The sequence below is a fragment of the Choloepus didactylus genome, chromosome 27 (assembly GCF_015220235.1).
Source record: "Choloepus didactylus isolate mChoDid1 chromosome 27, mChoDid1.pri, whole genome shotgun sequence".
NCBI lineage: Eukaryota > Metazoa > Chordata > Mammalia > Pilosa > Megalonychidae > Choloepus > Choloepus didactylus.
In genome coordinates, this window is record NC_051333.1 from 13,597,472 (window position 1) to 13,872,661 (window position 275,190).

Below are 275,190 nucleotides of genomic sequence, written 5' to 3' on the forward strand. Positions count from 1 at the left end.
GCAGGTGTCATTTTCTGGCTTGTTTGCCGTAGATATTCCAATATCTTCAGCAGTGCCTGGCACATGACAGGTGCTTGGACCAGACGTGTCGAGTGAGTCAGTCACCCCTCCACCCACCCAGGCTCCCCTGGCCTGCAGAATGAAGTCCAAGGCTGGCTCTCCAAGCCCAAGTCTGGCCCCTGCCAGCCTCTTCAGCAACCTTTGCCCTCAGAGCTCACCTGCTGCTCAAGAACTCACCTGCTGCTCAACAGTTCCCCCACATGCTCTGTCCTTCATGCCTCCTTCATCTGCTGCACAAATTCCACTCACCAGCCTCTGCTCAGATCTCCCCTTTATGGGAGCCTTCCCTGACCCTACTTGGAGCCCAATTAATAGCAATGACCTCAGTCTTCCCACAGCTCCAGGCAGCATGTCTGGACCTAATCATACTGCCTGATAATGATTTCTCAATGATCTGACCCATGGGCCATGAGCTGTACAGGTAGAACCCAGCACTGAACCTGAACATAGCCAAGGCTCCAGGAATGTTTTTTGAATGAAGACTCCTGCTCCACAGACTGTAACTATCTGTACTGGTGAATATCGGTGCTGTTTGTGGAGTTGGACAGATGAGGGTTTAGAAACTGGTTTCTTCATTCACTTGCTATGTGATCTCCCCACTCTGAGCTCAGGTTCTTATCTGTGAAATGGGGGCAGGAATGTGGGGTGATGGGAACTGTGTTAATATTAATGAAATATGCACTGCCATGCACATGGAGGTTAGTTCAATAGTGTTCGCTGCATCAACGCTTGAAATGGAGAAAAATCAGAAACCACCTAAGTGCCCCAATAGGGCAGTGGCTAAGTAACTTACAGTATATTCATACTGGAGAATACTACGTGGTTGTGAAAGAGAATGAAACGGATCTTCAGATATGGACACGGCAAGTTCTCCAAGACACTGCTGAGTGAAAAAGCAAGTTGCAGTGTGAGCTATACAACTTGATATCATTTGTGGAAAGCACATACAAAAACAATATATATTTGCTGCAGGTGTACATGCATTGAGAAAATGCAGAGAAAAAGGGCTAGAAGGGTAAATAACGAATTGACTAAAGGCAGCTTCCTTTGGTGAGGGGACCAGGACTGGGGAAGCAGAGGGGACATGGGATTTTAGCCTTTTCTGTAATGCTTTTTGGGTTTCATAATGGGATTGTGTTCATTGTTAAATAAAAGTTGGAATATGTTAAATGAGACACAGCCGATGACTCTATAAAGAAAAGCAAAGAAGTAATGGTCATGAAGTGAGGGTAGTGGCTGTGCCCACAGGGAGGGACGCTCAGTGCTGGGTGGGAGGGTCCTCTGGGCACTGGGCACCTGTTTCCTTCCCCACCTGGGAGGGGGTTTACACAGATGTTGGCCGACAATGATTCAATCAGCTGTACATTTACGTCTCATCCACATGACCGTGTGCTTCCTGCGGGCAGGGGCCAATCCGTGCTCATTTCGGTATCACTGCGCCCTACCCATCCCGCGCCCCAATTTCCTGCACAGGAACAGACCTTCCTATAAGCCCGGGTTCCGTAGGGCGCGCCGCCTCGCGCAAGCGCTCCAAGGCGCCCGGGCGGCTGTCCACGGTCCTGACGCACCGAGGCTGGGCGCCGCAGGGGAAGCAGACCAAGTGAGCGTCCTTCCAAGCCGACTTCACGACTCCCCATCCTCAACCGCTACCCAGTGCCTTATGACCCGGTCCCTGCCCGCCTGTGCCACGTCCTCTCCCACCATTGCCCCCCCACTCCGTCATGCTCACTTCCTCCGTGCTGACCTGCCTGCTGTTCCTGCAATCTGCCAAGCTCCTCCTTGCTCTTCCCTCTGCCCGGAGAGCTGTTTGCCCAGATGTCCCCGTGGCTTCTTCCTTCGCTGATCCCAAGATTACACTTAGACCACCCCTTGGCAGAGGGGTCTTTCCAATCAGTGCATCTGACCAGCTCCCCTCCCCCATCACTAACTTTACCATGCTGTTTCCTTCCTGGCCCTTTTCACCACCTGACATCCAAGTTTCCATTTGTTATGTGCTTATTATCTGTCTGCCCCACCCCCACCCCCCCCCCCACACTCCAGTGTAGATGCCAGAGGGACAAGGGCATGTCTGTCCAGGAGAATGAGGAGCATGTCTGTCCTGTTAGGTTTCATTCCCCTTTTGAAAAGGACCTCAGGTGCACAAAATTACACTAATCATAATCCCTAGTTCACGACACACTCCCATCATCAGGCTGTGCAGAGCCCTCTTTTATTATTCATTAGCTTATTTGTTTTATTTATTTTTAATAACGTATTTATGTGAACCCACCACTCAACATTAAAATTAGAGCCATGACAGTAATTGCAGCAACCCATGTCTGTCCTGTTCAGAACTGTGTCCCCAGCGCCTGCAACCCAGGAGGCAATCAACGCTTAATTGTTGAGGAAGAAGCTAAGGGACGATGACCTCTACCTTGTGCAGAAGGGAGCTGATGGAAGCTCCCACCTGGCCTCACAGGACAGAGGGAGGTGGAGAAGAAACCAAAAGCCCACATCCTCCACAAAGCTCCCCTCGTCCTTCCCTGAGGGTGGCTTCAGCCAGCCCTGCTCTCATTCTCTGCTTGCCTTGGTCCAAAGCCTCTTCAATATACTTCAGATCTACACCCTGTGGAGGGCCCACTGTGCCAGACCCTGTGCTGAGAGCCGGGGACAAGGGGTGGGTCAGCCTGGGGCCCTGTACCCCAGCCTCTTGGCCATCCCACGATCACAGCTCTTGGTAATAAGAATTGCTATGCTGCAGCTGCACCTGGTAGTGTGCTTTTTGTGCTTTTCTTGCACCCTCTCTTGGCATCTTCACACCAATCTGCTAAATCAGGTGCCAATATTATCTTACTTTTCAGGGAAATACACTGTGGTGGGTCCAAGTGGGCAGAGACTTGCTCCAGGGACAGTTGCGGCAGGTTGATCCCAGAGCCTGGGTGCTCCTCAAGATGAGGCCGTGCTGTCTGGGTTGCACCAACTGCACACACACTCATCTCCCTCAAAAGTCCTGATGTCCTGTACCCCTTGCATTTCCACAAAAGCAACTGGGACAGTGGAAAAAGTGTCAACTTTGGAGTCACATAAACAGGTGGTTAGGTCCCAGCTGCGGGGTGAGGTTGTCACTTGACCTTGGTATCACTTTCGTGAAGGCCCACGATTACAAGCTGGGTGCCATTGCCAGACCATACCACCTGTAGGACACCATGAATTCATTTTTAATGAACGACCAAAATGACTTTGTAAACATCAGTTATGGGCTTTTCCCACGTTGTTAAAAGCATAAGTCTCTAACCCCATTCTGATGTTTCTTCATTCTTGGCATACTGGAAGGCTCACTGGAAGTGGCCTGGGCCTCTCTCAAACTCCACAAAGCCTGCTGAACCCTCACTGTGTGACTTCAACTGAGTTACTCAACCTCTCTGTGCCTCTGCAGGAATTGTGTGGACTTTAAGCTGGCATCTGCAGAGGGCCCTGCCTGCAGCAAGTGCCCCACAAATGTTCAACTTAATGCATTTGGATTAGTCTAGCTCATATAAAACATCGCTCCTGGCATCATGGGAATAAATCTGAGCTCCGGGCACTTGGAGGAAAGTCAAGGTCTTTGGTGGGATGACTGTTCACTGAGATGGGGAGGCCAGAGGAATTTGGTTTCTGCTTTGGGCAAGTTAAAGAGAAACCCTCCTATCAGGCACACCCACTCTTCAGAAGCTTTTCATGCTTTTCCTCATTGAGTCTTCTCAACAGCCTATGAGAGAAGCATTGTTAACATCACCATTTTACAGATGGAGACACTGAAGCTCAGCAAGGTTCAGTCATCTGCCTGCAGTCATACAGATGGAACCAGGACTCACACATAGGAAGATGGGCTCCAAAGTCCATGCCCCTTTCCGTTGCTTTCTTTTTCTCCCTCCAACCCTTTCCCATCTTTTCCCTCTGGCTTGGCAGGAAATACTGAACACTGGCCTGGGCTTTGCCATCAGAGACACCCACGAGTCCCCATTCCTGTCCCCAACTGTGGCCTCCTGCCAGTAAGAGCCACTCACTAGGAGCTTTCACATGCGTCACCCACCTTGAGTAGCAGTAACTCCAGGAGGTGGCCTGAAGAGGACTTGCCACCTCCTCTCCCACCCCCAACCCCCCCCCGACCTCATGGGACCCTCATAGGCTCCCCCAGCAATCCAGCTGCAATAGGAGCCAACACCTGCAGATGCACCCACATCTTACGTTACCTTGCTCAGAGCTCACCTCCTGCACAGTCTCCTAAGGAAGGACTCCCACCCACCTCTGTGCAGACTCTTTGCCAATGAAACTCTCATCCATGCCAAAGACACCAGGAGACTTGGAGTTTTGAATCAAGAACCAAGCTAAAAGTAACACAGGCCCCAGCCTCCCAGAGAGAACGCAGTGCCCTTTCCTGTTGAGAGAGAAAGCTCAGGTGTGTGTGGGTTCAGACTCTCTGCCTGATGTTGGATAGGCAGTTCTACTTCTTTGAACCTCACTATCTTCACCAATTCCAAAAGAACTCTCAGATTCCTCCCCTTTTCCCCGCCACCTTCGAGGTCATCACCATCCCTGCCTGAATGACTTCAGCCCCCTTCTCCCTGCAGGTCTCCACTGGCATCTAAAGAGAAGATGGTCTTTCAAAACCAAATCAGATGGGGCCACTCCCATACTTACCATTACGTTTGGGAATAAAACCCAAACCTTCCTTGACACAGCCTCCAAAGTCCTATATGATCTGACCCCTGCCCACATGTTTCATCTCATCCCCCATCACTCTTCCCTTCACTTACTCTGCTCCAAGCCACACTGCCTCCCATACTCTTTGTCTGATTAAATCCTACTCATCTTTCAAGGCTCAGCTCAAATGCCTCATCCTCCTTCTCCTGGCTCCTTATTCTAATTTATTTTTTGGGAGGATTTATCAACATTTCTGATTAAGTATTCCATTGATATTTACACATGAATACCTGTATCCTCTCTAGTAGTTTGCCAGCGCAGTGAAAGCTATGCCAGTTTTGTTCACTTGTATATCTCCAGGGCCCAGCGCAAAGCCCAGCACTGAGCAAGTTCTCTACAAATGTGTGGAATGCATGAGTTAAATTCATGGGACAAGCACCTGAGGAAAAGTACTTGAGTTTTCTGAGCCTCAGTTTTCACTTCTGTCAAATCAAGATAATAATTCTGTGGCCATTTGTTAGAGCCTACCTGGCCAGGCACTTTACATCTTTTTCATTGACTCCCACAAGGAGGTGGTTATGACCTAGAGGCTCAAAGAGCAGAGGCCACCTGCCCATGGTGTCATGGTTAGCATGCGGCAGAGCTGGGCCTGGAACCCATCACACTAGGGCACTTGTGCTTCCCAAGCCCCTCCAACAAAGCTTGACGCCCTGGTGGTGGGAACCCGACAAACATGGATGGGCCAAGCCAATGAAGAGAACCAGTAGGACCAACCAGACTCGCACAGGCCTGAATGGCAGATCTGGCCCCCACTCACTGGCTGGGGACCTTGGACAAACCGCTTGGCTTCCCTGAGCCTCAATGTTTCCGTCTGTAAAGAGGGAGCAAGGATAATGCCACTATCTGGGGAGCTCTGGAGGATTCAGCTGGAGCAGGGGAAGGGCTCAGCACAGGGTTGAGTAGTCAACAAGCAGCTGCTGTGGTTGGTGCTCGTCCACAATCGGGGACAGCTGGAGCAAAGGCCCGGGGGCAGGTTTGGGAGATTAAGAGGCCAGTGGAGTGAGGGTTAATCAGGGAGGACTTCTCAAAGGAGAAGCACCTGGAAGCCAAGCAGAAGGAGAAACCTGCACCCAGCTGCAGAGGCAGGAAGTGGGAAGAAGCTCGACATGTCCTGAACTCCAAAGAGCAGCCTTTGTCCAGGGACAGTACTCAGGTAGCCACCACAGCCAAAGAGTCCCCTAATCTCCTGCCTCTCTCTCCACCCTCTGCCCAGACCCCTCACTTCCACCCAGGTTTCCTAGGCCTCGGCCAGGACCCCATACCCCTCAATCACCCATTAACCTCCTCTCCCTTCCTCGACCCAGCTCTGTCCCAGATCAGAGCTGAGCCCCTCTCCCGTGCCCTGGGCTCCCCCACATGGCCACAGAGACTTTCTCTCTTTTGTTAAGAAGACAGCCTTTTTATTTATTGAAAAACTATTATCTGAAGGTGGTACGAAAACTTCACAACCAGTGAAAAGTATGAACTGTTTCAGACATAAGCAAACACATGGCATGTGGCTGGGGGCGGGTGTGTATCCAAACTTTTGAACACAAATGGCACCTTGCCGTGCGTCAGGGGATCCTTCTAGCACAGGGTTCCTCATGCCCTTGTGTAAGGCCACCCGAGGCCCCTGGTTTTTAAACCAAGGAGGGAAGGGATGAAAGCTGTACTCATGTAAAGATTGATGGATGTGGAGGAGTGCCGGTCCCATCACTGCATCCCAGTGAAGGGTGGTGGGTGACAGCAGATCAGGGGTCCTCTTGGAATCCTCCTTCTCCCGAATGCCCTCATCTGTCAGTCTCCCATCAGATCAACCCAGAGATGCCTGAGTTGCTCTGCTCCTTCCCAGCCCCCGGCTCTACTCCTGCTCCACCCCAGGCCATCTCTCTCTCTCTCCTCCAGCACAGGCTCTTTGTCCCTCCCTCGCCCTCTCCAGGGGTATTTCCTGATCCCCTCCCATGTAGCAGACACTGAGCTCGGGACGGGCGGCCTGATCCCTGCCCTCGGGAGCTGACCCTGGTGGCGTGGCCCAAAGGGCTCTGGAATCCATTCCCTAGACACCTCCGCTGCCCAGACAGGCCAGCCTCACCCACTTGTGCTTCACCTGCCACAGCCTCCAGGCTGTGAGGTGCTGGGGGGCACCTAGGAGGAGGGACGACCGCGGTCCCTGGTGCCAGGCTCCTGCTAAGAGCCGCCTCCACCCCCTCCCTTTGAGGCACTAGTGCTGCCCGGGAGGGGGTCGTCCGCAGCTCATCTGTCAGGGGGCAACTGAGGCTCAGGGCAAACGACTTGAGCAAAGACACACAAGAGGAAGAGAAAAGAGGGGCCTGAGACCCTTCTTCCTGCTTTCTGCAGATTTCCAAGGCCCTGGCCTGTGTTTATTCTGATGGTGGTGCCGGGGGGGGGGAAGCGTCAAGAGAGACGTGGGGTGAGACGTGGGGTGGGACGAGGGGTGGGGGGTGTTGAAAGGACAGAGGGGAAAGCCTGCGGTGCGACAGAGCAAAAAGAGGGGTGGAGAGAAAGAATAAACGGGGACTCTGCAGGTAGAACAGAGAAGGAGATGGAGGTTTCTAAATCCCTGGAGGGAGAGGCAGCAATAAAGGAGAGTCGAGTGAAACGGGGAGAAAGCGAGACAGAGAGATGCATAGAAAGAGAAACAGGGAAAAGCAGAGAGAGAGAGACAAAGAGAAAAAAAGAGAAAAAGAAAGCAAGAGGGAGGGAGAACCAGCCAAGGAGGGGCTACGGGGCCCTTCTGTAAATTGCTTCCCTGACACCCCGTCCTCTGCCCCTCACACCAGTGGCCCTCGTGGACTGCCCTGGGCTAAGCTGAGACGGATATGTGGGAGGGGTGTCCATCTCAGCCCCCCTCTCTCCCCTTTGCCAGCTGCCTCTGGGAGAGAAGGGCCAACATTCAGGGCAGAGGGGCAGGGACAGACGCTGGAGGATGGAGGGGTAGAGGAGCAGTGGCCAGGCTCTGGGGTGGTGGCCGGGCCGTGGTGGCCCCACCTGTCCTCGTTCCCCACACATCTGCTCTCCTAACTTCTGCCAACGCCTCCCACATCCTGTGGTCATTGTCGCCTGGCCTGTCACCCCAACTCCCTCCATACCTCCTCCTGCCCATCCCTGTGCCCCCCAAGACCACTTGTCCAGAATCCACCTTCCTGCTCCCCTACAGGCTTGGGGTTAGGGAGGGGAGCACAGCAGCTTAGATGGGGTGGGGGGCTTGGTGGGTTATTGAGGATATGGACAAGGACTGTGGCGGACAGGGTGGAGGAGGAAGAGGAGGGGGTCTTGGTGATGGACGATGCTGATTCTGCGGTGGGGGAGAGATGGCGTGGAGGGGATGGAGGAGGCTGGGGGAGGGGTGGTTGGGAAGCGGGTTGTTGTGGGGGGGGCAGAGCAGGACCAGGCTCACATTTGGCATTCAGGGCAGCTGACAATAAAAATGCTTTATTGCCAAGAAACTGGATCGATCGGGGCTGGAGGGGGCCGGCAGGGGGGACGCGGAGGGCTCAGCACAGAGGCCGGCGGCCGGGCTCCGCAGCGACCAGGGCCCAGCCGCCCTCCCCCCTGCACCCCCCTTCCCGCCTCCTGCCCTTTCTCTCTCCTGCAGCCACCGCTTAGTTCTTATTATATTTTTTCTTATATATTTTTTCCCCCAGCTTCTCCTGCTCCTGCTTTTTTTTTTTTTTTAATTTTTTTTTAAAACTCACTGCACTCCCAATGCCGCAGGCCAGGTGGGGGTGGGGAGGGGACATTTGCCCAGACCAGGCCCCAACCCACAGGGTGTCCAGAGCTGCTGGCTCTGGGCCCCACTTTGCTCCCACATCCCCAGTTCAGCCGGGCTCCCCTGCGGGTTCCATCTCCCCCCCACCCATGGAGCTCACCCCCTTCCCCCTCACCCCCACCCCCGGGCTGGCTAGTCCTCCCTCCCCTCCCCCTACCTGGCCCCCTGCTCACTCCCAGAGCCATTTGGCTGATGGTCAGAACTGTCCGTCAAGGGGGCTCTGAGCCCCTGGGGACCCAGATGGGAGGGGGGAGAGGGAGAGGTCGGGGGTCAGGCCACGTCCCCTCAGCTCGGCTCTTTCCCTTCCCCCTTCCTAACAAAGGCCACAGCGGGCCCTGACGCTGGGGGGTGCGGCCTGGTACTCAGGGAAGCGGGGAGCAGAGGGGCTGTCGGATGGCCATGGGCAGGAGGCAGGGTGGGGGCCCCCTCTGCCCTCCCCCTCGGGTCACTGGCGAAGGTGATTCCTCAACCTCTCGGAGCCTCGGCCGGGAGGGGAGGAGGATCTGGACAGACAAAGAACCGGAGCCCCAGGGAGCTGGGGGCTGGGGGAGCGCACCTGGGGCCTGGGGCAGCCCCAGGCTGAGGGAGGGGCGGCAGGCACCCCTAGAGCCCTGGTCTCGCCCTCCGGACAGCCCTGCCTCCCAAAGGCACCAATCCCCGTGGATCCCAGAGCCACACAGAACCTCTGAACTTGGGCAGGGTTGAATGGGTGTGGGGAGGGTGAGGGGAAACTGAGGCCCGGAGAGGGGCGACGTGGCAAGGACTGGGATTCAGGATGGAGGCAGCCCCAAGTTCTAAGCTCTGTCTAGGAATGTCTCTCCTCACTCCCCTTCTTGTCAAAGAAAGCCATCTTCCCTGTCCTTTCCCACCCAGGTCAGGGAAGGTCCAGACAGGAAGCCAGGGCTGGAAGGTTCTATGGAGAGAGATGAGGAGGCTGAGCAGAGGGAGAGGCCGAGCTTTCTCCTTCCCCAGGCCAACGGAAAGGATGGGGGGACGAGGAGAAAGATGTTATGGATGGGCTCTGTCTCCAGCACCGGGCTGGCACAGCTGCAGGGGGATAGCCAAGTTGGAAAGAGCAGGAAATGATGTCGACGGGGCCTCCTGCAGGACGGCTGGAGAAGATGTTCAGAGACGTCCCTTCCCTCGCCCGCAGTCACACAGGGCAAAGGGAGGGTGCCAACTCCCGTCGGACCTAAAGCCAGCAGAACCCCTGCCCAGGCCGACTTTGGGGGGAGAAGGGGGGTCAAGGCAGTGAACCACCAGGTGTCCCCCCAAACCCACGAGGAATCAGGAGCAGCCAGAGACAGCCAGAAATGGACATATCTTCTGCACTTACACTCTAGCACCGAGCCCGAGGCAGGAGAGGGCCACGGCCAGAAGGAAGAGGGGGAGGACAAGGCAGGCCTCTTCTGGGGGAGGGGGTCTCGAACATGCCCCCACAGCCTGCCAGGAGGCCCCAGATGGGCCGAGGACTATAGGGGTCCCGGCTGCCCTCCCCCAAACCTCCCCTCCCTTCTCTCCCTCTGTTTCTCGGCTGGCTATCGACCGGGGCTGTGACATGGTAGATCAATACGGCAGGGATATAAAGCCGGCTGGCTGCCTGCCTGCCTCTGCCTCTCTCTCTCCCTCCGCTTGCCCTGCTTCCCTTTCCCAGGGCCGTGCCCAGGACCCCCACCCCCATGTACCCCTCGCCCGAGCCTCTCAGGGGCCAGGGGTCCCCCATCACTCCCCTACCGTGGGGCAGCTTAGAGAGGCTGAGAGCTTGGACAGCCAGGAGAGGGGGTGAGTATGGGAGTGGGCAGGGAAGCAGATGGGGATGGGGGTCACACTTGCAGGTAAGGGGCTGGGATGAGTCGAGGGACAGTCCCTGGGAGAAAGCAGACATCCCTGCGGTTGGGGCGAGCTCAGGGAGATGGGGCCCTTTGGAGGTGTGAGAGGGAGGGACCTCTGAGGGGTGGGCATGGGGCATCTGGGGTGGAGCTGGGGAGACACTGTCCTGAGCCCACGGGGAAGGGGAAGTCCTGGGTGGGGGGTGCTGGAGTAAGCTGGGGTGACCGGAGGCAAGGAGCAGTGTAGCAACCCCCACCCACAGAGCCCCCATGGCCCCATTCTGGGGGTGTCTGTGGATAGAAGCTGCCTTGGTCTCCCCCTAAGGCCTGGCTTGCACATGTGTGATGGGAGGAGGGGCCTTGGGCTCTGGACAGGGGCTCGGGGTGAAGGGCTGTTACCACATGTGTGAGGGACGCGTGTTTCCCCCATGCTCCTGGGTGGCCAGGTGCCTTTAAGTTCTCAAGCTATGGGACCCCGGGACTGTGTGTCCCCGAGTGTCTCAGCTACTGGGTCACGTCTGCATGTGCCCATGAGTCTGGGGGTGTGCCCCTGGTGGCTGTGCATGTATAGCCAACCCTGGGTGTCCCCAAACACTGAGTGTGTAAATGTCTATACGTGTGTGTCCCTCAGGGAAGGGTGTGGACGTATTCCCGTGAGCATGCAGTGGCTGTGTGTTCCTATGTGTGCCAGGAAACCATCTTGCTATAACTGTGTGTGTGTCGGCGTGTGCATAGCCTCACCCGAGTGTGTCTGAGCATGCGGGTTTCTGTGAGCGTCTGGGGGGTGGTAGCACTGCATCTCAGGGTCCCTCTGCATGGCTTCTGTGGCTGTGTGTGTAACTGTCTCCATGTGGCTCTTTCTCTCCACGAGTGTCCGATATTCCGTGTGGGTGCTTCGTGTCTACGTCTGTCCCTGAGTGCTGATGGCTGAGCGTTTCCGCGAGCGGGTCCGTGGTTCCGCGTGTGTCCCTGCGTGTGTGACGGTGACTCCGTGTGCACAAGGCCACTGCGGGGGTGTCGGTGTGGGGGAGGGTGGCCAGGCAGCACAGACTGCCATGGCAATACTATCGCCAGCCCGTTTCAGGCGACATTGTCTCCAAATATGTCAGGGGCTGCCTGCCCACTCCCCCTGCCCCACCAGCGGCCCCAGACTGCTGCCGGGATGGGCCCAGCTCCGCCTGCCTCCTCCCACCTCGGGCTGGCCACACTTCTGTTCCTTGCACCCCCTGCTTTGGCAGACGCCACCTCGACTCCACCAAGCGACCTCCGTCCCTCCCAACCCCCCCAGCGCCGCCCACTCCCCCCGCCCTCCCCCCACCACAAGTCCAGTCCAACCCAGACAAAAGCAATTACTCCTGAGGTAGGATGTGAGTGTGGGTGTTAGAAACAGAAAAAAAGGGGGGTGGGGGGAGGGGCAGCGGGAGAGACACACGCGGAGGTGGGGACGCTGGCCAGAGACCCAACAGACAAGGAATGAGGAAAGGACCAACAGCCAGTGTGAGGGACAGAGGGACGGACGCAGACAGGGAGGGACAGAGGACGAAAGAGTCCAGGAGGGAAAGAACAGGGAAGGGTGAAGAGAGAGAACGCGGAGGAGAGGGACACGCAGGGACCCAGGGACCAGAGAGGCGGCGAGAGGGAGAATAGGACAGTGAGAGACGCGGCAGAGCAGGGGCCCAGGATGGAGACCCAGAGGGTGCGGGCCGGCGGCGGGAGCCTAGAGCACCAAGGCGGGGAGAGCAGGGACAGCCACAGGGGGTGCAGAAGGGAGAGCCAGAGAGTCCGATGCCAGGGATGAAATTCAGGGAGAGCTGGACAAGTGGGACAAGGGGGAGACAGGACCAGGAGGGGCAGAAAGAGGTGGGGTGTGCACGAGAGAGTCCAGGCAGCAAAGCCACACACACGCACACACTTACACACACTCAGCTTCACCCCAAAGTCAGGGCCACCCCGCCCTTTCCACCGTTCTTCGGGGCCCCTGGGAGCCCAGGCAGGCAGGGGACAGGACGGACAGGGACAGGGATCACCTCGAACGGAGCAGACTGGCTTCAGGGTCACAGGAGCAAGTGGGGAGCCATATACCACCTCCCTCCCACACACCTGTCACCCTCACCCCCCACCCCCACCCCCACCCTGGGGCCCAGGCGGAGTTCCTTAGGGCCTGCCAGGTGAGGGGTGTGGGGACCCCCAGAGGCCAGGCTTCCTTCCTGCCCGCAGCCACGCCCGCTTCCTTGGCTGTCCTCGGCCCTGGTCTCCCCCCCCCCCACACCACCCAGGCCCCCAAGACCTTCGACCTCCTCTCCCGTGACTCCCAGGCTCACTCACGCTGGCTGTCTCTCTCCCTCTCCCTCTCTCTCTCTCTCTCTCTCTCTGTTTATTTCTAACTGTCTCTGAGTCCCTTATGCTCTGACTTTCCCGCTGAGCTCTGTTTCTTTGTCTGCCGTTCTTTGAATGCATTTCCCTGTTCTGGAGCACCCTCTGCACGTCCCCCGCCCCCCAATCTCTCCCCCTTTCTACTCCTTCCCCCTGTCTGGCATTTTTCTGGACTCCCCGTTCCCAGCTGAGCCCTCTGGCCTTCCTGTCCACCATGTCCCCCAAGACGGGAGAGGGCAGACGCTCCACGGGGGCCTCGGCAGCCATCCTGGAGTGGTGGGGAGGGGGGAGGACCACGGTGGGGGGGACAAGGAGGGGGACAGATGTGGAGGAGACCACCTCCCTTCTGGTTTTCCCTGGGAACTCCCTTCTTCCTTATCTTTCCTCCTCCCCCTCTCCCTGCCCCCTCCAGGTCCCACATCTTGGTGGCTCTCTCCGGAGACAGAGACGGAAAGGTAGCCACGTATCTACACACCCTACCCTCATGGGACACCCCACCCTTCCAGGGCTGCAAACAGAGATGGAGGCACAGAGAAAAAGTAGGCAGCCGGGGAGAAACAGAGGCCAAGACACAGATGAAGACCAAGCAAAGGGGGAGAGAAGAGGATAGGGACGGAGAGGAAGGAAAGCAAGTAGAGATCCACAGGGCCATGGGCTTATGATTATTTCCAACAAACGTGGAAATTTTGCTGGGAGGAGACCCAAGGAGTCGCAGCCAAGAGCCCGCCCTCTGCCCCCAGCTCCACACTTGGATTTGCTGCCGGACTGTCAAGACTGCCAGGGACCTGCGGGTCCCCAAACCCGCCGAGAGCTGTGAGCCATTTTACATCCTCCGCATCGGCAAACCCCACCCCGTGGCTGATGGACGGGCTCGGTCCGCCGTCTCCACCCACCCAGCGGAGAAGCCAGGGCCGCCAGACGGCTCCCGCGATCTCCTGCCCTTCCCAACACCCTGCAAGTGCCAACAGTCCCCTGCGGTGGGACTCCACCCCGGTGCACACCGCTGCACCGGCACAGCCCCCGCCCTGCCCGGCCGTGGGTCCCACCCCACACGGTCAGCAACACACATCACAGGGAGCTGCCCTGCACGGAAGCCACACCCCCCCCACACCCCCAGCCACCTCTGTAGCCACACACTCTATTCCTGTAGCCAAAGCCCCTGCCCCAGGGCACAATTCAAAAGGAAGCCGACAGGGCCGGGGAGCTGGCCAAATCCTGGACCCTGCAGACTGGGCTCTTGGCTCCTGACTGTCGCGGCCCCGCAGCCCCGGAGCATCGCAGGCCACACCACACCCTTGCCTCAGCGAGAAGCCACCGCTTTGTGGCTCAACGTCCCTCCTTCGTGCAGACAGTGAAGCGCCTGGTTTCTCTCCAAGTCCCCTAAGCACATCCAGCAGCAGAAGCCTCTCACCCACAGCTGAGCTCCAAGTTCCCAAGCACCCAGGAGTTCTGGGAGCGTCGGGATGCTTGGGTCGCAGTTTCCCTCTGTGAGCTGGGACAGCACGGGGCCTGGCCCACAAGGAAGGCCACCGTGCCTTTCTGCGGAAGGACGGAAGGGTAGAAGGGACGAGAGGCAGAGTGGGCACACAGCCCTCCTCCTGCCTGGGCCCATGGGAGGGTGGCGGGTGCCCCTGGACTGCAGCTGTCTGTGGGGGGACGGAGGCCAGGCCGGCACCCACGGCCCTCAATGCTGAAAAAGAACCTGGGTCTGCCGGCCACCACTTCCCACCCACGTGAACCGTTACTTGCTCCTTGGCTTCCATGAAGGCCTTCCCAGCCCCTTGGGAGACCCCTCGCCACCTCTCCAATCACACTCCTCTTTCTCCTAACCCAGAGCTTTGCAGTCCCCCAGGTCTGGGTTAGCAGTGCCCCACCCCCCCTCAACAGCCTGGGGGTTCCCCAGATGCCACATCGGGCCTGTTCCCCTCTGTGTTTGCAGACTGCAGCACAGGGCACTTAGAAACCCCAGAAAATGTTGGCGGAGGGAATAAATGGATGGATGTAGGTTTATGTGTCTGTTTGCTCACTTATTTATTCATTCAGCAAATACTTATGAGCATTTACACCGGGCCAGGGCCTGAGTGTAGAAGAGCTGGACAGCATAGAGAAGTCCCCCCACGATGAAGTTTATGGGGTGCCCTAAATGCATCATATATAATCAGATGTGGTGTCAGTGCTCGGGAGGGGTGAAAGGGGTAGGGGGTGGGAGATTGAGGGAGGCCTTGTCAGGGTGAGAAGGCCCTGGCAGGAGTGGGAGGAGAGCTCAGCAAAGGAGGGGGCCAGACGGGAGCGTGAGCTGCAGGGGTAGACGTCCCAAGCAGGGCAGGGAGAGGGTCTTGCCTATCTTAGGGGCTCCAGCTTTGGCACGGGGCATCGAGGAGGCCTCCAAACACATTTGGGGAATCATTCATGTTCCGAGTGTGGCTATAAAGGAGAGACAGTGGTGGGGGTTGGGGGTATTGTGTGTTGCGGTTGTTGTTGTTTTGTAACAAAATTACACACGGAAGAGTGTGGCCTCCTTCAGAGACGTCACCCTGGGCGGCTCAACTCGTCTTTGAGTGAATGAGCCCACTGCCGCTCAGATATTCTGGCAATAGTCTTCGAGGCCAGTTTGCAAACGCCATCAGCAAAACATCGCATTCCTGTATAATTGTCTGTAGGTTCCTTCGAAAAACCAACAAGTAGCCCCAGTATTATCCAACCCTGTCATTGCTAAATGCATCAGAATGAGTGCTAAGCATGACTTCAGGTGTTCCCCAAATCAAAGTCATTCCTGGAACCCAAAGATTTGCCCCCCCATCCCAAGAAGACTCCAAAAACTGTTGGGTTTGGAAAGGTGGAAGAATGAGAACTTTGAGTTCAAGTGGACCCGAGTTCAAATCCTGGCTCTCCCACTTTGTCGGGTGATCTTAGATGAGCTACCTTCCCTCTCTGGCCTCAGTTTCCCTCTCTTGTAACAGGTGACTAATCCCCATCTCACACAGGGTTGCAGTGAGAATCAAATGCCAAATGCTCGGGCGGGCACTAAGAGATATCAGTTTCTTCCTTGGGACATTAACAGTTCTCTGGCATGTGTTCCCGAATCTGTCAGGCATCAACGTCTGTGGAATCTTGGTTACTTAGCTGAAACCTATTTGAATCCAAAGAACTAAAATTGTAGACCCAACCGTAGCCACCACCACTCCAAAACACCACCACCACTCCAAAACATAATTCCTTTAAACCCCTCTTGTTACTTTAGCCCAACTTTCAGGCATTGCACAAAGCCAACCTCTAAGCCCCCAAACTGATTCTGCAACCTGGAAGCTCCCTGACCCTCTTTTCGACCTTAAGAGCATCAGCGGATATGAGGATTCCTGGGAAACCTACAACCCTGGTTCCCTGAAGGAAGTTCACTACAGAAAGGACATATCCTGGGACTTCCACTCCTGTATTCCTCACCAGTGAGAACATGGGCCCATGGAGGAGCTGGTGAACAGCCTGAAACCATAGGCACAATTGGGTAGATGTAAGTTTGTGTTTTCCTGGGAGAGGGTCTCTAGTAAATGGAAAACTAGAAATCTATAGGCCAAAAGTTGCCTGAAATGTGTGGTTTGGACCCCAAGGGGAATTTTGAAATTTTGCATTAGTTGCCAACATTTAAAATTTGGGAGATTTCACATACAAGTGGATTTCTGGCTTCTCTTGAAAAATTGGAAAAACCGGCAACTCTGGGTTGCATCTGTGCGTGGGATGGCAGCTTCCCGCCACTGCCATCCCCACCCGACACACAAACACACACATTTTCCAGTCCACAGTCCGTTTCACACCAGTTTGCAAACCCTGGGCTCCTCCTTTTCATCTGCTTCTTAAAGTGAACCTGTGATCCCTGGTCAAGTAGAGGACTCCTGGGTGGGAGGCCTAGCAGGGCACCCTGAGGTCTAGCCAGGGCCCTGAGGCATGAGGATTAAGCTGCTTGGTAGGAAGGAAGGGGGAGCACAGGATGGGGGTCCCACCCCAGAGGCCCGGAACCCACCCCTCCCCCAGATTCTCACTGCTGGGGCCTCACCCAGCTGAGGATGCAAACACCAGCACCCAAGCCCAGAGCCCTGCTTCCTCCAGAGCCCGGGGGCTGGAGAACTCCAGCTTCCCGTTGAGGGTCTCAGCGACCTCCAAGGAAGGGCTTTGCAAGTCCTCACTTGTTGGGGGAAGCAGCTGCAGCTGTGTTTAGAGCTCCCTCCTTATGAGGCTACCCGCTATCACGGAGTAACTTATTCTACTCTGTGAAACACACCTGTATGGAGGGTGCCGTCATTACCCTCCTTTGACAGATGGGGAAACAGCCAGGCCCAGGCTTACTCGGCGGGCAAGGGGCAAAGCCAGTGCCATCGGGCTCTGGGGCCGGGCTCTGAACCACCCCACTATCCTTCCGCCCCTCCTCTGTCCTCGGGACAGGCCTTAAGGTGGGGTGCCACTATTACTCCCATCGTGTGGGGGAGGAAAAGGAGGCCCGAGAGCATCTTTCCTGGGTCAGGAAGGGACAGAAAACAGAATCCAACATAGGTCTGCCAACCCCCAAATCTGTGATCTGCACCACTGAGTTACCCCAATTCTCTGCCACCAAGCCCTAACTCATCAGCAGGAACCCCCGCAGGCACTGACAGCCAGAGCCACGGGCCACACAGAGGATGAAACCACCAAGCAGTCGGCCTCTCGCCTCGAGGCAGGCAGCAGCCCCCAGGGGTGGCGCTGGGAGTGGAGATGGCCATGCTGGAGTTTCCCGGAGAAAACGGGAGCCCGATCCTGGCACTAAGCCTACCCCTGAGGCCGTGGCCCTTACCTCTTGGGCAGACGCAGCGAAGCTAATACATTCAGGCCGCCAACCCGGTCCAGTCGAGAACCTAGAGAGAGAGAAGAACGGAGTCAACATCCCGGGGAATTAATGAAGCATCTCAACCTCTTGCAGTAAGATGCACGAGGAGGGGGGGACCCTGCTCCTGTCAAACCACCGAGAACTGCAGGGAGGTGAACTGTGCAGTCAGGTGCCTGGGACTAAGGTCCTGCCGGCCACTTACTGCCTTTCGGTGGCCATTTCCCGGCTCTGAGCCTCGGTGTCTCCATCTTTTAAAAGGGCAGCCTGATGCCTGTCCTTGTTTAACACCTACTCTTCCCACCAGACTGAAAGCTCCTTGAAGGGCAGGGGCCTTTGGCAGAGGGCCCAGAAGCGCCAGATGCTCAGTAAGTACACAAGGGATGGAATGAGTGAATGGTTGGGTGGATGGATGAATTAACTAATTAATTAATCAAATTCAAAGGCCTGCTGGGAGGGTCAAAAGAGAAAGACATTTGAAAGGGTCACTCATTATTAGTTGCCAGTGTGTCGTGGGGAGATGAAAATAAAAAGTCATGATGATATTTCTGGCTTGATATTTGTTCATTCATTTATTTAGTTAATCAACAAATACTGAGGCTTCTCTGAGCAAATGTGAGGACACAGAAATGGATGAGGCAAGATCCGTGTCCTGTCTCCTGAATGGGGGAGACGGAAAAAAGGAGTTGAGCCCAACACACTGGGTTGGCAGAGGATGCTGGGGAATCCCAGGGCGGCCGGGGAAGGCTTAGGGGTGTGTGACCTTGGGGGAAAGAGAAGGTCGGGCCTTTGCCTGCCCGGGGCTCCACCGAGAAGTCAGAGGAGGAAGCTGCAGAGGTCACAGGGCCTGGACTGTGGGGCCTCTAGCGCCTGGTCCTGCATCCAGCGCTTCACCTGCTTCACCGGGGAAGGGGCAGGACCTTTGGAAAGATGGAGAGGACACAGAGGAGACGGGAGGCAGGGAGACCCAGCCCCAAAGAGAGCCTGCTGGGCCTCCGTGCAGCCCCGAAGGAAGGAAGAGGGAGGGTGGCATCACCCCACTTCACAGATGCAGCAGGCAAGGGTGTGGGGAGAGCCCTAAGACAGCGTACAGCCCGCGAGGAGCTGGGTCCCCGCACCTCCTGTGAAATTCCGGTTTCCTGCCTTCCCGGAACCTAGCCTCCTCGGGAAAGCTGCTTGAGCCCTCACGAGGGCCACGCTTGCCCCTGCTTGGGGGGGGGGATGCATTCAGAGAAGAGGCCCGGGGCCTAGGGACAGGGAGAGACTCTCTGCAGGGAGAGCAGGATTTCAGGGAGGTGGGCACTGTGAGGGGGTCGTGAGGGCCGTGGGGAACGGAGGCTCAGGGAGGGAGAGCCACGTGAACAGGGTCACGCCGGAGCACCCACGTCTGTCTGACTCTCCCCCATGTGTACCCCAGGATGTTCAGGAAGGGGGGGGCTGGTCATGAACTTTGAAATGTGGTGGCTTTTCTATCTCACAGCACATCTGCCAGCACAGAGGAGGAGCCTGAGGCCCAGGACCAGCGAGGACCCAGGGAATTAGTGGAGGTGGGATTGGAGTTTGGGAGGAGGAAAGAGACAGAAAGAGGAGATGGTAGGGAGAGAGAAGGAAGGAGATAGAGAGGGAGAGAGGGAGAAGAGATGGGGAAATAGACAGGAGAAACAGGAGTGGAGGAAGCCACAGACAGACAGCAGAGAAAAGCCCAAATAGAAAGAAATGGGGCTGTGGGGGCAAAGGGCCTGCCCCACACACACACACTCCCCAACTCTCCGCCTCTCTACCTGGGCCTCACACCTGGTATCCATCTTCAGAGGCCGAAGGGGACCTGCGCCCCTTGTCCCTGAGGGGAAGGAGGAGCTGGGGATCCCCTCCCTTGGGGCTGCTCCCCCCGCCCCCGCCCCACCCCGGAGCTAATCAGCGGCTGTCATCTCCACGGTGAGGTCTTGGTTAAGGAGATTTAGGGCCGGGATCAATAGGAAATTTAAAAATCGATGCAGCGCGCAGGGCAAAATCGATGGCGTTTAATCGCCTTGCCGATTCCCAGTCAAAACAATTAGCCGCGCTGAGTGTTGAACACGGTGGCGACACGGCATTAACCGTCAATATTGGTGTAAGTGATGGCGGGGCGGGCAGGGGAATCCCTAGGCCTCCGAGGACCCCGAATCAGACGGCGCCTTCCGACTGGGGTCTCCCCCACTAGGCAGAGCCCCCGCCCCAGGCCTCCCTCCAGCAGGGGCCCACGCTTCAGTCTTTCCCTCCGCCCTTGGCCCCCTCAACTGGGGAACTCAGGGGCAGTGCCACCCCCAGCCCACCTGCCTCCAATTCTCCACCTCCTCCCAGCTCCCCAGCACCCCCACCCCCTCTGATGGAGGAAACACTGTGCCCCGTCAGCAGGGAGCCCTCTCCCAAGCAGGCAGCGTCTCCTCTGCCCCCTATCCCCAACAGTGCCTTAAAGGCTGGGGGGCTATTTATAAGACACCTGCTCCCCATTTTTCAGATGGGGACCCTGAAGAACAGAGAGGGAAGGCAGCCAGCCCATAATTACCCAGTACAGGAAGGGAAGGAGTGGGGATTTGAACCCCTGATCTGTTTAACTCCAAAGCCTATGCTTTTGGCAGCTGTGAAGGAGAAGATGCTGACATTCACGGGAGAAGGAAAGAAAGCCCAGGAGTTGCTCCTGGCCCATCCTTGCTGGCATGGTGATTTGCTGCATCCCAGGGTCACTCTGCCACCTGCCTGCTGGGGACTGTGAGCTCTTGGAGGGTAGGTTGGGCCTTGCTCCCCGGGGGTCCTCAGCAGGGCCCAGCACAGGTATGGCCCCGAGCTGAGGCTCAGGTGTGGCTTGAGGATGACCACATCCCTGCTCCCACTGAGCCAGATGGCCCACCTACACCCCCCAGGGGACAACACACGGCCCGCCCGGGCACCCACAAACCCGGCAACAGAGCAGCCCTCAGTGAGAGAGGCTGGTGCCCCTTGAGCGCTAGCTTGGTGCCAGGCACAGTTAGTCACTCTGCAGGTGGGCATTACAGAACCCCCTCAGCCCTCTAGGGTGGCACCATCCCCATGAGACAGGTGTCGGAATGGAGGCCCACAGGGGACACAGCCGAGAGGGGAAGCTCAGAATGACTCAGGAGCACAGGGCATGGAGCAAACAGGATCTAGGGCCTGTAAGGAAGAGATGAGGTGCAAGGGGTGCACTAACCTGACAACTAGAGGAAGAAGTTGGAGTGGCCCCCCCCCAGAGGCAGGGGCAGGGGGGATGGGGAACCGAGGCTGGAGCACACCTGGAGGACTCACTCTGGGCTCCTGACCTGGCAAAACTAGGATGGAGACGGTGAGGCCGAAGGGGTTCTCACCTTCCCTGAACTTCCCAGTTCTGGGGTGCTGAGTGGGGAGGCCAGAGGCTGCTGTGGCCACCTGCTCCCTGGCGCAGAGGAGCAGGAGGGGTGATGGGAAGGGAGGGGAGGCCCATAAGATGAGCTGGGGATTGATCTGACAAGGTCCTAATCAAATGGTCAATATCGCTGACCTGACCACTTAACCTATTGATAAGCTGGCAAAGATGGAGCAGACAGCAAGTGGGCTCCAGGAGGGGCAGCGAGAGGGAGGGAGTGGGCCTGACTGGGGTAGGGACGGGACCACACGGGCTGGCGTCAGGCCTGGGACTGGGGTCCTGGAGGAGCGGGGGTCTTTCCCTCAAGTTCTCTCCACCCCCTGTCTTCCCTTCTGACAGGCCACATGTCCCCTGTTTGGGCCTCTTCCTCCTCTTGCAGCGCCCAAAGCCCCTCCCTGAGTGAGGCTGGAACCTTCCACAGCACCCAAGCCACCCCCAGCTCCCTCAGACTGTGCCTCAGCTTTTCACACATGTGAGGGCCTTGTCCTCTGAGCCTCGATGTCCTCATCCATCAAATGGGGACAATTATAATAGAGAGAGTCTGAAAACAACCCAGATATCCTACTACTGGGGATCCAGACAGTAAAGGATGACACAGAGCCACACGCAAGGGGACTAAGGAGTGCCAGCAAATATGCTTGGAAAAAATTAATTGACAAGGGGGAGATGTCATGATCCATGGTTAGAAAGGAAAAGACGGCAGGTTATAAACCGGTATGTAGCAAATGATTCCATTTTTATAAATCACACACACACACATTTTCTCAACAAGCAGAGATCAGAATTCTGAGCTTGGGTTCCAGGCACCTGAATCTTAACTAGTTCCTTGGGTAAACTTGCAGGCATCCTCCTGTTTGAGAAAATGTTGTCTAGAAGGATAGATGTCAAGGCATTAACCATTTTGTTTGTTTAACTAGATTATCATGATTTTTTTTCACATTTGAATATCTGTATTCTCTAATTTTTCTACAATGAACATGTGTTACATCCATTGTTTATAAGTTAAAAAAACGGGTCAAAGGACACCTATGTCCTGGGACATTGACGTGTGGCTCAGCATGTGGCAGACGTGCAAAAGACAGTGTCTCTGCCCCTCCTCCCGTTCCCAGATGGGCTGGTCTCATGCCCCCTCGTATGCCCAAGCCCAGCCGAGTTCAACACCTCCATGGCTGTGAAAGATTTTTGAGCCTGCTGGCTGGAGAGGAGCTCGTTCCTCTGCTCTGGTTTCCCCTCTCAGTGGAGAGGGCAGGGTGGCTGAATTCCTCAAGAAACTGGCTGAAGGCGAAACCAGATGCAGAAGGAGGAAAGAGAATCCCCCAAAGTCACACTGCTGGTTTTGACAAAACCAGGACCAGAAGCTCCTGGCTCCTGGGTGGTGCCATCCGATTGCTGGGAGGGGAAATCTGAGTGAGCAATGGTACACGCAGGTGAGAGGGCAGCTGAGAGAGAGTGTGCCTCCATGAGGCAGAAGAGCCTGGCGGTTAAAATCCAGACTGTCGCTTCCTTGCTGTGTGACCCTGGGCAAGTCACTCTGCCTCTCTGAGCCTCCTTATATCTCACATACAGGGAGATAATGATAACACCACCCTCATAGTGCTGGCATGAGGAGTCAACGAGGCCAGGCGTATAACAAACTTAGCACAGGGCCCAACACAAAGAAAGGGGTAAGTGGTAGGAATGATCTTATGATTATCAGCCACGAGCACTGTGTGTGAGTAGGATGCTAGTGGGATGAGGGAAGAAGGTGTGTCCTGGTAACCTGCTTTGGGGGGAGCAAATGCAATGAAGCTTGGCTAAACATGTTCTTTCATTTCATTCATTCATTCATCCATCCAACCATCCATCAAGCATTTCCTGAGATCAACTCTAAACCAGACCCCGGGCTGGGCCCTGCAATCCAGATTTGGACAACAAAAGTGCCCACAGGGTTAGTAAAGGGGAGTTAGGGATGGTTGGCATGGGCCCCTCATCTCTGAGAGTTGCTGCCTCAGTGGCCCCCAAATAAACCCTGGGTGTTTCTGCTGGAAGAGGCCGAGTACTGGAGCACGAGCCCCCACCCTCTGACTGGTGTGATGCTCAGGTGTGCGTGTGTGCGATCGCAGGCAATGCAATAGTAAGCTCTGTGCAGGCGGGAGACGTCACCTTTGTGTTTCACAGCACCCAGCACAGGGCCTGACACTCTGGGGAAGCTCCGTGTTTATTTGGTGTTTTTTTTCCCTCCATTTTTTTTTTAATAAATAAAAAAAAAAAAAGTTAAAAGCCCTTGGCACAATGCCTACCACCTGGCAGGTACTCCATAAATAGCAGCTATTATTAGTATCATCACCAGACAGGCCATCACTCTTCCTCCCCACAAAAACCTTATTTTACTGCCGAGGAAACCGGAGGCTTGAAGAAGTGATGGGATTTAGCCAAGGCCACTCCAAGCCAGGACTGGAAGCCAGTGTGTCTGCCCCCACAGTCTGTGGCCTTCCCCTCCGCCTGGCAGGGGTGGGGTTGTCAGGGTGTGTGTTGGGGGTGAGTAGACACGAGGGTGAGGGATAAGGATGCGAGTGGCTGGGGTGGTGGGTGGAGGGAGGGCTGAGTGGGAGACGATGGTGTGCCGGCCCAGGATGGTGGTTCTGGGTTCTGGCTGCTTCGAGGCTCAGGCAGGAGGGAGCCAGACTTGCCAGTGACCCCGTACAGCACTGGCAGGTGAGACCCCCCCAACCTTGTCCCACTCAGCAGACATCCACCTCCACCATTATATTGTGCAAGTAGGATGACCTGGGACCCAGCGCCTGCCCATTCGGCAAATACTCTGGGCACTCGTTGGGCGCTGAGAACTTTCTAGACCCTGGGGATGCAGCTGTGAACAAAATGAAGTTTCTGCCCTCAGAGAGTTGACCTTCTAGTGGAGGAACAGAGTTAATAAGTGAGGAAACCTCCTGAGGAGCTAAGGAGGAAAATAAAGCAGGTTGGGGGTGGAGAGTTACAAGATGATGCTGTTTTCCATGGAGTGGTCAGGAAAGAGCCATCTGGGGAGGAGGCTTTGGAGCAGGGGCCTGGCCGAGTTGGGGGTAAGACCTTTCCTGGCAAAGGAATCAGCAAGTGCCTAGACCCCAAGGCAGGAACAGGGATGAAGGCCCAGAAGGGCTGGAGCCTCCTGAGCCAGGAGGAGAGGAGTAAGGGTCAGGCAGGTGGGGGCCAGAGAAGCTTCCGGACCCAGGAAGATGCCGTCTGAGCATGCTGGGGTCCCTGACAGGCTTTCTCCCAGGTGTGGTAGACCCTTCCAGGCCAGGCCAGAGGAGCAGGGCTCTGGACAGAGCTACGGGGAGAAGGGGGAATATGTGTTTGTGCGGATGTGGGTGGAAAGGGTTGGTCTCATCCTCCCAAGCCTGGCTCCATCTTCACTCCTTCCCCCACACATCCTGTGGGGTCTTCTGACCCATTCATTCTCCAAGGATAACTCAAGAGGCCTTTGGTAAACCCTTGAAGTCCTGGACGGGGCTTTACCGGGTTTGACCTCCCCGACCATGGACTCCTCCGGGACAGGGAAGAGTATGACACAGCTCTGAGCCCTGGGCACCCAGCTGAGCCTGGCCAAAGAGGCTTCCAGAAGTGGTCCATCCTCATTGGTGATCACTAAGGAGCACCACAACTCTGAACCCCCAGACTCCAGCAAACAGCAAGGTGGGTGCAAGTCCTAGCTCGTTCAACTCTGCCCAGCAGCCAAGAGATGGAACTGGAAGTGAGGGGGGTGCTCTGTGCTCCCTTCTAGGCCAGGCCTTGGCCAGGGTCCCCCAAGCGGGCAGGCAGGGCAGGAGGCCTCATGCCTGGCAGCCGGCTCACCCGCTCCTGGCCCCCAGGGTCTCCCCAGCCTGTCCATCTCCCACAGCAGACTCCAAGGGACCCCAGATTGAGTACCCAGCTCACACTCTGCCTTTTCTCTCCTCAAACCTTTCCATGGCTGTACCGTGCATCTGGAATAAACCTCAGGCCTCAAGCCCTTCCCCGGCACGTCGAACCTTTCCTCTCTCCACTCCCTGTGCACAACCGACAGTCCAGGAACTCCCAAACCTCTCACAGCTGTTTACGCCTCCAGTGCACTCCTGTTTGGAAAGCCTCCCCTCTTCTGAAAGCACTCGTACTCATCCTCCTCTGCAGCACCTCCTCCATGAAGCCCTCCGACTCTCCCAGGCGGCTCAGCCTCCCCACCCAGTGCTGTCCTGGCCCTTGTGCACCCCCGTGGCAGCCCACACCCCAGGGCCCCAGCCTGGGGGACCCCATCTCCCACCAGCTGAGGTTGGGTGGGTGGGGGAGCATGAGGTCTGTGCTCTGTGTTATGCTCAGTTACGGAAAGGAGTTTAGAGTCTGTGTGCTGTATCTAACACTCAGCTTAACACTCAGGTATACCTGACCCACCAACCAAAACCGAGTTCTCCCAGGATCGCCTGCCACAGCCCCTTGCTCCTTTCCTTACCAGAAGTTGCCACTGTCTGCAATGAACTGTGTACACTAAGGTCCAATCCTGCCAGCCTGCCAGTGCGCAGAAAGCAGGGGCCAGGTGTGTCTGGTAAACCCCAAGCTCCCAGCTTCGAGGGCAGGGCCTGGCACACAGGATCCAGGCCAGGTGTGAGGAATGAATGAGTCCCGTGAACACTTTCAGATGTGAGCATCTGCCCCTCATCCTTTCTCTCTAAGGGGGCAAGTCTGGCTGGGGGGATGTTTGTGTGCTAGAACTTGGGGAGTGGCCGTTCCTGTGGCCATGTGTGACTTCCCTGCGGGGTCTCTGGGCGTGGCCTGTGGGCAGCCGGGATGCCACCATGGCTTAGTTTCTATATTTGCACTTTTCTTATTGGGGGGGATCTCCCCTTGAGGTGCCCCTGGGTGTTTTGGTATTTGTCTTGCCCCGGGATGCCTCTGCGCCTATGTGTGCACCTAGAGATCTGGGTTTTCGTACCTGTAGGTTTGTGCTTGTCCTGGTTTCCACAGCCGGTGTGTCCATTTCAGTGTGTGTAGACAAATGTCCCTGTGTGTCTGGAGGCTTTAGTACCCAAGCATTTGGAGAATCTCTGAGCCACGGGGTGTGTGTCCCTGGGACCCATGGTGGGTACACCAGTCTAACATGTATTTCAGAATTGGGTGTGTGCATTTCAGGATCACTGTATATGTCAGTATCTGTGTGTGCATCTGTTCAAGATCTATGTGGCCTTTTAGTGTGTGTGTGTGTGGGGGGGGTGCGTGTCAGGGTGGAGGTTTATCTGAATACCTGTACACCTGTGTGTCTGTCTGTCTTTCCCTGACAGCTGCCTGCCTGGACTGGCTCAGCATCTATTCTCTGTCTCGGTCTCTCGCTCGTTCTCTCACACACACAACCACGCTACTATGTGCCGTGTGGATGGGGAGGGGGCCAGGGTGTCAGCAAGCTCCTGTGTCACAAGGTTAACTTCTCTGCAGCCAGGAAGGCTGGGCCCTGAGGGGAGGGGTGGGGGAGGGGCTGGTCCCCTCAGCCCCTCTGATAAATATGTATTTGGGGCTGCTGTGTGCAAAGGTCACGGGGGGAGGGGGAAGAAGGAGGAGGGGTGTGGTCTGTGCTGGGCCGGGCTGCTGGGTCCCAGCCGGGCCCAGCATATGTTGTGTGACCCCATCCAGAAGGACGACGAAATTCAAGGCGATACCCTCCTCGTCCGGGTCTGGCCCACACAGATATTCAAACTCTGAAGCAGACAAGCACATAAGCCTACGCCTGCCTGTACCCAGACAGAGGCTCAAAGGATGCACAAAGCCGGCCTCATGGGCCACCAGATGCACCAATGTCTGAGAGTCCAGAGCCAGACCCATCCCTTCTCCCCCACCCCCAACCTTTACCCCAACGCCAAAAAAATAAAAATAAAAATAATACAAGTACACAAGGGTGCATAGCTTCTCACAAAAAGAATGTTCTCTACAAACTCAACACACACACATACACACAAACGCTCAGACACAAAGGTGCAAAGGGTCAAACCAGAGAGATTCCTAAACACTTTGTGGGTGAGCAGGTACACACTCACACACACACACCCAAAGGCACACAACACAGACACACACCAAGAGGCCCAGGGATACGAAGTTCCATGGAGGAAGGTGCCTACCGACAATGGCAGATAAATGCACATGCACATGAACACACACAGACACAAACATGCACACCCACATACACAAAGACCCCTCTCAGACACACACGCCAGGCAGGACGCATGGCGGAGCCAGCCTGGGAGACCCATCCCGCTGCACCACAGCCCGCTCTGGCCCTTTCCCCACCGAGGGGAGAGTGGCTGGCCTGTCTCGGGGTCGTGGCCCCCCCAGCCAGCTCCAGCCAAATGCGCCATCATTTGTCCGGCTGGGAGTCACATCAATTGTCGAGCCTCCCTGCTCATTGACCAGCCATGTCGGCCATCGGCGGCCTCGGCCATTAGTGGGCTCTCGCCTCTAGCCTGCATTTGTTGAATCTACCTTACCTGGCAGAACTGTCCAGACCAAGGGGGCCCTTTTTCAGGGTCTGCCTGACCCTTTCCTCAAGGGAGTCCGATGTGCCCTGTTCTGTGACCTGCAGCCCCTGCCTCAGGGTGACCCCCCTTCGGCACCCTGCTTCCGCGCTCGGGCTGCCTTTCTTCAATGACCGCTAGCCCCCGTGGCTCCAAGGGCTCGTGAGGCTGCGTGCCGGAGGGTGTGCATGTAAGTCTGCTTGTATGGGTGGTGGGGTGATTGAGTCCAAAGGAGTGTGTGTGCATGTGAGTGTGTGTGTGAATAAGGGATTGGGGGTCAGCAGCTGTGCATCAAAGAGTGTCTGAGTGTGTGGTTGTGAATATGGGGAGTTAGGATGTGTTCACGCGTGTGCAGGCGCGTGCGTGTGCACCTGGGCACGTACCCTCAGGCAGGTTGTTATTCAGCGTCTAGGTCTGGGTTGGCTGGGGGCTGTGAGGGGCTGTCTTGAGCATGATGGGGTGTGTGGTACAGGCATCTGGCTCTCAAGCAGTTGTGAGCAAGTGGAGTGTGTCTCTCCCAGACTCCGTTGCCTGTGTGAAAGTGACAGATGCTGCCTCCCTGCCCTCACTGCGGCGGATTAAGTCTGTGAACGCCACATGAGTCCGCACCGCGGGTGGGGGAGGGTCCCCGGTGTGCGCTCCCTCTTGCGGGTGTAGGCCCCAGCCCGGTCTGTGACGGGAGTGATGCTGAGGGCGGGGGAGGCTAAGGTTTCCCCCTCATTGGTGTCTATGAAGGAGACTGTGTCAGAATGGATGACAGGACGAGGTTCCGTACATGTGTGCACATGCAGGCACACACACACAGGCTCACGTACAGGTCCGAGCCGTCCCACGCACACTGTAGCAAGACGCATCTGTGTGCACGTGATCCCATGCATGCTAGCTCTCCGCTGCCAGCCGGATCAAGTGCAAACTTCTCGGAGCAGCATCTGGTCTTCCGAAGGCTGATCCTGACCCTGCAGTACCCTACCAGCCTCTTCCCTGATGACCACGCCCCCAACCTGGGCCGCCTCCTCCCTGCCTCCCTCCGCCATCTTTATGCCACTCCCCGTTTCGCACACCCTTCCCCCTTCCTGGAAGGTGCCTGAACATCCCCAAAGACCCACTCCCTAGTGAAGCCTTCCCTGTTTAAGGCCACACTCTCCTCTTTCTCCCCATCCCTAATGACCCAGAAGCTCCCTTTGTGCTCCCATTCCAAGCACCCAGAATCTGGTCCACTTCCCAGTCCAGGCCCGATTTGGTTGGCAGCCTAACAATTATTTTCTGGTAAGAAATGACCAAGTTACCACTGTCCAGTTACCTCAGGGAACTCACTGTACTTCATTCGTTCACTGATTCATGCCACTCAATAAATGCCTATTGAACACGGGGACCCCCTGCACCACCACCTCCAGCCTCCTTCCCAATGGACGGGAGCCCAAAGAGCTACTTGCCTGGTGGATCGAAATGAAGGGTGGCGGGTGAGTGAGTGGGGAGGTGGCTGTGCAGCAAGGGGCTCAGCAGAAAAGGTTGGAGGGACCCTAAACTCATGCATACCCCTGTCTCTGGACAGGCCCACCCCCCAACCATCACCCACAGAGCAGCCTTGCCCTCACTCATTTGCCGGCTTTCCCTTCGGGACACAAAGCGAGACCCGGGTCCTCGAAGCCCTCGCTGAGCCATGGAAGGCATCCATCCACCTGACAGGGCCTGGGAGAGAGGGCTGTGGATGGACGTCTTGGGGGGCAGGGAGCACGTGGGGAAAGGGGCAGAGCTGGAGAAAAGAGATGATGCTGGGACAGCTAAGGGGAGACGGACAGATCTCTAACCACAGACACAGCTCCATACCAGGGGTCCAGAGACCTTGGTTCTGGCACCAGCGTAGCTGGTCCAGGTTGAGAGAATGGTGGGGGCCCCAGAACCCCCATCTGTGGAAAGACATGACTAGGGCTGTGGGGTGGCCAGAAGAGCTGGGGGAAGGTGAGGGGAGGCCATCATTAGTCTTAATATTACTAGATCAGGAGGTGTTAGGACCGGAAGAAAAACGAGGACTGGTATTTACATAGAAGAAGGAACAGACCCCAGTGGGGAGAGGACCCCACACCTACTCTCTCACTCTCTCCTCTAACAATTCCCCACACCTGAGTTTCTCAACCATTTCTATCCCGGAAATTAACCAATGCATGCCAAAGAAGGAAACTGCTCCCTTGCCCCTTCGACATTCAAGCAGCCCCTGGCGTGGCCATCTGTCCCGGCCATGGGTCACGTTCTGATCATGCTCCAGAGCTCTGACAAGCTCTACCCAGTGGGGTGCTGAGGGTGGGACCCCTTGCTTGGCTGTCACATTGCTGAGGGGAGGGGCTCTGACCCAAGGCCCCCTGCACACAAGGAGGGAGTGTACATGAGCCAAAAGGGGGGAGCCCTGGAACAGCCGCTGATGGACTCACTGGAAAAAAATCTGGCCGGTGTGCTATCTGGGATGTGCAGGCCTACCTCTATCACACACGCTGCACGGGTGTAAGCACACACACAAACACACACACACACTCACACATGCACATACTCACACATCCACTGTGGCCACATTCTTCACTACCACGGCCCCTGCCACCGCCACCCTCCATTTTCCCTGCTAAAGTGGTAAAGGGAAGTGAGAGCAAGCAAGGCCTGTAAGGATGGCTGGGGGGCTGGACAGCAGCCTCAGGGACATGGGGGTCTGGGCTTCTCCAGCAGTGTGGACAGGCCCCTCTGTCCAGCGTTTCCCATAAATCAGGATGTAGACACAGACTTGCATTACCAGCAACTGGAGATGCAGCCCGCAGCCCCTATCAGCTTTCCCCCTGGCCTGCCTGCCACCCCCTGACATGGGGACTGTGGAAAGGCCAGGGAAGGTTTTTGTTGTCCCGCAGACTTTGGGGGAGGGAGGATCTTTCCTTGTTTTGTTCTCTTGAACCCAGCTTTGGGGTTCCTACCGAGGATGCTACCAAGGCCGGACATACGCCTGCAACCTCTGGGTTCCCACTACACACTGACTCTGTTACACAGACCCACCCTCCCTCTTACCCGGGACACTCAGAGACGCCCACAACCACGATGATGGTGACAACAACAGTAATAGTTCCGTGCCAGAAATTGTACCTGGCACTTTTCCACATGTGACTTTATTCAGTGTGCAACCCCTGTGTGCAGAGGCCACATTCAGACCCAGTGCAACACACGCAGAGCCTCTACTCCAAACATGCTACATGTTCAGATCCACACATCCCCACCGACAGCAGACTCGGCCCAGAGACCCGCGCACGCGTGGACGGCTTCCACGCACGACCTGAAGGTCCCTCCTGAGGACACAGGCAGCAGTGTGTACCTAAACAAATGCACACACTGATCCCTCTCACATGCCTGTCGCCCATGATGGGGACCCCCTGTACCCCACCCTCCGCCCATGTCCTGATCCCACACTTCGGTCCTCACCTGACCCAGGCTCCTGCCCCTCTGCCCAGGTGGCCCTTGCAGACCACCCCACAGTGAGCGCAGCCGCCATGGTCTGACTACACACCAGCCCCCCAGGGTGCACTGACTCTGCCCACCCCTCATACCCTGGCTTCGGTGGGGGGTGGGGGTGGAGGGTATACGGGAATTCGCCCGACTGGATGGCAGGAGATGAAAAGGTACTCAGTTAAGTGGCTGTTTGGGTCTTTCTTTAAATCCAAGCTGTGCTCCCCAACTTCCGTGGACCCCAGCATCAAGGGAGAAAGTGGGGGAACAGTCAGCAGGTCAGAGGTTTTTTCTTGGGATCTTTTACCTGGGACTCAAAAGCTCCAAGGACCTTCCCCGAGGGGCCCCCCACCCTAATTTGCTCCCCTCCTCACTCCTGCGAGCCATTTGTGCCATTTCCTTCTCTGTCCACACCCTTATCCCTTAGTGGGGACAAGTCAAGAGCTGGGAGCCCTTATTTAAGAGCTTCCCCTCCCCCCACTGCCCCAGGGAGCATCCAAGCTGACTTTGCCAGGAAGCCAGAAGGAAACAGAGGGTAGCACCGGAACCCCCAGAGCACACCAGGCCCCCAGCAGGGAAAAAAGAGGGTAGAATACGTGGGGGTGTGGAATAGGCTGTGGTGGGAACTTGGGGGACTCCTGTCTTCTTCGCAGTGAGCCCCTCTCCCCAGCATCCTGTTCAAAGCAGACGCAGCAAAAGTGATGAATAAATGAAATTGAAGGAGGGGGAGAAAGGATGGGGAGACAGGGCAACGAATGGCAGGGAGAGAAGAATAAAAGAAAAGGGAAAAGGGGGAAGGGAAAATAGGGAGAAAAAGAAAGGAAGAGGTTGAAGAGCAGGAAAGGAGAAAAAGAAGAGAATCTGAGAGGGAAAGGAGGAAAAAGCTTTTATTGGGAGGAGAAAGAGACAGGGGAACTGGGAGACAGAGAGAAAGAGAAACCAGCAAAGGAGGTGGAGAAAAAGAAGAGAAAGGCTGGGAGAGGGGAAAGAAAAGAGAAGGGAGTGTTCGCTATGAAGGGGCAAAGAGCTAGAGCAGGAGGGGGCAGCCGCAATGGGCTCCCCTAGTTACAGACTTTGTCCAGAGAGTTGAGGGGAGTACCCGCTCCCCAACCTTGCTCCGGAGCCCTGAAGTGCCTGGGATCTCCCGCCTGCCCATGTCCCATCCCGACTGCTCCATCTTCCACCTTCCCTGTGTCCAAGGCACCCCGTTTCTTTCTCTCACCCCTATTCCTAGCCCCCCGCCAGCCCTTTCTCATTCCCTGTGCCCTCTTACCTCTCCCCCCCATGCACCCTGCTTGCTTCCGAGCTTCAGACAGCATCACCGACCAACATGCTCACCGTCATCACACTAAACCGGCCCCCACACCCCCAAGAAAGAAAGAAAGAAAGGGGGGGGGAGCAAAAAAAAAAAAAAACACAGCATCGCCAGCAGCCCTGACCCCCCTCTCGCCTCATTTTCTCCACAGTCGCCCCTTCCCCAAATGCAGGTCAAAAATGGGGATCCCGCCCAGCCCCGGCACCTCTCCAGGGCGCCGCAGCCAGCCCGAGACACCTCGCATCTCTTCTCGGCGCTCACTCCTTTTTGTGTACAGCGGCCCGGCTGCGATGTGTTTTATTTTCATCGTCTTTTTTTGCTATTTTTTTTCTTTTTTCCTTTTCTTTTTCTTTCTTTCTTTTTTTTTTGGCCTGGGGCGGCAGCGACGAAACGCCCACTGCTTGGTCCCCGCGGCCAGCTCCCCGGCCGCCCCGCCGGCTCTTTCTCTCGCCTCCCTTCTTTCTCTTCTCTGTCTCCGCTCTCGCTCCTTGGTCCTTCCAGCTCCGTCCTCAGCCCGCCGGCCCTCTCCTCTCCCTGCTGCCTCCCCCTCCACGCCTCTCCTTTTCCCCATCCTTCTAGCCCCCTTCTCCTCTTTTTCGCTCTCCACCTCCTCCGCGTTCCCATTTCTTCCCAGCCCCCCCCCATCTCCCCATCTCTCCTTTGCTTCCCTCGCTGCCACCGACTGCACGCCGACCCCCCCCCCCGGCCCCCAAATAATAAAAATACCCAGCCAGGGGGCAAAGCCCCGGCCGTCGCCGGAAGGGAGGCGAGAGGGCCGGGGCCGCAGCGGCAGCGGGCAGCTGCGGAGCGCGGTGCGGAGCGAGCGGCGCCCACCCGGCTCCCGCCCGGAGAGCTCTGCAATAGGCCGAGCTGGCTGCATTAAGCTTCTTACAATCAATAAAGCGCGGGTCAGATTATGCAAAGCGCAGATATTAATATGCAAAGTTTTAAAGATTTTTAAATGGAAGGGTGAGCGCGGCGCGGGCAAGCGGGCGGGCAGGGGCTGCGAGGGGAGAGGGAGGAAGGGAGGGCAGGCGGGCGCGCAGGCGAGCTGGGGAGAGGAGGAGGCTGCCCGCCGCCCGCCCGCCCGGCTGCGCCGCGCCGCCTTGCCTTACCGCTGCTCCCATCGGTAGGCGCCGCTGTCTTCGCCATGCGCGTCAGCTGCACGGCTCCGAGGGGATGGCCGAGGAGGAGCCGCCGCCGCCAACGCTACCCCCGCTCCCGCTCCCGCTCCCGCGCCCGCTCGCTGCCTGCTGCTGGTGCTGCTCTGGCCGCTGCTCCTCGCCTGAGCTGCCGGCGCGAGCCCAGGCGCGCGCCATCCCCGGCTCCCACCTTGTCCCCATGGCAACCCCGGGCCCAAGGATGCTCAGAGAGAGAGCGCGAGCGAGAGAGCGAGGGGGGGGGGGGAGAGGGAGAGGGCGGGGAGCGCAGGGGACACGGAGGCAGGGAGAGGCCCGAGACCCACAGAGACAGAGAGACACAGAGAGACGCAGAGACAGAGAGACTCAGAGATCTGCAGAAATACGCTGAAACCAAAAGAAACACAGAGACAGGGAGACTGGGAGAGGGGCAGGAATAGAAGGGGACACAGAGACAAGAAAGAGCCCAGAGACCCACAGAGACATGCAGAGATATCCAGAGACATAGAGGCAACAGACATGGGGTGGGAGGGAGCAGAGGAGGACTGGAAGGCAGGGGGGATCCTGTGCTCAGAGACTCACAGAGACATACAGAGACAGAGAGAAAACAGAGAAGGGAGAGTGCAGTGAGCACAGAGGACACAGAGGCAGGGAGAGATGCCCAGAGACAGCCACAAAGAGACACAGAAACATATAGACATGGGGGCAGCGAGAGAGGAGAGAGAGGGAGAGGGGTAGGGAGGAAACTGGGACATGAAGGCAGGAGAGTCCCTGAGACCCAGAGACTCACAGAGACACCAAGACACCAGAGACCTACAGGCAGAGAGGAAAGGAGGATGGGAGCAGAGCACAGGGACACGGAGGCTGGGAGGGCTTCAAAGAGACAGAGAGACACAGAGACATAGAGACACAAGGAAGAGAGAGGGGGAGAGGGAGATGGGCGGGGAGCAGAGGGGACCCAGAGGCAGAGAGGAGACCCAGGAACTTCAGAGACACCCAGAGACAAAGAGACAAGGAGAAAAGCTCCATGCAGAGAGAGATGCAGAGCTAGACAGCCAGACAGACAGAAGCAGACATACAGAGAAAGAGATACAGACCCACAGAGAGAATGCATAAGAGACAGAAATAAAAGATAGGAGACAGTGCCATCTGAAGAGACAGAGGATGGAGAGGCAAGGCAGAGCTGGAGAGATAAAGAGACAGAGAGATACAGAGAGACACAGATGCAAGAGAGGGTGACATGCAGAACCAGAGACAAGAACTGCTGAGAGAGAAAGGAAAGAGAGAGACGCAAAGTCAGAAAGACGGAGAGACACAGGCAGAGACCGAAAGATACAGAGATTGAGACAGAGAAAAAGGCACAGGGTCTGAGCCAGACAAGGACAGAAGATTAGTGAGAAATAGAAGGAAACACTGAGGAACAGACAGAGATTCTGCGAGAAAACCCAAGAAACAGAGAGAAAGAATTGTGCAGAGAGAGAGACAGAGGCCAAGACAGAAAAAGAGACCCTGGGAGATAAAGCAAAGACAGACTTAGCCAGTGACGCAGAGACATCGAGAGACACCCAGAGACGCAGGCCAGAAGAAAGAGACAGGGAGGGAGAAACCCGAGAGACAGAGCAGAGACACAGAGAGAAGACAGACACTGGAAAGCACTGGACCGACAGAGATCTGCGCGGAGACAGAGAAAACAGAGTCAGCGGGAGAGACAGAGAGAGTCAGAAATAGAGACTGGGATGGAGCCGGGAGCGCGGACAGGGTACAAACAGAGCCTAGGGAGAGCAGGAAGTGGCAGGCTGGGGTGGAACAGAGACCAGGGGTGTCAGGAGGGTCTAAGGGAGACGAGGAGGAGCTCGTGGGGGGGAGGGGGACAGTGCACGGTCACTGAGGCCTCTTCGGTGCCAGGCACAGTACAGCGGCGGGACGGGGAGGAAGGAAAGCGGGGCTGCGGGGAAGGTCCGCGCCCGGTCTGGCTAGGGCACGGAGCTCCCGCCCCCTGCCGGCGGGGCCGCGGCGGTGCGCGGGGAGGGGGAGGATTGGGCGGGTGGGAGAGGGGGCGGCGAATGGTACCCAGACCTGGGAGGGGGTGTCGGGGAAGGAGGGAGAGGAGGGCGCGGGCGCGCGTTGCGCGGCCTCGGCTCCGCAGCCGCAGGCGCCTGCCGCTTTGTTACCCGCCCGGGCTGCCCCGCGCCTACTTGAATGGACACACGAGACCCTCGCGGGGTGTGCGCGAGAGAAACACGCGCATCACCAACTGCCCATGTGTACAGAGCAGACTCGCGGGACCTACACTACAAGTGCATAAAAGATAAACTCAGGACACACCTACCCCGCAGGTGTACAAAGTAAGTACATAGGACCTGCGCAGAGTGTGCATGAGACTGGGAACTACCGACTAGCCCCCCTAGGGAGCATCCTCTTGGGACCCACACTGTGTGCATAACACAAACAAATGCAACAACACCTACCCCATGTGCAAGCCAAGGGACTTACCCTGTATTGGAATAACAAACATGGAGCCACTTAATACCCTCTATACAGAGCAGGCTCCCGGGACCCACCCTGCGAGTGCATAACAGAAGTAATATAGGAAGCACCTACCCACTGGCACACAAACTAGGCACATGGGACCTCCATAGCATGAGCTTATATGGGACATGGAACTCCGTGGTACACACAGACCCAGCAGCTTCCCAGGACCCACACTGTGGGTGCATAACACAAGCAAAGGCAGGAAACCCCAACCCCACACACTTAGAAAGGAGACCCACAAAACAAATGGACCTACCTCTTGTGAACGTCATGCATGTGGAACCACCCACAGGCACATGCCAGACACCCACAGCGGGTGGATGACCCACGTACGTACAGGAGACACCCAGCCTGCTTGCACGCCAAGACACATAGGTCTCCTAGTAGGGAGAGCACTCCAGAAGGGGGGCTGTGATGGCAGCACGGGAACCACCCCCAACCCCGGGGAGGAGCAAGAAGGAAAACTGGGCCCTGCAATGGGTGTACCCCATGGACTCCCAAGCCCCCCCATTCTGTATGTGTGCAATAGACCAAGAGGATCTACAGATACCCTGGGTATCTGCTAGAAGGGAAACTCCAGCACAGGGCAGGGGCCTGGCACGTCCTGTTCTGGTCCTTACTCTACCACTCCCTCACCTAAAAGGACCTGTCACCTGGGAGCCCTCATCCCTTCTAAGAACTACCCAGCACATGATAATTATGTATATGACAAGAACACACTAAGCACTGCCCACCAATATTGAAGATCCAAAGAAGTTGATTCGATTCCGTCCTGCTCATGTGCTTCCTGGGCAGTGTATTCAGTGACTGTGGTAGCTGGCAGCTGTACAGAAGACATTGCGTAAGCACCCAGGATATGCATATCAAGCAGAAGCAGACATCCCTCAAGTACTTATCACAGGCAGATCCAATCAGAGGCTCAAGCGATCCCCAGGTGGCAGGTGGTCCTGATAGATATCGAGGGCCCCACCCAGCCCAGAGAGTCCACAACGCCACGAGGGTTGATCCAACACAGGTATACACATCAGGCACACGCGAAGAGGGATGTGGGACACTGCACATGCCACAGGGAAATTGCCTGTCCTCTCCCTGCTGCTGAAGGAGCCCCACTTCCCAAAGTAATTGATTCCTCTGAGGAGTGGGTATGGTGCATGTCAGATGAGGGGCCATCTGAGTGTGTGTGTGTGTGTGTATGTGTGTGCAAACACTCTTCCTGTGCATGTGAACCTGTGTGCTTGGCCCTCGCTCCCTCCACGTTCTGCCTGCCCCCGTTTCAGAAACATGCGTGATAATAATAGCCCATGGCATACACTGTGCGATATAGCGTAAGCTTGGATGGATGTCCTTAGCTGCATGTGCGCATCCGAACGTACCTCTAGGTGGATGTGCCTGCTCATTAATGCGGTGTGCCTGTTCAAGCATCGTGGCCACCTCTGTGGGAGCATGTCTGGGTCACAAGTCCCTACCTCCTCTTCCTCAGGCCCACATCCAATCAGGCTCCAAATCCCACTCATTTTACTTCCCTCTTTAATATCAAGTTGAACCATATGAAAATGCTTCCTTCACAACCCTGCAGGATAAAAGGGCTGAGATAAGGTAATGAAGGCACACAGAAGGGGGACGGGTACCAGAAGGGAGGATGGGGCAGAGAGAGGGGGAAGAAAGAAGAAAGGGAAGGAGGCTGGTACTGGAGCCAAGGAATGAGGGAAGGAGGCCTGAGGATGAGGCAGGTGGGCAGAGGGTAGATGAGGCAGGAGGACAAGGAGAGGAGGAGGAGAAAGGAGAGGAAGCTGGGAGAAGGAGAAAGGGAGGCGGGTGGAGACTGACTGAAGAGTGGCCAGCAGAGGGCAGGGCAAAGGTGTCCAGAAGAGGGAAGGACACTGGAGGATGGAGGAAAGGGACAGGAGATGGCTGGAGGGAGCCAAGAGGGAGATGCGAGAGAGAGTGGAGGTTTCTCTGGTCTGAACAAACTTTAGGGATTCCCCCAGGACCTCCCAAGGAGAGGTGTCTGGGGAGAGAGGGAAGGCAGGGGATGCAGGAAGGAAGGACGATGCCTGGAAGAGAAATCATAACAGGGCTCTCCCAGGATGGGGTGACTGACTGCCTTGGTGTCATCCAAAGGGGCGCAGAGAGGAGATGGAGAGTAAACAGCACCAGGCCAGGGTAGAGAGGCAGTGGGAGGGGAGCCGTCCTGGAAGGGGGGAGGAGGAGCCCAGCTATGGCCAAAGGATGGAAGGGGCTGGAACGGACAATGGAGGGGCGGTGGAGACCAGGGGTGGGAACCCAGGACCAGGGGGAGGGTCCACGTGGGCACCTGTGGGAGAGGCCCTGCTCTAGGCATAGCCAGGAGGCAGAAACGCTCCCAGTCGACTTGCCCAGGGCATTCGATTCCAACCCTTTCAAAAAACAGAGACTGAGTATTACCGGGTACCATCCCGGGCTGGGAGCTGGAGAAACAAGGCAGGCAAGGTGCACTCTGCCCTTGCAGAAGAAAATGGACAATAAATAAATAAGCACACAGCAACGCTGATGGGCCTCAAGGTCAAAGGGAAAGATGAGGACATACTGTGGGATTCCATTAATATGAAAATCTAAGAGATGTGGTAAAACTATAAGGACAGGAAAGCAGATGAGCGGTTGCCAGGGCCTGGGGTGGGAGCAGGGGACTGACAGCAAGGGAGCAGGAAGGAACTTTTTGGGGAAATGGAAATGGTTTGTATCATGATTGTGGTGGTGTTTACACGACTGTGTGTGTGTGTGTGTGCATCAAAACTCATCTAATTGTACCCTTAAGTCGGGGAATTTTAAATTACACCACAAAAAAGCAGACCAAAATTAAATAAATGAGTGATTACTAGCCAGAACACTAAGACTCAAAGCAGGGAAAATGAAGGCTCTATAGGAGCCAAGAGGAAGTGGAGGGGCAGTGAGGGAGGTCTCCTGGGAGGAGGTGACACCTGAGATGAGGACTGAAGATATGGCGGGGGGAGTTGCCAACAGAAGAAGGAACAGCACATGGAAACAGGAAAAAATTGAAAAAAAAAATTGTAAGTCTTGAACACAGATTGCAAGGTAGGACCATTAAGAAATGCGAGTAGAGGAAAAACAAGGTGCCAAGTACAAATCCCACGGCCATTAGGTGTTCCGGTTGACTAAACTCCACTGGTGCCTCCCCCAAAGGCGCAAGAGACGGCGACTTTGAGATGGGACTGCAGCCCCCCGTGCACCCCCGAGAAAGGGCTTCCTTCCCTCTGCTCCTCCCAGAACTTCTTCCCTGCTCCCTCCGAATGGGGATATCCTTCCTCACTAGAAAACAACCTCTGCAATGGGCCATTTCTGAGAAGCGGCTCCAAACCCCCAATCCCTGCCCACATCTTCCCGCAAGCTTGCTTGGTCCCAGCGAATCCCTCCTGCCTGGATTCCGGGTGGCGGCTGCCCCCTGGTGGCCGGAGTGATGCATTACTGAGGAAGAAGGGACAGCACCAAGGACAGTCCCTTGCCCCTCCTGAGCCCAGTCCAGGCCTCTGTCATCACCACCCTCCCTCCCAGACAGCGTCCTCCTCGCTAAATCCAGCAGGCACTTTTCGGTACTATCTGACTTGCCTTCTCTGCAGCACATGGCCACAACCATATTTTAAAATCTCCTGTGATCCTCCTCCTGCCTTGAATGCCCTCCCAGGGTGAATCACCCCCTCCCTACAATTGCCTTCTTTATGCTGGTAGATCTTGAGTTTATCTCCAGCTTAGGCTTCTCTTCTAAGCTTCAGATTCAGACACCCAGCCTCCCCCCGGAGATCCCAAAGGCACCTCCCAAACAACAAGTCTGATCTGAACACGTCACCTTCCCCCCTGTGCCCCCAGACCGAGGTTCCCTCTCCCCACGGGGACCCCTCCTTCCAGCCAGGCATTCAAATGCATAAAAGGACCCCCACATTCACTGCCTCCTCTTCCTCAGGCCCACATCCAATCAGGCTCCAAATCCCACTAATTTTACTTTCCTCCTTAATATTAAGTTGAACCATATGAAAATGCCTCCATATCTCCTGCTTGGATTGTGGCATCTGCTTCGTGTCTGACAGCCCAGTCTCCAGCTTCCAGTCTTGCCCTTTCTAATCCATCCCCCATGTTGGGCCACTATAATGATGCCTCTACAACATGGCTCTGATCAAATCATTCCCCTATTTCAAACTTTTTCAGGGATGAAATCCAACCTCCTTAGCCAGCTTTTCAGACTTATGCCAGTTTGGATGTATTATGTCCCCCAAAATGCCATGTTCTTTGATGCAATCTTGTGGGGGCAGACGAATTAGTTCGATTAGGTTGCAATCCTTTGATTGAGTGTCTCCATGGAGATGTGACTCAATCAACTGTGGACAAGACCTTTGGTTGGATAATTTCCATGGAGGTGTTACCCCACCCATTCAGGGTAGGTCTTATTTGAATCACTGGAATCCTATAAAACAGTTCACAGACAGAAGGAGGTGCTGCAACTGAGAGATACACTTTGAAGATGGCCGTTGAAAGCTGACACTGACATTTTGGAGAACGCCATTTTGAAACGCAACCTGGGAGCAAGCAGACACCAGCCATGTGCCTTCCCAGCTAACAGAGGTTTTTGGACGCCATCGGCCATCCTTCAGTGAAGGTATCCTATTGTTGATGCCTTACCTTGGACACTTTGTGGCCTTAAGACTGCAACTTTGTAACCAAATAAACCCCCTTTATAAAAGCCAATCCATTTCTAGTATTTTGCATGACAGCAGCATTAACCAAGCAGAAGAAGGCCCTTCACAACACCTGCCTCTCTTCCCCCTCCAGGCCTCCTGTCCTCCAACCATCCCAAATCATCACCCCTTCCTTGAATGTGCCTCCTTGTACTTCCTGGCCTTTGTGCATGCAGTTCCCTATAACTGGAATGCCCTTCCTGCCCTTCTCCCCCTGGTGAACATCTACTCAACTTGAGAACCAGCTTATCCATCATCATATGCTATCGCAAGTCCAGTTTATATAGTTGTCCATTTAATACACAAAGCTTGAGTACCTATACATGTGCCACCTCCACAGGAGGTGCTAGGGATGCAAAGGGAAATAGGATGCTGTTTCTGCCCTCCAGGAGCTCACAGTTCAGTAGAAATTAACAGATAAATGCAAAAATAAATAAAATAAATAAATAGAAACAACAGTGTGTGGCGTTTTTGTGTGTGGGTTACAGGACAGTAAGTTTGAAATTACTTCAAAATAAAAAGTTAAAAAAAAAACCAACAACAGTGTGCTAGAACACAAAACTAGCTAGGGGGAATTTAATAAAGTTTTCTTGCATTTTGAAAAAGAAATAGCTCTGAAAGGGGAGAGGGGGTTGTTATTAAAATCAGAGAGGACAGCATGAACAAAAGCCAAAAGCAAGCACATGAGAAAGAGTATGTTACATGCAGGCAGGCAGTTTGGGGTTGCTGAACAAAAACCATAAGTGAGTGAGGCTGCTGGAGAGGTGGGATAGGGCCAGATCGTTAGCATCTTCTCATCTCAAAGGCCATGGGGAGCCACTGAAGGACTGTAAGCAGGGATAAGGGAAATCAGGAAGCTGTTGCAACAGCCTGGGCACGAGATACTAAAGGTCACCATTAGAACACTGATGGCAGGGACATGAAGCAGGTGACTGATTTGAAAAAGTTTGAGGTAAGCAGACTCAGCAAGGCTTTATGCTTGGATATGAGGATAAGGGAGAGGGAGATATCAGAGATGATGGCCATATTTCTGATGCGGACACCTGGGTGGATGGAGGTGCCGTGCACTGAGATGGGAGAAGAGAGCGGAGGCCCAGAACTTACTCAACCAGGTTCATTTTTGAACCTCTTATGTCCACAGGACCGTCCATCAGGGTGCTCCACAGGCCAAGGGGTGGACACAAGGCTACACCCATCAGCAGCTCTCCCTGGAATGTAAATCGTGAGCTTATGTGACAGGAGGCCCACACCTGGTTGGAATGGATTCATGCCACAGCTAAGGCCCTGAGGAAACCGCCATTCATTCCTGCTACCTCGATCCCCAGTGGTGCCCAGGTGTCCTTTCGGGAGCCTAGTTCTTCAACCTCTCCTTCCACTGTGTGTGACCACCCTCGTTTTCTTCCAATAAACTCCTTTCTTGCTTCAGTTAGCAAGAGTCAGTCTCTTGTTGCTTGCAACCCAAGAACCCTAACTCATACTAGTTCTTTCAAGTGTTGGGGATGAGGTAAGTAGAACAAGCAAAAGGCAGACACTAGAGGGAGCACAAAACATAGGGAGGTAGAGATTTTTTGTGAGTTAGTTTTTAAGGTGGTAGAAATTTAGATATATTTATAAGCTGAGGAGGAGAAGAGAGATGAGAGGAGGATTGTTGAAACAGAGGAGAGAAGAATGATGGAGGAATATTCTGGGGAGTCACAATGGGATGGGTGAGGCAGGGGTGGAGGGGTTGGACTACACCAGAGCCCAGAGAAGTGAGATAAATACAGGTGTGGAAATATGTAGGTTTAAATAGGAAGCTGAAGGAAATCATCAGGCCTCAGTTTGATTGGCTCAGACCACAGGGGTAGGGTTGGGGGGATACTAGAGGAGAGGGGTGACTGGAGGGGGGTGGTAACCAAGAAGATGAAGTGGCATCCTTCTGCTCCACTTCCCCATTATTTTTCTCTGAGCCAAGTTCAGCCACCTGGACCAGGGTGAGGAATATACTGGTAGACGAGGCAGAAAATGAGGGGTGGCAGGGAATAGAGTGTGTGCTGGTTATTTTTCATTTGCCCTTCCAGATCCCCTCTCCACCCTCTCTATCCCTATAGAATGGACATCAGAGAACTGACCCACATGGACAGCATCAGGGGGCTCCCTCACCCTTGGACTTCTAATTAGGTTCGCCGTAAGGGAGGCACCAGTGGAACACTAGAGAGGGAGTGAAGACAATGTTCTGGATCCCTTCTCCTGTTCTCAGCTGTCTCAGTATCTTGGTTCTGGCAGTGAATGTGCCCCTCTACAACTCCAGACCCTCACAGGTATGATCCACGGCTCTCACTGGGCCTAAGGGGGATCACAGCTTTCTGCTGCCTTAACCTCCCCTGCCAGATCCCCTAACCTTGCCTGCATGTTGCTTCATTAAATTATCCTCCTAATTCCAACTGTGGCCCCTTCTGTTTCCTGCTGAGACCCTGACTATCAGAGAGCAAGAGTGAGAGATCAGATGGTCCAGTGGGAGCCTCTGGCTGGGCACGGAAGGGAGAGAAGCCAGGAGAGGTCTGGCAGACTGGCAGAAAACAGAGGGATCAAGGGTGTGTAGCCCTTTATGAGTTGATGCTACAAAGTGACAGCCTGCTAGACCCAGAAGACAGGTGCTGGGATCAGAGGGCAGGAAACTGGATTTTGAACGCTGAAGACAGCTCTGCACTGTGGTTAAAACCAGGGATTTTAACTTTGGGACTCAGAAAGTCCTGTGTTTGTTGGATGGCTCTGCCCACTTTACTCTATGTGTCAGCCACGTAGTCTCGAGACTTTGCCTTCCCCAGAGGGTGCATCATCATCCGTAAAACGAGGACACCAGAGTACCAGCCTTGCAGGTTTGTGTGACAGGTAAACACAGGTAAAGCATTTGACAGTGCCTGGCATGTGGTGTAAGTGCTCAATAACTGTGCGCTCCCTATGCTACACTTCCAGGTGGTGACTAAGTCCAAGGAGTGGTCAAGGGAGGGGATGAAGGTCACCAGAGAGGAAATGAAAAGAAGGGGTGAGGCTAAATAATTGGAAGGATGGCTCATCAGGTGGCAGCTAAGTATCCCAGCAGAACAGAGGGCATGGGGTGAAGAGGAAGTCCATGGCCAGTGGTAGGGTCTTCTGGAATGGAGAGAATTGACCAGGTAGTCAACAGATGTCAATGAGGAAGTGGGATAGAGGGTGGGAGAACCTGAGGACATGAGTCTCAGGGGAGTCTGGGTTCTGCAGACAGGTTAGAGTTGGTGTCTGCCTCGCCTGAGCTCCACAGCCCCTTGAACATCCCTTTGAGATGCTCCCCCCACTCCACAGTGATCAGCTCCCCACTAAGCCAGAGCTCACCAAGGGAGGAAATGGGCCTGACCCATTTTGCAGTGCCTAGAATACAAGCATGTGTTGGCAAACGCTTGTTGAATGACTTCTGTGTCAGGAGGAGGAAGGAGAGGAGTCTACCTCTCCATCTTGCTTTACCATGAGCTTTGTTCCATTTATGTCTGCATTCTCTCTATTTTTAATGACCTCATAATATTTTTTTAAAAAACTCGTTCAATTAAACATTTTCAGAGGTTGTCACCTGGAATATCCTTGCCCACTCTACCCACCTGAGGACTTCCTGTCCCTCACTCAAGAATGAACAGGAATTAATCATCAGGGAGATGAAAAATAAAACACAGCATTATACCACTGCACAGCCATGAGGCTGACAAAATTAAAGAGGCTGACAACACCAAGTGTTGGTGGCGACAGGAAGCAAAAAGAACTCTTGTTCAGTGCTGGTGGTAGAGTAAATCGGAATAACCACACTTTAAATAGTTGGGCAGTTATCTACTAAAGCTGAACATATCCATACTCACGCCCAGCATTTTCATTTCTATGTATGTCCTAACAAACATGTATTTTGTTCACCAAAAAACATACACAAGAATGTTCACAACAGCAGATCTGTGATGGCCCGAAACTGGAAACGACCTAAATTCCCTCGACGACACAATGCATAAACTCATTGAAGTAGACTCACCTGATGGAACGCCAGACAGCAATGACAACAAGTCAACTACAGATAAATACAACAGGGAAGAATCTCACAAACACAATATGAAGTGCAAGAAGCCAGATGCAACAGAAAACATGTTGTATGACCTCATTTATCTCAAGTTCAAAAAGAGACAAAGTTCATGATATCCTTGAGTGTTGTGCAACTAGAAAGTTAAAGAAAAGCATAGAATCAATTACTTTAAAAGTCTGGATAGTGGTCCCAGCTAGGGGATGAGGGGATCTGTGATCAGGAAGGAGCTCAGGACAGAAGCACAGCTGGGGGGCTTCTTGGGCGCTGGAAATGTATTTCTGACTGCGGGTGGCATAGGTGTTTTACAACTTACTAACTGTACACTTGTGTTATGCCCTTTTCCAAATGTTGTATTTCACAATTAAAATGTAGCTTGGTGGTGGTGGTGGTATTTTTTAACAGAATGGGCAGGGGGTTTCCCAATCCGTGGAGCCTGCCTGGGTCCCTCCACCCAGTGTCCTCTGGACTCCTCCAGCCTCTGCCCCTTTCCCAGTCACAGCTCTGACCGCCCTGGGCCGTGACCCGCCGTGTCCTGGTCTCGCTCACCCCCCAGGACAGGAGCTGGGCAGTGCCCAGGCTAGAGTCACCTCAGGGTCCCAGGAGAGCCCACCTCAGAGCCTGGCACAGGGGCAGTATCATGGAATGTTCTTCGCTGCCATGCCCCGGGCCCACCGGGCCTGCCTCCAGGCTCAGCTTATCACCTTGGTTGTGTCAAGGTCTGAGTCTGCCCCACTCCCTCCAGGGTTCCTGCTCCCCACAGAGAATGTCAGAGCCGACCATTGCTGATCTAATGAAGGGGTGATGTGTTTTGCATTTCCACCTACCTTTCACAGTCCTTCTCTCTCTCTCTACATCCTATTCTGGAATGTTCTCTGAAACCTTCGCAAGGGCTGTTCTCTCTGCCTGGAATACCCCCTCGCTGTCATCTGTTGAACTTCTACGCATCCTTTAAGAGTCAGCTCCAGGCTCCTCTCCTGAGAGGCCCGCCTTGCTCTCAGGAAACCCCGCGAGCCCCTATTTCCTTTGGCCACAGCCTGTCCGTGCCCTGCTCCACAGAATCTTTTTTTTCCCTGGCGTTCTTCGATCTCCCTGGGTTGTGCTCATGGCCTGGGTGTGACTCTCTTCTGGGTCTCGCGAGCCTATGCGTGATCACCGGCGTCCTGCTCCGGCTACGGTAAACCCAGCCCGCTCCAAGGCGCATGCGCTCCAGGCTTTGCTTTGCGTTTTCCCTCCACCGCTGACTTCCCCGGCATGCACTGCGCCTGCACGGGGCTCCTGCGGCACGTGCTAGAAAGGGGCGTGTCGGGGCGGAACAGGACGGGCATACAGGCTAGCGTGGGGGCGTCCGGAGAGTTGTAGGGAGTCCATGGCAGGGTCAGGGCCTCTAACTGGCAACTCGCACTGGGGGACAGAACCTGAAACTTGCACATCAAGGCGTGGAACGGAGAGACAAGGCCCAGGGCACAAGGGGTAGAGGGGAGTTCCTAGAACTTGGTCTGGTTGTGGGGTGCTTGGAGGGAAGACCAGCAGCTGCCCAGCTCCCCTCAACACAGTGAACCCCAAGCACAGGAGAGCCCCAAATCTTGGAAGGTCATGGGAAAAAAGCTTACTCCGGTCCAGGCCAAAGAGTCTTCCAGCTCCAGGGAAGGGAACAGAAGCCTCTCCTCCCTCTGCAAATCAGCAGCTGTCCTTCCTCCCTTAGGTGTGTCACCAGGGAGAAGTGCTCTCCCACTCACTGCTTCTTCCCCATCCCTCAAGCTAGTCATTTCCCCTCTCTGAGCCCATTTCCTGTCAAAGACGGGGAAAAAAATCCCCAAATCCCCACTTCATTCAGGATGCCTGAGTATTAGAGTATTAGATGTTGAATAAGTGCCCAGTAGAATTTAGCCGCTTCCCCAGCGAGGGTACAAGAACAGTTCAGATTTCCACAGCAACTGGATGGACCAGGGTCTGACTCCACACAGGACTCTACTCCAGGCCTGTGTATCAGGACACAGGTCAAGGGGTCATGACAGGTGGGGGCAGGTGCACCCCTCCTTTCAGGAACAGACCAGCAGTTGAGAACCCCTTGCCCACCCCACCCCAAGCTCCCCAGGCCTGACTTCCCTTCCCCTCAAGAAGGCAAACCCTGGGTATTGTGTAAGAAACAAGTTCCAGAGCCCTTCAACAAGGGGTGGGGAAACAGCAGACCACAACCACCTGTGGCCACAGGGCAGCAGGAAAAGCCTTTGGCCTCAGAGAGAGGAAGAAACCAGACCCGGGGTAAGAGAAGGTGAATATCCGGAAAGTGTGAAAAGGAGAGGGGGGAGCCTTGAGGATCCGTCAGCCTATCCTTTCCGTTTCCAACCCTTTGGACTCTTAGCCTTAGAGATAAGTGGCCCACCTCAATGCACTAAACATACTGGGACTGTCAAAAACCTACAGAAACAAGGTTAACAACAGGATTGACAGAGTTTCTGAATCTAAGGCAGTACTTCCTCTTTTGACAGATGAGGAAACAGGCTGAGAGGAGGGCAAGCGTGTCACAGGAGCTGGAACACTGTGACCAGCCTCCTGCCCACCCTCCAGCCCCTAACGCTGGGCCAGTGAAGCTCTGGTGTTGGTACAGGGTCCAGGTTCTCCTCATGTTCCTTCCCACCCCATAAAGAGCCCTACAGAGCATTGGTGCCCACCTGTGCCCCTTCCAGGGGAGTTTTATTGGTGCCATTTGTAAGGGCCGTTCCCATCAGCCCCCAAGCCCTTGCCCTCCCCTGCTGAGAAGGCAGTTTTCTGGTCCTGGCTGGCTATAAAGATGTGTGGGCAAGGTGAACAGGCCCCATGTGCATCCCAGCTCCAGTGGCCACTGGCACTGGGGCTGTAAAATCAGAGATCCTGAGAGAGGCCCTGAGGCCAAGGAAGGGCGTGGAGCAGGCTGGGGCAGGCGCCCAGGGGAGATGGTATATGTGTGCAGACAGCCCAAGGGGGAACACGGCCCAGCAGGAGCCTCTGGTGAGCGTGTGACTATGCCTCCGCCCATGGCCTCCTGAGGCCGAGGGAAGACACGACACACCTCCGGGTGGGGCCCTGAGGGTGGGAAGGAAATGCAGCTGGAAGTGGTTTAGACCTCAGCGCCCACATCCTGCCAGGGGGGCTGCAGGGGCCTGGCTGTCTTGTTGCAGTCCTCCAGGCAGCTGGAGTGACAGTCCTCTAGGGGTGGAGACAGTCCTCCGGGAGAGAGGTGGCAGCCTGGGTGCCCGATCGGGATCAGGAGGCCTCGGAGGGGCGCCGCCCCCCCTCCTCCTCCATCAGCAGCAGGCGCCGCCGCCCCGCCTCATAGTCGGCCTCGTCCACGCTGACCAGCAGGCGGACGGCCTCCCGGCCCACAGCCTCGCGCAGGGCCTCAGTCAGGAACACACCCCGCAGGGCCTGCAGCAGGGCGCCACTCAGGTAGTCACCCCAGAAGGCGTCCAGGTAGGAGAGCTCCGAGAACTTGATGTCGCACACCACGGAGCCCAGGTCCCGCGAGCGCAGCACCGCCGTGGCCTGCCCGAACACGTCCAGCTGTCGCGCCAGTGCCTGGGGCCGCCGGGACGCCACACCCTGCTCCAAGGCCGGCCCGTGCTCGCAGTATTCTGCCCGAACCCGGAGCCGGATGTCTGAGGGCAAAAAGGGGAGGTCAGGCAGGAGCCTACGCCAGACACACTGCGCAGAGGGGCTGCCACCCTTCCCCCCGCAGGCTCCTCCCCTGTCCCCATGGGCTGCGCTGTGCCTGCCCGTCAGCCCCATCCCTCCAGGCCCCGGTGAAGCCCTTGCCGTGGCCTACACAGCCTTCCAGTGATGTGGCCTCTGCTCCCCCTGACCTCGTGTCCTCCCCTCTGGTGCTTCCTCCAGCCTCACTGCCTCCCTGCTGCTCCTCCAACCCCCGGGCAGGTTCCCCCTCAGCCCAGCCTCTCCTCCGCCTCCTCCCCACAGTCGTGTGCCTTCTCCTGGATCTCCATGACACCTGCCCCCTCACTTCCTTCAGATCTCTGCTCAGACGCCACCTTGCCAATAGGACCTACCCCAGACCACCCTACTTGAAACTTGAGCTTCAACCCCAGCATTCCCAATTCCCCATAGCTTGCCCTACTTTTCCCCAAGGCACATATGGCCTTCTAACCTACTCTACAATTTACATTACCATCTAGCTTAGCATCCCTCACCCCAGCGAGAGCTCCTTGAAGGAAGGCATTTTTGTCCATTTTGTTCAAGTGTTTATATAACCCCATGGTACACAGTATAGGCTCAATAAAGATATGTTAGAAGAACCAATTAACGAAGGAAGAAATGAGTGGACTTGCGTTTAGGGGATGAGCCTCACCCCCCACCCCCAACAATGATATCACATGGAGCCAGCCACTTCCCCTTTCCCCTACACACACCCAAACAAGCCCCATGGTGAGCACAGGGTCCTGACCAGGCCTGGAAGACTCAAGGCTGGAATGTGCTGGCTCAACTGGGAATTCCATGAAGACTGCTAAGAGGGTGGGGAGTCAGCCTGGAACTACTGGGGGCCATGGTGCCATCAGGGGAGGACAGAATGAAGCCCACCCAGGGCCAGCCATAGTGAGGAGAAGATTCCCGAGTTCCTTACGTGAGCCTCAGACCACACCAAGCCTGGGTTTTCAGTTACAATCAATTCCCTTTTTGGCTTAAGCTGGTTTGAGTTGGGTTTCTATCACTTGCAACCAGAAGTTCCAGCTAGTATGACCCTGCTGCCCACAAATGCCCAAATGAAGGGACAGAGCTGTGCGGGGCACAGAAGAGACCTCTGAGGTGAACCCTCCCCACTGTCCCTGCAGATCGACCTCGGGCAGATCACCTCCTCACTGGGATGATGCAGTTCCCAGCTTGGAAATGGGGCTGGTGACAGCACCTCCTCTCTACACCACAACAAGGTGTCCTGAGGATCAGCCAGGGCCAACATTTACAGAGCACTGACTATCTACCAGGTGCTACTCTAAGTACTTGACTCCTGGGAGCTTGTGTAACCTGCACAACCCAGTGAGGCAGGCCCTGCCACCCATGTGGACATGAGGGCATGGAGCAGGGCCAAGTTAAGTGGCTTGCCCCAGGCACACAGTCAGGCAGCAGCAGTGCTTGACAAAGGTCATGGACTCTCCTGGGCCCCGGAAAGCAGGCTTCTGGGTCAGACAGAGATGATTCCCACCCACTAGCTACGTGACCTGGGACACGGCCTGATCTGAGCCCGGGTTCCCGCCTAAACCAGGGACAATCCCTGCTGTGGAGAGCTGTGAGGATTAAACAGCGAGCAATGGAGAGATGGGAGCCGGCTGGCACAGGGCCTGGTGCCCAGTGGGTGCTCCAGGAAAGGCGGGAGCCAACAGCTCTGGCTGCCAAGTGCTTTCCTCCTGGAGATTCAGCAGGGTCACCCAACAGCCCCACAGGACAGGGGCTTCACCTCAATCCACAGAGAGGGAAACTGAAGCTCTGGGAAGGGAAGCCACAGGCTGCAGACTCCCTGTGCCTTTTGCAGACCATGTCAGCAGGAGGGCAGAGAGAAGAAAGCAGGGCTCCTGCTCCCCCAGCAGGTCTCAGCACCACCCACTTCCTCCTCCCCACCAAGCCCTTCCCCTTTCTGCCTCCAGGGGAACCCCACCCTCTCCCCTCAAGGCCTTGGCCCCAGGACACTCCACACTCCCGAGGACTGGATAAGCCCTCCCAAGACCTCCCGGCCCACGGCCTGGACTCCTCCTCCGAGTGTCTGGCCACGCCCTCGGTGGGGGGTGGGGGAGCAGGGGGCCGTGAGGAGCAGCACCTGTCCAAGGCCCCACCGGGGCTGGTCAGCGGCAGAGGCACAGAGCCAGGGGGTGGAGTCCGACAGACCTGGGGCCTTGGGCAAGTGACCTCACCTCTCTGAGCCTCAGTTTCCCCACCTGAAAAACATAAACAGACAAAGAAGAGGTCCCTCCTGCGCCGTGGGACACAAGGATTAAGTGAGGTTGCTTGTAGAGCACTGGGCCCAAGGCCTGCAACACAGAAAGCACCAGAAACGGAACTGTGATTGTGACGCCCACCTCCCTATGGCCACGGCCCCTTGCCCTTCCTCTCCTGGAGCCCTGAGCCAGCCTCTACCCTCATGTCCTCCTTCAATTCCTGCTGCCCTCCAGCCACAATGAAAAGTGCCCCCCCGACAGACCTCAGTGGGTCTAGAATGACCTGTCCCACCTCCTCTGCCCTGTGCCCAGAACCCCCCACTCACTCACCAAGGCCCAAGTCACGGGACCCCACTTCCTTGCACAGTTCAGTGTCCTGCCTCACCCCTCTCCTTGGCATGGATTCCTGCTGGGCCTGTGGTTAAACTATTAGTCCACTCACTGGGAGCCCCTGTGGCACTGTGCCCCTGCCTGTTCTTTCATTCAACAGGTATTTACTGAGCACCTCAAGTGGGAGCGCAACAGGGAGCCCACCCAATCTGCAGGGCACTCTCACAGTCCCAGTTTTGTAAGTAAGGGAACCCTTTGCCAGACCACAGTCCAACCTCTGATCCCAAACAGGGCACTGCAGCTCACAGAGGGAGAAGGCAAGGGACAGGAGAAGACACGCATCATCCAAGCCAGGGCTCCACCCTGACCCTGAGCCGCGGGCTCTACACACGTCCTCTCCTTACCTCTCCTTGCTCTTCACCAAAATCGTTAAGCTGCTTACATAGCACCACACAGCTGGCACAAAAACTACACACTTCACGTGCACAGGCCTCTTTGATCATTCCACAACCTATGCCATGACGCTATTATTATCTCCTTTTTGCAGATAAACTGAGGCACAAAGGTTGAGTCACCTGCCCAAGGCCATGCTGGGAGGAAGAGGCGGAGGTGGAATTCCAATCACGGGGCCTCCAGAGGCCAAGTTCCTAACCCCCTGCACGCTGCCTCTCACACAACCCCATACACAAACAGCTCATTAAAAGACATCCTCAGGCCCAGGAGAGAAAATTATAGACAGTGAGTTATAATTTAGATGGAAGGAATCAGAGCTCGCTGAGCAAATGACCCTTGAAGAGAAATGTGAAGGAGGATAAGGTGGTTTAGACAGGAAAACGGAGAGGGAGGAGCAGCGTTCCCGGAAGAGGAACTACTTGGGGTATGAACAGGCTGGGGGGCCAATGGTGCTGGGACGCGGTGGAAGAGAAGAGACCCAAGGGGAGAGGCGGAGGGTGGGGCAAGAGAGTGGGGCCTTGGTCAGCAGCAGAGCTCTGCGGTTTGGGGTTTGGAGCCTGGGGGCCCCCAGAGGTTACCACACCTCCTCGCACCTCCATAAAACGGGTGAACTGAGCATAGCACCTGCTCTCATAGGGCTCTTGTAAGGTTTCTACAACAGACCACAAGTAAAAAGCTTAGCCAGCGCCTGGCATGTACTAGTCCTCAAGGTGTAGCAGTAAGGCCATGACCTCTGACTTTCCAGAAAGACAACTGCAGCTGCTCTGTGGAAGGCCAGGGTGGGAGTCAGGGAGAGCCGGAGGTGGCAGGCGAGATGGGAGATGGGCAGGTCCTGGCAGAGTGGTCGGGGGAGGGCTGGGAGGAGCACCCGGCACCCCCGAGACTGGCTGAATTGTCTTCTTTGGCCAGAACACCAAGCACTTGCCCATGTGCAAATGGCAGTTTTGGGGAGATGCGCCCTGGCTCTTGGGCAGGGAGATGGGGGTTGATGCCTTCCAAGAGAAGAGCTGCCCGTTTTCTGCACTCGGATGGGCCCAGTGGCCTCTTCTTCCCCGAAACCATGCCCTATCGGTCCCTCTTATGGGGTGGAATGGGATGCAGAGGGAGGTGAAAGGGCTTCCCAGCGACGTCTACGAGGGAGCAGGCCCTGGGCCCACTGAGCAGTTTTGGGCCAGCCCCTGTGCCGAGGACCCAGAGACAGCACTCCCTCAGGTCTTCCCCGCAGGAGTTCCTGGCCAGGTGGGCCTGGGACAGAGAGGGACGATGTTCCCTGTGGCACTGTGGGGTAGTGAGAGGCAGTGTGCTTCTGCTGCCACCCCCGGGCCAGCACCATCCTGCCCTTGCACATCTGCAGGAACCCCTCCCTGGCCCCCTGCCTCCATTCTTGCCGTGCTCCAATCTCTTCTCCATGACACAGCCCAAGTTGCTGTCTCAAATATAAAGTTCTTCAACCCCTACTGGAAAAATGGATTGAAGCAATGGAGGAGAAGCTCCCGCAAACGCCAGAGGGATAAGAAGAGAGTGCATGATTCCTGATGGGAGAATACAGTATCACCTGGGAAATGGTCTTGAAAAAAACAAAACACCAAACCTGAGTGCTCTTTAGATAAAACGATCAATTTTCAGGAAATACAGAAGAAGGGGAATACAGTAAATCAACCCTACCACAGGCTGCAACTACCAAGAATCTACTCTTTGCCAAACAGGACAGATGATTTCAACAAATACAATGCAAGGGGTAAAGGGGGAAAAGAGCAATGACAGGGGAATCCTATACATTAGGAGACTTTAGAGAAGCAACACTAGTGAGACAGCTGGAAATGTGAGCACTGATTAGAGAAAGTATCTGATAATGAAAAATTACTGTTCATTTCTGTGTGTGTGTGTGTGATAAAGGTATTATTTTTTAAAAAGGAGTTCCTATCTTTTAGAGATAGACAGTGAAAAATCTACGGATGAAATAATAGGACACCTGGAACAGACTCTAAAATAATTTGACTGGTAAAATAAGATCAGCCATGAGCTGACAACTGCTGAGGCCCGTTGATGGGGACATGGAGGTTCATGTTAGTTTCTTCATTTCTGTGTATTTTCCATAGAAAAACTTGGATGAAAAAAAAAAGGAAAGCTAGACCTGTCATTCAAAGCCCTCCAACTGATTTCCATCATAAAAAAAAAAAAGGCTGAGCCCTCGGCTGGGCTTTCAAGACCAGAAAGGCTCAGCCTCTGGCTCTCCCCCACCCTCCCCTCCTCCCCACCGGCCACTCCCACCTGAGGCCCAGTGCTTGCTGATCCCTCCACCTGGAACAGCCTCTCCTCAGTCAGTTCTCCTCCTCCCAGAGGCCTTCCTAGATCACCCGACACTGAAAATACCCACAGCGTGGCATTCCCAGCCCCTCTCCATCCCCCTGCCCTGGCTTTCTTCACAGCTGACATCTGAGATGCCCCCTTCTCTCAGCTTCCTCCCTGCCTGAGCATGGCTCCCTGAGGGCAGGGGCCTCCCATCCTCAGTGCTGGGCATGCAGCAGGTGCTCTACAATGCACAGGGAATGACCACGTGTGCAAACGTGGGCTCTAGGTAGCCGAAGTCCAGCCCAGCTCTGCCCTGCCACTCGTTACCTGGACTGGTGGCTTCCTTCCTTCCCCTCAGCCTGCCTTCCTCCTTTGCACAACAGGGAGGTCGCCCCTACCTCAATGGCTCTCTGGAGAATTCAAGGGCAGGTGGGGAATGTGCCTGCCTAGTGCCTAGTACCCCATGGATGGCCCAAGGGAGGAGCCCCTGTGTCCTGGCCTGGAAGCACCCAACTCCCCTCCTCTCACTCTCAGGAGTTGGGTCTAGTTCTACCTTCAACAGAGGGAAGCTAGCTGGGGTCCACACAACCAGCTGTCACAGGGGACGGGGGGCAAGAACAGCAGGTCCCTTCCTCAGAGTAAGGTCCCCATTTCTCAAAGGGGAACACCGGGGCCCAAATGGGGAGAGCCTCCACACAGCCCCACCCTGCCTGATGAGTGAGCAGTCAGACCTGCTTACCCGCCCCCCACAAGACCAAGCCGCGCCCCAGTGAACAACCTCCCTGTCACGGCCCTGCCCTCAGAACAAGCCCGAAGGCTCAGCTCAGCCTGGACCCTCCTCAGGCAGTGTGGGCCTCTGGTCGCGGGCCTGGCAGTTCAGCTCTAGGGGTGTCTTACTCCAAGGGCGCCCAGCGCAGCTCCCTGCAGCCTCATCTGTGACCTGGGTGTGGCACCCACCGATGCGGGGCTTCCAGGGACACAGAAGGAGGCATTAACCACTTTCACATGCTGGAGAAGGTGGGATGAAGCACCCCCAGGCCACAGATCTAGCTGCCTGGCCAAGATCTTCCCTGGGGGATTTCTACCCCACCCCCCCACCCCACCCCGGGCCTGAGCATCCTGCCAGCCCCTCAGGTCTCCTGACCTCCAGCTTCTGCAGCAGCCTCTTCCCCAAAGCCCTTTCACCCTGGCACCTGCTGCTCTCCACCGTCACCATGCTCCCTGCTCACATGACCCAGTGGCAGCCCCTCCTCAGAGGGCCTTCCTGGATGTAAGGAAGCCTGCCTGGCTCTGTTCTTCAGGGCTCTCATCACTGACTGACGTCATTTGATGCTCTGGTTTGTCTGCAAGTGACCCGTCTCCCCCACTAGCAGGTAAGGACTTTCTCCACCTGGTCCAATTCTGTGTCCTCAAAGCCTGGTGTAGAGATGATGCTCAGTAATAAACGCTGGGTGAAGGAGTGAACGAGTGAACCCCTCCCTGGCTCCCACCACTCCTAGAATAAGGTGAAAATCCTGCCGCCAGCGTCCAAGGCCCCACCTGCCTCATCTCCCCCACCCCTCCACAAAGCCTCCACTCCAGCCAGACTACACCTGGCTCCATCCCGCTCTTGATATATGCTTTGCTTTGCGTATGCAAGGCATGCTTCCTGTCCTCTGCCAGTTTCTTCCAGTTTGTCCTTGAGGTGGTACCTCCACAGGGAAATCGAGGTGACCACAGGTCTCCCCTGCACACTCAAGAACCCCAGTGCTCCCTCCACTCACAGCACCCAGAACACTGGCCCTGCTGTCACTCTCCGTGACTTTCCCCCCTGCAGCCTGGGAGTTCTGGAAGCATGGGGACCTGATCTGATCCCCTCTGTGTCCCTGGCCTGGCCCAACACAGAGGTGGGTAATGTGGATGTGACAGAGAGCGAGCCCACCCATGCCTATGGCCCCCCCACAGGATCGGGGGAATGTTTTTAAGGTCTGAGGATGAGTCTCCACAGCAGAGCCTCCGCTGCCCTCACCAACCCACCCCGCCTGCAATCAATTCACCCTGTATCCAAGAGAGTTCCTTAGTCTGCCTCCTTCCACCCTCTCTGATGTGACTGCCCCAGGCCAGACCTCTGTCCTCTCTTTCCTATTGGACTGTGCAGCCTCCTCACTCATTTCCCTGCTTCTACTTCACTTAATTTACTTAACGTGCACCTAACAGAAAGTGCCCTATGTGCCAGGCGCTGTTCTACGAGCTTCAAAGCATAACTCTTATTGAATGATTTTCAGACAGGGTATCAGCTCACTCCACTCCCCTGCTTAAAACCCTTTGACAGCACCTCCCACCACTCCTGAAATAAAATCGAAACCCTCACTTGCACCAGGCTGGCCAGGCCCAGCTGCGCAGACCCCTGCCTGGCTCTTCCCCCTGCCCCCGCTCACCAGCCGTCTGGCCCGTCTCCTGTGCCACAGACTTACCCCTTGTCTTTCCCTGGTTCAGTCACAACGTTGCCTCCCCAGAGGGGCCCTCCCTGACCACGCATTTTTGGGGAGCCCCTTATTCACTCCCTCTCCCATCACCCTGCTTTATTTCCTTTGTAGCACTCATTGTCTCCAGGGATCTTCCATTTCCCTGGTCCAGCACCCACCTAGAACGTCAGTTCCCCAGGGGCAGGGACCTCGTCTGTGCCCTCCCTGCCATGCGCCCTCCTGGCTGCATTCCCTGCCCCACGCACACTGCACAGTAACGGTGAGAACAAGGGCAAACCCTTAGGTAGCACGTACCCCGTGCCAGGCACTGATGCAAGGGTTATTACATGGCTTAACTAGTTATTTTCTCACAACCACCCTCCCTAGTTGGGAGGTGCCATTATCAGCCTCACTTTTCAGACGTGGAAACTGAGGCACAGAGAGGTTCAGTCACTTGCCCAAGATCAGACAGCTTGTAAGTGCCAAGGCCCAGTCGTGCACCAGGCAGCCTGGTCCCCTGGTCCTTGTTCTTTACCCCTACGATACTCTGCCACTGCAGAAGTGACTGCTGACTAAGTGAACCCCTGCAGATGTTTGCTGAACAAACCGATGAGACCGGGGGCAGGGGTTTCTCAGGAAAGGCACCCAATTTGATCCTTCGACTATGGGCAGGATGTGGACAAGGAAGGTGGCAAAAAGAGGACAAGAATTCCACTGCGTTGAATGGCTGGATGAGAGCCGCTGCCCACCCCCTGGGCCTGTCACGCCCCAGGTGAACGCCCATTTCTCCTGCCCTCTGGCCCCACAGCCTGCCCCAGGCACGGGGCATGCATTCCCTGGGCCCACAGACACCTACCGCAAGTCACTTTGCCTTCTGAAGCAGGCCTGGCCGGCTCCTGTGGCTGCTGGGGGGCAACTGGCCCCCCCCTCCGCCGCCGCCTGGCGCCTCCACTGGGCCGACCCCGACTCCGGCGCTGCCGCTTGGTTGGGGGGGAGCCTGAGAAGAAAGAGATGGGGCAGGCTGAGGGGCAGGCCAACAGGTGGGCCCTGGGGAGGAGCTCAAGGCTGCTCACAATGCTGCCAGACAGTCCCCCTGCCCCAGTGGCTCTATCGGGAACCAAAGGATGGCAGCCTCAAGAAGGGTGGCTGAGCATGCCCTCCACCTGGCAGTGCCCCTCCCAGGTTCGACCCTGGAGAAATCCTTGCATACTTGCACCTGGAGACCAGCATGACAATGGCCAGTGGGGCATCACTCATAACCATGAGAACTTGAAAATAATGTAAATGTCTGACAAGAAGAAACAGCAAAAGGGGTAAGACTGTTTGGTGAAATAAAGCAAGACATAAAGTATGTATAAGGTGGGTAAATAAGAAATAGCCATATATGTTCTTATTTTACAAAATGAAACACAGGAAGATAAGCAATGAGGGCAAGGAACAACCATGGAAATGACTTCAAAGAACACTTTTTTACATAGTTTAAACTTTTCAATCACGTAACTGTTTTACGTACTCAAAAACTTTAAAAGAAACACTAAAGCAAAGAAACAAACAGTAACAGTAAACACCAATAGAAATAAACAAGCCTAACTATATACTTAACTGGAAACATGAACACACAGAGAACATTATTTCCACTAACCTGGAAGAACATTCTGACAGTGCACTCTCAGACGGTTAGACTCAAAGGACAGAAGAATCACAAATAAATCTTACGTTTCATTCAGTAGACATAGCCAGTAGTATACTAACCTTGTAACATGAAAGCTAAATATCATCACATGATAGAGCAAATACATCCATACAGCAATGTTATGGAGAACCAAGATTTTCAATGTAAGAGAAAAAACTCCCTGTAATGTTAACTTTGAATTGAAAATACTAACATGAACCTTTTCTTTAAGCACAGGTCCCACCTCTGTTCACTGAAAGCGCCTAGAAACAATACACATACTCAACAGAGGAACAGCTGATCCTAGGGCTGGGAGAGGGAAAGTACAAGGGGAGCCCAGGCCATCTTGCAGTGTCACAAAGCAGGAAGGACTCAAAGAATGAAAGAGAAATATCAAAGAACAAAGGAGCTAGCCAATTTAACAACAGAAAAGGTGACTTACTGATTGTAACACAGGAGATAAATAAAAATGCATGAGTCCATAGCACTGCTCAAAAAAAAAGCAGACTCCTTTTGAAAGAAATCTAGAAAAGGAAAAAGAATTAGAAGAATCCCCATTTTGCAAGCACCAACATGATAACTGGTTCAGGCAGGGATCACCAATGAATGCTGAAAACACTGGGTGAACAAGTGTTGGGGAACAGGCTGCACCGAAGTATCACCCCAGAGATTGTTTACTAACCATGAAGAGAAAAAATGTTCCTTTACAATGGACAAATATGGCAGACACCACCAGACAAATATGGCACCCCCCCAGTGGGAAAGCTGGACCTTACATGCCTCCTATGTGCTCCATCCAACACAAGTGCATGACATCACTAACAGAGTACCCCTGCCAAAAAAGGGTCACCTGGATCTAAGCAAGCCTCTAGACCCAATCCCCACCTTACAGGAATACAGGCGACAGAGGAACAAGTTAAGTGCTATTAGGAAACAAATGCACACATCCAGAACAATCAAGATATCCACAAAACAACTGACCTAACTGGGTCAGTAAGTCAATGTCATGGAAAAAAAAAAAAAAAAGAAAAAGGTATGGGAATGGACAAATTTCCATTCTTTATTAAGAAATCAAAGAGACATAACAACTCACTGCAATGTGTGACAATGAGCAAATCCTGAAAGATGAGACTCTTAGGGACATTTGGAAATGGACTATTAAGGACATTAGAGAATTAATATTTATTTTCTGTGATGGTGTAAGAGAATATCCTTATTATCAGGAGATGCCTTCTGATTTAGAAGTAAAGTGTCCTGACATCCATAATTTACATTCAGAGTTCAACAACCACAAAACAAAATTACATCTTATATATACATCTCCATTCAACTTCTCTACATCTGTAAATTTTCGTAATAAAAAAAAAAAAAACTAGGAGGAAAAAGAGACTGGATAAATTAATTGCGGCACAGCAATTAAAAGAAACCAATTAGTTAAGTACCCAGTATGAATCAATCTCAGAACCCTGCCATGCAGAGACAGCCAGCTGCAGAAAACACCCACAATGAGATACCATTTAGGTGGAAGTATAAAACCATGTGAAATAATTCTGTATGTTGCTTCCGGACACGTGTTTCCATAGTAGTAATGTAAATACACACGCAAATACATGCCCAGCTAAAATGAGGCGGAATGACGCAGGTGCCTTCCCCGAGGGACCAGGATGGGGTGCACGGGGGAGGTTCATCGGGCTCAGAGGGAAGAGGTTACTGTCATGTCCAGCCCGCTGGGCTCACCTGTCTCCCACTGACCCTGCTGAGAACTGGAAGAACTGCTTGACTGGTGGCGGCGGCGGCGGCAGCTGCCCTCTGTCATCTTTGAAGAAGGGCTGGAGGGGCTGGAGCTGTAGCGTTCTGGAGACACTGGGGGAAGAAAACTTTCACAGCCTTCGGTTCTCCTTTCAGGCCTAGTCCCCAAATTCCACCCCCTGAAATGAATGCCTGCCCCTGCCCAGCACGGTGCCCAACTTCCTCCAGAAGTCAGAAACCAAGTACCCATCCTGTGTCAGACACTTAGCCTGCCCAGCTGCCATTTAAATGCCTCCTGAGAGAGAGGATTCATCACCTCCTGGGGCCACCTGACACATCCCTACAACAGCTCCACTGTCGGGGCTATTCTGTAAACAGAGTAATGTTCAGGATTCCTGAAATGGCCCCTGTACCCCCTACCCCATCAGCTGCCCCCAGCTCTCCCTAAGTCCTCGAGGAGTGAGCAGACCTCTCTGCAGACTCCCACATTTTCTCTCTAAAGCCTGACCACCAGACATATTTCTCTAAAAACGGTGACAGCCTTCCCTGGTGCTGCCCTTCTCCTGCTTACCCAAATCCCACGGGCTTACTCTGGGTAGGGGAAGTCCATAATCCCCCCTCCCCAGATTGGTCACTGTACCCAACAGAAACCCAGCCAAGAACTCAATAGCTTGGGAGGTCTGTTTGCAAGGGGTTCCTGGCAGCCAAAACCTTCCCACCCCGTCACCCTGATCTCAGCTTGTTTCTACTTCAGGGCATGGGAACTTGCCTTCCCCCTTGCCTGGAATTTCCTCCCCTTCAATTTCTCCAGGGCAGGCCCTACAGCCTCAAATGTCACCTTCTCAGGAAGGTCTTCACTGGTTACCCAAGCCCAAGTGTCCTCCCCTCACCCGACTGCACGTCCCACTCTCTCTCCAGTCCATTACTCTGCGTTAATCTTCCTAAAATCTTATCTAAAAATTTATTGTTTCTCTGATTTACCGTTTGATTCCCCCACTGATTGTTAACTATCATGGAACAAACACCTTGTTGGCCTTGTCACCTTGTATCCCCAGTGCCTGGCATACAGGAAGCATTTGATTCTTATATGCAGACAAGCTGCTTAACTTTTCTGAACCTGCTACTTTCCCTGTAGAGTGGAAACAGTAACAGGACATTCTCATGGGATTAGCGGGAGGATATACAGCGATAATTCACATGAAGAGCTTACTGCTTGTGCCTGGCATGAAATAAGCCCTCCATGAACGGTTGCCATAATCATTATTGAAGGGGCCAAATTCTACAAGCTCATCCCTCCCTCGTGCTTCTCTTTGATATTCTGAGAGGAGGGGGAGTGGGACAGAAACGTCTGACAGGGAACTATCCATACCAGGGGCCATGGGGGAACCCGGCGGAAACAAGGCCCTCTCCTCACTGGAAGCCAGACAGGTCCCCGTCAACCTCCCATTCAACCTACCTGGCCGGCGCCGCTTACGAGCAAGATGAGGCAGCAGGTCGTGGCGGGCCAGCACGCGCAGCAGTTGCCGCAGCAGCCGCAGGTTGCTCTCGTCGCACTGGCCGCGGCGCTCCAGCTCCAGGAGCAGCTCCAGGCCGCTGCGGGCACGAGCCAGGCCGCCGGCGGCGCCGGGGGCCTCATCCAGCAGGAAAGCCAGCAACTCCAGCTCGCACTCGGTCAGCTGCCCGCCCACCACCTCGAACATGCGGTGCAGCGACAGCATCCCGTAGTAGTCCAGGCACTCATCCTCCTCCCAGCTCGGGGCCAGGGTCGACCCGGGCAGCGCCATACTCGGGGGAGGGGAGGGGCGGGAACAAGCTCGGAACCCCGGCCTAAGACCCACACAACGAGGAGGGGGCAACGGTCAGCAGCAGTACGAATGACCAGACCCCACCCTAGGCCGCTGCGCCTCCTCCAGCCCCGCCCAGCGGGGCAAGACCGACCTCCCCAACAGTTTCAGCCTCACCCCTCCCTCGGAAGAGAATGGTATCGCCCGAGGTCCCCTAGTAACAGGTCCAGACGCCGAACCCAGCTCGTCCACCACAAGGCCCAAACGCCCCTTCCCAGGCGGTACGTTCCGAACCAGCCTCCGGACCCCACCAAGTAATTGGGTCCGAGCAAGTCTCCGGGCCCGTGCCGGGGCACCCTGCCCACTGCCCTAGGTCTCGGCTGTCCGGATGCGCCCCTTGGCTCGGTTCCGTGGTATCGTTCAATCATGCCCCACGGCTCCACCCAAGTGGTACCGCCCGAGAGCGACCCCTCTGTCCCCTCCAAGTGGGACCGACGAAAGCAGCTCTTCGCTCCACCCAAGTGGTACCTTCCGAACCCGACCCTCACCCGGTAAGGACGGTACCGCCCTCTCCCCAACGCCCAGGTGGTTCCGTCTGCCCCCTCGCCAGTCTCCCTCGGGCCTCCCTGGATTCTCACCGGACTCCGGCGTCCGATGACTCCTGGGCGACGGCCGCAGACACTTGTTTTGTATCTTTCTGGCACCTTCTCTATTATTACGCCTGCGTCACCTCGCCCCTCCTCCTTCCCCCAACTCGCGCAGGTGCGAGCGCCACGCCCCTTCGGCGCAGGCGCAGAGGCCCCTAAGCCCCACCCCCGTCGGGCCTCCGTCCCGCCCCCAAGTGAAGCAGCTGGATGCGTGAGTTGCGCCTGCGCAGAGCGAGAGCCGAGCCTCACCACAGCTGGGCTGGGTTTGGTGCCTGGTTATAGGGTCTCCGTTACCACCCAGAACTTCAGCCCAGGGTCCCTGTAGCTCCTGTTCATGATCTGTTGGGAATACTCATCTCAGGGACTACAGCCCCCTCCCGACCACGACCTAGACGCCCACATTACCGCTGCGGCAAGTGCCCATGCTAAAGCATCACAGTTACGACCTTCCCGGCTCCCAGTAGCGCCTACAGACCCCTTATGATCGGGACTGGGCAACCCCTCCATTATACAGCCCCCCCCACTCCTAATGACAACCAAGAACCTACATCTCAACCGTGCTTTCTCATGATCACGGCCTGAACCCTCCCTCATTCAACAGAAACCCCCCTATGTGTTCCTTTCCTGATGAACAGCACTCTTCACCCCATCTTATGTTCAGGACCTACACCCACCCCTCTATACCTCCTTCCAGGGCTCAGTAGGCCCTTCCATGCAGATTATGCCCCCTCCTGATAGCGTCCATCACGACCTCGCCAACACAATCAGTCCCCCGAAAGTCCCCAAAGGCCCCTCATAACACCTTCCAATCTCCACCTTCCGGGGTCATGTGGCCACCCATATAAGCCCACCCTAATGTGCACCTCACTCTTGAGGGAAAGGGTCCCTGTCCGGGAATCCGGAGTTGGGGCTGCATGTCTGCACGTCTTCCTGCGGCGCGACAGAGCCTTGGGCGTGGTGCTGCCCCGCCCGCAGTTAGGTGACAGGGTTGGCACGTCTTGAGATAGGATCCCTCCCGAACCAGCTTCTACCCTACCCCCAGTGTTATCTACTCTTGATTGACGGGAGATCTGAGAGTCCTGGCACTGGCTGGCTACACCCTGGCTCAGCCCAGACTGCGGCAGTGACCTTGGGAGAGTCCCTTCCCCTTTCTGGACTTCGGTTTTCCCACCTATAAAACTGTAGGGTGGCAGTGATCACCTATCGAAGCCTAGTCCGGGGTCGGACACACAGTAAGCGCCAGATAAGCGACTGTTACTAAATAGACGGAAGAACGAGAGGAAGAGAGCAGTTTTACAAACTGGGGAAGATTACGCCCATGTTGTATCAGACCCCGTGCCGAGTGTTTTTACAGGTGTGATATCATCCATATCCTCTCAACAGCCTTTGAAGTGGATTCAAGCCCATTTCACAGATGACTAAAACTGAGGCCCAGAGAGGGGAAGAATCCCAAGTGTGTCTGGCTCCAAAACTGTGCTCTCAGAGCATCTCAGTCTCTTCACCTGTGAAACGACACGTCCGGGCAGGTCTCCCGCCGCCCAGTCCACTCTATGGGCCCTCGCACTCTTCATTTTCCTGAACTTTTCATAGTCTTGGCAGGTAGGGAGCGGCCCGGGAAAACTGCGCAGGCGCTTCTCCGCTCCCTGACCCCGCCTCCAGGGCACAGTTGTGTGCGTGGAGGAACTCGCCGAACCCCGCCTGTGCGTCAGTGCGCAGGCTCAAGGGCGCGTGCCCTCCGCTGCCGGCTCTGATTGGCCATCATGGGTAAGGGTGCCGCCCAATGGGAGGCGGGGATAGTAAGGGGTCCGACACGCCTCAGGAAGAGGGTCTGTGTCAAGAGCGGCGGGGTCTGCAGGAGGCCAGAAAGGCGGTTGAGGGCGCCGCGGGGTGGGCGGGGGAAGAGAGCGCTTACGCGGACGGAAAGGACGGAAGAAGGACGAAGAAGGCATCGGGGGTCGAAAAGCCCTGGGGCCTGCGCTGGGGCGGGAGCTGCGCGGTGGGGAAGGAGAGAGCGCCTTCCCGTGTGCTGTGGGCATTGGTGTTCAGGACCCTACGCTCGAGCTGCGGCCCCATCCCCTGCCGGGAGCGCTCAGGCTGCCGAGGAGACAAATCTGGTAGGAAAGAAGGGACGTGTAGCGGGAAAGTTTAACTTCCAGGCCCCTGGTGGGCTATTTCCTGAAAGAACGTTTATTGATCTACTGTATGAAAAACCCACACGCCCCCCAAGCAGTTCCCAAGCCAGTTGGGGTGGCGGTGGTGTGTGTGCGTGTGTCTGTGTGTGTCCAAATTTCAGGTTTCTCCGGCCACCTTGTAGAGGGGGGTTTTTATTGGTTGCCTACTTTGTGCAAGCTCTGCGCTAAGCGCTGCACCTAGCCCCTGGGGAATTCTGTTCAGAGCGGGGCCGTAAACAAGGAAAAAGTGAATTCGGGCCCCTGGTTGGCGACTTCCAGGAAGATCCTTTATTGACTGACTGTTGTGTGCAGAACCCTGGCTATTCCCAAATTAGTGAGGGATTTGAAATAGGTAGAGAAAGAAGGTTTAACTCCTAGGTTTTAGTGAATCATTTACTCAAGGGGCATTTATTGGGCACCTGTTGAAAGCAGGGCACTGTGAGGGGCTATGTATTGTGAGAATTTATTATCTAAGGGAAGAGTTAGCTCTGGTAAGAGAAGTGGGAATGTGCACAAGGACACTTAAACCCCCAGGACCTTGTGGGCTACTTCCTAAAGGAAGCATCATTCATTCGGTAAATATTTACTGAATGCCTACTGTGTGCTGGGCATTGTTCTTGGCAGTGGCACATCAGTAATGAACAGACTAAAATCCCTGCCCTCTGGGAGTTTAATATGAGTAACTCTTGTGTGCAGGTCTGGAAGCTGAACTCCACCTGCCCTCTGGCACTAACAAAGATGAGGAAAAGTTGGAGAAGGTGGGGATTGGATTCTGGAAGGTGGGCAGTCATTTGCTGAAGGGACTTTGAGCTCCTGCTCTGGGAAGGGACCTTGGTTGGGCTGCACCCATATATGTAGAAGGGGAAATGGGGTACATAAAGCAAAACTTGAAAGTTAAAATCCCTGTCCCTAGTCAGTGGTTTTGTTGGTCACCGGGGCTCCTACAGTGAATCACACCAGCCCTGCCTGCAAGCTCTCAGTCCAGTGAGGAGCACAAAGAGAGAACCATCTCAATCCCCTGACAACTGCTATGGTAGAGGTAGCACAGGATACCATAGGAAGCCCAGGGAGAAAGGAGCAGCCACCACCCTGAGGATGTAGAGTTTGTGAGAAAAGGCTTCACAAAGGAGATGCTGGGTAGGAGTTTGCTAGACAAGAAGAGGAAAGAAACTTTGGCAGAGGAAACAGCAGCATCAAAGACTTAGGGTCCCAAAGCTACATATCTGGAGAAGTCTACAAGGAAGGGTTATAGCTAACCTTTATCAAGTGCCAGGGACCTTGTGGTCAGTACTACTTTTAATCCCATTTTACAGTTGAGGATACAGTGTCAGAGAGAGGAGTATATGTTGGCGCTCACATGCAAGCCCAGGACAGTCTGGTCCAGGGGCTGTGCTCTTCAATACTTTGCTTGGCTGCATCTCTGTATATATATAGAAGGAAAAAAGGTGTTGTTGCATAGAGAGGAAATGGTGCAGGCAAAGGCTAAGAGGCCCAAAGAGGCATGGTGTGTTCTAGGAAAGGGTGTGACCGGCATTCTGGGTAAGGAAGACACCATCAGAGGCCAGACTGAGGAGTGTTGTCTCTCTCCTGCAGATGCCTGGCTGACACGGCACATGAAGGCTTCTTAGCCACAGGATCATTGACGACTAAGGCATAATCATTGGCTTCAGACTTACTGACTGATAGAGGCTGGTGAGTGATGGGTAGGGCTAGGCAACTCCTGAGGCCTCCCCTCTTCCCTCTAATTCCTAGTCTCTCACTAGCCTCTGCCCTTCTTTTTCCAGGCCCTGCCTTCCCCCCCAATGGCAGAGGTGGTAGCAGAGATGGCTGAGGTGGCCGAGATGCCAACGCAGATGCTGCCAGAGGCAGAGGAGATGTCAACACACATTTCAGGGGAGATGGCAGAGATGTCAACAGAAGTGACTGAGATGACCCCTGGGGAGGCCCTCGCCTCCTCCCTCTTCTTCCAGCACCACCAGTTCATGTGCTCTGAGTGTGGCAGCCTCTACAACACCCTGGAGGAAGTCCTCTCACACCAGGAGCAGCATGTGCCCACTGTTGCGGAGGAGGAGGCACTGACCACCCAGGATGCAGGCCTGGAGCCAGAGTTAGTGCCAGGTCCTGGGGATGGGCCTTTCCAGTGTGGTGAGTGCAGTCAGCTCATCCTCTCCCCTGGTGAGCTTCTGGCCCACCAGGAAGCCCACCTCCAGGAGTCTGCCAGCCAGATCCAGTACCAGTGTGGGGACTGCCAGGAGCTGTTCCCCTCACCTGAGCTGTGGGTGGCTCATCGCAAGGCCCAGCACCTTTCTGCAGCAGCAGCCGAGCCTCCAGCACCCCCTCCTCTGCCTCCCCCAACACCACCGCCTCCTCCATCCGAAGTCAAGATGGAGCCCTACGAATGCCCTGAATGCTCTACCCTCTGTGCCACCCCTGAGGAGTTCTTGGAGCATCAGGGCACCCACTTTGACTCCTTAGAGAAAGAAGAGCGCAACGGGCTCGAGGAGGAGGAGGACGACGACGAGGAGGAGGAGGGGGAGGAGGAAGACGACGATGAAGAGACAGAGGAGGAGGAGGAGGCAGCAGAGGTCGGTGACAGTGCCATGGGAGGCAGCAAGTCTGCAGCCAGCCAGGCCCAGGGCTGTGGGGATTGTCCCCAGCACTGGACCTCACCAGGGGCACACCGGCAGCACCGGCAGGCGTCCCGTGGCCCAGCATCAGCAGCCCACCCCTTCCACTGCAGCCAGTGCCAGCGCAGCTTCAGCTCAGCCAACCGACTGCTGGCTCACGGGCGGGCCCATGTAGGTGGCACCCACGAGTGTACAGCCTGCTCCAAGGTCTTTAAGAAAGCAGCCTCGCTGGAGCAGCACCTGCAGCTGCACCGTGGCGAAGCCCGCTACCTCTGTGTGGACTGTGGCCGTGGCTTTGGCACAGAACTCACGCTGGTGGCCCACCGGCGGGCCCACACTGCCAACCCGCTGCATCGCTGCCGCTGTGGTAAGACTTTCAGCAACATGACCAAGTTCCTCTACCACCGGCGCACTCACGCCGGCAAGAGTGGGGCTCCTCCTGCTGCAGCAACAGCCTCCCCAGCAGCAGCCGAGCCTGCGCCCCCACCCCCGCCCCCCGCCCCACCGGCCCAGCTGCCCTGCCCGCAGTGCCCCAAGTCCTTTGCTTCGGCTTCCCGGCTCTCCCGGCATCGCCGTGCAGTGCATGGGCCCCCTGAGCGGCGGCACCGCTGCGGTGTTTGCGGCAAGGGCTTCAAGAAGCTGGTTCATGTGCGCAACCACCTGCGGACACACACAGGTGAGAGGCCCTTCCAGTGCCACTCGTGTGGCAAAACCTTTGCCTCTCTGGCCAACCTCAGCCGCCACCAGCTGACCCACACAGGCGTGCGTCCCTACCAGTGCCTGGACTGTGGCAAGCGCTTCACGCAGAGCTCCAACCTGCAGCAGCACCGGCGGCTGCACCTGCGGCCGGTGGCCTTTGCCCGTGCCCCCCGCCTCCCCATCTCCGGCCTCTTCAACAAAAGCCCCTACTATTGCGGGACCTGTGGGCGCTGGTTCCGCGCCATGGCTGGCCTGCGACTACATCAGCGGGTCCACGCCCGAGCCCGGACTATAACACTGCAGCCACCCAGGTCACCACCTCCTGCCCCGCCCCCACCCCCTGAGCCTCAGCAGACCATCATGTGCACCGAACTCGGGGAGACCATCGCCATCATCGAGACATCCCAGCCATTGGCGCTTGAGGACACGCTGCAGCTGTGCCAGGCTGCACTGGGAGCCAGTGAAGCCAGTGGGCTGTTGCAGTTGGACACAACCTTTATGTGACACAGCTGAAGGGCAGCAGTAAGGGGGTTTGGTTGCAACAGCAAGTGTGGGCACCTCTGGTAAGAAAGAGGCTCACCCTGCTGGCAAGCTGACCTGGCAACCACTGGGTGCCAGGAGACACCCTGACTTCTTTACCCACTGAGTCCTTAGGACAGCCCTGCCAGGTGTCTGTTGCTACCTTCCTCCGCTGAGGGGAAACCGGAGCTCTACAACACGATGTGAGCCACCCCAGGTTACACTGCTGAGCTGCAAAGCAGGGTGTGCTAAGGTTCTTTGTGTCACATCACTCCAATGCCGGCATCATCAGATAACCTTTACTGGACCTCCTGGGTGCCGGCTCAGTGCTAGGCACCCCGACATACCTCTCCAGATCCTCTGCCTGTCCTCCCAGCCCTAGCCTTCCTGGACGTTGGGCACCCAGACTTGACCCCACCTGGTGGGAGAAGGTACTTGGCTTCCCCGGGCTTCCTTAATCTCAATTTTGACAACATAGAAAAGCAATCTCTAGGTACCCAGGGACGAGTCCAGCGAGGGCTCTGCCCTCCGGGGGCAGGTGCTGTCTGGTGGGAGGCACGTGCACAAGTACAGGTGGCCTTGGTCTCTGAGTGCATCTCGTGTTCATTCAGCCTGTGCGTCCCGACACTTCCCTTCTTTGTGCTGGGGGCCAGACATGAGTCAGGCCCTAAACCCTGCCCTTGAGCAGACAGATCTCAGACCCCCAGGATCCTCAGGGCTGTGGTGGGCGAGTACAGGGACGGTGGAATCCCAGAGCAGAGGACAAAACTCTGTGGTGAGAGGTTAGGAGTCAGGGAAGCCTTCCTAGGGGAGGTAGTCCTTAAACAACAATAGGAAGCTGCTAGTGGAAGAGGGTGAGTTCTTGGTCTATTTGGAGCCCATCCAATACTTTGCAGCAGTAAGAGCAGCAGAACATGTGACTGCCTAGCTGTGACAGGCCCCACACTTGCACTCTGCAGGAATCAGGACCGTAACAGGCCAGGAGCCAGATCGCAGTATTATCCCTGCTGGATGAAGTAACTGGGACAGAGACTTGCCCAAGGTCTCACACACAGCTAGGCTGAGGCACTGCTGAGATGCAAGCCCAGGTTGTCCCTCCAGTCCATGTTCATAACCAGTTCCATTCCGAGTGATGGAGACCTGAAACCCAGGGCAAGGGTGTCAGAGGATTGTTTCACTCACTGGAGGAAGAGTTGTTATCACAGGGCAGTTGGGATTTAATGGGCTCTTGGTGGATAGAAGGCCTTGGGAGCAGGAAGGGATCCCCAGTTTCCTCATAGGTCACCTGGGAGGGGGTGACAGTCCCTGGCCCCCTAAATGGAAGCAGATGATTTACACCAGGTCCGTGGGGCAGGCTTCTCCCAGGCCTGCAGACCCGGGTGCTCAGGCAGGTGAGGCAGCGTGGGCAGGGCTGGGAGCTGTCTGGGAGGGAGGCCGGGCAGAGGTGGGGTGGTGAGGCAGGAGAGAGAGGGGGCGCCAGGCTGAGTCTGAGGCAGTGGGAGCCTCAAAGATTAGAGCAAGGGGGGCAGGGTCATAACTGGGTGTTCAGGTTTCCCTGGGGTCAAGGTAGGGACTGAAAACAGTCCAGGAGGGAGAAGACAGGGCCAGAGCTGGGGGGTGAGGGGTAGGAGGGCACCCTGGGGGTGGAAGTGGCAGGTCTTAGAGGCCGACTCCATGCGAGTGGAGAAGGGGCCCACTGGAGCCTGAGGTCTCCCCTCACCCAGAGCCAGCCCTCTCTCACCCCAACTACCCGCATGCAGTATTCATTTCACAAAAAGATGAAATCCCGATGGTTTCAGACAGGGAGGAACAGGGTCTGTTCTGGGCAGTAGGATGCCCCTGGGGCTGGTGTAAGCAATTGGAGCCCAGAGGCCCCACAGGAACAGTTGGTGAACTCCCTCGGGTACATGTTGGAGATTCCCTTCCCTTTTTTCTCCCAAGCAATCCAGGGAAGGATGCGTCATTGCCCCTCCCCAAACCCCCTTCCACCAGGCCTACTGCTTGGCACCACGTGGAGAATCCCATTTCCCTCTCCCTGTGGTTCTCACCATCTGGCCCCAGCATGTTCTGAGCGTGAGGGGGAAAAAACAAGCTCTCTGCCTCAACTTCCCCATGGTTGTTGCTTCACACCACCACCAAGGGGTGACCAGGTAGGCTGAAGATAAGGAAACAAAGGCTTGTGGAGCTACTAGGGTTTGGGAATGTCTTTCTGTCCCTGGCTTCCTGGACTGTGGGGAGCAGGACTCCTCTGCCCCCAGGCCATGCCTGTGGAGTCTCCAAGCAGGCTGTTCTAGCCCGAGCCCCCCTCATCATCCTGTGCCCCACTGGGCCCCGAAGAGGCAGGCAGCTTGGGGAAAGCCCTTTGTTCAAGTCTGGACTGTTGCTTAACCTCTGTGGCCCTCACTCTCCGATCCCGTATTCTCTTTGGTCACCTGAGGACGACAATCCTACCCGCCCGAAGCAGAAGCTGATGATTTAAGCCAGGTCTGTGGGGCCGGCTCCCCTTAGCCCCGAGTGCGGGGCCAGGCCCAGCTCATCAACTGCATTTTGCAGAGGAGAGAGCTGAGATGCAAGATGGGTGATGGCCCCGCCTGGCTTCACACAGATGTGGCCCACTTCCTGTCCCAGAACAGACCCTAGGAGCCCCCCTCACCTCTGGGGAAGCAGGCTGCCTGAGAGGAAGCAGGTTTTCATGCCAATAATTTATTGAACGGAGGTCTGTACACAGGCAAACCTTACTGTGGAAACTAAGACGTCGGGGGCTCTCCCCACCCCCTGGCCCCCCAGGGTAGGAGAGGAGGGAGGAGACCTTAGGGCAGAGGGGAGACACAGCTTTGGAGGGGAGGGGCCAGGTTGGATAGGGCGAATCGACGTTTTCTTTAAGAAAAAAATTATAACAATCTATTTACACCCGGGGGCCAGGAAGGGAGGAGGAGGCAGGGGCTGGTCTGGTTCTATTTACAAGGGACACAGGAGGGAAAGGGGGCTGGGGAGTGGAGGCCTGGGTGGGATGGGAGGCAGCCAAGGGGGGCAGAAGGTGCTCATGCCTCCAACCCCAGCTTTCCTTCCTTCTCTTCCCTCCCCACAACCAGTTAAAATCATCTTAAAAAGCCCACCGCAGGGGTGAGGCTGGTGAGGGAGGGTCTGGAGGTGGGGACAGGGACTCGTTTACCCCTGCCCCCTGGTCTAGGGGCCCAGCCAGGGCTGGAGGAGCATGGTGGGCTCTAGCCCCCGTCCCAGCCCTCCTTGGGGCGCCCAAATGGGGGAGTGGTGGACGGGGCCCTCAAGAAGAGTTAGTGAGGGCAGCTGTGGCATCGGTTGACTGCCGGTCCGAGCCCAGCCGAGGCTCCCCTAAAGCTGAAGGGAGGGGAGAGAGGAAGGGTTAGTCGTTACCTTTCAGAACACCTCCCCCACGCCCTGGAGTAGGACTTGGGCATGAAGAGCTACACTAGGGGTTGAAAACTGTCGCTTTTGGTCCAGGGTTGCAAACTCAAAAGCCAGAGGGCCGGGGGGTACTGCAATTGCCTGAGTCACGGCAGACCCACTCAAGCTCGGCTCCAGCTGACCACTGCCGCAAAGAAAGGCTGGCCCTTGATTGCCAAACCTGATTTTCTTTCTTCCTCAAAGGAAACAGGAAATCTAGATTTTTACATGAAATAGTGCCAGTTCTTAAATGCGGGCCACAAATTCAACATTTTACTTTTTGTGCAGGCCAAATATGTATCTCCATGCTTTCCCAGTTAGCATCTTAAATGCAGATGCAGGCAACAATGACCTACAAAGATGGTCTTTCACATCTTCCTAGACCATGAATATGTGAACAATCTTCAAATGCCTGTGGGAAACTCAGGGAACATAAGAAGAGCCCACAGACGCCAGTTGCAGAAAGGTGGCTTTACCCTCAGCCTAAGGATTCTAACTCACCTTGTGAGGACGGAGTGAGGGTGGTGGAGCCTGCCGAGGTCCGCAAGTGAGGAGGGATGAGAATGGCGTTGAGAGATGGTTGAATGGAGAGTTCTAGAGACAGGAATTGACATGCCCAGTCAGGGTGGCGTCAGGGCAAGGCATCCAGAGACCCAATTAGGGTTCGGAAGGGGCACCAAATGGGGACCTGGGTATAGGCCAGTTGGTTGTGAACATTTTTCACCAGAGAACTCTTTAAATGAAGTAGTGGAAAGAGCCCAGGACATGGCAGGTTCAAGGTGAGTGCTGGGGAAGCAGGTTCAGTGCTCCATGAGTCTGGGGACACCTCCCGTGGGCCCAGGCTTTCCTTCTACCCCTCCCCTGACTCCTCTCTTCAACAACGGTCTTTGGCTGCCCCTCCAGCTCCCCGGATCCCAGGCTGTGCCCTCACCGCCAGGACTGAAGTTGAAGAGGGGGGGGGAGTGGGCGGTTGTTGGGAAGCTGGGTTCCAGGACTTCGGAGTTCATCAAAGAAGCTGTGGGCACAGGCTTCCAGCGGGGAGAGCCTTGAGGAGGGGGTGTACTCCAGCAGGCTAGAGCAGAGCGCGATGGCCTCAGGCGGCGTCCGAGATTTGAACACCTGGGGGCAGGGAGGACACAGGCCATGAGGGCGAGAGACGCCACCAACACTGCCCTACCCCCGTGCCCCGCAACACCCACTGCACCTGCCTGCCTGCCGCCCACAAGCCCACTTCCCAAAAGGACAGTCACTGAAGGGAGAGTGTATGTTCAGCGAGCAGCCAGCTCAAGTCCTGCTGTGAACGTTGGTTTCTCCACCACAAAACGGGTCACTGGAGTCTTGAATATACTTGTATGTCGTCAACTTTTAGTGTTGGAAATACCATAAACTTTAAAATCTAATGAAAGTTGTTGAGCTGCTCCCTAGAAAACTGTTCAAGGGGGACCCAGTCCTCACCCAGGCTGTCTGAGCCCCTGGCCCTGCCCCACCTTTGTCCAGGGGTGAGCTTTAATCTGGGGGAACTTGAACTCCGTGTAGTTGGGGTTCATCTCGCGGATCTGCTCCCGGGTGGGTGTCCCCAGCACCTGTAGGGAAAGGGGCAAGTCTGAGAGGCAGCCCCCTCCCTCAGCCCTGCCCCCTGCCCACCCTGGCCAGGCCCTCACCTTGATGATCTCCACCAGCTGGTCCACTCCACTGTCCCCAGGGAAGATGGGCTGGCCCAGGAGGAGTTCGGCCAGGACACAGCCAGCTGACCACACATCTGAAGGTGAATTGGGGGGGAGGGCGTCAGGGCTAGTGCACAGGGCCACCATGCCCAGCCCCTCACAAGCTTTTATTCCTCATGGCTGTCGGGAGAGGTGTCTGCTAGGCTCAGAGAGGAAGCACCTGGCCCCAGGGCCTTCCCAGTTTAGGAATGCTGGATGTTGGGGTTTGCCCTCCTTTGCGGCACGCCAGTCCTGGTGCGTTGCCAGCCCTCGCTTGCTCTCACCACTCGGACCCAAGCAAGCCCTTTCCCTGCCTCTAACGACAGACTGCACTAGGCCCCAAACTGCCGAGTGACCTAGAACAGTGTTCTCTGGGCCAGAGGAAGGTGAATCCTTACGCTGTGGACTACCTTTCTCACCTCACAGCCTGCAGCCTGCCCGCAGGAAGAGCTGTAACCGCACACCTCACCCCTCCCTGGTCTGTAACTTGACCTCCATAGCACAAGTTCACACCTAAGGAACACGCAGTTTCTGCACCACTGCTGATGAACCGTCTCTTGCAACCCCTTTCACGCTCATTCCCTCATTCCAGCCTTCCTCTGAAGCCTGGAAGGTGGCGCTGTCATCCCCACCAACAGGGAAGGAAACAGAGACCCTGTGAGCAGGTCATGAGAAAAGCTGGTGGCAAGGTCTCACCACCCGACTCCCGCCGGGTCATCGTCAGCCTCTCCCCCCGGAGAGCACAGAGGGCTAACTGCGAGGACCCCGAGCCAGGACGGACTCTGGAGCCAGGTCAGCTTTCAGATCCACCCTCCAAGTCCCACCTGTGTGACTACAAGCAGGTGGCCCCACCACCCTAAGCCTTAGACCCCTCCTCTGTAAAATGCACTAACAGCAGCAGCAGCCTCCTAAGTTTGCGAGGACTGAATAAAATGACAGATGTTGAGCCTTGATCGCCGAGCCTGGCATACAGCAAGCACACAGAAAGAACTCAGAATCTGCCAAGACTGTCACCCTCACGCCCACTCTCCTACAGCACTGACCTATGGATGAGGTGTAATCAGTGGCTCCGAAGATGAGTTCAGGGGCCCGGTAGTAGCGAGAACAGATGTAGGAGACGTTAGGCTCCCCCCGGACCAGCTGCTTTGCACTGTGGGAAGAGAAAAGTAAGCACAAGGCAAGGGTTGGGGTTCCCCCACCCCCTCCCTTCAGCCACCCAGCATGCCCCAGGTCAGGCCCACCTGCCAAAATCGCAGAGCTTGAGGACAGCAGTGTCAGGGTCCACCAGCAGGTTCTGGGGCTTGATGTCACGGTGACATACACCCTGGGAGTGGATGTAGGCCAAGCTCCGGAAGAGCTGGTACATGTACACCTGGGGCAGGCAGGGGACAGCAGAACTCCAGCCCAGCTGTCTCCACAGAGCATGACACTGCTCCATCACTTCGGCCCGAGAGGCCCTGCCAAGCCCACTTGCCCTGACACAACCGCAGGGGGCCCCTTGTTTTAAACCCTTGGTTCTCTAACTTCAGTGTGTACCAGAGTCATGTGAAGGGCATGTTAACACAGGGACTGCTGGGCCCACCCCCAGAGTCTCTAAGTCAGTAGGTCCATGGTGGGGCCCGAGAATTTGCATTCACAACAAGTCCTCTGATGCTGATGCTAGTCCCCGGGCCATGCTTTGAGAAGTACTGCTTTAATCAGACACTTCAGTGGAAGCCTGATGAGTGTCGGACAGACACCTCAGGAAGGCCTTGTTGGAAAGTGGGCTGGGAAGTGAGGTACTCAGCTTTCCCCTTGCCAAAAGCTCAGCCTCCTTAATCCGACAGTCGAAACCACCCCCGACCCGACCTCCTCTCCAGCTTGATTTTCCTGCCACTCTCCCTCCCACTGACTAGAACATGAGTTGTCAAGAGAAAGGGCGTCCTTGGGTTTGGATCACTGCTGCATCCCCCAGGACCCAGACCAGTGCCTGGTATGTAATAACTGCCGTTTCTCTGTCACACACTGGCCTGCTTCCTGGGCCCCCCTCCTCCCCTGTTCATGTTCCCTTCAGCCAGAAATGTTGCTCTCTCACCATGCAGCTGGTCTTCTCCCAGAAGCCTCCCCTGTTCCTTCTCACTCCCAACCCTGGCTAAACTGGGTGCCTCCTGTACCCATAATTCCCTGTGCTAGCATGGTAGTTGCTGTGATGATGCCTGGCTACCCTGGCAAACAGAGCTCTTCAAGGGCAAGGCTCAGCTGGGCCCAGCATACAGGCAGCCACAGGACAGATCCACCAAGCCAGAGAACTCCCCTCCCAGGAGGTGAGGCCTCCCAGCAACAAGCCCTGGTGAAACCCACATCTGCTCACCCAGGCCAGAGAGGCGTGAAGCCAGAGGGAGGCATAGTCACACCCCAGGCAGCCTCCAGCAAGCTTGGGCCCACCCACCTCTTCCCAAACCAGCAAGGCAGCTCCAGCCTCTGTTCTCCATCTCCTCCCTGAGCATCATTCATTCCTTCATTTGTTTACTCATTTAAACATGTCCTGAGGATCTGTAACACCCAGGGCATGGTACTGGGGAATGAGCCTGCACAGACGATGGGTAAAGATACATTCATTGGACCTTCCTCCAACCCTAGCTCCATCCCACACCCTTTTGCCAAGGCCCAGAAGGCCTGGACTCTGACTTCAGTGTCTCCAACTCTGCATTTTTGGTCCCCACTGTCCCCTTATTCTGAGCTAACCCCACCACCCACCACCACCGGTGCCACTGAGCTCCCAGTATAGAACTGAGCAAATACCTTGCAATCTCCTCAGCCCCTGGGCAGCCCCCTCCCTGATTTCAAGTTGGATAGCCCTGGATAGGCGAGCTTCATCTCCAGGCAGGTATGGGTGCAGAAGCCAGGGCAGGGTACCCAAGGCCTCCAGAGACCAAAAGAAATCTGGAGGATGAGGGCACCCACAGAGGCCAGGAGGATCTAGAGCTCCTGGCTTTGTAGGTCAGACCCCCAGCCTGCCCGCCTGCCCACCTTGACATAGATGATAGGGATGGTCAACTTGGCCTTGGTGAAATGGCGGGCCACCCGGTACACCGTCTCGGGCACGTATTCCAGCACCAGATTTAGGTAGAGCTCATCTTTCTACAGATAACAAGAGAGAAGTATGAGACAGCACGAGAAGAGAGCAGGGAAGGGGGCAGGGAAGAAGGTTTGCGGGGAACGGGTAGGAGGAGGACTGGTGTTCATGGGAATGGCAGACAGGAAAACAAGGTGGAAGCTACTTCCCCTGACCGCCAAGGTCTCACCTTCTCCCCACTGGAGTAGAAAAAGTATCTCAGCCTCACGATATTGCAGTGGTCCAGTTTACGCATAATCTGCAGCTCTCGGTTCTTGGGGGCAAAGGGAAAGAGCTTCAGAATACCACCAACACTCTCTGCTCCGCTCCCCAGGACCGCCTCCCCACAACCCTCCGCACCCCATTCCAGCTGACAGATCCAGACAGCTACTCCCTATGTCTCAGTTCCAAGGCTCCTCTGGGGTGCCCCCTGACTCCTCATCCTTAGCCTATTCCTCTCCAGCACAAGCTGGAGGCCTTTGGGCCAAACCCATACCACAGATGTTTTCTTTGGTCTACTTTTTGTATTTTTTCAATTTGTTGCTGACATTTAAAAATCAAAAGACTTCACATATAAATCCCGATTCCCAGCTTCTCTTGAAATAATCAGAAGATCTGATCCATGGGGCCTGCCTGCCTGCATGGTCCAAGCAACAGCAGAAGAGCAGTGGCCATCTCGTTCACTCTGGTCTCCACCACTCCCTATGGCTTCCCACAGAGGCTTCTGGGGGCTTTGAATCCTTTGCTTGTTTCCCAGACTCTAGGCTTCCAACCCTTAGCCGCCTCCCAGAAGACCTGGTCTCAGCATCCTCCCACTTTCTCTATTCCCCTCTGGTGCCTAAGAACCCCTGTCCCTCAGGCCCCTCTCATTCTAAGATTCAACTCTAATCAAGTTCTAGCAGACACCCTGGCACTCCTCCTGCCTAAGAATTCTCCTTGCCAAGACCCAGGCCCTGACCTGGTTCCCCTTCCAGTCCGGACTCACTTCTCCTATACCCAGACCAGCCTGGACTCCAAAATGCCAGTTCTCCAGACTCACCCCTGACTTCCATCTCCTCCATGCCTGTCTAGTTCCCTGAACCTCCACTAGCTCATAGAACATTTTTTATGAATGAGAAAAGGGCTCCCTCCCTCTCCATCTCAAGGTAGACAGAGCCAGGCACAAAGGCGCACGGCTGGGTGAACACTGGGCAGGTGGGATTTCAACCTGTACACGCCGACCACCTGGGGCACAGTATGACCTTGGCAGCAGCCAATTTCCTTTCTCTGTTGGAGAAGGAGTGTGATCTAGTGATTAGGATGCTTCAGCATATCACAGGTCAAGTTCTAGTCTTGACATCAGGACCTTGGGCAATTCTCTTACCTGGGTCTCAATTTCCCCCTATTTAGAATGGGAGTAACAATACCTACTCTTAACCCTTAGAGAATTTTTATGTAAATTAAACAAGCCCTTACACAAAGCAATAAATGTCAGCTCTGGGCTCTCCTGGATTCTACATTTTCCATCCTACATGCATCTCATTTCCTTCTTTCTCCCTTTCCCCTCTGGGACATGCGCAGACCCAAGCTCCAGCTACCACGTTGGGGCTCTCTCCCCAGTCATGCCCATTCCCCAAACCTCCTTGTCCCGATTTCCCCCAAGCTACCTTGAACCTCTTGTCCTGGAGAACCTTCTTGATGGCCACCAGCTCCCCGGTCTCAGCCAGCCGTGCCTGGTACACGACCCCAAAGGAGCCATTGCCAATCACCTTGATGTCTGTGTAAGCCACCTCCTGGGAGCGCTCTGGGCCCTGGCCTAGGGTGGCTACCACTGTGGTCACCTTCCCGCTGTCACCTGGGGGACAAAGGGTACACAAAATCCATTGACCTTTCTTTCCCCTCTGGCCATTAACCACCCCCCAGAGCTTTGGGGGCAGGGGGAGAAAGAGGTCTCTGTGGGAACTTTATCCCTTCCCTCTCCTTGAGGATGGTGGATGCTGGAGCCCTCCCAGTGACCTTTCCCCTCTCCTCTCTGTATAACACTAAATTCTGCCTTCTCCTATATGAGAGTATATTAACACCTAAACTCCTTTGGGTTCAAGGACTGGCTAACCCCTGATTTTCAATAAGCCACAAACCACTATTCCCTCTTAATGTGGAAGACATGACACACTCCCACACCACCACCCCCATCCCCACGTTGAATCCATCCACTTTGGACTTACTGACCTTTGGCTCCTCCTGTTTGAGGAAAAGCTTGACCTAACCTCTGCCACTTAAGGGAACAGTAACCTTGAGCCCTGACCTACTCCTACTCTGGGAAACCACTAACCTTTGGTTTCTCAGTTTGGCGGATAGTGACCTTTAAGTCCTTCCACATGGAGCTGATAACTTCACCACTGGTTCTTGGTGACAGCATGAAGGACCTCTCCTGACGTGAGTGGTAGTGCCCTGACCCTTACTTTTTGGGAACAGTTACCCCTTACCCAAATTCTTTCATGTTAGAAAAGCCACTGATCTGACCTCATCTGGGTGGTCCAGAGCCCCCCACCCCTCCCTGTATGGATGGTCCTTAACTAAGAAACACCAAATTGTTAGAATGGTGAGCCTAATCTCTATTCTTAGAAGGGTATTCCTAAACTCTAATTCCCAAATTCCATTCTCTAAAGGCAGCAAACCTTCATGCCATTGTTAGGGGATGGTGACTGCTTTTCTTGGGTGGAGCTGGTGACCCCAATTCATTTTGGGGAGCCAGCAACACCTTCTTTTAGAGGGATATTACCCTACATGGTGACTTATTTCAGAGCCAATGACACATACTCCAGAATAATTACTGAAAGTTATGACCTCTGGACCATAATCTATGGGGAACTGTGACCCTCCCTCCATTCTATTTTTGTGAAAAGAGTCCCACCAATCCTTTTTCTTTTTTTGATAAGCTGTGACTATGGACTTGGAGTGACACTCAATCCCTCTTCTGGGGGACCTGTCCTTATTTCTAAGAAGCAGTAACCATTAATTTCCACCGTTGGAGGTACAGTTTCACAGACTCTTGAGAGGGCAATGACAACAGACCTTGTATTTTAAAAGGGAAGACGATCAGGACACGAAATTTGGAAAGCTATGACCCTGTTCTTTGGGGACACAGTAATCCCAAATCCCTGTTTCTAAATGATGTTGACTCCAGCTCCCCCTTTTCAGAGAAACAGCAAATTCAGAGATCCTTTTGTGGAAGGAGGTGGTGATCTTAATCTTGTTTTTTTAGGAGGACAATATACTGGAGACCCCCATTTGCAAAAAACGATCTTGTTCTCTAAGAGATGGAACGTCAAATTCCTGTCTTTAAGACTCGAGAACTCAAGATCTAAAGACTTAGGTTCTGGAAAAACAAAGACCTGTGACCCTTATTTCTTTGAGGGTTAGTAATTCTGAACTTAACCTCCCAGAGATAGTGCCCCCCACACCCCTTCCTCTGGGAGAGAGAGTTCAGATCCCAGTTTGGGGAGGCACAGTGACCTCGGTTTCCTATCTCGATGAAAAACCCTCATCGACATTTGAGGGGCCTCGGAAACCGGGATCTCCACCCGCCAAGGGCGCCGTCAGTACTCACGGCCCAGCTTCACTCCGGGCGGCGGGAAGCTGGTACCCGCGCCAGGGCCGCTGCTGCTTGTTCCTCCGCTGCCGCTGGGGCCACCCCCGGAACTCGTGGGCCCCACGCCCCCACCCATGGCCCCGACCGACGGCTTCCCGCCGCCACTGCCGCCCGGGCCGGAGGCCGAGCCCCCGGGGCCGCCGCCACCGCCGCCGCCGCCACCACCCGGCTCCGCGAACGAGCTGGTCCGCGCCCGGCCGGAGCCCCCCGGACCGCCCCCCGAAGGCGCGCCGCCGCTCATGGCGCCGAGCGCAAGCCCAGGCTGTGGGGCTCAGGCTGCCCGGGCTGCCCCCGACGCCGCTGCTGCTGCCGCCTCCCCCGGGCTCCGGCCTCCTCCAGGCCGCACCGCTCGGGTCCCGGCTTCAGCCCAGCGCCCGCCGCGGGGCACGCCGGGAACTGCAGTCCGCCTCTCCGGCGCGCCGCCGTCACCGCCCTCGGCCCGCGGGCAGTAGAGCGAGTCGCGTGGCACGCCGGGAAATGGAGTCCTGGGTACTCGGTCTGTCGATTATGACGACGGCAGACCCTAAAGCACTTCGGGAAGTAGAGTCTGAGCAGCAAACTCACTCCACAGCAGCAACGGCGATTCCTGAGATGTGCCTCAGAAATGTAGTCGCAACCACTCCATCAGTGATCTACGTAAGCCTGATGCGGAACCAGAAACGGGCTCCAGTCTCTCAGTCCATTGGGTGAGCATGCCTACCAGCGCCAGGTGCACCCTAGGAAATTGAGTCCGCCCCCGTGGACCGCAGAAATCAGGCCGTGAGGCAAGCTGGGAAATGGAGTCGTTGCCACGCCCTCACCGCATTGCGGATGTAAAGCGGTACCAAAGCACGCCGGGAAATGGAGTCCCACGTGGTCCCTCAGCCTCCAGTGGCTGCTGCAGTTTCGAAGATAGAAAAGGGAGACGGTATCGCGCCTCCCTCCTCCGTACGCAAGGCCGCAGTTCCAGCTGGGAAATGTAATTGACACCAAGGCTTCAGTGATGTTTCTACAGCGAGCCATTGTGGCTTCTGGGAAATGGAGTTCAAGGCAGCCTCCCCTTTGGGGGAGGCATTTACCATGAGCCCGAAACATCCTGGGAATAGTCCAGACCAGATCCTGACCTTCGCTGAGACGAAACTGCCCGGGCTTGCCGGGAAATGGAGTCCAATGAGTACCTCCAGGGGGCATGTGAGCAAAAAAAGAAAAGAAAAATAGCAGTCTTCTGTGGATACAGAAAACTGTTTCAGCGTCTTCTTCCCTGCCTCCAGATCCCGAGAAAGGGGATCCCCAGGAACTACTGGAAAATGGAGTCCAAGCACTCCTTCAACTTCCAGATGTCTAAATACCGGGAAGAAAAAGAAAAATGCAACCCCCCCCCCCCAAAAAAAAAACACAAAATAATTTGGGAAACAAAGTTTCCAACAGCGTCCCAAAACACTACAGTCTCCGCATAGCATTTTCTAGTAACACAGGTCGTACCAGGAGGCTGAACTGAGCGGTAAAAGAGACGGTGTCTTCCGCTTCCTAAATTACGGGAACAGGGAGGGCTCAGAAAAAGGAAGCCGGCTGGAAGAAGCAGCCTCAAGTTTTGTGCGCTCATTAAGTTGCCTGATTTATCGATTAAAACAAGGAAGAAGAGTAGTCCCAAAGGGCGCTGGGAAACAGAGTTCCTGTGTGTCTCCTCCCACCCCCGCCCCGGAAACACTTGTGGCTGGAATGAACGCGCCCTCAGCCTCTCCCGTTTCGTGGAATGCTGGGAAAAGGAGTCTTTGGCTTTCACTCCAGTCTGAGCCTGAGTGCATACTGTCCTGCACTTTATGAAGCCTCAAGAAGGTCCTGTCCACTCGATCTGTTCCTGAGTGCATTTCCCAGCGGCTACGGTTCCCTGGGACGGGACAGAAGACAGCGCTACAGCCGTTTCGGACTACATTATCCTGAAGGCAAAGCGTGGGCGCAGTTCCTCTCCTTTCTCACTGCATGCGTCTGTATCACGAGCAGCTCGGAGCGGGATTTTCTGGGAGTTGTAGTTTCCTAGCCCAGCGGCGCCTGCTGCCCTCTGACGGCAGCTCTGAGTCTAAAAGTAAAAATCTGAGCCAGCCCCAGGGCCTGGGCACCTCGACCCAGGTCGCCCCTGAGGCCGGTGGCCGGAGCGCGGCGGGGTAGAGGCAGTTTACTTCACTATCAGAATCCGCGGGTCGTGGGTAGTGGGCCGCGCGTGGGCCACCACCACAGAAGGGGCTGGGGTCCGTGGGAGTCTCAAGGCGACGGTCCGAAGGAATCTATCAGGCTATTCATAGGGGTTAAGAACATGCATAGAAGGGTGCTAAGACAGGTTTTAAGTGTTTATGAGGAGCCTAAGTGTGCCTGGAGAGGTGACAGGGTCTTTGATGGGCTTTAGTTACCTGGGAGCAATTTTTGGAGACCCCTGGAGAAGTTCTGAGGACACTTGGGCTGTCTGTAAAAGGTCTGTGGAAGACTGAAATTATTGGTGACTGAGATTTTGGGGACCTATAGGGTTGGGGGTGGTTGGAAGAGGTACTGGGGAGCTATAGGTGTGAAGAGGACCTCTGATGGGATGGATGAACGTGTGAAAGATGGTGAGAGGTCTAAAAGGGCTTTCTACCTGGAAGCAGAGATCTCAGGAGATATGGAAAGGACCAAGGGTGTGGTCTCCCAGGAACTTAGCATTTCAGGCCTGCAAATGAATTTAAGTAGGTCATTAAAGATTGGGGCTGCCACTGGAGTTTTCAAGGCCAGGTGCCAGCCCGTGTGGCATCCCACTCAGCCAGAATCTGGGGCAAGAAGTCGGGTTTGACTGTGGCCTGACCAGGAGCAGTTCTGGAGCTAAGGACTTTTGAATCCATGTTAGACTTGATTAGAGTTGCTTGGACAGCACCGGGGTCAGGGACTGAAGTTACTAGTCAGGGTCCTACCCCTTCCTCCCTGGTGATGCCATCTCCCTTTCTCCATCACCCACCAACAATTTCTCAGCTGCATCTGTGTTGCCAGGAGACATGCCTCAGCCCAACTTCCAGAAATAGCCCAGCGTAGCCGCTCCCAGTGGCCCCCACCCCAGGGAGTGACTTACATCACCCAGGAGAGGGAGCAGTTGCCCACAGGCCACCACGGGAGCCTCGATTTCCTACCAATATCCCAGCCCTGGATCCTTGCTTCACTGCCAACCATCATGTGGGACCACCCATCCTGGGCTGCCAGGAGATACTGTTGAAGTAAGAGTGGGTAGCAGTCACCCAGCCAATGTTCTTTCTCCCGCAGGGTTGCACAGGGTGGGATTTCATCTTGAAGCCAGTTCAACAGGCCGAGCCCTAACGTCCCTTAGCAGCTGTGTGGCCTTGGGGAAATCATTTCCCTCTTTCTGGGCCTCAGGCACCTCACCTGCACTGCAGAGGTCAGGCTCCTAAGGGCACTTCCGGCCTGGATTCCTCACTCGCTCATTCTCTTATCCATCATCAGAGCACTCTAATCTCGGTTTCTAGCTTCACTTCTCAGGTCCTGTGATGGAGTGCCTGATCTTGAGCCAACCATCTTGGCTTCAGGGAGGAAAACTCCCGTTGTTAAAAGAACACGGGTTTTGGAAAACATCTCTCATTTAAAGTCCTGGCTCGACTTCCTACAGCCTCATGGCCTGGAGCGAGTCAGTCATTTCACTGTGCCCATTGTCCCTACCTCGCTGGACGGTGAAGAAGCTCCCAGCTAAGCACTTGGCGCAAAGTAGGCCAATCAATGGCCACCACAATTATTGAGCCGGACCTTTGTGAAGTTGCTGGCTTGGGGTGTTCCCATGGTTGGACTCAAAGATCACTAAAGTGGCTGGTGAGATCTAAGTCCCCAAGGACTCCCAAATTAGCTTAGAAACACCCCAAGGAGGGTGCTGTGAGAGAGACGCGAGGGGGTGTAAAAAACCACCCCTGGCTCTCCCGTGGTACCAGGGGTTGTAGAGAAGACTCACAGAACCAGAAAGGAAGGGCATTTCAGGCCAGCAGAAGAGCCCAGGCAACAAGGTAGAGGTAGAGTCAAAGCACTTTCAAAGAAAAGCGGATACCCCACAAAATGAATGGGGCAGTGATCAGCTTTCAAGCCAGCGTGTGCCCTGGGGTTTACCTAGCCATGAGGTCAGGAGATCCTTTCCCAGGCCGGATTTGACCCACTCAGACTTGACCCACTCAGATGGGCTCAGGCCCTCTGGCCACAGATCCCCTGGGGGGCCCAGACCAGACCCGTCCTTCAAAGTCAAGGAGAGGCTGTGCCCCGCACCTAGGACAAATCACTGCATCCAAAAGGTCCAAAGTTTTATTGTTTGGAATACATTGTCCAGCGGTCCCTCCCTCACTCCCTCCCCACCACCCTCTGTGCCCAATACAGAATAAGGCTTGACCACAGCCCCCCCCCATCCCACCCAAGGGGCCCCTGCTGGGAGGCAGAGGGGGCTTCCAGTTTGGTTTCAGGGCACCCCATTCCCACCGTCCCACCCCCCACCCACCTGCCCATGGGCCAATCCTAGGAGCAGCTAGGGGTATAGGTGTTGGGCCGGTGCTGGGGGTGGGGGAAGAGGGACAGCAGGCACTTGTAGATTTGTGGCCCATGAGAGGCACCCCTCACCCTCCTCCACTCCCCACCCCCCCACCACGTGGAATTTTTGGTTCATCATAAAATTGTCCCTCCCTCCCCTGCTGTTACCTTGTGGGGTATGAGAAACCCAGGCACTCACGGCCCCTGGAGGGGCAAGGAAGGCAGGGTTGGGGCTGGGAATGGCTGTGGGGCAAGGGGGCGAGGCCAGGGAGGGAGACAAGGCTTTACTTCCTAAGAGATTGTAATAAAAAAGTTCCTGGGTATTGAGGCCAACACCTCGGTTCAAATAAAAATCCCCCAGAATGGCGGCAGCCCCCTTAACTTCCCCCCTCCCTCCCCCTCCCTCCGCTTTGCCTGGAGCTTAGAAACCCACAGAGACAGGGAGACAGCCCCCAGTCCTGGGCACCCACCCACCCCATTAAAAAAAAAAAAAAAAGGAAATTAAAGTTTTATACAAAATGTGGGAAGGGGAAAGGGAGGAGGCAAGGAAAAGACAGCTGCCCTCACCTCCAGGGCACTGGGTGGGGAGGGGGGGGTTAAGGCAGCAAAAGAAGCCTGGGTGGGGGGCACGTGGGTGCCCTGCCCACAGCCCTCAGGAGTCTCGGTGCTCCAGAGAGAGCTGGGCTGTGGCATGCTGGAGGTCAGAGCTCACCCGCCTTGGGGTGAGGGGCCCCCCGGCCTCCCCGGGCCCCTCCCCGCGCACCTTCTTGTCCTCACCCTCATCCTCCAGGCCCCCAGCAGTGCCCCCACCCCCTTCCAGGCGACAGTCTTCACTCCAGCGCCGCTTGAAGCGCAGCTTGAGGGGCATGCACTGGGCTGCCCCGGGCACCTCGCCGGGCTCGGGCTTGGGGGGTGCAGGGGGGGCCCGGGGCGTCTTGAACACCTCCCCATCTTCCTCGTCCTCATCGCTGATGTCAGTCACCTCCACCTCCTCTGACTCGCCTTCCGAGATGGGCTCCACCTTGATCTGGGGTGGTGGTGGCGGCGGTGGAGCCAGCGCCCCCGCCCCCTCGCCCAGCCCGCCAGTGCCACCGCCGCCGCCACTGCCGATGCCCAGGCCACCTTTTTCAGTGCCCGCCAGAGGCTTCTCCCCAGCTGCCCGCTGCCGACGTCCTAGCGGGGGTGGCTGGAGCTTAAACTTGAATGGGGAGGAGGAGGAGGAGGAGGAGGACGAGGCCGAGGAGGGCACCGGTGGGGTCTCGGGTGCCAGGGGCGGCAGTGGGCACTTGTCAGGGCGCTGGGGCTGGGGCACCACCAGCCCGGGGTAGTGCAGGAAGGCGCGGGGGCTGAGGTGGTAGTTGTAGACGCTTTGGGTGTGGGCCTGCAGGTACCGCTTCATGTCCTCAGGGCTGAAGGAGAAGTGGGAGCCTCCCCCTGAGCCGCTGGGGCCCCCGCCACCGCCAGGGTACATGGGGCTCAGCGTGGGCGAGGGGGTGTAGGCCAGGTGGGTGGGCGTCATGGGCAGAGCCGGTGAGAGCTGAGGGGGCAGCAGGGAGCCAGGCCCAGCCAGGGGCGACACTGGGAAGGGGCTGAGGGGCTCAGGGCCACCCCGGGGACGAGGGTAGACACGGAAGACTCCAGGGTCATGGGGCAGGCGGGCCAGAGGGGGCCCGCGGAAGGCACCCAGCTCCGGGGGGCCGGGCGCTCGGGTCCGGGGGTCATCTCCCAGTGGCTCCTCCAGCTCTGACGTGCCATCGCTACAGTCGCTGACCGAGCCCCGGCCCAGGCGGCGGGCCACCACCGCTGAGAAGAGGGAGGATGAGGACGAGGAGCAGGCAGGTGGTGAGCGGGGGTCCTCGGTGGGCGACAGCACCTCAGAGGGCGTTGAAGGAGGGAAGCGGAAGTGGCTGCCACCCGACGGCACTGGTGGGGCGCTCTGGGGCACCGCACCCCCTGGTGGGAAAGGGGAGGCTGGGTGTCAGTGCGCCTCTGGCCAAATCCTGGTCCTTCTCTGAGCTGGTTTGTCCTACAGGGGTGCCCTGAGGATAGCTGGCAGCCAGGGGTGTCTGGCCTCAGGCCTGAGGGGAGACCCAGCCCCCACCGCCTCTGGGAACTCAATTTCTCCTCCCTCCGAGGCCAAATCCGCCAGCCCCTATACTCACCAGCCAACCCCACGTCGATGAAAGGGTAATTAACCAGCACCAGTTTGTTGAAGTTGAACTTGTAGGTGAACCTCTTCCCCTTGGTCTTGTGCAGAATGCGTTTGTTATAATAATAGCTGCGGGGGCAGAAACACATGATGTCAGTCACCGGGGCCCAAATCTAGACTCCCTCCATGCCTTGGCATTTGCTTAGGTGCTGCCCACAAAGGGTGACCCAGAAAGACAGGCCACATGAGAGAAATAAGTTCCCAGAGTGGGGGACCGTCTGTCCCCCCAGGCTGGGAGCCAGGCACCCCTGACTGTCTGCTATCCTCAGGGCACCCCTATAGGACAAAACGGCTCAAAGAAGGGGCAAAGGCCCCACAGCTAGGATATGGCAGAGCCAGGATTCAACCCCAAGAGCCTGTTCCCATGAGTCAGGGGCTCCCCAACAGGTGGGGGCATCTGCTCAGGGGCCTCCGCCCCTCCTCACCGCAGGGCCCGGCTCAGCTTGTCATAGTTCATCTGGGGCTTGCACTTGCGGACACCCCAGAGCCGAGCCACCTCGTCCGGGTCCTTGATGACGAATTCCCCGTAGTCCCCCTGCCAGGCGATGACACCCTGGTACTCCTCCTTCCGCAGCAGCTCCAGGATAAAGTGCCACAGCTGGATCTGCCGCGAGCCCGGGGACGACTCCGGCTTGTAGGCCCAGTCGGGGAAGGCGAAGCCTGGGGACGGGAGGAGGGAGCGGCCCGGGTCAGGGCGCCACATCCGGGGCTCCGGGCCCAGTCCCACAGTCCACCTCTGACCCCGCCCTCAACGTGAGGAAATCCCGTCTCCCCTCGGCCAAGTCGGGAGCCGGGTTGGAGGGAGACAGTGCGTGTCTGTCCACATGGGAAGAGGGGGCTGGACGGGCGCTGGGGGGAGGGGAAGCTGGAGCCGGCTCCGGCGACACCGGGAGAAACAGGAAACCGTCGGCGGCGGGTCCTGGGGCCAGTGCCAGGGGGCCAGGCACCCAGCCAGGCCGGCGGGCAGGGCTGCCAGTGGGGGAGGGGCAGGAAGGGGCGGCCGACACACACACGTGGCCAGGCGGGTTGGGGCGCCCCCCCCCAGAACACACTGCACTCCCATTCAGTTGTGCCCCCACCCCCCCACCTGCAGCTCCTGGGTCCCCTGCTAGGAACACACAGGGTCTTTTCCCAAGACCTGACGGGGGTGGGGGGGGCTACTCCCACCCCAGGACCCAAGAGGAGGAATTTTTTTTTTTTTTTTCTTAAAAGGACCAGGAGGGGTGGGGTGGCTGGTTGACGATGAGGTCAGCGCTTGCACACACAGAGGCTTCTGTCTTCCCTGGAGAGTGAAACCCAGACTGTCTGAGAGAGGGCCCCCCAAGCCCTGGACCCCCGCTCTGCGGCCCCGCCCTCCCCAGACCCAGGCACACGGGCCCAACCTGCCTGGAGGGTCCCCCAGCCCAGGCCCTGAGATTGAACAGGCACCACTGGAGCCCGTCACCCTCTTCCCGCTTCTGCCTTCTCATCCTCAGCTTTTGCTCAGCCCACCTGCCTGCCCGCCCCCAGCATTAACCTTGGGTAGAGGTTGGTAGTGGGCTGGCTGGTCCCTGGAGGAGGTGGGCAGCCCGGGGTGGGGGGGGGTTGCGGTTGTTGTCATTTCCCAAACCCCCGGGTAATCAGGGGCCATCAATAATTCAGCACTAGGCAGCCGGTAATGGAGGAGTGGGAGGAGGGAAGGGGAGGGAGGGAGGGAGGAAGGCAGGCAGGGCATGGGCCCTGGTGCCACAGAAGGGAGAAGGCCAAGGTGGACAGCTAAAGATGGGTGGGGGGCCCAGGTCCCAGCCAGGCCTCCCCTCCTTTGGCCACCACCCAAGCAGGTCCCAACGAGACCTCCGGACAACACTGAGGCTCCTCCAAAGACTTGCCCCATTCTGGAATCCAAAAGGGGATCAGTAGTTCCTGTTCCCACAGGGATCAGCCCCTCCAAATCTATACCTCACTCTGTCTGCCTCTGGGACCCAGGCCCCTGATCCTTGGCCCTGGGTAGGCTGGGGTGGCCAGTAATGCATTCCTCACCTGGTCCCCAGCCCATCCAGACACCCCAGCTCCAAACCAGCCCCTCAGGGCTAGGAGATACAGGATCTGGCAACAGCAGCCCTTGCTCCATTCCCTGGCAACCCCTTCCAGGCACCCCACCATCCATAGCCCTACACCCACCTTGGGAATCCAGGCTTTCACCCAGCACCCTCCCCCTGCTGGGGAACCCAATCCCCAGGGTCTCCTTCAGGGCTGAGGCCCTTGAGAATCCAGGTGACCAAGCTTCCAGACCCATGGACCCTTCGAACCCCTCCAAAAAGCTCCGGGTGCCCCCCAGGGTCCCGAGCTCCATGCTACTCCCACGTAAGCCCTCAATCTGACTCCCAGACCCAGGAGAGGGGCTGAAGCCCCTGAGACCTCAGTCTGGGGGTGGGGGGGGGTACTGATTTCCACCACCCCCCCCAAATTAAAGCCACCCGCCCCAGCCCACCCGCCCCAGCCTCCGTGTCCCGGTAACCAGGCAACGTGTGTGCAGCGACAGTCCTGGGAGCGGGGGAGCAGGAGGCTAAAAATAAACTTTGCAGAAGAGAGGGAGTGAGAGAGACTACATGCAACACAAAGAGAACTCGGAAAGGAGGTGGGGGGCTCTGGAAAGGCCTCAAACCGCATTCCCGGAACAGTCCCAGGCCCCCTTGCTAACGCCCCTCCCGAACAACTCCCCCAAGGCCGGGACCCTGGTTCCCACTCCTGGCAGGGACCCTCCCCACTCTCAGGCCCACCCCAACGCTGGCTCTCCTCAGCGGACACAGCATACACGAGGGCCTGTTCCCGGCTTTGTGGGGGGAGGGAGAATGGGGGGGGTGACGTCAGGGTGTCTCAATGGGGCTCTGTTCCCCAGGCCTTGGAGCCAGGAGCCAGGCACAGGCAAGGGGAGCATGTGTGAGTGTGTGTTGTATATGGGTCCACGTGCTTCAAACAGGGAAACACCGAGCCTGCATCCAGAAAGCTTGGGGGTACAGGATCTCTAGGGCACTGGGGTACAGTGAGGTTAGGGGGGGAGCGGCTGACATCAAGAGAGGAGTCCAGGAAACTGGGACACAGGGTGCAGGGATGGCAGCAGACAGACAGGAAGGGCTAGGATGGCCCGTCCCAGAAGGCACACCTGGGTTCCACAGAAGCGGGGGCAGGGATTCTCCCAGACTGTGGAAGCCTGGGGGGGGGGGGCAGAACTCCTGAGCAACCCCCCAACTCCACGTGACCGCCTAAACTTTTAATAAGGGACTATGGGGGTTGGAAAGGAGGGGGTGGTGGTAGAGGAAGAACGAGCTGGCCTCCTGGGGGGGGGCACCACCTCCCCCACCCCAGCCAGCCCTGAATGGCGCCAGAGCCGGGAAGAAAACAGGAAGTGGGAAACAGCCGCGGCAGAGGAGAGAGGGGCCGGGATGGAGGCTCGGATGGAGGCGCGTGCGGCGGGTGGCCAGGAGGGAGACAGACAGACGGACCGAGTAGGAGGCCGTTCGGCCCCCACCTCCCCCCAGCCAGGGGGCCCGTACACGGCTCGGTCCCAAGACAGGGTTAGGGGAGCGGCCCAGCGGGTCCCACCAGACGAAGGCCCGTAGCGGGGAGGGAAGACGAGGCGGGGTTGTCTGGGAGCTTCGGCCCCCTCCTTGGACAGGGGGCGCTCCTGCGGCCCCCAGGGCCCAGCGGCCCGGGAGCCTGTGGGAGCCGGGGAGTGTGTGGGACGCACGTGACTGACCCTACCGCACTCAGCACCCCTGCCCAACCCCTGGCCCCCTCCTCCGCCCCAATCCCCAGGCTCTGGAGCCGGGCTCGGAGCCCTTTAAGAGCCGCCCCCACCCTCCCAGCGGAGAGGGGGGCGGGTGGGCCGGTCGGGGCACACACCCGCACACAGGAGCCCCAGCCGCGGCCGCCGCCGGGGGAAGGAAACAAGTTTGAACAGCGGCGCCCAGCCCCTTTCCCCCTCCCCCGTCCCCGCCCCGGGCCGGATTCCGACGGGGTGGATGGGCAGGGGGCGGCTGGGACCCCTCCCCCCTGAGCGTTCCGGCGCAAAGTCCAGCCCGCGCGAGCCCGGGGGCGGCGGGGGAGGGGAAGGGGGGAAGGTCCGAGTGTGTGGGGGTGTTAATCCCGCTGCCCCCCGCCCGCCGGCCGAGGGGGGAAGGGAGCCTTGGCCCCTTAAGGAGGAGCAAGTTGGCGGGGAAGAGGGGGGCGGAGGGAAAAGACGGCCCGCCGAAAGCAAAGGGCTGGGTAAGGAGGGGGGCAAGGGAGGGAGCCTCCGCGCCCCCTCACCCTCCTCCATCCCGGGCCCCGGGTGGCGCGGGAGGAGGGTGCCCAGGTCTCCCCCGGAGCCACCTTAAAGCCGCGCGTTCTAAGGTCGGAAACAAAAAGTTCCTTTTTCGAACGTTCGGGCTGCGCTTTGGAACTTTGCGACTCGGCGCGGGCGGGGGAGCGAGGAGTCGGCGGAGACTGGCGGGGGAGGGGCGGCGCAGCCCGGACCCCGACTCCCGGGCTCCCCACTCACGCCCTCCTGCCTAAAGGCCCCCCCGTATTTCCCCCAACCCAGTGCTGGGCACGCACCGCCGTGAAGGTCACGGACTGGACCGCGTAGCGCGGGACCGGGTATAGCGGACGCCGTGGACAGTAACCACCCCCCCCTCCGCACACGTCCCGGTCCCCAGAGTGCAACGTGACAGAGCGGGGGGGAGGAGGAACCCCGCCACCCCCGTGATCCCAAGAGTGGAGAAGAGCCCAGCTTGCGGGGTCCGGGCAGGGAACAGGACCAGGACATGCAGCACCCACCTCACTCCGCCTGGAGCTGGGAATTGGGGATCCCAGGCAGCACCCCTAGCTCGCGCCACGAGAAGCAACAGGTCTCGTGTGCTGGGGGGGTCCCCCGAAACTGGGGATCACTCGGGCTCCCCCAGACCCCTTCAGTCCCCCCAAAGTTTCTCCGCCCGGTTTCCCGGGGCAACAAGTCTCCCTCACACGTGCTGCCCCCGCCCCCACCTGTGTCCGCCGGGGTCTTCATGCTGGGGGACCCGGGGCGAGGCGCCCCGACTCCCGGCCGCAGCTCCCGGCGCCCGCGCTGCCCCGTCCCGTCCCGCGCCCGTCGGGCCGCCCTCGCCGCCTCACCCGGCCTCGCCTCTCAGAGCCTCTCCCCTCCCCGCCGCCGCCTCCCGGGTTAATATCGCACTCCGGGGCCGGGACGCCCACGCCCCCCGGCCGGCGACGTCACCGCCGCGTCGCCATGGCGACACTGCGCCCGCCCCCTCCCCGCGCGCACTCACACACACACACACACACACACACACACACACACACGCACGCACGCACGCACGCACGCACACTCGCCGGCGCACAGCCACTGAGGACCGACCGGCCCTGAGCTTAAAGGGGCCGCGCGGCGGGGGGGAGGGAAGAAGGAGGGGGCGGGGGTGCGATCGGGTCTCGGGGGTTATGACCCTTCTCGGAGGCTCCAGGTCTACAGATAACTTAAATCCTCGGAATTCGCGACCTGCCACCCCTCCTCCTCTCTCTCCTATTGCGGGATCCGGAGTTTCTTTGGGGACCTGTAAGAGGTGTGATGGGGCCTTCCTAAGGGGCGTCAGAAACTTTTATGGGTAAGGGGTCAAAATGACCTTCTGGGGAAGAGGCAGAACCTTCTCTGCAGGGGTGTGGGGTGAGGACCTTGGAGGATGAGCCAGACCTCTGCATTTCCCAGCCTGGCCATACCCTGCCCCCCCACAACCCTGAGCCCGAATGGGGGCAGCTGTCCTGGGGTGGGGTGGAGTGGGTGGGAAGCATTTCCCAGCATCGGAAATGGGGAGGCGGCTGTGTCGTCTCCTCTTCTCTGAGGTTGGGGTCTTGGCCTTCCTGACAGCCCTGCTCCCAGCTGGGAAGGAAGTGACCGGAGAGAATGCATTCGGAAGGTATCCCACCCCCCCATTCCTCAGGCTGCAGCTGTTCTGGGGGGATGCCTGGCACCGGAGGTACCCCCACCTCCACCACTGGGGCAGGGGGTTCCGGAGGTAGGGCCAGGATGCGAGGGGGCGACCAAAGTCTGAACAAATGTGTTCCCGTGGGGCACTAGGGGTGGGGGTCGCCAGGAGTCAGAAAGGCAGGGCTTAAGGATGGAAGCAGAGCAGAGGGAAATGTTAAGTCTGCTCTCCAGTGGTGGTCAAGGAGGATAGATGGAGCCTGAAGCTCTGGGAAACCGGAAATCAGAGCCCAGATCTGCTGGAGGCAGGGAGCCCGTGGCAGCGGGGTAGAGGGCAAATAGAAGCAAACTCCCAGGATGAGCCTGGAGACAGAGCCTCAAAAAAGACTGAGGTACCAAAGGAGGAAAGTATAGGGGGATGCTCAGAGAGCCTGAACCCCAGATGATGGGTGTGGAGAGACAGTCACCGGGAGGGCAGCCTGCAGAGGCCCGGTGCTGAGTTCTTAGGACCTCAAGCCCAGCCTCCACTGCTGGGTTCCCGGTCCAGCTCCTCACCAGTGCCTCAGAAAAAGGATCAGGCCTCCTCCTTGGGGAGTCCCAGGCCTTCAGGGAAGTGTCACCCCACTGGGGAATTATGTAACCTTGCCTACGGACAATGCAGCTCCCCCACGGGTATTGTAACCCTCTGGGAGCAGTGCAGTCCAGTAATCATCATCATCATCGTTATTATTACAGCTCCTGAATTCCAAGCACTCAGGAGGTGCCGGGCACTGGGCCAAGCATTGTCCGAGGCATCTTCTTATTTCATCCTCACAAAATCCCCAGGAGGAAATTACTATTGTTATCCCCATTTACAGATTAAGAAAGTGAGGCTGTGCAAGCAGAAATCAGTCTGCCAAAGTTACGCGGCCAGGAAGTGTTGGGGGCAACCCAGATCTATTGGATTCCCAACCACCTCTCGTAACCGCTCGGCTTTCCTACCTCCTTTGCCACCCACCCACACACCCCCGCCTCCGGGATGGAAAGCTAAAGTTTCATGGATAATAGATGTGTAATTGCCCCAGTGACCACCCCCACTCCCACCATCGAGCCAGAGAGACCTGGGTTTCAACCCTACGTCTTCTTCCTGCCTATGACAAGAGCCAAGTTGACCTCTTTGAACTCAGCTTCCTCATCTGTAATATGGGGACATTAGTAGTGCCTATATGACAGGGTTATTGTGAGAAATCAGAGTTGTGAAATAAGAAATGCAATAAGCCCCAGTTATAATTATTAGCAGAGCAAACGCTATACCCCTTGGGCTCCTCTCCCCTTCCCCTGCAGACTTCAGCCTACTGTAGACAATCAATGCATGGCACTGTCAGTGAGAAGTTGCCTATTAATGGCATAATCATATCCTGACCCAGAGGGACACTTGATCCCACTGTTTCTACACAACACAACCCTGATGGTGGGCAGGTCTCATGGACGAGTGTGAGTCCCTGGTGAAAATGTCCCCTGGGCAGCATGACCTCCTGTGGGTGCACAAAACTGTCCATGGATACTGTAACCCCTCAAGGGCCAGTGTGACTCCATTACAGAAATGTGGACCCTCTTGAACACTTCACTAGATTCGGGAACACCGAGATCCACCCCCAGGAATAGTGAATCCCCACCATTCCTCTGTGAAACGCCCAGATATTGGGGAATTGTGACAGAAAATATTCATCATCACTGGCCATTCCTTGAAGACCCATGCCATCTACCCATGGCTGTGTGACTCCAGGAAACATGGAGCTACCCCCAGTGCACTGTGCAAAGCCCAGTGAAAAGTGAAGATGCTCACGGACCCAAGACCTGCCTCTGATGAACAGTCACGCTCCACAGAGAAAACAACTCTGTCCAGACAATGAGGACAGTCCCCACTGCCAAGGACCTAGGTTCTCCTTCCAATTTACTGCCCTGACCCAGATAACATATATCCCACTATTTTCAGGCTAAGGCATGGACAGGGTCTGACCCCACAGTAACTACATTTCACAAATTTGTCACCTCCTGGCAAGGAAATTTTGCGGACCATTTAAATCACAGAACCCACCCATAAAACCCATGGGTAATAATAATCCATTAATACTCTATGAACATTGTACTTCCCTTAGAAATACAAACAAACACTCCCCCCCCCATAGAGTATAACCACCATAAACAGGTGCTCCAAACAGAGAATGTAACTCTATTATGGGTTCATCCCCACTGGTCTCCCTTCTGCCACCAGTCCCTATAGTTTGTGCTCTCCCTGGCAGCCAGAGGGGTTCCACCAAATCAGCTCACATCCTTTGGCTGCCCAAAACCCTCCAGCCAACTCCTTGCAGGGGCCTACCAGGCCCCCCTTCACTGACCTCGCCTCCCACCTTTGCCCTTCATTCCCACTCCAGCTATACTCCACCATCTTTGCTATTTCTTGAACATTCCAGGCCTACTCTTGTCTCGGGATGTCAGCATAGCTCCATCTCTCATCCCTTGCAGGATTTTACTCAGAAATCACCTTCACCATAAGGCCCTGCCTGACCACCCTATTTAAAATCACAACCTCCTTCCCAGATTCCCATGTCCATTCTCTGTGTTATTTTTCTCCAGAGCTCTTATTCTCATCTGACATTTCAATAATTTATTTGCTTACTGTCGGATCCCTCCTCAACAACAGCAGCTCCAAGAGGGCAGGGATTTTTTGCCTGTTTTGTTGCCTGCAGTACTCCCCCCCCCCCCCAAGGGCCTTGCACAGAGCCTGGCACAGAGCAAGTGCCCAGTCTATAACGAATGACCTTGCCCATCTGTAGATGGTGACCTTCCAAGTACTCAATGCAACACCGACAAGTGCAGTCCATACACACGGAAAAGCCCTCAGGAGCAGTTACTCCATTGCAGCCCCCTAAGGAGCAGAACACCACAGATAGAAGAAATCCCCACAAAGGGTGCAATTGTCCTTCAGAATGTCAGCACCACAAAAAACAGGCACTTCGGTCTAGGTTGTTCATTGCCTTCTCACCGATGCCTCCGCCCGTGTCTGCCATAGAACCGGCTGGCAACAGGTATTAGCTGATGTGAACTGAATCCAAATCCACAAAGAGCTGGTGTACACCCACCAGTGGTCTGAACCCCATCCAGACAGTACGATGCCTGTAAATGATATGAAGTGTGATTCTCGAATGGGCAGTGTGAACCCCAAATAGTGCAATGCAGAAAAAAACTGTGAACCCAGTAGAGGCAGTGGGACTCTTGCAAACCCCAAATAGACAAGGTGACCCTCATAAATGGTGTGAGCCCTATTTCAACAGTGATCCAATTATAAATGGCGTTTACCCCAAATAGATGGTGAGTGCCTCATAATTAGTGTGAGATCCACATAGAGAGCACAACGCCCATCAACAGTGTAGACAGTGAGACCCTTGTAAATGGCATGAGCCCCATACAGATGGTGAGACAGCATGTAAACAGTGTGGGCCCCACACAACTGATGTCTTCCCTCATTAGTGTGGTCTATCCCAGAGGCAGTATAACTTCCTCAACACTGGGTGAACCCCTCCATCAAGAGGGTCAACTCCCGTGACTTGGGGAAACCCTATATACACTGTGTAGACAACCATATAAATAGGGAAATTTCCCATAAGCAGTGTGAACAGTGCAGCCCCATAATCCATGTGGCCTCGTGCAATGTAACCCATGAACCCTGTGGCCCATATGGACAGTGCCACCTGCCCTGGGGCTGTCCTTGACCAGTGTAGATTCACTGATGGGGGCAATAAACCCCAGTGGCCATACAGCAGTTTCATTACATCATGGATAACACAGCCTTTTCCCACAGACAGGGAGAAACCCTACATCCCATTTAAGCCCTCCGGGACTTGGCAACCTTCATAAAATTATATACCCCCCCCCCTTAATGTCTTAATTCTTCCATAAAAAGTTACCCAATCCCCCTCCAACACACAAGTACTATGGACCCTGGGACTCCCTAAAGGGCAGAATAATCTGTCACCGGCAGTGGGGCCCCAAAGAAAAGACGAAATGGTGAATTCCTGAATGGCAAGAGCTTCCCAGGGCCTAACCCAGGACAGAGAGTATAAAAATCCTAAGTCGCATTTATTGAGCACTTACTACATGCGAAGCCCTGGGGAAACATCTCAATTTTACGAGGTAGGTTCTCTAATTGTTCCCATTTTTCAGATGTGGAGAGTAAGACTGAGAGAGATTATGCACCAAGGTCACACTGCTAGAAATTGTTACGGCTGGAACACAACTGCACTCAAGCACTAGGCTGTAATGCCTCCTGAAGGACTGATAAATGCCCAGCATTATGCTGAACCCTGGGATCCTTCCAAACAGTAATCCCCACCACCATAACACATACCAAATATAAGCCTCATGGACAAGGTTATCAAGAAGACTGGAACAGCATAAGATCTTCAGGGGTGACAAACTCCTTCTGAATAATTATAACCATAGCTCACATTTTTGTGCACTTTTCTCTGCTCCCAACACTGTTCTAAATGATTTGCCCATGTTCACCCATTTCAGCCTCATAACAACCCTAGGCACTAGGCTACTTTTATTATCCCCTTTTAACAGCGGTGGAAACCAAGGAACAAATGAGTTAAGTGACTTGCCCAAGGTCACACCGCTGGGAAGAAGCAGAGCTGGGACTTGAGCCCTGGGCAGCCTGGCTAAGCCTGTGCTACCCTGCCTCGTGCATCATCACTCCCATCCCACATGACAGTGTGATTTCAATGAACTGTGTAACTATGTTTACTATGTTTTATGTAATTCTCCCAGGGCACGGAACAGCCCCTGGTGCGGGCCTTTCCTCGATGACAGGGGAAATGGGCCTTGGACGGTGTGAGCTCCCACGGAAAAGTCTCCTTCAAGCAGGGTATAACCTGCATAAGCAGTGGGGATCCCTGTGTGGACATTGTAAGTGCACCATAGCTAGGAACAATCCTGCAGGGATATTGGAAACCTCCTTCACTGCAGCAGAATGCTCCCTTCATGAAGAGTAAAGACCTCCCCATTATGGTCTCGTTCCCCCACATACTTGATGGACACCGACTGTGGAACTTGAAACCCTATCCTAAACCCAGTGTTAACTCCTGTCCAGTATGAGCCTCCCTAGGTGCACTGTGATCTCCGTATCCATGACAAAGTTAACACAGTGTGCATGTCCATGCACAGGCAACTTTCTGGGGCTACCATGAATCCCCTTTGTGACAACATGAACCACTTTCCGAGGGTCTGCCTAACGTAGACAGTGTGAACTCGCCTGATCCATGTAAATTTTCCTCACACCCAGCATCTACCCAATGTTGAACATACACTGCCCTGAAAGGTATAAATTTTCCCTTAGCCCAGGGCTCATCCAATATGGAAGTGTGAACTCTCTTTTAGCATGAGAGTAAAATATTAACGATGGTATGATGATACTATGAGACAGTATAGTATAGGTAACAATATAATAGCACAAGTAACAGTGTAATAGTCTTTCAGAGTGTGAACTCCTGTAGACAGTAAAATAAATTTCCCCCATTCCCAAGACCACTCCTCTGTGGAGAGAGGGACCTTCCCATGGATGGTGGGAAATTCCTTCATGCTCAGTGAATCCTGTGGACACTGATATTTCTTCCACACCCTGTGTGAACTAGTCACACACGGTGGCCAATTCTCTTTGCATAGTGTGAATGATATGTGGACAGAACGGACTTGCAATAGGCTGGGATGCATTTTCCTTCACACTTGGTGTGAGGCCCCTGTGGCTACCAGGAACTCATCACAGACAGCACAGACCTCCTTTGCGGCCAGCGTCCAAGGCTCTCCATCCCCCAGTGTAAATCCAACACGGAGGGTGTGTGCATCTCCACCACAGACAGGTTCACACCTGCAGACAGGTTCCCACCTTGCATAAACCCCACATCCGGGCAGCAGGAATCTACTTCTGCCAGGGCATAGCTCTCTCCTCCAAACCCAAAGAGTGAACTTCCCCCGGGGACCTTGAAAACTCTCCTTCCTGCCAAGTGTGAACACCCACAAAGTGTGGCTCTCCCCAGAATGCTCTGTGAAGCCCGATGTGGCGCTGCCTTTCCCTTTCTCATGTCAGCCCCCCAGCCCAGGGAGGGGGGCCTAAACGTCAGTCTTGAAGGAGGTTAGTCTGTCCCGAAGACCCCCGAATCCAAGCCGCTCGCATTGCCTACTCTGCAGCGCGCACACCCCCACGCGCGCACTCGCTCGCCTCCCGGTGGCAACAGGGCTTTCCGCGGGGCCGCGCCAGAGTTTCTGAGGCTGTTGATTGGTCGTAGTCCCGGCCACCCGACAACCAATCAAGCGGGGGAAAAGTGACATCACTCGTTCTCCTCCCTTGCCCCCCTCCCCCAAACTTCCCTACTCCCGGCTACCGGCAGCAACAACCACGTGGGGGAGGGGTAAGAGAGTAGAACCGGTGAGGTCATTGCACCGCCCCGGCCGCTGCTGATTGGCTGCGGGGCTCGCGGGTGGCGGTTGGCTGCTCCTCGCACCTCCCCCTCGTGCTGCTCCCACCGCCGCTGAGAGGAGCCACCGGCGACGCTAGAGCCGGGAATACGGGTGAGTCGGGGTCCTGGGTCTAAGATGTTCCTGGTGTCCAGTGAGACTTTCTAGGAACTGTCCTTTCCGACTTTTTCTCCTCGCCTGGGTTCTTCGGAGCTCTAGGCACTCTGTCACATGGGAGTTGTAGTCTGCCTTGTACTATGGCTTATGGGCCGGAACCGTAAGAAGACTACGATTCCCAGCAGGAATTGCGACTAGCAGGTCAACAAACGTTCGGGCCACGCCTCCTCAGGCTGCTCATTGGATCGCTCTTCCCTTAGCCCCTCCTTCTTGCAGTTTATTGGCTACTGTCCCTCCCAGAGGCTGGGTTCCGGCGTAGGGTGCCTTGCGACTGGGTACTGTAGTTGTCACTCGGAACTAAGACGGTCTGCAATTGGTCAAGACTGGTGTCCATTACTTGTTATGGGGCAGGACCCTGGGTAGATCAGGCGGTCGTAGGCTCAGGTTGGTGTCGGTCCCGGGGGAAGGGAGGTCTTGGACATAGGCCCCGCCCCCTAGCGCTGCCGGGTAGGCGCGATTGGTCGTGGCGAGCGTCGCTCGTGGTTGAGAGGCGGAGCCCACCAGGCTGCGAGTTTCGATTGGTCTAGGCCGACGCCGGTCAGCGGGGTTGTGGCCGCTGATTGGCTGGCTGCTCCAGCTGTTGCAGGTCCATTCACCATTTTGTGTGTTGGAGTAAAAAAAAAAGGGAGAATCGAGAGGGAGAGCCGGAGGGGGGGCGGGGAGGGACCGGACCGGACCGAGCCGGAGCTACGGCCCCCCGCCCCGAAACCCCACCAAGCCCAAGGTGAGGGGAGGGGCCAGGGCTGACACGAGCAAGGGGGGTTCGGGGGGCTGGGGGCCGGGAGGGGACAGGTGGCAGGGACGGGGAGGGGGTGCAGGGGGAAGGGGGTGGGCAGAATGGTGGGAAAAGGGGAGACGGAGTGGAGGAAGTGGTAGGGAAGAGCGTGACAGAAAAGGGGTGACTGGAGGAGGGGGTGGTGGGCAGAGAAAGGGTAATAGGAATGGAGGGGTGACAGGACTAGATCAGGGTGACAGGGAGAGGGAGGGGACAGAGTTTGAGGGGTGACAAGAAAGGTGATGGGAAGAGACGGTGGCAGGTCTGGCGAAACTGACAGGAGAGTGACTGGAAGGAAGAGGTGACAGAGATAGATGAGGGTGACAAGGAGGGGGTGAATGGAGGAGGGGGCCTAGGGCCTGTGAGGAGAGAGGTAGAGGTAAAGGTGGTGACAGTGTGGCAGAGAAGCTGGTGCCAGGAGGGATGATGGGTGCAGAGGGCATGGGACCTGGCAGAGCTGGGGCCTTGGCTGGCCTGGGCTTAGGGAGTTACTGCTCAGATTCTGAAGGAGGTGACGGCCCGCAGTGCCCCGGGGCGAGAGTCATCTTGGAAGGGGTGGACAGGAAGGGAACAGGGCCTCAGGGGAAAGGAAGAGGCTCAGCGGATGGGGTGAAGAGGCTGGGCCAGGCAGCAGGGTTCAGGGGTGCCTGAGAGTGTGGTTGTAGGCTCTGGGTGGGGTAGGTGAAGCTTAGTGTTGGGGACTGGGCAGAGCTGGAACCAGACCTCAGTACCCAGGAGAGTGGGCCTGCAGGTCATGGGGAGAAGGTGGCAGCAGTTGCTCAACTCGTGGGCACTTGGGTTCCAGCGCCAGTGTGGGAAAACCAGGACTCTCCAGGCTCTGACTGGGAGGACCCCAAGATTGGCCCAGGGGGAGGGCAGGCCTGGGACTGCAGGGTTCACTGGAGGAGCAGGCCCAAGTGGGAGAGTAGAAGGTCAGGAGTCCTGGGGGAGACTGAAGAATGAGGCAGGGGTGCCTCGGATTGTGTCTGGGCCCCCTGGCCCTCCCAGAGGCACCTCTTGGCCTCTTGGGTCTTCTCAGTCACTTCAGAGTAAAGTTTTTTTCCCCTTTTATTTTCTCAGGGCAGCTTGCAAGGGGGCGGGCAGTAATGACTGTTCAGGAAGTGGGTGAGGTTGGCCTGCTGGGCTTGTCCTGCTTTCTTTGACCTTCTCCCTCTTACCCCCACCTGCAGTCGGAGGGCATATTTGGGGGTCAGGGGAGGCCTGCTGGCTCGGTCGCCCTGCCAGAGCCAACTCAGCCAGGGTGGGGGTGCACGCAGTCCAGAAGGGGAGGCCAGGCTTGCGGGTAGCACTCTGGGTGCTGTGGGGGGAGGGGCAGGCTCCCCTCCAGCGGGACGGCGAAACCCTGGGGTGTAGCTCTGCGTCCCACTGTGTGATGACGTGTGTGTGCCTGTGTGTGTGCGTGCGTGCGCATGTGTGTGCTCATGCACGGCCCCGCGGCAGCCCTGGGTGTGATGAGCTCTTGCCCCAGACGTGCTGCTGCCTGCTCCCTGCCAGGATCTGGGGAGATGGTGTACCCGGCAGGCCCGGGGTGCAGAGCAGAGTGGGCAGCCAAGAGTCCTCAGGGACAGCTGCCCACTCCTGCCCACAGTGCCCAGCCATATCAGCTGCCCAGGGCTCGGCCATCTCCCTTTCTGTGGCTATGCTTGTGCATGGCATGTGTGTGTGTGTGTGTGCACGAGTGTGTACGGTCTCAGGACAGTGACAGTGCAAGTGAGCGTGCCCTCCAGATCAGGTGACAGCCGGCACACGAGATGGTTAGGAGCACAGACTCTGAAGCCAGATTGCCTGGGTTCAGTCCCCAGCTCTGCCGCATCCCATCCCAGCTGGGTGATCACGGACCAGTTGCTTGATCTCTCTCTGCCTCAGCTTCCTCAAGTGTAAAATAGTAGCACCTGCCTCTTAGGGCCGTCGTGAGGATATTGTGGGTTAATAAAGGCATATTTTAGCACAGGGTCCGGCACATGGCGAGTGTTCCGGAGGTGCGAGTCTTACAGCAGCCAGGGCGGGTACGCGTGTGTCTGCCTCACCCTCTGCGGAGGGAGAGGTGCATGTGAGCGTTCCCTGATGAGGCAGAGTGGAAGTGCTCAGGGGCCTGCATGAGTTGGGGGCAGCCAAGGGGGAGACCTTGGGACCCTGGAGTTGAGGCAGTGGCTTTAGTAAGTGGAAGTCTTGGGGGACATTGGGTCTGGGGGGTTCCTGAGTTGCTCCCGATAATCCCTGTCTGCCCTCCACCCCGCAGGTGTGCGAGGGTGTGGCAAAAAGATGAAGCCAATGAAGAAGGCGTGCACCAGCCTCCCGGGTCCTGGTAGTGGCAGCAAGTCGCCCCCAGCCACCAGGGCCAAGGCTCTGAGGCGGCGAGGGGCCGGGGAGAGCGACAAGCCAGAGGAGGAAGACGACGGGGCACAGCAGCAGCAGCAGCCGCAGCCGGGGCCGGAAGAAGCTGAGGAGGGCGAGGAAGAAGAGGCTGAGCAGGGCCCAGGGGCTGAGGAGCCTCCCCCAGAGCTGCACCCTGATGAGCCGGCTCCAGGCCCAGCCGAGGACCCCAAGGGCGAAGGGGAGGCAGGCCGCTGGGAGCCTTCCCTCAGCCGCAAGACGGCCACGTTCAAGTCCAGAGCACCCAAGAAGAAGTACGTGGAAGAGCACGGGGCAGGTGGCAGCGGGGCAGCCGGGGCGCCCGAAGAGCTGGCACGGACCCCCGAGGAGGCCAGCGCCCTGGGTCTGCCTCCCCGGCCGCCTGCCTCCACCCGCTCCTCCTCCACGGACACGGCCAGCGAGCACTCGGCCGACCTGGAGGATGAGCCAGCCGAGGGCTGCGGGCCGGGCCCATGGCCCCCCGTTGGCACCAGTGGCGGCTACGACCTGCGGCAGCTGCGGTCCCAGCGGGTGCTGGCTCGGCGAGGTGATGGCCTCTTTCTGCCAGCCGTGGTCCGCCAAGTGCGCAGAAGCCAGGACCTGGGCGTGCAGTTCCCAGGAGACCGGGCCTTGACTTTCTTCGATGGCGGGCCGGGCGGCGGCGTGGACGTGGTGTTGGATGCCACGCCGCCACCAGGTGCACTGACGGTGGGCACGGCCGTCTGTACCTGCGTGGAGCCCAGCGTGGCGGCCTACCGGGAGGGGGTGGTGGTGGAAGTGGCTGCCAAGCCGGCTGCCTACAAGGTCCGCCTCAGGCCTGGCCCGCTCTCCCAGCCGGGCCTGCCCCCTCCCCTCCCACAGCCCCCGCAGCCCCCACACCGGGAGCCCGAGGAGGCCGTGTGGGTGGCCCGCTCCAGCCTGCGCCTGCTGCGGCCTCTCTGGGAGCCCGAGGCCCTGCCACGGAAGCCCCCCGTGGGCCTCGAGGTGGAGCAGGTGGAGGCAGGGGCCACTCTGCCCCCCTGCCCCACTGCTCTGGACCTCAAGCAGCCCGAGGATGTGGAGGTATCCAAGATCAGCTTTGGCAGCAACCTGGGGGCTTGCGAGGAAGGCGAGGGGAAGCACCTGCCCACCCTGGGCACCCCAGCCCTGCTCCCACTGCCCCCACCCCAGCTCCTGTCGCCACCACCCAAGTCCCCGGCTTTTGCAGGACCCGGCCGCCCTGGCGAGCAGCCCTCGCCCTGCCAGGAGGGCAGCCAGGGTGGCAGCCGCAGCAGCAGCGTGGCCTCTCTGGAGAAGGGCGTGGTGCCGGCGGCTCGGGCTCGCACCCCACTGACAGCCGCCCAGCAGAAGTACAAGAAGGGTGACGTGGTCTGCACGCCCAACGGGATCCGCAAGAAGTTCAACGGCAAGCAGTGGCGCCGGCTGTGCTCGCGGGACGGCTGCATGAAGGAGTCGCAGCGGCGGGGCTACTGCTCGCGCCACCTGTCCATGCGGACCAAGGAGATGGAGGGCCTGGCGGACAGCGGGCCAGGCGGGGCCGGGCGGCCAGCTGGCGTGGCAGCCCGCGAGGGCAGTGCCGAGTTCGACTGGGGTGACGAGACGTCGCGGGACAGTGAGGCCAGCAGCGTGGCAGCCCGGGGAGACTCTCGCCCACGCCTGGTGGCCCCGGCCGACCTGTCCCGCTTTGAGTTCGACGAGTGCGAGGCGGCCGTGATGCTGGTGTCGCTGGGCAGCTCGCGGTCGGGCACACCCTCCTTCTCGCCCGTCTCCACGCAGTCGCCCTTCTCACCAGCTCCATCACCCTCACCCTCGCCACTCTTTGGCTTCCGCCCCGCCAACTTCAGCCCCATCAATGCCTCCCCGGTCATCCAGCGCACCGCTGTCCGCAGCCGCCACCTGAGCGCCAGCACTCCCAAGGCAGGTGTGCTGACACCGCCGGACCTGGGCCCCCATCCGCCGCCGCCGGCCCCCCGAGAGCGCCACTCCTCCGGCATCCTCCCCACCTTCCAGACCAACCTGACCTTCACCGTGCCCATCAGCCCTGGGCGGCGGAAGACAGAGCTGCTGCCCCACCCAGGGGTGTTGGGGGCTCCCGGCACAGGGGCTGGAGGAGCCCCCCCAGACTTCCCCAAGAGTGACAGCCTGGACTCCGGGGTGGACGCAGTGTCTCACACACCTAACCCCTCCACGCCAGCTGGCTTCCGGGCTGTGTCACCCGCCGTGCCCTTCTCCCGTTCCCGCCAGCCCTCGCCACTGCTGCTGTTGCCCCCACCAGCTGGCCTAACCTCAGATCCAGGGCCCTCTGTGCGCAGAGTGCCTGCCGTGCAGCGGGACTCCCCTGTCATTGTCCGCAATCCGGATGTGCCGCTGCCCTCCAAGTTCCCTGGCGAGGTGGGCACTGCCAGTGAGACCCGGGCTGGGGGACCTGGGCGGGGCTGCCGCGAGACCCCGATGCCCCCTGGGGGGTCCAGTGGGAAGCCTGGCCTGCCCCCGCCTCTGCCGGCCCCCGTGCCCATCACCGTGCCTCCAGCCGCGCCGACTGCCGTGGCCCAGCCGATGCCCACCTTTGGCCTGGCTTCTTCGCCCTTCCAGCCTGTGGCCTTCCACCCCTCACCTGCCGCCCTGCTGCCTGTCCTGGTGCCCAGCAGCTACACCAGCCATCCCGCCCCCAAGAAGGAAGTCATCATGGGCCGTCCCGGGACAGGTAAGAAGTGAGGGTGGGTGGGCCGGGAGACGGCTTGCTTCGGAAAGGACCACTTGTCAATTGGGCTCTTGAGTAAGAGAGGGAGGTGAGCTCCCCACCATGCAAGGGCTCCAAGGGGAGGCTGGTCTCCTCTCTGCACAGACGTTAAAGAGGGAATTCACATGTCAGGCTAGGGACGCAACTTCGAAGTTCTAGGCTGTTTTCCGAAGGCTTCCTGGGGGAATGCAGCTCTCTATTCTCGAGGGGCTCGTCAGTTGTGAAAACTTTACCAAGTGCCCAATCTGAGCCACGCCCTTGTGGCCTGATAGGCAACAGAGAATGACGACTAGCGGCAGCTCCGTGTATTGGGGTTGGGTGGCATGTCACTGTGCTTAGCACCGCATGTGGCTTTTCATGCCCAACCCTCCCACCCACCCATCCGCCCAGTAATGGCCCTACTCCAAGCCCTTTGCAAATATTAGCTCATTTCATCTTCACAACAACCCTATGAGGCAGGTGCTGTTATTATGCTCATTTAGGGGAAACCGAGTCCAGGTTAGTAATGTGCCTGGGGTTCCGTGGCTAGTAAACACAGGTGCCAGCTCCCGAGCCCGTGGTCTGACTCTTGACCATGCTGCTGCAAGGCTAGACCGGAGATGGGAAGTCTGGGGCTCCCAGACATCCTTCCACCCAGAGGAGGCGGGACTGGGGCTCAGACCCTTGTCTTCCCCACTGCACCCAATAAACATCACTGGCACAGCCAGTGTCATGAGGGGAGCTGGGGGCTGTGCTGGGCGCACCGCAGGACTTGCTCTTAGCCTGACTGGCTGCCCTGAGGATAGGGTGTGTGACGCTGGAGTTGAAGGATGAGCGAGAAGCCCAGGTGGTTGTGCAAGCCCAGAGAAGGGCACAATCTAGCCAGGAGAGGCTCTTGAAAGAGAAGCCAGAGGCTTATTGACTGACCTGAAGGGTAAGCCAGAGTGAGCCAGGCAGGCAGGGGACCCCCAGGTAGTGGGAGCAGTTTGTGCAAAGGCCTTGAGGCTGAAGCAGGGATTGGAAGGAAGTTGAATGTGCAAAACCAAGGGCTCTAGAGGATGGATGAGGGTTGAGATGTGTGGCTGGTTGGTGAGCAAGGGCAAGGCCACGTAGGGCTCTTTTAAGACACTCAGACTTGATCCTGAGAGTACTAGAGAGCATGGACAGGTCTGAGCAGATCTGAGCACTTCGGCTGCCCTGTGGAGAGTGGGTTCGAGGAGGGAGACCAGTGAGGAAGGGGGCTGGTGTGTGGACTTGGGCAGGAGCTGGGCAGGGCTCAGTCTGGCACAGGAGCCCCAATTCGAGAAAGATCCCAGGCCCTGCCCTCAGGGAGCTCCCAGCACAGCCAGACCCAAGAGAGGACGCAGGGCTCGTGCCTGCCCTTCGTGTTCATATACCGAGGTAGTGAGACGTGCTTTTTGCCCCACAACGTTCTTCGCATCTGTCATTTTAGTTGATGTGAAGTTCCATAGAGGTGGACACAGCAGGGATCTCTGTCCTTAAGTTCTAACCGCCCCCCCCCGCTTGTCCCCCAACCTTGCCCTCATAGCATTTTCTCACATGACCCTGACTGCTGCTGTGGATAGAGGGGTGGCACAGATGCAGGTGACACAGGCCCAAGGGGCAGGTCCAATGGCGGCTCCCACTGCCACTTTTCAGATGAAGAGAAATGAGACCCCGACAGAAGAAGAGTCCTGCTTGGGGTCACCTGGCCAGGGCGGGGCAGAACCAGGCCTCAACCCAGGTGTCCTGACCTCCAGATCACAGGATGCCCTACCAAGAGTTACAGAGAAAAGAGCTGGCATTGTTCAGTAAGTGCTGCCTGAGGATTTACTCAATGAATCCTCATGGCACCCCAGGAAGTCAGTACAGTATGAATACTGGCTCCATTTGATAGCGGAGGAACTAGCCCAGAGAGGTTAAGTGACTTGCCCAAGGCCACCCAGCCAGGAAGAAACAGTGTTGGGATTTGAACCCAGGCCCTCTGGCTCCAGAGCCTAGGTTCTTAACCATTCCCAGTAATAACGATGAGCACTCTTTATTGAGTGTTTATCACGAGCTCAGCCCCAGGCTCGGGGCCATCTCATCAAAGCCTCCTGATGTTGTGAAGCAGGGATTACCAGCCCTGTTGTCTAAGGGGAAACTGAGGTTCCGGGAAGGGAGGCCCCTTGCTGAAGGCTGCCTCAGAACTTGGGCAGTGGTGGCTCTGAGCAGTGCCTCCCTGACGACACCCGTGCTGAAGTACCCCAGTCAGCACGTTCTTTTGGTCTTCTCCCAGAGGCCTCCTTGGACATCCATCCCTATACCCTAGGGAGCTTGGCTTTTTAGGGTCTTCTCCCTGTGACACCCGGATAGGACAGACTGTGCCTGGGGGCATGGTGAAGCCTGGTCCTGGCTCCTCCTGCCCACCCATGCCAGGGTCTGACCCTGGCTCAGAGGGCAGCAGGTGTGAGGGGCGGCCTGGGGCAGCCTGCCTGCTCCTGCCCCCCGCCAGGCATTTGCTTCCGCTGGGGGACGTGCCGGGGCAGGCGGCTGGCATTCTCCACATTCTGCGCAAGGCCAGGCGGGCCAGCTGTTGCTGCCACCTCCCTCTGACTCTTCCTGCCTGCTCCCCAGGAGAGGAACCTTCCCTGGGCCTGCAGCCCCAGCCCAGGAGGCCAGATGTCTCAGCCCTACTCCTGGCACCGTCTTCCTCCTGGCCCCCAGCTTCCCACCTGGCTTCCCCTTATTGACAGGCATTGCCCCTTCTCATGGGCCTCTGTCTGTCTGTCTCTCTTTGGGCCATTTTGAGTTTATCTGTCTCTCCCCCGGGGTCCTATGTCTTTCTCTCTGGGTCTGTATTTCTGGGCCTGTCTCTCTCTGGACCTCTGACTGGCTGGCTGACTCAGAGTCTGACCCTCTATACCTTTCTGGGTTTGCCCCTCCCCAGGCTTCAGTCATTGTCTTGAGTTTTCAGCCCTCCCTTTCTTTTTTTGGCCTCCAGTCTTGGGATCCTGTCTCTGGGCCAGTCTTGTCCTGTCCCCTGGCCTTCCCTCTCCCATTCTTTAGATAGACTTGCTGTCCCCATCTTACCCCCCTTCCCCTTCACCCTGTGCATGTCAGGTGCTCTGTTCCTTTAAGTCAGTGGGCAGTTGACAAACAGCAGATCTCCTGTGCTCCTCTTGGGGAGGTTGTCCAGGTCCTGGGGGACCCCTCTTGCTCCTTGACAAATTAGCTGTCCATTACTGTCCCTGAAACCTACGAAGAGGTGTTGGGAACCATCCTGCAGACCCATCCACCATCCAAGCACCTGTTCTCAAGCAGGGCAGGAAGGCAGGGGCTGAATGGGCCAGGCCAGGAGATCCGCTGTGGGGGAGCAGCAGGAAAGCAGCTCCTGTGCCCACCCACCTGCTAGAGGGCATGACCGAGGTCATCCCACTCCACCTTCCAGGAGACACAGCTGGTGCAGGCTCCATTTAACTGAATCTTGGATGTGGTCCACCCCGGTGGGTAGGGCCTCAGTGATCAAGCAGTACCCACCAGCCAGGCTTGGGCAGGGAGGGGAACTGAGGCCCAGAGAGAGGGGCTGAGGGTGTTGAGCCTGGGTGTCCTGGCTCCTAAATCCAGATTCTGCTACCAACATTTCCATTTTGTCTCAAACAATGAACCCCATCTCCACCACCAGAAGTTGGCTTCTTCTTCAGCCTTTTGAATGTCCCTGAGGCAGGTGGTGGGGAAGGCAGACCTGGATACAGGCACAGGTCACAGTGACCAGAGGGAAGTACTGGGTCTGGGGAAGCCAAAGGACAAGGTCATGGGAGGTGAGGAAGGTTCTGGGGAGGGCAAAGTTGCATCTGGGTGTCAGAAAAGATCCCTCTGGGACTTCTCTGGAGAGGAAGGAGACCCAGGCTAGGAAGAAGAGGCTGAGGATGGGGGACGTTTGTGAGGCTGCAGGAGAGAGTCTTGGTGACTTGGTCGAAGAGCCCCTAGCTCCCCTAACTGCGACGGGGCGCGCTGCCTCCTGGCGGCGGGCGGTGGTGGGGCGGGAGGCGTACGCATGCGCAGCGCGCGGGCGGTGGGGTGGGGCGGTTGTTGCGGCCCGGCGCCCCCGGCGCCCCGACATTAATGGCTCCATTAGCCGCCTAGAGGCGCATTAGCGGCGGCGACGGCGTCTAGCTCCCATTACCACCGGCGGCAGCGACTGCACCGCAGGCGGCTGGACCCTAGCCCGCCGCGCGTCCTCCTCCGCCCGCTCCCCATCCCGGGTTCCCGCTCCCCTTGGGGACTCGGGCCAGAGAACACCCGCACCCTTCCCCGCCACATTTCGGCGGAGGAACTGATTGTCAAGCCAGGTAGACCTGGGTGGAAATCCCGGCCGTGCCACCTGACTGTAAGATCCTACTCCCAAGCTTGTTTTTCCGTAGTAATTTGGGACACTTGAGTGCAGCGGCCCTGGACCCCCTAAAGGCCGTGCCCAACCCCAGCCCGCACTAAGGGGCTTCGGTTCCCGCGCCCCAGGGGTTAGGCCCCCGGAGTCGGGCTTCGGGCCTTCCCATTGGCCGCCGTCGCGCACGCCGGCCGCCGATTGGCCGAGACCCACTCCCCCGCCTCTGCGCAGTTAACCCCTGTGCGGCCGCGCCCTTCGGCTAGGTGGGCCCCCACCTCCCGGCAGGCAGTCTGGGTGCCAGCTGGCCCGCGCCCCGTCGCGGCTCGCGTGGGTGTCAGGCCGGCCCAGCGGCCGCCCGCTCCCCCACACAAAGCGGCTTTATGAGGCCCGCCGGGGACTGGCTGGGGGCCAAGCGGCGAGTGGAAAATCTCGTGAGCGCGGGGAGGGGAGAGGAGCCCAGGGCGGCGCCCCCTCCTGCACCCGGGCCTCGGCGCCTCCCTCAGCCCGCGCCGACCCTCCCTCCCAGCCCCGGCGCCTGTACGTACCTCCCCCCCCTCCCCACCTTCCCACCCCAAGCCCACATCCCGGCCTCTCTATCCTCATCCCGCCCGTCTCCCAATCCTTGGGGACCCTCCACCCCCACCTCTCCCCTGCCTCTCCTTCCCTCCTGGTCCCCCTGCCTACCCCAGCCCCTCACACTGACTCACCCCAGCACTATTTTTAGCTCCCCAGCCCTCCCGATCCGAGCCAGCCCAATCCCGGGCTGGTTCCCCAGGCAACCCTGGCGGTCGCCGACGCCGCCCGGGGTGTGTGTGTGTGTATGTGTGTGTGTGTACGTGGAGAGCGCGTGAGGGGAGCTGGGGACACTGGGGTGGTGAGCCGAGGCGGGGACCGGGCCTGGAGAGCCAGGTGGGGAGCCGCGGGCGGGCGGTGGGGGCGTGGTGCCTCGCGGGCTCAATAAACGGGCCTGGAGTTCGGAGATGTCTGCTTATCCCTCAGCCTGTCAGTCTCCTTGGATGTGAGCCCCGGGCCTCTGGGCACGCCTTGGCCTGCACCTCACCGATGGCTGTCGTGCTTTCGTCTGGACTCCCTGTCCCCAGGTCGGGGTGGTGCCCTAGGAGCTGTTTAGGGCCAGACCTTTTGTGTAGTTGGTGGTGGCTCTGGGAGTGGCCGCTGCTGCAGTCCTGCCTAATGTCCGCAGTGAGTGAAGGACAGCATGTGGGCCCCCCCCCCACTTCCCCTGCAGGCCTGGGCCCTGGTTAGGGAAACCCCCTCGGCGTTTTCCAACTAAGGAAGCCATAGTTAAGGTGGGGGTGGCTGGAGAGAGGGAGCTGTTTAGGAATAGGACCTGTTCCCTCTCCTCCACCCCTAATCACTCCACCCAGGGTTCTTCCATGCAAACAATGGAAGCTAAGTATAGGGCTGGCCCAGTGCCCAGGGCAGGGGGGCCTTTCCTGCCCAGATTCCCACCCCTCTCTGCCAAGCTGGGCCCCCTCTTGGCTGTAACCTGTTCTTCCCATCCCTCTCCATGGGCAGTGTCTTCTAGCAGATGTATAGCCCTTCCAGATGTGTGGGGCCCTCTCTTCTTGCTGTGCCAGGCCTGGCTCTTCTGCTTACCCAACCAAAGCAGGGGAGCTGGGGGTAGGGTTCCACTGAGTTGTCCCTGGGCTGCATTACAGTTGGGAAGGGGTTAAGTTGCTAGTAGGTGACTCACCGGTGGGGAGAGGAGGGGGCAGCTGTGGGGAGATAGCAGGCCACATTGATTTCAGCCTCGATTTCTGCCTCAAGTTGCAGTCCCTGGGGCAGTGAGGTAATGGAGGGTCTGAGTCTGGGGCTGCACAGGGAGGAGGGGGCAGTCACCAAATAGTCCCTTGGGTGGCTCCTTCAGGCTCACAGCCAAGTGTCTGGAGGTCAGAGAGCTACAGGCCTCCCCTTCCTCTCTGGGTCTGGCTCTGATGCCTGGTCTTTGCTCCTTCCTTCCCCATGCCCTCAGCTCTGTCAGTGGATGGGACAGGCTGAGAAAGGGGTTGTCTGCTCCTTCCCCACCTGTGTAGAGCCCAGTCTTGGTCCATCGGAGCCTTTGTGACTTTACCTGGCCAGGTGTGATCCCAGGCCCTTCTTGGGTGCCGCAAGGCTTCTGCATCTCTACTTGGTAGTCTCTGCCCTCATTTGGCATCTGTGTGTGTCCTCTGACTTTTCTGTGATATTCCAGTCTGGCTGTATTCCTGAGCCTCTGTTTCAAAGTGCCTGCCTGTGTCCCCCCTGAGGTTAAGTATTGGGTGGTAGAAAGGGCTCTTGAGTTGGAGCACTAGGCCATCATGTCCTGGCTACAGTTTATTCAGTTTCTCTGAGCTTCATCTTCTCACTGAACAATGGTCATAGTAAAGTGTACTTCTCTAGGTGGCTGTGATGATTCGATGAACATGATCACATACCTAAGCCCCCAGCACATGGCAGCCCCTGTGTTGTTTCCTTTCTTCCTGCTGTCTCTTTCCAGGAGTGGGTGTGGCTCCAAGCCTAGGGTGATGGCATCAGCCTTGGTGGTGCTCTGTGGCCCCTGTCCTGCGCTGCCAGTGTCCAGCTGGGTAGCTGAATCTCAGTGGATGGCCATGGGGCTCTGTATACCTCACTGGCTGGGCACTAAAGTAGTCAGTGCCCATGAAGGTTAAGTTTATATAGTGGGTGAGATCAGTACAATGGTGTGTTTGTGAGGGTGAGTGTGTGTTGGGGGCCGGGGGGTATTATGTGTCAGGAAGGCTGCATGAGAGTGTGTGAAGATGGAAGAGCACATGGTGGTGTGGGAGGGATGTGGGATGTATGTGGGATGGATTGGCAGTGGGTGTGGTGATGCGTGTGAGATCATTCCACCATTTGATAGGCTGTGTGTTTGTATGATGACTTGTGTGGGCTGATGTGGGTGTGATGAGATACGTGTTGGTGTCCATGTATGACAGAGCATGTATGAAGTGGGTAAAGACACTGGAGAGTGTGCATGGTAGTGGGCTCAGGAGTGCTGGGCCGTGTGTGAGGTCGCACATGGATGTGAGCAGGTGTGTGATAATGTGGGTGTAAGACCGAGGGTAAATGTGACCGTGGGGGTGTAGATGAGAGAATGGGTGTGGCGCAAGAGTACGTCTAGGAGGAGTGTGTGATTGTGCTAGTGTGAGAGTTGGTGAGGGCTCAGGGGTGGCTCGCCCAATCCTACCCGCCGTTTGCCTGCCCAGCGGAGCCGTGCGCTCCCCCTTGGGCGCGAGGAAGGCGGGCCGAGCCGCGCGTGAGCGTGTTCCTCGCGCGGGCTGGACACGCACAACGCCACACTCAAACCCGGGACCTCCGCAGCGCGGCGCCCCGAACCGCCCCCCTGGCTCGGTGCCCTTACTGCAGTGCGCCCTCCCTGCCAGCCTCCTCCTGCGGTCCCGCCCCCGGCCGGCTAGGGGCCAACCGGCGCCCGCCCCGCCCTACCCTCATTTGCATATGACTGACGTTCCCCCGGGGCGGCCAATGGAGGCGGGTGCGGCGGCGACAGCCAATGGGCTTTCGCACAGGGGGCCGGGCTTGCGCGGAAAGCCGTGGGGGAAGCGGGGAAGGGGCGGGGGTAGGCGCGGCGGGGGGAGGGGAGCGCGTAGTAGTGGTGGGGCGGGGAGGCGGCGGTGGCTCGGCGCGGGGCTCGCTCGGAGCGCACGGACGCACGCACGCTGGTCCGTCTGCCCGCCAAGGGCCGGAGGTCGACCCGGCGCCGAGCCGCGGGCTCGGGGCCCGGAAAGGCGGGGCGGCGGCGCCGGCAGTCGGGGTGCGCGGGGCCCAAGCCGTTACCCACCGGAGCTGCGAAGGAGGGAGGGAGCCTGCGAGCGGGGAAGGGAGGGGGCCGCCCCCGCGCACGCGCGCCGCGCCCCGCCTGCCCCGCCCGTCGGGCTCCGCGCGGGAGGAGGGTGAAGGAGGGGGCGGTGCCGATGGCCCCCGTGCCTCGCGCCCCGTGACGGCCCCCGCGCGCGCCGGGGGGCGGGGCGGGGCCGGCGCGCGCTGACCTCCCCCGCCCCCCGGGCGGTGGGAGGCAGGCGGCGCTGTGCGCAGGCGCGCCCGGCGGAGACCCCCGCGCGGGGCGGCCGGAGGGGAGCGGCGGGGGGGGGGCATGCGGCGACGGCCTCCCGCTCCCCCCGGGCCCAAGCGGCGACGGCGGCAGCCGCTGAGGAGGCGCGAGCCGCGGCCGGGCCCCCCCCGCGCCGGACCATGTACTCGGCCCACAGGCCCCTGGTGCCCGCGTCCGGCGCGGCCTCCCGTGGCCTCGGGATGTTCGGTCAGTAGCGCCCGGGCTGTGGGACTGCAGGGGTCAAGGGGTTGGGGTGATGAGTGCGGAGTAACGGTGATGGGTACAGGATGAGAAGGGTGGAGGCAGAGTACAGGAGTACAGGGGTGACGGGGAAAGTTACAGCGCTCGGGCGGGCCGAGTGGTTGGTTGGTGACGGCAGGTGGGAGTGTAGCTACGGCAGGTGGGAGTGTAGCGGAGCAGGTGGGAGCGAGGAGCCGGGAGTACCTGGGACAGCCGGGGAGTTCCGATGTGGGCTCTAGCAGGCCATTTGTAATTGGAGGTGAGAGGTGCTGAGCAAGTGGCTTTCGGGGCTTGGGTCGGAGCAGCAGCGGACCAGGGCTCCGGAAGTGAGTGAGGCACTGCTTAGAGCCCAGAGGGGCTGGAGTGTTCGGGGTGCACTTTGCGGAGAGGAGTTCAGGAGGGGGCAGTCCTGGCCCTAGGCAGCTGCGGCCGTGATGGGAGAGATCTTTGTGAAGAGAGGAACAGTTCCTGGACCCTGGAGGGCTGAGCAGAGTTTTGCCTCTGGTGGGGTAGGGTAGGGGATGGTGGTAGTCTTAAGTGCCCCCCCCGGGACTCTATTCTGCTCCCCAGTTTCCTTGCCATGGACTTTTTCCTTTGTCAGCCCCCCACAGAATCAGGTCTGGAGGGCAGCGCCTCTCCCAGGGCTCCCCCAGTACAGGTTTCAGAAGGCTTAGGGGAAAAGTTCACCCTAGGTCGGGTGGGTCTGAATCGGGGAGGCCTGGAGTGATGGAGATCAGGGCTAGGGCATTTCCTTCTTCCCTTCATCGGCTCCCCTGGCACAGGCCTCCTCTGCTGGTTCCACTTCCCCCAAGGAGCCAGGCAGTGAGAGGGGAAGCCCAGGCCTAACTCCGGCCCGCACCAGGAGCCCAGTCTGGGTGAGCCCCAGCCCAGGGCTTGCCCTCCCACCACCCAGCTCGTGGGGCTGAAGGGGGGGACCCCAGGGCTCCTCCCGTTCAGCCTCCCATGAGGGAAATGCCTTCCTGTACTTATTCTCAAGGAAACACCTGGCACTTTTGCCTGCCCGGAGCAGAGACTTGTAACAATTCTCTTCTCTGCCCCATTGTCCGTGCCTTTTCTTCTGAGGAGTTTACCACGCCTTCTCTTTCTGGGCAGGGGGCAGGACATGGTCTGGATGGAAGATAAGCTCTGGGGTTGAGAGGAAGGGAGGCTGGGAGGCCTCTTCTGGGGTAGTGGATTCTCTTTGGGGTGGAAAAGGGGAGTGGTGCTGGAGCCACCTGTGCCTGTCCCGGGAAGGTCAGGTCTGGCTCCCTAAGGTCTGCGGCAGGGGGATGGGAGGCAGGAAGAAAGACCTGAACCCCACATCCCGAGGGTAACGGGTGGGGAGGATCAGGAGGGAAGGGGAGATAGGGCCTTCTGTCTCGGCAAAGGGAAAGGGGTGAGGGGCTGGCAGAGCCTGGGGAGGGAGGCTGTATCAGACGGCAGCATGGGTTTTGGGGATGTGGCACAGCCATTGGTGGGGGGGGTTCCCAGCCCAGCTGAAGTCTTGGGGCCTTGGGAGTGTGGGATGGCAGCTGAGCATGACCTGGTTTGTGGCAGGAGCCAGTCGTTCCTCTGGCCTGGTCTCTGGTGGCAGGGCCTGGGGGGAGGGGGTGCATGGAAATGGGGTGTGAGCACTATTTCTCTTCTTTGCTTCTGTCTTCTTTTTTATAAATCTAGAAGCCTTTCAGGGAGGAGTTTTTCCTGAGTGATGGACGAGCCCAGGCGGCTCTGGGATCAGGGAAGGGGGTGTAAAGGAGTGGAACCACCTCCTCCAGGGTGGGCAAGAACTTGAGGGGGGATCAGGGCTGATCTCTCATGCCGCCCAGCTCACCTGGCTCCTTCCTCAGTGTGGACGAATGTGGAACCTCGTTCTGTGGCCGTGTTTCCCTGGCACTCCTTAGTCCCCTTCCTGGCCCCCAGCCAGCCTGACCCCTCCGTGCAGCCAAGTGAGGCCCAGCAACCTGCCAGCCACCCTGTGGCCTCCAACCAGAGCAAAGGTGAGGAGTGAGTGGGGGCCGTGGGAAGGCTCGGGGATAGGGTCCAGGTGGCCCAGGGGTCCTCTAATCCATTTGTCTACCCCCAGAACCTGCTGAATCAGCAGCTGTTGCTCATGAGCAGCCACTGGGCGGGACAGGGAATGCTGATCCTGGGCGGCCCCCTGGAGCCACATGCCCTGAGAGTCCGGGACCTGGACCCCCTCACACTTTGGGGGTGGTGGAAACTGGCAAGGGTCCCACACCCACTACTGAGGAGGATATCCCCGGACCCCCAGGAGAGCCCCGGCTGGACAGTGAGACAGAGAGTGATCATGATGATGCGTGAGTCCCCTGGGGGCTGGAGGCTGGGGACTGGGGTGGCCAGAGACATGGGCCTCATGGTCCCTGCCTTTCCCACCATAGCTTTCTCTCCGTCCTGTCTCCTGAGATCCAGTTGCCTCTGCCACCTGGAAAACGCCGGACCCAGTCCCTCAGTGCCCTGCCCAAGGAACGGGACTCATCTTCTGAGAAGGATGGACGCAGCCCCAACAAGGTGCCTCATCTCACCCGTCTCCCCTGCCCTCCCTGTGATCCACCCCCCACCCCCCCCCACCCCTGTCTGTCTCTGCAGCCCTAACCAGCCTCGCTCGGGATGTTGTCTCCTGCAGCGGGAGAAAGACCATATCCGGCGACCCATGAACGCCTTCATGATCTTCAGTAAGCGGCACCGTGCCCTGGTCCACCAGCGTCACCCCAACCAGGACAACCGGACCGTCAGCAAGATCCTGGGCGAGTGGTGGTATGCCCTCGGGCCCAAGGAGAAGCAGAAGTACCATGATCTGGCCTTCCAGGTAATCCCCCTCCACCTGGGTCTTCCTGGTACCTCTGGTCAGGCAGGTAAGTGAGCAGTCGGTCGCCCTGCCGCCTCCTGCCAGGTGAAGGAGGCCCACTTCAAGGCCCACCCAGACTGGAAGTGGTGCAACAAGGACCGGAAGAAGTCCAGCTCAGAAGCCAAGCCTCCGAGCCTGGGGCTGGCAGGAGGGCACAAGGAGACGCGGGAGCGGAGCATGTCAGAGACAGGCACGGCTGCCGCCCCTGGAGGTCAGTCAGCCCTTTGACTCTCCTGCTCTGCCCCCCACCCCACATTTTAATCCTGACAGGGTCTGCTCCTCTCTGGCCTATCACTTTTATTTGAAGATTCTCACCCATAAAGGAACTGGCATTTGCTTTATGTGATAGAGCCAGGGTGGTCCAGACAGATGAAATTCTCAAACAGCGGTCTCGTTATTAATTGTCATTTATTGAGGACTTACTATGTACTAGCTGTCAAGGAGCTTTTAGTTTGTACTACTCAAAATCACATCCTGTTTTCCAGTTAAGGCTCAAGGAGGGACGGTCAGTTACTTAAAGCTAGGATGCTAGTAAGTGGATTTAAACTTCAGCTTGTCAGGCTCCCACAGACCATGGGTGGAACCATCACAGCTCATGATGTGGCCTGAGGGGCCACTTCTATTTACCACGGGTGTCTGGCATTCTGGTACACTGTTCTGGGGTGCTTTTTTGGAATGGTCACGGCCCTATAACTTTGTGAGGAGGAGAATGTTACATTATGAGGGAACCGAGGCTCAGGGAGGCCGGCATTAGGCATCCAGTGCTCCACGAACATATTCCTGGGCTCTCTTACTCTCAGAAGGGCTGCCTCCCAGTGCCGAATGGACTTGCTCTTTGTAACCCCAGATGGTAGGAACCAGCGGGAAGGAGATGCTGGGCTGGTGGGTGGATTCCCTTTCCTACCAGGTGGCCCAGGAACTCCAGTCTGCGTCTGCCTAGTATCTCAAAATGTCTCTGGTTGGCTGGTTCAGTCTGGGTGCTGGGGAGAGGTTTCCTGGCTCTGTGACATCCCCCTGACCCCCTGCTCGCTGCACTTGACCAGTGTCCTCAGAGCTCCTGTCCATGGCAGCCCAGACACTCTTGAGCTCGGAACCCAAGGCTCCAGGGAGTGGCTCCTGTGGGGCAGAACGGCTGCACACAGTCGGGGGACCCAGCTCAGCCCGGCCCCGAGCCTTCTCCCACAGTGGGGTGCACAGCTTGGACAGCGGGGAAGCAGACAGCCAAGCACTGCAGGAACTGACTCAGGTCTGGGGTGCAGCCCACATTGGGGTGGGGGGCAGGGAGGGTGTGGGGAGCTCTGGCAGGACTGCTCAAGGCAGTAGCCCCTGCTGAGCCCTCCTGCCACCTGCCCTGCAGATGGTGTCCGGCCCTGCATCCTACTCTGGCCCAAAGCCTTCCACCCAGTATGGGGCTCCAGGCCCCTTTGCAGCCCCCGGCGAGGGGGGTTCCCTGGCGGCCAGTGGGCGGCCCCCACTGCTGCCCACCCGAGCTTCTCGTTCCCAACGCACAGCCAGTGAGGACATGACCAGTGATGAGGAACGCATGGTCATCTGTGAGGAGGAAGGGGACGACGATGTCATTGGTGAGCAGGGCGGGATCTGGAATCCTGCCCAGGGACAGCGTGCTGAGGCTGGTGGTGGTGGGGTTGCTTTGAGCCAAGCCCCTTCTGTGTTTTCTTTTCGTGCTTATTCCCAAGTGTATGCAGGTGCAGTTCAGGTCCTGTTGATTAAACCCAGTCTTGATCTCAGGAAGCCCCCAGCCAGGCAGGAAACTTGGGGGCCTCTGCATACCAGACCATTAGGCAGCATTTGATACTCTTGCTTCTGTGCTCCGAGGCCCCCGTGAGCAGGTGGTCGTGGCCCGATGAGGAATAGGGCTCCCAGACAGCACTCACTGCCTGCTTGAGGCAGAGCTGAGGCCAGGGCCTGGGCTCCAGATTCTTCCTCCTGGGTTATGCTGCACCCAGCCCCTTTGCTGGCTGACACCATTCCCTCCACTCGCAGCTGACGATGGCTTCAGCACCACTGACATTGATCTCAAGTGCAAGGAGAGGGTGACCGACAGCGAGAGTGGCGACAGCTCCGGGGAGGACCCAGAGGGCAGTAAGGTGAGGGCTTGCATGGCGCTCTCCACTCACACTCCTTCCCAGGAGAGGGGAGTATCTGCTCCTCCTGTGGGGTCTTTGGGGGGTGGGGGAGCTTAAGGCTCACAGAGGGCAGACTCCATGTTCTGTGAGGAATTGGGTCACAGCCGGGAGAAATTGAGACCATTACCTGGCCGGGCTGACAGGCTGGATGGCGGCAGCTGGGGCATGGGAACCTAGGTGTCAGCGCCCCCTGATGTGGCGTGTCCCTCTTCGCCTTCCACCCAGGGCTTTGGCTGGAAGGTGTTCTCGCCTGTGATCCGTTCCTCTTTTGCCCACTGTCGTCCGTCACTGGACCCCGAGCCCCCGGGGCCCGCAGATCCACCTGCTGCCTTTGGCAAAGGCTACGGCCCCACTCCACCCCCTTTGTCCTCGTCCTCACCTGCCACTGCCTCACCCTCTGTGGCCACCTCCTTCTCACTGGGCCCAGGAAGCTTCAAGGCCCAGGAGTCAGGTCAGCCCAGCCCAGTGGGCCCATTGCGTCCACCACCCCCTGCAGCTGGAGGCCCAGCGACACCTTCCAAGACCACCCGGTTCCTCCCAGCGGATCCTGCCACCTTCCGGCGCAAGAGACCTGAGAGCATGGGGAGTCTGGAGCCACCAGGCCCCTCAGTCATTGCAGCACCTCCCAGCGGGGGAGGGAGCATCCTGCAGACCCTGGTCCTGCCCTCAAACAAGGAGGAGCGGGAGGGCAGTGGGGCCCGCATGCCCTCGGCCCCATCGCTGGCTTTCGGGGCCCCAGCAGGCCCCCTGTCTCGTCCAGCTGCCACCATGGTCACCAATGTGGTGCGGCCTGTCAGCAGCACTCCTGTGCCCATTGCCTCAAAGCCCTTTCCCACCTCTGGCCGGGCTGAGGCCTCCCCAAATGATGCAGCAGGGGCAAGGACTGAGACGGGCCCAGGGGCCCGGGGAGCTGGGGGCTCTCCGCTGGGCGTCAGCTTAGTGTACTCGGACAAGAAGTCAGCAGCGTCTGCCTCACCAGCCCCACACCTGGTGGCTGGGCCCTTACTGGGCACTGTAGGGAAGGCACCTGCCACCGTCACCAACTTGCTGGTGGGCACCCCAGGCTATGGGCCCTCTGCACCCCCTGCCGTCCAGTTCATTGCCCAGGGAACTCCTGGCAGTGGAGCCACTGCGGGCTCAGGAGCAGGTGCTGGGAGTGGCCCAAATGGGCCAGTGCCTTTGGGCATCCTGCAGCCAGGTGCCCTGGGCAAGGCTGGTGGCATCACCCAGGTGCAGTACATCCTGCCCACGCTGCCCCAGCAGCTTCAGGTGGCACCTGCACCTGCCCCTGGGACCAAGGCAGCGGTTTCCAGCGGCCCTGCACCCACCGCCGGCATCCGTTTCACCCTCCCACCGGGCGCCTCCACCAACGGCAAGGTCCTGGCTGCCACTGCACCCACTCCTGGCATCCCCATCCTGCAGTCTGTGCCCTCCGCCCCACCCTCCAAAGGTGAGGCCTGGGCTGGGCAGCACCAGGTGAGGGGCCACATGCCTGTTTGGCTCTCTGGTAACTGGCTTCTTTCTTGCCTCTTAAATTCTAGCCCAGTCGGTTTCTCCCGTGCAGGCCCCGCCCCCGGGTGGCTCCGCCCAGCTGCTGCCAGGGAAGGTACTAGTGCCTCTGGCGGCCCCTGGCATGTCGGTGCGGGGTGGAGGGGCCGGCCAGCCACTGCCCCTGGTGAGCCCACCCTTCTCAGTACCAGTGCAGAATGGTGCCCAGCCACCCAGCAAGGTGAGGACACCCTGGTTACAGCCCCCACCTTCTCCTCCCCCTTCTAGGGGCATTTGTCTGCAGATTCCATGATTTCCATGCTTTCCACTCTTTGTCTTCATGGACCTGTGTCTGCTTTTCCTTCCTTCTCTTTTACTCCCTTTCTGACAGTCTTTCCGTCTGTCCCTGGGGCTTTTTCTTGCCCCGTTTCTGCTTCCATGCATACCGATTCTGTTTTTCTCTCGATTCTCTTTTCTGTGTCTACATTTTGTTTCTTTCTTGTACACCCCATTTTCCGCCATCGTCTTCTCTCCCTTTGTCTTTCCCATCCTGCCTCGATCCCAAATTCTGAGTTCCCTGCCCCTGCTCAGGCCCACCCTCCTAAGTCTCAGTGCCCCTTCCCAATGCTGGAGCCCCAGCTCACTCGCCCCGTGGCTGCCCTTGCCCACAGATCATCCAGCTGACCCCTGTGCCTGTGAGCACACCCAGCGGCCTGGTGCCGCCCCTCAGCCCAGCCACGCTGCCTGGACCCACCTCTCAGCCCCAGAAGGTCCTGCTGCCTTCCTCCACCAGGTAACTGCAGTTGACCCCTCTCCTTGAAGCCAGACCTGGGAAGGGGTGGGGTGGGGTGGGGTGGGGCCAGCTCACCTCACTCCTGCCCCTCTCTTCTCCCTGTGGCAGAATCACCTATGTGCAGTCAGCAGGCGGGCATGCACTGCCCCTGGGCACCAGCCCTACGTCCAGCCAGGCTGGAACGGTCTCCTCATATGGGCCCACAAGCTCGGTAGCCCTTGGCTTCACCTCACTGGGGCCCAGCGGCCCCGCCTTCGTGCAGCCCCTGCTGTCAGGTGAGGGGCGGCCTGGCAGGCAGGGCTGGGGACCCAGGGTGGGGCTGGGGCAGCCCAGGCCGTAACTTGTGGTCCCCTTCTCTCTCTCTCTCTCTCTCCCGCTTAGCAGGCCAAGCCCCACTGTTGGCTCCTGGCCAGGTGGGCGTGTCACCTGTGCCCAGTCCCCAGCTTCCTCCCACATGTGCAGCCCCTGGAGGTCCCGTCATCACAGCATTTTACCCCGGCAGCCCTGCACCCACCTCCTCAGCACCCCTGGCCCAGCCATCCCAGGCACCCCCAGGCCTGGTCTACACTGTGGCTGCCAGCACCACCTCACCTGCCACCATCCTGCCCAAGGGCCCACCGGCCCCCGCCACTGCCACCGCAGCCCCCACCAGCCCCTTCCCTAGTGCCACAGGTAGGTGTCAGACAGCCCAGGGCAGGGTAGTTGGGGAACCCAGTGGATGGGCTCCAGTCAGGACTGGCTCAGTGCGGTGTCTTCTCTCCACCAGCAGGCTCCATGACCTACAGCTTAGTGGCTCCCAAGGTCCAGCGGCCACCCCCCAAGGCCCCCCAGAAAGTGAAGGCAGCCATTGCCAGCATTCCCGTGGGCTCCTTTGAGGCAGGTGCCCCTGGGCGGCCTGGCCCTGCACCCCGGCAGCCCCTGGAGCCTGGCCCAGCCTGCGAGCCAACAGCCCCAGAGTCTGAGCTGGAGGGGCAGCCTACAACACCAGCCCCCCCACCAGCCTCGGAAACCTGGACTCCTGCGGCCCAGAGCAGCCCACCACCCCCACCTGCGGAGGAGCGGACGGGCTCTAAGGGCCCTGAGACGGCGGTGAGTGCCCCACAGGCAGCAGGGCAGGCGGGGGTTGGGTTCCTCCTGGTGGCCGCCTCTGCCCCCGGGTAGTCTGTCATCCTGGCTTTTCTGTCCTGCTTCTTGCTGTCCCTCTTGGTTGTGTTCCTCCCACCTGAGTGTTTGAGATCTGTGTGACTGGGTCTTTGTGGCCGGCCATCCCAGCATCCGTCTGTGTTTCGGGGCTGTGCTGTCACCCACCTGCCTGCTCCAGTGAATTTGAACCTGGTACCCTCCGTCTCCCTGCCTGTCCCACCCCAGGCCAGCAAATTCCCCAGCTCCTCTTCAGACTGGCGCGTCCCTGGGCTGGGCCTGGAGAGCCGGGGGGAGCCTCCCACCCCTCCCAGCCCAGCCCCAGCTGCAGCCCCAGCCCCTGGCAGCAGCAGCGAGGGCGGCAGCGGGAGGGCAGCTGGGGAGCCCCCTGAGCGCAAGGAGGCTGCTGGTACCGGCAAGAAGCTGAAGGTGCGGCCCCCGCCCCTGAAGAAGACCTTTGACTCTGTGGACAAGTGAGCATGGACCACAGGCCTTGGTGGAGCGCGTGGCTAGCAGGCGGGGGGTGGGGTGGCTGCCCTCGAGGGCAGGGAGGTGACCCTGCAGGCCCTCCAGCAGGGTCCTGTCTGAGGTGGACTTCGAGGAGCGCTTTGCTGAGCTGCCTGAATTTCGGCCTGAGGAGGTGCTGCCCTCGCCCACCCTGCAGTCTTTGGCCACCTCGCCCCGGGCCATCCTGGGCTCCTATCGCAAGAAGCGGAAGAACTCCACTGGTAGGTGGGCGCCGGGCTCCGGGGCAGGCGGGGGCGCAGCCTAGGGCTGCCCCCACTGAGCCTGCCGGCTTGACCAGACCTAGACTCGGCCCCTGAGGACCCCACCTCGCCCAAGCGCAAGATGAGGAGACGCTCCAGCTGCAGCTCGGAGCCCAACACCCCCAAGAGCGCCAAGTGTGAGGGGGACATCTTCACCTTCGACCGGACAGGTGCAGGCACCTGGGCAGGGAGAGCGGTGGGGGGGCCGGCACCTGGCAGAGGGGTGGGATCTTGGGAAGAAGTGGGATGGGGTGTCACTGAGAGGAAGGACAGCAAGTCAAGGGCAGGTTCTGGAGTCCAGCAGGACAGATCCTCACTTGCCATGTGTGTGACCTTGGGCAGGTTCCCTCTTTGAGCCTCCTATAAAGTAGAATTCGGCGAGGGCTTGGGTGCTCGGGACACTCAAGCCCTGACAGTGGCAGGGAGGCCCTGGTGGACATGCTGCTGTAGCCCTGCTCCCCGGGCCCCTCGTTGCTGCCAGGTACAGAAGCGGAGGATGTGCTTGGGGAGCTGGAATACGAGAAGGTGCCATACTCCTCGCTGCGGCGCACCCTGGACCAGCGCCGGGCCCTAGTCATGCAGCTCTTCCAGGACCACGGCTTCTTCCCTTCAGGTGAGCGGATCTCAGAGTCGGGGGCCAGCGAGGCCCGGGCAGAGGGGGCACTCAGCTGGGCCCCGCCTGCACCCTCACTGCTTCCCACCCGGTCTTCTGCCCCCAGCCCAGGCCACGGCAGCCTTCCAGGCCCGCTACGCAGACATCTTCCCCTCCAAGGTTTGTCTGCAGCTGAAGATCCGCGAGGTGCGCCAAAAGATCATGCAGGCGGCCACTCCCACGGAGCAGCCACCCGGAGCTGAGGCCCCCCTCCCCGGACCGCCCCCTACTGGCACCGCTGCTGCCCCTGTCCCGACTCCCAGCCCTGCTGGGGGCCCTGACCCCACTTCACCTGGCTCGGACTCTGGCACGGCCCCAGTCGCCCCGTCACTGCCTCCCCCCCCAGAGCTGGGGTCTGGACAGCCTGGCTGGGAGGGGGCCCCCCAGCCCTCCCCACCACCCGCTGGCCCCTCCACAGCTGCCACAGGCAGGTGAAGGGCCTCTGAGAAGATCCTAGGACCCACAGTGCCCCCCTCAGGACGCGGACAGTATGTAGGTGGCAGGAACTGGGGGGCAGGATGGTTAACTCTCCCCCCCCCAATAAAGCCATTTCGTCCTTCCAGTTTGGGGCGGAATGAGGCCTGCTCCTCTTGTATATACCCCTGCCCTGCACAGCTCCCTCCCTGTGATGGGGGGCAGCTGAGGGGAGGCAGGGGCACCGTCTCCCCCACCGAGCCCCTGTACATAACCTGGAGTGTGTTACCTTCAGACCTTTTCACTTGTACTTTATGCAAAATGGCTCGTGTGAGGGCTGCAGGCTGGAGGGCAGGAGGGCCTCGGGCCACAGGGAGGCGCCGGTGGGGTAGGGGGAGTTCAGGTCCCTGTGTTCCCCAGAGGGGCTGGACTCAGGTTAGTTTGGGGGTGGGGGCTCCCGCACTTTGCCACTGGCATGGGGAGGGCTCTCTCCCACTCCCTCCGCCCTCCCAGCTCGGGTTGTACTTTCTAAGAAGGTGATTCCCTTCCCTTGCCCCCTCTCCCAGAACAAAACATGTTGATCATGTGCAATATTTCTTACTGAGCTGAGAAGCCACGATGACTGAGATTAAAGCTGTTTAACACACCTGTGTGGCTGCCCACTCTGAAGGGGGGTGTGTCGGAGCAGTCCTGTCCCCGGATGTCTGTGGGTTCTCCACAAGGTAGAGGGAAAGTATAGTCGGTGCTGCAATTCCATGACCAGTCTTCCCCCTCCCCATATACACTGTGTGTGTGTGTGTGTGCACACGCACACCAGAGGGACCTTGTGGGCTGAGGTCTGACCCACAGAGGACAGGCAGCTCGACTCCAGCCTGGGCATCCTGGTCCTGAGGTGGTCAAGGAATTCCCACTCTGCCTCTTTCTGAGCCATTCTACCTGCACTAGCCAGAGGCCCAGTGCCACAAGAGGGGAACTCACCTTCATGGACTTGGGAACATTACCCAAGAAGCAGCACCCCCACCCCATGTGCTGTCCTCAAGGGTGACCCCTGCTGCCCCCATGTGGCCTGACCCAGCATTGCAGCCAGGCTAGGAGTTCCTCACACCCAGCTAGTGGAAGCAGTTCCTCCACCCGTCTCCTACCTGGGGACACACTGATATTCATAACCCGGTGTAGTAATGACTTCTGGGCTGGAAGGGTAGGGGTGGCAGCTCAGCTAGGGCCACAGCTCCAACAGGTTTCAGCCAGGGAGAGCAGCACATGCAGATCGCAGGGAGGATTCACAGTGGACTTGGACTGATAGGGCATCATGTTCCCAGAATGCCTGCTTCAACTTTATAGTATGGGGTGGTGCTGGCTAATTGGTTTCAATCAGATTGGTAATGCCTGCCTGAAGCACTACTGTGCAAGTGGAAATCCACCTGACTGCAAGAACCAGAGGGCCTGATGGGTTAGTGATATCTGCTCTGGGCAGAAAGAGAACAACCCCGTAAAGCTGCAGGGTCGCAGAGATCAAGGTGGAAAATCAGGCAGTGGTACCCAGACTGGCTCGGCTGTGAAGTAAGAGGTGAGACTGAGGAGCAAGAATTTAATGTGATGGGAAGGTGGGAGGTTTAGGGTGTGGGCTCTTGCAGGGGGATACCCTGGCCCTGGTCTTGGGCCAGCAGACGCAGCAGCAGGGAGTACAGGGCCCGGCAGACAGGCGTGTAGCCCAGACGGCTCAGATGCAGGTAATCGTACATGTCGTGGTGGCTTATGGTGCCGTCCGAGTGCACAAAGCCAGGATCAGCATCCAGGAAGTGGGCCCGTGGGTGGCCGGCCAGTGCCACCCGTACCAGCTCATTCACTTGTCGGTTCTTCTCTCGAAGCGGATTGGGGTGCTGGCCCCGTGGGAGCAGGCCCTGAGGACAGGCACACTGAGAGTCACAAGGACACATCCTACTTGTACCCGGGCACCCCGCTCTCTGTGCCAACTGGTCCCCGCCCCCCAACCATGAGTTCCCAACTGCAGGGGATAGTAGGGATGGGAAAGGGGGGGCCTGGGAGGGAAGTTCCCGATACCCTGCCCCAGCCTCCACTCAGCAAGCACCTCCCAGGCGCCCGCCTCTTTCCAAGCATCCCTTGTAAAAACGCTGATAACCATGGTGAAGTGTGGACTCCCTCTTTTCGAGATGCACCCCAGGAATGCCTGGCAACTTTCAGATATTCAAATGGGTTTTTTTTGTTTGTTAAGTTGAATTTTCAACACCCCCAGAATCTCTCTCTGGCAGTCCCTTGGCAAAAGGAGTTCACTGCTTCCTGAAACCCGCCCTCAACCACAGCTCCCCTGATTAAGTGCAACAAGTTTCAATGTGGGATTTTGCCTGAAAGCCCAGAACTGTGCCAGCGGTGGCTATATCCAAAGGGGTCCCAGCACACTGCTAGTCTTCCTTTCCCAATATTCCCAGTCTCTCACCAGCACCACGACTCGGGCCTGGGGCTGCCGTTGGTTCACCAGTTGTACAATGGCCTTGATGCCACCAGCCACCTGCTCTGCCGTGTGCCCATGATTGTTGGTGCCCACCCAGACCACCACAATCTGTGGAAAGAGGGCATGAAGCAGTGGTGAAGGGGGAGGATAAGAGTACTCTAGGTCCCTATCCAAGCCCCACTCACCTTGGGCCTGATGTGTTCCAACTCTCCATTCTCCAGCCGCCACAGCACGTGCTGCGTGCTGTCACCACCAATGCCAAAGTTAAGTGCGTGCAGAGGAGAGAAGAGCTCCCTCCAGATCTGTGGGCAAAAAGTGGTATGGCCACGTGGCCGTCATCAGTGTGGACCAGCACCTCTGCCCATGGGTTAACCAAATGCCGTTATGGGAGAGCCTTGCTCTATGGAAGCAGCCTGGTTAAATCTCTCCTTGAGCACACCCCATTATGATTGACCCTCCTCTCTTGATGGAAACCTATCAGAGTCTCATTTTCGCCAGACCCCACAGGGGCAAGATCACTCTGTGGAAACCCCTTTTGCTTAGCCTTGCACTGAACCAACTGCATTACAATTGCATCTCGTTTTGCAGAAAGCCATTACTGTCGAACTTCATTTAGTGCAAAGATACTGCAGTTGAGCCCCACTTTGTAGAGCCTCACTTCGTGGAAAGTGACTATAGTGGAGCCTAGCTTTGAGGAAACCCACATAAGCACAGTGCACTACTTGAAGCAAACAATAAAGAGCCTCATCTTAGTCAATCTGACAGGAAAGCCTCAATAATCACTATAAACAAACCCATTCTGACCAAGCGGGGCACACACTGCTCAGCAGAATGCTGCCCCTTACTCTGAGATTCCCGATGCCCCACGCGTCCTGCAGCCATTTCAAGTACCCCATACAACGCCTGGCCTGGGCTCTGGGCCAGGTGTGTCAGTGAGGGCAGAAGGCCTGGGTGAGGCAGGAGGGAGAGGACAGGCCTCACCTCGCACTGGTGCATTAACTGGACCAAGGAGTCCCCAATGAAGACGACTTCGGGTTCCTTATCTTTGCTGTCGGCCACGAAGCGATGGTGCTGCGGGAACGCACCAGGGGGAGTCAATGGCACGCGCGCTCCTGGGTCCGCCCCGCCCTACTTCCTTAAGTGGCACCAACCCAATTACCCTCAGTTTCCCCAATCGTTTAGAGAGGTTCTCTACCAGGGACTCTATATCGCGAGGCCGGGTTGCTCACCAGGGACATCCAGCGCCCGTCGCCCTGCACGTCCTGCACCGGCGTGGGCTTGCTGGCTGGGTTACCCTCTCCGTTCATCTCGGCGCCGCAGTTCCTGCAAGGAGGAGCGAGCGAGGTCGGCCTGGGAGCGCTCCCGGAGGAGGTGGCTCGGCCACGCCCACCCCACCCCTCCAGACAACAATGGGCCGTCCGGATTCCCGCACTCCCGCGGAGGAAGAAGGCCGACTCAGGACGCCGCTTCCTCCCCAGGAGCCGGAACCTTCACTTAGGAAAGGGAGCGGCGTTCTCGCTCCCCCCGGCCGCGCAGTGGGCTAGCCCGGCGCTTCCCGCGCAGGGCCCTCACGCACCGGCAGAGGCGGCGGCTCGCGCACCCTGGCACCAAGCGGCGTTGAGGAGGGAGGCGAGACCATCAGCACTCGTGGCGGGGGAGGAGGGAGAAACCATCCCACCGGGGAGAGGGGCGATCCACCTGAGAGGCGGGGAATGGGCGGGGAAAATTTAGCGTGCTACACGGGGGAAGGAACCATTTGCCGGGTGGGATGGAGCGAAAAATGTGCGGAAGAGACCAACTACTCTGTGTGTGTGGGGTGCCCCTTTACGTGGTCATGAGTGGACGAGTCCATTCTTGGATCCCTGGCTATGAGGTTACGCTCTTACTTTCTACCCAGGAGGAGAAAACAAGATGTTAAAAAAAAAAAAAAAAGCTCAGTTTCCAAGGAGACACTGGAAGGCATCGCTAGGGCTTTAGAGACCCTGTCTGTGAGTCTCCCCTCCTCAAAAATACCAGCTTTTTGTGGCATAAAGCCTAAACTCCATATTTTTGCATTCAAGGTACCACAAGCCCTTCCTGGAGAGTAGAAGGAGATTCAGAAAGAGAAAAGAAATTAGAGAAGACTGCAGAACCCAGGTCCAACCTGGCACCCCTCCCGCAGCTCATCTTGCAGATCTTTGGTCTCTTCTTCCCTCCCTAAACCAGCACTTTCATATGGGTCCCACAGAGCTCTGAAACTCAGATCCAAAGTGTCCCTAGGGTCGTCCCCAGCCCCAAATTAATCTTACACCTCAGTGTCTTCCCAGACCTTCCTGTTCTCGGGGACTAGGTGGGGGTCTCCACACTCTGGTCGTTTTCTTATAGCCCCACTCCCAAGTGGGCCTTTCCCATCTATTCATTCCTTCTAGGTGGGATGATGCTGGGCATAGAGATGAGTATTATTTATTGTGTTTATATTTTGCCTCAATCCTACTAGAATATGAGCTCTAAGGAGGCAAGGATCTTGTCTGTTTACTGCTGTTTCCCCAAGTGTTAAATGGGTCAGATCCTGCCCTTGATCCAGTGTGTTGGGGGAGACAGATCCAGAGACAGCACCAAGGAGGATTAAGGTTGTGATTGAGGGAGGTATCAGGGGATTTCTGGGAGAGGTGAAGGACAGGGGTAGTGGGGAAAGGCTTCCTGGAGGAAGTAGCACCTGAAGCTAGGCTTTGAAATAAAATGAAGATTGGGCAAACAGAAAATAACGATGCATAACCACTACAGCTTTTTAGGGGAGAGGGATCGTCCTGGCATAGCTTGATTCTAAAGTCTGAGGGAACAGGTGTAGACAGATAAGTTAGGGAGGTAGAGGGACAGTTCCTGAAACAAAGTTTAGTGATAGTCAAAGCTTAGAGATATTCATTCATCACTAGGTACTATTTCAAGTTGGATGTATGGGCTCATTTCATCCTTATTATCAATCCCACTTTACAGATGCAGAAACTGAGGCTCTGAGTGACTTAACACTTTTCCAAGGTCCCAGAGCTCAAATATGCCAGTGTGGGCATTTGAATCCAGGTAGTCTGGCTCCAGAGCTTAGCTCTGAATTACGACACTACATTGGCTCTCTAGAGTTGAAGTCTGAGCTGGGGCAGAGCCCTGGGCAGGTGGGGGCTACTATGACGGTCTTCCGCTTGAACCTCGCCTCATCTTGGGCTCTCTACGGAAAGCCCACCATTAGCTGTCTAAACCAATCAGCATTTCAGGAAGGGGCGGGCCTAGTGGACCTCACAGCCAATTGGTGGATGGGAGGTGCCTAAGGACAGGTGAGAGCGCTCTCTGACATCTAGGCTGGGAGAGGCGGGGCTATAACCGGCACTCTGGGCCCTGCCACCCGACCCTGGGCCTCGTGCCTCTCTCGAGAGCAGGCGAGTCAAAGGGCATGGGAGGGCCACGCGCATGCGTGGGGTGTGCACGAGGCCCGACAGAGCACAAGGTGGCGTCGCCGAGCTGGGGTCGCGGCTGGCGGAAAAGAAGCCACTGCGCCCCTCAGCCACGTGGAGTGGGAGGGGGGCGCGGGGTTCGTTGGGGCAGGAGAAGGTGATTGCCCCTCCCCCGCCCTGCCCCTCCAACCGTACCCCCACCCTTTTGCTCTAAGCCCTCCCCGTTACCGCTTCCCTACCTCAACTGCTCTATCCTGCCTGTCTCCTACCCAAGGCCCCCCTCAAGACCTGGCCCCTGTCCTCGAGGGTTCCGCGGCCGCCTCCTGTCCTCCCGAGGTTCTCTCAATCTCTCCAACCTCTCCACTGTCCCCTGCCTTTCCCATCCTTCTCCACTTTCTGCATTCTGCTGTACCTTCTCTACCCCTGGATTTCTCCTCTGTCCAAAATCCTTTTCTGGTCCCCCAAATCCCTCACCTGTCTCATGACTTTTTCCACCCCCTCCGTCCTTTCCCCATAATCCAGTTCCTAATGACCCTTTCTCCATAATTCCCTCCACCTCCCTATATCCCTATAACTCCTTTCCTGATCCCTAAGCCTTTACCAATCTCACTTCCTTCTCTGTTTCCCGAAGTCCTCTCCATTCCCGAGCCCCATGTTCCCCATATTCTCCTGACCTGTCTCCTATAGCCCTAACTCCCCATCTTGGCCCAACAACCCAAGCCCTGCCCCTCCTTTTCACTCTCTGCCCACTCACTTTCTCTCTCTTGTCCCACTAAAGAGTACTCTGACCTCACTCTAAACTATCTCCTCTTCTCACTGCTCACTTTTAGGTCTCTGGCTTACCTGCTTGCTGATGACTGCCCTGTTTTTAATCTTCCAGGACGTCATGGACCCTCGGGGACCAGCCCGCCAGCCTTTCCAGCGGCATGAGAAACCTGGTCGGGTCCGCCGTCGGAAGACCAGGCGGGAGCGTAATGAGGCCCTGGTGGGCAGCCGCCGGCCAACTGCCCGTCAGGATCCTCCCATAGTCAGTCGGGATCCAGCTGTGGTGGTACAGGATTCTCTGGTCCCTGCTGCCCCCAAGCTCGTGGTCATAACCCAGGGCCGGCTGAGCCGGGAGCACCGGGGTCTGTTCAACCATGAGGTGAAGTCCCTGGACGTGGCCCGGCTGCTTAGCAGTAGGACCCTGGAGCCCAGCACCCCCCCCACTCCTCACCAGGCCCTCTCCAGGCCCAGGCAGTGGCCGAGAACCACAGTCAAGGGGCAAGGAGAACCAAGTGCCTGGAGGTTCAGGCCCAGGCCCACCCTGTTCCCCAGAGCTCCCTGGCTTGGGACAGCTCCTGAGAGAGCTGCAGTGCCAGTTAATGCTGCCACAGGCCTTCCCCAGGAGGAACCTGGTGCAAGAGGCCAGGGAGACCATCATAGGCACCTTACAGGCCAGCCATGGCTGTGTGCCTGACCTCACCCTGGTGCTCCGGGGCTGCCAGCCACCCCTGCCAGGTGAGCTTCCTCCTGCCCCCTGCCCTCTCCTACCTCTTGTCTGCTCTTGCTGAGCTGCCCGCCGTGTTTCTTCTCTCTATGCCAGGGGTCAAGCCCAGGGAACCTGAGAGACAAAGGATGACCCCCTCCTGGATCAACAGCCCTGAGCAGGCCCCAGGGGAGGGGCGGCAGAGGAGGCATCAGGGGGCAAAGGAGCTCACCTTCACCATGGCTCACACCTCCAGCAGTCCCACTGCACACAGGGTGAGCCAGGCACCGCCAAGGGGCCTCTGGCCACCCCCTTTGCCGTCATTGCCTTCACCATCTGGGACAGCCTGGGGCCCCCCAACAGCCTTTGACCTGCTGAAAAGCATCTGGCTGGTAGCCACACCACCCCCTCCCCGGCCCTGGGGGATCGGCCCACCACAGCCCTTGCCTCAGCCACCATCTCCCTTGTTGCCCCGAACCTCAGCTCTGGACTGGAGCCCCAGCCCCCCTGCCCCGCTTCCCAGCCTCTCCTGGGTGGTGGCCCAGAGCAGCCCTGAGGCCTGGTCCTTCCCACCCATGAGGCTGTACTGAGGGGGCTGAGGCTAGGACTGGGGGTAGGGGGAATCCCGCACTTCCAACCATCTCAATAAAGTATTTTCTTCATGGCCCTCTTGCTTTTCAGTGAGTGGCTGGCATAGGACAAGGACCCAGGAGAGGAGCTTTTCTCAACTTTGTTTTCTAGGTCCAAGATGGAAGGGAAGATGCTGTCATTTGTCAGGCTCCTAAGGCCTGCTCAGCCAGCAGGGTGGGGAAGCCCGGGGATTCGGTCACTTCACACACACACACACACACACACACACACACACACCAATGCCAGCCGGGTGGAGAAAGTTCGGTCACTTCACACACACACACACACACACACACCCCCCAACGCCAGCTGGGTGGAGAAAGTTAGGGCTTTGGTCAGTTTAATATGCTCACACACAGAGGCCACTGAAATTCATGCTGGGACCCCAAAGTGAGTCAGACCAAGGCCCTGCCCTCATGAGACCCCTAATCTGGTGGTGGTTGTAGACAGTCCCAGCCCCAGTGGTTGCACCTGGAAGTGAGAGAGGTGCAGGAGTTGCAGGAGTCCGAGGATGGAGCGGTGGTGAGGGGGGTTCCTCACAGGGGAGCTGACACAGACGCTGGGCTTGTTAAGGTCGGGGGAAACTTGCTTGGTAGAGGAGGGCAGAGCATTTCAGGCAAGGAGAACAGAATGTGCAAGGCCTGGAAGAGGGTGGACGGGGTGTGTGTGTGTGTGTGACCATTCTCATTCAGTCCGTATCTCCAGGCCCTGCAGGGACCTAGAGTGAGTCACATCTGGGCCTTGCCCTTGAGGGCTCCTGGTCTGGTGGGGCATGGGGAACCAGGTGAGTGCAGGAACAGGGCAAGAGTGACAATGGGGCAAAACCCACAGGCTGAATCTGGCCCACAGGCTTTTTCTCTTGTCCCCTGATTACTTTAAAGTTTTGAATCAACTGCCTATTGTTATCAATAAGACAGTTTGCTTTAAAAGAAAAAAAAAAGATTGCATTTCTGGTTTCTCTCAAAAAAGAAAAAAATAAAAATCTGACAGCAGACCTACACGCGGGCATAGCAACAACCGGTCCATCCCAAGTGGCAGAGGCCCTTTTTCATGGGCTCTAGGCTAACTGATAAGAATGTTTCATTCATTTAGGTTTCCTGCCTGGTCTTTTGGTTTAGAAAGTTTTTTTTTTTAATGGTGTTTTGAGCAGCAGCAAATTTTCTGCAGTAAGGGGGGAGGGATGAAGCTAGGGATGTGTTGTGGAGTCTGATCAGGAATATCAAGCTGAGGGGCTTGGACCCTACATAACCTTACCAAGGCTCCCCATTATTCACTGGGGCACGTAGGGTCAGAGCTGAAAAGCTGCCTTGGTACCGGCACGGAGGGGGCTGGACTGGGAGATCACAGGACTGGGTGACTCAGCTGAGGTCCGATGGTGAGAAAGTGTCAGTGGTAGGATTTGAACCCAGGCAACTTGGAGTCCGTGCTCCTGGGCTTGTCACACAACCAGTTGTGTGGCAACAACAACCTGGTTTCACACCCTGGTAAGCGGTGACAGGAGGGGGCCAGGCAGTGTGCTGTGGTGGTTGTGGCCAAGGGCTCTCTGCCGCTTCCTCCGTGTTGTGTGACCGGAACAAGTGGCTTGCCCTCTCTGTGCCTCGGTGTCTCTGCTCATGTGGCAGGGCATCAGATCTGGAAGCTGGCAGCCCAGGGGTGGGCCCAGAGCTGGGGAGGGGGGTGCTATTCTGGAGGTGGGGGTGAGCAATCAAGGAGCTGCTAAGATGCTAAATTGGGGGGCAGTGGGGACAGGGCTTGGGTCCGGTGGACAGTCCTGGGGATGCCCATCAGGGGGAGGCCTGACTGGGGAGAATAGGAGTTCAATTTAGGACATGGGAAGCGGGAGGTATCAGCGAGATGCCCAAAAGAAAGCACTGGGGTCGGGACAAGGTGGCAGAGGCTGGGAAAGGAGTGACCCTCCCACCGGGAGAGAGGAGAGGCCTGGCCAGGCAGTCCTGGAGGAGGGGGCGGGGAGCGCGGTGCTCGGCGGCCCCTTTAATCGGGGGCGCGCGCGGGCCGGCCCGCGCGTTCTCGCCGCCGTCGCCGGGCCGGAGCGAGAACCGGAGCAGAGCTGGGGCCCGGGCCGGAGCGGGCAGAATGGAGCCCCCGCGCGCGCCCGCGCTGCGCCGCCTGCTGCCGCCGCTGCTGCTCCTGCTGCTGCCGCTGCCCCTCCGCGCCCGGGCCAAGTACGTGCGGGGCAACCTCAGCTCCAAGGAGGTGAGCGCGCGGGTCCCTCCCCGCCGCCCGCCGGGCCCCCGGGGGACCCGACAGAGGGGAGGGGAGGGGGCGCCGCCCCGCCCCCTGCCGCCCCTCCCCCCCGGGCCTGGGCACCGCGGGGGCTGGGGCGGGGTGGATGGGAGGCTGGGCCAGGGTTGGGGCTGCGGGGGCCCGTGGCGTCGAGGCCAAACTCCGGGGTTAGAGGAGGGACGTGGAGGTCAGAGCGGGGCGGGGGCGGGTTGGGAAAGTCGGAGTTGGGGTTGGGGGGCACCGCCGAGGTGGTGCTGAAGGGACAGCACTTTTCACCGCGCTGAGAGCCCTGAGTTCCTCAGACTCCGGCTCTGAACCCGGAGGGGGCCGTTTCGAAGTTCCCCTGCGCGGGATGGCCGCAGGGACCACCGTGGGGGCGGGAGTGGGGGCCGTAACCCAGGAGGGGCGGGTTGGATGGCGGCTGGGGCAGAGGGTGGCTGGGGATCAGGTCTTGGGGGTCTTTCTCAGGGCGCCTGGGAAATGGGAGGTGAAGGGTTTCAGCGGGGGAGAGGAAACTGAGAGAGAAAGCCAGGGGGGCAGGAATCCCGGACCCGAGGGGAACAGATCAGGGAAGGCTTAGTTTGCAGGTGACTTGGTGTCCATGTCGTACTTGGAAAATCAGGTGTCTGAGGGCAGGGGAGAGAAGTTGGGTGCAGGAGAGTTCTCGAAGGACTCAGAAGAGAGTCTAGCTGGGCCCCTTTTCCAGGACTGGGTATTCCTGACGAGATTTTGCTTTCTCTCGGATTACGGCCGACTGGACTTTCGTTTCCGCTACCCCGAGGTGAGCCCCCCCTCCCCCCCAGTGAGGCTGGATCTTCCCTTGGCCTCCTAAGGCGAGGGCTACCCCAGCCACCTCTCTTCCCCAATTTAAGTCTCTGTGTCTGCAGGCCAAATGCTGCCAGAACATCCTCCTCTATTTTGATGACCCATCCCAGTGGCCAGCTGTGTACAAGGCAGGGGACAAGGTGAGGGCTGTGAGGAGGGGGGGCAGGATGTCTCGGCTGGCCAGGGTGTAACGCTGTCCCTGCCTCCCCAGGACTGCCTGGCCAAGGAGTCGGTGATCAGGCCGGAGAACAACCAGGTCATCAACCTCACCACCCAGTATGCCTGGTCAGGCTGTCAGGTGGGAGCCCGGCCTGGGGGAGTGGGCAGCTGCTGCAGGTAGAGGGCCTGGGGGACGGCGAGGACAGGCTCCAGCCCTCTCATCCCACCCCAGGTGGTGTCAGAGGAGGGAACCCACTACCTGAGCTGCTCCAGCGGTCGCAGCTTCCGCTCAGTGCGTGAAAGGTGGTGGTACATCGCGCTCAGCAAGTGTGGGGTAAGGGGCTGGGGCAACCGCCTGGGCCTTCTCCTCTTGGCCTTCCTGCCCACCCCCTGCCAGCCCAAGGCCCCCCTTAGGCCTCCACCCTCCCCACAGGGAGATGGGCTGCAGCTGGAGTACGAGATGGTCCTGACCAACGGCAAGTCCTTCTGGACACGGCACTTCTCTGCTGATGAGTTCGGTGAGCATGTGGGGACCCAGAAGCTGGGGTCTTTGATGGAGCTCAGAGCTGGGTGCCAGCTACAGGATACTCCCCCTGAATTAACTGTGTCCTCTTCCCACCAAAATCTGCAGGGATCCTGGAGACAGATGTGACTTTTCTTCTCATCTTCATCCTCATCTTCTTTCTCTCCTGTTACTTTGGATGTGAGTCCAGCACATGGTGGGGACAGGGTTGGGGGTCACCAGCTGCTCCCCCTTCCTAGCTGTGAACAACCTTTCCCTCCCTCCTTCCCAGATTTGCTGAAAGCTCGTCAGTTGCTCCACACCACTTATAAAATGTTCATGGCAGCAGCAGGAATGGAGGGTGAGGCTTACATCGTCCCAGCTTTTGAGTTCTTTGAGAACTCAAGAGGGGCTGGGGGCCCAGGCACATGGCTTGAGAGAGGAGGGGCAGAGGATCTGAGTTCCTGAGGCTTGAGGGAGGAAGGAGCTGGGGGCCCGGTCTCATGGGTCCTGGGGGGGGGGGGACCCGAGCTCCAGGGTCTCCTAGGAGCTCGATGAGAGTAAAGGGTCTAGAGCCCTAATGGGGGTGTAGGAGGGGGTTCTGGCCATCTAATGCCAGGGGACAGTGATGCCCGGAAGCTGATTCTGTCTTTTCCTCTCTCTGCCCATCCTCCCCCTAGTCCTGAGCCTCCTGTTTTTCTGCATCTACTGGGGCCAGTATGCCACCGATGGCGTTGGCAATGAGAGTCTGAAGATCCTGGGTAAGGGTGAAGTGGGGGCAGGGGGTAGGCAGAGCCCTAGGCTCTGGGTCTGGTCTCCTCTCTGCACCCCATCTCTGAGCTCCTCTCTCCCCTCTTCTCCCAGCCAAGCTGTTCTTCTCCTCCAGCTTCCTCATCTTCCTGCTGATGCTCATCCTCCTGGGGAAGGGATTCACGGTGACACGGTGCCCGGGCTGTGGTGGGAGGGAGCGCGTGTGGGCTAGGGAGCCGGGCAGGTCCGGGGTGGGGTGGGGTGGCCGCCCCTTCCTCCCTGACGGCCCCCACCCACTGTCTCCCCCCATCTCGTGGCCTGTCGCCAGGGGCCGCATCAGCCACTCGGGCTCCGTGAAGCTGTCAGTCTACATGACCCTGTACACCCTCACCCACGTGGTGCTGCTCATCTACGAGGCTGAAGTGAGTCCTGCCCTGCCCCCGCTCGCCCCCATCCCTCAGAGCTTTTGGGGATCCCCTGACCTGTCCGCTAGCCCCTCCCCACACAGCGCTCCTCCTGACGCTCTCTCCCCAGTCTGCGATTTTCTGCCTTCCCATCTGTCTCTCCAGCTAAGCGTACTCCCCTCTTCCCATCTCCTGGTGGCTCTCTCCCCCATCCTCTCCCACTGTCTGTCACATTTATGTGAACGTCTGTGCAGACCTGGATTCCACCTTGGGGCTCTCCCACTTCCTCGCTGGCTGACCTTGGGCCATGACCCCGATCTTGAGCCTGTTCTCTGGAGCCTGGGAGGCTCTTACCACCCCAGGTGGTAAATAAACCTCTAAGGTTTTATAAACCCCTGTAGGGCTTTGGCAGTGGGCTTCCCGCTTAGCCTCAGTTTCCTCCTCTGTGAAATGGGTGATATATTAAGACCTCCTCACAGAGTTGATGCTAATGACAAAAGCTCACACATGGTAGGTGTTGAGCTCTGTGTTGCCCACATGGTAATTGATAACTGATGTACCATCTTCCTATCTTTTGCATTCTCTGTGTACATCTCTGTATGCTTCTATCTCCATCCCTCGCTGACTCGCAGCTTCTGTCCTGACCCAGGGGTGCCCGGGGGCAGGGTTGGGGGGACCTGGTGCAGACAGCAGGAGGCCAGAGCTGACTCCCCTCTTTCCCGTGGGTCCAGTTCTTCGACCCGGGCCAGGTACTGTACACATACGAGTCCCCCGCGGGCTATGGGCTCATCGGGCTGCAGGTGGCAGCCTACGTGTGGTTCTGCTATGCCGTGCTCGTCTCCCTGCGCCACTTCCCCGAGAAGCAGCCTTTTTACGTGCCCTTCTTTGCTGCCTACACCCTCTGGTGAGACTTGGTGTCCCTGCCTCCCCGGGCTCCCCAGATATGGCTGCCCCCAACTCAGACCCTCCTCACTGAGGCAGGTGGGCTTTCAGAGTCAGCCACTTAACTCCCCTTGTGACCTTGAAAGCACTACTTCCCCTCTTTGTGCCCCTAAACTGGTTGTCAACTGCAAAAGGTTATTTTGAGCATGCAGGGGGCAATACATGAGCACTTCGTATCTGGCACATAGTAATTGTTCAATTGGAGCTAGTTGTAATTATCATTTAGCATCACACAGCAGTAAAGTAGGTAGATTCAAAAACCAGACTGCCTGGGTTCAGATCCCAGTTGTAAACTCTGTGGCCTCAGGCAAATAGTCATTTAACTTCTTTCTGCCTCCATTTCCTAACCTGTTTAATGGGGAAGGAAACTATACCTGCCTTGCAGAGTCACTGTGAGAGTTAAATGAGGCTGCAGAAACAGGCCTGGCTGCAGATAAGTCCTCAACTGTTATTATCACCTGTTAGTTGGTTCCTCACACATCTATTGATTTTCTATCAGATGCTAGGATTTGGGGTGGGGTGGAAACAAACTAAATTCAACCTAGTTCTCGCCCCCCCGAGAGTTTCCCAAGATTCCTGGCCCCCTTTCACCTCTGGCTTCTGAAGGTCATATGCACTCCCCTCCAGTTTGGGACCCGCTTGGGGCCTGTGTGTGTGGCAGGGGAGGTGGGGCCCTGAGGTGGGATAGGTTGGGGAGGGGCAGTGGCAGTGTCTCTACTCATATAATACTTTGCCCTCAGGTTCTTTGCAGTTCCCGTCATGGCCCTGATTGCCAACTTCGGGATCCCCAAGTGGGCCCGGGAGAAGATTGTCAATGGCATCCAGTTAGGGATCCACTTGTATGCCCACGGCGTGTTCCTGGTGAGGACGGCACCCGGGTGGGGTGGCAAACTGATGGGCGGAGGGTGCATGAGCCTCCCCACCCCTGATCTGCCTGAACTTCTTGTTCTGAGCTCTTGAAACATTCCACTCCCTCTCTTCCTTTAGTCATTCCACACTTACTCCTTTCTGCATCCCTGCTGCCTTCCTCAAGCTCACTAATCTCTATTCTGCACATCCCCCTGCTTTCTTCCATCTCTGCCCCCCCCAATCACAGGTCATTGTTCAGGAAGGAGCAGCTGGGGTGGGACAGACTGGGGCTTCACGGGGCCTGGATCTGAGTGGTGTTGTCTAGAGATGAGAGGGTGCCAACACCAAACCCACTCTTCACCCTGGTTCACATCCCATCCAGCCTTCTTGGTGACAGTTCTCACATTCATTCATTCATTCATTCATTCATTTGTCAAGCATTTACTGGACGTCTGTCTCAAACTAGACTCTGTTTCATGCTAGGAGCAACTGTACCCATTTACTCCTGCCCCCTAGTTAATTCGTTAAAGCAGCCCTTAGGACAGAGTGGAAAATGGTCTTTGTTCCTATTATACAGAGAGGGGAGGTCACCTGCCTGGGCCACATGGTCTTTGGTGGCAGGACAGGACTTTATACCCTGTCCTTCTCTGGCAGCCCACAAGTTCTTGAACGAGGGGGAAGCAGACAGGGAAATCCGCATTGCTGAGGGCCCCAGCTCCTGCCCCCGGGGTCTGCAGTGCGCTCTGTGTAGGAAATGCACTCAGCCATTGAGGGAGGGGGACGGGAACCCCCTTCCCCTTCCCCCGAGTCTGACCTAGGTCCAGACTCATTCACCTTCCCTGGAGCGGTTAGAAAGGGACAGAAAGATGAGAGGCTCTGAGAACCCACCAGGCACCAGGCTCTGCTCTGGTGTTTTTCATCCCTACCTTCTCTTCATCTTCCCAAGTAGGCACTTGAACCCCTTTTCCCCTGTGAGGCTCAGGGAGTTTAATCAACAGGCTCCAGATTCCACACTCAGCAAGATGTGCAAGCCAGGAGATGGGGTACAGGCTCAGAACGGCAAACACAGCACTCTTTCTGCTATATTTCACCTTCAGCCAGTTTCCTTCCTAAAAATGCTCATGTTAGCTCAGCACAACTCCACCTCTGGCATCCCACTGCTCACGGGGTTCAAGTCCTTGTTTGTTTGTTCAGCATAACCTTGGAGGACCACGCTGGGCTCCTGGGGTGCAACGATGGAGTCACACAGTCTCTGCCCTCGTGGCCTCCCAGACTTATTGAGGAGACATCCCTACATTCAACCAGTATTAACTGAGGGCTTACTATGTGCCAGGCATTGTTCTAGAAGGCACTGGGGATTCAGCAGGGAACAGAACAGTCAGGTTTCTGCCCTCATGCAGCCTACATTCTAGAATCTACCAGTCGCTGTCCAATTGAACTTTTGGCACTTATGGAAATATTCTTAATCTGCTCTGTCCAGGAGATGGTAGCCACTAACCACATGTGGCTCTTGAGCTTCTGAAATGTGGCTGATATGACAGAGAAACTGAAAATTTCATTTAATTTTAATTAATTTAAATGTAAATAGCTGTATGTGGCTGGTGGCTATTGCATTAGACAGTGCAGGATACTGATGCTTAATCAATCAGTGATAACCCAGAGTGATTGGGCTCTGTTGGAGAAGCATCCCCAGGGTAATAGGAGTTGTGATGGGGGAAAGGTCATAACCCAGGGCATTGAGAGTCCAGAGGAGGTGCCTAATCCAGTTTGAAGGGTTTCATGGGAATGAGAGGGGGTATCAAGTGGAGGATAATTCTTAGAACCCCGCGTTGATGGACACAGCCTGGGATCCTGACCCTGCTTCTCCAACCCGGGTCTGGCTCTCGCCCCAGATCATGACGCGCCCTTCCGCGGCCAACAAGAACTTCCCGTACCACGTTCGCACGTCACAGATCGCCTCGGCCGGGGCTCCGAGCCCGGGAGGGAGCCAGTCGGCGGCCAAGTCCTTCCCACAGCACGTCTATGGGAACGTGACGTTCATCAGCGACTCGGTGCCCAACTTCACGGAGCTCTTCTCCATCCCCCCGCCCGCCTCCTCCGTAAGCCCCGCGCCCCCGGCGCCCGAGGAGCTGCTGGCGCCGCCCCTGGAGTACCTGACCCCTCTCCCGGCCCCGCCGCCGGCCCCCGTGCCCGGGCGCTTGAGCCCGCCCCCAGCCTTCCGCACGCCTCGTGTCCCAACGCCGCGTCGCGACCGTCCCCTGGCGCCCGCGCCCACCCTGCCCGACTGGGTCCTGGCGCTATTGCGCACTCCCCCACCGACGCCACGCGCCGTGCCCCCGCCGGTCGCCTTCGTCGGCTCTCCCGGTACCCCCCGGCCGCCGCTGGAGTTCTCCGGGCGCTCCCCAACACCGCCGCTCGAGTACCTAGCCCCGCTGCCCAGGCGCCCAGCTTCCCACTCCCCCGACTGACACGTGCGCCCGCACCTGGGGAAGAGGGGTCCTTCGGGGGGAGGGGGACGGGCCTTCGGGGCCGCATCTGCCCCCCGAGGGTCCCGGCTGGCCGGCCTCTGACCCTGACCCCCCTACCAGGCCGGGAAGCAGGTGGAGGAGACGGCGGTGGCGGCGGCGGCAGCCCCGAGGGGCTGCGTGGTGACCATGGCCGAGCCGGGCGCGGCCTCCCCGCCCTCTCCCGCCCGGCTCCCCAAGGCGACCAACCTGGGCTGGGATGGCCCGACGCCGCCCTACCAGCCGCTCGTGCCCCAGACGGCGGCGCCGCACACCGGCTTCACCGAATACTTCAGCATGCACACGGCCGGGGGCACTGGCCCCCCGGTCTGAGCACCCCTGTCCGCCCCTGCCCCATGGGCCGCGCGCCGGGTCCCGGCCGGGCTCCGGGCTGTCCCCCGTCCCCGTCCCGGGCTCCCGACCCCTCCCCACCCTGCGCGCCCAGGTGGGAATGCGCTGCGTCCCACCCTGCCCCCCAACTCTTGTGCCAAACGGTCCCGCGGGAGCCGCTCTCCCCATCCCCTCCCTCAGCCCCTGCCCCGAGCGGCGCCGGATTCTGGGCTCCCGCTGTTCCGCGACCTCCGGCCCCCCGCCCCCCTCCGAGACCTCTGAGCCGGTCGGACCCCGGATTCCCGCGACGACCGCTGGGACCTTGCCCGCGACTCTCCAGGACTCCGGAACCCGAGCTGCTGCTCCCGGGACTGTTATATTGAAGCTGGCCGGGACTCTGACAACCCTCCCGCGGATCTCTGTGACTTCTAACCCGTGCTCTGTCCGCCCTGACCCTATCACTGTCCTGGGTCCTTCCCTCAGGTCCCAGGCAGAAAGACTTTTTTTCCCTTCTTGCCAAAATAAAGAGGATTCGTTGAGTTTTTATGCATAAGGGTGGCCTCTTTCACATCTTGATGGTGCTCAGAGGTGGGACTGAGCAACAGTCGTTCAATAACCGGACCTCAGTATTTCCATCTGTGAAATGGCATTCTGAAACCGAAGGCAGGCGTCTGCCTGCACAACGTGACTTTTCTGTTGACCCAGAACCTGGCAACGCTGAAGATAAAAATCACCCAGTGGAGCATTCTTACTGCACCTTCCTTTATTTTTATCTTCCCTTCCCCAGTTAGAGGTAGAGGCGCCCTCCAGTGGCACATGCTTTGCTCAGCCACCCGCACTCCAGTTTAGGTTACGATTTTGGCACTGCGCATGTACGATCCCCCCTTTTCTCACGCCGAGGAGGTCGTTACTGCGCATGCCGCTAGCGACAAGAGGGCGGGGAAGTTGCCGGAAGTCCCCCTTCGCCGATGGGTGGGGTTGGGCTCTCCGCAGTCCTCCCAGGGCCGCTCTGACCTGCCGCCCCACGACTTCTCGCCTCCTCTCTGCCCGCCTTCCCTTCGCGGCCTCGGGCCCTCACCCTCGCCCTCCCAGCGGGTCTTCCCAGGGCCGCTCTGTCCCGAGCGTCCCCTTGTCTCTCTGATCTGGACCATTCGGCTCCGAGAAGGGAGGCGCGGGTGGGTGAGCGAGCGATCGAGCAAGCGCGTCTATGGGGTCTGGGCCCGGACCCCTGAACACGGGCTCCGCCCCCGGCACCCTCTCGTTCCCCGCCCCCGACTGGAGGGGTCTCTGCGGGACCGTCTGGGCCTGGCCAATCCGGCCTGTACCCTTCTCCCTGGCCCCTTCCATGGAGGAACCCGTCGGGCTATAGAGCCCTTCGCCCCCTGAGGACCCAGCGGAGGATGAGGGCCGTTTCGGCCTTCAGGGTTTCGCGTCTGTAGTTGCTGGATACCGTTCAGAGAGGCTTTGCCAGTCCATGGAGGCCTGTGTCTATACGGGACTCTCACGGTCCCTAGGAGTTGGCCCCATCCGTCGTGGCCCCATTTACAGGACCATCCATGCGTCTATAGGTCCCGCCCCTCGGCTTCCAGAGCCCATCGACAGCGGCCTTTACCTCCTTAGGGACTGCGTCTCCTGGACCTCTGGTCTACAAGGGAATGCTTGATCCGTCATTGCAGGGACACGTCCCAGGAGGAGGGTCCTCTCCTGGTCTTTAGGGCAATCCTGCTTTAAGGGTCAGTGGGGGAGGTGACGATGGGCCCGGCTCTGGCCACAGCACTAGCCCTGGCCTTGGCGGTGCTGGGGCCGTTGTCCCCCGTGGTCTGGGCGGGGGACTGCAAGGGGCAGCGGCAGGTGCTGCGGGAGGCGCCTGGCTTCGTGACGGATGGTGCGGGCAACTACAGCGTCAATGGCAACTGCGAGTGGCTCATCGAGGGTGAGTGGGGCCGCGTGGGTCACTCACTCATTCGGTAATTCCCTCATGTGTGCGCCCATTCATCCACTCGCCACATTCCTAGAACGGGTTCTGGGCCAGGCCTTTTGCTCTAAAATGCTGGACACCCAGGGTTGCAGCCAATCTGGACCCTGTTCTGGAAGGCTTGGAAGTCTAGTTAAGGAGACAGAGCCAGAGGCAGGCCCTGGTGCAGAATTATCAACCTGGAGCATCAGTGAGGGTTGTTCTGAGGGATGGTGAGAACTCAGGCTCTGCACCCAAACACCTGATCTTGAATTTGGCCTCTGCTACTTATTACCTTTGTGGCTTTGGTCAAGTGACTTTTTCCTTTGAGCTTCTGTCTCTTCCCCCCTCTTTCCCCCCAAACAGGGATAATAATGGTATGCACTTCATGGACTTGGAATTAAATGAGACCAGGCTTTTAACATGTCTAGTGCCTGGCCCATAGTAAAGGCTCATTAAATGATATTAGGATTATTATTGTTATTTTTAAAGTACTGCAATAAAAACAACTTTTCAGTCATTTATGTGCCAGACATTATATTTGCTACTGGGACCTAGAAGAGATGAGGACAAGCCTAAGATCCCTGATGCCTCAGGGCTTGGAGTCAATGGACAGTGGCAGCCCAGAGTAGTCAGGACTGGGATGGAGGAAGTTCCTGGGCCTGTGGGAGGCTGGAGAAGGTACCTCACCTGGGAGGGACGTGGGGAGCAGAGAGGGCTTCCTGGACAAGGAGCTGTCTAAGCTGAGGCCTAAAGGACCAGTAGGAACCATCCTGACAAAGGAGGAGGAAGAGCGTTCTGGGAAGTGGGAGCAGCCTGTGCAAAGGTCCTGAGTGCAGAGAGAGCCTGGCACGTTTGTTCTGGCCAGGGAAAGGGACTATGTTTGTGTTGTTTATGGCTGGCACCCCAGGACCTAACACATCCCTTAGCATCTCTTTCTTATTTATTTATATTTTCTTTCACTTACGATTCCCCGACTGGTGCTCTGTGCCCAGCCCTGTGCTGGCAGTGCTAGGGACACGGTACTGACTTTGACAGCCCTAGCCCTGCCCTCATGGGCTCACAGTCTAGTGGGGGAGACAAACCCATTCCCAGGGGGTGGGGAAGCCCAGAGCAGGCATCTCGCCTAGCTTGGGTGTATCTGAGCCAAGACCGGAAGCGTGTGTAGGAGGGAGCAGAAGGGCATTCCAGGCAAAGAGAATAGCAATGCAAAGGCCTGGAAGCAGGGGAGTGTGATGCTTTTGAGGAACTAGAAATGCAGCGTGCTGGAACACAGATCACAAGAGGACAAACAATGAGCTGGAGATGGGGGAGTTGGGAGCTGCCAGAGGGTGTAGCAACTTGTGATTTTGATCTGTATCTTGAGGGCAATAGGGAGCCGGGGAAGAAGTACAAAGGCAGTGGCTGGAGAAGTTCAGGAAGGCCTCACGGAGCTGCAGATATAGGAGCTGGCCTCCAAGGAGAAGTAGGATTCCCCAGACAGAGGAGACCACAGGCAAAGAGGTGTGACAGGACCTGGGTCACGCATGGCCTCCCTTGGCAGGCTGTGGAGCTTGGTCTCTGTCTGTGTGCATTGGGGAACCATGGAACTGTTGTGAGCAGCGGCAGGGCATGATCTGATTTATGTTTTAGAAGATCTCTGGCTACTGTGTGGGGTATGGATGAGGGTGTGCTTCCTGGGGATGAGCATGTCTAATTGTTCCCACCTTGGGGACCATTCCTGCCAGGCAGGGGGTGAGAATAGGATGGGAAGTGTTTTGGGGGAGATAGGACTGGACAGACAGTCAAAGATCTCAATGTGCACAAGGCTGAGGGAGGTGCAGGAGCTTGGGGAAGGGGCCTAAGGGAAGAAGAGGACTCTGTTTGGGGTCATGAAGGAGGAGCCACTGGAGCAGGGTTCTAAAGCATGCATAGGAGTTTACTAGGTGAGGAAAGGGAACAATCTCTATGAATACAAGAGGGGGACTGGTGTACCTTGGGAACCACGTCTGGGTTTTTCTGGTTTGGCTGGATTGTTGACTGGGCAGTGAGGGGGAAGCCAGAAGCAGGGGAAGAAGGATATTGAATGTTGTGCTGAACAGTGTGGCCTCTCTCTTGGGGTTGATAAGGAGATATGAAAGGAATTTGAGCAGGAGTGGGGCATCTCTCCCAGGCTGAGTGGGAGGTAGACTGGAGACTTGGTGTGATAACCTCACAGGAGAGGATGAGTTCTGAACTGGGGCAGGCAGATGGGGTCAAGGGGATGGAAAGAAGGGACAATGTAGAGAGACATGCTTGTGATGTTTCACCAGTGAGACTTGGAGATCAACCAGCTGGATCTTGGGGTGAAGGAGGAGTCCAGGAGACCTCCAGACACCCCTTGATCTCCCATCCTCCCCAAAGCCTGTCACCTTTAAGAACCAACATGTTTCCCCATCTCTTAAAAAATAAACAACCCAAGAGGATTGTGGGAAGATGGTGGAATAGGAAGCTCGAGGAATCAGTCCTTCTACAAAAATAACTATTGAACTGGCAGGAAATTATTTTGAGACTCTGGAGTCTAGTGTAACACTGTGTAAGGAAACAGCCTTCTTGCAGGGGCTATCACTCCCCATCTCTATCCGCATGGTAAGCACCCATGGGGTCTGCAGCCTGGGTGCTGGTGTAGCTTGGGGGAGCCAGGTGGGCTATAAGGACCTAGTACTCCAAAACCCAGGGATGTATGGTCTTATAACTAATCATTGCTTTTGATCAGCTACTTCATATCACTAGGGGCTGACTCTGAAGGCAGCCAATTGTGCAAACTCCCTAGGACAAAAGTGGCAGAGCAGTTTTAAAGAGGCAGTACCTATTTTTTGTTTCTTTTCTCTTTCCATTCCCCATTTGGGGGCAAAAACAGTTCGGAAAAGTCACAAATTGATAGCTCCAGCCCTCAACAACAACAAAACCTAGCAATCCCAGAGGAATGGGAGAACTAGTTTTCCAGATTTATAACAAGATAACAGAATGTCCAGTTCTCAACATAAAATTACAAAACACACTAAGAAACAGGAACTATGGCCCATTCACAGGAGAAAAAGAATTTGCCAGAAGCCATCCTGTAGAAGCTCTTTCCTTGGAACTTTTAGTCAAAGACTTTAAAACAACTGTCTTAAATATATTCAGTGAGCTAAAGGAATAGATATACAAAGAACTACAGTATATTAGGAAAATGTCTGAGCAAAATAAAGAGGTGGAAATTATTTTTAAAATGAAGCAAATTTTGGAACTGCAAAATACAATAACTGAAAACGTCAGACGAATGCCACAGCATTTTGAACTGGGGGAAGAAAGGATCATAGAACTTGAAGATAAGGCAATTGAAATTATCCAGCAGAAAGAAAAAATATTGACAAAAAATGAACAGAGCCTGAGGGACCTGTGGGACACTATCAGGCGTAACAACCTCACATAATTGGAGTTCCAGAATGGCAAGAGAGACAGAAAAGGGCAGGAAAAATATTCAGAGAAATAATGGTTGAAAAGTTCCCCAAATGAAGTTTTACACATCCAGGAAGCTCAATGAACTCCAAGCAAGATAGACTGTAAGACATTTACACTGAGACACATTAGAGTGAACTTGTCAAAATCCAAAGACAGAAAGGATTTTGAAAGCAGCAAAGAGAGAACCTACTTATAACATACAAGGGATTAAATTTAACAGCAGATTTCTCATCAGAAACCATGGAAGCCAGGAGACACTGGGATGACATATTTGAAGTCCTTAAAAAAAAACTGTTAACCAAGATTTTTATATCTGGCAATGTTATCCTTCAAAACTGAAGGAGAAATCAAGACATTTACAGATTTTAAAAAAGCTGAAAGAGTTAACAATCAGAAGACCTCCACCTGAAAGAAATACTAAAGGAAGTCCTTCAGGCTGAAGTGAAAGGATACTAGACAATAACTGGAAGCCATAAGGAGAAATAAAGAAGGTTGGTAAGGTAACTATATAGATAAATAAAAAATCATGTATTATTGTACCTATAATACATGATTATAAAATCATGTATTATTGGTTTGTAACTGCTCCCCACCCCCCCATGCAACTTAACAGGAAAGTTTGTGAAAAAATAATTAAAATCTATGTTTGGGCAGCCAATGTATAAAGATGTACTCTGAGACAATAACAATATGAAGGGGGAGGGTTGGAGATATATAGGAGTGGAGAGTTTGTATACTACTGAACTACGTTGGTACTAGTAGAACTAGGTTGTTATTAGTTTAAGATGTTAATGGTAATTACAAAGGTAACCACTAAGAAAATAACTAAAATATGTAGAGAAAAGGAAAGAAGGGAATCCAAATGGTACACACAAAAAATAAACTAAATACAAAAAAAAGGGGTAGTAACGGAATAATTGAGGAACAAAAAACATACAAGACATACAGAAAACAAATAGCTAAATGGCAGAAGTAATTCCTTTTTAGAAATTACATTAAATGTCAATGGATTAAACTCTCCTATTAAAAGGCAGAGATTGACATATTGGATGAGAACACATGCTCCATCTATATGCTGTCTACAAGAAACTCAGCTTAGGTGCAGAGAAACAGGAGGTTGAAAGTAGAAGGTGGAAAAAGATATCCCTTGCAAACAGTAATCAAAAGAGAGCTGGAAGGGCTGTATTATTATCAGACAAAGATTACAAGAGACAAAGAAGGATATTATATATTATTAAAATGTTCAATCAAGCAAGAAGATATAACAATTATAAACATATATCTACCTCACATATATATGAAATATATGAAGCAAAAATTGACAGAATTGAAGGGAGAAATAGCTAGTTCTAAATAATAGTTGGAGACTTTCAGTAATTGATTGAATATCTCAACAGAAGCTCAATAAGGAAATAGAGGACCTGAACAACACTATCAGCCAATTAGATCTCATGGACATATGTAGAACCCTCCACCCAACAACAGCAGAATACACATTTTTCTCAAGTGCACATGGTATATTTTCCAGGATAAACCACATTAGGCCACAAATAAAATCTCAATAAATTAAAAAATATTGAAATCATACAAACTTTCTTCCAGGCCACAAAGGAATAAAGGTAGAAATCAATACCAGAAGGAACACTGGAATATTTATAAATAGGTGGAAATTAAACAACTACACAATTAAACAACCAGTGGGTCAAAGAAGTAATCACAAGAGAAATTAGGAAATATCTTGAGATGAACAAAAGGAAAACACTACACCCAAAATTTATGGGATACAGCGAAGGCAGTATAAAAGGGGAAATTTATAGCTCTAAATGCCTATATTAGAAAAGAAGATCACAAATCAGTAAACTAACTTCACACCTAAAGAAACTAGAACAAGAAGAGCAAACTAAACTCAAAGTTAGTAGATGGAAGGAGATAGGAAAGATTAGAGAAGAGATAGATGAAAGAGAGACTAGAACAACAATAGGGAGAATCAACAAAGCCAAAATTTGATTTTTGATAAAATCGACAAACCTTTAGCCAGACTGACAAAAACAAAAACAAAAACAAAAAAACTAAAATCAGGAATTAAAGTGGAGATATTACTACTGACCTTACAGAACTAAAAAAGATTATAAGACAGTACTATGAACAATTATATGCCAACAAATCAGAAAACTTAGAAACAATGGACAAATCCCTAGAAACATACACATTATCCAATCTGATGCGAGAAGAAATAGAAACAGACTTATAAGACTTATAAGAAGAGATTGAGTCAGTTATCAAAAATGTCCCCAAAAAGAAAATTCCAAGACTGGATGGTGTCACTGCTGAATTCTACCAAACATTTAAAGAAGATTTAATGCCAATCCTTCTCAAACTCTTCCAAAAAGTAGAAGAGGAGGGATTACTTCCTAACTCATTCTATGAGGCTGGCATTAACCCTTACACCAAAGCCAGATAAAGACAACATAAGAAAAATTACAGACCAATATCCCGTATTTAAAAAGATGCAAAAATCCTCAACAAAATACTGGCAAACCAAATGCAACCCTATATTAGAAGGATTATACACTCTGACCAAGTGGGATTTATTCCAGGAATGCAAGGATGGTTCTACTTAAGAAAATCAATGTAATACACCACATTAATAAAATGAGGGGAAAAAAACACATGGTCATCTCAATTGATACAGAAAAGGCATGTGACAAAGTCCAACATCTTTTGTGATAAAAACACTCAGAAAACTAGGAATAGAAGGGAACATTCTCAACATGATAAAGGGCATTTATGAAAAACTCACATCAAATACTATACTCAATGGTGAAATACTGAAAGCTTCCCCCCTAAGATCAGGAACAAGACAAGGATGCCTTCTGTCACCACTGTTACTCAACATTGTACTGGAAATTCTTGCCTGAGCAATCAGGCAAGAGAAAGAAAGAAAAGGCATCTAAATAGGAAAGCAAGAACTCAAATTATCCCTACTGGCCCATGACATGATTCTATATATAGAAAATCCCCCAAAATCCACAAGTAAGCTACTAGACCTAATAAATGAATTGTAATGTTGCAGGATACAAGGTAAACATGTAGAAGTGAGACGGGTTACTATACACCAGTAATGAACAATCTAAAAAGGAAATCAAGAAAACAATTCCACTTACAAAAACATCTAAAAGAATAAAATATCTAGGAATGAATTTAACCAAGGAGATGAAAGACTTGTACCCTGAGAACTACAAAATGTTGCTGAAAGAAATGAAAGACCTAAATGAATGAAAAGATGTGTTCATTGTTGGATAAGTTAATGTTGTTAAGATGTTGATATTGCCTAAAGTGATCTTCAAATTCAATGCAGTCCCTAGCGACATTTCAGCAGTCTTTTTTGCAGAAATGGGAAACTGTTCCTTACGTTCCTATGGAATTGCAAGGGGTCCTGACTAGGCATAGCAATCTTGAAAACAAAGTTGGAGGACTCATACTTCTGATTTCAAAACTTACTACAAAGCTATGCTAATTAAGGCAGTGTGGTACTGGCATAGACATATGGACCAATGGAATGTAGTTGAGAGTCCAGAGATAAATCTCCACATCAGTGGCCGATTGATTTGATTTCCAACATGGGTGACAAGTCCATTCAATGGGGACTTCAACTGGTGGTGCTGGGACACCTGGAAATCCGCATGCGAAAGAATTAATGTGGACCCCTACCTTTCACCATATACAAAAATTAATTTGAAATAGGTCAACAACTTAAATATAAGAGCTAATACTATAAAACACTTACAAGACAATGTAGAGAAGTATTTTCAGGACCTTGTAGTAGGCAGTGAATTTTTAGAATATATACCAAAAGCACATGCAAAAAAGAAAATATAGACAAAGTGCCCTTCATCAAAATTAAAAACTTGTTTGCATCAAAGGACATTAACAAGATAATGAAAAGACAACCTACTGAATGAGAGAAAATTTTTGAAAACCATGTATCTGATAAGGTTTTAATATCTAGAATATATAAAGAATTCCTATAACTCAGCAAGCAAAAGACAAACAATCCAATCAAAAAAACGGGCCAAGGATTTGAATAGACATTTCTCCAAAGAAGATATTCATATGGCCGATCAGTATACGAAAAGATGCTCAACATCATTTGCCATTAAAGAAATGCAAATTAAAACCACATTGTGATACTACTTCTCACCCACTGGCATAGTTTTTATTTAATAATCTGAAAATAACGAGTGTTGGTGAGGATGTGGAGAAACAGGAAACCTTGTGCATTGTTGGTGGGGGTATAAAGTGGTGCAGCCATTGTGGAAAACAGGTTGGTAGTTCCTCAGAAAGTTAAACATAGAATTACCATATGACCCAGCAATCCCAATCCTAGGTATATACCCCAAGGAACTGAAAGCAGGGACTCGGACAGTTATTTTTATACCAGTGTTCATCACAGCATTACTCACAGTAGACAAAAGGTGGAAGCAACCCAGATGTCCATCAGCAGATGAATGTATAAACAGAAGTGGTCTATCCATACAATGGAATATTACTCAGCTGTAAAAAGAAGTGAAGTGCTGGTACATGCTACAACATGGATGAACCTTGAAGACATCATGTTAAGTGAAATAAGCCACACAGGAAAGGACAAATATTGTATGGTTTCTCTTATATGAAATACTTAGAAAAAGCAAATTCATAGAGACAGAAAGCAGAATAATGGTTACCAGAGGTTGGAGGAGAGGGAAATGGGGCGTTATTGCTAAATGAGTATGAATTTTGGTTTGGGACAATGAAAATAGTTTGGAAACTGATAGTGGTGAAAGTTACACAGTATTGTCAATACTTAATGTCAAAGAATTGTCCACTTAAAATGGTTAAGATAATTTTTGTTATGTATATTTTATGGGCATTACAAATGAATAAAATTAATTTAAAAAACTCACTTTTGTGATAAAATTTACATTTATCATACATCACCTTGTAGCATCCTCATGAACGAGGAGAGGCATCTTGGGTGCTTTGGAGCAGTGGGGTTTCAGAGTCAGATCGCTGTCCAGGCTGGCATGGGGGATCGATGGGGTTGGGTAGAAACAGGAGATCTTGAACTTGAGAAGGAACTCGGGGAAGGCAGATGGTGAGCCAGCCCCCAGCAAGCGCTTGACAAAGATGTACTTGTGATTCTGAGAACAGAGCTTTATAGCTTGGTTGAGGCTGGTAGGATTCCAGGAGGTCTAGCTGCCCAGCCCAGCTGAATGGTTCTTCTGCATTCTCCAGGCCGTGGGCAGGGGTCAGTGTGTGCTGACCTTGGGGACTGTGGTCAGAACCCGGTGGAGCACTGCCAACTTCGGTGTTCTCCCTTTTGTGCCTTTCTCATTCTGTCATCCAGCATGTCCTGAGCCCTTGCTCAGTGCCAGGCTCTGTACTGGGAAAGGCAAGGGAGGGACCCCAAGATGAATTAGGCCCAGACCCTCCCCAGGCTGCAGGGGGAGACAGGCCTGGACACAGATGGTCCTGGCCTAGGGGAAGGAGGGTTATATGGGATGTGGAAACCCCGAAGAGAGGCGCCTGAGCAGCCAGGGTTATCAGGGAAGACTTCCTGGAGGAGGTGGGGAAGTCGGCTGGCAGGAAGGGAGAATGTACTTACTCCAGATAGAGGGAGAAATTCATGCAAAGGCCCCAGCTCCTGATAGAGCTGTGACAGTTGGGTCTCAAATGCCAGGTTAGGGAGCTGATCTTTCTTCTGGGGGTGATGGCGAACATGGACGGGTTTTGAGTAGAGGAGGGACAGATATCAAGTTGGGAAGAACCCATGTTAGGGCAACATAGGAGGTTGGGGGGCCAGGAAGGAGGCTGGATCAGTGATCCTGGTGAGAGAGGATGCGGTCTGAGCTGGGCAGGGCACGTGTGTTGAACATCTTTACTCTGAACAGTCAAGTTAGATCTGTCGTGTCATTGAATGTTCCTATCAGATTCGGCCAGGGCCCTCCAGGAGGAAGGGTAAGGGCAGAGCTGGGACCCAAGTTTCCTACCTTTAGTGGGTCTCACTAAGTGGGATGGGGCGTGAGAGAACTTTCTGGAACCAGAACCTGGCGGCGAGCAAGAGTAGTGACAGTGCTAGGAATAGTGGCACTTAGGATGTGCCAGGCCCCACTGTAAGCACTTCACAGGTAGGATTGCCTCACCCGCAGCTGAAGTTGGATGTTGGCTGTGGTCCTCAGAAGGCTCAGTGTGGCCGGGCTTCCAGGGACGGACACTCGCTGAGAGCTGGCCCGCTACGCTGACTGCCAAGGGGAAGCTCAGCTGGGGCTGTCGGCTGGCACGCCTACACTTGGCCTCTCCCTGTGGCTTTGGCATTTCATAGCATGACAGCTGTGTTTTGAGAAGCAGTGTCCCATGAGGCCCGGGTGAAAGCTGCAAGGCTTCTTATGACCTAGGCTTGGAGGTCCCAGAATGTCACTTCTGTTGCTTTTTATTGGTCAGGCAAGTCCCTAAGGCAGGCTGTCTCAGCTATTCATTTCTCAGTGGGAGGAGTAGCCAAGAATTTGTAATCCCCCATAGTACCATTATAGCCAGATTTAGAGGTGAGGAAACAGATCCAGAGAGGTTAGGTGACTTGGCCGAGGTCACACAGCTAGTAGCTAGTGAGTGGCAGAGCCAGATTTGAGCCCAAGCAGTCTGACTTCAGAATCTGTGCCCTTAGCCCCCACGGTAAACAGAGATGAGACTCAAGATGAGACTTGGGGTGGGGCAGCAGAGAGCTGCATGCTCCAAGGTTAGGCCACTGTTCAAAGGAAGACATGGAGCTGTTTGGCCAGGAGCAGAGGTCCCTTTCTGTCTGGGGAGGACGTCTCTCTGCCAGGCGTGGACCCTGCCCCTCAGGCCGGGGCATGTCTGAGACTCGAACCCCGCCGTGCCAACTCTGCAGGTGACCACCGGGATGACGTTTCCTCTCTGCCCTGTAGTTTTCCCACCTGAACAGGGTGTTCATCCTCTCAGGGATCCTTTGGGCTGCTGCCGTAAATCCTCCCCTGGGTTCTTGTCCCTTTGCTGGGCACCACTCTCACCTCCCTGGGCTCTGAGTCCGGGAGCCCCTCCAGGGCAGGGCCCAGGCCTGGCTCATCTCTGGGTCCCCAGCATCACCTGGGGGGTGGGCTGCCTGGGGGTCGGGGGAGAAGGGCCACATTCAAGCCCATCCCCTGTGCTTCTCCCTTCCCAGCTCCAAGCCCCCAGCACCGCGTCCTGCTGGACTTCCTCTTCCTGGACACGGAATGCACGTACGACTATCTGTTCGTGTATGACGGCGACTCCCCGCGAGCGCCTCTGCTTGCCAGCCTGAGCGGGAGCACCCGGCCTCCGCCCATCCAGGCTTCCTCGGGCAAGGTCTGTGGGGGTGTGGGCAGCCAGAGGGGACAGACATGCAGAGGACGGGGAGGGACAGAGAGACAGCGAGAAGGACTCAAACAAAGGGTGGTGGGGAAGGAGACAAAGATAGGGCTCCTGCTCCCCCAGGTGGGCTGGGGCAGGGAAGGACCCCCCACCCCCTGCCCTGTCTTCCGGATCCCCGCCCACCTGGCCGCGCCCACCTGTGCCCGCTTGCCCGCAGATGCTGCTGCACCTCTTCAGCGACGCCAACTACAACCTGCTGGGCTTCAATGCCTCATTCCGCTTCTCCCTGTGCCCCGGGGGCTGCCGGAGCCATGGGCACTGCCGCCCCCCGGGCGTGTGCGCCTGTGAGCCGGGCTGGGGGGGCCCCGACTGCGGCCTGCAGGAGTGCTCAGCCTACTGCGGCAGCCATGGCACCTGTGCCTCGGTGAGCCCGTCCCCCACTGCCACCCCCAGGGTCCCCACTCGCACCCACGACACTCCCCTCTCCTTCCTGAAACCACTCCACACCTGTTCCTCCAACCCCACCCCACCTTCACCTTTGACCCCTCTTCTGCCTGAGCCCCCTCCTGCCCTCCCCTCTAACCCCACCTCTCACCTATGAACCCAGCCGTCCTTCCTCTTGCCAGGCCCAACTCTGTCCGTCCCCTCACCCCCCACCCTAACCCATTCTGTTTGGCCTCAAGCCCCTGCCATGACTTCTGACCTTTGCCCACTGACCTTGGACCTGAGCTGTCCACATCCAGCTGTGGTTCTGGACCCCCTGAGCCCTGCCCTGCCCTCCCCAGATCTGAGCTCTTTCAGCCTGGGCTGAACATTGACCCCACTGACTGTCTGTCTTCTCCGACCTGTCTTCTGTCCATCTGCCCCACTGTGTGTGTGTGGTTGGTGTCTTTCTTTTTCTTGCTCCCCTTTTCTGCTGGACTCCGGGCATGTCTCCTGATCTCTGCCTCTCTGCCTCCCTCTGCCTGTCTTCTCTGTCTCTATCCCTTCCCCTTTGCCTCTCTCTCTGCCTCTTTATTTTCCGTTCCCTCCCTTCCTGGCTGTTCTCCCCTTCTCCCTCTTTCTGCCCTGCCTGCCTCTCTGGGTCCATCTGTCTGTCATGCTCCCTGTCTCTCCCCCGTCTCTTTCTTTTTCTCTCCCCCTGCCTCTTGCCCCTCTCCTGCAGCCTCTCGGGCCATGCCGCTGTGAGCCCGGCTTCCTGGGACGCGCCTGTGACCTGCACCTGTGGGAGAACCAGGGGGCTGGCTGGTGGCACAACGTGAGTGCTGGGGACCCTGCCTTCTCTGCCCGTGTTGGAGCGGCGGGGGCCTTCCTGTCCCCACCAGGGCTGCTGGCTGTTTTTGGAGGTGAGCACATGGGGCTGTGCCTGGAGGCTGGAGGCTGGGCGGCCGCTGGCCGGGGCTTACAGCCACCCGCCCTCCACAGGCCAGGACCTCAACCGCGCCCTGGGAGACCTCGTCCTCTACAACTTCTCTGCCAACACCTGGGAGCGCTGGGACCTGAGTCCTGCCCCGGTACGGACCCCACCCCTGCCTCAGCTGGAGCCCCCAGTCCCCTGACTGCCAGGCCCAGCCGGGGCCCCCAGGCGACCCCCCGTCGCCTCGTCCTCCCCTCCCCACCTCCCCGCTCCTCCCCGGCATGGTGCGGGAGCACCTGTGTCCGCCTCCGGCATTTGACCTTTCTGCACGTGTGCTGTCTCTTTCTCTGTCGATCTTTCCATTTCTGTCTGTCCCACTCTTGGTCTCCTGCTCCATCTCTGTCTCTGGGCCTGCATCCTCACTCTATTTCTCTCTCTTTGCTTTTCCCTGTCATTTCTCCTTCTGTTTCTGTCTGCCTCCTTCTGTCTCCTTTTTTTTTAGATTCAGCTTTACTGAGTTATATTTTGCATCATTTCCCTTTTGGTCAAGAAGATGTTCTCAATCCCACAACGCCGGGTGCAGATTCACCCCTGGGAGTCAGGTCCCACATAGGGGGGAGGGCAGTGAGATCACCCACCAGGGTGGCTTAGTTAGAGAGAGGGGGCCACATCTGAGCAACAAAGAGGCACTCAGGGGGAGACTCTTAGGCACAATTATAAGCAGGTTTAGCCTCTCCTTGCAGCAACAAGCTTCATATGCCTCTTTCTCTTTTATCTCACTCTCCATTTTTATTCACACATCTCTGGCTCTCTGTGTGTTTCTTTTACCTCTCTGTGAATCTCTGTCCATCTTTCTCTGTGTCTGTCTCTACCTCACCTTCTTTCCTTTCTTTGTCTCTGTTACCTTTGTTGATCTTTGTGTCTCCTTCTCTCCGTCGTTTTGTGTCTGGGCATCTCTCCATCAATCTCTGGCCCCAGCTCTCCCTGTCACTCTCTTTCCCTCTCCATCCCCGACTCCTCTCTCTTCCCACAGGCTGCCCGTCACTCGCACGTGGCCGTGGTCTGGGCTGGCTCCCTGGTGCTCATGGGCGGTGAGCTGGCCGATGGCTCCCTCACCAGCGACGTGTGGGCCTTCAGCCCACAGGCCGGGGGCCGCTGGGAGCTCCTGGCACCGCCTGCCTCCAGCTCCTCAGGGCCCCCAGGCCTAGCAGGCCACGCAGCCGCCTTGGTAGACGACACCTGGCTCTACGTGTCTGGTGGCCGCACCCAGCACGACCTTTTCTCCTCCGGCCTCTTCCGTTTCCGCCTCAAGAGCCCCCGTGGGGGCTACTGGGAGCAGGTGGTCCCGGCGGGCGGGCGGCCCCCTGCTGCCACCGGCCATTCCATGGTGTTTCATGCCCCCTCCCGGGCCCTGCTGGTCCACGGGGGACACCGGCCCTCCACCGCCCGGTGAGTGACCTGCCCCAACCCGGCAGGGCCTGGTCTAGTACCCTGAGCCTGGCAGCCCCCTCCCGCCATTGTCCACTCAGGGACTCCTGTGCTCACTCGGTAACCCCTACCTTCCTCCACTCACTCATTCATTCACTCACTTACTCATTCTCTAGCCCTACACTCCATCTCTTGGTCAGTTGCTGCCCCACAAACTCTCACCCATCTGCCTGTTCAGCAAACCCCTGCTTGGTGCCCAGCCCTTGCTGGATTATGCAGGTAACCCAGAGATGAGCCGGACCTGGGTCCTGCTCTGGGAGCTTCAGGTTTGGAGGGAACAGAGATCCAATCCCGGCAGTCTCAGCCCTGGGGGATCGCACAGCTCCTGAGACCCCAAAGGTGGGAGGGGACCTGTCCTGCCCTGAGCCCAGACCCGCCCTCTGCCCGCAGGTTCTCAGTGCGGGTGAACTCCACCGAGCTCTTCCACGTGGACCGGCATGTGTGGACCACCCTCAAGGGCCGGGATGGGCTTCAGGGCCCACGGGAGCGAGCCTTCCACACGGCCAGTGTCCTGGGAAACTACATGGTGGTCTACGGTGAGGGGGACCCCTGATCTCTCCTGCAGGGGCCTGCGCCGGCCCTGAGCTGAGGCTCCCTGCATGCGTGTCCCCACCTTCTCCAGGCTTGCCAGCTGTTTCCCTTTCCTCCTTTCCCAGGGGGCAACGTGCACACCCATTACCAGGAGGAAAAGTGCTACGAAGATGGCATCTTCTTCTACCACCTTGGCTGTCATCAATGGGTGTCAGGGGCCGAGCTTGCCCCCCCAGGCACTCCTGAGGGTGAGTGGCCCCTGAGAGCCTCCTGAAGGCCAGTGCACCCTTTCCCCCAGTGACTCTGTGCTTTGGGCAGGAGCCCCCTTGGTTCTGTCTGGGTGAGTCAGATGGCCTGTGGACCTCAGGAGGCAAACCTGGGCTGGAGGCAGGACTCGAGCACTGTTACTATAGACAGAGGCATTTACAGCAGCATCAGTTCCAGGTTCCAAACCAGGTTTAGCCAGTTTCCAGCTGCCCCAGGGCATAGCCAAGAAAGAAGGGGCTTGGCAGGGTTACACAGTGGGCAAGTGGCTGAACTAGGCCTGCTGGCCCCAAACAACCAGCCTTGCCAAAAACCATCACCAAACTCTCTATGCCTCGATTTCCTCACCTGTAAAATGGGGACGATAATAACACTGAAGCCAGCAGGCTGCTGTGAGTGTAAACTGAGTTGCTGCGTGAAGATGGCCTAGCGAAGGGCTCTGTGCACAGTCTCCAGTATCCGTGAGGGTCCTGCCACTGCGCTGGAGGGCTCACCCAGGAAGGGTCTGGAGAAATCACTCCCAGCCCTTTAAAGGATCAGACACTGTGTTGAGAATTGGAGGAAAGCCACAAGCCCTCTCCTTAGAAAAATGCTTGTACACATAAGCCTCCCAGAGGTTCATCTATTCTACTCCTAACCCCTCCCAGGAAAGGAGAGGACAGAGTGGACAGGAGAAAGGAAGGAGCAGTGACTGTTATGGGATGGGCAGGACAAAGGGCCCCCAAAGAGCCCTATGACTGTCAGGATTAAAGCCTGGGCTTGGTGTTGGGGGCCCCCATTCCAGGGCTCCCCTGCCTGTCCTTGTCCCGCCCTCAGGCCTTTCACTGGGCCAGAGTGGGAGGTTTCTGGAGGCCTCTTCCTCCTGCCCAGCTTGATTCCCTGGGCCAAGTCTTTGCTTCAACAGAACACATAGGGCAGTAAGAGAGCAGGGGAGCCACCCTTCACTGGCCATTTACCTATCAGTCAGGACTCCTGGTGGTAAGTGACAGAAACCCAACCTAACTGGCTCACAAGAGTGAAAACTCCAGGGTCTGGCACTAGGCAGGGCTGGATCCAGGTGCCCACTTGCTGGCATGGGCCATTATTGCCCTCCAGTTCTCGGCAGGGTTCACTGCAGGCTGTAGCAGGTACACCTTTTGTAGGTGGTCACCAGCAGCTCTCAGATGACATTCGACCCCTCTAAAAACCCCAGGGAGAGGAGAGTGCCTTTTCCCCAAGAACTGTAGCAGAAGTTCTGGGATGGACTCTTGTTGCCCAGAATTGGGTCCTCTACCCATCCCAGAAATAGTCAGTGAGACCGACTAGCTGGGCTAAGGCCCCACTTCTGCAAGAGCCTTATGGACTGGGAGTGGAAGAGGGTGGTTTTCAGAGGAAAATCAGGGCTGTCGCCAGAAGAGAGGCGGGTGCTAGACAGACAAAAACTAATGAGAGCCAGGTGGCCTGCTGGGGGCTTGGAAGATTCTACTTCACCCCTAACTGCTCTGCTAGGATGGAATGATGGTTCCATTTTATAGAGGAGGAAACTAAGGCTCAGAGAAGGTGAGTCACCTGCCCAAGGCCACACATCTAGTAGGGGTAGATCCGGAATTTGCACCCATGTTTTTCTGATTCCAAAGATTATGTTCTGTCTGAAAGAAGATTTTGGGAGGGGTTTGGGAGCTCAGAGATGGGGGAGAACTGGAGTGCATTCCGGGCCAGGTGGGCTGGGAGGGTTTCCTGAGGCAGGTGAGTTTGAAGCAGGAGCCAGAAGGCTGGGCTGAGGGCCGGGAGAGCCAGGGACAGCCGCCCAGGCGGGAGCCAGGAAGGCTGCGGTGGGGGGTTCACGTCTGACGTTCTCTGGGGCCTGTGCCCTCCTAGGCCGAGCGGCGCCCCCCAGTGGTCGGTACTCGCACGTGGCGGCCGTGCTTGGTGGCAGTGTCCTGTTGGTGGCTGGGGGGTACAGCGGCCGGCCCCGTGGGGACTTGGTGGCTTACAAGGTGCCCCCCTTCGTGTTCCAGGCCCCTGCCCCAGACGTGAGCACTGGGGCAACAGGGAGGGGGGGCTGGGTGAGGAGGCAGCATGGTCCTCACAGATGAGGGAAGAAGTGGCCAGGGGTCCCCAGGAGAAGAAGTGGGGGTCCCTAGGGCAAAGAGAGGAGGGAGGGAGGTCCCCAGTTCCGGGGGAGGAGGGATGGAGGTTTCCGGGGCTGGGGGAGGAGTGGGTGGGCATCCTCAGGTTGCTGAGCAATCTGGGTTCCCTGGGAGGATCAAAGTGAGGGCAACTTGAGAGACAGTCCCCAGGACTGAGTCCCCCAATCCCCCGTACCCCCAACCCCCTGCAGTACCACTTGGACTATTGCTCCATGTACACGGACCACAGCGTCTGCTCCCGAGACCCTGAATGCAGTTGGTGTCAGGGGGCCTGCCAAGCTGCACCCCCTCCGGGGACCCCCTCAGGGGATGTGAGTGACTGCCCTGGACCCTTTGTCCCCAGCACAGATATGCTGCCCTCAGTGTCCCCCTCTGCCTAAACCAAGAAGAGAAGGACCTTCCTCCAGTCGGGAGACTGGCTTTCACACCTGAGGCCCTCTTTCTTGAGTCTTGACATCTGACCCCCGAACTTTTGACCTCCAGATCCTTTTGAATGTCCGACCCTGTCCCCGGATCCCCAACCCCTGTCCTCTCGATTTCCCACATTCCAAACCTGCTTTCAAGTCCCCTTTCTCCTTTCTTCCCCTGGCTCCCCGTATCCACAGCCCTTGCCAGATCCCCTGAGCCCCGGTGGGTAGCCAGCCCTGTCCTCTCCTCTCCCCTCCCTGCAGTGTCCAGCCGCCAGCTGCCTGGGCCTGGGCCGCCTCCTGGGCGACTGCCAGGCCTGCCTGGCCTTCAGCAGTTCCTCGGCCCCTCCCCGGGGTCCCGGCACCTTGGGCTGGTGCGTGCACAACGAGAGCTGCCTCCCGCGGCCTGGTGAGTATCTGGCAGGAGTGGGGCAGGGGCGGTCCGGCACCCGGCACTGACGGCCCCCCCGTCTCCCATCGCAGAGCAGGCTCGATGCCGAGGTGAGCAGATCTCGGGCACCGTGGGCTGGTGGGGGCCGGCACCCGTCTTCGTCACGTCCCTGGAGGCCTGCATCACCCAGAGCTTCCTGCCTGGCCTGCACCTGCTCACCTTCCAGCAGCCGCCCAACGCCTCCCAGCCCGACAAGGTGGGAGCCAGGGCATCGGACCTAGGGTTTTTGCTTTTTAAACGGCTCTTTATCACTCTTGTGTTTACTTTATTATATTCGAGGATCTGGTTTTCCTTATTGACTTAAAAAAAATTATTGTGGTAAAATACACAAAATTTACCTTTAATGACGTTTAGTACTTTTACATTGTTGTGCATCTGTCAACACTATCTAGTTCCAGAATATTTTTTTCCCCACAAAGGAAACCCATAGCCATTAAACAGTCCCTTTCCATGTCCCCCTCCACCCAGCCCCTTCCAACCACTAATCTTCTATCTGTCTCTATGGACATTCCAGCTCTATAGATATTTTTTATAAATGGAATCATATTATATGTGGCCATCTGTGATGGCTTCTTACACTTAGAATCATGTTTTCAAGGTTCACCCATGTTCAGAATCTTCTATTCAAATACTATTAAATGACATTTCCTTTTTTTTTTTCTTTTTTTTTAATTGCACAAAAGGTGGTATGCTATCCATGCTATGCTACTACTTCCTTTTTTTTCACTTAACTTGTCCTGGCAACCTCCTGATAACAGAGCTCAGGAGGCACCCTCATATCCTTTTTACAACTGTGTAATACTCCATTTATATTCCTAACACCATAGTGCTGTAGTTTATCTAAATAGTCTCCCACTGATGAATACTTGGGTTATTCCAGTCTTTTTGCTATGACAGTCACACACTAGTGATAAATCATGTGGTATGTACCTTACTTTGAATGTCGGATCTGGACTTTTAAGGGCTTAGGTTTCTGGAGAGATGGGATGTTGGGGAGGTGGATACTGGAAGGCCTGGGTCCTGGAGTTTTAGTGAGAGGTGGAGATGGACGGGAGCTGGAGGCAGGTGGGCTCTGGGACCCCAAAGGCTGTTGTCTGGATTTGAGTCCTGACTCTTCTCCCTCCATGACCCTGGCGAGCTGCCTGACCCCTGGCCCCAGGTCTTTCATTGAGTCAAATGGGGAAGGAGTACGGTGGACCTGTCTTCTCTGGCTCAGAAGTGGCCTGAGGGCTGTGGGGACCCCAGGGCAGCCCAGCAGGGTGCTCACACCCACTCCCATCCCCGGCTGGCACAGGTCTCCATCGTCCGCAGTACGACCATCACCCTGACACCCAGCCCGGAGACAGACGTGTCCCTGGTCTACCGTGGCTTCATCCACCCGCTGCTGCCGGGGGGCGGGCCGGGCGCTGAGGATGTGGCCGTGTGGGCCCGGGCCCAGCGCCTCCACGTCCTGGCTCGCATGGCCCGTGGCCCCGACACAGACAGCATGGTGAGGGCACGGGGTGTCCGGGGGACATTCACGGTGAAGACTGGGCTTTGGGGGTGTGGGGTATAGGGCGTCTGGGGAGGACTGGGGGAAGTCAAACACTCGGGATATATCCCTGGTGGAGGAGAAACGAGGGCCCTGGAAGTTTAGGGAAAGTCAAAAGGGGGTTTTCAATTGTGTACACAACTTGGGGGGAATTTTGAAGAAGGTGGGGAAGGTCTGAATTACTCAGTCAGCTTCTCCTAAGGAGCAGATGGGGCTCTAGGTGGGTTTGGGGACTCTGGGAGGTTTGGGGGGTCTGAGGAAGGACTGTGAAGAGTTCTGAGGCCCCTGTCTGCCCCCCCATTCCACCCCAGGAGGAGGTGGGGCGCTGGGCGGCTCAGCAGGAGAAGGAGACGAGGCGGCTGCAGCGCCCGGGGTCCGCCCGCCTCTTCCCCCTGCCCGGACGGGGCCACAAGTACGCGGTGGAGATCCAGGGCCAGCTCAACGGCTCGGCGGGCCCCGGGCACAGTGAGCTCACCCTGCTGTGGGACCGGACCGGCGTGCCAGGCGGCAGCGTGAGTGCCCGGGCCTCTGTCCCTACCCCTGGGTCCTGGCCTCAGATCCCCTGGGTTTCCTGACCTCTGTCCTCCTTGACCCTTGGCCTCTGAACTCTGGATCTCGCCCGTAACCCTCTAAACCCCAACATCTGACTGCAGACCTTGACCTCTGACCCTAGTACACATCTTCTGACTTCTGCCCTGACCTTGCTGACCTTGCTTTGACTTCTAATCTAGATTCCCTCCGACCCTGGTCCACTTTTTTCTGCTGAATTTCCTAAATCCCGACTTTCTATGAGGTGCCTGAGTTCTCCATCTTGCCTCCAAGCCCTTAACCTCACTGTTTAGCCCCCAACTCTGACCCCCGCCCCAAACCTAATCCTTGCTTCCTGACCCTCGACCTGTCCCCTGCATGACCCCAGCTCCGCCCTGTCCCCAGGAGATCTCCTTCTTCTTCCTGGAGCCCCACCGCTCGGCGGCCTGCACCTCCTACTCCTCCTGCCTGGGCTGCCTGGCGGACCAGGGCTGCGGCTGGTGCCTGGCCAGCGCCACCTGCCACCTGCGCCAGGGCGGGGCCCGCTGTGGGGCCGGCGGGGCCCTGCTGGTGCTGGTGCCCACCCTCTGCCCGCTCTGCGAGGAGCACCGCGACTGCCACGCCTGCACCCAGGTGCCTGCCGCCACAGCGGGCGCTCTCTGGGCAGGGGCAGCCAGGGCAGGCAGGCGGGAAAGGGGAGGCCGCGAGCTGGCCTGGGGAGGGGAGTTGCTGGGGCTATTGAACGTGACCTGCAGCAAGAGCCAGGTGGGGCATGGAGGGGACAGGGCTGGGGAGATGGGCATCTGGGGTCAGGACCCTCATGGTTGTAAGGTCAGAAAGCCCAGCTCAGCCTGTCTTCCCCAGAAAGAACCCACTCATGCAAGAGAAGGTCCTTAGGCCTGGTAGCCCCAGGGGTTCAGATGTTGGCAGGCCTCCTCCCTCGATTCTGGGTCTGTGCTTTCCCTGGGAGTGGCAGGGTGCCCTAGAGGCTCCAGGCTTTTGTCCCCCCACTCAGCCACCCAAAGCCTGAGTGGAAAGAGCACCATTCTCCCACCCGTCCACCCCTGCCGCCCGACAAGTGCCCGGGGTCAGGTTTCACTGGCTCCATTTGGGTCTTGGGCGGACTCCTGGGCTATTCACTGAGGTTGGGGGCAGGGGGTGTGACCCCTTGCCCACTTCTGGATTCCAAGGATTGAATCAGCCCCACGTGGACCACCCAGAAGGGGCGCTGCTGCCCAAAGAAGGGGTGGTGGGTGGATGCTGGGCAGGCTGAGGGCATGGGAGTCTGTGGCGAAGGGGGTCGTCCGGAGAGGCAGGTGGTTCTGGGCGAGCTGGGCTTGGAGGGGGTGGTCTGTGGGGGGGGGGCAGTTGAGGGAGGCAGCTGCTGGTTGTGAATCAAGGGGTCTGGGAAAGCCCCAGGGAGGGGCCAAGCAGGCCCTGACTCCTCGCCCCCCACCCCCACCCCAGGACCCCTTCTGCGAGTGGCTTCAGAGCACCAGCCGCAAAGGGGACGCGGCCTGCAGCCGGCGGGGCCGGAGCCGGGGTGCCCTGAAGAGCCCGGAGGAGTGTCCCCCGCTCTGTGGCCAGTGAGCCCGGCCGGGCCCGGGGAGCGGGTGCAAGTGGGGGTGTGGGTCGGGGCCGTGCAGTGACCCCCGCCCCCTGCCCCCAGGCGCCTGACCTGTGAGGACTGCCTGGCCAACTCGAGCCAGTGCGCCTGGTGCCAGTCCACGCACACCTGCTTCCTCTTTGCCGCCTACCTGGCCCGGTACCCGCACGGGGGCTGCCGCGGCTGGGATGACAGGTGCGGCCCCGGGGGGCGGAAAGCAGGTAGGGTGGGGCGGGCCAAGGGAGCCGGGCCCTGAGCCGCCAGCCCTCCCGTCCCCCTGCAGCGTGCACTCGGAGCCGCGGTGCCTGAGCTGCGACCGCTTCCTCACCTGCCACGAGTGTCTGCAGAGCCACGAGTGCGGCTGGTGCGGCAATGAGGACAACCCCACGCTGGGACGGTGAGCAGGGGTGGGGGTGGGGACGGTGAGGGGTTGCGGGGGAGCGGCTGGGATGGTGCGGGGGACTGGGAAGGTGAGGAAGGACTCAGGTGAGGGGCGCGGGTGGCAGGGGAGGGCCCGGAGGGGGCTGGGATGGTGGGGGGTGAGGCAGGGGGTGGCAGGGACGGTGTCTGCTCTCGAAATCCTAACAGCCTCAGTTTCTCTGTGCCCTGGCCCCGTCCCCCATCCCACGGCCCTCTTCTCCTTTTCCTTTCCTTCCCTCCCAATTCCCCATTTTCTCTGGTTTTCTCTCTCCTTTCTTCCCTCTACTCTCTCCCTGTGTCTGTGTTTTCTCCCTTCTTTGCTTCTCTATTTTTTTTCTTTTCATCTTTCTGTTCCCGCCTCTCCTGTCTCCCTTCCACTGTACCCCGCCTCTGGCTCTCTTCCGTCTGCCTTTGGAACTCGCTTCTGTTGTCCCTCTTCATTTCTTCTCTCTCCGTCCTTGTCCCATATTCCTATTTCCGTTTTTCTCCCTCTCCTTGGCCTCCTCTCACCCTCGCTGTGTCCCTGGCTCTGTCTCTTGCTTCTTTATTGTCCTCCCTCTGGCCCCCGGCCCCCATCTCCCACCCCGCAGGTGCCTCCAGGGGGACTTCGCGGGGCCCCTGGGTGCCAGTAACTGCTCCCTGTGGGTGGGGGAGGGCCTGGGGCTGCCTGTGGCCCTCCCCGCCCGCTGGGCCTACGCGCGCTGCCCGGACGTGGATGAGTGCCGCCTGGGCCTGGCGCGGTGCCACCCGCGGGCGACCTGCCTGAACACGCCCCTCAGCTACGAGTGTCACTGCCAGCGGGGCTACCAGGGCGACGGCACCGCGCACTGCAACCGCACGTGAGTGGGGCACGGTTGCCATGGAGACGTTGCCCCCGGGCCTGGGATGCATGGAAATGCACGGATGAGGTGACCCAGGTGCCGGGTTCCCTCTGGTGGCCCCAGCACCCCAACTTAGCCTAGCATTCATACCATGTGGCAGACTAGGCCCTCACTGGAGTGACAGGGTGTCCATGGAGACCGGATCACCAAGGTGACACTAGTTACCATGGAGACGGGTCAGCCACAGACTGTGGGCTCTAGTCCTCCACGTTACCATGGAAGTGGAGGAGGACCAAGTTAAAAGGGGTTTTTGCAGATGAAAGGTCACCTGTAGTGACATGGTTACTCTAGAGACAGCAGTTAGCACTTGTGATGGGGTGACCTTGAAGATAGGGTCACCCAGGGTCCAGGACCGTGGAAAAGGCCATAGTTGGTGGTGGTGTGGTGGTGGGGATGATGGGCATTTTGGGGGTTCTCGGCCTGCATGGCCCTTCTCCCAGCCCTGCCGTGGCCCCTCAGGTGCCTGGAGGACTGTGGCCATGGTGTGTGCAGTGGGCCCCCCGACTTCACCTGCGTGTGTGACCTGGGCTGGACGTCCGACCTGCCCCCGCCCACACCCGCCCCGGGACCCCCTGCTCCCCGCTGCTCCCGTGACTGTGGCTGCAACTTCCACAGCCACTGCCGCAAGCGGGGACCTGGCTTCTGCGATGAGTGCCAGGGTGAGCAGACCCCGGCCCACACTCCCCACAGCCCGGCACCCGCCACTGCTCTCAGGGGCCTCTTTCCTCCTCTGGGCTCCATCTCCCCTAGTCCAGCACTGGGTCTCCTGGCTCCATTCCCTGCTGCTGACTGCAAACAGATTTCAGAGCCGCTGGTCTCTCTGGCTGGGCGTCAGTTTCCCCCCTTGGGACTTGCTCTACCCCTTTGTGCCATCCGGGCCTTGGTTTCCCCACTTTGAAGCAGCCGGGTGGGGGTCAGGATGGGCTGAGCTGGTTGGTCCGGGCCCCTTCCCACCCTTGCCCCTGACTCTGTGTCCTACCTGCTGGGGCCTCCACAGACTGGACATGGGGGGAGCACTGCGAACGGTGCCGGCCCGGCAGCTTTGGCAACGCCACAGGCTCGGGGGGCTGCCGGCCCTGCCAGTGCAATGGGCACGGGGACCCGCGCCGGGGCCACTGTGACAACCTCAACGGGCTCTGCTTCTGCCAGGACCACACTGAGGGTGCCCACTGCCAGCTCTGCTCCCCTGGCTACTATGGGGACCCCCGGTGAGCCAAGTGGCCCACAGGGCAGGGCTGGGTGGGGTTGGGGACGTGGTGGGGCAGGGCAGGACTGGTCTGACGCTGGCTCTCCTCCATCTCCCTAGGGCTGGTGGCTCCTGCTTCCGGGAGTGCGGGGGCCGCGCCCTCCTCACCAATGTGTCCTCAGTGGCACTGGGCTCACGCCAGGTTGGGGGACTACTGCCTCCAGGTGGTGGGGCGGCGAGAGCTGGGCCCGGCCTGTCCTACTGTGTGTGGGTTGTCTCAGCCACTGAGGTGCTACAGCCCTGTGCCCCCGGGACCCTCTGCCCCCCACTCACCCTCACCTTCTCCCCCGACAGCAGCACCCCCTGCACGGTGAGCACCGAGGGGACCAGGGCTCAGGCCCATGAAACAGAACCATGTCTCCCCTACACAATGTGGAGTCCTCTGGCCCCACATCCCCATTTCTTTTTTAATCCTCCTGGCCCCAAACCCTATTCCTCAGAACCCCAGCACTTTGTTCCTAACCCCCCAGACCCCCACAGTTCCCAGATCACCTCCTATTTCCTGGACCCCAATCTCCCATTCTCCAGGTCCTCAGACTCCCCTTCCCCAAAGCAGACATGGTTAATAATTTCACCATGTGTGCTGGTGCTGATTGATTGGTAAGGGCTGCTTGGAGCTGCCTATCGAGAAAGCAGCTCAGCAAAGGAGTGCCTGATCGATTAGTCATGTCTGCTCTGAACCCAAGAAGGGAAATGGGGGTCTGTGTGCCACAGATTAACAACCCTGCCCTGGATCCTCCAACAACCCATTTCCCAGACCCAGATGGCCTTCTCCTGAACTCCTCCTCTGCCCAAACCCCAAGCGCTCCTCTTTCTCCTCCCCTTTGTCACCCCTGATCCTCAACTCTGCATGCTTCCAGCTGAGCTACGTCCTGGCCTTTGACGGATTCCCTCGCTTCCTGGACACGGGTGTCGTCCAGTCGGACCGGAGCCTCATTGCTGCCTTCTGCGGCCAGCGGCGGGGCCAACCCCTCGCTGTACAGGCCCTGACAGGTATGGGGCTGCGGAGAGGGGGGCCTCTCTTTCTGGGTTATATATCGCTTGCCCCTGCACCTTGCTGTCTGAGGTGGGCCCCGACATCCAGGTCCCAACCCAGCTCTGCCACTGACTTGCTGGGGGACTCAGTCCTTTGCCATCCCTGGGCCTTAGTTTCCTCAGTTGACATGAAAATAGAGGACTGTGCTGGCTGGGTTGCCTCTCTGGAAAGAGGCGCCAGTAGGGGCACACTGAACATGTCTCATATGAGGATCTCTGTAGCATCTCAACCAGAGCAGTTTGGTGACACCTGGAGACATTTTGATTGTCACGATTAGGGGGTGCTATTCTACAATGCCCGGGACGTCCCCCCACAACAAAGGATTACCTGATCCAAAATGTCAGCAGTGCTGAGAAGTTGAGAAACCTGCTTCGTCTAATGGAGAAGTGGTTCAAAAAATTTGTTACTCATGGACGTTAAAGGGCCTGAGCTTGGAAAGGGTTTCCCTTGTACTGTGAATCAGCGGTTCTAAGGCTGGGAGAGAAAGGCGGGAGTTGTAGGGGCCTGCTGAAGATCATGGGAAACCCCAGGTCCTCCCACAGCGAGCTGCTCACACTGAGGTGCCTCAATTTCGTGTCACTCCACAAGTGTTTCCTGAGCACCGGAAATGAAGAGTTGGGAAGCAGTAATGAACAAGGGACACGGGCCCTGGCCACGTGACCGACCCTGCAGTCCAGTGCAGGGGGGCCGAACATCATACAACAAAGTAAACTCAAAATAGTTATAGCTTTGCTAAGAGTGGAAGGATGTGGAAAGGAGCAGCACCGGCCTCCTCTGGGGAGCTGGGTGGGGGTAGGGTGGGGGCTTCTTTGCAGAGGGCACAGCTGACATGAGGCCTGAAAGGGGGTGGCCTGGGACTGCTGCAGGCAGAGGGGGCAGCAGATGCCCAGGCCCTGAGGAGAATCAGAGAGGGGGGCTGGGCCGCGGGGCTGGAAGACAGAGGTGGGAGGGGCTGCAGACCTTTTACAAATATATATAAATTTACTGAGGTATATTTCCCGTATCCTGTAACTAAGTCCTGCCCTGGCCCCACCCTCTCCCTGGGCAGCCCCTAATTTACTTTCTGAGAGCAGTAGGTGTTGTGGAAGAGTTTGGAGCTTGGCAGTGATGGGCTCAGATTTACCTTTTTAAGGGATCTCTCTGGCTGCTGTGAAGATTAGAGTGTAGGGGAGCTGGGAAGGCCAGAGGGCGGCAGAGGCAGTGGCTGAGATTTAGGCTATAAAATCGATGGACTTGATGGGTTACACAAGGGAGGGGTGCACAGGAGACCTGTTACTCCCTGCCCAGCTGCCCTGGGAACACGCTTCACTAACAGCCTCCCCCTCTCTCCCCTGGCAGGACTGCTCGTGCTGCACTGGGAAGCCAATGGCTCCTCGTCCTGGGGCTTCAACGCCTCAGTGAGCTCTGCCCACTGTGGGTCAGGGGGCCCCGGGAGCTGCCCCGTCCCCCAGGAGTGTGTGCCCCAGGACGGGGCTGCGGGCGCGGGGCTCTGCCGATGTCCCCAGGGCTGGGCCGGCCCACATTGCCGCCTGGCTCTGTGTCCCGAGAACTGCAATGCCCACAATGGGGCAGGGACTTGCAACCAGGTACGGGTGGGACAACACCAACCAGGTGGGTCGGGGTGGAGACCGGCCCCCTGCCCTGAGCCTCCGTCTGCTCTCCCGCAGAGCCTGGGCGTGTGCATCTGTGCTGAGGGCTTCGGGGGCCCTGACTGTGCCACAAAGCTGGATGGTGGGCAGCTCATCTGGGAGACCCTCATGGACAGCCGCCTCTCAGCCGTGAGTTGTGCAGTCCCGTTCTTTGGGGGAAGCTCCACACAGGCTGCCTCCTGGATCTGCTCTCAGCTCCTCTCCCAGGACCCCCACCCCACCCCAGACCCTACACTCAGGCCTGATGCTTTACCAGGACCTCAGCCCGACTCCTGACACCCCCAACCCCACCCCAGGACACTGCTAGCCGCTTCCTGCACCGCCTCGGGCACACGATGGTGGAGGGACCCGATGCCACCCTGTGGATGTTCGGGGGCCTGGGCCTGCCCCAGGGGCTACTGGGAAACCTGTACAGGTGAGGACGGCCCTGGGGAGTCGGGATACCTGAATGAGAGAAGGTCGCCTCAGGGGGATGCCAAGGTGTCTGTACACAAAGGTCAACCTCGGGGGTGCGGAAGGCCTCTACAGGTGAGGGACACCCACAGGACGCTGGGACACTTGCCACAGGAGGCTCCCCCCAGGGAGTGCTAAGATGACTGCCACAGGAGGGTCACCCCAGGCTCTAGGGGGCCATCCCAGGGGATACTGGGATGCCTGTCGAGTGGGGGACCCCCCAGGGGATGTGGGACCCTTGTCACAGGAGGCTCACCCTGGGGACTGGAGTTTTTATCTGGGTGGTGCTGCCCCAGGAAATGTCAAGACGAAGGTCATCCCCAGGCCTAGGAGGCTTACCCCAGAGGCTGCTGGGACATCTGTGAGGGAGGGTCACCCCAGGGCTGCGTTTGAGGTGTCTTCTTGCCTCTCGGCCCCAGGTACTCAGTGAGCGAGCGACGGTGGACACAGATGCTGGCAGGAGCTGAGGACGGGGGCCCAGGCCCCTCACCCCGCTCCTTCCACGCAGCTGCCTATGTGGCTGCCGGCCGTGGTGCCATGTACCTGCTGGGGGGACTCACGGCCGCGGGTGTCACCCGCGATTTCTGGATCCTCAACCTCACCACCCTGCAGTGGCGGCAGGAGAAGGTGAGCATCTCCCCCGACCCCTGACCCCTGATCCCTGACCCCGAGGCCCACAACTGGACTCAGACGCAGCTGGCCCCAGCGCTCCCCAGCTTTGCCGCCAGGGAGAGGCTTCCTGCCAGGGTTCTGGCAGAGTCCCAGAGCTGAGTTTCCTTGCAGCATCCAGAGGCTGGCCAGGTGCAGTCACACAGAGTGAGAGTAGAGGGGCAAAGGCTTCCCAAAGAAACACCAGGGACTCTTACCTGAGAGTGGACATCCAGCAGGTAGAAATAATGGGATGTCCACTACAGACGAGCTGGGACCATGGCCCGTTGAAAGTCCTGGCATCTTGATCCATCCCGAGGAGTCTCACTACCTCCTTGGTGCTTCAAGAGGGGGCTGGTGGGGAGCTCGGAGTCTTGCTTCCACCCACAAGGTGACCCCTGACCTCTGGCTTCCTGGTGACCTCCGCCCTCCCTCCCCCAGGCCCCTCAGACGGTGGAGCTGCCGGCAGTTGCTGGTCACACCCTCACTGCCCGCCGTGGGCTGTCTCTGCTCCTGGTGGGCGGTTACTCCCCGGAAAATGGCTTCAACCAGCAGCTGCTGGAGTACCAGCTGGCGACTGGCACCTGGGTGTCTGGAGCCCAGAGCGGGACGCCGCCCACAGGTGGGGCTGGGGCTGCGGAGGGCTCAGCACACTTGCACCTCCCGGCCCTCCAGGGCCTCAGGTGGCCCTCTGTCCACCCCTCTCTCCCTGGCCACTTTGATGGCATCTGGTTATCTCTCTTGCCCACTACCCCCTGCCCAGATTCTCCTGAGGCATTTGGTTTCTCCGATTGCCCCTTCCAGATACCACGATAGACTGCTCACCTCCTGCCCAATAACACTGTGGTCACTGTCTCCTTCTAGAAGGTTCTAAGACCCCTGCCCCTCTGGTGTTCTCTTTTCTCTCTCTCCTTCCACGTGCTTTGATGACCGTTTTTCCTGGACGTTCTGGCCACCCCGTGTTCCTCCTAAGAGCCTTAGAACTCCCCGGCAACCGGTCACGCCCTCCTCTTCCCCAGTCTCCAGAGATTGTCCTTTAGGGAGCAAGGGGCGGAGAAGGGCTCCCAGGTCTCCATGGCCCCTGAGGAAGGTCAGGGCAGGGTGGGGGCCTTTCCCAGCCCCTGTGGTCACCCTGCCGCCCTCCAGGTCTCTACGGCCACTCTGCCGTCTACCACGAGGCCACCGACTCCCTCTACGTGCTCGGGGGTTTCCGCTTCCACGTGGAGCTGGCGGCCCCGTCCCCGGAGCTCTACTCCCTGCACTGTCCTGACCGCACCTGGAGCCTGCTGGCCCCTTCTCGGGGGGCAAAGGTCAGGAAAGGAGGCCAGACAGGCGGGTGTAGGGCGCCTTCCCCCGGGCGCCAGGGACAGGCTCGACCTGGGGTCCCACTTGTCCTCCTTTCCAGTCCCCTAAACCAGCTGTGGTTCCCCAAGTCTCCCTTCTACCCCTGATCTGGAGGAAAGACTCTGAGCTCAGGAGGCCAGGGGCATGGCTTCCAGCCCCAGCTCCTGCTTCGTGGGTGGCCCTGGCTGCTCCCTTCTCCTTCCTGGGCCTCCCCATCTATAGGAAGTGGGGCTAAGGCTCCTTCCTGGCACTTCCTGCCTCACAAGGTCAAGAGACGGTGTGGGGGGAAATCTGGAACCCTGTTCGTGCTGGTTGGAGGCAATTGCAGTTTTCGGTCCACAAAAACATTTCCAAGCCCTTCTGGGGCCTGGACGGAGAGGGAGGTGGGAGTAGGATCCCCGAGCCTCGCCCTGGGACACCCCCAGCCCGGCTGGCAAAATCCATGCAAGGAACATGGACGGCGCATCTCAGTGGCAGGCCACGCCCAGTTCCCAGGGAGCAGCCGGGGCGTGGGGGTACAGAAGCCCTGGGGAAAGGAGAAGCTGGGAGGCTACTCTGAGGGATATGGGGGCTTCCTGGAAGAGGCAAGATTTGGGGAAGGAGGGATTAGGTGGGCTGGTGGGGGGGGTAGGGAAATGCAGGGGTGGCGGGGTGGGCTGCGCAGGGTGCTGGGGGAGCCGAGGACTGTGGCTCCGACAGGCCTTCCCCATCACGGGCTCCTCCACAGCCCCGTCCCCGGCTCTTCCACGCCTCGGCCCTGCTGGGGGACACCATGGTGGTCCTCGGGGGCCGCTCGGACCCTGACGAGTTCAGCAGTGACGTGCTGCTCTACCAGGTCAACTGCAATGCCTGGCTCTCGCCCGACCTCACCCGTGAGTCCGCAGCCCTCCCCAGGGGTCACCCAAGCCGTTGTGGACCCCGATGAACCCCGTCCCCTTCAATCCCTTCACGGTGTCTAAACGCCCACGGAGACACCCCTCCCTTTTTGAAATTTGTTATTTTCTTAGGAAAGTTCATTTTTTATTCTGCTTGTAAAAGTAAGACTATTCATCATACAGAATTTGTAAGCTAGGAAGAAAATAATCACTCATAATCTCACTCTCAGACAACCACTGTTGTATGTGGGGTTGTTTCCTTCCAGTCTTTGCTGTTTATAGATTACAAATGGGTTTCTATGTTTCCTTTTTATTTCAAAGCATTGGAAGTGAGGAACCGAGTGTGTTTCTTGGCCCATCTCTTTCTCTTTTTGCTTCTCTCACTGACCCTCTCTCTCAAATGCCCTTTCTCTCTTAACCTGTCATTTTGGTTTCTCTTGTCTCTATCTATTTTTGTCCTATTATTTCTGGTTTTGTTTTTTCCTCCATTTTTTTGTCTCTTCCCTCCTCTTTTGTTTCGATGTTTGTGTTGGATTCTCCCCCTCTCTGTCTCCATCTCAGGTCTCTCTCCTTCCATGTCTGCTCTCTTTTGACTCTCCCTGCTCTCTGCGTTCTGCCCTGCCTGTCGTCCTTGTGCAGGTCTCCTCTCCAGGTCTCCAGCTCTCTCTCTCTCTCTCTGAACATCCCTTCCTCACCCCCAGGCCCGGCCTCTGTGGGGCCCCCGATGGAGGAGTCTGTGGCCCATGCGGTGGCGGCAGTGGGGAGCCGCCTGTACATCTCTGGGGGCTTTGGGGGAGTGGCCCTGGGCCGCCTGCTGGCCCTGACCCTGCCCCCTGACCCATGCCGCCTGCTGCCCTCGCCTGAAGTTTGTAACCAGTCCGGGGCCTGCACCTGGTGCCACGGGGCCTGCTTGTCCGGGGACCAGGCCCACAGGTAACCACAGCACCTGACAGCCTGTCGGCAGGCGATACTGGGGCCCTCCGTGGGGTTCTGTGCTGGGCTGGGCTGGGAGGGAGGCTGCAGATAGGACCCAGCACCTGCCCTAGGGAGTGTCCGGTCTGGATGACTGTCATTGCAGACTGGGGGCACTGGGGGAGCTCCGAGTGGGGATCCCTGCTTGTGGCTGGGGGTGTCGTTCAAGAATGCTTCCTGCAGGAGCTGGGGTCTGAGCTGGGCCTTCACTGATCAGTAGAGTTTAGATCAGCAAAGGCTTGGAAGTGGGGCTCTGCCTGACATCTGTGTTGGGGGAAAGTGAGGCAGGGAAAGTGGGTGACGTCAGCTCAGGAAGGGCTGCCAGGGGCCGGCCAGGGAGCTGGGCTCCTTCCAGATCCACGGACACCCTTACTTGTAGTCGTCGAGAATCTAGATGGCTCTGGAAGCTGTAAATACTTTCCTGGGTTTAGTGCAAACTCATTTGGCTGCATGATCATCCTGAACTGATGGGAGGCCTTTTCTTGGGCTTTATTTAGTTCTGTTAAGTGTGTTCTAATCCTTGCTGCAGAAATAGTTAATGTAGTTTGATTATTAACTGGGGGTGTGATGGTAACAATTGATATGCCCACTGCTTTTCTGCAATATGAAAAATTCTGAAACACGTGTGCGGTCCGTGGCTTTAGGATGAGGGATGTGGGTCTCCACTGTGGGCAATGGGGAGCCATGGAAGGTTTGAGGGGTCAGGGGCGGGGTCAGGCCTGAGAGAAGGACCCAGGAGGAGGAGCCTTGAGCAGTGCAGGGGCCACAGGGGTGGGGAGGAGATGGTCGGAGGAAATTCAGGTGGCAGGAGGGGCAGGAGGATGTGGGGCGCCATCCAGCATCTCTGGCCTGGGTGACGGTGGGGTGGGGAGTGGGGCCATCACCACGTGGGGGGGGCAAATGAGCAGGCTCAGGAGGTCCCTGCCGAGTCCTGATTGGCACGTGCTGTGGGGCCTGCGGGATGATGTGTGAGAGGCACCAGGAAGGAGCGGTCGCGGGGGGAGGAGAGGAGGGGCCTGGCTGGCTGTGAGTGAGCCCCGGCCTCCTGCCTCCCCAGGCTGGGTTGTGGGGGCTCCCCCTGCTCCCCAATGCCTCGCTCCCCCGAGGAGTGCCGACGACTGCGGACCTGCAGCGAGTGCTTGGCCCGTCATCCCCGAACCCTGCAGCCTGGAGATGCAGAGGTGACCGGCAGTGGGGGGCTGTGGGGGAGGGGCGGGGGTCCTGTCTCCACTCCTGGCAGCTGCCCTCACCCAGCCCGGGCTCTCAGGACCCACCGCACGCTTCAGCTGCAATTGGGCGGCAAGAGCTGGATTAGTCGAGGTGTTGGGGGCCCCTGAGTCCCCCACCGAGCCTGTCTTCCCCCAGCAGGCATCTGCCCCCCCACTGTAAGTGGTGTACCAACTGCCCTGAGGGCGCCTGCATCAGCCGCAATGGCTCGTGCACCTCGGAGAACGACTGTCGCATCAACCAGCGAGAGGTCTTCTGGGCAGGGAACTGCTCCGAGGCCGTGTGCGGGGCCGCGGACTGTGAGCAGTGCACCCGGGAGGGCAAGTGCATGTGGACGCGGCAGTTCAAGAGGACAGGTGGGTGCCCAGGCCCGGGCCCCTGCCGAGGGGCTGGGGGGCTGCACCCCCAGGTGTGACGGAGGGCGGAGCTGGGCCAGACTCTGGGTCTGAGGGAGAAGGGGGCTGGGGCCTGGACTCCAGGGTCTGAGGGAGGTAGACTGGGTCCTAATCCCTCTGCCCCCAACCCCCAGGGGAGACCCGCCGCATCCTCTCGGTGCAGCCCACCTATGACTGGACGTGCTTCAGCCACTCACTGCTGAACGTGTCCCCAATGCCAGTGGAGTCGTCGCCCCCCCTGCCCTGCCCCACCCCCTGCCACCTCCTGCCCAACTGCACCTCCTGCCTGGACTCCAAGGGTGCGGACGGGGGCTGGCAGCACTGCGTCTGGAGCAGCAGCCTCCAGCAGGTGTGGCACCCACCGGGCGGGCGTGGAGCCGGGCCAGGGCTGGCCTCTGCCCTCCCTGCTCCACCACCGCCTCCTGTGTCCCGCTTCTTCCTCCGTGTCCCTAGTGCTTGTCCCTCAGTCATGCTTTCGCTCTCCTCCCATCATCCCCAGTTAGTTTCTCTTTCCTCCCTCCTGTGTCTTCCTGCCGTGCTCTGGGCCCCCTTCCCGGACTCCCCTGCCACTGTCTCGCTTTAACTCTTGTTCGTGGCCTCCCTACCTCATCCTACTCCTGGACCCTTAACCCCATCACCCCTCCACCTCCTTTTCTGCTTCCCTTCTCCATCTCTTTCCCCCTTGGCTTTGGGATCTTGTGCAAATTAAATGAGTGAATTTATTTAGACTAGTTAGCCCAGGCCATGCCTACCATTCAGTAAGAACTGACCAATGGCTAGTTAGTATCCCGCTGTCGTGATTGTACCAAGAAGCTGTGAGAAAGCCCATTGGCCCCCGCTGGGAGGATTCCCCGTCTCCACTGTCTGGACACACCGAGGGGGCATTTCAGGGTTCCCTGTGCAGACCCTCAATGTACTCAAAGGGCAGAAGTCTCTTGTCCCCAGGCCTGGGGTCCTTCTGGTGATGACATTCTCTGCAAATACTGGGATTTCCGTTCATCTCTATGGGGACTCTGGGTACCAGCAGCCAACCCAGGGGCCTTGTTAGCACGTGCCCCTCCACCAGACCCGTGTGCCAAGCCCTCACATGCCTCAAGCGCCCAGGTGGCTGAGGAAGCAAGGGGAGCCAGTCAGGTGCCAGGCAGGAGGAAGCAGTGGGGCCGGTGCACGGGGAGCACAGCCTGCCCAGCGGGCAGCCCCCTCTCTGCCAGCCAAGCCCGGGGTTGATGCTGTGTGTGAGCGTGAGAGCATTCTTGCCAGCTCTTCCAATTTCTGTGAAATCTCGTGGCTTTAAAGAGTTGGCTCAAATTTTTTTTAAACCAGCGCCATGCCGGCCAAACATAACAGGTGTGCAAGGCCAGATCTGTAATGATTTGGCTCAGGGCTGCCACATTTTAATCCTCCAGCTTTGTTTTTGTTTTAATGACTCTGGCCTCTGAGCCTGGGGCAGCCAGCAGGGCACTCTTTTCCCATAATGAACAGCCTGTCAGCCTGCCTGTCTAGCTGGCTAACTAACAGACAAACTAATTTCCTCCCTCCCTCCCTTTCTTCAATAAGTTGTTTATGGAGCACTTCCTTCATGCCGCGCCCTTTGCTGGGCTCAGGGCACAGGGAGTGGACAACACAGGACCCTGATCCCGGGACTTACGTTCCTGCATCCCTTCCAGAAACACAGGAAATGCCGCTTGCGTGTGGGGCATCCCCACCTCTGTCCGCTGGGGAGGTCACAGCAGCAAGTTCAGTACAGGGCCTGGGGACTCGGGGCTCCAGCTTCACTCCCCCTTCCCAGATTGTCAGCCAATCGCTGCCCTAAATTTAGTTCCAGAAGGCCAGGCTGGCAGGGGACTTGCTGCCAGCTGTTGTGCACGGCCCGGCTAACGGCTGCCCTGACCCTGCCTGGGCGTGGAGCTCCGGCCACAGCCACCAGGGTTTTCTATTTCTGGATTACATGGGTGCTTTGCTTTTTGCTAAGTGCCCTTGGACAGACAGCCCAGTTTAATATCTTTCCTCCTGTATTTTACCTAACGCCCAACCAGTAAATAAAATGCTCTTATAGACTCCAAGACCTTGTAAGTGGTGACTGATGAGTTGCTGCACTGCCCCCAACCAAGTGCTCCCCAACTTCCCAGCCTAGCGGGGAGAATCCTTGTCCCAACAGCCAGGTCCACATTTTCCTAAGAGGTGGTGGCTTTTAACCCCAGTCCTGATCCTCGTTTCTGTCTCCATCAGGGATCGTTTCAGCTGTAAGAAACAGAAGTGTCCTTAGCTAGTTAGGTAAATGGGACTCACCTCCCCACCATACTGGACGTCTTGGAGCCCAGGGGAAGAAAGAAGAGCCAAGCCTTGCAGGGCACTGCAGACAGAACCTGGAAAGCTGCCTCTCTGTCTGTTTTTGGGGTGCATGGTTTTCAATCGTTGCCCTGCTGGCACCCACCCTCCTCTCCACGTTCTCTTCATCTGCTCATCCGCGTAGCCCCTCCAGCCCTTGCCTTGTGTCTTTTAGTTTCCAGCGCCCCCTTGCTTGAGTTCTAGTCTTCCATTCTAGTTACCTGTGCTTGGGGGAGAGTGCCAGGAGCCCAGCTGATGTCCACTTTGGTCCACTGGACTGTGGGCAGCGAGGGGCAAGTTCTTGGAGAAGAGGGTGCAGCCTGGAAGACATCAGAGTGTTTGTTTGACCTTCTTTCCCTGCCCCTCTCCTACCCCCCCATCTCCCTCCCATACAGTGTCTGAGCCCCTCCTATCTGCCCCTGCGCTGTATGGCCGGAGGCTGTGGCCGGCTGCTCCGGGGGCCCGAGAGCTGCTCCCTGGGCTGTGCCCAGGCAACCCAGTGTGCCCGGTGCCTGCGGCGCCCCCACTGTGGCTGGTGTGCCTGGGGGGGCCAGGACGGCGGCGGCCGCTGCCTGGAGGGTGGACTCAGCGGCCCCCGTGATGGTGAGAGGAGTTTGCGGGTGGGTGAGAGGGAGCCGGCCCCCGGTTGGGGTGTGGTGCAGAGAACATGAGGGTGCTGGGGGCTGTCTTGGATGCGGGGCTCAGAGGAATTGGGCGAGAGGGCCCTGGGGGTGTTGGGGGTGGTTTGGAAACACCTCCAGGTGAAGCCTGATCCCTGGTGCCAGGGCTGACGTGTGGGCGTGCCGGGGCCTCCTGGGCCTTCCTGTCCTGCCCGCCTGAGGACGAGTGTGCAAATGGGCACCACGACTGCAATGAGACGCAGAACTGCCACGACCGGCCCCATGGCTACGAGTGCACCTGCAAGACGGGCTACACCATGGACAAGTGAGGCTGTGGCCGGCCGGGCAGGGTGAAGCGGGAGTCAGGAGTCAAGGGGCCCCGCCGTGGGTGGGGTGGGGTCTGTGGGGAGCAGGACAGGGGAAAAAGAAAGACCCAGGCGTGAAGGTGGAGAGCTAGACCTGGGATGGCCTTTAACAGGGTGCCCCTGAGAAGAGGGAGGTGGGCAGGCCAGACCCTGGAGAAGAGGGGTGGGTGGGCCCCAGAGCTGGGAGAGCGGCAGCACAGAGCCGGGTCGAGGGACTTGAGAGGGTGGGGTCGTGGTTGGCAGGCTGGACCTCGGAGCAGTGAGGGTGGGCCACCCTGGGCGCAGGAAGGGCTGTGTGGGTGCCGGGGCCCGCCCTGACCTCCCCCTGCCGTCTGTAGCGTGACGGGGCTGTGCCGCCCCGTGTGCGCCCAGGGCTGCGTCAACGGCTCGTGCGTGGAGCCCGACCACTGCCGCTGCCACTTTGGCTTTGTCGGCCGCAACTGCTCCACCGAGTGCCGCTGCAACCGCCACAGCGAGTGTGCCGGCGTGGGGGCGCGCGACCACTGCCTGCTGTGCCGCAACCACACCAAGGTGGGCCGCCAGCGCCCCCGGCCCCTCTTCCTCTCAGCCCGCGCTCCGTCCCCAGCCCTGACAGGCCAGGGGCCGGGGAAAGGTGGCAGAGCCCTGTCCCAGCGAGGTAGAAGATGACTTCGGGGATGCCGTCCGTGTCTGTGGAGGCAAGGGCTCTCTGAGCTCAGGATTTGGACTGGCGGGAGGGACGTGAACTCCGTCACTGGGAGTGTGCAAGTGAGGGCAGGGATTGCCCAAGCCACGGGGCCGAGCCCCTGCTGGGTGCTGCTCTTGGAACCTGCCCCACCCACCCTCGCACCCTCCCTGAGTCTCCCCCTCCCCCGACTGCCCTGTCCCTCGTTCCCAGGGCAGCCACTGTGAGCAGTGCCTCCCGCTGTTCGTGGGCTCGGCCTTGGGGGGCGGGGCCCTGCCGGCCCTGCCAGTAAACTTCTGTCGTGGGAACAGCCATGTCTGCGTCTCCAGGAAGGAGCTTGAGATGGCCAGGAGGGAGCCAGAGAAGTACTCCCTGGGCCCCGAGGAGGCGGTGACAGAAGCTGGGGTTCAGGACCCCTGGGTCTGAGGGAGTAGGGGGCTGAGGGTCTAGACTCCTGGGTCTGGGGGAGGAGGGGGCTGGGGGCCTGGACTCCTGGTCTGGCAGAGGAGGGGGCTGGGGGCCTGGACTCCTGGGTTTGAGGGAGGAGGGGGCTGGGGGCCTGGACTCCTGGGTCTGGGGGAGGAGGGAGCTGGGGCTCGGACCCCCGGGACTGGGGGAGAATGCACTGGTCTCTGCCTGGCCCGTGCCTATTTGTGATCACCTTTTCTTTCCTCGACCAGATTGAAAACTGGGTGACAGAGGGCCCCAGTGAAGATGAGGCCGTGTGCGTGAACTGCCAGAATAACAGCTATGGGGACAAATGCGAGAGCTGCCTCCATGGCTACTTCCTCCTGGATGGGAAGTGCACCAAGTGAGAGGAGGGACCCGAGACCTTGCCCTTCTCACTAGGATTTGTTCTGGGTGCCAGGCCCCCCTCCCCAGTCCTCTGCTCTCAGTCAGGAGTAGACAGAATCCCCAGGGAGCAGCTCCCAGGCTGAGGCAGGGTGGAGAGAGGTAAACCAGACCCAAGGGGAGCCCCTTAGATGCCAGTGCTGAAATCCAGGCTGCAGGGCCGCCCGGGTCAGGAATGGTGAGCACAGAGGGACGGCCAGCGAGGGAAGAGGCCTCGAAGTGACCTCCCCACTCCCTCGCCTTCCTTTTGAACAATGAGCTCTGGAGTCAGTCTAACCTGGGTTCGAATCCTGACTCTGCCACTTACTGGCTTTGTAGCTTTAGGCAAATGGTTTCACATCTGGGAGCCTCAGTTTCCTCTTCTGACCTGTTTTACGCATTCTGGCTCTCACATGCAGTGGACAGCCTGGGCCCCTTCAGGTTGTGGGAGCTCTGTAACTACTATCTCCTTCCAGATGCCAGTGCAACGGCCACGCGGACACATGTAACGAGCAGGACGGGACAGGCTGCCCATGTCAGAACAACACAGAGACGGGCACGTGCCAGGGCAGCTCCCCCAGCGACCGCCGAGACTGCTACAAGTACCAGGTGCGGCTGGAAAAGCGAGTTAGAGACCAAGGCCTCCCCCTCCCCGCCAAGAGGTCAGAGCTGGGACGAGGTAGCTGGGCCCAGGCAGGACCAACAACATGGTTCTGATACCTGTGGTCTGGGGTCAAGGTCAGTGGTAGACTGTTCTTGAGCCCCAGTCAGTTCCAGGCCCTGGACAGTGATGCTGGGGACACAGGTGTGAGCCTCTGCCCTTGGGGGGCTCTCAGACTGGTGGGGAGACAGACTCCATCACAGAGAGTCATAACTTGAAGGTTGTCAATTCCTGAAAACTCACCTCATAGTAGCTAAGCAGAAAGGGAAATTTACTGGCTCTCAAAACTGAGATCAGAGCTTCAGGCATGGCTGGATCTAGGTGCTCACACAGTGATATCAGGCTTCTCTCCTTGCATCTTGATTCTGCTCTCTCCTGTGTTGGCCTCATTCACAGACAGGTTCTCCCCAAGTGACAACCACTGTCTTTGTGATCTGGGGCCATCAGGGGGTCTCATGTCAGTTCTACAACCCAGATCCAAATTCCCCTTGAGTCCATGTCCTTTCTCTTCTACAGGGGGGTTCCTGGAGCATCTGCTTTGACCACCCAGCTGGCTACCATGTTGCGAGCTTGCCTCCTACAGGGAGGATTTCCCAAGTTTCACCCCTTGGAGTATAGCTCCACCCTCCCACCCACCTTCTCTCTCCAGTTCCAGAAGGAAGGGAAAATCCCTTGTTCCCCTCGATTTCCCCACCCATCTGCAGAAACATGTCTGCAAAGATGCAATCCCACCCGTGATGGCTACCGCCCCCTAACATCTTATCTTGCACCAGAGTATTTGCTTTCTTAGTGAATTTTTAATAATTAATTAACTTATTTATAATTATGGTAAAATATACATAACATAAATATCATCTTAACTATTTTAAGTGGACAATTCTTTGACATTAAGACATTGACAATACTGTGTAATTTCGACTTTCCCCATCCCAAAACCAAACTTATATCCCTTTGGCAATAACTGCCCATTCCCTTCTCCCCTCACCCCTGATAACCACTAGTCTGCTTTCTGTCTCGATGAATTTGCTCATTCCAAGTATTTCACATAAGAGAAATCATACGATATTTGTCCTTTCGTGTCTGGCTTATTTCACTTAACATGATGTCTTCAAGGTTCATCCATGTTGTAGCATGTACCAGCACTTCACTTCTTTTTACGGCTGAGTAATATTCCATTGTATGGATAGACCACATTTTGTTCATCCATTCATCTGTTGAGGGACAGTTGGGTTGCTTCCACCTTTTGTCTATTATCAGTAATGCTGTGATGAACGCTGCATACAAATATCTGCCCGAGTCCCTGCTTTCAGTTCTTTGGGGCTATATTCTTAGGATTGGGATTGCTGGGTCACATGGTAATTCTGTGTTTAATTTTCTGAGGAACTGCCAACCTGTTTTCCACAGCAGCTGCCCTGTTTTACATTCCCACCAACAATGTACGAGGGTTCCGAATTTTCCCACATCTTCGTCAACACTTGTTATTTTCAGGTTTTTTTAGGATCAGCCATCTTAGTGGGTGTGAAGTGGTATCTCGTAGTTTTAATTTGCATTTCTCTAATGGCTAATGATACTGAATGTCTTTTCATGTCTTTCTTAGCCATTTCTTTATCTTCTTGGAGAAATGTCTTTTGCCCATTTTTAAATTGGATTGTTTGTCTTTTTGACATTGAGTTGTAAGAGTTCTTTATATATTCAAGATATAAAGCCTTATCAAATATATGGTTTCCAAATATAGTCTCCCATTCTGTAGGCTGTCTTTTCACTTTCTGGGTAATGTCCTTTGATACACAAAGGTTTTTAATTTTGGTGAAGTCCATTTTATCTATTTTTTTCTTTTGTTGCTTGTGTTTTTGGTGTAAAATCTAAAAATTCATTGCCTACTACTAGGTCCTGATTATATTTCCCTATGTTTTCCTGTTAATTATCAGCTCTAATATTGAGGCCATTGATCCATTTGGAATTAATTTTTGTATTTGGTGAGAGGGAGGGGACCACACTGATTCTTTTGCATGTGGATTTCCAGATATCCCAGCACCATTGTTTGAAGAGACTATTATTTCCTCATTGAATGGACTTGGCACCCGTGTCAGAAATCTACTGACTTTAGATGTGTGGATTTATCTCTGGACTCTTAGTTCTTTTCCATTGGTCTATATATCTATCCTTAAGCCAGTACCACACTGCTTTAATTACTGTAGCTTTGACACCAGGAATTGTGAGTCCTCCGACTTCGTTCTTCAAGATTGCTATGGCTATTCGGGGCCCCTTGCAGTTCCATCGGAATGTGAGGAACAGCTTTTCCTTTTCTGCAAAGAAGACTGCTGAAATGTTGATAGGGACTGCATTGAATTTGAAGATCACTTTAGGCGGTATCGACATCTTAAAAATATTAAGTCATCCAACCATGAACATGTCTTTCCATTCATTTAGGTCTTTCATTTCTTTCGGCAGGGTTCAAGTCTTTCACCTCCTTGGTTAAATTTATTCCTAGATATTTTAATCTGTAGGTGCTATTGTAAGTGGAATTATTTTCTTAATTTCCTTTTTAGATTGTTCGTTACTGGTGTATAGAAACCCAACTCACTTCTACGTGTTTACCTTGTATCCTGCAACATTACAATTCATTTATTAGGTCTAGTAGCTTACTTGTGGATTCTTTGGGATTTTCTATATATAGGATTGTGTCATCTACCAATAGGGATAATTTGGATGCCTCTTATTTCTTTCTCTTGCCTGATTCTTGGCAAGAATTTCCAGTAGAATGTTGAATAGCAGTGGTGACACAGGGCATCCTCGTCTTGTTTTGATCTTAGGGTAAAAGCTTTCGGTATTTCACCATTGAGTATGATATTTGCTGTGGGTTTCTCATAAATGCCCTTTATCATGTTGAGGAAATTCCCTTCTACTCCTAGTTTTCTGAGTGTTTTTTCTCATGAAAGGATGTTGGATTTTGTCAAATGCCATTTCTGTGTCAATTGAGATGATCATATGATTTTTTGCCCTCATTTTATTAATGTGATATATTACGTTGAATTATTTTCTTAAACTGAACCATCCTTGGACTCCTGGAATAAATCCCACTTGGTCATAGTAAATAATCCTGTTAATATACTGTTGGATTTGGTTTGCCAGTGTTTGTTGAGGATTTTTACATCTTTATTAATAAGCGATATTGGTAATTTTATTTTCTTATGTTGTCTTTAGCTGGCTTTGGTATCAAGGTAATGCCAGCCTCACAGAATGAGTTAGGAAGTAATCCCTCCTCTTCTATTTTTCGGAAGAGTTCAAGAAGGATTGGCATTAAATCTTTTTGGAATGTTTGGTAGTATTTAGCATGGAAACTGTCAGGTCCTGGGCTTTCCTTTGTTGGGGAGATTTTTTGATTACTGATTCAATCTCTTTATTTGTATAGGTAGGTTGAGATTTTCTGTTTCTTCTTGCATCATTTTAGGTAACTTGTATGTTTCTATGATTTTGGCCATTTCATCCTGGTTTTCTAATTTGTTGGTATGTAATTGTTCAAAGCACCCTCTTACAATACTTGTTATTTCTATAAGGTCAGTAGTAATGTCCCCACTTTCATTCTTGATTTTAGCCATTTGTGTCAGTTCTTTCTTTCTTTTCTTTTCTTTCCTTCCTTCCTTCCTTCCTTCCTTCCTTCCTTTCTGTTGATTCTCTGTATTGTTTTTCTATTTTCTATTTCATTTAGCGCTGCTCTAATCATTATCCTTTCCTTCCTTCTACTGACTTGCAGATTAATTTGTTCTTCTTGTTCTAGTTTCTTTAGGTGTGAAGTTAGGTTATTGACTTGTGATCTGTCTTATTTTTTTGATGTAGGCGTTTAGAGCTGTAAATTTCCATTTAAGCTCTGCTTTCCCTGCATCCCAGAAGTTTTGGTATGTAGTGTTTTCATTTTTGTTCATCTCAAGATATTTCCTAATTTCCCTTGTAACTACTTCTTTATCCTACTGGTTGTTTAATAATGTGTTATTTAATTTCCACTTACTTGTAAATTTTCCAGTTTTTCTTTGTCATTGTTTTCTAGTTTTATTCCATTGTGGTCTGAGAAGATACTTTGTATGATTTCAGTATTTTAAAATTTATTAAGATTTGATATGTGGCCTAACCTTTGGTTTATCCTGGAAAATGTTTCATGTACACTTGAAAAGAATATGTATTCTTCTATTGTTGGGTGGAATGTTCTACATATGTCCTTTAGGTCTAATTGATTAATAGTGTTATCCAAGTCCTTTAATTCCTTACTGATCTTCTGTTTAGATGTTCTAGCAGTTATTGCAAGTGGTATATTGAAGTCTCCAAATGTTATTGTAGAACTATTTCTCCCTTCAGTCCTGTCAATTTTGCTTCGTATCTTTTGTGAGAGAATATATGTTTATAATTATTTTATTTTCTTGCTCTTTTGAACCTTTTCTTTATGTATAATAACCTTCTTTTCCTCGTATAATCTTTTTTGACTTAAAGTCTATTTTGTCTGACAATAATATAGTGACTCTGGCTATCTTTTGATTACTGTTTGCATGGAATATGTTTTTCTACCTTTTTACCTTCAACCTCTTTGTGTCTTTGTACCTAAAGTGAGTCTCTTGTAAAAAGCTTATAGATGGATCACACTTTTTCATCCATTCTGCCAATCTTTGATTATAATCTGTTCACATTTGAGGAAATAATTGGGAAAAAAGAATTTACTTCTGTCATTTAGCTATTGGTTTTCTGTATGTCTTGTGTGTTCTTTTGTTCCTCAATTTCTATATTATTGTGTTTTTTTGGTGTTAAATTGGTTTTTGTAGAGTACTATTTTGATTCCCTTCTTTCCTAATTACAATGAACATCTTAAACTAGTAACAACCTAGTTTTACTGAAACCCACCTAGTTTCAGTATATTCAAACTCTCTTCCCCTATATATCTCCATCCTTTTCCTGTTATGTTATTATTGGCTCAGATTACATATTTATACATTGTATGCCCATTAACACAGATTTTTTAAACATTGTTTATTGTGAAATATAACGTAAGCGGAAAAGTGATACCTATCAAACTATAATTTAGCAAGTAGTTATAGAGCAAATTTCAAAGTATGGTATGGGTTTCAGTTCCACAATTTCAGCTATTTCCTTCTAGCTATTCTGTTACACTAGAGGCTAAAAAGAAATATCTATATAATGATTCATTAGTCATAATCATTTGTTAAAGACTGTCGTCTCTGTTACATCTCCTCCCTCACATTTGATCATTCTGTCAGTCTTCAAGGATATTTGGGCAATGACTGTTATAACTTCTTCATGTTGAGAAGGGGTGTTGACCTTATGGGGTAGGGGGATGCAACTGGTTGATGTTCTTGGAGAGACCAGTTGCTCTGGTGTAGGAACAAACTAGAGGTTTTAAGTTTCTGAAAAATAAACTTTAGTGAGTGAAACTTTTATAGAGTCTAAAATATAGCCCTGGGTATTCTTTAGGGTTTTCAGGAATACTGTTGGTTGGGGCATGACATACCGTGGCAATCTGTAGTATCTAGCTTAAACTTGCATGAGACTAACCTTCATAACAGCTTCTCGACTCTATTTGAAATCTCTTAGCCACTGAAACCTTATTTTGTACCTTTCTATTCCCCCTTTTGGTCAGGAAGGCCTTCTCATTTCCACGATGCCAGGGCCAGGCTCATCCCTGGAAGTCATGTCCCAAGTTGCCAGGGTGACTTACACCCCTGGAAGTCAATTAACATAGATTTTAAATGTTATTTTATACGTTTACCTGTTAAGTCATATGGGGGTAAAGTAGTTACAAAACAAAAGTACGATAATACATGATTTTATATTTATCTATGTAGTTAACCTTTACCAGTGTCCTTTATTTCTTCTATGGCTTCAAGCCTTTTATTTCAGCCTGAAGGACTTTATCATATGTTGCAGGGCAGGTCTTCTGGTAATGAACTCTTTCAGCTTTTGTTTATCTGTAAATATCTTAATTTCTCCTTCATTGTTGAACAATAATTTTGCCAGATACAGAATTCTTGGTTGGCAGATTTTTCTTTATGTTCTTTAAATACAGCATCCTGCTGTCTCCTGGCCTCCATATGTTCTTTTTTTTTTTTTTTTTTTTTTTTTTTTTTTTAATACTGAAACTGCTGTATTAAAATGTTAGGTCATTACATAAAAACGACATCAACTTCCCTTCTTCCTAATTATCACTAAGAATTTGAACACATCTATTTCTTGGAAGAGATTTTATAGGTAATCCTAAGATCAATAAATGGGGTGATTATATTTAGGTACAATCTCAACTTACTAGTCATACCTCTGTGACTACAACGTGAATGTGGATGGGAACAACACATCTATGGGGTGGGGGTTTAAGGTTATAATGCCAAGTTAAAAATAATTTAAGACACTTCCACCTTGCTGTCCATGGGACCCCAAGAACAATCACTACCTAATCCATTCGTTATTTTTCTGAGGCATACGACTCATTTCCCTGTTAATAAGTATTAGGAAACAGCATGTATACAAAGGTTTACTAACTCCGTGGATGGGATGATCACCTGGCTCCTAAGTGTTCTCTTTTACATTCAGGTGCAAGAGCCTGTAGCAGTTCCACTTTTAAAATGAACATTTCCATGTCCCACAGTTCCTAGACTGGGATAACGACACACATTCAAGCCTTGTTCTGAGGATGAGTCTTTTGAGACAGAGTTCCTGCTGGTATGAGCAGGGACCACAAGTCAGCCAAGTGTGTCATGCCAGGGCTGCTTTGACTTTGGTTTGTTGCTGCTGCTGCTTTCAAGGGTGGTGGAAGGGTGATTCTTTCCATGCTGTAGCAGAGGGTTGTGAGTAAAGGTCTGTCGTAAAGGACCCTTGGCTGCTAGCTCCAAATGATTCTGCATTCGTCGTTCACGCTCTCGTTGCTGATGTGCCATTTCGGCATTCTTGCAGCCTCTTTTGAAGCTCTTTACGAAGCCTTCTCGTGGAAGCAATTTGTCAGGGTCATGTACAACACGCTGGGGGATTTTAAGTACAGTGCGTACAGATGGTATCCGGAGGCAGGCCACCTGGCCCAGGGAAAACAAATTGGAGGAGAGCCAATACATGAACACTGCCGAAAGGAAATGGATGGTTATGGGCAAGACAGCCAGGGGCATCACTCTGATAACATTTCTCATCCACTGGAGGTCAGAACTTTGCATACCCATCTCAGCACCTAGGTCAAGGACACACCACATTGTGGCAGTGACTACCAGTGGTAATACGTAGATGGGGTCAGATACTGTGAGATCCTGGAACCACCAGAGGCCGCCTGTCTGCAGGCTGGGCACAGGAAGGCTGGCCATCTCTCTCAAGGCAATGAAGAAGGAGATGAAGATTGGAGCCTGAGTCAGAGGTAGAATGAGAGGCCTCAGGAGTTTCACATCATGCTTTTTCTGGTAAAGAGTCATCTCTGAGGAGGCCCTGTAAAACTCGGCCTGGTCTCCTGCCAACTTGGCCTCTCTGATTCGAGTGGAGAACTTCTGGATCTCTGGCAAGTGGTTGTGGATCTTGGCTGCCTCTCGTTGGCCCTTCACAATGAGAGGAAAAATCAGGCAGCGGATAAGGACCGTACATGCAGTAATGGCTCCCCACCATGGTAGGCCCAGGTCAACATGCATAAATTCCAGAAAGTTCTGGATGAGTCCCACTGGGGTGTATGACCCCAAGCCCAGTTCAGTGAAGGTTGGTTCTGCAGCAGCTTGGATTACATCTGCAAACTCTCCAGGAGCCACCTCAGTCACCACTGTGGGTGAAGGAGTTGCAGAAACAGCTGGAGAGGTCTGGACCTGGGCATCTGCAAACGAGATGGCAGAGGTACTGAGGCAGCGGGGACTGGGGGCCGCGAGGAGGATGTAGTGCGGGCGCCCGCCGCCGGCTGGCAACAGGGGTCCTGCGGTCAGAGGTTTCCGGGACCAGTGCAAGGGCCTTGCGACGCTGTGGAACTGATGGTGACGCCGTAACAACAGCAAAAGTTCCCAGCGTCTGCACATGAGGCCCATCGCCATTTTGCCAGGAAGAGCTCCATATGTTCTTATAAGAAATCCACTGTTAATTTTGTTGGGAATCCCTTGTATGTGGTAAGTGGCTTCTCTTTTGCTGCTTTCAAAATTCTTTCTTTGTTTGCATTTTGGCAAGTTTGGTATAATGGTGTGGCTGTCTTCGAGTCTATCATGCTTATAGTTCACTGAGCTTCCTGGATGTATATATTCTTATTTTTCATCAGGCTGGGGAAGTTTTCAACCATCATTTCTTCAAATGCTTTTTCTGCCACTTTCTCTCTGTCTTGTCATTCTGGGACTCCAGTGATGCATATATTGGTCTACTTGATGGTATCCCACAGGTCCCTCAGGCTTTGTTCATTTTTCTTCATTATATATATTTTTTCTTCTCACACTGGAGAATTTTGAGGGACTTGTCTTCAAGATCTCTGATCTTTCTTCTGCATGCTCGAATCTGTCAAATCTGAGTTTTTTATTTCAATCACTGTATTTTGCAACGCCAGCATTTCTGTTTGGTTCCTTTTATAATTTCCATCTCTTTATTTTGTTTAGTCATTTCCCTAAGTTCCCTTAGTTCTCTGTATATGGATTCCTTTAGTGCATTGAACATACTTAAGACAGTTGATTTAAAGTCTTTGACTGAGAGTTCCAATGTGTGAGCTTCCTCAGTGTTGGTTTCTGGTAAATTCTTTTTTTCCTGTGAATAGCCCACAAATTCTTGTTTCTTAGTGTGTTTTGTAATTTTTTGTTGAGAACTTGACATTCTGAGTGTCATGTTATTACTCTGGGAATCTATTTCTCTTGCTCCTCTGGGGTTGCTATGCTTTGTTGTAGTTATTGTTGTTGTGGAGGGCTGAAGCCATCCATTTATGAGTTTTCCAAACTATTTTTGCTCCCAAATGGGGAATGGAAAGAGGAAAGAGAAGAGAAAGGGAAAAAGGTGCTGCCTCTTTAAGTCTCTTCTGCCAGCCCCCCAGTGATCAGCAATCAGACCACACCTGCATATACTGAAGTGCTGAACACACCCGGAACCGCTGTGCTGCACCAGGAGCCTGGGCTGTGTCCCCACTGCTGCCCGTCATCCAGCTGGGGATGGGGGGGGCGGGGCTGCCGCATGGAGCATGAAGTTCATCAATATTTACCACAATTAACCAGCCTCTTCCTCCAGCTCCTCCCTGAATGCTGCACAATGTTCCACTAGACTCCAGAGTTTGAAAATAGTGGATTCCTACAGTTGCTGCTGGTTCAGTTGGTCATTTTGGTGGAGGGACTGAATCTATCATCTTCCCACTGTCCTCTTTTTTTTCAGCCGTTCAGGTTTTGAAGCCTGGACTGATCCCTCATCTAATCCCAGGGCCCAAGTTGTTTCCTCTGAGCTACTGGAATCATAGTTGCTGCCATCCATTCCCTCACCCATTCATTCATTCATTCATTCATCCATCCAGCATACATTTATTGGGCACCTACTAGCCCTGTGCTGGACGCTGGGAACCCAGAAGGGAACAAAACAGGCAAAATGTTCTGTCCTCAAGGAATTTACATTGTCGTGGAGGCATCAGGCAATGAACTAATGAGTAAGTCGGATACACATTGTGATAGATGATAATAAGCAGTAAGAAGAAACATCAAGCCAAAAGGGGCTAGGACATGTTGGAGACTGGAAATGTTAGATATGGTGGCCAAGGAAGGCTTGAGCGAGAAGGTGACACTTGAGTAAAGGCCAGATGGTAGTGAAGGTGCAAGGCAAGAGGGCAGGTGGGCAAAGAGCAATCCAGGCAGGGACCTCAGCCAGTGCAAAGGCCTCGAGGTGGGAGCCCATCCAGCACAGTCAGGAAACTACAAGGAGGGCAGGTGAGGCTGGCTGACCCCGTGCGGAGTGCTGGGCAGGCCTGTAAGTGAGCCTCTCTTACTCCCGGGTACAGTGGAGGAATCATGGGCTCAGCAAGGCCAAGTTGCCAGCTGGAGTCCGCCCAGCTAGTGAGGAGCTGGAGCCAGGGTTCCGCAGAGCCCTTCACTGCTGAGCTTCAGGGTTTCAGAGGCATCGGGGCTCCAGGATCACACCAGCGACAGCAGTGCTGGAGTGTGGGGACCTAGGGTCATCCACCCTGTGGCAGAGAAGTCCCGGGGGCACATGTCACAAGGAAGCAGTGGGGACACTGGGAGGGCTGGGAGCTGTGGCTCCTCACCAACAAGTGCAGAACACCAGTCCTGCTTTGGGTTGGCTGGGACCCAGCTCAGCCCTGATGGCCGCCTTTGCCCCCAATCCCCACCCACAGTGCGCCAAGTGCCGCGAGTCATTCCACGGGAGCCCGCTGGGCGGCCAGCAGTGCTACCGCCTCATCTCGGTGGAGCAGGAGTGCTGCCTGGATCCCACGTCCCAGACCAACTGCTTCCACGAGCCCAAGCGCCGGGCACTGGGCCCCGGTCGCACTGTCCTCTTCGGCGTGCAGCCCAAGTTCACCAACGTGGACATTCGCCTGACGCTGGACGTGACCTTTGGTGCCGTGGACCTCTATGTCTCCACCTCCTATGACACCTTCGTGGTCCGCGTGGCCCCTGACACGGGCATCCACACGGTGCACATCCAGCCGCCCCCGCCTCCCCCCCCCCCCTCCACCCCCAGCTGATGGTGGGCCCCAGGGCGCAGGGGATCTGGGGGTCCCCGGGGCCGGGAGTGGGCCCCAGGCCCCAGTGGAGCCGCGGGTGCGGGAGGTGTGGCCACAGGGCCTGATCACCTACGTGACGGTGACAGAGCCGTCGGCGGTGCTGGTGGTGCGTGGCGTGCGGGACCGGCTGGTCATCACCTACCCACATGAGCACCACGCCCTCAAGTCGAGCCGCTTCTACCTGCTCCTGCTGGGCGTGGGGGACCCAGGCGGGCCTGGCGCCAACGGCTCGGCCGACTCGCAGGGCCTGCTGTTCTTCCGGCAGGACCAAGCCCACATCGACCTGTTTGTCTTCTTCTCCGTCTTCTTCTCCTGCTTCTTCCTCTTCCTCTCGCTCTGTGTGCTCCTCTGGAAGGCCAAGCAGGCCCTGGACCAGCGGCAGGAGCAGCGCCGGCACCTTCAGGAGATGACCAAGATGGCCAGCCGCCCCTTTGCCAAGGTCACTGTCTGCTTTCCGCCTGACCCCGCTGCCCTGGCCCCGGCCTGGAAGCCAGCCGGACTCCCTCCGCCCGCCTTTCGCCGCTCCGAGCCCTTCCTGGCACCCCTGCTGCTGACGGGGGCCGGGGGGCCCTGGGGACCTGTGGGAGGTGGCTGCTGTCCGCCGGCCATCTCGGCCACCACGGCCGGCCTACGAGCCGGGCCCATCACCCTGGAGCCCACGGAAGACGGCATGGCAGGTGTGGCCACACTGCTGCTCCAGCTGCCCGGCGGGCCACACGCACCCAATGGCGCCTGCCTTGGGTCGGCCCTTGTCACGCTGCGGCACAGGCTGCATGACTACTGCGGGGGTGGCGGGGGCGCCGGGGGCAGCGGGCATGGGGCCGGTGCGGGCCGGAAGGGACTGTTGAGCCAGGACAACCTCACCAGCATGTCCCTCTGACCCACCCCGGGTTGCTCAGCCCCAGCAGCCAAGCCCCGTGATGGGAACTTGGGGCTCCTCCACCTGGGGGAACCCTGGATACTGTCTCCTCAGAGACTTCTGTCTCCCTTCCCCCCGGGGGTCCTCAGATAGGGCCTCCTTTGTTCCGCATTCAACAGTTATTTATTGAGCACGTACTGCGTGGCAGGCAGTGTTGTAGGACCGAGGCAGGGAGGCTCCCTGACCTCATGGAACTTCGGTTCTAGTGAAGGGAGACAGTCAGCCCACACAGGGCGCGAATGTGATTGGGTCAGATGGGGGACGTGTCCTGGACATCGGTAGGAGGCAGCAGCAAGGACCAGGGCATCGAAGTCGACGGGCATTCAGAGAAGCTGGACTTAGATCCCAAGATGGAATCAGACATGGGAAGAGCTGCGGGAAGCCCCTTCCGGGCAGAGGGAACACCCAGGGCCAAGGTCCGGAGTTTGTCTTGTTGGGAGGACTGGAAGGCTGGCCAGTGTAACCCAGAGGGATTGGGGAGAAGGAGGTGAGGGCGGCAGCAGGGGGGGGTGGGGCGGGAGCCGGACTGCCCAGGGCCTTGCGGGCCCCAGGGAGGGGTTTGGGTTTTATTCTCAGGGCAATGGGAAGTTACTGGACGTCTTATGAGGGCGAGTGATGATGGGACCAGTGTGTCTATTTGGGAGGCCGCTTGGCTGCAGCATGGAGAATGGGTTGGAGAGGTGAGAGGTGGTGGTAAGGGGGGTCAGGGTGGAGGCAGGATGTGCATTGGGGCCACGACTGCAGGATTTAACAAGGACATGAATGAGGGGTGAGAAATCTGGGGTGACCTGAACCATGGGTGGGTGGAGGGGTCGTTTATGGCAGTAGGGAGATCAACAGTTCAGTTTTAGACATGAGATGCTTTTACACATCTCTTCATTTAGTCCCAGCAAGGAAACAGAAACCACTCGGAGTAATTTAAACGGAAGGAACTGAGTGCCGGGAATTGGTGGTGCTGGTGAGGGGAGACGCTGAGAAGGACAGTGACAGTGACTGACAGTGACTGACAGGCGCCCACGGGCAGACGGAGCAGGGAGTTGCTGCTGCCACCTGCAGGCTGGAGGGACAAAGTGCAGCGGTGCGGAACGACGGGCCTGGCCGAGGGGTCCCCCTGGCCTCAGAAAGCTGCCGCGGCCGATGCCCTCCCACGTGGGAGGGGGAGCTGGAGGGGGCCACGGTGGAGATAGAAATGCTGGGGTCATCCACGGGCAGCCTCGTCCTGGCCAGTGCTCCCTTGAAGAGTTATGGTCTCTCCCCAGGGGCTTCCCTGCACCCCAGCTGCCTCCTTGGACCTCTGAGTGCCCCTACCCCATGGGGACCTCCCCTCAAAAAAACCCAACATAGCTGTCTTCTTGAACTCGGGACTCTTTTTTTCCCCAAGACTCCATCCCACAACTGCTCTTTTGGACCTTGGGGGGCTGGGCCCTGCAGCTTCCCCTCAGCGGGGGCCTTACCCGTGTGCATGTCAGAGATGGGGCCGCGGCCACATCTGAAGAAAGGAGGGAGTGACTGCATCAACAAATAAAGAGTGCAGGGGGGACCCGCTGTCTGAGCTGTCTGGGGGGGGTGGGGGGTGGCTTGGCTCTCTGAACTTGGGCCTGTCCCCTGGCTTCCCCTCCTAGGCGGGAGCAGGGTAGGGGTGGGGGGTGGGGATGGGGCCACTGCAGAAGCTCCTGTTCCCCAGAAGGGCCAAGATGCAGCGAGAAGACCCTTCCCCGTATTCCTGCCACAGGGAGCCGCTGTGGGTCGGAGGAGGGAAAACAGACCGCCTTGGTCCCAGGCACGGGGTTGATTCCCGGCTCTGGCGTAAGAGGGAAGAGCTCCAGCCAGTTGGCCTGGAGACTTAAATGAGGACCCAGCAGGCCAAGCTTTCTTTACACAAGTAGACTGAGGCCAAAACCAGAAGTACCACGGGAGCCGGTCTATCTGCCAGTGCCTGGGGCAAGCAAAAACCCTGATGAGCTGGGAGGGGGAGCAGGGAGATATGTCCCCTCGTCTGCAGTGACTCAGCGTGGACATCTTGCTTGGCCTGTTAAACAATGTGCATCTTCCATACAACCCACCGCTACCTGCAAGCCAGTTGCTTCATCTGAAGCTCCGCCAAGGACACAGTTGGACTCGGGGTATGTGAGTCTCCAGTGCGGCCAGGAAATAACACCATATTTTTGGACTTTATGGGCAATGTAAGGGATTTTCATGGATTACTTTGACCGTACATGAGTTTTGCCTTTATGAGCTGACTGCAGACCTGACCCCCAAGATGTGACACAAGCTTCCATTCATTGAGTACCACATGCTGACAGGTTGGCGTGTTACTGCTATAGTTTCTCTTTTTAAAAGTTTTTTGGCTTGAAATAATTTCAAACCAGGGCAGTTGCAAAATAATACAAAACCCATGCAGAGGACTCCAACATATACCACACCCAGACACCCAGATCCACCATTTTTACCATTTTGCCCATTGATTATAGCTTTCTATTTATCTATCTATCTATCCATCTATTTTCTAAACATTTGAGAGTAGATTGTATACCTCATGATCCTTGAGCACTTAATACTTCCACGTACATTTCCTAAGGACACGGGCATTCTTATGTAACTGTGTTATGGTTTTATTTTATCTTTCCAACAACCTGATAAGAGAGGTACCCTGTAATCCCCACTTTGCAGATGGAGAAACAAGTTCATAGACTTCATTTGGCTGCTGAGTGACAGCTGCCTTTTGAACCCAGGCCACCTGGCTCTAGAAATCCATGTGCCTGACCACTGAGCTTTTTCACCTCCCGAGGAAGGAACCTTTTACTCAGCACTTGAAGCAGCTGAGAACTGTCCCAGCACAGAGCAGGCACCAGGGGCAGGGGGTCCCATGGCTGATTTCCACTCAGAGTAGGACAGAATCTACCCGCTGGGAAGTAAGCCAGCAGTGGGGTGTGCTGCCCAGCGGGGGGAGTCTCAAGCTCAGAGGATTTTAACCTGCATGGCCAGAAAGGAGCTAAGGCTTTTACTCAAGACTCCTCTCTGTTCTGCTTTGACCCTTTGGTTGGGGACCTGGCAGCTCCCCCCTAACTCCACCTTTCCTAAGCCGAGCCACCCTCCCTCTGACCTGTCACTGCCTGGCAGATGGCCCTGCTCCAAATGCCCCATAGCACTTGTTCCTCCTCCCTGCCTGTCAGCCTCCTGCCTTCTCTGGTGTTCATGGACCAGAACGCAGGAGGCCCACAGTGGGTTGAGAGAAAGCCTGGGCTTGGCAGGCGAGCAGCCCTTCCTCTGCTATGGTGACAACCAGCACACTAGGGGCCTCAGGGAAGGGGGGACTTTGCCAAGAGCCTGTAGCACGCCAGGCACTGTGCTTAGTCTTGGCCCAAGTCATTTAATCCTCCCCACATCACCACTGGGAGGTACAGCTTGTCCCCCCATTTTACAGATGCAGAAGCCAAGTCTTGGAGGGGTGAAATCTCTGGCATGAGAACTCGGGGCTAATTAGGAGGCATGCCTGGATTCTGACACAGGCCTGCCTGACTCTCCAGTGCCCCATGCCATCTTCAAATTCTCCTCCCTTCTCCAAGCTGGTGGCTCCCCACCTGTGCTCCTGCATTGTCTCCACCTACCATGGGCCCCGCATTGTCCCGGGTGCTGGGGAAACAGCAGTGAACAGGGCCCTGCCCTCATGGAGCTGACAAGAACAGGGGCTCCCGATAATAAAGAAGTAAAGGATGCAGTATTTTGGAAAGTAACAAGGGAAACAAGGCAGCGAAGGGGTGGGGAGGGTGGGGTTGGTTCCTGCTATTAGATGTGAGAAGGGAAGGCTTCTTTCACAAGATGATATGTGAGCAGAAGAGAGAGAGTGAGCTATAGGGATGTCTGGGGGAAAAGAATTCCAAACAGGGGGAACAACCGGTGCAAAGGCCTGTGGTTGGAGTGGGGGGGGCGCGGGGGGCGGTGGGGGGGGGAGGCAGTGCAGAGCCATGAGGGCTCTGAGCAGAGGAGCGAGGGGTCCCTCTGGCTGCATGTGGGAAGATTCTATAGGGGCAGGGGTGGGAGCAGGGACACCAGCCAGGAGGCTGCTGCATTAGCTCACCCTGGAGAGGAGGTTGGCTGGGCCAGGGTGGGGGCAGTAGAGCAGCGAGAAGTGAGACTCTGGATCTATTCTGAAGGTAGAACCAGCAGAAGTTGCTGACAGATCGGACGTTGGGTGAGATGACTGAGCAATTGGGAGAACAGAGCTTGCTGTTTCCTCAGATGGGAAGACTGTAGGAAGATGAGGGTTGTGGGTGGGGGGATCAGGAGTGAGCTTTCAGAAATGTTAAATTTGAAATGCCTTTTACATATCCACATGACAATGTCACTGGACAGCTGGAGACAGATACAGAGAGAGAAGAAAAACAACAAATAACAATATGTTAATATTATAATAGTTATGATATTAGTCACAATATAATAGTAATAGTACTAACAACAGTTTATTGCACTCACATTTCAACCTTTCTATCTGTTCTGTCTCTTGCTCTCACAGTAGCCACATGATGCATTAGGGATTGTTATCCTCACACTGGAGGAAAAGGCTCAGAAAGGTTTATTAATTCCCTAAGATAACATGGCTAGAAAGTGACAAGAGTCAGGACTAGATCCCAGGTCTGTCCAATTTTGAGGCCTAAAACTTTCTAATTGACTTTGCAGTAAAAAAAAAAAAAAAAAAAAAAAAAAGGGCAGATTGAACTTAATGACCCCTAAGTATTCTGTGGGGCTCCAGAGAGCTTTAACGCTGGCAGTTCAATGTTTTGGCGACAAAGGGCCCACACTTGCTAGAACCGTGTGCCCACAGGTACTGATGAGCAAGAGTTCAAAGTTGACCTTTGCACTTTAGTGCCTGGGCTCTGCCAAGACTGCCTTTCTGGTTTTGCTTATTTTCAGGATCCCCGCACCTTGGTTAGGTGAGGACACTGCAGCTTAGAGACTTAGGGACTTGCCCAAATCACATAGATCATCAAACCAGGGTGAAAGTTCCCATCCCAGGGCGTCAGGTTTCCTCCCCCTCCCAGGAATCTTCCCTCTGTCCCCACCTCCGTCACCAAACCTCCCTCTCCACCCCGGATTCCTTCCTTGGGACCAAAAAGGATGTAGGCGGGGTTGGCATTCAGGTTTCTTTATTGAGGGTGTATTTCCTGAGGGACCGGGACGGAGGGACAGGTCCTCCCGGGACGGGACAGAAGAGGCCAGGCGGGACCCGGGGGAAGCGGGGAGAGGGCGGGGGCAGCTCTACTGCCGGATCTTCAGCTCCCGCGCCATCTGGCAGAGGGCGCAGGGCAGACAAAAGGTGAGGGCCGCCCAGTCGTGCCCGATGGAGCCCTGGGGGTGGAAGAGAGAGATTAGGACCTCTGCCTCGGGCGCCGGAGTCCGGCTCCCAGGCCCTCCTCGCTCAGACCCGGGAGGCGCGTCCCCATCCCCTGCTCCCGCGGGTCGCGGCCGGCGCGCACCTGGATGTGGTAGCGCTCGCGCATCCCGGTGCGGAGCGAGTGCAGGCCTCCGGGCAGGTAGGGCGCGCAGCAGCACTCGCCGAAGTCGTCGGAGATGCGGCAGGCGAGGCAGAGAGGCGCGAACGTGCCGCACAGACCTGGGGCGGGCGCGGGGCAGTCAGGGCGCGGGGTCCCCTGCCGGCTCCGCCCCGGGGAGGGGCGAGGCTGACGCGGGAGAGGAGGGAGGCGGCGGGTCCCCGCGGGAGTTGAGCGTTGGGGAAGTCAAGTAAGGATTCCCGAGGGAATCAGGGATCCCAGGAGAGGGTGGTTGGGAAATCAGGTTTTCAAGGGGGAAGCTGAGGGTCACAGCGAGGAAAGTTGAGGGTGCAAAGGGGAGGCTGAGGGTCCCAGGGGGTCCGAGGGGGTGTTGAGCGCTGGAAGGTGTGAGGTAAGGGTCTCAGGGAGTTTTGGCGGCAGAGGAAGTTTGAGAGTGAGCAAGTGGGAATTCAGGGTCCATGGTGGGGAGGTGGGAGTAGGAGGAGTAGGGCGCCAGAGCGGGCTGGAAGTAAGACCCCACCCGCCCCGCCCCCGGGCCTGGGGAGGGGACAGTTGGCGCTCACAGATGGGCATGTCGTTGCAGCAGTCCGTGAGGCCGGTGTGCCAGTCGCTGAGCTGGGTCTGGTAGCAGGTGCTGGCGCACTGGGGCTGGCTGGTCACAGGGTAGGACATGGCTGCAGAGAGGGGGACGTGCAGGGTCAGCCGGCAGCCTCTCCGCTCCTCCTGCGCCCCCAGACCCCCGTCCTCCCTTCCTCCCTCCCTCCCTCCCTCTGCCGGGCAGTTTGGGCGGGGCCTCCAGGCCGCCTTCCGAGGGGACATCACTGCGCCTTCCCCTGCCCTCCGGCCACATCTGGGGATCCCCCTTCCTGTTGCAGGGGGGATGGGGGGTGAGGGGTGGGGTGCTCCTGCAGTCTGGTTGGGCTGGGGGGCGGCGCTCTGCACGTCGGGGAAGTGGGGGGCCACATCTGGGCAGAGCCAGGACCAGCTGCTGCCTCCTCATCAGGGCCAGGGGTGCTGGGTTGCCACATCAGGGGTCCTCTGGGGTGGAAGCGGGAGCCGTCTCTCTTCACAGTGAGGATGCCCAGGGGAGGGAGGCGGCCGGGTTCCGGGGACTGGGAGGGTGGCTGGTCCATCCAGCTGTCCCACCTTTGCCTCTCACGTTGTCGTGCATCTCAAACTGCATCTTGCAGGCCCTGAGGAGGTGGTGCTGGGGATGGCAGAGGTGGCTGCAGCAACCGTGGCAGAGCTGTCCAAGGGATGCTAGGGACTGGGGGGCTGGGGGCTGGGCTCTCAAGGGAGGGGAGCTGGGGAGAAAGAGGCCAAGTCAGCCGGCTGCCTGGGAGAGGCATGAAATGGGGGATGGGGGGTGGGGGTGGGCGAGAATCTCGCCCATCTCTTTACAGCTGCCCGACAGGCCCCAGAAGACCCTCCTCATACCAGAGGCTGAGCTGGAGAGGGAGACCAGGAGCCAGAGGGTGGCAGGGTCAGGGGCAAGGAGGGAAAGAGAGCAGAGCCAGGTAGATCCAGAGAGGCACCGCTGAAGGCTTTCACACCTGTCTGGCGTGTCCAAGCCTCTGCAAGCCCATTGGGCAGACAGAACACTGAGGCTTGGAGAAGTGAAGAAAAGGGGTTTGCAGAGGGGTCCTGGGCCCCAGGACTTCCCAATTCAATCCAGCGCCACTCAAGTTGAGAGACAGAAATGGGCAGAGTGTCCTGGGCAGTCCAGAGATAGGAAGGGGTGAGCGGGGTAAGGAGAGCACAGAGCACAGGGCTGCGGTCGGGGTGCTCCTACCTGTGGGGTGGTGATGGCGATGGCAATGGCGCTGGTGCGACAGAGGCGTGGGCCACACGGGCACTGATTCTCAGCCTGGAGCCGGTGGCTGCTTATATTCGGGCAGGCAGCGCGGGCCTGGGCGGGGCTCCGGCAAGGATGCTCGGGAGGCCGAGCCGGTCTCGCTGACCCTCCCCCTCCCCACTGGCACCCTCCCCCCACTCCCCCCCCCTGCCCCTCCTGCCTCACCAACCAGGATTGAGGAAATCATGGAGGGTCCCGGGAAGAGAGACGGGGAGTGGAGATGGAAAGGGGAGTGGACAGAGAGAGAGACAGAGATGGGGAGAGAAGGTGGGGGAGGGCAGAGGGTCAAAGGGCAGAGGCCAAAAGTGGGGAGAGACACAGAGAGATGGGGAGGGAATGGGAGATGGAGAGGCGGACGGGGAGACAGAAATGGCGAGGTAGCAGAGAGGTAGAGAGATGAGATTCAGAGAGGCAGGGGAGATGGGGAAAGGGGCGGCGAGGGGCAGAGCAGCACAAAGAGCTGCAGAAAGAGCAAGGAAAGGGGAGACAGATTCAGGGAGGGGAGACACAAGGACTGAGAGATGGAGAGGCAGGTGGAGGCGGCCAGGGAGGCTTAGAGGGAAGGGACCGGGGAGCGGACGGAGAGGGACAGAGAAAGGACAGGGTGCAGGAGAGAGTGCAGCTGTGGGGCTCCCTTTGAGGGCCTCTCTCCATCCTGCTTAGTGGTGTCCCCATTTCCCTGGAGAGAGGCAACAGCCTGCCATCGAGGACTGGGTGGCACTTAGGGGCAGTGTGTTTTGGTGGGGTGGGGGGGTGGGTGATGCATCTTGGAACCAAAGTAAATAAAGACAACTTACTCCACCTCTAAATTGGGAAGGGAGGAGGCTGAGAACTGAAAGGCTGTGGTTCCCGAGAGACGAGAGACGTGGATGTGGGCAGGGACTCCTCCTAACAGAGGAGTGGAATGGTGGTTTGGACTCCTGGGTCCTGGGGGAGGAGGGGGCCAGGGGCTGGACTCCTGGGTCTTGTTAGGCTAGATTGAGTCCCTGAGTGGGTTGGGGTCCTGGGATTCCATATTTCTGGGTTCCTGAGGGGTGCAGGGGCTGGGGGCCTGGATGCCTGAGTTAATTCTCCCTGAAGACAGGCCTGGCGGGGTTGGTGGTGACTCAGTGAGGGAAGCAGTGTTATAGCCGGGTGGGGTTTCCAGCATGGGTGTCACCTCAAAAATGTAGGAGGCAACAGAAAAGTGGGGTGTCACCTGCAGAGAACGTGGTGTCGTCACCCCACTGGGTATGGACATGGAGTGATGGCAGGCAGGTCACTCTGCTGACCTGGGACCCCGGCTTCCCCCACCCCACCCCCATGCCAGGACCCAAGCCTCGATCTTGGGGTACCACCGGGATGGTTTGCTCTCCTCGCCCCAGGCTTGGGGACAGCGCTCAGACTCCTGCTTGTGGGTCTCCATCACACGGATGTCTGAGGGGCATCTCATTTCTCATCCAGTGTCCCTGCCTCTCCATCTCGGGGTGTCTTTCTCTCCATCTCGGCATCTTTGTCTCTCTGGCTCTAAATCTCTCCGTCTCTTTCCTCATCTCTGCAAATCTGTTGCCAAATCTCTGGTTTTCTCCCCATCTCTTGGTCTCTCTCTTCCCCATCTCTGTGCCCTCCTCTTGGGAGCCCTTTTCCTGTGGCTCTCCTCATCTCCATGTCATTCTCTCCCCACCTCCAGGCCTGCTGCAGGGAGGCAGCCGCAAGGCCCCAGCCCCCCCAGCACCCCTGCCTATGAGCTGGGGCTGACTCAGGGTCAGTCATTTCCGAGGACCCCAGGGCTCCCACGATGACGGTCTGAGGTGTCGTCAAGTTTCCTCTCCCCATCCTGACACAGCCTGGGGGCCCCAGTTAGATGCAGCAACTCATGCAGATGAGGAAATGGGGACTGGGGAAGCTGGGAGGTGGCCCGCTTCAGAGTGGAGGTGGGGGGAACGTGAGCAGGAAAAGGAGAGGCCGATGAGTGACCCCATACAGTCATCAGGAGTCTGGCTCCACTCCCTCAAATAGGATTGGCAGATAAGGAGGAATTTCAGGTGTAAACAAGGAATATTTTTTCAGTGTTGAATATATCCCAAATGTTGCATGGGACATACTTATGCTAAAACAGTATTCTGTATTACCTGAAATTCAAATTTAACTGGGCCTCCTGTATGTTTATGTGCTGTATCTGGCAGCCTGTCCACCCTTCCCTCAGAGCCCAGGTGTCCAGGCTGGGTCTTTCCCTAGAACCCAGTTCAGGATCCCAGCCTCCCTCCTCAGGAACTGAGAGCCCTATGCCCTCCCTGCTCAGATACAAGAGTGAAGACGTCCATCCTCATCCTCTCCTCCCCTGGGACCCAGGATTGGGCACCCAGCCCCCGAGTCCTTTGGGACCCAGGAGTCCAGGCTCCTAGCCCCCCCTCCCTCAGAGCCCAGGTGTCCTGGCTGGGTCTGCCCAGTTGCCCAATGTGGGTTTCACAAGGCGGGTGGTGTCACCGCAGTCCCGGTGGAACCAGTCGGGCTGAGCTGACAAGCGAGGTGGCCCCCCCCATCCCATCCTAAGCCTCCTGCTTCCTCGAGGACCAGCCCGGCGGGGCTGGGAGTGGGGCAGGAAGGACTGAGGGAGCTCAGGGCACGTCACCGTCCATGTGTGTGACTCTGGGTGCTGTGTGTCTGTGTGGGGAGTGACGCGGTGTGCCTCTCTCTGCCTGGTTTCTGGGTTCTGTTTTGATGTCAGCATTGCTCTCCCGGGATTCCACACACATCGTGCCCCTGGGTGGGTCATTCTCGGTTACGTGGTATGGTTTGCAATTCTGCTTGGACTAAGGCAGTAGTTATTTATTTTGAGTGATAGCCTTGTGTGATGGTCGAAAGCATGGACTCTGGAGCCAGAAAACCCGGGTTCAAATTCTGCCTCCGCCTCTTCCTGAAGGGCTGCGAAACCTTGGGCAGGTCACCGGACTTCTCTGGACCTCAACTTTCCCATCTGCTAAAAGGGCAAATAGGGTTGTGTGTGAGAGGATTAAAGAAGTTAATGTATGTAAAGTGCTTAGAATTGCACTTGGCACATAGGAAGCAATTTGTAAGTATTTATGATGATGATAATGATGGGATGTTTTCGTTGCTGGGGATACAATCGTGAACAAAACAAAACGTTTGCTCCTGGTCCTTCTAGTAGGGACTGGGTGACTGGCCTATCAGCGGCCAGGCACATAATTACATAACTTTCCATATGTTTTGCATACGGAATAGGATATATCTGAGGGTGTTGTGAGTGTGGGTGATTCTGTGCCTGTGTGCCTGTGTTTGTGCTCTTAGGCAAGTGTGTGCTGCGTGTGTTGTGAGGGTGTCTCCGAGGGCACGTGCTTGTGTGTTTGGTGTGATCTGGCATTTGACTCTGAGGCGGGCATGTGGCTAGGGTCTTGAGAAGCCCTTTCCCAGCAGGGGCCACGCCCGTAAGTGTCCCGCAGGTATCCCCGGGATGGTGACTCCTTGTCAAACGGGCATTTGTTTGTCCCTAATGTGGATGACAGGATGGGTGGGCCAGTGACTGTGGGAGAAAACTGGGGCTGAGAGGGAAGGTGGGAGGAGGCATGTGATGCCAAGGAGAAGCTGAGAAATGTGATGGGGACACAGGGAGGGCTGGCGGGATTGGGGCAGAGAAAGAGCTGGACAAACAGAGAGATGCGGATGTTTGTCCATCCACTCCGTAAGCATTCACTGGGCCCGTGCCGTGGGCCAGGACCTAAACGGGCACCCCTTCAAGGTCTGGGGGAAGGGAGACCCAGAGAGACGAGCACCCACCAAGAAAGCCATGGATGCTCCAGGGTGGCCCACCTGCCTCCACGATGCGCCTCAGTTCTTGCGAACATGAGAGACGGAGATGCAGAGATGGAGAAGGAAAGGGAGGGTCCTGCCCCTCACCAGTCCTCGCTGGGTCTCTGTCCACTTCAAAGAAAAGAGGCCGTGGGGAAAAGGCCCTTCCCGGGCCAGGGGCACCCCCATGAATCATTTTCTTATCATCTCCTAATAGGATAATGACACACCTGCCCCTTCCTAATCACTATTTTCGACCCCAACACCCACAGCAAGAAGGGGTGGACATGCCTGGTATTGTGGAGTCAGGGAGGAAATACCCAGAGGCCCTCATATTTGGTCCTTCCTCCTCCAGGACACAAGAGTCCAGGCCCCCAGACCCCTCCTCCCTTGAGACTAAGGACTCCGGGTCCCCAGTCTCCTTCCTTTAGTTCTCTCCACCTTTTCTTCTCTCTCTCAGCCTGACTTTGCCTCTTTGTCTGGTTTCTTCCATCTGTTTTTGTGTCTTCCCTGTCTCTTTACATCGGTATCTTGATTCTTCCTCATGGGCCTCAATTTTCTGTCTGTAAAATGGGGATAATAATAATAGTAATCTAATCTCTTTGAGCTGTGATGAGGAAGACAAGAGATGATTTTGTAAAATGCTTCCCACAGAACCGGGATCCGGGTAAACTCAGTACAGAGAATCGTTCTTATCGTCTCTCTCTCCCTCCGTCGGTGTCTCTCGTCTCCTCCCTCCCTGGGCTCCTCTTACGCCTTGCCCCTGGCTTTCCTTTTAGGCGTGAGGGAAGAGCATATCAGACTAGGGATTGCCAAGAAAGAACTCTTGCCTGGGGGGGCCAGCTCGTTCCAATCTCATAAACAGCCTCAATAAACCCTGACCCCCAAATCTGTCGTCCCTGGGATACAGGCGTCCCCGCTCCTGAACCCCAACCTTCAAGCCCGCAGCCCCCTCCTCGCTCAAAACCCAGGGTCCAGTCCCGGAGTCCCTCCTCCCTCGGGTCCTCGGCCCCCTCCTCCCTCAGGCCCAAGAGGTCCGGGTTGTCAGTCCATCCTCCCTCCGGAAGGCCACCGAACAGTCCGCGCCAGCGCCGCCAGAAGCCCACGCGTCACCATTCTGCCTCGGACCCCTTAGGGCTGCTCCTCCGCAGTTTCTGGGGAGCAGGTGTGACGCAGCAGGTTCTTCCGGAGTCCCGCAGTGATAAGCTACCCGTAACGTCAGTCACCATCTTCCAGCCAATAGACACTCCCGCCTCCCGCTTCCCTGGGCTGTCACGGGGCGTGTCTAGTAGGCGGGGCCTACAACCCAAGTCTGGCAGCGATAGGCTCACGGAGACGTTAGTCTCCGCCAGTCCCTGCCAGCCTGCCAATAGACGTCGAACCTGAAGGGGTCGCAGTCCCTGTTCCGGGTGGCGCCCACCAGGTTCCGCAGAGGCCCGAGCGGCTCTGGAGGGCACGGGGTCCGCGGGTGCCGCCGGGTAAGCGCTTTTCCCTCATGCCGGGTTTTGGGACTCTGGCCTTAGCGCGGACGGGGAGGCAGGGCGAGGCTCGCGGCGGAGGGGTGAGCTTAGCCAGGGCGAGCCCATTTTGCCCTGTTGGAGAAACTGAGTCCGCATGCACAGTCGTATACCCTGAAGCTGATCCTCGGCTGCTCCTGCCCGGCCTGCTCACCCTTCCGCGCAGCCCTCCCTGCCCTCTCGTTCATTCCCTCCTATCCCCGCTCACTGGCTCACCCCCGTTCACCCACCACTACCTAGTTAAACCAACATTTCCCGAGGCCCCCGGTGTGCCGACCCCGTGCTGGGCGCAGGTGGTAATGAGATGAGTCAGGCCTGGGCTACGCCCCCAGGGAGCCCCGGGTCAGGTGTGAGGTCAGACCTGGACACTGATGGGCAGGGGTGTGCAGGGCGGGCTGCGCAGGAGAGTCTTTTTGGGGTTCCGTATGATCAAGAAAGGGTTTCGAGGAGGGGCCATTAGAGCTGGATCTTGGAGAAGCAGGAGGTGCCAGGCAGAGGTGGGGGTGAGGTGTGGGGAGGGTGTTCAGCCTGAGCGAATGCTGGGAGTCATGAAAGAGTATGGCAGGTGTGGGGGTTACCCAAGGAGAAGGCCAGTTGCATCCATGTTGCCAGTGGGAGAAATAAAAGGCTATTAGAGGAGGAACAGGAGGGCAGAGGCCAGGCCGAGGAGCTTGGACTTTGTGCTGGGGTCTGGGGGCAGTGGGAGCCACAGGAGAGCTTAGAGCAGGGGAGGGCAGGCTCAGAACTGAAGGAATGAGACTGGAGGCCAGGAACCCCAGAGGGGGCTGGGCCAGGGACCCAGGCAGGAGAGGATGGAGCCTCGATCAGGCAGAAGCTGGGAAGATGAGCAGATTCAGGAGGTGGAGAGAAGGGAACTGATGGGCTTTGGGAGGAGGGGGCACTCAGGAGAAGGCCCAGAGCTCTGGCCTGGGGAACAGGAAGGAGGAGCAGCTTGAGGGGTGATCTCTCTCGTGGCAGAGATAAACAAGGGGTCCTGTGGGCAGGGCAGGGGAGCTGACTCCGGCCGGTGGGTCTGGGCCTTGGGGGAGAGTTTTGGCAGTGGTCCCTTCCCCGATCATAAGTCCTGACTCTGAAATCACCTTTTGGGTGAATGAGGGCCTCTGAGGCAAAGATCCCCCTTTCCCCATCCCCTCAGGAAACTGTGCCTTCTTGGGCTTCTGCATCTTCAGTCTCTCCCTCCCTTTCCTTCCTGGCATCACTGAAACATGTTCCATAATCTCTAACACACACTCACACACATACACACAACATTCTGCATCAAGCAGCTCCCTTGAATCATCTCTTCCCTTGTATAGCCAAAGACTTGTGGCACCCACTGGTCATTCCTCACCCCCCACTCCGTCCTCAGCCCCTCAGGGTCTGGCTGCCCACCCCACCATGGTCCTGCAATTCTGGCCAAGGTCACCGAGGACCCACCTGCTTACTGCTGAGGCTTGCAGACAACACTGCAATCCTCACCTGACACTGGCCAGAAACCCCCTTTACACATCCTCCTCTTTCCTGGTTAGTTTTCTTTCTCTCCAGCTGCTCCTCAGAACCCTCCAGAACTCACCTTTCACTGCTCACTGCTTTACTGGGGGCCGTGGTACTCAGGGCTCTCTCTCTCTGCGTGGCCCCCTGCTTGTCCCACCTGCTCCTTCTCCCTGGGAAGGTTCCAGCCCCTCAGCTCCAGCCAGAAGAGTGCACCCGGACCATGCTCCTGACTCCTACTGCCTCCTGGATGTCCCCCTGGATTGTCTCTTAAAGACCTTTTCATCTCACCATATCTAAAACAGTCAACCCCCTCCAACCCAAGCCTCTTCCCAGTGAAGACAGCCTCACTGTCCCCCTGCTTCCTTGGCCAGACCCAGGTGTCATCTTCATCCCCTTGCTCTCCTGTGACTCTTTTCCTATCCTCAGTAAGTTCCATTTGACCCCAGATATGGGTCTAGGATCTGCCCCATTCCCACTCCCTGCTCTCATGGCCTCTGCCCCGGCACATGCATCTTCCCTTGCCCCAGCCTCCTCCTTTGCCTACAGGGCCCCAGTTTTGACCTACCAGGCTTTTCCAATGCCCTGAGCTGACCCTCTCCCTCCCCTGCTTAAAGCCCTTCTGTGGCTCCCTGCTGCCCTCCAGTTAGTCCAAATTGTGCTTCAGGATCTGCTCCTGCTGACCACTCCAGGCGCCTCAAGCTGTTCCCCCACTTTGTACCATGCCTGGCCAGGCAGGGGCCTTGATCACAATCCGCTGGCTCTGCTGGCTCTCACACCTTTGCATGTTTCCTCTGCCTAGCCAACTTATACTCATCCCTTAAGGTCAAGTTTGTACCACCTCCTCTATGAAGCCCTCCCTATCACAGGCAGAGCCCCTGGAGGCTGCGACAGCCTATGCCTGTCTCTCTCCTCATCCCCAGCCCCAGGCCCAGGATTGGGAGTCCTTTGAGGGTAGGTCCTGGGTGTGAATCACCTCTGCTCCAAATCCAGGGCCTGCAAGGGGCAAGGCCTCAAGAGTGTGGGCTAAGGGCTGAAGGCTGTCACAGCTGAGCCAAGGTCATGCTTCTAGTACTTTGGGCAACCAGTTTGTTTCTGGTATCCTACTAGCTTTCGTCCAGTTCTTAGGGAGCCTTTGATGCCCCAGGAGATGGGTTTTCTTTTCCTGTGGGTGCTGGGGCTGGATTTGTAAAAGGAAGTTGCCTCCCACTGGGACTAAGAAGATACAATCTTACTTGCACCTAGGAATCCAGGCCTGCAGACCCCTCCTTCCCCCGGGCCCCAGAAGTTGGGGTCGCCAGCCTTCTACTCATTCTGGGCTTGAGTCCGATGCTGCCCCCCTGGTGGGCGAACATTCACCCTACATGAGAGTGGCCAAACTAGTTAAATATTTTTTATTTTTCAACAAAGAGACCAAACATCTGCCAGGGGGTCCGGACCGCCCTGGCGGCGATGGCAACAGCAGCAGAAGACAGTGGCAGGAGTGCAGGTCCAGTATTTCGGTGACAGGTGTGTGTGCACCCCCTCCCCTCGGTTCGGGTCCCAGCCTTCAGGCCCCCGCACCCCCACCCCCGTTCCTGTGCCCCGACTTAAAGCACAGCCCGCCCCCTGCCCCGTGGCCCAAGGGAGGGGCCGGATGGGCGGGGAACCCCTCGAGGGGGTGCCTGCAACCCGTCCCGGAGCGCATTCACCACGGAGGCCGGCGCGTATGGGAAAAAGAGGCCTTTAGTAGCTCCCCTCCCGGGCCCCAGCTCCGGCGCCGCGCGCAGGGCTCAGGTGGGCGGCGCGGCGGGCACGGGGCGGCGTTCCAGGCTGCGGCGGTGCGCGGACTTGGCGGCGCTGGGCACGGTGAGCACCAGGCGGATGCGCTCCACGCACAGCGCCGCCGCCTGTCGCGTCTCGCGGCACAGCGGCGCCAGGCTCAGGAAGCCGTGCGGCAGGTCCTCCACCACGCGCAGCGTCACCGGCTGGTCCAGCGCGCGCAGCCGCCGCGCGAACATGACCGAGTCGTCGAGCATGGGGTCCAGCGCGCAGGCCTGCGGGGCGGGGGCGAAGGTGGGGGCAACACGCACGGGTGGGCGGAGGCAGGAAAAGCCGGAGAGGAGGTGCCGGAAGGAAGTGAGAAGAATGGGCTTAACTGGCCCCCGTGGCCTTGGCCTTTGACAAGGTTGCAAAAAAACAGGCAGCCCAGACTCCCACCCTCCCTCCTGGCCCCTCCTGGTGGCCTCCTCTCCCCGCGGGCCAGGCTAGCTGCCAGGCGCACTGCTGGCCCTCCCTCGGGCTCCCTAAGCCCAGTGCACCTCTGCCCCCCAATCCCTCGCAGGGGTCGCTCACCACAATGTGCACGGGTGGCAGGCTCTGCAGCATGCTTTCGGGTGCCAGCAGTGGTGACATGAAGGGGTTCTTGACGATGGGTGACAAGTAGAGGGGCATCCGCGTCGGGCCCTGGCTTGAGCGCCGCGGGTGGAAGCCCTCGGGGAAGGCGGTGCCGTGGCTGAGGTCCATGGAGGGGGACAGCTCATCCCTAGCCTCATCTTCCAGGGCATCCTCGGACCGCAAGAGGAAGTTGACGTCTGAGGGCTTGGAGGGGCCAAGTGTCTCAGCAGACAGGGACAGCTCGGGGGCTTCTGATGCCTCGGAGCTGCCCCTCAGGCTCAGGTCCTGCAGCGTCAGGCTCTTGACCGAGTCTGTGCCCACCAGGTCCTCGGGCTGGGCCAGTGCTGCCTCCGACACACTGCGCCGCATTGGCTCTGTGAGAGGGGCAGGGTCAGGGGCCAGGTGTGGCCGAACTTAAGCCTGGCTCCCTCCTTAGCCGGGTGTGTGGGTGGCTGGCACAGAAGGGCTTGGGAAAGGCAGTGGCTCCTAGAGGAGGTGCTGCATCCTAGGGCTGTGGAGGCATAGGGCAGGGCCCCTGACACTCTCCTGGAGGATGGGCTGGGGAGTTCTAGGTCCCCCCGCCATAACCTGAAGAGTGAGGTAGAGGGGGTCACAGGGGGGTCTCCCCGGCCCTTTGGAGGCAGAGCTGTGTCCTAGAGGAGAATCTTCTTGTATTACAGACTGTATGTGTAGGTGATTTTTGGTATGTTGCCCACTTCAAGACCTGACCCGGGCCTTGTGGGATGGCCTGGCCTGGGCAGAGCACATCCCCTTTGTCACAGCGTCCCTGGCCTGGATGACAGTGGCTCCTCCTCCAGGTTTCCAGCTGCCGGAGGGGCCTGGGAATCTCCTTCATTGCCTGAGGTCTGTCAGGTCTGCTGGTCTGCCCACCCCAGGGTCCTGGGCCAGTGCCAGGTGGGGTATCACCCCCTTGCTTCTCTGTTAAAAGTCTGTGGATTGTATACCATGGATGATTGTATGGTGTGTGAATGTATTTCAGTAAAACTGAATTTAATAAAAAAACACACATACACAAAAAAAAGTCTGTGGAAAGACTCCAGGAGGGCTGGACCCCTGCCCAAGGGCCCAAAGGAGTTGGGTGGAGTTAGTTCTCGGAGCTGAAAATCAGGACTTGTGTCAGGCCTTCTGAATCAATTCCCAGGGTGTGGGGGCTTTCTGGTAGAGAGGCTGTTTGGAAAGCTAAATCCTACAATTCCTGGGACTCTGAGATAACCTGGGATACCCAAAGTCATGGGATTTCCAGGATTTAGACTGTGGAGGAAAATTAAGGCTTTGGAGTAGGGGCAAAGGATGGGATATGGGGCGGAGCTGGAAAGGTGATTTCTGCTTTCCTGTGCCCTGGGGCTCAGCCCCTCCCCCCCCCCAGCAGGTTAGTGTGCCATGCTGACCCTCCTGGCCTGAAGGTGTGTTGGGGAGGGCATCACTCACCTGCCACAGGTACCGAGGTCTTGCGGGACTTGTGCCCACTCAGCTCCAGAAAGGAGTTGAGCCACGAGGAGGCGCCCAGGCGGAGGTCTCGGAAGAGCAGGGCTGTGTCCCGCTGCACCAGCCCCATCATGCCCAGTGCCTTCTGGTCCGGGTCCGAGAGGTCCTCCGTCTCTCCACCTGTAGAGTGTATGTGGGGGACCGAGTTGGTGTCTGTCTTTCTTGGCTGAGTCTCAACACCCAGAACTGCAGGCACCTGTGCCTCCAGGAACCCAACAAGGAGTCTCAGATACCTTTTCATAACCCCTCCTCCCTCCAACCCAGGAGTTGGGGCCCCCAGCCCTTCTCCCTGCAGAGCCCAGGCTTCCCAGCAGTCCTGGTGCCCCGGCCCCACAGTGTGGGCCTTACCAGCGTAGGCGCTGACACACTTGGAGAGCACACTGAGGGGCAGCAAGGGGTCTATGAGGCTCAGGAGGCGGGAGGGCGAGGCAGTGGACTGCAGCATGGTGGCCGGGTAGGCTGCCATGATGCCATCTGGCACCCGCACACCGTAGGCCGCTGCCCGGAAGGACACAGTAAAGCAGAGGTTCCCGCCTGCACTGTCTCCTGCAAGGCATATCCGCTCCCCTGTTGAACCTGGTGGGAGGGGGGACTTGGTCACTGCCTGGCAGGGACAGGGAGGAACCCAAGTCCCAGCTAGGGGAACTGGGCTCTCAGAGGAGGGGTGTGAGGTCCCCAAACCCCAAGAGTAGGTAAAACGAGGCAAAGATTTGGACCCATTTGAGACACAGTGATCTCAGAATCAGAGCTGAAGAAGCTCTGAAAAAGCTTGGGAGGCTGGAGGTCAGAAGCAAGAAGGGCTGAGGGTGGGGAAGGGAGCACAGAGAAATGGAAGGTCAGGGGTTAGGCAGCCAGCAGAGAAGGGCAGGGCCACTGACCCTGTGTCCTGGGGCAACTGCCCACCCTGCTCCACCTCAGTTTCTTCCCAGGACCTTGTATGTGAAGTGTGAGGTCAGAGGAGCTGGAAGAGTGGCTGGAGCACAGGCCAGGAGGTTGGCAGTGCAGGAGGGCAGGGGCTGGAGAAGCAGGAGGAGGAAAGAAAAGGTCAGGGAGGGAGGCAGGGAATGGACCAGGCAGTGGAGGTGCAGGTGGGGGAGATGGGTGTTGGGGCTGCAGTGTGGGCAGCAGGAGGAAGGAGGATGAAGTAGGTGAGATGACAGGTCTGGTGAGCAATGGGGAGCAGTGGGCAGAGGGCTGGGGTGGCAGGAGATGGAAGGTGGGTGTGGAAAGGGGAAGGCAGAGGGTGCAGGGCTGGGGGCTGGGGGTGAAGCAGGTTGGGGCAGGAATGGGGAAGAGGCGGCAGCGGGGTCTGGTGCTCACCGAGGAGGGTGCAGTTCTTGACGGCCCAGCAGTAGGCGTAGAAGCACTCTTCCAGCGCGCGGGGGAAGGGGGCCTCGGGGGCCAGGGAGTAGTCGATGGAGATGATGGGCGCACCCAGCTCTTGGGCCCAACTCTTGAGGTAGGGCTCGTGGGACTTGGAGGTCTGGGCCACAAAGCCACCGCCGTGGATGTGCACGACCAAGTACCGTGAGCGGGGCGCCTGCGGGGGGCGTGGGCGCAGCTCCAGGCTCCGCGGACCCTCGGACTTCACCAGCTTGGTGAGCACCTCACTGTCCTAGAGGGGAGGAAGGTGGAGGCCGGCGAGTGTGGGCCTGGGCCTCACCCCTCCAAGGAGTGTGCTCAGAGACAGGATGGGGGCACTGGGGGCAGGTGTGGGCCATGAGGCAGGAGGGTATGGAAGCGGGGGGCTGCCTGTGCCTCCTTGGGGCTGTACCTCTTCTTGGCTGAGGCCGGGGCCCTACCTGTCCTTCGCGTAGCTCGCAGGAGATAAGCCTTATGAGGACAGGCCCAGGGCCCGTGTGCGCCACCGGGGGTGAGACAGTGACTGTGAGCTTGGGGTCAGCAGTCAGCGGCATCTCCAGGGTCTCGGGAGGCAGGCTGAGCAGGCGGCTTACCCTCACAGTGGCCGAGGCCATGTTGGCCAGGGACTGGTGGGAGGGAACAGAAGGGGTGCTGGGGGAGGGGCTCCCTGCAGGGGATGCCCCTCATACCTCCCCACTGATCCCCCGTCTCTCCCCTTGTGTGCTCTCCTAGGGCCTGGAGCCCTGCAGAGACTTCTGTAGTCTTGGATGGGTCTGAGCCTCAGTCTCCCCATCTGTAACTTGCTGGGCCCCTTGCTCACCGATAGCACCTCAATCTCAGTGATATTCCAGAAGGCTTTCCAGAAGTGCACATCCAGGTTCTGTATGATTCGCTCAAACTCGGCCCCACGCAGCTCTGGGTCAATGGCGAAGCGGCCGCTGGTGAAGAGGGAGCTGGCAGTCACACCTGGAGGTCGGGAGGGGTGTCAGGGAGCCCCGGCGGGCAGGGGTGGGCTGGGGCCAGGAGGGCAGGCAAGGCCGTGGCAGAGCCTTGGCGGGACTCACCCAGGCCTGTCTCATTGCGTTTGTAGTGCTCCCCAAAGGACACCAGCCCGATGGAGATGGTCTGCAGGAACGGCCGGATGGCGGGAGTGAACTGTGGAGAGATGCAGCTGCATCACCCACCACCCAGGTGAGGGATGGGGCAGAAGTGAGGGGCAGAGGCTGGGCAGACATTTAGTGAGCTCCTGCTGTGTATCAGGCACTGTTCTAGGCGCCTTCCTGGAGCTGGTAGTCTTGAATGGAAGACAGATGATAAGCAAATAAACAAAGATGTATGGAATATGATGTTAAGTTCTAAAGGTTAATGTTTTGAAGAGAAAGGCAGTTGGCAAAGGGGACGGACAGTGACGAGTGAGGGTCAGGCTGCTTGGACGATCTTTCCTGCAGAAGGCACGGAAAGCCCAAAGGCTCTGAGGTGGGCCCCTGCTTGGCGTAAAACAAGGAGGCCAGTGTAGCTGGAGCAGAGTGAGCCAGGGAGGGGCGCAGGAGGTGAGGCCAGAGAGGTAAGGGGCTCAAGCCAAATCGGGCCTTGGCTGAGGAATTTGGATTTTAGTCTGAGTGTGGAGCGGAGCCACTGGAGTGGGGACAGTGAGCTGACAGCAGGAAGCTGCCGAGCGTCAGGACAAAGATGGGGTGAGGCAGGTGGTGGGAGCCAGGTATGGGGCTGCAGGAAGGTAGAAGCCAGGAGATGGTCAGAGACAGACAGACAGGGTTAGAGATCTTGAGGCAGACAGTCAAACAGGGAGACTGAGGCCCAGAGATGGGGGCAGACAGCCACCAAGAGCTAGGACATGGGGAAACAGAGGGAAGGGCAGATGCAGAGTCTGAGAGAGGGGAGGGACAGTTGGGAAAAGACTACTGGGAGATAAAATCCAAGGAAAAAGGCCACAAGAGGCTGCGGGGGTGGGGTGGAGGGTGGGGGTGGGGGTGGGGGTAGAGTTAAGGAAGGAGCCTGAGGCAAGGGGTCAGCAGCATACTTGTGTTCATTCAACAAACACTGGACAAGGTCCTGAGTGGGCTCTGGTGGGAGCTGGGACAGCAGGAACTGAGACATTGGAGGCCTCTGTCCCCCAGGGGACTGGCAATTTAGTGGGGGTGGCGGACTACACGAGGAAGAAGTAGGCCTTGGCACCATCCTGCAACACCGCAGAGCTGGGTCCTCAGGGAGTGCTGCCATGGGTGGCTCTGTCCCTGGCTGGGGGCCCAGTGGGTCAGAGAGCAGCAGGGGTGCCTGGCTGTTAGGGCTCAGATACTAGACCCCAGGCCCTGGGATCTCCTTCCCATGTGTCCAGCTTGCGGCGGGAAGCAGGGGGGAGCTGGCTTGCCCCGCTGGGTTGGTCGATGTTTGTGGGTGAAGGAAGGCTCCCAGGAATGCCTGGGCTGGGTCATTGAGGACAGTTGGCCCTGCAGGGAAGCTTGGAGAGTGGGGTGGGATGGGGAGGCTGGGAGATTGTCAAAAGCTCAGCTCTCACTGGGGGCTGGGGGTGAGGGAAGAGGTGGAGGCCCAGATGGGGTGGGTGGGGAATAGCTACAGGTCACCCAGCTCCAGATGCTCCTGCTGGGGTTCCCTGAGGCAGCTGTGGACTGGGGGGGGGGGGGGGGGGGGTGCCTGGCACTGACCCCAGTAGAGGCAAGCTGGGCTTCTGCTCTGAGCCTGATGCCTCAAGGGCCCCCCAGTTCTCCAGGTCCCCTAGTCACTTTTCACATGTGGATCTGCAGGTCTTCGGGCTGCCTCCCTTCCAGTGCCTAAACGAGCTGTGTTTCTCCGAGGGTGGGGTCTCTCTGGGGTGGGCAGAGGGTAGGAGAAGGCCTGCAGCTGGGGGCCAAGACGTCTGGTTCAAGGAGGAGAAAGGCCACGACCGGGTTGGTTTTCCACATTGTCATCAACTCTGACTGACAGACTCCAAATAAATTCCTCCTCTCCAGCCTGAAAATTGTACAATTCTACAGCCCCTTAGGGGAGTCAGAAAGCTCAGGCAGACCTGGGTCCCAGCCCATGCTGTGGGCCCCATCCCCCTGGAGCTCCAGCACTTTCCCCCCCTCCCAGGACCCCAGTGGGGCTGACTGAAAGAGGTGTGTCCTACAGAACAGGCGTTTAACGACACTGAACTCCAAGGGGTCTCAAACTCAGTTAACTGAGTTCAGGGGCCAGGCAGGTGACATAAAAGAGTGAATGGATTTACTGAGTGTAGGACAATAGAAAGTGGTGGGGATGGTGGGGGAACGGCTATGCAAGTTAAACATTTCTTATCCCAAGGTAGGTTCAGCCCAGGAGCCCCAGCCCCTCCTTTCGGGGCATGCTGTTCTCTGAATCCAGTAATCCTGGTCATTCTGCCATCTATATTCTAGTCTAGTCTGCCACCAGGTGCCTTTACTGTGGGTCCAGAGGGCAGGGGCAGGGGGCTCACCTGGAAGCCCAGGCAGCGGCCATAGAAGCAGCCCTTGTGCAGCATGACATACTCGTGCAGGAAGTCGGCTATGAGCCTCTCATCCCCCTCGTAGAACAGTCCCCCGGGCTGGTTGGTGGCCAGCAGGCGCTGGGCGTAGTAGGCCAGAGCCCGGAGCTGGGTGAGGGCGGCCAGGTAGGCCTCGAGTTCGGCCAGGTTGTGGCCGGCACGGAAGAAGATGCTGCGGCGGTTGGCAGCCACATAGCGGGATTTGTGCAGTAAGTGTGCCAGGCAGCAGCGGGCCGTGTGCACGAGGCTCCGGTACCCATTGGCTGGCGTCTCCACGTCCAGGTCAAAGAGGTGCGCCACGCTCAGCAGGCGGACCAGGGCCGGCTCCAGCCCCAGCGCCTGCTCCTGCACACCCGCAAAGACTCTCGACAGCCGCCGTGCCGTCTCCCCGGGGCCCTGGCTTGAGAAGAAGGCCACGTTGTCCTCTGCCAGAGTCACCAGTGACTGGGTTATTGTGTGCAGGTCCATGCCCTGTATGAACTGCGAGGCTGAGGGGAGGGGGAGGCCCATTAGGTAGGGCTGGATCAACCCCTGCTCAGTTGGGGCCCTGGGCCCAGGAGTCCAGACCCCAACCCGCTCCCCTCTCAGACTCAGGAGTCCAGACCCCTGCCCCTTCCTCCCTCAGATCTGGCAGTCTGTGTCCCAGCCCCCTCATCTTTAGGATCCAGGAGCTCCTGCTGCCTCCTCTTTGGGACCCAGGAGTGGCTGTCCCTGGCCTTCTCCCCTCTCTTGGACCCTGGAGTCCAGACACTCTTCTCAGTCCACAAGCATCTGGTTCCCTAACTCCAGCGTCTCTCTTATGTCCAGGAGTCCATCCACCCCTTTCCACCTTCCAGGGACTTGGAAGAGTTCAGGTGTCTATTTCCATTCACTCTCCTGGGGCCAGGAATCCAGACACCTGGTTCTGAGAAGTCTGCATCCCCAGCTGATCCCCTCTCCAGGACCTAGGAAGTCAAGCCCCTCATCCTGTTTCTCCTTCTCAAACCCCAAGTGTTGCCCACAAGCCCTTACTCTCCACCAATATTTAATAGAACAGCCCCCAGCCCACCCATTCCCATCTTCCTGCTAGTGGCCCAAGATACTGGTTCCCAAGCCCGACTCATTTTCTGAACTTAAGAGTTCATAATTTTAGCCTTTGCCTCTTTAAAACCAAGGAGTCATTTTAAATAAGACTCGTTCCGCAAGTCTGGCTGTTGAACCCCTTCCAAAGTCCAGCTTCCTCCCATTTCCCTGCAGGTCTCGGAAGCTCCCCCTCTGGCTCCCCTGGGCTTCGGGGCTGTCTGCTTGTCTTTAGATCCCCGGTCTGGAATAGCAGCACTCACTGCTGCCACTGACCTTGAACTTACTCTGGGCCAGACCCCGTGCTAAGAGCTGTCTGTGCATTTGCTCATTTAGTCCTCGTTAGCCCTCTGGAACCCAAAACGCCCAGGTTCAAATCTCAGCTATTGTTGCTAGCATCGGGGAGGAAACTGAGGCTTGGAGAAGTTAGTTAAGTTGTTGATGGCTGCATCAAAAGTGGCAGAGCCAAATTCCAGCTCTGATCTTTAGGTCCAGAGCTGCTACTTATGCCCAGTCTCCCTCTGGCACTCTGGAGGCCGGGCCTCAGCTCTGGCCCTGGAAAGCTTGCCCTGGCCTATTCCTGATACCCACACTCCAGGGGTCCCCAGTGACCTACCCCCTTGAGATCCCCATCCTTCCCAGGTATCCAGACGCCCTGTCACATAGGTCCTTGACATGCTGCCCTTGCCCCCCTTGGTGGGGACACCACCCTCTGCCCAGAGGTACTTCCTTCCTGAAGCCTGGTGCCTTGCCCAGCTCCTGGGTTTATGGCCCCTGTTCCCCTAAAAGAAGGTGTCTCTTCTCCCTCCAGGACCCGGAGTTTGGGGTCCAGCAGTGACCACTCCCGTTTGTTGGATAGCTATGTACTCACCCTTCCCAGGCCTCTGCGGAGCTTCCTGGGCTGGGGCTGCAGGACTGTGGCTAGTGCTAGTGGCAGTCAGGGGCGATAAACCAACTGGGAGGGCCCCGCCTGCCCAGGGTGTGGCCACTCATTCCACCCCCCCCCCCCCAGAAAGGACAGTGCACCACGTGCCATAAACAGAGCACTGAGCCCAGCTCCCTGCCCCCCCTCTGTGGCTCCCAGCCCCAGCTCAACCAGAAGTCCTTGCTTCAAGCTCTTCTGCCTTAGAATCTAGGAGTCCAGCCCCCAAACCCTTCTGCCTCAGACCCAGGAGTCCAGACCCCAGCCCTGAACAAACTGTCCCCTCTCACCTAGCCAGGCTGCACTCCCTCTTCCCTGAGTGGATTCAGGGAGCCAAAGGCCCAGTGATCTCAGTCCCCGCCACTCCCCAGGCTGGCCCTGGCACAGCCAGCCCCAGCTGTTGGGGGAGTGAGGGGGTAGCCAGCCCTGCTTGTCCCTCCCAGGAGAACAAAAGCCAATTAAGGGCAGTGCCAAGCTCATACCAGGTACCCTGGCCCTGCCACTTCCTCTTGATAGCCCATTCTGCTGTGACTGTCACCCCCACCTCACATATGGGGAAACCGAGGCTCACTGTGACACTTCACCTTGGTTATTCTGCATGCTCCTTGCCTGGCTGGCTCTTTCTTAACCTTTAGGCCTCAGCTTGTTGGCACCTCCTCAGAGGCATACCCTAACTGCTCCTTCCCACCTAAGACTCACCCCCACCCCAATACCATTTTCTGCCATAATATTTAGTTTTTCTCCTTCCTAGCATTTTGCCATTATTGTTTTATGTGTTTGTTGTTTGCCTCCCCTTAGGTTGTATGGAGCCCTGATGCTTATGTAGTATGGGGGTGAGGCTCATTAAGAAAAAGAAATATAAAGTGACAAATATGAAATCAGGTTCAGGGCCCAGAAGGGACCTGTGCCAACAAGAGGCCCTGAAGCCTCAGCCTACTTGCTTGGCTGTAGGGGGATCCTCCTCCGTCTCCCCTGCGAACATCATCCCACAAGGGCAGGGGGTGGCCTAGGGCGCATCATGGGCCTAGCATGTAGTAGGTGTTTGGCAAAGAATTGATGAAGGAATGGAGGCATGGAGAGTCAAAGTAGGGGCAGGTGGGGTGGATGGGGAGCCTGGGAGAGGACTTACTTCCCCACCCCCACCCCAAGGAAGACCAACACAACAGATGCACAGATGGACGGACAGAGGCTTGGGAGGCAGCTCAAAGCTTGGCGGCTGTGACAATTGGTCACCTGGTCCGAGCCACTTGCCGGGAAATCCTGGGGCAGGGTCTGGTTTACTCATCTGGAAACTGTAACTGGCCATCGTGCCTGGCTTAGGGCAGGGTGTGCTTTGTGAGTGGCACACCGTGGGCAGTATTTGCTGCCCAGGGTGGTTTCATGGAGCACATTCGGCCTCTTCAAGATGTGGAGGGTTACTTTTTTTGGAGGCACTGGTCCCTGTCTAACATATTCTATAACTGACAATTTGTGCTGCTTGCTTTCTGCCTCCCCTGTGAACTGTATGCTCTCTGAAGGCAGGGACTTTTGTCCATTTTATTCACTGCTATACTCTCAACCACACGCAGTGCCTGGCACACAGCTGGTGCCTGGTGAATATTTATTGCACGACTGACTGTGATTTCCCACTTTATAAACCCAGCCTCATTTGCTTGCCATCTATGGGGTAGGAATCGTCATTAAAGATGAGGAGGGAGGAGCCAACTCAGACAGAGCAAGACACTGGTCCAAAAGGGTGGGGAAGGGGCTGGACCCTAGGCTCTTGTGACTCCAAAGCCTTGCCCTTTGCCATGTTCCAGAAGGCTCCCTGGGGTGCTGGACCGGGTGGAACTGGGAGGAAGGAATGCTGAAGCTGCCAGGAACTTGCCAGGAATCTCAGGCAGAGGGCACTGGGGCAGAAGCAGGCCCACTAGGGCCATGGGTGGGAACTGGGGCAGAGGTAGGGCCTAGGGAGCTGAGTGGAGGGCCTGGACCCGGCCTGGACTCTGCCCCCCCAGAGACAGTGCAGGGGTAAGGAGGCTGGTGGGTAAGGAAGCAGGGTTAAGGAAGGGCCATATCTGGGGCCTCAGAAGGGGACACAGACTTCTGAAGGGGGATCTGAGGGTAGATGCAGGCGGGGAGGGGGCGGCCATGAAGCCCTCCCCCCGAATATGTCTGCATGAAAGAGTAACGACTACGGTGCCTGGCATGCAGTGGGAAAGGGTAGCCTCACCCAGCCTGTGAGGTGGGGACCATTGGCACCCCCTTGTTGCACATGAGAAACTGAGATGCAGAGGGGGGATGAGACTGCTAGTGTCACAGAACCAGCCAGGGGCAGTGCCAGGATGGCCCTGTTTGTCTCGCTGTGTGTGTGTGTGTGTGTGTGTGTGTGTGTGTGTGTGTCTCAGCCTGTGAGTTTGTGTGGGCATGTGCTTGCAAAGCGTATACATGTCCATACACGTTTGTGCATGTCCTGGCCTCCATGTGTGTGCCTGTGTGTGTGTATGTGTGCACATGCACACACCTCTCCAAGGCTGCTCAAGCCAGAACTCAGGGCATTGTCTTGGCTACCACGCCCCCTGCCCCCACATCCAGCCTGTCACCCGGTCCTGTGCACTCTGCCCCCTAGAAACCTCTGGAGTCTGGCCCTTCTCCTCACTATGAATGCCCCCTCCCGGGTCCAGGCCATATCATCCTTGCCTGGATGACTGCAGCAGCTCTTTAGTCAATCCGTTCTCCATGGCAGCCGGGGGATACTTCTAAACCTAATTCTGGTCACACATGCCTCACCCTTCAACAGTGCCCCCTGTTGATCCCAGGATAAAGCCCCAAATCCTGGACACAGCCTCCCAAACTCTGGGCTCTGCTCCCACCCAGCCTCCCCATTTACCGTTCCTCCCCCCACTTCCTGAGCTCCAGCTGCACTGTAATGTGCCATTTCCTCCAGCCTCAAGGTCTTTCTTTGCCTGTGCCATCCTCTCTGCCCTCCCTGTCCCTCCCTTACCCAGCATTCCTGCCTGCACATCCTTGGGTCCAATGTCACCTCCTTGGGAAGCTTCCCTCTTGCATTTTCTCAGGGGTTTTCCTCTATTGTTTGTAATTACAGCCTTATTTGTGGGACTATTTGATGAATATCTATGTTCCCAGCACAACTGCAAGTGTGTCCTTTTCACCACCCAAAGCCCTGGGCCTGACACAAGTAGGTGTTCAGTGAACACCTGAGTGAATCTGTGTGACTGGAACATTCTGGGCTCAGTATCAAGGTTGGGGCACACAGCAGTTGTGAGCTCATCCTCTCTCTGGCTGACGAGGCTGGGGGCAGCTATCTCTCTGCCCTTGATGACAAGGTAAGGAAGCCCAGGAGGCTCCAGTCTGTCGGAATCTCAGTGTCATTATCTGGGAAATGGGGTGATCATAATGACACCTGCCTCATCCGGTTACTGGCAAGGTTGACTGGCAAGATGCAACTGATGACAGGACTGCTTGACCGGCCTGGATGCCCTCCAGGGAATGGGGCAGGATCTGATACACCCAACCAGGGCCTCGCACCAGGGCGGGCCTCAGGAAATGAGGGGTAGTTCTGGGGGAATAAACCTGCCTGAGTGGGCAAGCCTGTGGGTCTGTGAGTAGGAGTGGCTCAATCTTCCCAACAGCCCCGAGGACAGTGCAACTAGTATTAGTCCCGTGTAATAGTTCATGCAGTCCCTCATTTAATTCAGTAAATATGTGAGTGCCCATGGGCTGGGCCTGCCAGGCTCTGGAAGCATGTGGTCATCCAGGCTATACAGCCCTCTCTTAGTGGGGACTACCAGTATTTCCCACCTCTCCTGAGGACTTGTCATGTCCCAAAAGCCAAATGTGCCCCACGGCCCTACAAGTCAGGTACCACTATCTCTATGCCCATTTTATAGCTCAGAACATTAAGGCAGGGAAAGAGGGATCCCGTGGCCCAGGAAGCCACACTTTGCAGCCTGAGGAACCAGGTCTCCAAGGCCATATTTTTAGCCATTGCTTGTCCCGCCTTCAGGCTCGCAGCCCTGCTTCAGTGACAGCAAGTGCTCTCAGGCCCCAGTCTGAGCCTCCAACCTTTTGGAGCCTGTGGGTATGCATATGGAGCTAACTCTAGCTCTGCTCTTGGCTAATAATGCAGCCTGAGGCAGGGGAACAAATGGTGTGGGTCCCTGGGACTGGGGAGTCATGTCAGTGTCCAGTGTGTGTTTCCTTCCTGCACAGGAACTTCCCCAAGGTCCTCACTTGGCCTGATAAATATTCATATCTGAGTTAGGACTTAATGTCTGCCTCTGCTTGAGGCGTGCAGATCTCTGTGGGTCTCAGTCCTTCCCCAACCTACCGAGATCCTAGGGAACCCTGGGAACAGCCCTCCTTTCCTCTTCCCCAGGGTAGATGTGGAAGTCCAAAGCCAACCCAGGGCCCCCTTGTCCTGGGAAGGGTGGGGGTCAAGGAGCTAGGCCCCAGTGGAGCTGGGCTGAAGCAGGTGGCCTGAGGATGGATTTGTGGCTGGACTGACTGAGGGATGGGAGGATAGGACTATGATGAGGTGTACTGGCCCCGCTGCATTCCCCACTTAAGGGACATCCCTTCTCCTTCCTTCCCCTGACTCACCCCTAAACTTCCTCTGTGGCCAACAGCTGCTAAACCCCTTTCCCATTATCCATTCGACAGTGCCGGGGGTCTGAAAATCCGCGCTTAGAGATCACTGAACCATTTTCCGGCCGAGAAACACTGAGGGCGGGGGTTGCACACCGTCACACAGCGAGTACGGAGCGCGGGCGGGAACCCTGGTCCAGGAGAGTCGCATTCCTGTCTCTCTTCCCGAGTCGGTACTGGGGCGTTCGGTAGTATCTATGCCTGGGTGGGATATTGCGCTCTCACATCCCCTTCTCACAATGGATTATCCTGCACCCCCCCCCCCCCGCGGCGGCAGTGGGCCAGTCCACGCGCTCTCCCCACCTTCTCGGGGCAGTGGCTCAGTTCACTCGGACCCCAGTTGCCCGCAGGATGGCGAAGTTCCTTCCGGCCGTCGCCGGCGCCCGCGCGCTCACCTTTGGCCTTCCCTTTTCGCCATCGCCGGCGGCTGCGGCTCTTGCCACCTTCCTTGGCCCTCTTCGAGGCCGGGGCCTCGTTCCTCTGGCTGACTCCATCAATTCCCCGCGGTCCCCGCGGTCCCCGCGCGGGGGCCGACTCCAGCCGCCAGGCCCCGCCGGGTGGGCCAATCCTCACTACACATCGCCGCGCCCCCATACCACCCAATCCCGGGCTTGCTGCGCTCTGGATCCCGCCCCCTCGCAAGCCCGGCCTTACTCCACGGCCGGGCCCCGCCCCTCAACCGCTAGGGCCCAAGGACTGGCCCCGCCCCCTCGCCCGCATTAAAGGGCCCGCAGCCAACTGCCGGCCCGGAGGCGACGAAAAGCGTCCCTTGGGCAAGCCTAGCGGCATGAGGAGTCCCGCGGAGGTCATCCCGACAGGGACGCCCCGATCCTCTCATGTGCTGGCTCTCAGCCTCGTCTTCCCACTCACCTTACCACGTAGGGATCCCCTAGAACGCAGCCCGGCCCGCCTGCCGGAGGGGGAAAGCGGGCCGCCTCTGGGCCCTCTCCTGGGGGAGGGGGTAAGGGGAGGTGGGGTGACTGGGAGGCGGGCCAGGTTCTCGGGCAATTCAAGGCCAGGGCGGGGCGCTTGCACTGGAGGCGTGGCTGGACCTGTGCGCCTTGGGGAGAAAGCCCCTCCTCCCTTCATTCTGCCTCCTGGTTCTCCCGTTGCTCTCTATCTCGGGGTTCTTCTCTCCCTCTACGCCGTCCCTCCCCTCGAGGATGGAGTGGCGGTGTGGAGTAGAGCACAACACTCGGCGCCTGCGCACTAGCTCCAAGCCGCGGTCCCGCCCTCAGAAAGGAGCGGAAGTCGGGGGAACGACCGTTATCTGAGAAAAGGCGGGAAATAGAGAAGGCTCGAGGCTCGCGCATGCGCACACAGTCAACTGTCTCAGGCGCCTGACTAGAGGCGGTGTTGCCTGTCGCGGCGGCTGGCCTAGAGAAACCCCTTTTCCTCCTCAGCGCCTGAAAAAGCAGGCCTTGCTTCCCCTATCTCCATTCCCTGCCCCTCCTTCCCAGCCGTCCCAAAACATACAACCAGCCATGGCACTGAGAGAGATTAATTATCCTCTTCACGTCAACTCTGAGGGAGAAGGCCTAGAGGGTTCTTCTCTCATCCGGGAAGGTGCAGACCTCTGGGCTGAGAGACCACTAGTACCTGGAGCTTGCACCCGGGGTCTCCACTGCCTGCCTCAGAGGAGAAAGTGGACCTTGCCTGTGACTTTGGTGGACCCCACGGCCCCTTGAACCAGGCTCCTCTCCTCCCTGAGAACATAACCAAGGCCTTGAAGCCTGGCTGGACTGAGACTTCGCACTGGAGGCAGCCTGGAAGGGGAGCAAGGGTCTTCCTGCCAGCGGATGACGGACCTGGTAAGCGCAAAGATTGTTATTCCCTCGATTGATTTTCTGCCTAGTCGGGATGGAAACTCCAGGAGGGTGAAGACCACACTCAGCGTTATACCGCTGCTGCCTGCGACAGTGTCTGCCCCAGAGCTGGTGCTCAGCGAGTGTTCATGGGTGGATGCATGAACGCTGGGAAGACACCAGCTTGCCCAGTTTCCTAGTCCCTAGCTCAACTCTCTCCCACCTCTATTTGATTTCCCCCGAATCCTCTGTAAGGAGGCGGCTTGTTGCAGGGAAGAAAGACCTGGCTTCAGATCCTGGCATTGCCACTTGCTAACTACATGGCCTTGTGCAAGATCCTTTACTCCTTCATGTCTACAAAATGGGATATTGATCTTTATCTCACAGGATTGTTGAAGGATTACCCGAGCTAACCTGACATACGGGACATTCTTAGTATTTCTTGAATGAATGAATGAATGACTGTCCCTGGGAGGCTCCAGTTCTTCCAGGCTCACACTCACCTGCATCCTGTCGGTTGTGATTCTGGGTGTTGATTTTCTTCCCATATCCTGACATCACTTCATAGCCAGGTTTCCCTTTGAAACCCAGCTTTATTCCCTGGGCCACCTTTCCTCCCCTCGTGACTGAAGAATCTTTCTCAAACTGAGACCCCAAATTTGATGCTGGGTTGGAATCCGGGACCCACTCAGAAGTTGTCTTCCTCTCTGGGGCTGATCGCTGGAAGGACAGGTCTTGCAGTTTTGCTCGAAATCCCCACTCTGCCCAAAGTCCGTGCTGGGATTTGGCTCCCTGGGCTGGAGATGTCTGCTGGGCGGGATGGTCTGGCTCTTGTCCGGGTTCCTCTTGGGAGGCAGATTCAATCTGAGCAGGAGGTCCCTTTTTGGGTCCGGGTCTGGGCAGGGCCGTAGGTGTTGATTCAGCTCCCTCTTGAGCTACAGGTGGCTCTACTGGCCCAGGTCCTGGCTGGGTTACGTGGCCCCCTCTCAATTCTGTTTCCTCTTCGGTTACAGATTCTTTTCCTGGCCCAGATCCCTGCTGTGAGGCAGCTTCCTGTTGAGTGAAGGGCACCCTTTGGGTGGGAGGTGATTGCTGTGGTGCAGACGTCTGTGGAGCAAGAAATTCCTGCTGCAAAGCAGATTTTTGCTGGGCCCTAGGTTCCTGCTGAGATTCAGCTTCTTCTTGAGCAAGGGACTCCTGCTGGGTGAGGGGTCTTTGCTGTGAAGCAGGCTCCTGTTGGGTGTCAGATCCCTGCTGAGTCTTAGATCCTGGCTGGGCTGGGGGTGTCTCTCCTGGCTGAGGCTCTGGCTGGGTTATGGGTCTCTGGTGTGGCTCAGGTTCCCAGTCTGGCCCAGATGTGGACTTAGAACTTGGCTCTTCTGTTATTTCCCTCAGGGGAGATGTTGATCTCCCAGGCTTCATCCTTCTGGCCCCCCACCCCTCAGGCCTCCCTCTTCACAGGGTCCTCATTGATTCCTCATGATGGCACCTCCCTTTGGGTTCCGTTCCTTCATCCTGGCATCCCTGGTCTTCCTTTTTAAGGCAGCTGGCAAGTGGGCCGACTGCTGCTGGCTCCACTCCTGTGCCAAGGGATGTACTGTTGTGCCTCCTACTTTGGGGGAAGGCATAGTCCTCCCAGAGAGGTGGGGCTTGCCCTCTTGTGTCATAGACAGGGCCCCGCCTCCCTCACCACTCAGTGAAAATTACTCTTCTCAGAGGCAAGGGTCCCAACTTAATCCTCTTTCATTGGGGGGTGCAGAAGCCAGGTTCCAAATGAGTGCTCCTTGTTTTTCTCCCCTTCTGATGTTTGAGGAAAGGGTGAGTGGGGAGACAGTCTCTATACTATGGTAGGAATTTCTTCCCCTTTATTCATTCCTACAAATGATTGCCGGCCTAATCTTATATTATGGCTCCCATCATTTTACTTCCATGCTCAAAAAAATGTGACGTCCTTCTATTCGTATAGCTCGAAGCCCTTTTGAATGGCGTTTGAGATCCTCCAACCCTGAATTATGGTTCTGTGTGTGTCTTCTGTACTAGTTTTAGAAACTCACAAAGTATAATGATCATTAATGATAATGATTATGATGATGATGACGATAGTAATCAATCATAAATACTGAGAGCCTTCTATGTGCTAGGAAACTACGTAAGTTTTTTTTTTTCCCAACCCAAATTATCTTTAATAAGACCATGTCTGATTCATTGCTATACCTGCTTTCTTTCTCCACCTAGTTTCTACCTCAAAAAGGTGTGTTGAATGAAAGAATAAAAAGTTGGCAGTGGAGAGAGAGCAAGTGGGTGGGGAGAAGTGTGTGTAGAATCTGGATTGGGTTTAGAGTGAACAGGATAAAGTATGTCACCTGGAGTGAATGTGAATTGCCAGACCCTATTTGAAAGAAGCAATTTTGACCTATTACATTTAAAAATATTTATTGACCTTTGTTGCTACTTGCCTGATTGTTTTTAAGGTTAGGTGAGACCAACTAGGAAGTGGGTTTCTGGGCTTCTTTCAGGTAATTAAGGTCAAGCTTGGGTAAGGGGAGGGCACAGGAAAAGACTCAAAAGAGAAGGTGCTAGATGGGGCAATAACCAAAAAGACCTTAGAAAAGATGCTTTGCGAGAACACTGGAACAAATTGATTTGGAGTGGGGGAAAAGGATAAGGTGGGAGAAAATAGCATCCTCACTGCCTTCTTGACTGAGAATGCTTAATTGGGAGAGTGGGTCCTCAGTGCTCTATAAAGGCAGAGAAAAGCTTGCTAGCTGACATCGTTTGAGAAATTGCTGGCAGGCTCTGGAGTGCTTGTTTGACTTCTTGTGGTGCCTTTGGTGTCCTAGGGTGCAAATAAAGGGGAGAGGCCAGTTTGAAAAACATTTTTGAAATTAGATTTTTGTGAGAGATTTAAAAATTTTAAAAGTCAGACTTACCCAGTGGAAAAATTAAAAAAAATCTATCCAGTAAAAGGTAAAAGAGCCCCCCTCATCTCAGTCTCCTTGCTCCCCAGAGCTAACCACTGCCGATAGTTTGCTTTATATTCTTTTATACCTTTTTAGTATATAAACATAATAGTTTACTTTAAAAAACCAAAAATGATATTATACTTTACATATTGCTTTGTTATACACCTTTAAAATTATTTTATTATTGCAAAGTATTACTCAAGTATAGAAGCCCTTAAACCTTGTATGTGCAGCTCAATAAATAGCTACAAGGCAAACAGTCATCAGTCTACTACCCGGGTTTAGAAAGAGAGCGTTGCCAGCAATAATCCTTTTCTGTTCACTACCCTCTCCCCCTCACAGGGGTAATCCTGACTTTTATGGTACTATTTGCTTTTTTTTCTTTATTCTTTTTCTACCTATGAATACATTTATAAATAATTTAATTTAATTTTGCCTTTTTTTTTTTAACTTTATGTATATGAAATTGTAATCTAGATATTCTCTTGTGTCTTGGGTTGTTTTAAAAATTTTTTTTAACTCAGGATTGTGTTTGTAAGACTCAATTATGTTGTTTTGTGTTTGCTTATGCTCACTGATCTAGAAGATTATAATAGGCCACAGTTTATTTATTCATGCCACCATAGATGGACATTTGGGCAGTTTTCAGTTTGGGGTAGTTATGAGCAATACTGCTATGAAGTTCTTGCACATGTCTCCTGGTGCATGTAAGCATGCATTTCTTTTGAGTTTATACCTTGCAGTGGAATTGCTTTGGTCACAGAGTACTGTTATAGCTTAAACTTTGGTAGATAACAGCCAGAACTTTTTCAAAGTGATTTACCAATTACACTCTCATTAGCAGCATGTGAGAGTTCCTCTGCTCTACTCCCTGCCAACACTTAGTTTTGTCAGACTTTAAAATTTTTGCCAATCTGGTGATTATATAATGATATCTCAGTTTGGTTTTAATTTACATTTTACTGATTACTAATAAGGTTGAGTGTCTCTTCATATGTTGCTAGCCATTTGGATTTCCTGTCTGTGAAGTGCCTATTCAAGTGTTTTGCCCGTTTGTCTGTTGTGTGGTCTGCCTTTCTCTCATTGATTTGAATTCTTATTATTCTGAATACTAATTGTTGGTCAGTTATATATGGTGCAGATATCGTCTACTCCATAGCTTCTCATTTTATTCTTTTGATGACCAAAATTTCTTAATTTCAGTGAAGTCAAATTTATTAATCTTTTCCTTTATGGTTCATACTTTTTGTATCTTGTTTAAGAAATTCTTCCCTACCTCAAGTTCCTTAATATATTCTCCTATATTCCCTTATAAATTTGTCTTTCAAATTTAGATCTTTAATCCACTTGGAACTTATTTTTGTGAAGAGTGTGAAGTATGGGTCCCTGCATTATTTTTCCAAAAAGACTGGATACCTTTCCAATCACCACTATATGATTTGCCTAATTCTTTTTAAACAATGTGTATTTGCCCAATTTGCTGTTGATGAACATTTATTATTTCCATTTATTTGTCAATACAAATACTACCATGTGAATTATATATAAATATATACTAGTATTTATATTGTGTGTGTGTGTGTGTGTGTATATATATATATATATGTATATATATATATATATATATATACATATATATATCCATACTAATATTCTATAAGGGAGATTTCTTGAAGTGAGATGACTGGATCAAAGGGTACATAGGTTTAAAATTTTGCCACATTGTATTTCACTTCCATCAACAGTATATGAGGATACTGATTAATCCCATCCTTGATAATATAGAATATCGAGCTGTTTGACATTTACTAGTTTGTTTTTTAGATAACATTTAAAAACTGCTACACTAAGGAGGAATCAAATTGTCTGACACTGATACTGGTGTCATCTTCAGAAGTCACTGCCAGCCCCCTGACAGCCCTGTTTCAGGAGAATTGTATTCTTCTCTTCTTATTCTTATCTACCCACAAATTGACACTGAGGGGCATGGGCTGAGATGTGTGCTTTTCCTGGTCTTCACACCCCCTCTCTTGTCCATCCTTAACCTCTGCTTGGTCCCTAGTGATTCCACAGAGCGACTCTGGCTTAAGGAAGATCATTCTCTTTGCACTTACTGGTTTTCTTCACATTGTCCTTGAGGTGATCACAGGGACAGTGCTTCTTTGGCAGCCCAGGCGCTGTCATGAGTTTTCTTTTAGGGGCTCTCAGGAGCCAATCTGAAATAACAGGGTTGGTACTCAAAGGGGAGGGTTAATGTATTTGTGGGGAGGGAGTAGATCATGGCTTTACTTGCCATCTTCCTTGCCTTCCATTTCCTTTTTCACACTGCAGTGGGGTGGGAATGGGGTCAATACAGAATAGTGGAGATATCTATTTATCTGCCCACCAGGATTTCTGATTTGTTTTGCTCTCACCTGTATGGGCAGGGATTTGGTGGCAAGTTTGGAGGTGGGGGGTGGGGGGTGGTAACAGGTATCACTGCGGAGACCAGAGGATGAGGAGTAGGACCTAGAGTATGACTTTCAGTAGCTGCTTTACCCCAGGCCAGCCATTTTGCCTTGCTGATTTCATTCTTTCCTGTGAGTAAAAATAGGTTGAGAATAGGATCCAGGAAGCTTTTGGAGGGCCAGGAAAAATTAAAAGCCTTTTGGAAGGCAGCCCTGCTCTCCTGGGGAAAGGAAAAGGGGAGAGGGCAGCCCTCCCTTGGACCTTAGAAGAGTTCAGCTCCTGCCCTCGACTCAGGAAGAAAACAGGGGTTGGTGCTTCACGTGGTTGGGTGGTGGAGAGGGGACTGGGTGGGATCATTTGAGATAACATCTGCATTGGTCTCAGAGGGGCTCAAGGGAGAGGGCTGGGGTGAGGCGATGGATTGCTGATTACTGACCTTTGCACTCACATTCTTGGCCGCCTTCCTGGAGCCACCTCCTGTGGGCCTGGCGTTGGTCCCTGTGGCCTCTGGCGACCCCTGTCGGAGAGAAACAGGTCACTTCCAGGCACTGGAAATGGAAGGGGACCACAGAAACGTCCTTCCAGCTTTGTGCCACCTAGGTAAGCCCAGTTCCATTTCTCCTCCTTTTTTACTTAGGGACCTAGCTTTCTCAACAGAGGAGTATTTTGAATGGATGAAGAATTTAGGTTTAAAATCTTGCGTAGAGAGAAGCTTGACTAGGAGGTAGGTAGAGAAGGAACGGCTTCTGGATGAAGAGAGAACTAAAAGGTGGGGGTTAATCAAGACCTTACCTCATCCCCTTTCCTTTCTCCCCTCCCCTGGCCATTAAAACCCTTTTCATGGCTTAAAGAATGAGAGCAAGGAGCAGATTATTTTGTAAACCAGGATTTTCACCTGATCTCCAAGTTGCTGTATTATCCACAGTTCAATGATAGGAAGATGATATTTGCCTTTGTTCCTCTGAAGCAAACCCATTCCTTTTTTGGCCTCTGTCCAACGTCTGTCCTATCACCTGATGCTGTCTTATCCCTATTTTGTAATACCTAAAATATTTTATGAAAATCAAGGAGGATATTTTGTAGACTTGAGATTCTGGAGCTAGAACAGGCTCAGGTGATGCTTCTTCTGTATGGTGGTTTCTGATATTTCCTATCAGCATTAATTATACCCTTGTATGATTTCCATCATATTTAGATGTAGCTCTATAATTGCACAGCTATGGTTTGTCGTTTGAAATCTTTTTCTTTCACTAGGCTCTGAGCCAGTGGCTCAGGAGTAGTCAGCAACTACATAATCCCTGGCACTTGGTAAATGTTTGTTCATTAAATAAATGGACAGGTTGTCTGGAGAGGGTCCTTAGAGATTATCTGGTTCAACTTATCCTATTTCCCAGACTTGTGCCTTTTTTGCCACACGGAGGGTGTTGCAACATTTTCCAGAATGCTATTTTTCGAGTGTTCTCGTGTGCTGTTTTGTGTACTGTTAAAGTAGTTAAACAGGCATAGCCCCTGTCATCTAAACTTTTCTAACATTTTACTCCTTCCTGACATCTACTCCTAGTTCTAGAGAAAAGCCACAGAATATTAGAACCAGAGGGATCTTGGAGATTATTTTGTTGAATCCCTTCATTAGAAGATTTTTAATTCTAAATGTAATGTAACTATACTAGAGAAAATTTGAAAGTATAAATAAAGACATCTTTACTCTTACCAATTGTTGGTTGGTGATAACCATAGCATGTGAACAAATTTCTTTTTTTCACTTCATAAGCGTGTTGCTATGTAGTCTTCATAACAGACATTTAAAATGACTGTGTTATACTCCCAACCAGTATATGTGCACCAAATTATTGAACTATTCTCCCATTGCTGAATAGCTACAGTATCTTAGTTTGGATGTTGACAAATTTCTTTGTGCTTGTAATTGTTTTCCAAATTTTAGATTACTTATTTGGGGGAGAATCCCCAAAGTAGAATTACTGGATCAAAAGTTAAGAATAATTTTATGTTTCTTGATATCACTACCAAATTGCTTTCAAAAGTATTGCACTGCAAACTATGGACTATAGTTAACAGTAATATCTTAATATTCTTTTAATAACAGTAACAAATGCACCTTACCAATATTATGAGTTGATAATAGGTCGGAAAAGTGGTATGAGTGGATTTAGGTTTTCTTTTTTCTTTTTATTTATTTTCTGGAGTAATGAAAATGTTCTAAAATTGACCATGGTGATGAATGCACAACTACGTGATAATACTGTAAGCCACTGATTGTATACTTCAGATGGTTTGTAAAAAAAAAAAAAAAAGTATTGCACTAATGAAATAAATCACCATCTCCTTTCTTTTTTTTTTTTTTTTTTTTCAAATGAGAAAACTGAGGCCCAGAAAGCACAGAGGAAATGGCCAAGTTCTCAAAAGTAATGGTGACATATCTGGAGCTAAAATCCAGGCCTAAGTTTCTTAGTTTGTTTTTCTTTCTGCAGCACTGCATGATGTTCCTAATTTCATGAGTATAACTGAAAATGAGGCAGCACAGTACTATAGTATTATGTCTTCCAAAAGTTGATAGACCTTCTTTATGTTTGCTGTGGTCTTATACCACCTGTACTATTATTCGTTTCATACTTTTTCTTTTAAAAAATTCATTTTGCAAAACTTAGCCTCATCCTTTGTGATATTATCTATGAAATTATAGATTTTATGTGTGCTTATATTTTTTCTAACATGGCTTAAAATAAATATACGTAACTATTAAAGTAAAAAAAAAAAGCTAATTTATGTTCTTCCTAAAATCATTTTTGGAAAGCATTGATACAGTGGAATAAGCATATATCCTGACAGACCTGGGTTCAACCACTGGTTCTGTCACCTAACTATATAGGCTTGGGAAAGTCATTAGCTTCTTTAATCTTTGGTTCCCTGATTTGTAAAATGAGGGTAGTACTACCCACCTTGCAGAGTTGTTTGGAATAAATGAGCTAATGTAGGTGTCCAGTCCCCAGGGAGGAATTCAGTACATGGTGGTTATTAGTGGTGTTGTTATTGTGGACTTCTGTTTTTCAAAGAGAGTATCTGTGCTGGAATGTTATGTTGCTTTCTGTTGACATGCACGTGTGAAGAAGTCACCTCCATTTGTTAAGACTTGTGGTGCATATATCATTATTTTTGATTTGGGGCAAGCTGCTTAACTTTTCTGTGCCTCATTTACCTAATTTGTCAAATGGGCTAATAAAAGTACATTAATGTGTATGTACACATACATATGTTTCTAGCTCTATCAGAGAGCCTAGAAATGGTGACACCCAGGAGCAAGGAGCACACCTAGTATTCGTGGTTTGTAAATGCCATTCTCTGATAAAAGGAACCCGGGCTTCTTGGTGAAATGGCTGATTCCAGGGCTGGGGCAGGGAAGGTACAAGATGTGCCTGGAACTTCTTGCAGTGTCAGGGAAACTGCTCAAAAAATGATGAGGACATGTTCAAAGGACACAGAAGCCAACTTGAAGGAGCTTCCAATGCCAAATCTGGGACAATATGACTAACAATGAATTATGACAGTAATGGATTATAATCCACGTGTACTCACAAGATCATACTGATATAAATAAATAATTGAATAAATAAATGTGGGAGAAGGAATAGTTCTTTCTTATAGCAGAATTCCAATCAATAAATGTAGAATGAATGATGGAAATAGAAAAATCACCATTTGGCTAGTACCACGTGATAGTTATTATAGGCAAGAATCATCAATGGATGCTCAGATTGTGTATTGAGAAAGGTATAAAGAGAAACAGGCTATTTGCATGGTCTTGAAGTATCTCCCCACTAGAAACTTATTAATTACAATGGGGAAAAAATGTTAACTCTCCAGGATAGAAACCTGGCAGACCCCAGCTTAACCAAGAGCTTCAAGTTAACAGCAGCGGGAAGGAGAGACAACAACCTCATGGGCCTTCTGATGTGGGCGCTGAGAAGGTACAGCATCCCCTCGCTGGTGCTCTTGTCAGAAATGCATCACCTGAGTTTAATCATGAGAACACATCAGATAAGGCCAAAGCGAATGACATTCTACAAAATAATTGACCTTCAAAAGTGTCAAGGTCATGAAACAAGAAAAGACTGAGAAACGACCTGGATGGAGACCAAGAAGACCATACTACTTTATTCCGTGTGAAATCCTGGACTGGGTTCTGAACCAGAAAAGGGAAAGTTAGCAAAATTGAGTATTTGAGTATTTTTAGATTAGATAATAGTATTGTGTCAATCATAATTTCCTTGTTTTGATAATCATATTATGTATGGTTAAGTAAGATGTTATTTGAAGAAAGTGGTTGGAGGAAATGCTTAGAACAATGCCCACCACATAGGAGTGCTTAACACGTTAGCTATTATTATAAGTAATTTTATAATATGTAATAATATAAGTAATCTGTTATTATAAGTAATTTATTTCATAACATTCTCATGTCTTCTTACCTATTCCTTTTTTTCCCTCACCCCTGTGAAAAGTATGTTGAGCATGTGTATAGTTATTTTAAAAAAATAAATAAGATCAGATTTTATTTTGAGATTGTTTTGAGTGGTCATTTCCTCTAGCCACAAATTAGCTCAGATTTAGGCTCTTATTGCACAACTGTGCTTGGCTGGGAAACAAGGCTCACCAAGCTTCTGCACCTTTATGTGGTTTGTGACATCGCTGTTGTGAACTTTCTTTAAGTCATCGCCTTTCTGCTTTAGGACCCACTTCAAAAATTCCCTCCCTCCATTTATTGAACCCTTACTAGGTGCACAGCACAACTCATTTAATCTTCTCAACAGTTTCTGTGTGTTAAGTGGTATTGTGTTCATTTTAAGATGATAAAACAGAGGCTCAAAAAAGTTAAGCAACTTGTCCAGGGTTGCAAAGTGAGCCGCAGAACCATGATTGGACCTAGGGCCTCCTGACTTGCAGGCTGAGCCTTTTCTGTGATGCCCCAACCAACCAAGCAGCATGGAAGTATGTGAGGCACTGAATGAGAAGCTGTGGTGTCTAGTCCTAGTATTCACCTAACTTAGTACGTCTGTGGCCACGTAACTTAGCATCTCTGTATCATGGTGTCCTTGCCTGCTAGAGAATCAAATGAGACAATGGAGGTAAAAGCTCTTTGGGAAGTTCAATGAAGAACCAAGAGGATGATTTTAACAGTATAATTATTTTTTACTGTTTTTTAAAAACTATTTTATTGTATAAAATGCCATTACTGACTATATATATCATTATAACAGAAATCTCTTGTAAAAACAATTTTGAAGACCATGAGTCACCCACTCAATTTAAGTAATATCCTATGAAAAAATTCTAATACTGTCAAAGTAATTTATGAAATTTTCCTCCCAAATTTATGCAACATTGATTTCTACAATTGTGATTTGATCTTTAATGAGAGATGGTCATAAGAGGGTACCCTTTAGCTTCAGTATGCTACAACTAATTGAATAAGCTTTGAGCTTTGCAAAAAGCAGTGAAACTCTTGAAGCTTATGATTTGGAGGATTGTTTTTTAATTACTATTTATTAAGGAGTAGTTTCTCTTTTCTTTCTTTCTTTTTAATGGAGCATAGCTACTTAAAAGGATTCAGTATTCTCAACATTTATTTACTAAGTGCTCATGGCAGGAACTGAGCCAGGCTTTGGGGATGCCCTTCAGATCTTAGAGTTTAAGGCAGTGGTTTTGATTCTGGCTACACATTAGAATGACCTGGGGAGCTTTTAGAAAATACTGATACCCAAATTCCCACTCCAGTTCTTAAAAAGTGCCCCGGGAGACTATAAATGTGTAGCCAGGTTTGAGAACTATTGGTGTAAAGCAATGGTTCTCAATTGGCAGTTTTTCCCCTAAGAGGACATTTGGCCATGTCTAGAGGCATTTTTGACCATCACAATTTGGGGTGGGGGGAGGGCTACTGAGGGCATCTAGTGGAGTAGAGGCTATGGTTACTGCTAAACAAAGCAAAGAACAGCCCCCTACAACAAAGAATTATCCAGTTCCAAATGTCAATAGAGTTGTTATCAAACCCTGGTATAGAGTCTTAAAAAGGCAAAATTTTGAACTTAGAAACCTGAGGGTTTATTCTTTCACTTAGCAAATATTTACTGATTACTGTGCTGGATAGTGTAAGGGATATGGACACAATATACCAGATTGTGCCACCAGAGAGGTTACAGTCTAGAAGGGCAGGGGGTGGAGGTAAACAGGCACACCAACACCTTCAATATAAGGAAGAATGTAAGTGCAAAGAGACAGCCAGGTTAGGGCTAGGCATGCTCACAAGAGGAAGCACGCACGTGTGGTTGCAGGAGAATAAAGGGAGGCTGTGAGGAGGAGGTGGTTTTTCAGCTGGGTCCAAGACCAAATTTGTGCTGGTGGGAAGCACAGGACCTACTCAGGGAACAGCAAACAATTTAGGTGTGGGTGGAGCATAGAGTATTTGTTAGTGAGTGGAGGGAGTTGGATCGGAAAAGCAGGTTGGGGCTAGAGCTTTGAATCCAGGCTGAGGAAACTTTCTTTGGTGCTGTCATAGGGATGGAAAATCCTTCTCTTCTAAAATGGTGGGCAAGAGGGTAGGGTGCTGAGCAGTGTCCAAACAGCTCTCTCTACCAGGAAGGGGAAACTTGAAATTTGGGTAGAGTAGGATGAATTTCTCCTAACTCTAGGACCAAGTTTGTGCTGAGAATGTGACAAAGCTCTTTCAGCCCAAAGTAGCCCTTAGGGAAATTGTCATTTCAAGTAGAAACATACATGATGGTGAGCTCTCTTTTGCATGATTTTTCTGCCAAGGGCTCAACCACTTTTGCCTGGAGCAGATTTGGAATCTCTAGTCAAATGTCCGCCTCCCAAAAGGTAAGCTATTAAAACATGGCTTGGTATGGATAAAGCTTCAAATCTAGACACTACCTGGTGATAGGATTTTTCTAGTTTATTACCTTGTCATTAAATAGCATTAAGAATTGTTGGTGGCATGTCTGGTGCACTAGAAAGAATGTAAGCAAGGACTTCCTTATTGTCTAGGAATGTATAGCTGCCTTTCTTCCCGCCACCCTCTAGATTGGCCTGGGGAAATTCATTAGTCATCTTCTGGAAAAGGATTGGGGGAGAGAGGGTAAAAGAGAGCAAATTTTTGTTAAGTCCGTTATTATGATTTTTTTTTTTTTACCAGCTTCAGTTGCGGGTATTTTCACATACAATATCTCATTTAACTCTCACAGTACCCTTTGGGTGGAAGTACAGTTTTCTTCTTTTTTGTAAACGAGGAAATTGGCACTCAAGAAAGGCTAACCTGCCTCAAATTCCTGTAGTTAAAAGGAGCTGCATTTAATTTTTATTAAAATTTTTTTTTTTTTTTTGGAATTTGGATCACACTATTTGAATGGGGAAATAAGATCTAGATAGACCTCTGGATTTTAACCAGCAACAGGAGTTCATTCTAACCACAGAGTAGTGATAATTTTGGATTTATTGTTATCTGTTTTTCTGTTGATTTTATTTCCTTTGATTTGTGACCCTGCATTAAAAAAAGTGAATTAGGTGACTGTTGGCTATCTCCAAAATGAACTTAGATTCCTAGCAGAAGAAGAGTTTCTGCTTGAGATAGCTCATTTCCCCAGGTTTCCAATAAGAATTAGTTCCTGTGTGGCTGGAGTTAACTCAGTAGTTAAAAACACATTAAGAAGTTGAAGGCAAGAGTTCATTTCCTTTATTGGGCCAATTAGCTTCCTTCTCTTTCATGGTTACAGATTTGGCCTCAGCTCTGACTATTGGTTCACAATTTGTGCCTTTTGTCTGTGAGAGAGAGAGAAAGAGAGAGGGAGACAGAGAGAGAGAGAGATTGAGAATGATGAACTTAGATGTGTCACTATTACCGGAACACCTCATAGTACATGTTCTCCAGAGGCCTGTAGCTTTCATCTTCATATGTGAAGAGTGCCTCAGTTCATGTGTGCTATTTTGAAGGGGTTCCGGGTATACCATTTAAAAATTTTAATTAAAAAATAAGCCTTAGTGCTTGAATAGCTTACATTTTTTTTTTTTTTAAGTTTGTGTGTGGCATATATGTGTGTGGTGTGAATGTGTGTGGTGTATATGTGTGTATGGGGTAAAACGTTAAAGCACAGAAGACTGGAGTAAACTTTGTCATCTTTCAAAGTAGGTCTTTTCTGGGCCTCCCTGGCCCAGAAAATTCAGGGCCTGACTGGTTGTGGGAGAATATTAATCACCATGTATGACCATGATTTTTTTTTTTTTTTTTTTTTTTCTTTTTTTCCCTGTTTGACCACATTTCTCCCCCCTTTCTTCCCCTTCATAGAAAATTAATCTTACTTACCTGGATTTGGGTTGCTAGAGGCCGGGGACATCAGCATTAGTGGCAGCAACAGAAGAAGGGAAGAGATTAGAACTTTCATTGTGACTGTTGGTGCTGCTTTAAGTGGCTTGAAGACTGGCTTGGGGAGTGTGTGGCGCGTTCCAATTAGAAAAGCTCCTGATCCCCGGGGTGGCTCAGGCTGGGCCCTTGGCTTGCCGGACTGAGCTCTAACCCCAGCCAGTATTTTCATTAGAAGGCAAGAACAGCTCAGGTGATGTTGGCCTTGTTTTGAGGTAACAGATTGGACCGTGTGCTTTACAGGAATCTGGGAGGTGAAACTGGTCAAACAAAAGAAATGAAGCCTACTTGAGAACATAAGAAGTTGACCGATAACTTGCCAGTAATACTTGTTTCCTTCCCTCCCCCTTCCTGCCCCTCGTGGGTTATTTCTTCCGTAAATCTTTTCTCTCACTTGAATTTCCTTATCCCTTTCAGTGACTCTAGCTTGATACCTAGCAGCAAAGTGGGTACTAAAGAGTTGATAGAAGAGAGGATGACATGGTTTGTTTCCTCTCTGTCCTCCCACACTCCCATCCAGTAGCCTTTGACAAAATTTAGGCAGTAGTGGTGCTTTTGCCTGGGAAGTTGCCCTGTCCTCACTCTGTTTACAATTTCCTCCAGTTTTGTTGCCACCTAAGGTGGAAAGCACAGCGGGATCAAGGAGAAGAAGCAATTCTTCCTTGCCCCTGGAGCAGTGGGTAAAACCAGGTCGTCTTCTTGTTCTCGGGGAAGTGATTGTGGCTTCGTTGCTCCAGCTGAAGGAGAGGGAGCTGGGTTGGTGGAAGACCCCCAGGGCTTAAGGCCCAAGAAGTTCTGAGAAACAGGAACCACAGGAGGGAAGGAGCCCTTGAAGTGTGTTTGCTCAGGCTGCTGGGGCTCCTGGCTCCAGTTTGGAAACAGCTCAAGGCAAAAGAAAAGAGGTGATAATACTTACTCTGACATTGAGGGTTACTGAACATCAACAGTTTCTAGACTTGACTCCTATTCCAGAGCCTTTAGGAAATGCACTCAAAGAAAGAAGAGATGCTGGACTGGAAAGCTGGGTGATACTTATCCGGGCCGAGGGAAGGTTAACAACGAAGTCTTCCCTGGAAGCTTGCAGGCAGGATTGAGAAAAGGTGGTATGACTTTGTTTAACCTAAGAGGAGGAAATAGGCAAGGCATGAGTCAAACCTTTTTGATTTTTGTTTAATCATTCTTCAATTTTCAAATAATCCCTGCCTTTGACATGTTGGGGTTGATTGTTGAATTTTGCTACAGCAGAGTTCGTAAAGCACCTTCAGGGGGTTGGGTGCTGTGCGTCTCCTACCTGACTGGGGGCTGACCACCCCTGACCCCTGCTCAGGCATCCCTCCCTGTAACTCTCTGGAAGCACCGGAGCTTTGGCTGCTAGAAACGTGAACGCTGCTAGGGTGAGTGCTATTCCTGATCCAGGGGATCCCACCCAGCCATAAATTATTTCACCCATGTATTTGCATTTAATTATATGCCAGGCCTCTCAGTGAGGCCTCATAGAAAGGCTTGAGGGAGAATTGGTTGTTTATTGATAACAGAGGGATTATTTGGGAAAAAAGCATATACCGAGATGTTTCACAAAAGTTGCATGCAAGCTCCTGGCATTCAGCCATATAAATTTGTGGAGCAGTTGCCATACATGGATAAATATTTCTTAAATAAGATGAAAAGGCTGAATAAAATGTGTATACCTACTGTTAGATCCCATAAAGAAAGGAACTAACATGTAGAAGGAGTTTCTAACCCAGAGGCCCCGCAGGTTATCTCACAGAAAACAGGCGCCCCATAAACTAAAGAATGAAGGCTGTTTAAGGCTGTCCCTGTCACAGTGGTGCCCCAACCCCAAAAGGCGGGTAAAAGCAAGATCAGTTATTTCTGTAGGACAAACAACTGAAAAGGCCTGCTTTCCCTAGATAGATAATGTAGCTGCTTTTCTGAGAAGAATAATGGGCTAGAATCCTAAAAACCTATCAGCCTAGAAGTTGACAGACACCCACCCAATCAAGACCCAGAACACACTCAGCAGGACCCTTCTCCCCCAACACCCTTCCCTCCCCACATGGGTTTTTCCTTTAAAAATGCTGCTCTCACATACAGGGCCGGAGACATTTTTTCCTTTCTTTCTTTTCTGATGGCTCCCACCTGCTTTCTTCTGCTTTCTTCCTCTAATAAACCTTAAACTCTCTACTTAAACCATGACTTGCTGCGTTTGTGTGGATTCTTGAACGGCTCTGAACCTAACACCTACATAAGTATGGGATGACTGAGCAGCATAAGTAGAAAAAATCAAGTATCCCCACATCAGCTGATGTGCTATTTGGCCTTATAAATACAGGTGGAATGCACATAATGGGGAAGCACAGTCTCGTGGCTCTGCTCTGCCGGTTGGAATGCCCATTAGAAAGTGAGAGGGAAGTGTGGGGACCATTCATTTGAGAAATGGTTAAGGGAAGATTTGTGGGAGGGAGCATGGCGATTGTTTACAAATATTTGAAGGTCTGATTAACTTTTGAAAAGATACTAGACTTATTTTTGAGCCTGCAGAGAGAACTGGGATTGGTGAGCATGCATGAGACATATTTTGGCTCAGGATGAGAAAGAACTGTTACAGAGTAAAGAGCATTTCCTTTGAAAATTACAAGTTTTCTGGTGATTTAGGCAGGAGGTGGATGTCACAGTGATGTTTAAAGTCAGAAGGGCAGAACTTGACTTGGAACCCAGGTGTTCTAATACCACTACATCATTAGGCATTGTAAAAACTGCCCTTCGATTGAATTGTCACATTGCTCTATGATGCAGGCCGCGGTCCCTCTGACAGTTACTTGTAGTTATTGTGGGTGGGTGTGATTCTCTTATCCAATCTGTGACTTGCACTTTACCCTCTGCCTATGCCCTCCACCTACAACCCTGCCTCCCCTTATTAGTGACAACTGTAAGAAATAGGTGCATTTACACACCATGCCCAAAAGGTGGCAGCACTGGCTCACTGTTTCCTAAGACCTATGCCCAGATGTGGGCAGGCCTCCAAGTGGCTATTAGGATAAGGAAAAGGACACAAAGGAGGCAAATAGGTAAAGTTTTTTTCTTTTTTTTCTTGTTGCTGTTTTTAAAATTAATTTTTTTTTAAAACAGTTTCCTGTGAAGTGACAGGGTTGAGGTAAGTGTGAATTATTTTATTTTGAACTGCAAGACACTTTTAGAGAAAGGCTTCTTAAACTTTAATGTGTCTAAGGATCACCTGAGAATCTTGTTAAAATACAGATTCTGATTCTCCTTGTGGAGCCTGAGACTCGGGTTTCAGATAATCTTTCAGGTGATGCCACTGCTTCTCGTGGGCAGACCACACTTGGTAGCACCTTTTAGGCCATTTAAAGATCAGTTCTCATTTCTCTCTGTGGATGAAGAGAAACTGAACATAACTATGACTGTAGCACAGAGCTAGCATTTAAATCCAGGGCTTCTGACTCTTAGTCCAGGGCTCACTCCACTATATTAAAGTGGCCCCTTTGCTGTTGTTAGGGACATCTGTTTAGCTTAGAAACCCAGAACTTCCATTTTTACCAGCCCCTTTGCTCTTTGCTCAAGGTGTCCGCTTTGATTGATCACTTCCCTACTTAAAACTGCCACTGGTCCTTCCATAACTTCAAGATCAAGTTCAAGTGTCCCTGTCTAGTTTTCATGTCCCTGCAGCATATGGTTCCACTTCAGCAAGCTTGCCCAACTTCCCTGTTTCTTTTCTGAATCTTGTGAAGCTTTCCCTGCTCCTTGCTGTTCCCTGAACATACTGGGTTCGGTCCCCTCTCCCTCACTAGTAGTGGTAATGGTGTGGACTTTGGAATTTGATACGCCTAGTTTCTAATCCCAGATATACCACCCCTTTGGAACTTACCTCCCCTTTCTGAAGATCAGCATCCTCCCCTGGAATACGGGGAGAATGCTACCTACCCCATACAGTGGTTGAGAGGGATAAATAAAATAACATATGCAAAGCCATGCTCACTCCTGGAAATTCCTTCAAAACTAGCTCCTGCAATGGTGCCTGACACCTGGTTCTCTTGGCTTATGTTGCTTCTTGTCTCTCTTTCCCTAAGGCTTAACCATTGTAAGGCCTCACCTGAACCCTGCCTCTTTTGTGAAACCTTTCCCAGCTATTCCTGATCCAGGGAATCCCTCCCGGCCATAAATTATTTTCTGTGTATTCACATTTAATTATGTGCCAGGTCTCACAGTGAGACCCCATAGAACAGCTTGAGGGATAATTGCTTGTTATGTGATAATAGAGGGATAATTTAGTTAAAATTTTTTTAGTACTTTCTCGGTGTGTTAGCAGTTACTGCCTAACCCCACCAAGCAGCATCAGACCCTGGTAATCATGTGAATACCTTAAGGATAGCTCTTATCAGGCCCTTCCTGCCTCTGGATTGTGGTTAAATTGCCATTTCCTTTTGCAATTTGTTGGATGGCCCCATCTGAGAAGGGGCTGATGACATCCCTTTGTGGAAAACTTAAGATAATAACTCTAAGGAAGTTGAGCACAGTATCTTATTGCTTCAACAGCTTGGCAACTAGAGATGTGTACACGTTCCTATTTCATAAAATTTACAACAGGGTCCTCACTCTCTTACTTCAGAAGAGATTAGGGACAGAAAGTCAGGTGGGGAGGGCAGGATTGTTTAAGGGAGTTCATGTATCTCTGGCATATATTTGGTGGATTGTTCATTCAACTGTACCTGGAAGCATATATCTTTGCATGTGTAGCTGTTTATTTTTATCACATGACCCGTAATTCCTTCCGGACAGTGGCATGTCAGGCTTATGATAGTAAAATTATATGATGTGTACTTTCACCTCAGCAAAGGAATCTCTGAGTCCTGGAGAGAAAATAAATAGCCCAGGAGGACTGGACACTTTGTTCTGCCTTCCCTTTTTATTGGACAGCAGCCTTCTCGCCTATCTCTTTCCCAGTCAGGGGGTTTTTGGCCTTCCCTTTCCCCTTCCATGGGTTCATGCCAAAGCCCAGATATATTTATGGCTGGACATGCCTGTTCTTTTAAAATGAGAGGCTCGAGGAGTAGTTTCCTTGTTTGTTTCCACGATTCTAGTCTTCACTGTCATATCCCCAGTCTGATTTAATGGGTCTAGCGTGGCCCAGGCATTGGTAGTTTAAAAATGCTTCCCAGTAAAGTAATAATTTTACAGTGGAGAATCCTTAACCAAGCACTCAAGGTTAGCATAACCAGTAACGAGAGATGTCAGCCTCGTGGGCCTCTGGACGGCTGGACTGAGATGGCACATGTCACTTCTGTGGTGTTCTTGCCAAAAAAGCACAACCTGAATTTAATCATGAGGAAATACCATATCAGCCCAGACGGGGGTCGTTCTACAAAATAACTGGACCATACTCTTCAAAAGTGTCAAGGTCAGAAAGGTAAAAGAAATTCTGAAGAATTTTCCCTGATTAAAGGAGATTAAAGACACAGAACAACTAAACACAATGCCTGATTCTAGATTGGATCCTGGTCTAGAAAAAGGATATTAGTGGGATGATTGACAAAATTTGAATAAGGTCTGTAGATTATTTAATTGTATTACATCTGTGATAATTTGTTGATTTTGATTATTGTACTGTGGTTATATAAGACATTAATACTTGGGAAGGGTGAGTAAAGGGTATAAGGGAATTCTAGTTGTGGAAACTTTTTGAAAGTCTGAAATTATTTCTAAATAATTTTGGAACCTTTTTGAAAGCCTGAAATTATTTCTAAATAATTTTGGAACCTTTTTGAAAGCCTGAAATTATTTCTAAATGAAAAATTAAAAAGAAAAAAAAGTTTCGTGTAATTCTAATGAATGGCTAGGGTTCAGAACCACTTCCCCAAGTCAACTTACCTAATATTATTATCAGACTAATCTTTCTAAATATGCTGTTTTGTCATGTCTCTGACTTCTGCAAAGCTTTGCAGTGACTCTTGTCATCCGTAGGATAAAGTTAAAATTCCTTAGGCTGCCTTTCAAAGCTTCCAGCCTACTCCGTTGATCTATGTAGTAAGGTCTGAACCCACATTTTACTTTCTCATGTCTGAATTTGTTCTAATTCTTTTTCTTCTCCCTGTAATAACCCTTGCCTTCCTGCTCAGCCTCTGAAGTATTTTTTTTCTTGTGTGTGGGGGGCATTTTTCAAGTTCATTTTTCTATTTCACATTTCTTGTGCTAACCATGCTCTTTTTAAATTAGCATAGCTTTACAGTATATATTTTTTCATCATACATTTTTTCTTCCACAGAAATAAAGAGCATCAGTTTGTCAATCCCATAAAAGGAGCCATTGGGATTTTACTTGAGATTGTGCTGAATTTATAGATTAAGTTGGAAAGAATTGACATTTTTTACAACTCTGAGTCTTTCTATCCAGTGACGTAATCCGTCTTTCCATTTAGTCACGTCTTCTTTTATGTACTTTGGTAAAGTTTTATGATCTTATTTATATAGGTCCAAAGGCAAAATTATTTTGTTTTACTTGAGTTATCTTATAGCTTCCTACTTCTTGACCTCAGTTGAGTGTGTATAAGTAGTTCGATGCTCTCTGTTGACGATATACAAGCAGGTAATTTTGAGAAGTTTGTGTGCTCCAGATAAGATGTTCCCTCTGTCAGGTTTGGCAGTTGTTCCAGGCGGGAGGATGTGGGGAAGATACATTTTTCTTTACCTGTAATAAATATCTTTATAAAGAATTTCAAATCAATCTCTCTTTTAAAATGATAGCTTGCCTTGTCTAGCCCAACTTCTCTAAGATTTAATGTTGGCAGAGGATATGTATCTACTGGCTATATATCTTCATCTTTAAATTCTTCTGGTACATGTTCAAGGCCAAGCTGAAAAATCACTCATCGTTATCTTTCTATGTTTATCTGCTTGCTTATCTTTCTCTTTGCCTACTACATCTTAGATTCATTGTAGGGCTAGGAGAATGTTTAGCCATAAGCCCTTAAGGACTGACCCCAAGGTTCATCTTTTTTGTTTTTGAAAGACATTCCCTTCTGTTCCCTCCTGCCTAGGCAAAGTAGGGAGTTAGCATTAGAAGATGTTATGGTTGATAATGCATGCAAGGGTATGCCCAGAAAGCGATCAAAGACTCCAAAACAGATTTATCTGATGGATCCAGCATTCTTTGTTTGAACAGCTTTGTTCAAAACTGTTCTTTCAATGTCTGAGCTAAGCTCGTAAGCTTGTGTCTTGTGGTGAAGACTAGATTTAAATTAGAGAGACACCACCATGCATTCCTTAGGCGAGCTGACAGGGACAAAGCTTGATTCCCTCAAGCTCTTTAGCTCCTCTCTGGCTTCAGACTCTCCACATTTACTTGCTTGTGAAGCTCTATCACTGATTCTTGGGATTTTGGTTTTTCAGCCACAGGCTGGGCACTGCAATAGTAATGGCTTGCAGCTCACTATCTGTTTCATTTGGGGCTGTATTAGTTTCCCTTCTGCTAAAACATGTGTGCCAGTTTGGAGGTATTATGTCCCCCAAAACACCAAGTTCTTTAATGCAGTCTTGTGGGGGCAGACGTATTAGTGTTGATTAGGTTGGACTCCTTTGATTGAGTGTCTCCATGGAGATGTGACTCAGTCAACTGTGGGCAAGATCTTTGATTGGATAATTTCCATGGAGGTGTTACCCCACCCATTTAGGGTGGGTCTTAATTGAATCACTGGAATCATATTAAAAAGTTTACAGACAGAAGGAGGTGCTACAGCCAAGAGGGACACTTTGAAGAATGTACAGGAGCTGAGAGTGGAGCTGGAACACAACCTGGGATCAGCAGACACCAGCCATGTGCCTTCCCAGCTAACAGAGGTTTTCTGGATGCCATTGGCGTTCCTTCGGTGAAGGTATACTTGTGTGGTTAGCCTTCATTTGGACATTTTCATGGCCTTCAGACTGTAACTTTGTAACCAAATAAACCCTCTTTATAAAGCCAATCCATTTCTGGTATTTTGCATAATGGCAGCATTAGCAAACCAGAACACCATGGGTTGACTTGACACACTGTTTTGAGACAAAGAGAAGTCTGAAATCAAGGTGTGAGCAAAGCGAAGCTTTCTCCCTGAAGATGAAAATGTTCTAGGGCTGCCTTCTTGGATCTTTGGTCCTTCACTTTTCCATCACATGGCACTGCATATGGTGATGACTTCTTTGTCTTTCAGATTCTGTTGACTTTCAGCTTCTAGCTGCTCCTTGTGTCTTCTCCTGAAGTATTTTTCATTTTAAGGCTCAGTTCAGATATTGCCTCTCACTGAAGCCTTATATAATTTCTGTTAGAAGCAATCATCTTTCCTTTCTTTGAATTCTGATAGGTAGAATGGTGTGGAGCAGAAAAATGAGCATTAGATTCAGAAATATGTGAGTTGGAATCCTGATTCCACCTTTTACTGGTTCTGAGATAAGGGACCAGTTAACTGACTTCTTGGAGTTTCTGTCTCCTCTGTCAAAATAGCATAACAGTACCTACTTCAATGGGTCATTGTGAGGATTCGGTGAGGTGCAAACATAAAGGTCCCTGGCATGGCACGCAGTGGATTCCTTCCTCTTCTTTTTTGTGGCTCAGTGATCCTCAGAGGGTTTGTGGGTAGTACAAGGGCTTTTATCCAAATTTCCTGCAGAGCCTTTTAAAAATATTTGAGGCTGGTCATCACTAAGATGAAAGGCACTGTTTAACTTCAGTGTTTGGGGCTTCAAGAAATTCAACTGAGGTTTTTTTTCCTGGAACCTAACTTGGTAAATAAGTGACCTGTGGAAGGAGGAATGTAACCCAGCACTGGGAGAAGGGAGGGACAGTGGGTTTCTGAAAGGGAGAAAGTCATGATGCCTTCCACACCCACCCCTTTGCCCTCAGTCAGACAGCATGGAAGAGGTACAACTCCTTAGCAAAACTCCATATGCCATGAATCCTGTATAGCAACCCTTTGCCAATACATTCCCTGCCCAGGTGATATGTACATAGGTGAGTCAGTCCCTTATGAGTTGAGCCCTCTCCTCCCTTTTCTGCCCCCGCCCTCCCGGCCAGCAACCAGGCATCTCCTATTGGTGTAAGGAGACTGAGAAGGAAGTCAGAGGCCAGCAGGCATGGAAGGAGGCAGGTGGGGCTGCCATTGTTCAAAGGCCACAAACGCTGGGTGTGTTTCATGACTGCTTCTGGGTTTGGAATCTCCTCCCCTTTGTGATCATTCCAGGGACTTTCCCTTCTCCTACTTCCTTCTCATTACACTTTCTTTCCCTAGTGCACCCCTTTTATGGCAAGAGAATTGCTGTGCAAATAATTGAAACACTAGTAAAAATGAGTCTTTATGGGGTCTGGGAACCTGGCCCTGTTTCTTCCCCAAAGAAATTGAAGTTATAAAACTGAGCTGAAGGGCTATACAACTGTGAGTGTGTTATTAGAGAACAGGTGCCTAAATGGAGAATAAAACAAACAAACAAAAAAATGCTGGTTGTTCATAGAATCCTGCATGTGGACGGGGCAAAAATAATTCTGGAAGGTGTATGTCATTCAGGAGACCTCAGAAATCTTAGGGTGTCCTCTGCCTAGATTAAATTATTAGAATTTATTTGGGTGGGGATGAGGTTAGATTATGTAGTTGTATGAACATGAGTAAATTACTTAACCCCTCTGTGTCTCAGTTTTTTAAATCTGTAACCATGGGGATGATATCAGTCACAGGATTCAGAGACAATAGCTCCTGGAAAACCTTTAGGAGAGTGCCTGGCACATGGAGAGTGCTGAGTAAGGGTGAGTGATTATAGTTACGGGAATTGGCAAAGGTGCTACCCTGGTCATCCAGGGTGGGGAGTTGTTTTCCAGCCAGGGTCCTGGCTTAACTTCCAGGGGTGGAAATATTGGGGAGCAGTAACTCATGCACAATGTTCTGTGAAAATGCCTTAAACCGAGAGCAAGAATATCCTGAGGGTGTGTGGCTTCTGTCTGGGGGTCTAGGAATGTGTTCTAGAGTTAATTGATTTAGCTGAAAGCTAAATCTAGAAGCAGGCTTTAGGGGGTGTCTTGTAAACAGCATTCATCTAGCTAAAGGAATTTCCATATTGTGGCCGGACATTATTTTTGTCTCTGTACTGTCCTTATTTATAAGCCGTATGGAGAAAGACTGAAGAAGGATGAAAAGACTGTATAAACTTACAGAGCAGAATTAGAATGGGCATGTATAAGTCAAGAGGAACTATATATAAGTAATTATATGAACATAAATAGACTGTGAAATACAGACCTCTCCATATAGTGTCTTGTGCCAGTTTGAATGTATTATGTCCCCGAAATGTCATTATCTTTGATGTAATCTTGTGTGGGCAGATGTTATCAGTGTTGATTAGATTGAGTGTTTCTGTGGAGATGTGCCCCACCCAACTGTAGGTGATAACTCCGATTAGATATTTCCATGGAGGTGTGGCCCTACCCATTCAGGGTGGGCCTTGATCAGTGGAGCTATATAAATGAGCCAACAGGCAGAGGGTACTCAGTGCAGCTGAGAGTGAACTTTTGAAGAGGAGCTACAGCCAAGAGGAACACATTTGAAAAAAGCACAGGAGCTGCAGATAAGAGACAGTTTGAAGACGACCGCTGAAAGCAGACTATTGCTCCAGAGAAGCTAAGAGAGGACAAATACCCCAAGTGCAACTAAGAGTGACATTTTTGAGGAACTGCAGCCTAGAGAGGAACGTCCTGGGAGAAAGCCATTTTGAAACCAGAACTTTGGAGCAGACGCCAGCCACGTGCCTTCCCAGCTAACAGAGGTTTTCCAGACACCATTGGCCATCATCCAGTGAAGGTACCCGATTGCTGATGCGTTACCTTGGACACTTTATGACCTTAAGACTGTAATTGTGTAACCAAATAAACCCTCTTTTATAAAAGCCAATCCGTCTCTGGTGTTTTGCATTCCACCAGCATTAGCAAACTAGAACATGTCTTGAGTGGTTAGCAGACTCCTTCACTAGAAGTATTCAGGCAGATGTCACAAGAGATGAGTAGTGTAGCCTTCTTTGCTAATGGGTTGGTTAGATTCAGTGACTGGAGTAAATCACTGAAAAGAGTGGAGATGGAGAAAATGGGCAAGGGTGACAGAACACGGGATGACAAAGGAAAGGATTGACAGCAATGGTTATTGAGGGCCTACCACATGCCCAGGCACTGTCTTTAATGTCTTACATATCTTAATTAAATTTTTACTATCATTTCCTGATGTGGTAAGATTATCCTTGTGTGATGGAGGCGATAAAAGAGGCTGAGGGAAGTGAAGTGACTGGGCCAGAGTCATCTAGTCAGTTAAAGGCAGAGCTAGTGTGTTTTGCCTCAAAGCCTGTGCTCTTGCCTCTGTGTCAGCTAGAAAAGTGAAAGACGGGAAGGAGGGCTGTGAAGGTTTGAAGCTGCATGTACTCCAGAAAAGGTCATGTTCTTTTAGTCCATTCCTGTGGGTGTAAACCTATTGTGGGTGGGACCTTTTGATTAGGTTATTCAGTTGAGGAGTGCCCCAGGGTGGGTCTTAATTGTATTCATGGAATCCTTTATAAGAGAAGCTTAGAGAGAAGGACACACAGAAGCTAAGAGAGACAGAAGCTGAAAGAGAGAAATACACCAAATCTCAGAGAGGAAGCCACTGAAGCCGGAAGCTGGAAGCAGTGAAACCCGGGAGAGAAGGGAGAGCCCAGCAGAAGTGCCATGTGCCTGGCCTTGTGGCGAGGAGCTGAGGATGCCGGCAGCTGGTCTTCAGAGTCCAGGTATTGTCCTGTTGATGCCTCGGGTTGGACCTTTTCACAGCCTAAGAACTGTAAGCTTATAAGTTAATAAATCCTGTTGTAAAAGCCAAACCATTTCTGGTATATTGCATTTTGTCAGCTTTAGCAAACTAAAACAAAGGCAAAGCAAAGTTTTGTTATGGGTGAAGTTTATAAAAGATACTGGTGGGAGACAGAATAATGCTACCTTCCCCCAAAGATGACCATGTCCTATTCCCTTGAACCTGAGAATATGTCCCTTACATGGCAAAAGGGACTTTGCAGATGTTTTTGAGATGGGGAGATTATTTTGGATTGTCTAGGTGTGCACAGTTGTTCTGAGTAAGGTGAGGGGCTGTTTAATAAGACAGCCTTCCACTCAGCTGTGAGGTATGACAGACCAAAGAATGACTCAGACAAGGCCAGCATGGTGGGTAAGGTGGGGCGTTTACTGGAGACTCACACGAGGTCCTCGTTGGCGGGAGGAGAGACAGCAATTCCTTGCTATGATGGCCCACACTGACCAGAGGACGGGGCGATGTTTTATAAGATTTGAACAAAGGGAGGTGGGGTGGAGGCCCTGGCACAGTGTGATTGGCTGTGTGTGCATTCAAATTAGGGATTGTAAGTTGGCCTATCAAGCTTCTACAACACTCTTTGTTTTCCTCCTAGGCATAACTTCTGGTGGTAGTGCTGTGTATCTTACTGGGCATAGCGTCTGACAGCACTGCTGTTTCCTAAGATTTTAACTGTTTTACTGATAGGGGACATCTGTTCTCTGGGGCCTGAGGGAAAGAGAAGAGTTGGGGGATAATGCAAAATTTCACATGTGTTGCAATCTATCCTGTCTCACAACGCTTATAATCTTTCCACCATCCCCTTTTGCATAAGTCCCTGAGCGTGGGAAGGGGAGAGTACTGGATTACAGCTGGCAATATTGAGAAATGAGGCCACAGCTAAAATATAAATGACAAGAAGACAGACAAATAATTAATACTGTAAAGACACTAGCAAGAAGGGTATAAATTTAATGTAATAGTAAATGAGTGAGTCATGAAGAAAAAAGAGTCAATAAATATCAATTTTTGAATATTGTTTATAGAAGTTTGCACTTCAGCTAAAGTATCAGTAATATTTTGGCATGTTCATCTGGTATATAAGAGCAACAAGCAGTGCCAATCGTGGCACAAGTGCCGCCCTGGACAGCAGTAAGCGTATCTAAAGCCATGCAATTTTGCAAAATGACTTTTCTTATCTGTTCAGTTTTTCTGTTGAAAAGACTTATATTATATTTGGTATCCTTAAGAGCATGAGCAGTGAAATTAGCTAAAGCTGTTATTTGTGTTAGGGCATCTATCCAGCTCTAGGGAGAAAAATACTAAGGGGCCGTTCCCATTAGGTGAGAGAGTGTTTTATTTTTAGGCCTAAATGATCTTGTAAGGCAGGAAGATTTAGGGGTACACTGGACAGAATTTTATGAATGCTGTCTGGCAAAAAAAAAAAGATATTCAGAGATGCGTCTGCTTGTCCAGTTGTAAGGGAGGTATGGCCCAAAGTGTGTTGCACATAACGAACTAGCACCTGGGAGAGGCAGGTATGCTCCAGCTGGTTTAGAGCTGTTTGTTTTCTTGTCCATTTGTTCTGTGATGTTTCAGTCACATTCCAATGTGGACAGCCTTCCCATGTGTCAGTATGCCGCTAAATTAGTAGCAGTATGTCTTCTGATACCCAAAGGAGTTCTGTTGCTTAGAATGCCATATTCAGAGACCATCTGGGTCAAGCTGTCCCAAAAAGATGTCATAGATGGGCAGGCCTTGTTTAGATGTTTTCTGACAATAGAAATAACATGTTGAACAGAAAGAGAATAGTTATAGAGAGTATTAGAATTAGGTGGTTACCACCTTGGGGAATATGAGTGATTAACAGTTATTATTTAATTACTCAAGTTAACTAAAGACGGTGGCAGACTATTCCATGGGAGGCTAGGGCTACTCAAAGCTGGTACATATCTGCATACCCAGCAGTCAGTCTGGCAGTGGAAAGCCCAATCAAGGAAAACATTAGATGAACTTAGATGAAGCAGGGAAAGAAGCCTAGGGGTGCAAACACAAATGTTTAGTGGGTACTCAAATGGGAAGGTCCTCTCTTGTGAGTAAAATTATTGTAGAATTTTCTCCCATAGGGCCCAGGATATCTGCTGCTAATGGGTGGGTATTAGGTTTATTCTTCAATTCCACACAGGCTGTCCCTCCATAGGAACAGGCCTTAATGCCAATTGTGTCTTTTTAGGTTCTAACTACATAGCTCTGGCTATTATTTCCCTGGTGGATATATTTCTTGTGCATCCATCATATTGTAGTGTCATTGGTCTTCTTGAGAACAGGAAGATGGGCTCCAGGGTTCCACTGGCCTGTCCCACAGTGCCCTCCAGCACCAGGCAGCAGAGCCAGTCTGGAGGCAGTGTCCACTGAAGAGCCAGAGCAACTGAACCCTTCCAGCAGGCAGAGCTACAAGTGTCTGTGCTAGCAAGGGGTCTGCATCTGCCTCTGGCGCATGACTAGAAGTTGTGGCTGACACCTTTATAGTTTGGGGGGCCATGGAAAAAGGCCCTGCTAGTAACTCGAATGGGGAGACACCATGTGCAGTACTTGGAGCCTGGCTTAGCAGGTAAGAGAAACTGTAAATACAGAAGCCCAATTCTGTAGGATACGGGTTTTAGTAAGTTGTCTTATTTGCTGTTTTAGTAAGCCTTTTTTAAAAAATTCTTTAACTTGGATCCTGTAGGGTTGTAGGGGAGGTAAAATGCCAAGAAAATGCCAGTCTATTTCTTGTTCCTTAGCCCATTGCTGAACATCACACCCAGACAAAATGTGTTCCTTGATCATTATCAATGCGACGTGGCGTTCCATATAAACTACTGAGCCATTTAAACCTTTGTTAATATTTTGCTGAGGAACATGCTGCACTGGGAAAGCTTGCAAGAGGCCAGTTTCAGTTTCTACACCACTTAAGGCATAGCGTTTGCCAGCACTAACAGGTAAATATCCTATGTAGTCTACTTGCCAATCTTTTACGTGTTTGTTGGCTTTATGCACATGCCCACAGCTATAAGGTACACAGCATGGCTGAAGGTGGGAACAGGCATCACAATCTTGTATAACATGTACTAAGTCAAAATATTTTATAGGAATTCCTAAAGCTTTTGCCATATGTCACTCCATGGCTGCCCCTTATGTTCACTTTCTGTGCAGCCTCAGAGTGGCTTCCTCAGCAGGTGTGGGACAGGTGAGATGTATGCAGGCTGAAGTGTCTGCTTTTTGGTTACCTAGTGGGGTGGGTGGGTGGTGGTTTCTGATGGGCTAGTACATGAAGAGCTGCTTCAGGGGCTGAAAGGCGTGAGTAAATTTCTTGCCACATAGTAGCACCTCAGAGTGAGTGATTCATCATTTGCCAGTTGTCTTTATGTCATTAATTTATCCAAAAAGTGAGTCATTGGTAGACTCTCTAGCTATCTGTACATAAGAAGCCAGTTTTCTCTTGTTGTTACTATCTATGCTGCCCTCAGTTCAGCTCACTGACTACTTTGTCTTAGACCAGAGTCTAATCAGATACTATCTGTTTTCCTCTGAATGTCTATAGCTTCTCAGCTTTGAGTATTACCTTTACTTGACTCATCAGTATACAAGGCACTGTGCAGTATGGGGGTTTGGCCTTTGCATACTGTGGGTAAGACTGAATCAGGGGCTTCCACCCTGATTATTAGGCATATTATTAGGTTCTTCAAATAGAATAGGGTCTAAAATCTATTGTAGGGCTTGCCTGAGAGGACTAGTTGATAAAATTCCTCTGCTGCAGGTATGCTTGCCCTTTGTGTAATGTTTTTAATTGGGCTATTCCAGACTGGGCTTTAGTCAATAAACTTTCTATCCATTTTAATAGGAGAAGCAGTTTTCAGTTACAGTTTGGGCTCCTATAATTGACTACTTGTTGAAGAGCTTTATATACTGCAAGAAACCATTGCTCTATTATTGTATATTTGGCTTCTACCCCTCTCTAGACTTGTGACCAAAACTCCACAGGTACAACACCAATAGGCTGCTTTTGCTGCAAGCCCCAACTCATACCTGTATTACTCTGGGTTACTTCAAGTAAGTATGGGTGTTGGGGTAGAGGGGAGCATAAAGCTTTGGCTTTGGAAACCAAGAGCTTAACTTGATCAAAAGCTTCCCGTTTTTGTTTCCCGCAGTCCCATGTTTTCCCTCTCTTAATAAGTGCTTATAAAAGTCTAAGAACTTGGGCTAAATGTGGTATAAGTACCTTTAAATAATTTAAAAGTCCTATAAAAACTTGCAGTTGTTTAACAGTGGTAGGGACTGGTTGTTTCAGAATTTTCTCTGTGACTTTGTCTGTAATGTTTCAGGTCTTAGCCAACCAGGTGATGTCCAAGAGCTTTACAGCCATCTCAGACCCTTGAATTTTTGCCGGTTGACTTCCCATCCTCTATCCTTTGACTCATCGCAGACAACTCTTAAGACAATTTCTAAATCTGTGAAAGAATTAGAGGTTAATGAAACATCATCTATATAATGGAACAACCTAACAGTACACAGTAGATCCAGAAATGATAAATCTTGAGATAGTAAGACTGTGTAAATATCCTTGTGGCAGGATGGTAAATATTCATTGTTTGCCTTCCCACATGAAGGTGATTCTCTTGGGACTAAGGATCTAAGGATCTGCTAAAGAAAGTATTTGCCAGGTCTAAAACAGCAGGAGCAGTCGCCAACTTAGTGATCCCTTGATCAAGTAGTTGAGCTATGTTGCGTACGGTAGCATGTGTGGGGGTAACAACTTTATCTAGTCTTTGATAATCTATAGTCATTCTCCAAGTGCCCTGACTTTTTTACTGGCCAGACAGGGCTGTTAAAGGGACTCTATGCTGACGGTACAATTTGTACTTTTTTCTGTTCTTTAGTTGTATCATAAGTTGTTTCTTGATGCCTGCCTGGCAGTTGGTATTGTTTGTTGTGTACAATTCACTGCAGGCTAGGCAGAGTGACTGGTTTCCATTTAGTCTATCCCCTCAAGATGGTGTGGAACTTAACTGCAGTAGGCATGCAGAGTATGACCCATTAGAATATCAATCTCTAAAATATTTTCCTGTTGGGGGCATATGTGTTCTATATATTCTTTTTTTTGGGGGGGGTAGTAATTACCAATTGCAAGAGTTAAACATGTTTGTCTTACCCATATAGCAGAATTGCCTTAGCCATGGATAGTAAACCAGAGTCCTTGATGTTTTTCATGATTTCCATATATTGAAGTACATTCAGCCCCTGTATCCACTAATGCCCATATTTTTTTGCTTACTTAGGGGAAACCAATATATGGTGAGCTCCACATGTGGCCTCCAGTCACTTTGTAGAGCTCTAACATGCAGGTGACCTTGGCCCTCTTGTCAGAGCAGAGGCTCTGGGGGTGTCCATTTCAGAGAATTGTCCGCCCTTGGAGCTGAGGGCACCACAATTACTTTTTCTTCAAAGTTATCAGGTTTAGTAAATTTTTGTTCAGGTTTTAAGGTTTTCCAGAGAACAACTAAAACAATGTTTGGTTTTCCATCTATTTTTCATGGGCAATGCCTGCTCTTAAGAAGTCATCCCACATTTGTTTACATGTCATTTTAATGGGACCCTTTGTAGGACTTGTTTTTTGGGGACTTGTTCTTGTCTTTGTTCCCTGGGTTTTTGATCACTTTATTATCTTCCTAACTCGCTCCCTGTTCCGATCCAGATCACTAAGGTCAGCCATAGCTTCTCCTACTACATAACTCTCTTGAGCCACTAGAGGGCTCAAGAGGGCTACTAAAGCACTGTACCATTCTCTAGGTTCTGAATTAATGATCTTTTTCCGGTTTTCTCCCGTAAACATAGTACAGTCAGGTCCTGTAAAATTTTGGTCATATGCCACTTCAAACCTAGTTCTCTTAACATTGCCTGACCTTTTTCAATAGCTTTCCACCCTGTGGAAATCTCTGCAGGCTAGAATCAGCCAGTCCTTAAAGCTGGGCTAGTAGTAATGTTACTGAGTTTTTTCTGCCTCCCTGGCTGTTAACCTAATCCATCAGCCCCACTGTCCCATAGGCTCACCATCCAAGTTGCTAAAGGTTATTTGGGGTGCTGCCGAAAGATTTTTCCTAATTCAGTCAGTTCCCTGGCAGAGTACTCCTACACAACCATAGTTTCATTGACAGGTGCACTGTTGACTACCCCAGCTTGGGTTGCATGCTGTACTTGGGATTTAGTGTTTCTTTGTATAAGATGTTGAATTTGGAGGCTGGGAGCCTCCTCCTCTATCACTTCTATATCAATACCACTGTCCTCTTCCTCCCAGGGATTCCTGGTCTTTTGGATCCCAATCCTTCTTAGCTAAGATAGCTCTAACCTTTGGTTGGGTCTTTTTGCTACCTCCTAATTTTAAAAACCAACAGGCCAGCACTTGCGTATCATCATCTCTTTTATCTAATTCCTCTGAAAGGCCTTGTCTCCATAGCGGAGGAGGAAGTCCACATATCTCTTTCTAACTAACTCTTCCTTCAATATGCGGATTTCTCTCTCCCAAGACATTCTGCTGCAGCTACCCGTACTGCACACAATGGCCAGCCGACTGCAGTGGCATCATGGCTGCCATCTTTACCAAATTTCATAATCTTTTGTTCTTGTAACATGTATTCTACTCTCTCAGGTGTTTTCAGGGTGTTCCCGTACTCACGTGGAGGTCCATAATAGTCAGGCAAGCGGTTGACCCCTCCCCACATCAAGGAAGCAGGCCGCCCAGGGATCTGCCCTGCGGATTCCCCACCCCAGCTCATGCTTTGGTCTGTCTATCCTGCCCTTTTCACCAATTGTTTTGAGTAAGGCAAGGGACGGTGTAATAAGACACCCTCTCACCCAACCAACCATGAGGGGTATGACATACAAAGAATGACTCTGACAAGGCCAGCATGGTGGGGAAGGTATGGCGTTCACTGGGGGCTCACACGGGGTCCTCGTCGGTGACAGGAGAGACAGCAATTCCCTGCTATGATGGTCCACACTGACCAGAGGTTGGGGTGATGTTTTATAAGATTTGAACAAAGGGAGGTGGGGTGGAGGCCCTGGCACAGTGTGGTTGGCTGTGTGTGCATTCAAATTAGGGATTGCAAGTTGGCTTATCAAGCTTCTACAACACTTGTGTTTTCCTCCTAGGCATAACTTCTGGTGGTGGTGCTGTGTATTTTACTGGGCATAGCGTCTGACAGCACTGCTGTTTTCCTAAGATTTTAAGTGTTTTACTGATGGGGGAACATCTGTTCTCTATGGCCTTTGGGAAAGGGAAGAGTTGGGAGATAATGCAGAAGTTCGTGTATGTTATACCAGTGTGATCACAAGAGTCCTTGAAGTGTGAAAAAGGAGGCAGGAGAGTCAGATAGAGATGGCAGCAGAGGTTGGAGTGATAGGGTTGCTGGCTGCAAGGATGGAGGGGAGCCACTAGCCAAGGAATGCGGGTGTCCTTTAGAAGCTGGAAAAAGCGAGAAAAAGGACTTTCCCGTAGAGCTTCCAAAGGGAATGCCACACTGCCAGTATCTTGATTTCCGACCTCCAGAACTCTAAGATAATAGATCCTATGGTTTTAAGCCATCACGTTTGTTACACAGTAGCAATAAGGAAACAAATACATTACTCCTGCTACATCCTTTCTTTCCTTCCTGGTAGCTCCACCCTATTACATGTTTCCAGGGTCTTCACAAAACATTTTTCTTTGTTTATTAGCTGAACACTTATGAAGCTGCATGTCAGGACTGAGTAGGCTCTGGGAGAGATAAGGATACACAGATGAAAAAAAATATATCACTAGTCTTTGCATCAGGAGGTTACAGTCTGCACCACAGGACAAAAGACTGGAAGAAATGTGCCAAAATGTTAAACTATGATTAAGCCTTCTTTATGGGTAGAATGTGGAATATGGGTATCATTATTTGTTTATTTTTACTGCAAAAGCTTTATTGTTTATATTTTCTTTTTTATATCTTATTTTAATTTGTAAAGATAGAAAAATTAATGATCATTACATTGTGATGTTATAAATAGTTATAAATAGAGGTATATTCATTGTACTTTGGGACCACAGAGGAGGGAACCGTCTGATTATTTGCCTGTGGGGGCCCCTTGAAGATTTCTGAGAAAGCAAGCCATTTGAGTTTTTAAAAAAATCTTCTTATTGTGGTTTAATATATGTAACATAAAATTACAATTTTAACCATTTTCAAGTGTACAATTGGTGGCATTAAGTACATTTGCTACAGCCATCACCACTGCTTCCAGCACTTTTTCGTCTCCCCAAACAGGCCATTTGAGTTTAAGGATGAATTTGCTGAGGGCAGGGGAAGGATTTTACAGGTGGAGGAACAACTTGTGCAAGGGCGGGAAGGGAAGAACCAAACTCCTTGTTCGGAGGGTAAAGGTGAGACTCAGGCCTTCCATCGAAGTGATGCATCACGTCAATGGGTAAGACCCAAAGGAAGGGATCTCTAGGCATCAGGGAATCTGGACTTGTTGGCTGGGAAGAATGTGCTTGTGAAACCTCTGCTGTTTACGGCCCAGCCTTTTCTGTTTTTTTCCTGCTAGTGTTTCTTGCAGTACTGAGGTGGGTAGGGCCCTGGTCCCCAAACAAATCTCCCCTGTTTAGCTAGTGGGTTTGTTTCCTTTGTTGAGGAATGGGTGGGGAGCTCTGTTTTTTTTTTTTTTTTTCCTTTCACTGGCAATTAGTAAAAAAAACATTGATGGATTGGCTCCTTTCTCTACCAATTGCCTCATAATGGAGTCACCTAAATCTTTTCTTGTCTCCTCTACTCCCCAGGGAACCACGCCTCCCCCCTCATCCCCCCTTCTCCTAGATCTTTGGGACCTAGAAGGCCATATAGGGGACTATGTGAGGAAAACAAAGAACAACCCAGGGGTAAGTAAGAACTTTTGTAATTGCCTCTATTTTCTTAAAGTTTGTGTTCCTTTCTCTCCTCCCTTTTCCCCACCTTAATATTTTAGGGCCAAGTCCTGCTCTCTGGGCACAAAGAAACTGGTTTCCTAGTTCCTGCTATAGTTTGGTTCCGCCCACCAAGACAATGGCCCTATTTTTTTCTGTAGTCAAAGGCCCTGTGTTTGGCCCCAGGAGTTCTACCCTGAACTGGTGCCAAAGCTCTCACCTTCCTGTTCATCTCGGGATCTGCAGGCTTGTGGGGTGGGGTAGGGAGTCCAGAGTTAGGTCCAGGGAGAGGGGTGAGAAGGGCTCGGGAATCCCAGATAGTTGGACTTGGGAGACTTTTCCAGGCCTATTGGCAGAAGAAGCAGAATGGTAGGCCAGGGGACCCAGGTTCTGGTGCTAGTGGTTGAGCTCTGACCTTGAATGAGTCGATTTGCCTCTTGAGGACTTAGCTTGGCCTTCTGCAAAATGAGATTTGACTAGATGACCTCAGGCCCAACTGCTTGAGTACTCTGGCCATGCTTTTTTTTTTTTTTTTTTTTTTTAAATTAAATTCAGTTTTGTTGAGATATATTCATATACTGTACAATCATCCATGGTGTACAATCAACTGTTCATATTACCATCATATAGTTATGACTTCATCACCCCAATCTATTTGTGAACATTTTCCTTACACCAGAAAGAATAAGAATAAGAAATAAAAGTAAAAAAGAACACCCAAATCATCCCCCCCATCCCACCCTATTTTTCATTTAGTTTTTGTCCCCAGTTTTCTACTCATCCATCCTACACTGGATAAAGGGAATGCAATTCTGGCCATGCTTTTTTACTCCCTCTTCCGCATTGAAATTAGAATCATGTCTTCAGAGCCCAAAGATACACTGTCAGAAAGAAATCAGTTTGGTTTATGGCCACATGATACTCTCAGGTATCATTTATCCTTTTGAGGACAATACTCTCAGTTGACTGGCCTGTTAGGCTAGAATGGAGTAGGTGAAAATTTTTGTCCTGGTCTTATTTTGGGGTTCTTTCTAGTAGCAGGCATGATAAACACCTGCCAGATTATGAAAATCTTGACTCCCAGCCTAAGGTGTTTGGACTCTGGTAAGTGGGGAGACACCAAGGCTTTTAAGCAGGAAGTGACCTAGTCAGCTCTGTTTTAGGGCACACATTCTGGTAGCTGATTTGCCGGGAGAACAGTGGCCATGGATAGTCCCGATGAGGCACTGAGATTTGCACTTCAGTGGTAGAAGGCCTGGAGAACAGGGGACAGGGAAGGGCCATTGAGGAAGAGCTGCAGGTCTTGGTGAGTGGCTGAAGACAAGGCTGAAGAGCGGGCCTGCGGATGACTCAGAGCTATGACTAGTTTGGGCTCTTGGGTGGATCAGATGCCATTATTCCTGATATAAGGATGAGGGATAGTTTGGGTAGGGACAGAGATGCTAAACCCAGTTTTAGATTTATCTAGATCAGGTTCAGTGGGAAGTTCACAGCTGAAGCTCTAGAACAAGGGTAGAACAGGAGCAAGGGAGTGGTGGAGGCTGAACGGAGAACAGCGAAGTAGCCCAGCGAGCTTCTGCCTCTGTGTGCACAGCCTCTTCTCCTTCATCACTTGGCACCTGGCTCATTTCTACCCTTTATCAATCTTTTTTTCTGTTGAACAGAGTGATTTTTTGGGTTTTGACCAGATAGATACTCTTAGCCTGGGGTATCATATTAACTGCCTATAGTCTTTAGGCAAGTGGGGGTGTGGGGCTGTGAATTGATGAGGGAAGAAGTGGAAAGAGGAGGAGAAGTGAGGAAAGGAAGGACTTTTGGAGAAAAATAATAGGGAAGGGCAGGCAAATCAACACACACACTACAAAAGCACTGTAACATTCCTTATGAACCATGAAAGCACAATGTAAATGTAAAGTTCTCTTGAGAATACCATGCCCATGGGTCAGAAGGGCTAAAGGTGAGACTAGGAGGGCAAAGGGAAAGAAATAATTTAGAAGGATTAACCCAAATGCTAGACTACCATGTCCTGAAATCTCCCTGGAAATTTCTGTATAGCTTAAAAAAAATCACTTGGCCTGATCAATCTCTTGGGAGTAAGGAGATCCACATGTACATTATTGCAATATGAAAATACTAGTGCAGTTTGATAGCCACCAGTCATTGTGTGCTAACTGTATGCCAGGCTGTGCACTGAACATGTTAACTTGATGGCCTCATTTGATCCTCACAACTGCACAGGATGTGGGTACTTTCATCAGTCCCATTTTACAGAACTAAGGTGCAGTCATTTGCCTTGCAGCTCGTGTGCTAGAGCCACAGTTGGAAGCCAGGTGATCTGGGGACTTCAGAGCATGTGCTCTTAATGACTCAGCAATTGCATAGTTTAGTACATTCTTTTCTCTTTTTTTCCTTAAAATAAGACATAGGTGTGATGCAGCTTCAGGTATGGAAAGTGTGTCAGTAGACTCCCAGGTTGACAGTAGGAGGGCTGGGGGAAGAGATAAGGTAGAGTTTCTCATGGAGTGGTCCTCGGGCCATCTGCATCAATTATCTGGGGTGTTTGTTAAAAATTGAGATCTGTAGGCCTCTCACCTCAGGCCAACCAAAAGCAGAATTTCTCATACACCAATGTTTAAGACCCACTGAGTTGGAGCTGGGTGTTGGCTTCTCCAGTCACTCCTAGTTTGGGTCTTGTCCCTCTGAAGTCAGTGGTGTAGTCTATGCGCTCTTTCTTTTTCTAGGGTATTGGAGGGGTGGGGTGTGGGATGAGAGAGTGGATGAAATCATCCTGGCATTTGGGCTAGAGGAGGCATTTCGGGGCAACATCTCTCATTCATGTTTTCCTTTCACCCTTCATTTGCTTCTCTTCTCCCACACACCATCTCTCCACCCACTCCCCCTCAAGATGTGTTTCACCACCTGCCTTTCCACTTCTCTGCCCATCCCCTGGGGCATCTTACCACCGGATGAGGACAGAGGCCTAGGGGGAGGGGAGGGGAGGGGAGCATCTGTGTGGTTTGATGCTAAGTGGGGCCTGAGCACTGGGGGAGGAGTGCAACATGCTCCCTCAGGACTGGCAGCTCTTCCTGCCACGCCCTGAAGTGGAGGTGGAGATTTACATGAAGTTTGGCTACTACACCTGGGTCTGTTCAAGAGTGGGACATGATGAGATCAGTAGATGGGAGCCCTGGTGTTGCAGGCCAGGCTGTAAAATAGATATCCCACCACCTACTGCAGTGGTTTGCACGTGTCCGCATCTTTCCTGAAGGCCTTCAGCCAGGCCCTGCACATGAACCGGAGGAAACATGGCTCTTTCTCCCTCCAGCTCATCCACTAGCAAGTTTGGAGGGCTGATCCAATTACATTCCCTACCTTGAATGAGGATGATGGAGAGGAGAGTTTTATACAATTCACTTTTTGGGGCGTTCACACGCTCTGGTTTCAGGGAGTTTCATAGGCAGTGGTGGTGGTGGGGTGGCTGGGCTAGGAGTGAGGAGACCTGCTGCTGTGCGGGCTAAGCTACCAACTTTCTTCATTACTGGTGAGAAAGTCCCTTGCCCACTCTGGCCTTGAGTTTTCTTGTCTATAAATGGCTGGAATTGTGTGTGATAATCTCTTGTGTTCTTTCTTGCTCTCCAGTTCAGATCCTATATTCAGTAGCAGGGAGGCAGAGGCAGGTGAGGCAGGGCCCTGAGCACTCTTTTTGGGGTCACATGTGCCAGACTCACCCCGGTTGAGCAGCCTTTGAGTTTTGTCTGGGCCTCTCTTGACCAGCCTGAAGGTGCCCACCGTGGGTATGGTGCAGTGTCTCGGGAGCTGGGAGCCCCTCTGGGCCTGGCTTGGGGAGTTCACTGTCACCGCACAGACTTCTCCTGTTTTGGGTTTGACCTGGCTTCCCTTCCTGTTCTCCCACTTCCTCCACAGCCTACCCCCGAACATCACATTCAGTTTCCGGAGTGGGCTATGATTGATTAGATAACTTTCCTGGCTGTTTCCTGCCTGTGGTCCCCTGAAACAAATAGCAGGAAATCCTTTTCCCAGCCATCAGGGTCTCTGCTTCATGTTTACCCTTTCCCCTTAGAGCCTAACAGAAGACACAGGACACAGAGAGACACGTGAATATGCACTAGCTCCTGGCAGTCATCTGTGGTGGAGGGTGGGTGGGGTTCTCTCCTTATGGTCTGTTAGTATTGTCTGGGGAGTCCACATGCCGCATGTGAACACGTGTGGTGTCCCAATGTCTCGGGTGCACCTTAAGGACGTAGGGTGGGTGCTGTGAATGAGCATGAGTGTGTTCCAGTTGCCCCAGGTATGTGCATGTGGGTCAGTTAAGTGCCGAGAGGAAGTGATTCAGAAGCCGGGTTTTCTCTCTTTTAAGTTTCTGGTTTTTTTTCGTTTTTTTTTTTCCCTGCAGTGTGCTTGGGAACTTGGGGTGGTGTCAGAGGGCTGAATAAATATGATGTTAAAAATTTCCTCGATCCACCCTGAAACCCACCTTGTTTTATTCTTGGAAGGGTGTATAATGAGCAAGGCGGGTGAGGAGGTGGGGCAGAGCATGCAGAGCTTCCTGAATAGTCGGAGGTCAGTTCTCAGAAATTAGGTGTTATTTAGCTATCACCACTTTTGGATTTATGAGTAAGACCCAGAGGATTTGAAAGTTTCTATAGCACAGGTATCACCCTGTTCTGGCAAGATAACAGACAAGTTGTCTAGCAGGAAACTGGTCAGATTTGTGGCTTGTTTTTAACCAATATTTAGACACTCTTTTAAAACAATTCAATTTCACTGATATTTGTCAAATACCTGCCAAGTGCCAGGTGCTCAGTTTTCAAAGATAAATGAAATGCAATCCCTTTCCTTGGGAACTAATAATTATTTTTTCTTGAACAAGGTATTGTGGGACAAATTCCCTCAGTACCCAACGTCAGCCGCAGCGGCTGTCGGAGGAGAGTGGGACCAGAGTCCATCTCCTTGCCTCTTTCTGACTGCACAGTGACCATGGGAGGTAGAAAACTGGCTCCCTAGGAAGCACTGGAGTAGGTAACGTGGTGGGGAGCCAGCTCTGATCATCCCTCAGCTCCTCAAGATCCTAGAGCATGCATTCAAGCACTCCAGAGACGCAGAATGGACACATGTTCCTTGGGGGACTGGAAATGGAATTTGTTAGCTATTCTTAAGAATACTGGCAGTGGATGCAGAGCAGTTTAAGGTCTTGCAGAGTTGTCTCTAGAGAACTAAAATTACTTCACCCTGTTCAGACCAGGATGTTGAGCAGTGGCTAAGAGTGTGTTAGGAAGGAAGATGTGCAAGAAATGCTCAGAACAACTGGTGCCAAACAATTTTCTGAGGCTCACATGCTAGGTTTGTATCTCCTCTACCACACCAAGGCTGCAAGGCAGCAAGGCACTGTGGGGCAGAGGGTGGATTTCCCCTCCCTGTTTTCACTTTTTGCTCAGGCTTCGTGATGCCCTTTTGTGACCTCTTTTCCCCTTCATGACTACATTTGATGTTCATTTTAGCCTGATGTCACTGTGTAAAATCACTGGGGGCAAGGCTCTGGGCTCTGCAACTTCCCACTTCTTTAGGATGACCCAAGGAGCTTAATTCTAATCTCTGTTCTGTTGCAGTTCTTTGACTAGCCCAACTGCTCCCTAAATACAGTTCAGCCAGAGGGGGGCGGGGAGAGACAGAGAGAGATAGACAAAGTCTTCATGCAAGGGGTATGTCAGGTTTCTGTGTCTTTGGAGTCAGATAGACCAAACTTGCATTTAAATGCATGCTTGGCCCTTTATTAAATGTTGGACTTTGAGCACATGACTTAAGCTCTCTAGGAGTCAGTTGCTACATCTGTAAAATGGAGATAATCATTATAATCATAACTAATGTGTATTGAGCACTTTACATTTAATAATCTAGTTAATCCTCATATATCTCTAGGAATTAGGTACTATTTTTGTTGTCATTTTTTCCAGATGAGGAAACTGAGGCACAGAGAAGTTAAACGGTATGTCCAAGTTAACAGAAATAGTGAGTGGTGGATCTGGGAGTCCAAACTTGGACAGTTCGAGCCCAGAGCCTGTGCCTTTAACTACTGCACTAGGCTGTGCAGTTCACAGAATGTTAATAGAGATTACTTGAGATGAAACAGTTACTGCACCAGGTATAATGCTTGGTACACTGCAGACATTCAATAAATGGTAGCTATTATGACCAGAGTGGAGAAACCAGCTTTCTAAGGCACATGGGAGAATTGGCCTTGGATCAGGAGGAGGTGGAAGTATGCCCTCCTGTGGACCTGGGGTTTGCTTGGAGTTGGGCTTCTTCCAACTCAGCTCTGTTGGCAAAATAGACTTTGGCAAAAGTCTTGTCCCTGCATTCCCAAAGTTGCCTGACAGGCCCTGAAAGGAAAACACAGGAGCTGAAACTTGGTGGCTATAGGGAGGGGCTCCCTTCCAGCTACCTGCTGGCTCAAGAATCACTTTTCTGACTCTGCTTCAGAAGAATTTGGCTCTCCATTTCCTGATGTCTTACCCATTTGGTCAGGGCTGCCAGATAAACTACCTGTGAAAACAGTGAGTGTCTAAATTGGCATGGGGTGAAGGGTTAATGCCAGGAACCCAAAGAGACCCTCCAGGAGCCTGGGGGAACCCTGGTATGGGCTTTAGAGGAAGGGAGCATTGAGTTTGTTGTGTGTCCGGGGCTGTGTACCTTGGCTCCCTGCCTGACTTGGGGAGCGGCTGGGTCCGTCTGTGAGCAGAACAGCACACCTACCTCTTGCTGGGCTCTAGCCGGGTTAGAGGCAACTCAGTTTATGGCAAGAGGCTTTTGGAGGCTGTGGGACCAGGATTCCCATCACGACTCTGCTGCTTTTTACTTACGACCTAGAACAGTTTATTCATCTTGACTGAGCCTCGTTTTTCTCGTTTGTGAGACTATTGTGAGGCTCAAATGAAATAACACATTCACAAAACACCCAAAACAGCAACTCACATACCACAGGCCCTCAGTAAACATTTGCAGTCACAGTCAGGAGCATTGGGGGATGTGGAGAAACATAAAATACAGTCCCTTGCCTCTAAGGAGGTTACACAGTCTGGGTGGGGTAAGCAATAATAAGTCAGGTAAACATATAAATCATAATGGAGGGACTGCAGGGAACATAGCAGCCACACAAGGATCATGGACAGGGAGCTTGAGAAGTATGGGAGCTGCCCAGTAGGCTAAGTTGGTCAGGGAGGGCTTCCTGAAAGAGTGAACCTTGCAAATGTGGGAAGACTGGGAAGGAAGGCTAAGGGGCAGGAAAACATTCAGAGATGGGACCAGGTAGCCTGAGATCAGAGGTTAGAGAAGAAACAAGGGTTTGTGTGGGTGACTAGGGAGAGATAAGATTCAATAAAGTAGGTTGGGGCCAGGTTGTGAGGGTTTTGAATGCCACACTAAGGAGTTAGGAATTTACCTGAAGGGCTTTTTTTTTTATTAGAGAGTTGTAGGTTTGCAGAAAAATCATGCATAAAATATAGAGTTCCCCTATACTATCTTATTATTATTTTTTTTGTAAACACATGCTATACTGTCTTTATTATATATTTTTTCCATTTTTAATTGTGAATTTTAACATATATCCATAACAGTGGTAACTTTCAATGCACAATTTCACAAGTGGTTGGAGAGCAAATCTCAAAGAATGTCATGGGTCACAATTCCACAACTTCAGCCATTTCCATTGTTAGAAAATATAACACACATACAGAAAGGTGTCATCTCTTGATGTACAGCTCAACAAGCAGTCATATAGGTAATTTCAAAAATTGTAATGAGTTACAGTTCCACAATTTCAGTTCTTTCCTTATTATGCAGTAAAGGTATATATAGAAAGGTAAAGACCTTCAAGGCACAATTCAACGAGCTGCTATAGAGCAAATCCCAAGGGATGCTATAGGCTACAGTTCCACCATATCATTTATCTCCTTCCAGCCATTCCAACACCCCAGCATCCAAAATATATATATATATAGATATATAATTATATAAAGTTTCAGTATTCATAGGCCTTTGTTGAATCTTATTTGTTGCTACTCCTTCCTCTCATTTAATCTCTTTCTCCATCTTCAGGGGTGTTGTGCCAGTTTGAATGTATTATATCCCCCCAAATGCCATTATCTTTGATGTAATCTTGTGTGGGCAGACCTATCAGTGTTAATTAGATTGTAATTCTTTGAGTGTTTCCATGGAGATGTGCCCCACCCAACTAAGGGTGATGCCTCTGATTGGATAATTTCCATGGAGGTGTTACCCCACCCATTCAGGGTGGGTCTAAATTAAATCACTGGAGCCATATAAATGAGCTGACAAACAGAAGGAACTCAGTGCAGCTGTCAGTGACATTTTGAAGTGCAGCTGAGAGTGATATTTTGAAGAGGAACTACAGCTAAGAGGGACACTTTGAAGAATGCACAGAAGCTGAGAGAGTAGCTGCAGATGAGAGACAGTTTGAAGACGGTTGTTGAAAGCAGACTCTTGCTCCAGAGAAGCTAAGAGAGGTCAAACACCCCAAGAGCAACTAAGAGTGACATTTTTGAGGAACTGCAGCCTAGAGAGGAATGTCCTAGGAGAAAGCCATTTTGAAACCAGAACTTTGGAGCGGATGTCAGCCACATGCCTTCCCAGCTAACAGAGGTTTTCCGGACACCATTGGCCATCTTCCAGTGAAGGTACCTGATTGTTGATGCCTTACCTTGGACACTTTATGGCCTTAAGACTGTAAGTGTGTAACCAGATAAACCTTCCCTTTTATAAAAGCCAATCCATTTCTGGTGTTTTGCATTCCGGCAGCATTGGCAAACAAGAACAGGTATCTAGGCAATGAGCATCCTAACTTGTTCATATTAAAAGGGGTGTTGACAGTATGGGGAAGGGGGCCACACCCAGTAGTTGATCTTAAAGAGGCTGTTACCTCTGGGTTTTAGGACTTGTCTGGTGTAGGAACACTCTGGTGGATTTAAGTTTCTGAAAGACAGAACTTAATAAGTGCATCTTTTATAGAATATCAGGTAGGGACCTAGGTATTTGAGGACTACTTTTGGTAAGGGCACGGCATGCTGTGGCCAATTGGGATGTCTAGCTGGAGCTTGCATAAGAGAAACCTCCAGGGTAGCCTCTTGACTCTACTTGGGATCTCCCAGCCACTGTGACTTCAGCTTACCTTTCTTTTTTACTGCTTTGGTCAAGTAGGCATTTTCAATCCCCCACCGCTGGAGCCAGGCTAATACCTGGGAGTCCTGTCCCACATTGTCAGGGAGATTCATTCCCCTGGGAGTCATGTCCGTCATGGTGTGTGTGTGTGTGTGTGCGTTAATTAATTTATTTGCCTAATTGGGCTTAGAGAGAGAAAGGCTGCATCTGAGCAACAAAGAGGTTGCCTGGAGGCGCCTCTTAAGCATAATCATAGGAGGGATCAGCCTTGTATTTGCGACCCTAAACTTCACAAGAGCAAGTCTCAAGTCAAGAGCTTGATTTATTAAGTAGTGGGTTCCTAACTTGACTTAATATACATTCTATCCCAAGATAAACAGTCAGTTTCTTACATTATTTTCACTTAGTTGTACAATCATCACTCTCACTTTAAACAATTATAACATAATACATCCCAGAACTCTTATCAGCTGCTAATTATTCATCCCTAGTATTATGTAGAGTTGGTAAGATATTCCTATTAAATATATTCATTAATACATAATGGATAGTTTTTCCATACCACTCTGTTGTCAACCCTCTGCAGCAGTGTTATACCTTATATCATGCTAATACTTAACTTAGGTTCTTGGTGCTAGTCGGTGGGTTACTTACCTTTAAGCAACCATTCACAAACATGTTCACCTTCAGTACATCACTGATAGTTATAATCCTATTAACGAAGCATAGTCACTCCTGATAATACCCATACCATTAAGATTACCCTCATTATCACATCTGTACATATTAGATTATTGTTCCCCCTCACTAGGTTCTGACTATCTCTAGGTCCCCTATATTCTACATTATAAGACACTTATTTTGCAGTTTTCACAGAGTTCACATTATTGGTAACATACAATACCTTTCGTTTTGTGTCTGGCTTATTTCACTCAGCATTATGTCTTCAAGGTTCATCCATGTTGTCATATATTTCATGACCTCATTTGTGCTCACTGCTGCATGATATTCCATCATGTGTATGTACCACGTTTTGTTTATCCATTCATCTGTTGAAGGGCATTTGGATTGCTTTAATCTCTTGGCAATTGTGAACAATGATGCTGTGAACATCGGTGTGCAAATATCTTTTCATGTCACTGCTCTCAGATCTTCTGGGTATATACTGAGAAGTGAAATTGCTGGATCATAGGGTAACTGGATATCTAGTTTTCTTAGGAACCACCAGACTGTCCTCCAGAGTGGTTGTACCAATATACAGTTCCATCAGCAATGAATAAGAGTTCCAATTTCTCCACATTCTCTTCAGCATTTGTAGTTTTCTGTTTGTTTAATGGCAGCCATTCTAATTGACTACCTTATTATTAACACCTGGTTTAGTGTGATACTTTTGCTGCAATTGATGAAAGAACATTTTTATAATTATACTGTGAACTATAGTCCATGATTTACTCTAGGGTTCACTGTATTGTTTAATCCTATGAATAATAAAATTTTATTCTAGTAACATATATAAACCTAAATTTTCCCCTTTTAACCACATTCAAATATATGTCAGTGCTGTTAATTATTTTCACAATGTTGTGCTACCATCACCACCCTCCATTACCAAAACTTTTCCATCATCTCAAATAGAAATATCTATTTAGAAATTTCTATTTCTGTATAATTTAAGTATTAACTCCCCATTCCCTACCCCCATCCTGGCCCCTGATAAACTATATTCTACCCTCTGACTCTGTGAATTTGCTTATTCTAATTATTTCACATTAGTGAGATCATGCAATATTTGTCTTTCTGTGTCTGGCTTATTTCACTCAGTATAGTATCTTCAAGGTTCATCCACATTGTCACATGTATCAGGACTTCATTCCTTTTTACAGCTGAGTAATATTCCTTCGTATGTATATACCACATTTCATTTATCCATTCATTGGTTGATGGACACTTGGGTTGCTTGCATCTTTTGGCAATTGTGGATAATGCTAATATGAACATAAGTGTGCAAATATCTGTTTGAGTCCCTGCTTTCAATTCTTTTTGGTATATATGGGATTGCTGGGTCATACGGTAAATCTGTATTTAACTTTCTGAGGAACCACCAAACTGTCTTCCAGAGTGGCTGCACCATTTTACATTCCCACCAATCCTAAGCAAGTGTTCTCTATCTTTACACATCCTTTTCAACACTTTTAATTTTTCCATTTTTAAAAATAGTAGTCATTCTAGTGGATGTGAAATGGTATCTCATTGTGGTTTTGATTTGCATTTCCCTAATGGTTATAATGTTGAGTATCTTTTTGTGTGCTTTTTGGTCATTTGTATATCTTCTTTGGAGAATTGTCTCTTCAAGTCTTTACTATTTTTTAATTGGGTTGTTTCTTCCTTTGTTGTTGAGTTGAAGGATTTCTTTATATATGCTGAATATTAAGCCCTTATCAGAGATATATGGTTTCCAAATATTTTCTCCCATTGTGTAGGTTGTTGTTTTACTTTTGTGATAAAGTCCTTTGATGTGTAAAAGTTTTTTATTTTGTTGAGGTCCCATTTATGTATTTTTTCTTTTGTTGCTTGTACTTTGGGTGTAAAGTCTAAGAAACCATTGCCTAACATGAGGTCCTGAAGATGATTCACTGTGTTTTCTCCTAGGAGTTTTATAGCTCTGGTTCTTATATTTACATCTTGATTCATTTTGAATTGATTTTTTGTATACAGTATGAGGTAGGTGTCTACTTTTATTTTTTTTGCACATGGACATCCAGTTTTCCCAGCACCATTTGTGGAAGAGTCTGTTCTTTCCCAATTGAGTGGATTTGGCACCCTTGACAAAAATCAGCTGGCCATAAATGTGTGGATTGATTTAAGAACTCACAATTCAATTTCATTGGTCTATATGTCTATTCTTGTGCCAGTACCATGATATTTTGATTACTGGGACTTTGTAATATGTTTTAAGATTGGGAAGTATGAGTCCTCCAACTTTGTTCTTTTCCAAGATAGTTTTGGTTATTCAGGGCTCCTTACCCCTCCATATAAATTTCATGATTGGCTTTTCCATTTCTGCAAAGAAGGTTGTTGGAATTTTGATTGGGATTGCATTGAATCTGTAAATTGCTTTGGGTAGAATTGACATCTTACCAATATTTAGTTTTCCAATCCATGAACACGGAATGTCATTCCATTTATTTAGGTCTTCTTTGATTTTTTTCAGCAATGTTTTGTTGTTTTCTGTGAACAACTCCTTTACATCCTTGGGTAGATTTATTCCTAGATATTTGATTATTTTAGTTGCTACTGTATATGGAAATTTTTCTTCATTTCTTCTTCAGATTATTCATCACTAGTGTTTAGAAACATTACTAAATTTTGAATGTTGATCTGATACCTCACCATTTTGCTGAATTCATTTATTAGCTCTAGTAGCTTTATAGTGGGTTTTTCGGGATTTTCTGTATATAGGATCATATCATCTATATAAGGGAAAGTTTTACTTTTTCCTTTCCAATTTGAATGTCTTTTTTTTTTTTTTCTTGCCTAATTGCTCTGGCTAGAACTTCCAGTTCAATGTTAAATAACAGTGGTGAAAGCAGACATCTTTGTCTTGTTCCTGATCTTAAAGGGAAAGCTTACAGTCTAATGTAAGTATAATGTTAGCTGTGGCTTTTTCATTTATGCCCTTTATCATTGTGAGACGGTTTTCTTCTATTCCTAGTTTTTTAAGTGTTTTTAACAAGAATTGGTGCTGGATGGTGGCTGGATTTTGTCAAATGCATTTTCTGCATCAGTTGAAAAAGTCATTTTGCCCCGCTCTGTCCTGTTAATGTGGTGTATTACATTAATTGCTTTTCTTATGTTGAATTACCCTTGCCTACCTAGGATAAATTCCACTTGGTCCTGGTGCATAATTCTTTTAATGTGCTGTTGGATTCGGTTTGCTAGTATTTTGTTGAGGATTTTTGCATCTATGTTCATAAGAGGTATTGGTCAGTAATTTTCTTTTCTGGTGGTATCTTTATTTGGCTTTGGTATGAGGGTGATGTTCCCCCCTCCTCAATATTTTGGAAGAGTTTAAGTAGGATTGGTGTTAATTCTTGGAACGTTTGGTAAAATTCCCCTGCAAAGCTTTCTGATCCTGGGCTTTTCTGTGTTCGGAGGCTTTTTATTACTGATTCAGTCTCATACTAGTTATTGGTTTGTTGAGATCTTTGATTTTTTTTGAGTCAGTATAGGTAGTTTGTGTGCCTAGGAATTTGCCCGTTTCATCTTGGTCATCTAATCTGTTTGGTGTACAGTTGTTCACAGTATCCTATTATGGTTCTTTTTGTTTCTGAAGGGTCAGTAGTAATGTCCCTCTTTTCATTTCTGATTCTAGTTATGTGTATCCTCTCTTTCTTTGTCAGTCTATCTAAAGGTGCACTAGAGAACAATGTATTCTGCTGCTGTTGGGTGAAGTGTTCTATACATGTCTGTTAGGTCTAATTGGTTTTGAGTATCATTCAAGTCTTCTGTTTCCTTACTGATCTTCTGTCTGGATGTTCTATCCATTATTGAAAGTGATGTATTGAACTCTCCTATTAATATAGAACCTTCTATTCTCCCTTCAAATCTGTCAATATTTGCTTCATATATTTTGGGGCTCTGCTGTTCAGTACATGTATATTTATAATTGTTATGTATTCTTGTTGAATTGATCCCTTATCAGTATATAATGACCTTCTTTGTCCCTTGTAGTAGTTTTTGACTGAAAGTCTACTTTATCTGATGTTACTGTAGCTATCCCAGCTCTCTTTTGGTTACACTTGTGTAATATGTTTTTTCCATTCTTTCACTTTCATGCCCTTTATCATGTTGAGGAGGGTTCCTTCTTTTCCTAGTTTTTAAAGTGTTTTTATCAAGAATAAGTGCTGGATTTTGTCAAATGCCTTTTCTGCATTAATTGAAAAAATCATGTGGTTTTTTTTTTTCCTTTGTTCAGTTAATGTGGTATATTACATTAACTGCTTATGTCTTTGAATTTAAGGTGAGGCTCTTGTAAACAGCATATAGTTGGGTCATGCCTTTTTATCCATTCTGCCAGTCTCTGCATTTTGACTGGAGAGTTTAATCCATTTACCTTTAAAGTAACTACTGATATTGCAGGACTTTCTTCTTCCATTTTGCTGTTTAGTTTTTTGCAAGTCTTACACTTTTTTTTTTTTGACCCTCAATTCTTCTGTTAGTGACTACTTTCATATTTATTTGATTCTGTGTATTATACCAAATTGACTCCCTTCTTACATCTTTCTGGATATATTTTTCATATATTTTCTTTGTGGTTACCATGGGGTTAAAATTTAGCACCTCTTTTTGTACTTGTTACAAATTATATCTATGTATGATGTATGTCCAAAATGATAGATTTATCATTACTTTTCATATATTTGCATTTTAACACGTGTAAGAAGTAAGAAGTGGAGTTACATACCAAAAAATATAATACAATGGTACTGGCATTTATAATTACTCAAATGGTTACCTTAACAAGAGGTCTTTATTTCTTTGTGCCACTTTTACCTACCATCCAGTGTCCTTTCCCTTCAGTCCGAGAAACTCCCTTTAGCATTGCCTATTGGGCAGCTCTAGTGTTAATGAACTCCCTCAGATTTTCTTTATCTGGGAATATTTACTTTCTTACTCATTTTTGAAAGGCAGTTTCATCAAATATAAAATTCTTGGTTGGTAATTGTTTTCTTTCAGCATTTAAAATATTTTAACAAACTGCCTCCTTCTCTCCATGGTTTCTGAGGAGAAATTGGCACTTAATCTAATTGGGTCTCACTTGTACATAGTACATTGCTTTTCTCTTGCAGCTTTCAGAACTCTTTCCTTGTCTTTTGAATTCAACAGTGTGGCCACCATGTGTCTGAGCTTATTTCTCTTCAAGTTTATCCTGTTTGGTGTTCGATGGGCTTCTTGGATGTGCATATTCACATCTTTTGCCAAGTTTTGGAAGTTTTCAATCATTTTTTTTTGAATATTCCCCTTGCTCCTTTCTCTGTGTCTTCTCCCTCTTGTATTTCCATTATGCATATATTGGTATGCCTCATGGTGTCCCATAGGTCTCTTCGGCTATTTTTGCTTTTTCTGATTCTTTTTATCTTTCCGGTCCCCAGTCTGACTCATTTCAATTGTCTTGTCTTCGAGTTCACTGATTCTTTCTTTTCCCAGCTCCAATCTACTCCTGGATCCCTCCTGGGAATTTTTCATTTCAATTGTTGTGGTCTTCATCTCCAGTAGTTCTGTTTGGTTCCTTTTTAAAATTTCTATCTATTGAGATTCTTGTATTGTTTATTAATTGTTTTCCTGGTATCCTTTAGTTCTTATGCTGTACTTTCCTTCATCTCCTTGAGCATATTGAAAATAATTTTGTTTTCAAAGTCTTTGTCTGGCATGTCCACAATCTGGTCTTCTTTGTTGATGTTTGTGGAATTTTATCCTTTTCCTTTGGATGGGCCATTATTTTCTGTTTTCTTTTTTGTCTTTTTAATCTTTTGCTGCATACTGTACATTTTAATATTTTAAATTGTTAACTCTGGGGTTTAGTTCCTGAGCAGTCTGTTTCTTGAGTTTGTATCCAGCTAGTGATATGACAGAGATTTTCTTGAATGCCAGGATCTAACAAAACCAAATAAACTAATACAAAAAAAACCATCTTTCATAGTCCTTGCAAATTGGCTTTGCATTGGCTGGTGTTCTCCTTCAGTGTTCAGCCCTCCTAGCAAGAAAGTCAGCTCAAGGCAAATGCAAAATGCAAGATCCTGCCTGTCTTTTGAGGGCCTGTGTCTTGTCCTGGACTTGGTCTTGCTGCTAGTGGCCTTAGAGTTTCCCCATTTACAGGAATTTGAATGCTCTCTCTCCTCCCCAGGGAACAGACCTTCACCTCCTGGGTGTTCTACCACAGGACTTAAAGCAGGTATGCCTTTGCCCCAGGTAACCTGACTCAGTTGTTTCTTACAATGTTTTCTCTGTCTCAACCTGCTTTTGCCTGGAGGACAAATTCTGGGGGGAGGGGGGTGAGCTGGAGAGGAGTTTCCCAGGTCAGTCTTTCCCAGCTGGAAGGAGGCTGGGGTC

General features: G+C 54.0%; 13 protein-coding genes and 1 long non-coding RNA gene across 38 annotated transcripts; 6 read left to right on the top strand and 8 right to left on the bottom strand.

The window, feature by feature from the left end:
- Nucleotides 1-47,428: 47,428 nt before the first annotated feature.
- Nucleotides 47,429-62,160, bottom strand: DEDD2 (death effector domain containing 2). 3 transcript variants are annotated; one of them, XM_037820666.1, is made up of 6 exons: nt 62,045-62,160; nt 61,079-61,449; nt 59,611-59,736; nt 57,058-57,198; nt 50,565-50,682; nt 48,057-48,402 (listed from the first exon to the last, which is right to left on the bottom strand). In XM_037820666.1, exons 2-6 carry the CDS (start codon nt 61,404-61,406, stop codon nt 48,198-48,200), a joined length of 918 nt encoding a protein of 305 aa, XP_037676594.1. In that variant the 5' UTR covers nt 61,407-61,449; nt 62,045-62,160; the 3' UTR covers nt 48,057-48,197. The 3 variants fall into 3 exon arrangements, with proteins under 3 accessions (XP_037676593.1, XP_037676594.1, XP_037676592.1); XM_037820664.1 differs by having other exon boundaries at nt 50,565-50,775; XM_037820665.1 differs by lacking the exon at nt 50,565-50,682 and having other exon boundaries at nt 47,429-48,402.
- ZNF526 (zinc finger protein 526) lies at nt 61,677-69,491 on the top strand. Of its 8 annotated transcripts, none has more exons than XM_037820622.1 (4): nt 61,677-61,957; nt 64,921-64,982; nt 65,818-65,916; nt 66,009-69,490. In XM_037820622.1, the coding sequence occupies exon 4, from the start codon at nt 66,027-66,029 to the stop codon at nt 68,052-68,054; it is 2,028 nt and encodes a 675-aa protein (XP_037676550.1). In that variant the 5' UTR covers nt 61,677-61,957; nt 64,921-64,982; nt 65,818-65,916; nt 66,009-66,026; the 3' UTR covers nt 68,055-69,490. The 8 variants fall into 8 exon arrangements, with proteins under 8 accessions (XP_037676550.1, XP_037676552.1, XP_037676554.1 ...); XM_037820626.1 differs by lacking the exon at nt 61,677-61,957 and adding an exon at nt 63,921-64,167 and having other exon boundaries at nt 64,921-65,003; nt 65,988-69,491; XM_037820625.1 differs by lacking the exon at nt 61,677-61,957 and adding an exon at nt 63,921-64,167 and having other exon boundaries at nt 65,988-69,491.
- A 1,261-nt stretch (nt 69,492-70,752) lies between these two features.
- Nucleotides 70,753-80,526, bottom strand: GSK3A (glycogen synthase kinase 3 alpha). The gene is given in 12 exon segments (XM_037820652.1): nt 70,753-71,426; nt 71,994-72,086; nt 72,424-72,457; nt 72,459-72,611; nt 72,980-73,075; nt 73,154-73,251; nt 74,239-74,345; nt 74,437-74,567; nt 76,205-76,315; nt 76,480-76,563; nt 77,936-78,123; nt 79,879-80,526. Coding segments are annotated over 12 exon segments (1,452 nt in total). The 5' UTR covers nt 80,162-80,526; the 3' UTR covers nt 70,753-71,352.
- Nucleotides 80,527-84,913: 4,387 nt separating this feature from the next.
- Nucleotides 84,914-91,830, bottom strand: ERF (ETS2 repressor factor). 2 transcript variants are annotated; one of them, XM_037820646.1, is made up of 4 exons: nt 91,772-91,830; nt 87,067-87,301; nt 86,595-86,710; nt 84,914-86,385 (listed from the first exon to the last, which is right to left on the bottom strand). In XM_037820646.1, exons 2-4 carry the CDS (start codon nt 87,096-87,098, stop codon nt 85,085-85,087), a joined length of 1,449 nt encoding a protein of 482 aa, XP_037676574.1. In that variant the 5' UTR covers nt 87,099-87,301; nt 91,772-91,830; the 3' UTR covers nt 84,914-85,084. The 2 variants fall into 2 exon arrangements, with proteins under 2 accessions (XP_037676574.1, XP_037676573.1); XM_037820645.1 differs by having other exon boundaries at nt 91,646-91,780.
- A 7,259-nt stretch (nt 91,831-99,089) lies between these two features.
- On the top strand, nt 99,090-124,720 carry CIC (capicua transcriptional repressor). Of its 9 annotated transcripts, none has more exons than XM_037820583.1 (21): nt 99,090-99,182; nt 102,281-105,097; nt 115,653-115,802; nt 115,889-116,123; nt 116,205-116,334; nt 116,450-116,632; nt 116,717-116,882; nt 117,715-117,917; nt 118,029-118,254; nt 118,676-118,779; nt 119,044-120,268; nt 120,360-120,547; nt 120,978-121,099; nt 121,208-121,374; nt 121,481-121,771; nt 121,866-122,188; nt 122,468-122,712; nt 122,813-122,967; nt 123,045-123,176; nt 123,488-123,619; nt 123,726-124,720. In XM_037820583.1, the coding sequence occupies exons 2-21, from the start codon at nt 102,304-102,306 to the stop codon at nt 124,091-124,093; spliced, it is 7,539 nt and encodes a 2,512-aa protein (XP_037676511.1). In that variant the 5' UTR covers nt 99,090-99,182; nt 102,281-102,303; the 3' UTR covers nt 124,094-124,720. The 9 variants fall into 9 exon arrangements, with proteins under 9 accessions (XP_037676511.1, XP_037676510.1, XP_037676514.1 ...); XM_037820582.1 differs by lacking the exon at nt 99,090-99,182 and adding an exon at nt 99,857-99,969; XM_037820586.1 differs by lacking the exon at nt 99,090-99,182 and adding an exon at nt 99,857-99,969 and having other exon boundaries at nt 122,816-122,967.
- Nucleotides 124,721-125,646: 926 nt separating this feature from the next.
- On the bottom strand, nt 125,647-128,269 carry PAFAH1B3 (platelet activating factor acetylhydrolase 1b catalytic subunit 3). Of its 2 annotated transcripts, XM_037820683.1 has the most exons (6): nt 128,119-128,269; nt 127,772-127,865; nt 127,524-127,613; nt 126,728-126,844; nt 126,528-126,650; nt 125,647-125,973 (listed from the first exon to the last, which is right to left on the bottom strand). In XM_037820683.1, exons 2-6 carry the CDS (start codon nt 127,847-127,849, stop codon nt 125,686-125,688), a joined length of 696 nt encoding a protein of 231 aa, XP_037676611.1. In that variant the 5' UTR covers nt 127,850-127,865; nt 128,119-128,269; the 3' UTR covers nt 125,647-125,685. The 2 variants fall into 2 exon arrangements, with proteins under 2 accessions (XP_037676611.1, XP_037676613.1); XM_037820685.1 differs by lacking the exon at nt 128,119-128,269 and having other exon boundaries at nt 127,772-128,110.
- A 1,132-nt stretch (nt 128,270-129,401) lies between these two features.
- On the top strand, nt 129,402-132,067 carry PRR19 (proline rich 19). The gene is given in 4 exon segments (XM_037820657.1): nt 129,402-130,121; nt 130,845-131,177; nt 131,179-131,464; nt 131,550-132,067. Coding segments are annotated over 4 exon segments (1,233 nt in total). The 5' UTR covers nt 129,402-129,980; the 3' UTR covers nt 132,023-132,067.
- A 2,037-nt stretch (nt 132,068-134,104) lies between these two features.
- Nucleotides 134,105-142,121, top strand: TMEM145 (transmembrane protein 145). 2 transcript variants are annotated; one of them, XM_037820644.1, is made up of 15 exons: nt 134,157-134,276; nt 135,013-135,087; nt 135,194-135,271; nt 135,343-135,429; nt 135,523-135,624; nt 135,724-135,808; nt 135,922-135,993; nt 136,085-136,153; nt 136,473-136,553; nt 136,657-136,735; nt 136,871-136,964; nt 137,678-137,850; nt 138,629-138,749; nt 140,630-140,836; nt 141,326-142,121. In XM_037820644.1, the coding sequence occupies exons 1-15, from the start codon at nt 134,157-134,159 to the stop codon at nt 141,572-141,574; spliced, it is 1,692 nt and encodes a 563-aa protein (XP_037676572.1). In that variant the 3' UTR covers nt 141,575-142,121. The 2 variants fall into 2 exon arrangements, with proteins under 2 accessions (XP_037676571.1, XP_037676572.1); XM_037820643.1 differs by having other exon boundaries at nt 134,105-134,276; nt 140,630-141,469.
- Nucleotides 142,122-143,311: 1,190 nt separating this feature from the next.
- MEGF8 (multiple EGF like domains 8) lies at nt 143,312-193,041 on the top strand. Its single transcript, XM_037820709.1, is given in 42 exon segments — nt 143,312-143,504; nt 154,204-154,367; nt 154,591-154,797; nt 155,539-155,719; nt 155,799-155,887; nt 156,764-157,179; nt 157,609-157,754; nt 157,875-157,997; nt 159,871-160,025; nt 160,334-160,453; nt 160,814-160,958; nt 161,033-161,196; nt 162,295-162,489; nt 162,843-163,043; nt 163,465-163,692; nt 164,527-164,645; nt 164,729-164,860; nt 164,949-165,062; nt 165,676-165,924; nt 166,426-166,625; nt 166,964-167,174; nt 167,273-167,522; nt 168,073-168,205; nt 169,587-169,834; nt 169,916-170,026; nt 170,194-170,312; nt 170,770-170,977; nt 171,440-171,620; nt 172,145-172,308; nt 173,070-173,214; nt 173,919-174,150; nt 175,247-175,390; nt 175,558-175,772; nt 175,946-176,160; nt 178,535-178,742; nt 178,925-179,084; nt 179,463-179,655; nt 180,002-180,175; nt 180,469-180,599; nt 181,096-181,228; nt 191,596-191,919; nt 191,921-193,041. Coding segments are annotated over 42 exon segments (8,373 nt in total). The 5' UTR covers nt 143,312-143,323; the 3' UTR covers nt 192,866-193,041.
- LOC119521953 (mitochondrial inner membrane protein OXA1L-like) lies at nt 187,415-189,331 on the bottom strand. Its single transcript, XM_037820682.1, has one exon. It carries the CDS (start codon nt 189,323-189,325, stop codon nt 188,018-188,020), a length of 1,308 nt encoding a protein of 435 aa, XP_037676610.1. The 5' UTR covers nt 189,326-189,331; the 3' UTR covers nt 187,415-188,017.
- A 4,997-nt stretch (nt 193,042-198,038) lies between the features above and the next one.
- CNFN (cornifelin) lies at nt 198,039-200,376 on the bottom strand. 2 transcript variants are annotated; one of them, XM_037820706.1, is made up of 5 exons: nt 200,207-200,376; nt 199,561-199,718; nt 198,978-199,088; nt 198,379-198,515; nt 198,039-198,250 (listed from the first exon to the last, which is right to left on the bottom strand). In XM_037820706.1, exons 2-5 carry the CDS (start codon nt 199,595-199,597, stop codon nt 198,161-198,163), a joined length of 375 nt encoding a protein of 124 aa, XP_037676634.1. In that variant the 5' UTR covers nt 199,598-199,718; nt 200,207-200,376; the 3' UTR covers nt 198,039-198,160. The 2 variants fall into 2 exon arrangements, with proteins under 2 accessions (XP_037676634.1, XP_037676635.1); XM_037820707.1 differs by lacking the exon at nt 199,561-199,718.
- Nucleotides 200,377-205,395: 5,019 nt separating this feature from the next.
- On the top strand, nt 205,396-214,221 carry LOC119521474. The gene is made up of 3 exons (XR_005214360.1): nt 205,396-205,533; nt 208,474-208,572; nt 213,398-214,221. It is a non-coding gene; the product is annotated as an uncharacterized LOC119521474 (long non-coding RNA).
- On the bottom strand, nt 208,444-225,837 carry LIPE (lipase E, hormone sensitive type). 4 transcript variants are annotated; one of them, XM_037819791.1, is made up of 11 exons: nt 222,848-223,092; nt 215,777-216,312; nt 213,372-213,462; nt 213,128-213,273; nt 212,748-212,933; nt 212,266-212,560; nt 211,824-211,961; nt 211,294-211,521; nt 210,889-211,065; nt 209,398-209,813; nt 208,444-209,099 (listed from the first exon to the last, which is right to left on the bottom strand). In XM_037819791.1, the coding sequence occupies exons 1-11, from the start codon at nt 223,044-223,046 to the stop codon at nt 208,836-208,838; spliced, it is 2,676 nt and encodes an 891-aa protein (XP_037675719.1). In that variant the 5' UTR covers nt 223,047-223,092; the 3' UTR covers nt 208,444-208,835. The 4 variants fall into 4 exon arrangements, with proteins under 4 accessions (XP_037675719.1, XP_037675720.1, XP_037675718.1 ...); XM_037819792.1 differs by lacking the exon at nt 222,848-223,092 and adding an exon at nt 218,096-219,580; XM_037819790.1 differs by lacking the exons at nt 211,824-211,961; nt 222,848-223,092 and adding an exon at nt 224,761-225,837.
- An 836-nt stretch (nt 225,838-226,673) lies between these two features.
- Nucleotides 226,674-238,323, bottom strand: CXCL17 (C-X-C motif chemokine ligand 17). Its single transcript, XM_037819798.1, has 4 exons — nt 238,037-238,323; nt 230,105-230,185; nt 229,335-229,436; nt 226,674-227,093 (listed from the first exon to the last, which is right to left on the bottom strand). The coding sequence occupies exons 1-4, from the start codon at nt 238,263-238,265 to the stop codon at nt 226,996-226,998; spliced, it is 510 nt and encodes a 169-aa protein (XP_037675726.1). The 5' UTR covers nt 238,266-238,323; the 3' UTR covers nt 226,674-226,995.
- Nucleotides 238,324-275,190: the final 36,867 nt, after the last annotated feature.

What these genes read in the sequence shown, in the direction of transcription:
- DEDD2 (XM_037820664.1), bottom strand. Translation starts at nt 61,406, where the DNA reads ATGGCGCTGCCCGGGTCGACCCTGGCCCCGAGCTGGGAGGAGGATGAG. An exon ending in TCGTAAGCGGCGCCGGCCAG is followed by an intron (nt 59,737 to 61,078) that starts GTAGGTTGAATG and finishes TTCTTCCCCCAG; the next exon opens with TGTCTCCAGAACGCTACAGC. An exon ending in GCAGGGTCAGTGGGAGACAG is followed by an intron (nt 57,199 to 59,610) that starts GTGAGCCCAGCG and finishes CTTTCTTCTCAG; the next exon opens with GCTCCCCCCCAACCAAGCGG.
- ZNF526 (XM_037820622.1), top strand. Translation starts at nt 66,027, where the DNA reads ATGGCAGAGGTGGTAGCAGAGATGGCTGAGGTGGCCGAGATGCCAACG.
- ERF (XM_037820645.1), bottom strand. Translation starts at nt 91,667, where the DNA reads ATGAAGACCCCGGCGGACACAG. An exon ending in GAAGACCCCGGCGGACACAG is followed by an intron (nt 87,302 to 91,645) that starts GTGGGGGCGGGG and finishes TCCCGTCCCCAG; the next exon opens with GCTTCGCCTTCCCCGACTGG. An exon ending in AAGCTGAGCCGGGCCCTGCG is followed by an intron (nt 86,711 to 87,066) that starts GTGAGGAGGGGC and finishes CTGCCCCCGCAG; the next exon opens with CTATTATTATAACAAACGCA.
- CIC (XM_037820583.1), top strand. Translation starts at nt 102,304, where the DNA reads ATGAAGCCAATGAAGAAGGCGTGCACCAGCCTCCCGGGTCCTGGTAGT. An exon ending in CACTGCAGGAACTGACTCAG is followed by an intron (nt 117,918 to 118,028) that starts GTCTGGGGTGCA and finishes CCTGCCCTGCAG; the next exon opens with ATGGTGTCCGGCCCTGCATC. An exon ending in CTGCTGCCTTCCTCCACCAG is followed by an intron (nt 121,100 to 121,207) that starts GTAACTGCAGTT and finishes TCCCTGTGGCAG; the next exon opens with AATCACCTATGTGCAGTCAG.
- PAFAH1B3 (XM_037820683.1), bottom strand. Translation starts at nt 127,849, where the DNA reads ATGAACGGAGAGGGTAACCCAGCCAGCAAGCCCACGCCGGTGCAGGAC. An exon ending in AGTTAATGCACCAGTGCGAG is followed by an intron (nt 126,845 to 127,523) that starts GTGAGGCCTGTC and finishes TTTTGCCCACAG; the next exon opens with ATCTGGAGGGAGCTCTTCTC. An exon ending in TGGAACACATCAGGCCCAAG is followed by an intron (nt 126,651 to 126,727) that starts GTGAGTGGGGCT and finishes CTCTTTCCACAG; the next exon opens with ATTGTGGTGGTCTGGGTGGG.
- TMEM145 (XM_037820643.1), top strand. Translation starts at nt 134,157, where the DNA reads ATGGAGCCCCCGCGCGCGCCCGCGCTGCGCCGCCTGCTGCCGCCGCTG. An exon ending in TGTACAAGGCAGGGGACAAG is followed by an intron (nt 135,272 to 135,342) that starts GTGAGGGCTGTG and finishes CTGCCTCCCCAG; the next exon opens with GACTGCCTGGCCAAGGAGTC. An exon ending in CTTCTCTGCTGATGAGTTCG is followed by an intron (nt 135,809 to 135,921) that starts GTGAGCATGTGG and finishes CAAAATCTGCAG; the next exon opens with GGATCCTGGAGACAGATGTG.
- LOC119521953 (XM_037820682.1), bottom strand. Translation starts at nt 189,325, where the DNA reads ATGGCGATGGGCCTCATGTGCAGACGCTGGGAACTTTTGCTGTTGTTA.
- CNFN (XM_037820706.1), bottom strand. Translation starts at nt 199,597, where the DNA reads ATGCAGTTTGAGATGCACGACAACGTGAGAGGCAAAG. An exon ending in CGACAACGTGAGAGGCAAAG is followed by an intron (nt 199,089 to 199,560) that starts GTGGGACAGCTG and finishes CCCTCTCTGCAG; the next exon opens with CCATGTCCTACCCTGTGACC. An exon ending in GCGAGCGCTACCACATCCAG is followed by an intron (nt 198,251 to 198,378) that starts GTGCGCGCCGGC and finishes TTCCACCCCCAG; the next exon opens with GGCTCCATCGGGCACGACTG.
- LIPE (XM_037819790.1), bottom strand. Translation starts at nt 225,679, where the DNA reads ATGAAGCCTGGGAGATCAACATCTCCCCTGAGGGAAATAACAGAAGAG. An exon ending in GCCGCTGCCTGGGCTTCCAG is followed by an intron (nt 213,463 to 215,776) that starts GTGAGCCCCCTG and finishes ATCTCTCCACAG; the next exon opens with TTCACTCCCGCCATCCGGCC. An exon ending in TGCCACCCGTGCACATTGTG is followed by an intron (nt 209,100 to 209,397) that starts GTGAGCGACCCC and finishes CCCGCCCCGCAG; the next exon opens with GCCTGCGCGCTGGACCCCAT.
- CXCL17 (XM_037819798.1), bottom strand. Translation starts at nt 238,265, where the DNA reads ATGAAAATACTGGCTGGGGTTAGAGCTCAGTCCGGCAAGCCAAGGGCC. An exon ending in CCAAGAATGTGAGTGCAAAG is followed by an intron (nt 229,437 to 230,104) that starts GTCAGTAATCAG and finishes CTGTTATTTCAG; the next exon opens with ATTGGCTCCTGAGAGCCCCT. An exon ending in GGACAATGTGAAGAAAACCA is followed by an intron (nt 227,094 to 229,334) that starts GTAAGTGCAAAG and finishes TTTGCACCCTAG; the next exon opens with GACACCAAAGGCACCACAAG.